This window comes from Sphaerodactylus townsendi, linkage group LG06 (assembly GCF_021028975.2).
Source record: "Sphaerodactylus townsendi isolate TG3544 linkage group LG06, MPM_Stown_v2.3, whole genome shotgun sequence".
In the NCBI taxonomy this organism is placed as follows: Eukaryota; Metazoa; Chordata; class Lepidosauria; order Squamata; family Sphaerodactylidae; genus Sphaerodactylus; species Sphaerodactylus townsendi.
The window spans coordinates 70,868,562-71,156,919 of NC_059430.1; the positions used below are offsets into that span (position 1 = coordinate 70,868,562).

The window sequence follows — 288,358 nt, forward strand, 5'->3', positions numbered from 1 at the left end:
TCCAAAATGTGCACAGGAGTGTCAAGGGGAGAAGGTCAGAACCGGTTTCGCTGCTCCATCGCCGTTGTTGGTTCAAAATGACTGCCAAACACTCACCTTGGATCTTGCTCCTGCCACTCCCTCGCGCGGAGTGCAAGTGCAGCTACACGCAGTCGTGCGGCTAACCTTCCAACTCAGATTGAAAAGGGGAGAATAGACCTACCTCTTGTCCACGCTCCCTCCATTTCTACTGCTAGCTTCCCATGACCTCCTCTCCTATCCAAGTGCAAGGTGAATCCAACGCGAGCCAGTATGTGCTGGGAAGAGTGGGAATGGCTTGCCAGCCAAACGCTGGGGTACTGCGGGAGCAGAATGGAGCAGTCATCAGCCGGAAATGTACGAGGGAAGGGAATTCTGGGAGGGGAGCCATTGTCCTGGACACGCAAGCAGAAACAGGAAATCTGGACCTCTGATGTGTGGTGCACTCGCCCTGCTTGTTCCAACAAGAAGTTGTTTTCTGTCTCACGGGTTCATTGTTCCATTTTTTTTAACTCTCCAAAGTCTCTGTGGAGAACTCTTTCCATGTCTGTCAAATCTCGCGGAATAGGGAAGGTGACCCTAATTGCATCTTAAGCAAACCAATATTCTAGGTTCCTATCGGCCATGCGGTGTAATTAATGGAGTGAGTGGGGAGAAAAAAAAGCTCAAACGGGAGATTGTTTTAAATGAGGGTTGCGGTTGGCAGTGTGTCACACTTGTTCTCTGGCTTAAACCTCATCACTGTAGGTGTGAGCAGCGGTCTCACTTCGGGACAGGAGTTGGACTTCTCCGCCAAGCAATCCATGCTTAATACGCAACAGGAGGCCACACGCAGAGTTGAGGGACTGTCTCCGTCGCTACTTTTCAAACAGGGGTGGGGGGGGGGGGGGGGTGGGGAGGTGCATGAGCTGCTTGGAGAAGCTTCGGCTACACCATCCTTCCCTGTCCCTTCTCTCTCCCGTGCATACATTTTTCCACTATCTCCCCTTCTGAGCTGAAGGTCATGACTCTTTCCCCTGCCCATGGTAATATTACCTTTCTCCTGCCACGTTCATGCAAGCTTTTAGTCTTTCCCCCCTCTCAGTCTCTCCCTGGGCAAACAGCAACAAACTGGACTGATTAGATCAATAATGTTGACTCTTTTGAGACCGGGATTGCCCAAATCATTAAAACGCGACAAATCTATCGTGACAGGGCTAATGCCGAATTTAGCATGATCGCTGGAAGTTTTACTTCTGATGGCTCAAAAGCATGCGCGCATTCATCAAAGATTTGTGTTAGTGTGTGGCTTTGACTTGAATCTACTGCTAACTCCCTTCTTCTTAGAGCTTAATCACAGGAGGGTTTTAGTCATTGCCGGAAGCAACCAGCATCACGCTATGTAACAGATGATGATTTTGTTCTTCACGTGATAAATCAGTGCGGCTAAATGCGCATAATTCGGCTTCTGTTTCCACCAGCCTTCGAAACTATGTCTTGTGTTCAGTGCTGATAACCAAGCTCATTGTCTCAGGCAAGGCCGGACGTTGGTGTAGGTGGGGGCTATGTTTGTGGGCGCCCACAGATGAGACTCTGGGTGCCACCTCTGGCAACCATGCCATAGGTAGGTTCACCACCACTGGATTTGCTATAACATGTAATGTGTTCCATAGGCTCCCTAATGTAGAAAACTAAAATAACACTATGGAATTTCTAAGTAAACAACAGCTTTATTTTTTTAACATTAAACATTAAACTTTAAACGTTAATGACTCCCACCCACCCTACCCCAAAAAAAAGGAGGTCCATGTTCATTATTTTCTAATTTCCTGCTCCATGAGCACCATGAGCCGCCGACGTTGCCTCCAACTCCTCTGACTGTCTGCGGAGGGTGTCTGGTCTGCCGCCTGCTTCAGGTTGGCCTCCTCGAGGGTTAACACGGGCGCTGTAGATCTCGAACTGGGAAAAAAAAGGACAACATGGGACAGGTTAGTTGTTGATATGAGGGTCAGCTCCTGCTTTCCACCAGAATGCTCCCAAGTTACAGATGGTGGCCGGGAACAAGGCAAAGCCGCATCAGTCAAGTGAAATTTTTCTGTCTGTCACGCGACAACAGAACTGTCGCGCCGTGATTGCTCTCTATAGGTAATTGAAAAGGAAGGGGTATGTTCACAACTTCGATGTCACCATGTTGCCACATGTTACAAACTGGCATGGTTGGGACATGCCTTTGCAGAAACCACCATTTGATGTATTCATTCTGTTTCTCCAGATACATGCCATCCAAGGATTACTATTCATTATAAGAGAGTCGCGGAGTAATACCAATGCAAAGCACTACTGGTGATCTGGTCTTTCTCTTTAAACTCCCTTGCAAAACCACTGGGAAAAGGGTGCTCCTCAAATTCCACTAGTACAAATGGGAGAGCTGGTTTTATTGTCGCCAATGTCTTTTCCCGTGCAGCATATCCTGCCACTCCCACAAGTTACGTCATCACATGTGGGAGGCAGGGAAAGAGGCGGGAGAATGTGAGCATGGGTATGCAAACAGAGAGCTCTGTGTTCTACGCAGCATTACGTGAGAGTGACATGGCATGCACGGGCTCCATCGTGGCACGGACAAGAGACAATCTGCAGAAAGCGACGCTCCATCACTGTCTTCTCAGAACGCCAAGTGTCACGCAGCCAGAGGGCAGCGTGGACATTGATGGCAAACTGCAGCTTTTCATAAAATTACCATTGCTATCACACGGGATCTACTGGGGTGAATGCCAGAAATGGGAACGAAGGTGCTTCACACGCTCTGCTACAGAGTGGTTGTGGGCTGTTGGCGACACCCTGGGAGCATGGTTGGGAGAAAATTGTTACCAGTTCCTGTTTAGATTTTGGTCTGGAATTAGCCTAGAAACCAGTGCTAGCCATTTAACTCAAGTGGGTAACCTTCATCGAGTAACTTGCCTTATTTGCGGGAGAAGAATGCAAAAGAAGGGGTGACTTACTCATGAGAACCATGTTGGCAGGAGATATTCCCTCAAGGGACCCTGCAGGCCTTGGTGGCGTGGTGTATGTGGGAGCGGGTCCAGCGGTTGCCGCAGATGTTCCTGAAAAGAAGGGCGACGTGCGTAAGCTGCAGCATCACAATCACAATACACCCTTACTTGCATACGACACACAAGGGTGAATGCACAACCTTACTAAATTTAAAATAGTTACACTTTCCGCCTTATTGCACATTCTTGAATAACACTCATTTCACGGAGATAATATATGTATTTAAAATTGTTCAACCATTCCATTGTGCACAAAATTGTGAACAGAATCATTACAATCATGCTGCACGTGCATCATTAATATGTTTACATCCTTTATATTTGCAGCCTTTCTATTTACAAAGTTGGTAACCCATCACACATTCTTTGCTGAGAAGGGGGAACCTGTTTGGAGGGCCCATAACTTTGGACCCCCTGAACCAAACTGCACCAAGGCTTGGGGGTGCCATCGTCTCCAGATGAAACCCTGAAAATTTGGTGCTGATACATCCAAGAATGCACTTCCTGCAAGAACATCACGAAAGTTGCCTTAGTTCTGCTGTAAGTTTTCTGCATTGCGGTTGCAGGCTGAGGTGGGCACATCTCTGAATGCACATTTTCAAAACTTTCATTGTCTCATCAGGAGAGCGCCCCGATGATCCCTCCCAGTTGTGGTGCATTCTGGTTAAGGTGGGCTGAAGTTATGGACAGTCAAACCTGTGGCCACCATCCCCTACTCGCTCTCATTGGAAAGATTGGGGGATGGGGGAACCGACTTTGGGTTTCCATGACTTTTAACTCCCTTAACCAAACCCAAGCAAACATTGGAGGTTGCAAAGGACAGTCTCCTGATGATATGCTAGAATTTTGGTGCCACTTGCCTAAAACTGCACCCCTGCAGGCCAGAATGGATACCCACTTTAAAACCCCCAAAAATGAGCTCCAGCATTTGAATGCCCCACACAAGGTGATGCCCGGGGAAATGGCCACCTTGCCCAATGGTCATAACAGCCATTGTGCTGAGTTCCAGTCTTGAGTGCATACTATACACAAGGGAAAAAAAAACCCACCTTCGCCCAGCCACCAAGCTGGTTTCCTCCTCTCCGCCTCCTCCTCCTCGGGAGGACTGGGCAGCCTCGATTGCGCCGATGGTTGGCCTGTGCGGGGACAACAGGAGACAAGGATGGCAGTGGTTACTTTAAAATGAACTTCATGGCCAATTTCAAAACACACGTGGGCAAATTTCACTAAAAGTCCAATTTCACTGCTTGAACAAGATTATAAATTTTTGGGAAATGGGGCTGCCAAGTGTGGCAGGAGGGGAAAGTTGGGTGTGGAGTGCGTGGAGTACTACGTTCTCGCACTTCCTCTCCTCCTCCGAGGGCTCTCCAGCCAGGTGCCACAGCTCCTCGAACTCGAGGTAGAAGTGTGGCCTTTCTTGTGGGGGTGGTCTCCCCTGCCACCTTCTCCTCGAAGTCGTAAAATCCTTTTCAGATTTTTTTCCGCTTCGTCGCGTGCCTGTGCAATGGTCCTCTGATAACCCCTGGCCTTCGGGGGGAAGTAGCGCACCACCGGACCCAAATTCCTTCTTGTTGGGGGGCTTTGTAGCCCCCATGAGGAAGGACTGATGCCAGCCTCCTTCCGGCCCCAACATCACCATCACTTCCTCGCCTTCCATAATGCCCCTTTGCCTTAAGGGCAGGGACACCTGTGGCAGCAGCCGCCGCGGCGACATTTTCAATCGTTTTGAGCGCCCGCGAGAAAGCGGTCGAGGGGATGGAAGTGCGTACATGTGCGTTTGTCGTTTGAAAAAACCGCCAGGAAGCGGTGTCGTGGCGTTCGTATGCGTTATGATTCGAAATGACAAACAATACATCAGCGGCGTGTCAACATGCGAACCATGGAAGTTCGTGGCAGGGAAGGATTCGCTCACGCGCGAAATGATCCATTTCGTGGCGCGGGCGGGTGGGGAATGCTTGCGGGGAATGGCATTGCCCTGCAGAAAAACCACTGGTTGAATTTATTTGGGAGCAGGGAACCCGAGTGCAGAGCAATGTCGGCGGCGAGCGAAGAAGTACAAGAGGCATGCGTGCGAGCAGGCTTCGCTTTCACTTCGAGCAGCGCTTGCTGATGGCGATGTTCGCGACTTGGCGACTGAAGCAAGGGCCTATGCAGTCACCAACGGCGTCTTGTGGAGGCGCCTTAATTATGGGGAAAAGGCCAAGCGAATCGCGCGAGCCGAGGCGAAGCGGAAAAGCAAACTAGCGAATGAATGGAATAGTAGTGGTTTTCGCTTTTTCCAGGCGACTGTTGATGACGTGTTCTCGCAGCGACTGAAGCAAGGGCCTAGCAAGATCGCCCAACGACGTCTTGTGGAGACGTCTTAATTATGGGGAAAAAGGCCAAACGAATCGGCGCAGCCGGGCCGAGTGAGCAAACTAGCGAATGAATGGAATAGTAGTGGTTTTCGCTTTTTCCAGGCGACTGTTGATGACGTGTCTCAACCACAGAAAGCGCAGCGATTTACTGCTGACGTCAGCATGTGCCGACGTCTTTAGAGAAGGGGCTAGTGTCTCTTTGATGACGCTTGCACTCCGCGCGCACAAGTCGCGAACCAATTAAAAGGAGCGTCCCAGCCAATCCACAGGAGACCCAGCCCTCGGCTGGTCGCCACTTTCCCGCGTGACTCATGGCCTTTACCACCGTTTGACCGCCAATAGGAGCGCTGGAATCCCCTCATTGCAACGGCACTCCAGCTCTTTGCTGCCTGCGCTATTTGCTGAATGGAAAATGTGTGGGGAACAAATGCCTCCGTGGTCATAAGCCACGGAGGCTTTTCAGTGCGGGGTCGCTGCGGCGTTGCAGTTCGGCGAGGTAAGTGGATAGTGACCCAGAGTATTCTTTGCCTGCCACTCCTATCTTAGCTTGGTTGTATCCTTTCCCCCTTGTAGTGCTGATTCCACATCCATGTCCACTCCTTCCCAGCCTTGTGTCTTCAGGCACTTGCCAGCTATAAACCTGCCTGTGGGTTCCTGGGTCCTAAGGGCTAGTTTGGTTCCTTCTGGGCCCCGGCCTCACTATAGGTCTCTCCCTTGCTGCCCTGCAATAAAGCACTCCTATTTCTGTCAGCATCTTCCAGGATCTCTGGCTCCCTTGCCAACTGCTTCTTGAGTGCAGGAGCAAACTTCTCCTCCACTGCTGACTCCTCTCCTGCATCAAGTGCCCTCAAAATGCTTTCCAGCCTCACCTTCAGCTCCTGCCTTTCTGCTCTCTGCATTTTGCAACTGCTTTCTATAAAAGTCAGATCCCACCTCCTCACTGGTGATGAACAATCATGACCCACCTGTGCATGTTCACTTTCATCTGGGCTGTGAGAGAGCTCTAATTGCTGACTATGCTTGCCAGGATCCTGCTGTGGGTCACATCAGAATTAAAAATGCAGCCCAGCATAAAACAGACCATATCAACAGACCACCCAAACTTTTAAATAACGGTTTCTGGATAAAAATACTGTTAAAATATCAAGTTATTAATTAAAAGCCTGGGTAAACAGAAAAAGTTTTGGCGTGATGCCTGAAACAAAGCAAAACAGCCATCAGGTGAAGCTCAAGGGGAAGGGCATTCTATTTGCAAGGTGCTGCTACTAAAAAAGCCCTGTCCTTTGTTTCCAATTGCTTTATCTCTAAAGATGGAGGCACAGATTGCAGAGCCTGTGAGGCAGGTCTTAACTGGTGGTCTGGACAATATGGGAGAAGGCAGTCCTTTGAGTACTCTGGCCCCAAGCCATTTGGGGCTTTAAAGGTGAGAACCAGCACCTGGAATTGCTGGTTCAAGGGGGTAGGGAGAGGAGGTTTGGAGCAGAAGAATACACATGAACATGTTTCTTTGGTTGAATCCAGGCAAAGGAGTAGAGACATGGCATGGGGATAGATCCAGGCATCAGGCGAACCATCTGCCACCCAATGAAACACTTTTCCTCAGCCCACCTACTGAGGAATGGCAAATAACTGGGAGTCCAGCAGGCACTGACCACTAAATGCCCCCCCCTTGCTACCTGAGGGTGTAGGCTAGCTGGCTTCCCCTGCCTGGGCATGCGGCTAAGTAACCCACCACACCCTAAAAGTACCCCTTATAGGAGGGCTTTCACCAATGGGGAGGCAAGCTTGCAGACACAGTCTGCCCCCAAAAGGATCCCTCCTAATGCCCAACCCACTAAATTTGACAGAAGTAAACAAACCAAAACATACAGTCCAGGCAAATACAATAAACAACCACTATAGTAATGCAGGCAGGGTGGATAGACCAACCAACAATTCAAAGAAGTTGGAGCTTCTGGGTGTCCACCTTTTATGGCCCTGCAGGCCCACTGCTCCGCCCCCACTGACCTGAAGCTGCAGACTGTTTACACACCAGCTGGCCCCAGAAATAAATAGCCATATAAATAAATAAAATGAACATCTTTTAGCACTGAGGTGATACAGTCCCTGTATCTCACCCCTGACAATGGCCTAACTGCTGCATTTTGGACGAATTGAAGTTTATTTTTTTTCAAAGACAGCTCTAGGTAAAGCGCATTAATCTAACCTGGATGTAATGAGAGCATGAATCACTGTGGCCAGATCATGCATTCTGAATAATGGCCATAGCTGGATTATCAGATGAAGCTGATAAAAGGAACTCTTGGGGCCTCCAAATGTAGGCCAGGATGCAGCAGTACTTCCAAGCTAAAATCTGTTCCTTCAGAGGGAGTGTAATGCCTTCCAGGACAGGCTGACTCCTCAGTCCTCAAACAAATTTCTCACTCAGTCTTGTCTGGATTGAGCTTCAGTTTATTGGCTCTGATTCATTTCATTACTGTTTCTAGGTACCTGTTTAGGACTTCTACAGACCTACCTGACTCAGTTGTAAGGAGATGACATTGGTGGCACTTTACTCCAAATCCCCTGATGGTCCCTCCCAGTGGCTTCATGTATATATTAGACAACATAAGAACCAAGATGGAACCATATGGAATCCTATAGTATAAAGGGCATGGGGCTGAGCAGATGTCCGCCAACACTACCTTCTGAATTAGTCAAATAAGAGTTGGGTCACTGAAGTCCTGTTCTCCCCTATCCACCACAACACAACCAGCCTCTCTGGAAAAATACTATGGTCAATGGTACTGAATGCCACAGAAAGTTCCAGGAGACTCAACAGCAATTTATTCCCCATCACTATCCCAATGAAAATCATCTGTCAGGACAACCAAGGTTCTTTCCACCTCAACTCAGACCTGAATCTGGTTTGAAATTGTCACTTTGCCCAAAAAATTGAATTTTGGTCACCAGACTGTAGTGGTTCTTGTCAGTGGGGGTCCATCAATAGCATGGCTGCCTTTTCGAGTTGGTTGAAAAGCACACACACACAGCAGAGAAATGCTTATGACCTGGCCCAGTTCAATACCAACAGCCACAAAGAGCAAGGATCAAATCGTATCATGGTGGTCCACACTTCGAAGCAGCTTGTCCTCTTCATCAGGCCTCACCAACTGAAAGTCATCCATACAATTAGGACCCAACTACACTCCAGTGGTATCCTAAGTCTGAATTGAAATGTCATCTGTAGAATTTAAGTTGCTGTGGATGTGAATAACTTTACCCGCAAAATGCATTGAAAAAGCATCACAGCGGGCATGTATTTTTCTGGATCTACATTTTCAGCACCCTAGAACATGAACTTCTTCACAACCTGGAAAAGCTCTGCTGGGTGGCATTCCATTGACACAATGAGTGTGGAGCCACTGTGCTGCCATCACCACCCAGAGTAGGAACAGTAATGTGCTCTCACTTGTACTCAATCATATTCACTTTGAGTTTTCCTCCACTTGCACTCACTTGTCTGTGAAACAGTGATTTCATCACTCAGAGCTTTTCAGTAAGCCAATGAACATTCTGGGCTCTGCAGAAGGGTAAAGAGAGCTCCAGAGTGATCATGTCTACACACCAGGTCATATTTGTATTCCACAGAGGCAGTCAATCTGAATCTCAGTTCCAGGAGGCAACATCAGGGGAAGGCCTCAATCTCTGTGCCCTGTTGTTGATCCTCCAGAGGAACTGGTTGGCCTCTGTGTGAGCAAGGATACTGGACTAGATGGGCCACTGGTCTGATCCAGCAGAGCAGTTATGTTTTTATGACATGTTCAAAGCCACTTCATGTGGTTGCTTTCTGAAAATGACTGGGCAGTTGAGTAGAGGCAGGGAGCAGGTCAAGCATATTCATGCCTGCTCTCTCTCCCTATGTGGTGAGTCAATGTGCTAGGGGTGAGGGTCATGTATGCCAGGCTAGTATGATGGAAGACGTTGGTGACTAATGGTCTGGGTGAGACCAGTGGCATGGTCTTCATGACATGGGGAAAATGGCTCCAGTAATAGATAAAATAATTATAGTAGGCAGAGGTGGTTTCAAGAGTTTTGCTAATAATGTTGCACAAATCTTATCAAATCTTATCAAAATTAAGAGAGAAGCTGTTGGTTAGTTGCTGTTGTTGGAATAACGTCCAGGATAATGATGATCTTTCTATGTAGATGTCGTAAGTACAGGTTTTAGACTTCTTTTTATTCTGTTTGTCCATTTTGTGCATGTCCAATGGTTGGTCTTGGTTCTTTCATCTTCCCTCATCAGCACAAGAAAGGACTCTTGAAAAACTTCATTGCTGCTGAGATTCCTGTTGTTTTTGTGAACTGTTCTCAATTAATATAGCTCTTAATTTAACAGCATGTAACTGTGTCCACATGGATTAATTACATCTTTCCTTCTCATGTTTATTTGGTAACACAGGGGACCACCCATAAGAGAATTATTATGAGGCTAAAATGTCACTCTGAGATTTGTGGATTAAAGACATAGTGAAAATGATTATGGGGCAACTGATCTTCACTAAACAAAATCAAATGTGTGAGAAACAACAAGCTTCCCCATTGTGGTAAGTGCAAGCTTGACCTACACTCATAAGAAATAGTCTCTGCATGTAATTAGAAATGTGAAACCACCTTGACATAACTTTACAAACATGAACCCATCAATCAAGCCTCATTAGGCACCTTTTGAATGCATTGTACACAAACATGGTGGATAATACTGGTCATGTTGCAGTTTTGCTTTAATCTCTTCAGCTTTGACTTCAGTACAATGAAAAAGAGAAAGTTAAAACAAAGGATAAGAAGTCTTAGGGAGACCTGGACCCACTGCTAAAGGGACACTTACCTTGGGCCTTTGAGCTGCATGGTACGGCTGAAGTGTGGTATCCTTGCAATTCTCCCAGGAAAGGGATTTGGGCGTCTTAGTTGATAGTTCCATGGGAATGTCAACTCAATGCATGGTAGCTGTGAAAAAGACAAACTCTATGCTGGGGATAATTAGAAAACGAATTGAGAATAAAACTGCAAAAATTATCATGCTCTTATATAAAGCAGTGGTGCGACCGCACTTGGAGTACTATGTTCAGTTCTGGTTGCCATATCTCAAAAAGGATATCAAAGAGAGAAAAAGTGCAGAGAAGGGCAATGAGGATGATTGAGGGACTGGAGCACCATCCTTATGAGGAGAGGCTGCAGCGTTTGGGACTCTTTAGTTTGAGAGGAGACGTCTGAAGGAAGATATGATTGAAGTCTATAAAATGATGCATGGGGTAGAAAATGTTGACAGAGAGAAATTTTTCTCTCTTTCTCACAATACTAGAACCAGGGGGCATCCATTGAAAATGTGGGGGGAGGGGGGAGAATTAGGACTAATAAAATACAACATTTCTTCACACAACATGTGACTGGTGTTTGGAATATGCTGCCACAGGAGGTAGTGATGGCCACTAACCTGGATAGCTTTAGAAGGGGCTTAGACAGATTTATGGAGGAGAAGTCGATTTATGGCTACCAATCTTGATCCTCTTTGATTGAGATTGCAAATGCATTAACAGACCAGATGCTCAGGAGCAGTAGCAGCAGCAGAAGGCCATTGCTTTCACATCCTGCATGTGAACTCCCAAAGGCATCTGGTGGGCCGCTGCGAGTAGCAGAGTGCTGGACTAGATGGACTCTGGTATGTTCCAGCAGGCTCTTTCTTACGTTCTGTTTACATGCTAGGAGGCAGCCTAGTCCTCCCCCACAACTAGTCTCAACTGGCCTCTGTTTCCTGATTCTTTTAATTCTGCTAGTCTCAATCGGCTCTGTTTCCTGATTGTCTTAACTCTGCCTCTCTTAAAGGCACAGATCTCATAACACTCAGTAGTCCCAATAATATAGAGCTCATATTCTCCCCACCCTTCCATTCCCCTTCACTCTCTCTCTTTCTCTCTCTCAGCTGCCATGGGAGAGAGGCTTGTTTCTAAAAAGAGGCTCGTCTGAAAAAAAAAAGTTTTAAAAAGCCCTCTTGATCATCAGAAAGGGAAGAAGCAGAGCAGGGGAGGTGGGCTGGAGCCAGAAACAGCCCCTCCTTGTGCTGTTCCTTGCAGAAAACAATTCTGTATATTGATATATTGATTGATCACTAGAGAAGCAGCATACAATGGGGCAAGGGGAAGGCATGGATGGCAGTGCGATCAGTTGGGAAGGGTGGAGCTAGGCAGGCTGGCTGTGAGAGGTGAGAGGTCCAGGGCAAAGCGGTGGAAAATCTCCCCGTTGTGGTGGTGAAGCAAAATTAAATTCATGCTACAAGTGGACTTGTTTGCCACAGAGAGACTAGAAAATGGAAGCGGACATGAGGAAATATGTCCATACAAGAAATTTTGCTGTGACAGACTTTGCTCAGCAGATATTTTGTGAGTAATTGGCCCTGTTCTTCATTGACCAACTCATACCTTTCTTACAATAAAGAATATTTAGGTGACGAAGTGGTAGACTGGATTCAGAGGCTTGGGGAGGGGCTCATGACCCAGGCACCAGTCATATTGCTTCAGTCATATGGGGCGCATTCAGCTGCCCCTTCCCCTCCATGAGAGTTGTGTGCCTGGCTGCTAGCTGCCCACTGGAGAGGTAGCTGTCACCCACTGCCCACCAAAGAGGTAGCCACCTCCCCCTCACATGCAATAATTATGGGAGCTGCTTCCAGATGGGAATGATCAAAATGGATCTCACTGTAGAAGGTGTTTGTGATTTACATTTTTTCACTGCCAGCAATTCCCCTCGCTCCTCCCCAGTGCCACTCATAAACTTTCCAACTTCTTCTTCCTCCCCCCCCCCACACACCAGAGCAGTCACACACACACACACACACACACACACACACACACACACACACACACACACACACACACACACACACACACACCCCTACCTCATGGTGCAGGGACAAGCAGAGCCATGTGAAGCCAAGTTCTGCCTGCAGTCCAGACACACACTGCCTCTTGTTGGCTGCCTCACAGCAGAGGAGGGGGTGGTGGGGAAACTTGGCTGAAGGGAGGCAGGTGTATGCAGCCCATTCCCTTTGCATTCCTTGGCTAGAATGCTCTTTCTAAGAACATAGTGGGGAGGGGCAGCTTCCTACCTCCCTTCCTCCCCCCAATAATTTACAAGGGAAGTGAAACTGGATGAGAAGAAACATCCTAAGGTGGATCTTATCTACCTGCCATCCCTCTTTCACAGAGACCCCTGTGATTACTGAGCCGTTTGCCACCAAGGGAACTTTATCCTCCCCTTGGCCTTGGAGTCCCTCTCTCTCTCTCTCTCTCTCTCTCTTTTTGTTCGACTTCATATACAGCCCACCCCCAAAGGGCTCTGGGCAGTGTACAACATTAAAATAACCTAATAAAAATCAATAACAAAATAACTCACTCCACAGCCCAGATCTTCTTACAGTTGCTGTGTGGATAATGGTTTTTGAAGACAGAGACCCCTGACCTTCCTGGTCAGGAGCACTTCCAAAGTCAAGGCATAGAATTGCTCCAGAGTTCAGTGCTATGAGCGCTGCTGCCAGAAGTGTACCTACAGAAAATTGTGCCCGTGGTTGCAATTTTACCACAATTTGGGGGGGGAGAGGGTGCAGTTGGGGGGTGGGGCAAAATTTCACTACTTGTCCCAGGCACTATTTTCTGCAGGTGCGTCACTGACTGGATTGGAGAAACCCGCTGTATCTTAGTCAATGTAGATAGCTAGCTTTGATGTTGAATCACTTATCATCTGTTTTGAAGTAGCCTCATTGAATGAATAAAATTCCTGTTAGCTGGGGGCTGCCTTCAATTAATCATTGTCTCCATATGCAGTGTCTTGCCGTAATGATAGAGAAATCTTCTCTATGTTAGCTACTGAAAAGCTGGGATTGATTTGCTGTGGCATAATCAAATACCCACAAAACTACCTGCTAAACTATTGCACACAGAGTGGTCCCTTGAATGGAGACAGGTGGCACCATGAGCTAAGAACTTAGGCATATATCCAGACTCAAATGTAAACATAGATTTGGAAACTGAGAACAGATTTGACCTTGAAATGCAATTAAAAAAATCTGTTTGAACTTAAGAACACAAGTTTATAAAATACCCAAAATTTAAGCTTGGGTTCCAATCCATTTCCATTCTGTGATGCAAGAGGAGGGTGCATGTGTGTTAGGGTCTCATTTCCGTTTCAGACAGTGGATGAGATCATATTCTGAAGCATAATGGCTGCAGGCCATTGGCAAGACATTACATAATCATATTTGTAAAAGATGACTAAAACAAGTGAACATAAATTATACAGAGTGGCGCACAATTAAAATGACAAGCTTTTTCCACTGGACCAATTTGTTCGTTAGTAAGGAGAAACAGTTGTTATTACCAATAAAGACTAGCACACTTCCTCTTTGACATATTGTTAAACAATCCATAGTTTTTGAATCATCAAGGCAGTTGATAGTACAGAAAATTTATCATCAATTTTGTTAAAGAAATGAAACTAAAAAGGTTTAATTGTTGCTATTCTGAATTTTATTAGTGGGTCATGCAAATCACTTTTTGTATAATGCCTTTTATAGGGTAGGGGGCACTGGAGATGAGTGTATGGATCAATGGGCCTGTGGCCTGAAAAAGTTTGGGAACCAGGGCTCTGTATACTCCGACTGACTGCTCCTTTTTATTAGAGATGCTAGGGATTGAACCTGATACCGTTTGCATGCAAGGCACATATTTTATCACTAAGACATAGCTTCTGCCTTGAAATCATACAGCTTCCAAAGCACAGTGACCCTGTGAGAACAAAATTTTTGGCAATCCCATTTTCTAGTATAGTTTGTACTCACTCCATTGTAAGGTAGTGAATAAAAGCCACCGGACACAGAAAGATAACAGGAATGGTCTATTGAGTTCTTTACTGAGAACTGTACATTTGTGAAATCAGCAAGTTGGAGCTAAAAGTGAAAACACCAATCACGTTCTTATTAATGAGAATGATTTTGGTGAACAAGATTTACTCCACAAAATTGTTGAACTTGATCCAGTGATACCAGCTTTTCAAAGGCTGATAGTAATTTAGCAAGAACCTTAGGTAGTAAATATTTCACTATTCAGTAAATTCTTAATGTGATAGATAGGCTTGTGTAACCTCAGCTTGTGGGTTCTGTGGGGCAGTACTTGGAATGAGTTGCAACAACAATTTTTAAACAACAAAATGGTTTACTTTTCTTTACAATTAACACTTTTAAAACATCAACATTTAACGTTACAATTCAAGGTCCTGTTCAGGTTGCATTTCAAGTCCTTCTATTTACAGTCTACTGATATTGCCAAGTCCAAATTCTTCTTTGCAAGTTGGCTGGCTCCTGAAGACTCCAAGGGCTTGATGAACAGGTTGCAACATGATGAAGGTCTCCAGGAGAACTCTCACCCATTACAACCACAAAAAGAAAACCCTGAAACAATAAACTCCAACATTCTATAGCAACAAAAAACAACAACTACCTTCCCAGTAGTTCCCAACAACATTGCAATTACCTTAACAAGGTGTTAAGGGCTTATAGAAATCAAGGTCCGAGTCTGGTACCCTTGTCTTCTGTAAAGAGCTCTTTCAGCCTTTCTGCTGCTCTGAGTCTCCACGCCCTTACTGGGTCAACCCATTCTGGGCCAACCCATTCTGGGCATGGGGGTTACATTCTCCCCCACTAAAATTCTGTCGTCCCGACAGTAATTAAAATGCAACTCTTGAAATCATTCAACAATGATTTCCCCAGAGATTCCTCTACTTGGAGGAACCACATTTTGTGCATCTGAATGCAGAACATTGTCTTTCCCTTGCAAGGATTTCCAACTGTTCCAAACTTAGCTGCACTGGAAGTTTGCAAAACTTTCCAGCAAATGCTGCGATTCAGCCAATTAGTTTGCAGAAGGGATGGGGGGTTGCAACTGGAATCCCCTCCTTCATGCAACTGCCAAACAGAATCATGTGCTTCAAATTAACACAGCAACATCTCTTGAACTTACATAACAAAACAGTTTTATGGGGATCAAACCCCAACTTGCTGCACACTTCCATTGCAAGCAATTTATATTTGCAATCTCACTTCCAAGCCCCAGCTGGTTGAGAGCCATTTGTAACTCCTCAGCTTGTGGGTTCTGTGGGCAGTAACTTGGAATGAGTTGCAACAACAATTTTTAAACAACAAAATGGTTTACTTTTCTTTACAATTAACACTTTTAAAACATCAACATTTAACGTTACAATTCAAGGTCCTGTTCAGGTTGCATTTCAAGTCCTTCTATTTACAGTCTACTGATATTGCCAAGTCCAAATTCTTCTTTGCAAGTTGGCTGGCTCCTGAAGACTCCAAGGGCTTGATGAACAGGTTGCAACATGATGAAGTTCTCAGGAGAACTCTCACCACATAAATCCACAAAAAAAAGAAAACCCTGAAACAATAAACTCCAACATTTACAACATAGCAAAAACAACAACTACCTTCCCAGTAGTTCCCAACAATATTGCAATTACCTTAACAAGGTGTTAAGGGCTTATAGAAATCAAGGTCCGAGTCTGGTACCCTTGTCTTCTGCAAAGAGCTCTTTCAGCCTTTCTGCTGCTCTGAGTCTCCACGCCCTTACTGGGTCAACCCATTCTGGGCCAACCCATTCTGGGCATGGGGGTTACACTTGCTAAAGTAATACATGTTTCCCAATATCTGGATAAAAGTACTCATCAGGAGTCTTACAATGCAATCCAAATGGTGGGGGGAACACTGGGACTGCTAGAGATGGTGTGGTGAAGACAGCACTGCACCACCTTCAAAGGGGCAGACATTAGGGTGATTCAAAAACACTCCTGCCACCTGAATAGTTCCATAGCCCAAACATACTTACACCATACAAAAGTGCAGTGTAAGTCTGTGGGCTCTGAGGCCAGCTGGAAGACCAGTGGAAGCTGACTGTAGTCAGTTCCACCCCTGGAACACCCTGCCCCACCCCCTGGAAAGCCACATACAATTGGAGTGATGTCCACTTCTGGGTTTGCCCCCCATGGAGCTGTGGGGGGCTTGACGCCAATGTGTTTGTTCTCTCTGCTGACTCTTTGCTTTGCAAACAACAGCTCTTGAGCAAAACCTTTGTCCTTTATGAAGTGCACGTAAGCGAGAAGCAAAGATTCATTACCTAGCAAGAAGCAAAGTTTCATCCAACTATAATGCAAATTCTGTTGTGTGCTGCACAATGCTTCTTCCACATTTTCAGCCATTTCATCTGTGCATCTTTGCACTGAATTGTTGCTTAGAAGAATCATCTTAATAGTTTTGTGTGGTGACTTACACAACAACACAGATCTCAGAACCTCATTAACTGCTGATAGGATGAGTTCTTTGCCAATTGTATGTGGCTTTCCAGACTTAGAGATTAACAATGAAATGTTATATGATGCATACAAACCATCAGTGTTTTTTTGTCATGAGGTATTGCAAAACATGCTTGATAATGTTAGCTGCTTTTGAAATTTGTCACAAAGTTACTGGAAAAAAAGTTAAGTTCTTGCCTGCCATGATAGGATGAGCCTTGTAGTGTACAATTTGTATGGAAGGCATGATTGCTTCATTAGAAAAGACCATTTCATCACATATTAGGCCCATTGGTAGCTGCTGCATTGTTAATACTGACATAGGTCAATATTTAAATATTCCAAACTATACTACCTACATTTTTTCTTTGATTTTTATGCTTTTTAATTTCTATTCTGAAACATGGAATGTAGTGATTAGATTTTAATGAAATAATGTCAAAATAAGTGCATAGTAATCATTAGCATTACCACAACTTAAAAGGAAGTAAATATTTACGCTAAAATCAAGACAATTGTACATGGAGGACATCTTTTTAATAAAAACATCACATTTATGTGGCTGTCAGCTACTAATAGTTAAATGTGGGGTTACATTTTTTTGCAAAGTACTTGAGTTTATTTAATATAGGCCCTTCCTCGCGATGGGCGAATACGGCCTCCGGGGACGGTGAAGGGCGGAATACGCTCTGGCCCTGGGGGCCGGCAAAAGCGTTCGCATTATGGGTGCAGCTGGACGCATCGAGGGCTGCAGGATGTTTTAGGTCGGCTCTGACGTATTGGCGATGAGCTCTAAGGCCAGCCGTTCCCGTGGAAGTTCTCCTGACAGTTCCCATGTATGAACGGTGTCCCCGTTAGAGGGTGTCAGGCCGGGCGCTTATCTGACGTACCGACCTGACCCCTTCATAGATCATCTTGGCCGCGCGGAAAACGGCCATTAAGTTAAAAATTGCAATAGTAGGAGGCTATAGTGCCTTTTCACTATAAACATTTTTGAAAGATTCAAAAGGGATTGAAAAGGTAAAGTAATGAATTTGATACAATTTTTAAAACATTCTGTGAAGAAAATAAGATTTTTCTTTTTTTTAATTCCAATTTTATTAGCAGTTAAAACGCTTGCAGAAAGCAAAGGGAAAGGTTGGAGTATATGGGTAGATCCCAGAGACTGAGGCTGGAACTGGGGAGTGATAAGAGGCCAAGGATCTAGATGGCTGAAAAGGAGATGGGCTAGTTGACTCTGATGGTGTAAGAACCAGACAGCCAGGGTAAGGAAGTCTGGTAAGGGCCTTGCCCCATTCTGAGGCCACATGAAAGGCACCTGAGTCCGTGATGAAGAGCCCAATAACAATAACTTTTCAAAACATGGTATACTGGTTTGAGTAGAGCTCTGGTGACATATGTACTAGAAATTCCAATCGTTTCCACCTGATTTCATTAATAAAATTCATTTTTCCTGGCAATCCTGTGCATTTGTCATTTCCCCCATTTGTTTTGTTTTAAATGAGATATCTTAGAAGCTACAATGTCACAATATGAGACTCGACTAAAATTCTCATATCATGATGTTGTAGCTTTGAAGGTATCTCATTTAAAACAAAAAAAGGAAAAAACAACAAGCCAGGAAAAATTAATTTTAATGAACTTTACACACTAAGAACATGCAGATGGGCTGCAAGCAGAGGAAACTCTGTGGGAACATTCTGCAAATGGTGGAAGCATAGAACCTCCTGAAGATGGCAGAAAGTAACAGCTGTTTTTGGGGGGGGGGGGTAGAGGGGAAAATGGCTTTCCCTTCCAATGCTTTATTTGTCCATGCTATGCAGACAAAAAAGCCAAAACAGATCTTTTTAAAATGCAAGATGTTTTATTTGTGCAGTGCAGAAAGAGCCATTATATCTCCATGCTAGGCATAGCTGAATCTGTTGCATTTATTTATATTGTGTTGTAATCCTCCTTGAAACTCACTGAGATGTTAAATAACTTAAAATGAATATCTTGCCATTTCTCTGAGTACTTTGTAATCTAAAATATTAATTGTTAATTTAGAGACCCTTTCAACAATTAGTTGGGCATGGAAGGTTATTTGGATGCTATGCATAGTTCTTGAGAAGTTGATCACAATTTTATGGAAGACAAAAGAATTATACTTGTAAATTTTCTATCGATGTCAATGGGAAACAAGTATGAATTTAATAACTACAACTATTGTTGTTACTAATAAACATAAAGGATATGAATATTTTAAAAAACAGAAGCAAAATTTTAAACAGTTTACATATTCCCAGTAGTTTACCTGATATCTATGATGATTTGTCTCAGGGAGTACCTTGGAGGTGGTGGCGCCAAGCTGAATGCTGGACCCAGTTTGGCCAAACCCAACATTCAGCTCTTTTTTGCCTTGGAGCTGCCTGCTGCCTTAGCAAGTAAGTAAGGAGAAGAGGAAGAGAGAGAGGGATCTCTCCCCCCCACACACACACATTTTTTTAAATGGTGGGGCCAAAATGGCCCAAACAATGCCAGGATAAAATTAGCATTTTTCAGGATCCACTTTTTCAGCTCCTTTAAAAATTACCACCATGTTGGGGGCTAAAAGTAAATCTAAAACAAGCTATTTCATTTGACTTTATTTTCAGTTCAGCTTTTTCTAGATGCAAAGCCCTACTTACAATCCAATAGTGGAACTGATATTACTAGTGAGTGTTTAAGCCTGGAATTTGGAAACAGTGCATCTATGAGGCTCTCAAACAATCAGGAGTTGTCTATCTGCACTAGGATATTTGAAAATAAAGCACCCATTTGTTCAAAAAAATGCATTTTCATCCAAAGCTGTCACTAGACTCTTGACCAACAAAAATCATACAGCTGTATTGTATTACATTGAAGAGTGACCTGTAGTTTCTCAATAGGGTCGCTTCATCTGCCACGGCCTCTGAAGTCCCTTCATCGCCAAGAGTTCTGGCGGGCGTAGTTTAAGCTGACCGTTCGCATCGCCAGAAGCCGCTAAGCGAGCAGGCGTGCTTGAGGCCGGCAGACGGTAGATCTGCAGGCGTTCACTTGCGACGTGATTTCTTCCTTCAGCTTAATTACCGGTGTCAAATGCCTGATGTTGTTGGTTTATTCTGGCCGATATGCGCTGCCCACCGGACTTTGAGGTCGGAGGACAGTGTAATGGCGAGGGCTCTGGCGACGCAACTGTTGGTACCAGGCAATTTTAATACCGTGACGGTGAATGAACCGGTGGAACAGATGGGTGGAGTACGGAGATGCCTTCGCACCGTGCGCCGCCCTCGCGACTGCGTTTCGGAAGACGCTCCTCCCTGCAACAACAACAAACTTGCTAAAGGGTTGTTGTTTAGGCCGACCTGGACGCACCAGCCCCTGGGGAGGGAAACGGAGTCAGGTGCGCCAGGCACTGCTGGCAAGGTTGCAGCAGCATGGCGCTATCAGTGCGAACGGCGGCCTGGGGGCGGCGTTTTTACCGCCCCCAGGCCGTCGTTAATGGCCCATGCGGAAACGGCCAGGGAGAGGTTGTGAATTAGTGGTAGAGCATCTGCTTTTTATGAAAAAAGTCCTGTCTTCAGCTCTTCGGATACCCAGTGAAAAGAGTGAGGTAGTGGGTGGTTAGGTTGAGTTGACATGTGGAAATACTCTCTCTGAGAATCTGGAGACCTGGTGCCCATCACAGTGGACAAAACTGACCCTGATAGAACAAATCACTGATTCAGTGTAAGATATCTTCATGTGTTCAATATGTCTATTTAAAGTAATGAGAATAATAATGGGCTTCATGTTTTGATCAGCTCAGCTCTCCAAGTACAAGCGGGGCCAGTAAATATTGAAATGTGCTGAACATGTTGAGTAAGGAATTACCAACTTTTACCAATATTTTCATCTTTAATAATAGAGTTGGGCAATTACTGTTTCAGGACTCCCATAACCTTTTTTGCTTGAGTGATTAGCTAAATATTTTCATTTTGTGATAGAAAATGTCTTTCTGGCCACTACATCATGCAACTCTGACTTGAACGAAGTCCTTGTGAGCGTGAAAGGTGTTGGTTTGTGCTTTCATTGCCCTATTTGTGGAGCAATTGTTAAACTAAACATTACCTTGTAACCTCATGAATAAATCATAGAATCAGTCGCTGTGGTTAGCACTGTAATGTGCGATTTGAAAGGGAGGTATGTTTCTAATATTTGAACTTCTTTTGGTGACTGAAATGCATAATTAGCAAACGACAAAGCAAATAATGCAATTAAAGCTGCTTGGAAGTCCACAAGTGAATGAATATGTTGAAACTCCAATATTTTAGAATAGTCTGTATGTGTTTTGCACACACACACACACAACACCCCCACCCCCCAGCATTGTGAAAGTGGAGTGACTGAATGCACAGGAAAGAAATGTACTGGGAAGATGTTCCTGGGTTAGCTATGGAATTCCAACAAACATTACCATGTTCCTAAGAACAGTTCTGCAGTACAAAACATAAAAGAATGCTAATGTTGTGTCATGTTTAGAGTGTAGCGCCAGAATCTGGGAGTCCCAGGTTTGAATTCCCACTCTCCTAGAAATCCCACTCTCCTAGAAATGCTTTCTGGGTGACTCTGGGCCACTCTGAGCCTATTGTGAGGATACAATAGAGGAGAGAAAACAATGAGCAGCTTAGTGCAGGATAAAAATGCACTAAACAACAGCAATAACAATTAGAAAAAAAATAAGGGAAAACTTTTTGGAACCAAACAGAGGAATAAGTGTGCAGAATTAAAAGAAAGAAAAGTTGTACCATTTGGCAGCAAGGTATGTTGTAAACAATTCATGCAGAAAAAAACAGAGTATCTGACTAGGATCTGGGAGACCCAGGTTCAAACCCTCACTCTGCCATGGAAATTCTTTGGGTAATCTTGGTCCTGTCACACACTCTCAGCCTAACCTACCTCAGGGGGTTGGTGCAGTGGTATAGCACCAAGGGGGTGGGGTGGGGGCACAACACACCGGGCGTGTGCACCTGCGGGGCATGGAGGACAGGAGCGTGGAGGACAGGGGCATGGAAGGGGTACAGGGCGCACATGTGCCCTGGGTGCAGTTCCCTCTTGCTCCGCCCCTCAGTTGTTGTGAGAATAAAATGGAGGAGAGGAGAAAGATGTGAACTGCTTTGAGTCCCCATTGCAGTAAATAAATAAATAATGTTAGCTCCACCTCAGAGCAATGATGTTCACTTCACTTGTTCAAAATTTTTCAAAGCTTGTATGCTACATGCCCAGCTCTGCATATGGATACAACACAGTACAAACACTGTTTAGTACTCTAAACAGGCAACAGAAACATCTACTCACATGGAAAGTAAAAAGTGTTTTTGTCTACTATTCCTTGAAAGATGTGTAAACATCTTCATGCAAATTAGCTCATCCTGGGACTCTCAATGAAAGACAATGAGAACAGAAGGCATATGCAGTCTAAAAGAGTGATGGCACAGTGCTTTTTACCATTTCTACCTGCTCCTTTGAGATCATATAAATGATTTCTTTCCATGTCAGACTTGCCAAGTGGAATTCCCTGTTCATCTCAAACACTTCTTGCATTGCTTCACATCAAATCCAATTCAATTCTGGTGTGCTTTATGTCATGTAACATGCTTTTCTTGGGCATTGCTTCCAGGCTCTTGAAATATGCAACACAAAAAATGCATTAGCTTGTGAGAGATCAACAACACTTTAGTTTGGTTTGCCACTAATAATAGTGCTGAAATCAGATGACACAGTATGGAAATTTATTAAGACATCTGACCTGATGTAATTGTTAATTATTTTGCTGCTGCTTCTTTCAGTTACAAGAGAATTAGGCTTTGATATTCAAGCATCTAGATGGTGATTTTGGACTCATCCTTCTAATATAATCGACATTTCTAAATAAGCCCCTATATCCATCCAAAGTTGAAACTCTCAAGTTCAGGAGTAGGCAACTTCTCTACCCCCAAACAATTTTGATGACGTTGGATTGCTTGCAAAGAAAATGGAGGAGCGGTGGAGATTAAGGTTGTCCTTGCCCTGACTGTGAAGGGTTAATTCCTCTCAGAGCCTGTGTGTGAGAATGACATGCTAAGAGTGGGTGGAGTTTAGAATTCAGCTGCTGCTCTTACCAAAGAGTAATCTAGATCTAGCCACCACACAAATGAGATTGGAGAAAGGGCTCACAGGTTGGGGCCATGAATTCCAGAAAGTCTTGGGTACCAGAGCTACCTAGATGGAAATGTGTCATAAGGTAACTATAGTCATGCTGCTAGAGTCTGCAAGCAGGCGTGACTTCTGAATAGTCTTCAAGGGTTGCCCTACTTTAAGTGTTATATAGAAGTCTAAAGCTGAATTCTGAAAGCCCAAAGATAGATCTTAAGTTTGAATGCTAAGGAAAAGCTTTGCAGTTTGGAGATGGTGAAAAGCAATCATATTTGCTGTCACCCATGGCCTGTTTCCTTCAGATTTATAGTTTAAACATGCAACATTCCAATTCATTGTCTGTAGAAAGAGGTCTTCATTTTGGGACTCTTCAACTGTCTCTCTCTTCAATGTCCTGGAACCAGTAAATGGGACTCCTCGTGATTTCCTGCCTGTAGAAGAATCACTTTTTACCCAACAGAGCACTGTGAGGCTGCCACAACAGAAGTCAAAGGAACATGCACAGGTAATTCATATTGTCTGCTAATATCCCACGCTTTAGCCTGCAAGCACAATGTGTAAGGTTTTACCTGAAGAAAATATAAAAAATGTGACACCTCAGGAATATCCTTTTATTAGGAGGAAAATCTCATAGCAATCAAGAAGTTGCCCTAGAAGAGTTCATGGTCAGTTATTGTTGCTATGACAATATATTCTGGGGGAGTTATATCAGGCTAATGACTTTTAACAGGTCAAACAACTGATTGCATTTTGGAACCCAGTTTTTCCTTGTCATTAGTTACAAGATGGTGGGGTTTAAAAGTCAGTTAGTTGCCTATGAATGAAGATAACCTTGTATTAATCATAATGCAGAGCTGAGTGCTGACTGAGTTTGACTGATTGCCACAATCTATGGTCAAAAACCAAAGAGTCAGAAATACTGCTTTAACCTTTGTTACTTTTCACCTTTTCTCATGACTTCAATGCACAGTCATTTTAAATAAGAGCTATGAAAGAGTAACAACTGTTGCAATGGAAAAGAAGCATTATAAGATATGCAAGCGTCAGAAGTCTACCTCCCAGATAAGCACAGATGGAAATTTTTGAAAAAGGAAAAAAAAAGAGTATTATCAAGGTATAGATGATGCAGAAATGAAGCAACAACAAAATATAAGCAAATGAATACTAATATCGCTAATTCTATTTTTGGCAATGACTGGGCTTTTCAAACATTCATGCTTTAATCGAAACATGAAAGAAACAATAAATTGAACCTCCAAGATGGTGAATTCATCTAATACAGATTGTTTTAGCCCGCATTAGGGGTGACCGCCTTTTTTTTCTTTGGTATTTTTTGGGTCCAGGGTTAATTGACCTAGATATTTTCTAACAAAATTTGAGTTATTAACCCCAACACCTAACCGCCCCCCCCCCCCAATCTGGGTTATTAAACCCAAACCTGCACCCTCGGTTAACATGCTTGTAAACATACAAGGTTTGTTTCAACTTTTCTCTATAACCTAGAAATATAAATGTTTACAATATTCAAAAGTACAGATTCTCTTATTCAGACTTGTTAATACACACTGCAGATATCAATTTGGTAATAAACAAAAGATATAGCTAACTACTTCTAAAGCAAAGAAATTCTACTTGCCAAAAGAAATTCTACTTCTCTTAGGCTGTTTCCGCACAGGAGGAAACCAGCGACCCAGGGACCCTAAAACTGCATCCCTGGGGAGGAGTTTGCATGGCCGGCGCTGCTGCATTGCAGCAGAGTCAGCCTCGCCACCCCCGAGTGGTGCAAAGGCGCCGCTTTCAAACCACACTCCCTGAGTGAGGTTTTTCCAAAACAGCATCTTCCCGCCGACGCTGTGCAAACAGCACCGGCGGGAAGATGTTGCTTCCCCCCTCCACTCACCTCTTCATTCAGCGTTGCTGTGGAGGGCGGCAGAGACCTGTCCACACTGCCCTCCAACCTCCAGGGGTCGGAGGCAGTGTGGGTGAGTCCCTTCAGCCCTCCATTGCGATGCTGAATGAAGAAGTGAGTGGAGGGGACTGAAGGAGAGGGAGCCAGGACTGCTCACATGCTACCGTGTGAGCAGTCCCCGAGCCTCCACCGTCATCATGCAGAAAGGGCTAGAGAGACTATAAAAAAGCTGCAAGAAGCATAGAGGTAAAGTTCCCGAACAGGGGATACCCCTGGGAGATTATCAAATCAGGGGATGGGTTAATGGGGTTGAAAGACAGTGTCTCTTTACTCCTAAAACCCCTAGGAACTGAAACAGAATTATAGGATCTTTCCAATTTTCCATAAGTAGTGAGAAAATTAGGAGAGTCATCTTTAAATTCTGGCCAATCAATAAAGATCTGCCAGGGTGCCAACTTGAGCCCTTGCTAGGCTTTAGATTTACTAAGGCCCTTTCTGCACGGGCCTCTATGCGCCCTCACACCGGCAAGAATTCTGCCAGCGTGGGAGTGGAGGCCATTTGCACGCAAGTGTGCGAGCGGCCCCAGCAGAGGCCGACGCAGGAGAGGCGGCTCCGCACGGAGCCGCCTCTTTCCCGTCCCTCTCCCACTTACCTCGTCACTGTCGTCGCCCTGCTGTCCTTCTAAGCCCTGCCCACGCTGCCCTCCGACCTCCAGGGGTCAGAGGACAGCGAGGGAGGGTCTTAGGAGGACAGCAGGGCGACGACGGCGCCGAGGTAAGTGGGAGAGGGACGGGGAAACAGCGTGTTCCCGGCGGTGCTGTTCGCACCGAGCCACCGTGAACACGCTGTTTACTCAAAAACTACTCTTTAAGCGAAGGTGTTTTGAGGGCTGACCTATCGCCAGCCCTGTGAGGGAAGATACGGGGAAGGGGAGCCAGGTCAGCGCTGCTGTGTTTCAGCAGCGCCATGCACCTGTCTAGCATGCCCGGGGACAAGCGTTTTGCCATCCCCAGGCCGCCGTTTTTTTGGCCTGTCGCAAAGGAAAGGGCTCCTAAAGAGATCTTTTGAAGGCAAATACCATGAAGTTACAAGTTTTGCAGATGTCAGGAAAATAACAAAAAACATACCTAATGTTACTGGACGTTATGAATGTGGGGGCTGATCTATTTGTAAAAATACAATAGAATGTAAAAATTGATAACAGAGGAACTGGACTTTAAGAAAAAACTGGAGAGATTCTTGAATTGTAATACCAATAAGATAATTTATTTAATCCATTGTGACATGTTGTATGTCAGACAAACCACAAAAAAGTTGATGATCAGATTATTAGAGTACATCTTGAGGATCCAAAATTGGGTCTATGAAGCCCCATTGGTGCAACACTTCCTCCAGACACCTTCAAAGTTACAGCCTTGCTCACAGTGGAAAGGAGTGCGACCTATCAAAACATCAAGTAGAGACTGCTTCAACTGGAAGGGCAGTATATTTTTCGCCTATGTTCTATGGAGTTTTCTGGGCTCAATCAAAGAACTGATTTCTTTGCATTTCTCTAGTTCCGCACAGGTGCCAAGGACTCATTGACTTCACCTGCTATTTAGAGATGCAGGTCAGCTGTTCTCTCCCTTGAGGACAGATGCTAGGCTTCAGAGAATGCTGCTGATGGCAGTCCTAGTAAATATCCTTAGACAACTTCGGAGCTTCTTTGTGACAATTTTCACTGCATAAAGGTGTGAACTAATGAATGTATTTGTTTTATTCCTAGGACAGCAGGAACAAAACTTTGTTTAACTTCGTATACTTTGGAGAATCTATTCATGCAAGTGAGCAATGACCAAGATGTATGAATTAAAAACATGAAAGTGTATGGGAATTTCTTTTGGCTTTGTGATTCTGTAATTTTTCAGGTAATGGGCCAAGCCAAAGGACAACCAAGACCAAACCTAATGGAGTTTGGTTATTCCATAGCAATATTGTTGTTTGCATTTTGTTAAGTGTAAAGGGAAAGTGCTAGAATTGTAGAATTACTAAGCTTTGTAAGCAGTTAGCTTTATCTTTTGTTTATTACCAAGATGATGGCTGAAGTGTATATTAACAAGTTTGAATGAGAGAATCTGTAATTTTGAATATTGTAAATGTTTATATTTCTATGTTACAAAGAAAAGTTGAAACAAACCTTGTATGTTTACAAATGTGTTAGCCTAAGGTGCAGAATGGATTGGCTTACTAACCTCCAGGTGGGGCCTGGAGATCTCCCAGAATTACAATTGATCTCCAGATTATAAGAATCTCTGTTTCTCTGAGAAAATGACTGCTTTGGAGCGTGGCTATGCCATTATACTTTCCTAAACTCCCTCCCAAGGCTTCATCCCCCAAATGTGTCAAGTGTTTCTCAGCCTAACATTGGCAACACTATGTACACCTATCCTAACAACTCTATTTACCTTAGTGCCTGTAAAAAGTGATTATTCTATCTCTGTCCCACAAGAAAATAACCAAGGAGGTGATTTCATCCAGTTTGTGAGAGGACAATGAAAATGAAAAGCAGGGGCTTCAACTTTCCTTACTAAAAATATCAATGGACACACATAGAAGCTTGTAAAATAGAGATATAATTTAAATAAATAATAGGGGGAAGTACTTCATCTTGGGCTCATTTTGGATCTACTGGCTGGCTCATGACTCATGTGAGCCAAGGCATTCAGCTGGCATGAGGTGTTCTAATCTTTTCTGCCAGTATCAATATTATAGAAATGTAAATATTTAGAAAAAGTTTGAAATTCAGATAATGAATAAATGCTCATTATGTTAAGAATGGTCACATTTCGCTTAAAAAACATTAACAAAACATAGCACATATAGGGTATATTACAAGCAGTTTATATGTATAAATTTTCTCAGTCACTTTTAGAACTGATCTATAAGGTAGACCGGTAGACCAAAGATGTATATATTCATGGCTAATAAACTCATTGCTGAAGTGAAATTTGAATGGAGGACTTTTCAGCTTATATTCTGTTTTATACCAGCTCAGTTTATTAGAGTACTGCTGAAATATTCCAACAAGGAACTGAATTTGGCCAACAGAGAAGGCATTGTGGTTAATGGTCATCTTCTGATTTGATGCTCCCAGTAAGCAATCAATAATTTTTTTTAATCTTTCAGTTTATAGTATGATTTGTTCTAAGTATAAGCTACCAAGGTGTGCTAAACATTATCAAATCATCCATCTTTCTCTACAGGTGGCTATAGGCCTGTTAGGCAGACTCAGCAATATCCAAGGGATATCTTGGACCTCACTTAGGTAATAAGTGGGCATGAAATTTAGCAACTCTGCAGAACCAAAGTCCTATGATAATCAGATAGTTAACCCTTTTACACTTTGATCTCCTGAAACAGAACTAAAGAACTGAAACAAAGAAATGTAAAGTACAGCCACTGACTAAAACACCATCAGGAGGTAGATTGGTTTGGAGAGAGAGTACGATCAGAAAACTGATAATCTTGATGAAAAAGAAGATATATTGGCTTTCACTGATAAATGACACTGAAACAAAAATGATAATACTATGCACACTTACATTTAATAAAATGTGGTCTGCTTGTGCTTAAACATACATACGATTGCATTGTAATTCTCAGCACACCTTTGTTGTCCTATATTTTGGGGTCAGAATTTTTTAAACAGCAGTGTTTTTTATTATATTGAGAAGAAAGTTGGATTATACCCTATTCAAGAGGTCTGTTGTACTGAATGCTATAATGATAGACAGAAAGTGTTTTAATTTTTTTGATAATTTAACACCATTACAATCCACTTTATCTGAACATCTTGAAATTCAGTTTCACTTGTAAAAGATGCTTCTGTATTGTCCTTTTCTGTACATAACAAAAGGCTGGTATGGCCACAGATGCTCATGACCAATCATGCAGAAATGAAATATTTAACTACATGTATATTTTGTATTTGGGAAATTATTGACATCAATTCTTTGATCCTTTCAGTCTATACAAAATAATTTGGACATAGGAGAAATTTGAGTAAATTGACAAGATTTTATGAATGCAAACAATTTATTTGATTATAGGTGTTTTCTGCTCTACAGTGTTTCATAGATTGGCTGGATTTTTTTAATCAGGTAAAATCATGTTGTGAAGAGTGATCATGTTAAAGGATTCCTTCATTTGTTTCAGCAAAAACAATACAAAGATTCAGGTGTATACTTTTTCTGGCAATACTCCTGAAAGCTTTTGTATATTGTGGCTATTTTTAACTTGGGTAAAAAGATTAGTTGTAACAATTATTAAGAAGCAACCTTTCTTAATTATATACTGTGTCCAAGTGCTTTTAAAAAAAGAAAATCTATCTAATCTTTCTACATTCCCATTGAAAAGGAGGGCCGGAAAATTGTACACATCTCATTGGGTAAAATGCAGTTTCATGTCATTCTAAATCACATTAAGAATCAGTTGAAGTTAAGGAGTGGGTGGCGAACTGTCAAGTTTCAGAAAGAGAAGAAAAATCTTGAGACAAGGTTTTGGAACTTACAAATTCAGATGGAAGGATTTAATCAGCCACTTTCCATGTGCTTCACTGACTATGTGAAGTTCTGTCTGTCATATATAGATAGAGTGGTAAGTGTCTGATATGTATTTCCCAGCTCCTCCTAATTGGATCACTCCAGCACTAGTATCAGAACAGGCAATTAGTAAACTGGACAATAACTAGATTGGAAACCACATTATTCTATCAGTAGATCCTGTCTCTCTTCCATTAGAATAATCCATTGCATATATTCTGTGGATTCTAACATATTACTTTGAAACTCCAATGTTTAAAGCAGCCTTGTATATGATTTTGAATTGTAAATTAAGGCTATACTAGATCTCTTGTTAAGAGGCACTGAACTGTTTAGAAAAGGTGCATATATGAGAGTAGGAAACTGTTGTCACTTGTGGGTACATATACAAAGGATAAAACCCTCCAGGATCTTATGTGTTAATATTATTGAAGTAAATGATGCTTCTACCACAGAACTGGTAATGAATTCCTGAACAGTTATATTCATTTCAATGGGGCTTGCACCGGAGATTTCCCTGTAAAATCATGTCAAAGAGTCTGAGAAAATCTGATTTTCCTTAGTCTTTCCTGGATATCTTTTGCAGGGTCAGATTTTTTTAAAATTGGAAGAGAGCACTAATAGGTCATAGTATGCAAAACTATGTATTTAAACATTTTGAATTAAGAAGAGGGCAAAGCTAACTGTGCTGGTCTGCAGAAAGATCTAAAAACAAAAGTTGGGTGATACCTTTTATTAGGAACAGGCAAATGTGTACAACCTTTGCAGCTCTCCACAGCTCTTTATGAAGCTGGATGTTTTAAAAGGGGAGGGGGAGAGGAAGTTTGAAGTCATTATTGTAATGCCTATATATACATCGTATAGGATTTGATGCAAACTAGTTGAGACCAGTTAATATGGCAGTGGGCGGAGCTGGTTCACATAGCACATAAGCCTGAGGGAAATCGAAGGAATAATAGCAGTTTGAGAATATAGAAACCAGTGGCGGGATCAAAATGTCACCAGCACCCAAACGGAATACAGGGGTCCCTTAAGAGGTTGACAACAGAGTGAAAACATAGGAATCCTTATATTAACAAAATTGGAAATTAATATAGATGTTATATCAACTAAAGAGTCAGAGGAATACCAAACTGGGCATTTGGTAAACCCTTGCCTTCCATTAATTTATTACCCAATGTATCATCTATTTTAAACAAGTCATGCCAGATTAATCTTATATCTTTTTCTGATAAAATGACAAGCTTGATAGATGAAGGGAATGCTGTGGATGTAGTAGACCTTGATTTCATTAAGGTCTTTGGCGAGGTTCCCCATGCAAAAAAGCTAGTACAATGTGGGCTAGACAATCCTGCTGTTTTTTTGGATTTGTAACCGGTTGACTGATCAAACCCAAAGGGTGTTCACCAATGGCTTCTCTTCATCCTGGAGAGAAGTGACTAGTGAGGTGCTGCAGGATCCTGTCCTGGGCCCAGTGCTATTCAATATTTTTATCCATGACTTGGATGATGGAATAGAGGGCATTCTAATCAAATTTGTGATGACACCAAATTAGGAGGAATAGCTAATACCCAGAAGACAGGGTCAGAGTTTAAAATATCCTGGACAGATTAGAAAACTGGGCCAAAACTAACAAAATAAATTTCAACAGGGAGATATAAGATGGATGACACCTGGCTTGACAACAGTACATGTGTATAGGATCTAGGAGTACACCACAAGCTGAACATTAGCAACAGTATGATGTGGCAGCTAAGAAAGCCACGGCTGCACTGATAGGAGTAGAACAAGGGAAGTAATAGTGCCACTCTATTTTGCATTGGTCAGACCTCATCTGGAATAATGCCACAATTCAACAAGGATATTGACAAGTGTGTCCAGAGGAGTGTGACCAAAATGGTAAAAGGTCTGGAATCCATGCCCTATGCGGAGAGAATAAGGGAGCTGGGTATGTTTAGTTTGGAGAAGAGAAGATTAAGGGGTGACATGAAAGCCATGTTTAAATATTTGAAGGTATGTTGAAGAGGAAGTGACCATGTTTTTTGCTGCTCCAGAGACTAGAATGAGGAGTAACGGATTCAAACTATGAGAAAAGATTTCACCTAAACATTAGGAAGAACTTCCTGACAGCAAATGCTGTTCAATAGTGGAAATACACTGCCTCCGAGGGTGGTGGAATCTCTTTCTACAGACCCACTAAGAAAATTCAACAAATGCTACGTTCAGCAAAGGATAAGAGGGATCCTCTAGCTTCTGCAGGAGTCTATCACATACCATGTAGCCGTGGTCAAGTCTACATAGGAACCACCAAATGCAGCGCTCAGACACAAATCAAAGAACACGAAAGGCACTGCAGACTATTTCAGCCAGAAAAATCAGCAATAGCAGAACACATAATAAACCAACCTGGACACAGAATATTACTTGAAAACACAGAAATTCTGGACCACTCTGACAACCGCTATGTCATACTACACAGAGAAGCCATTGACATCCACAAGCACATGGACAATTTCAACAAAAAGGAAGAAACCATGAAAATGAAATTAAATAAAATGAAAATGAACAGAATTTGGCTGCCAGTTTTGAAAAACACTAAAGACAGTGACTAATCAGCTACACACAGACACAGGATAACTATAGACAATCAAAGGGAACAAAGGCCAGACTACTTCTATTCAAGTGCCTCACCTATTGACTTTGCTATCTTCATTGTTACTCACATGCTACACTTCATTGTTACTCTCTTGCCAGGCCACTCCTATTCAGATGCCCTCACCTATTGACCTTTACTCACAGGTATATATACTCCCCTTGCTTCCTCTGAAGATGCCAGCAACAGATGCAGGCGAAACGTCAGGAGAGAATGCTGCTAGAACACGGCCATACAGCTGCAGCACCCCAGTGATTCTGGCCGTGAAAGCCTTCGACAATACATTGATCACATTACAGATGGCGACTTAAACATATCAAGCCTAACAGACTGCTAATAAGAATAACAGCAGTACTACATCAAAACATATTGATATATATCCATACTAAATCTATATTAATATAATAACAATAAATCAACAATACATTAACAAAGCATTAACATATCGAAATTATCAATACATGGACAATATCAATACATTAGCAATAAATCAATATCAATACATTTACAACAATACATTAACAATTTATCAATACATAATACTATATCAATGCATAACAGTAACTAAAAACTTCTCCACACTAACTATAACTCCTGCAAAGACAACCTAGAAAGCTAGCAATACTACCTAATTACTCCAACAAGGGAACTGGCTACACCTGTCCATCCTATCTTCTCTAACAGTATACAGAAAACTAACTGCACTCCTTAACAAAATTGAAGGAGGAACTAATGAACAATATGCAGAAAAAACTAACTATACCTAGCAGCCCACATTGCTAATGGTTAATTAAACATCGACAAAGAAGGGATAGCTATGCAAAGCCCAAATTGAAAAGGCCAGTGTCTCCCCTCCCTCAATCAGTCCACCCAGGGTTTCTGCCACCAACCCCTGATGCTTGGTCCATTGCCGACTGGTCTGTTGGGGGCCACAGTCACAATCAGGGCAAGGTTTTGATGTCAATCCTTGACCACAGGCAGCACAAGTCAGTTTTTAAAAACCTGTGTCTGCCATTTTTGATTGTCTTAGTCTGCTGCTGCAGAGGAACCTCTGCCACCAGTTCCCTGCAGCCTGATTATTTACTACACGGTTTAGCGGGATGTTCCCACCACCAGCTCCCTGTACTTGTCGCTGTGATGAGCTCTGCACTCATTGTTGCGGGGGGTGGGTGGGTCTCGGCCACCAACTCCCCCTATCCCACCCGCCAAAAGACCGCCGCCAGCGGCTCCTCACAGATGCTGCACCCACCGCAGTGCGAGGGCCTCCTCCACCGGCTCCCTGCTGCTCAGTCAGCCAAGGGGGCTCCTGCCACCAGTCCTCTTGACTAGGTCACTGGAACCAGGGTCTCCAGGCTCTCTGTGAGCCGAAATTGGGGCCTACTGCTGATTTTAAATGCAAATGCTGACATCTTCCTGCATCCACACAGCAGCCCAGCTATTTATGTTTGAATCAGATCAAAACAAAAAAAGGTGGATTTTGAATTATTACGAATAGATTTGCCGCTCTAGATGACACTGCGCCCTCTTTTCAACCAGAATGGAATGCAGTTATCACTTTCTTCTGATTTATTGGCTCTTCACAAATTAACCCTGGCCAATCAGTACAATGTATAAAATTAAACTCTGGGGTGATTATTTAAACAAACATAGAATGTTGGAATAACTATATATAATTAACAGTCTGATCTTCAAGCCTGTGTGTTTTTGTTGGCAGAGTTACTTGAGAGTCACTGTCTGGACAATTTTCTTTTATTCTGCTCCTTGCAAAATGGCAACTATATATTCTGACCAAGTAGATTATAACTTGCTCCCTGTATTTTGGGCAGAAGTGAGCTGAATATATTTCTTTCATATTTTGCCCATCATCAGAACATAGTAACACCAGATGGCTGGATTTTATAGCCAACATTTAGAAAAAAAATTTTTAATGGCAGTTTAATCATGCATGAGAGTATTTCTGGATTAGAAGAAATGCCTACGACACCAATCACCTGCAAACAGTGAATAACCCAGTGAAGAAGGGTGCCAGAAACAACGAGCCATTGTATGTGCTTTCCTGGAATTATGAGCAGGCCTTTGACATGGTTGAATTGGAAAGGGTGTTGAAAGCTACAGACAATGAAGGTATAGAAGGGATATATACACTATACAACAACCCTCAAATATGTCAGCATTATCTGAACAGCAATGCTTAAGCTTAGCTTGAAAAGTCAAGTGAAGAGCTCAGACTGAGGAAGTGTTAGGCGAGCAGATATGGTTTCATTGAAATTCTTCAATTCCTGCCATGGCAAATATTTAGAAATGCTGAAGAAAACTCTATAGACATTGAAACATTGGAGTCACCTTTGAATTTACAGATGAGATTTTTTTCTTTTAAGAATCGGGACCCATTTCCAGAGCATTAGGAATTGCATTGATTTAGGAAATGGCCTTATGTCGTATTGAGCCATTGGTACCTCAGGCTCAGGAGATAGTGGTGGTTCTCCAGGATCCTTTGCAACACCTGCTACTTGAGATTTGTGAACTGGACATGGCAAGAATTACAACTGAAACATTAGGCGTGCAAGGCTTGTGCTCTGTCACTGAGCTCTGACCCTCCCCATTTTGAGTCTTTATCAGGATAATCCCCCAACTTCCCGATAAGCTATTGTTGTCCATATGGCAGTAGAATGTATCTGTTCATTTAATGGGATAAAACCAGTCTTTCATTTCTAATGGTCAGAGACATATATAGTAAATATGTGTAAATATGTGTAAATATAATTTTCTTTGTGTGCTGATTTCTGGAACTTCCCTTGCCCCAATGATACAACACAATTTTTTGTTGGAATAAAATTTGGCCACAGCCCTTTTATTAAGCAACACAGAAGCTGGGCGATCCTAAGGGGCACATCCTAGCCACCTGGCAGCCTGCCTGCTGAACCTGGCACCACCCCCAATCCCTATTGGGGAATAGACACAGAAAGTTACTAGGTACCTCCTGAGTATATGCCCATTAGGTGACCCCTTCCTGCTGGCGGTAGCGAGCTCTTGCAAAGCCTCCGCGGCTTGCATTAGGGAGCATGCTCCACCCCCAGGCCTCTTATGGAGGCCCCCAACTGCAGGGAGGTCTGGCATGCAAGCATGGCCTCCCCCCAAAGGATGTGCTCCTATGCCCATATCCGCTAAAGTCTGTGACAAAAGCAAATTAACAACCAGATGAACCAACCCAACTTATTTTAACCTAAGGGAGGGTGGGAGGGGTCTGTTCGCTGTAAGGCCTCGAAAGAGGCCAGAGCACGGTGGGCAATGCCTTAAATAGGCACGCCTGCCCCCTCCTGTGTCACAGGCAGTACAAGTCACTTAAACTGCTTGGGGCTTGCCGGTTGCACTCTTGGCCGCAACGGTGGTGCCGGCTGAATCTGGGGCTGCGTTTTCTAGTAAGGATTGGATGGGATTTTAACTGGCAAGGAACAGAACTAAACGGTTCCGTCTGCTACCCATCAAGAATTTGAAGCTGGTAGCGTTAAGAAACCAGCTGCTGATTGTGCATTCAAAACTATTGCGGTCAATAAATTTTTGTAGTTGCAGTTAACTCTGTCCTATTGTAACCAAAATGTACTAACTTGGTTTTCCTTCAGATTTTGAGACCTTTCCAGTGCAAGGAGTGTATAACTTAAAACAAAAATCTTTTGAAATGTTTGCTGTTTTTAATCTAGAGACAACCACCAAATGTTCTTAAACAGATTCTTTTAAATCAGGATCAGCAGCTCCCAGTGTATCTGTCCAGTCTACTTTGCTCGGCCCGCAATTCCTTTCTTTCGCCCTAGAAGCAGAAGTGTAACAGAGCCAGGCTAGACCACCATACTGATTTTGAATGTTTTTGGACCTGGAATGGAAAAACAAAAATTTGAGGAAAAAGTCATACAACTATTAAATGTACAAGGTGTGAAAATGACAAAAAGGTCAACAAATTTGCAACAAATGCACAAAACAATTCAGACAAAATTAACCAGATATGCTCTATTTTCAGTCTATGTCTTTAATGATTGTTTCTAACGTATTCACAATACTTGGAATCAAGGACGTAGGTAAGGGGGGGGGTTTTCTCCGGTTCAACCCCCCCATTGCATGTCCGAAGCTCCGCCCCCCTTTTGTGGGTTTTTTGTATTTGTTAGTGTTTTTCGGTTTTTGGCCTGCAGGGGGCGCAGTTTTTAAGCTAGCAGCACCAAACTTTCAGGGATGTTTTGGGAGATTCTCCTGATGATTCTACCCAGTTTTTGTGAAGTTTGGTCCAGGGGGTCCAAAGCTAAGGACTCCCAAAGGGTGTGCCTCATCCCCCATTGTTTCCAATGGGAGCTAATAGGAGATGGGGGTTACACTTTGAGGGTCCATAACTTTGGACCCCCTGAACCAAACTTCATCAAACCTGGGTGGTATCATTAGGAGAGTCTCCTACAGATACTCTGAAAGTTTAGAGCTGCTAGCTTAACAATTGCACCCCTGACAGCAGGCACACTCCAAATTTCCTCAGATTCTCCTTTTAAATCCACCCCCTTTTGCATGGATTTAAAGGAAGAACCTGAGGTCCCCAGTTTAAACTTTGAAAGTGATGCTGTTTCAGGGTGGGGGATAATCCACCCCAAAACAGCATCACTTTCAATGTTGTTTTAACTGGGGACACCAGATTCTCCCTTTAAGGTGGATTTAGAAGGAGAATTTGGGCTCTCTAGTTTAAACACCATTGAAAGTGATGCTGTTTTGGGGTGGATTCCAGCATCACAGTGGCTGCCCGTGTGTGTGTGTGTGTGTGTGTGTGCGCGCGCGCGTGCAAAACTCAGATTTTGCAACAGGCTCCATTTGCCCTAGCTACGCCTCTGCCCAGAGGGGAGGGCAGAAGGGGCTGCCGGCTGGGTGCCCAGTTGGTGGGGGGGCAGGGGAGTGTGGGGCAGGGGAGTCTGCCATCCCTGGCCTCAGGAGAGCTGCTTTTAAAAGCACTGAGGCCGGGGGTGGGGCTTGGGGAGGCATGGCCCTGCCCCCAGGGGCAGGTGGGGGCGTGGCCCCATTCCCTGAATCCCCCATAAAAATCTATACCTACGTCCTTGCTTGGGATTACTTTTAGTTTTTTTTTTAAAAAATACTGTGGCTTTTTCCTATCTTGTATATTGGACAGTTTTACTATTTTTTCCTCACAACTTTTTAAAGTTTGCTTTTTGGGAGGGTTGTAGGCTTCAGTTTCCCTTTTCAGTTTTATTTCTGGAACAGTGGTCACCAACCAGAACTCTTTCCGACTCTGCCCCAGTTCTTGTATCACACAGGTATGTAGCACTGCTGCTCAGAGCACCTTGACTTGGAGGTGGCCTAGAGAAGTTATATATGTCATTTGTGGCGTTGCCACCTCTCTGAAGAGCAGAAGCTGTCACTGCCCCTTTCAATTATCTCTGTACCAGACAGAACCCTTATTTTCTCCCCAATTTGTTTGCCATCACACTAACATATTCATAGATAAATATAGTTTAATTCAGTACCATAGCCCAAAAACCTTAGCCCAAAAAGCAGCCAAAGGGTAGTTTCTGCGTATTAAGTGAAAGGGTGAAAGGGTGATTTCTGTGTATTAAGAGGCAAAATGAGAAAGGGTTAAACCTGAAGCAACATCCCAGATCCAAATCCCCTTCCCCCATTGTTTGTTCAGTTTAAATAACACATCAGAAGGTTCAATGACAGATCTCCTACTGTGTGTAGTTTAGCCTTCAACTATATCAGCAAAATGAGATTGCAAGGAACTATTTAGCTCCCATGCTTTTTTAGCTCCTTGCAATCTCAGCTAGCTAGCTACTCCAATGTAGTTGTGCATGGGATAACTCAGTTTTACTTTTCCTGCTTGTTAAATGGAACTTTTGTTCCACATTATTCCAGGCAAAATAGAATAAGAGGAAAAAACTAAGTAAAAGTTCATTAATTCAAAATGCAGTGTATGAACCTGGGATTAGATAATGACAAATGGGGCCCTGCAAGAAACTTGTGGGAGAACCTTTTTTTCTTCTTTCCCCTCTCCTTTCTTCTCTTAGTCTCCTCTCCTCTCCTTTGTATTCACACAACAACCCTGTGAAAGCATATGACTGGTCCAAAATCACCCACTGAGTTTCCACCTCAAGATGGTAGCAAGAGTCAGGCCTAGTTGAGTCATGCAAGTCAGGTGGTATCAAGTAACCTAAAGGTAGGTCCAGGCCTTGGGTTACCAATTTCCAGGTGGGACCTGGAGATCACCCAGAATTACATCTGAACTCCGGACAATAAAGATCAGTTTCCCTGGCATAAATGGCTGCTTTGGAGAGTAGACTCTATGGCTTTATACCCTGTTGAGGTCTGAGAGTCCTGCTTTTAACTCACAGAAACTAAAGCCTGGAATGCTGTGGTTGCCTAGCAACAGCCACTGAGGAAATCTGCTTAAAGTTGCAGTGCCCCTTTTTCATTTGCAGGTTTTTAAAACCCCAGTGGTTTTTTTTAGATTTCAGATTTTTCTACAGTTCTGGGCCCAAGTTTGTGGAAGGATCTATCTTGCCCATTCACAGCTCTAGTCACTGGAATTAAGTGTCCAAAAATTTGGCCAGTGTTGATATTAGAATATAAGGTAATGCCTGTGTGTGCAGAATTATACAATATATTTTTGAATAAGTTTTGTATGCAATTACTATGTCTTTAATGATAAAACATTATTGAAGAACTTAGTGTTTTTGCCATATCCAAATATGCCGCTAGTCTTATTGTGATCCTACTTGTTTGCTATGGAACTTGTGTTTTATATTTTCAGTATTTTTTTTGTTCTCAAGTGGCAAAAATGGAGATATATGTGACAAGGTAGCACAGTGTGCAACAGTTTGCAGCTCTCACTCTGCTTAGTACTGGATGTATTTGCAGTGCATAAAAGTAAGGGATATATCCTTCTCAGTTTCATAAAGTTGCCACATAGTAGAATTTTATATGATGAATTATAATGATGTATTTTGTTGTAAAAACTTTAAAAATAGATGAGACAAAAATGCAAGTATAGCACATATTTCAGTTTTACCCAGAAATTCTATTACTTTCTGACTCAGTCTCCCTGAAAAAACGTGTCCCTTGAAAACCTGAAAAGCTTCTACATTTTACAGCTCTCAACAAACTATACTACATTGATGTCAAAATCATAGGTCTTCCAAGTGCTTTAAAAATTCCAGCCAGTATGTCCAAGCTCAGTCACAGATCAGAGGGGGTAACATAACTGCTTTCTTTAAATATTTGAATAGGTATTTGAAAGGCCGTCATTTAGAGGAGGGCATGGAATTGTTCCTGTTGGCAACAGAGGATAGGACTCACAATAATGGGTTTAAATTGTGGGCTGAAAGTTTACAGGCTGGATATTAGGATTATTTTTTGTAGAGATCAGCAGTGGAATGAACTAAGGAGGGAGTGTGCTTCCCCTTACTGGCTGTCTTCAAGCAGTGGCTGGATGAACATACAAACAGGAATGCTTCAGGCTGATCCTCCATTGGGGGGTTGGACTAGAAGGCCTGTATGGTCCCTTCCAACTCTAGGGTTCTATTATTTTAGCTCTTGTATAGAATTTTTGTCATTTATTTCTTCAGACATTATTCATCATCATCTTCACATAAATAAGATGCATATGTTAATGATACAGAGCAAGAGAAATAAGCCAGGTCAGTGAGACAAATCTGCGATCATCATTAGGAAGAACTTTACATTTATAGAACTGTACTTGGAGACTAGATCATTTGTCAAAGAGGACTTTTATTACACTGAAAACTTGAAATGGGCCTAAGTTGTGAAACTGAATTTTTAAAAATCCCAATGAGAAGAGAAAGTTTTGGATGCAAAGGTGAATTTTATAGTCTGGCCTCATCTCCATAAAAATTCATATGATTATACTTCTTTTAAACACAAATGTTTAAGTTAAACTCTGTTGAACCAGTGCTTAATACATTCACCGTTATGTACAACAAAGTCATTCATAAAAGTGATGCTTTTTCAAGCTTGCCTGTTTAAGAATGTGAACAGCTTTCACCACAGGAACTCACTGAGGCAGCAAAACTATGGAGTGTTGCACGTTTTTGTAGAAATTAAGGTTTCTTGGAATCGGATCCTTTTTGCTCACTTCAGAAGCAATTAACTGGTTGTTATACACCTGGAGCTTGTTAATTCTGGAAGAGGCCTTAAAGCTACAGTTCACATTTCAGTGAAGTCTGGTAAGAAATCAAATAAAAGGGTGGTTTAAAAGTCAGGTAATGCTTATTCCATACTTCTGGCAAGAAAAAAAATATTCTATAGAAGCTGCTTGCTTCCTTTGGCTAGAAAAATCCAATTTCCATACCAAGAAAACTTTACATTTTATGAAAGTTTTATTTTCCACATGAAAATGGGAGAAGATGGTGTGTGTGTATGTGTGTGTGTGAGAGAGAAAGAGAGTAATTCTTTAAAATCGTTTTCTACAGGCTCTGCAACTGTAGTGGTTTTTAAGATCACCTAAGTCTAGCAACTTATACACTCAACACAATTGATTCTTCCATAAGTTTGCATGAGCTAGAGTTCACTTCATCAGATGCATGAAGTGTACTCCTCACGCATCTGAAGGTGAGATCTGTCTCTCAAAAAACCTATGACGGAATAAATTCGGTCAGTCTCTAAAGTACTACTAGATTCCTGTTTCATTTTGCAACTACAGAGTTACATGATGATTTAGCTGGACATTAAATGACATGAATGTTGAAATGGCTTATGTTTAACTTTAGTTAGTTCAGAGTAGCTCTGCTTAATTAAGGACTCTGTGAAAGTGCATTGTTGCACTAATAATGACAGCAGTATTAATAATATAATAAATGTCAGTAATAGTACTGCAAAAATTAAAAGAGGATGTGCATAAATTAACATCTCTGTCTAAAAAGATATTGGGATTCTTTTTTTTTTTGAAGAGATAAAAATGCTCTTTTTCTACTGACATCTCTCTCTCTATCCTCCCAAAGAGGACAACCTGACAGGTCTCTGAATAAAGAGGTGGAACAGGCAATACATGTAGACAAAGGCCATGCCTCTTTGCTATGGTTGCCAGGCCACGCCAGTGGGAGGATTGGGGGATGCAGGGACGTGATGGGGGAGCACCACATGTTTGATTATGTCACTTCTTTGGAAAACCTAGATGTGACAATGTGTAGCTCTAAGAAAATCTATGGTAAAACATGCTGAAATTGAACCATGGCACAGCAAAGGTAATGTTAATTGGGAAGACTGAGGTCTTGAAGGACATGTACTTATCACTTTCAGATGACCGTTACTGACTTGGTTAATAGTCTAGGGGTTATACTGGATCCAGCATTACTGGTGGAGAAGCAAATTAACAGAGCTGCAAAAAAAAGAAGAAGCTTTTTTCCTACTTTGTTTCACTCTGATGATTGTCCTTAACCTTGACTTTGTTGATCTGACTGCAAAGATTCATGCAATGGTTATTTTGAGATTAGACAATTATAATGCATTCTGTATTAGTCTGCCCTTCCAGTCAAGTCGGAGACTCCAGTTGGCACAGAATGGTACAACTTGAACATGCATATTACACCCATGCCACAGTTGCTTCACTGGCTGCCCATCAGTACTGGGTTTACGTCGAAGTACTGGCTATCATGTACAAATCCTTTCATGGTCTTGGACCTCATATTATAGGATCACTTCACCGGCTATGCTCCACCATGACAACTTCACTTTTTGGAGCAGGGCCTTCTGTAGGTATTGCCTTGCAAATGGATGAGATTAACAACTGAGAATTCTCTGTTGTGGCCCCCTACTTGTGGAATCACCTCTCAGTGAAGGTCAATAAAGTACATTTCTGGCATTCCACAAAGTATATAAAACAGAATTGTTCATGGGGGCATTTTTATGAAGGCTACAGGACTATATATAATAATTCAAGAAGGTGATTTAAAAAAGGCAACTGGTCAGTGGCCTACATTGTGTAGTATCTCTATTTGCTGTATGCATTATCTTGTTCTCACTATGTTATCTACTTACAAAACCCCATCTTTAGGCATCGTTAACACATCATGTATTCATACCTACATACTTGCATACATGCACAAAACATTATGTAGTTGACCTACATAATCTGTTAGTTCCATAATATTGCCTCCAATTTCTCTTTTACATGTTCAGCAATTATCACAAATAGGTTTCAGATTGAGGTCCTGAGAATAAGAAAACCTCCATTTCAAGGCTAGACAAGACAACCCTCCTAACGAATAAAAAGATAATTTAATTCCTGATTATTATCATCAACCAAAATTCAAGAAAAAAACTGCAGTGTACAGTACATCCACATTATAAAAGGATTACTGTTAAACAGTTTCATAAATCATAAACAAACTGAGCTTAATCTTAAATCCTCCTCACCGAAGAAACCCACATGTTCACATACTGGGGCAGCAGCTTCAGCCTTCCAGTTTTCACAGAGCTTTTTTTTTTTTTAATGTTGAAAGAACTTCTCTTCATTTTTGTCTGCAATTCTGATCTCACACCAGGAAAGAAACTGATATGGTATTTACTTTTGAAGATTATTGCTTTCATTTTGTGTGCTGCACGTCATGTTTGGCCCTGAACTTCCACATCAAATATCTAACAAAATTGTTTTAGTGCTTAGAGTGGGCAATGTCTTTTTTAGGGTCCAAAGTAGACACTAATATACATATTCAATATATTATTGTATATTCTGCAATATTGAGATTTATACCTCAGTAACCCATTTGTTCTGAAAAGGTGGAGACAGACTTTGTTCTGTAATTCACTAACATCAGCCATTGAAAGAAATAAGCTTTGTTTCAACAAAATTGAAGTAGATAGAAAATTGTGAGTATCTCCCTTCCCTATCATCCTTGCAGCCAATGGCGAAGCCACAAGGGGACGGTGTGTGTGTTGTGCACTGGGCGCATGCCGGGGGTGCAAAAATTGCCTCCAGGCCCCTCCCCCCCACAGTGCCCCCTTCCCCCCGCAGCACCCCCACCCCCCTTCCCACACTTACCTTAGTTCCTTTTTCAGAACTTTTTCAGGCTTCAAAATGCCTTGTTCTCTGTAAAAATGGCCTAAGGAACTACAGTTCCCAGGAGACCTTGAGGCTCATAAGTATAGTTCCCATCAGGCCTTTTTCTACCAAGAACAAGGTCTTTTGAAGCCTGAAAAAGTTCTGAAAAAGGAACTAAGGTAAGTGTGGGAAGGGGGGAAGTTCCACGGGGGGTGGGGGGAGTGCCACGGGGGAAGGGGCACCGCAAGGGGGCATGGGGGGCAGAAAATGTGGAATGTGCACCGGGCGCAGTTTGACCCAGCTACGCCTCTGCTTGCAGCATCCACAAAGCAAAAAAGCACAAAGTCAGCTGTTTCCAGCAGGCAGACAGTAATGATAAGTAGTTTACAGCACTCTTGCATCCTTCCCAACTCTCTCTCTTTTCTTCTCCCCTGTGTTCCTTTTATCCCTCTCAAAATGGTCCCTCCTTCCCCCCTTAGGGATCCATATTCCAGGCTACTAGTGGTTTGTAGGCTGTCAGTCAAGGTGTAGGGGTGAGCCCCGCGAACCCAGCAGAGCCTCAGAAAGAGCGCATGGAATGCCTGTGCCATCTGTGTCCTTCTGGGCGCACACGCTCACCCATCCCCCAGACCCCCGTGAGTCACAGGTCATGAACTACCTGACTCACGGTCACCAGGTGTCCCAGACAAAGGGACAAAGGGGTGCTTGCCCCCAGGTATGGATTAGACCCAGACGTGAGCGTTTCCTCCCGCACGTAGGCAACCCCATGATGTCATGTATCATATGATATTCTCCCGCTCTCCCACCTCTGATACACGCCCCTATTGTAAACCCTAATAAAAGGTGCCAGGGGCTAGCACACGGCAGAGAGTTGCCGGATCCAAGGATCGCACGCTTCCTGCCGCTGGCTCTCTCCACCGGATGATATCACCGCGTCTCGCCTCTTCCTTGCGACCCCCGTGGGCCGACTTCATGCTGGTGCCGAAACCCGGGAATCTCCAACCTCCGCCCGCTTACCGTCGCCTGGAATAGGCCCCCTCGGTGCACCGTCGTCCGCTGGATCTGCTCATCCTCGGACCCGCGTTCTAGGACCCTCTCGTCTGACAAACCACCGGTAAGTATGGGAGCTTGCCAAAGCACTGCTTATGACAAGCACGTCGGCGAGCTGAAAACGCTGATGAAAAGCGCCAGAGTCCCAGTAAAGAAAAGGGATCTGCGCAAATTGGTTGGGGAGATTGATAGGCAATGTCCATGGTACCCAGAAAGTGGGACATTGAATCTTAAGGGACTGGGGAAAGCATTGGGCACACTCCTTGCACCTGAAGAGCCTCGCGTCCGACATGCCACTGCTACTGACGTGGAGGCAATGCTTTGTCGCCATCAGTCTGCAGGTCTGTGGTCTCTCTGCCATGGATGTCCCTCCTTTCGACCCTTCACCTACAATTTCACCCCCAGAATATTCTCTCTCCGCTAAGCCTGACGCCTGTCCTCCTCTTGTTTCGCTTGCTACTTTGCCTTGTTCAAACTCTCCCGCTCGTGCCCTCGCGGCTCGCTCCGCCTTCTGCTCCGCTTCCCCCTTCCACTTCTGAAGCCACCGCACCTCTGTCAACGCCACATAATGGCGCGCGTTTCAAAACTCTAGCAGAGTGCATTAACCACGATCTGCTGAAGAAAGAAACGCTGACGGAAGACGATGCCGACATTTTAGCCCTATGCCCCGTCCACTTCACTGATCATGATGATGGCAACGGCGGCATTCAGCGGATCGTCGAGTATCGCCCCATAGGCTATAATGTTCTCACCGAACTCCGTAAAGCAATACGGGACGTGGGGATTACAAGCCCCTACGTGAGAGGCATGCTGGAAGCGGTCATGCGGAATCACCTAATGGTTCCGGAGGACTGGAAGACAACCTTCCACATGCTCTTGAACCCTGCGCAATATGTAGTCTGGGAAAGTGAATTCCGCCAGCAATGGATAAGCAAAGGAGCAGCCTCCGGTGGTGCATATACCGGGGAGCAGCTCTATGGCTGCGGAAATTTCACCAATCCCAATGCGCAGATCGTCCTACCAGAAGCCACCCTTACGGTTGCCTCTGATTGCGCTTACAGAGCGTTCCTAAAGGTACCTAATACCGGACGACCATCCCAGAGCTTCTCCAATATCCGGCAGAAGCCCCAGGAGCCTTATGCTGAATTCCTGAACAGGCTCCAGGAAGCCCTAAGGAGACAAGTCGATAACGACGTGGCCCAAACCGAACTCCTCATGCGCCTCGCTAAGGAGAACGCCTCCGCCGAGTGCCGCAGAGCGATCACGGGCCTAGGGAAGAACCCCGAACTGGCCGACATGCTCAAAGCTTGCCAGGATATCGGATCTTCCGCCCATCAGGCCAGTCTCCTAGCCGCAGCACTCTCCTCCACCAGAGGACAGCCCCCAGGCGAGTGCTTCAACTGCGGCAAGCAGGGACACTTCCGGAAGGATTGTAGGTCGCCCGGCGGGGGGGCCTACAACCCTGACGGAGGAGGGTCCGCCTCCAGAAGGCGAGGACCCCCAGGAAAGCCCAAAACCAGATGCCCTTTGTGCCAGAAAGGTTTTCACTGGAAGAGTGAGTGCAAGTCGGGAAACTCACACCCGGGCCTCTCCCCGGCCCAGGAGCAAAGAGGGGAGTACTGAAATGGCTCCAAAAGCCGAAACCTGCATCGCAAACGCCCCGACCTTCTAATGGTATCTCTCTCACTTGTACCCAACCTCTTTCTCTCAAGTTCCCCCATGAAATCCTCGTCGCTCGACTCAATACAGTGATCCCATTCCCTCAGAAGCCGTCAGATTGGTCTTGCCTAAGGCCTCCGCCGCTGAGCAGGGGTTGTTTGTTATTCCAGGGGTCATTGACTCCACACACCAGGGAGCCATTCACATCCAGGTGTGGACAAACATCCCGCAGGAACTGCCCAGCGGAATCAGCTGCGCCCAGCTGATCCTCTTACCCCACGCGCTGCCTGCTGCCGATTCAATAAAGGCCACGAGCCCAGGTAACCATCATGGCACAGCCGGCACCACCGTAGCAACGGTAGAGACGCCCATCGGTAGCTCCCGTCCATATTTGGAGCTCACCGTAGAAGGGTGTCCATTCAAGGGGCTGGTGGACACAGGCGCCGACGTAACCGTCATCAGAGCAGCCGAGTGGCCTGATCAGTGGCCAACCGAGGCTTGCCCGTGCATCTGGGGGGTGGGGGGAAAGCAGACCGCGAGACGAAGCATCCGCCCGCTCACGGTCCACAGCCCGGGACTTGAGCGGCAGCTCACAGTCCGTCCCATTGTCTTGGATATCCACGTTAACTTGTGGGGAAGGGATCTTATGAGCCAGGTCAAAACGACCTTAGTCTGGGATGGATAAGCCCATACCCACCGCTCTTCCTCTCACATGGATCACCGAGACCCCCGTTTGGGTGGAACAATGGCCGCTGCCCAGAGAAAAGCTGGCTGCCATGCACCAGCTCGTAGGAGAACAGCTGGCAGCTGGCCACATTGAGATCTCCACCTCCCCATGGAACACGCCCGTATTTGTGATCAAGAAAAAGAGTGGCCGATGGCGGCTGCTCCAGGACCTGAGAGCAGTAAATGTGTGCATTCCGCCCATGAGCCCTCTGCAGCGCGACTCCCCCAACTCTGACGCTATTCCCTTTCTACATCAGAGCTCCTGCTCTGAGGTCTCTTCTCCTTCTCTCTCATTCTATTTTTCAACCAGCAAAGGCGGGAGGGCCAGCTGACTGGCTAGCCCTCCCTGGATTAAAATCTGGGCCCGTCTTGGTACCGCAGCACTTCCAAGACAGGCCCCAGGTTAAAAAGGGGCTGCCACCATTATGCCCCTAATAACCAACCTGTTTGGGTTATGGCTACCCAGCGCCTGGCAGCTTTATCAGTACCATGTTAAAGGCCGAGGCGCTTAGCCGAAACCGCCCCTTAAGGAGTGGTTTCGGCGGGTAACATTTCCCCAAGATGCTTAGCTGCAAAGCAAACATCCAAGCACCACCTTTAGATCAGCCTCTGCGGTCATGGTAAGTACATCTACCCTACTATGAAACTTCTTCCTGCCTTTGTTCTAAGAACTGACCCCCAACTACTTAATTGCCTTCCTTTACAAATGTGTTTTTCTCTGTGCTAATGCCTTCGAAGTTCATTGTTCTGCAGAAATTAAGTATGCATACCCACAATCCCTTAAAGGTCCGCCTGCCCTCCCAGGAGGCTCGGACCATCGCCCTAGCGCGTCTTTATGACGTTTCTGAAGCCAACTCTCCCTTGCTTGCCCTTCGCCCTTCCTGTCTCAACCTCGCGCTCCGGGCGCTCAAAACCGCCAGGCGACCGTTGAACGGGCCAACCGCACCTTCAAGGAAATTTTAGCCAAACAAACTAAAGAAAGGGGAGTAGGTGGCCCCCCCCAACTTAGGTCTCATCCAACAGACCATATCCAAAGTACTATTCACTATCAATCATTTAAACTTGCTCGCCCTACCCTCTGGGCAACAAGTCACCCCTGTGGAGAGGTACTTCAGGCAATCAGAGCCTCTCCCCCATGCCCAGGTCTACTACCGCCAGCTCCCGGACCTAGCCTGGCGGGGTCCGGCCCCTCTCATAACCTGGGGAAGGGGGTATGCTTCAGTCCTTCTCCCTACAGGTCCCCTGTGGATTCCAGCTTGCCATGTCCGGCCAGCCCATGGAGTGGCATCAGAGAGAAACCAACCCCATCCCGGAGATGGAGCGGATCTCCCTGGAGGACCCTGCCCCGCAGCCTCGATGGAACCGCCGCCAGCGCCAGAACGGTCTGAAGACCCGGATGACCTGGGGGGACGTCAAGGCTACGACCAGCCAAGCTCGGGAGCTGCTGCGGCAGCGAGGCTGCCCCGAGACCCCCGAGGATCTCTGCGTTGCCATCTTTGCGGTTATTACGGCAAATTCCGCAGTCACAATCATCTGCTTGCTCTGCTGCCTCCTGCCGGTGACAATCGGTCACCCCCTATTGGATCTTAATCAAGCCAACATCTGGGAGCGGTTTGCTGCCGCTGCCAACGTCTCGTCCTTCTGCTTGGGCCAGTATCTGGGGGTGGGAAGCTTGCTGAGTTCCTGCTTGCTTCCTGTCTGCAAAGCCCCTGGAGACTTCCTAGGAGAATCTGGCCTGAGCCCCTTCATGAATGCCTCTTCCATCAGGTATTCTATGAGCGCTGACTGGGGGCCCGTCGTCCGGACCCTCCCCGCCGGCACTCTCTCCCTCATCACCAAGACTGTTGCCAACCACGAGTCCAATACTTGTGCCCGCATCATCGACATGGCGGGAGCACAAGCTGGCCCGAGCCCTCTCACCGGCTCGGCCAATTGGAACTGCACACACACGGAGGACATTCCCCCCGTGTATGGGAACATCCTGCTCCCTAAAGGTTGGTTCTGGACTTGCGGGGAAAGAACCTTCAACTACATCCCCGCCCATCTTTCTGCCGGGACTCTTTGCTGTCTTAGCCGCCTCACCATCGTTCTACCTCAGGCTCCACCCCGGGAGCCCAAGCGCTGCCGTCGCTCCACCCTCCCTCTCGACCCGGCCTGCCGGAGCGACGCGGTTGCCCTCTCCGAAGCAGAGTATGTCTCCCTCGCGACTTCCCTTGTGGGAGTCCCCGGACTTGCTTCCTACAACGCTAAGACTATCGGCCGTTTGGCCTGCGCCCTTGCGAAGTCCATTAATTCCACCTCAATTGCTCTGGATGCTCTGGCCTCCGAGCAACAGGAACTTCGTCAAGCGACTTTAGATAATTGTGCCACTATAGATTACTTGTTGTTATTGCATCACCAAGGTTGTGAGAATGTAAATAATATGTGCTGTTTTAATCTTTCTGATAATTCCCATTTGATTCATATGAAAGTGCATGAGTTGCAAGAGATCGTGTCCAACCTGAAATACGATGTGTTGCCCCATTGGTGGTCGGCCATTTGGAGCTGGCTGCTAGGGGGATGGTTGAGTACTATTGTACAATTCTTCATTGGTCTTATTGTGTGCCTTGTTGTTGGATCTTGCTTTGTTCAATGTATATCTACCTTTGCCTGTAATGTGTGAAAGAAACCCTTTGACTTCCCCCTGCGCAGAAACCAGGTTCTCATGTTGCATAAACAGCTCAACCAGCTTGAGCGAGTTCCTGAGGAGACAAACGCTCCCCTATATTGCCCTAGCTAATTCGGTCCCTGTCCTAAAACGTTGGAAATGGGGAGATGTAGGGGTGAGCCCCGCGAACCCAGCAGAGCCTCAGAAAGAGCGCATGGAATGCCTGTGCCATCTGTGTCCTTCTGGGCGCACACGCTCACCCATCCCCCAGACCCCCGTGAGTCACAGGTCATGAACTACCTGACTCACGGTCACCAGGTGTCCCAGACAAAGGGACAAAGGGGCGCTTGCCCCCAGGTATGGATTAGACCCAGACGCGAGTGTTTCCTCCCGCACGTAGGCAACCCCATGATGTCATGTATCATATGATATTCTCCCGCTCTCCCGCCTCCGATACACGCCCCTATTGTAAACCCTAATAAAAGGTGCCAGGGGCTAGCACACGGCAGAGAGTTGCCGGATCCAAGGATCGCACGCTTCCTGCCGCTGGCTCTCTCCACCGGATGATATCACTGCGTCTCGCCTCTTCCTTGCGACCCCCGCGGGCCGACTTCATGCAAGGCTTACCAGCATGGGATTGGCCTGTCAGGACTCTAGGCCCACCTCCCAGACTGCAGCCTGTTCTGGGCTGTGCTGGCTGCACCCCACTCTGATCGTAGCTGGGTTGAGGTTGTGTTGGCCCCACCCTCTTCATGATTTCCTGTACAAGTACCAACCTGAGATCTGACAAGATGGGGCTATACCATGCTGCTTTTCCTCCGCATACCTGCTAAAATTCTTGTTAGTTGTCATCAGCAAAGGCCTGTGCATCCACTTTATCCTCAGAGAGCAAGAACAGGAAAAAGAGTTTGGATTTATACTCCCCTTTCTGATCTGTAAGGAGAGTCAAAGGGGTTTACAAACTGTTTCTGTCCCCACAACAGACACCTTGTGAGGTAGTTGGGACTGAGAGAATTCAGAGAACTGTATCTAGTCTAAGATAACCCAGCAGGAATACAGGAGTGGGTAAACAAATCTAGTTCACCAGATAAGAGTCCATTGCTCATGTGGAGGAGTGGGGGAATCAAACCCAGTTCTCCAGATTAGAGTCCACCTTTTCTTAACCACTACACCATACTGAAGCCTGTGCTGGCTGATCCAGAGAGGAGGAGGAAGGTTGCTGGATGTTTCTCTGACATTGTTCAGGGATACCCATAGTGAATAATGGCTGGGTGCATATACCCAGTGCAACAAATACCAGATGAACAGGTAGAAGGGAGGGCAAAATAGTTCAATAATGCTGTATGGAGATCCTCTCTTTCACATTTAACTTTATGCCTAAGCCAAAAGCAATGGATACTGCAACATTTTTCTTCCCAGAATTTTCTGAATTAAAAACTATTAAAATTTAACAGATTGAATAAATGGATTGTATGCCATACATCAGGACCATGAGCAACAGAAAATATACATGCCAGCTGATTTAAATATGGAAGCACATATTATGGCTACCAAGTAGATTCATGTTAAATTAGTTCCAGTTGTGTCTATAACCTTTTGAGAGCCATTCATGACAACATCTTCCCACACTGGGCAAATGTTCAGTTCTATGCCTCTCTTGTGTTTCCCTACCTAGAACTAGCATTGCCCAAATCCAGAAGGATCACTTAGATTATCTAGTAGGTATAATTTATGGAATAAAAGCACTGGAATGTGATTTGTAATATCTGGGCAACTCAAGTGAAATATTAAGGTTACTAATATTGAAATTTAGTGTGTGTGTGATAGCTCTTCTAGAATTAATTCAAAGCAACTTAGAGTATAACTAAACAAAGTAATTAACAATTAAAATCCACTCAATACTTAGAGGGATGTTGTGAAAAACCTCTGTCCCCTAGTGGTATCCAGTCAGCAGCAATTATATAAAGTCATACCATGTTTCCCCGAAAATAAGACAGTGTCTTATATTAATTTTTGCTCCCAAAGATGCGCTACGTCTTATTTTCAGGGGATGTCTCATTTTTCTGCTCCGCAGCTGCATGCTCTGGTGTTCTGTTCGACGGGCATGCTTCCAAACAAAAAATTTGCTACGTCTTACTTTCGGGTGATGCTTTATATTTAGCCCTTCAGCAAAAATCTATACTACATCTTATTTTCAGGGGATGTCTTATTTTCGGGGAAACAGGGTATGTCTATGATTTGCTCCGCCCTGACCAACAGTATTTAATAGCTTACTGTGTTCAGCTTTGTTAGACTGCAGGACAGGTTACCATTTTGTCCTGCCTGTTGCTCTAATTTTCTGGCTTTTCCCCATGGAAATATGCCAATCATTCCATAGTGAGAAGGAACCATCACATAATTTAATATTTAGTAATTGTCTGGATGACATGGTTTATGATGCCCATTTTTGCAAGTAATTCTTATTCCTTAAACCCTTATTCACACAACTAATGGGGTGCAGTTGGGGGGGGCAGGGTGTCGCTTCAAAATGCACCCCCCCAAAGTGGTGTCTGGGACTTGAGATTTCTCTGCCACCCCCCTCCCCCCTAGATATGCTGCTGGGTTCTATTGAATGATCAACAGCAGAGGATTTATTCCAAAATTGCTTTTGAAAGAAAAACAGTCAAGGTGCTTGTTCTTGGAAGTATAATCATTCTAAATTTTCAGGATACCACAAACTGCAATTTATAACTCACTCTCGAGTACTTCTATTGAAATCCCCATGAAGTCAGCATGATTGTTTCACGATTATTGGTTGTGAATGAGTAGGTAGCACATATTTCCAATATCTACCAACCTTTCTCACTCTCTGAACTGCCAGAGTGTCAGGGAATATCCATGCTCTGGTTCTCTTGTCACTTGGCAGCTCCAATTACTTCTCTTCTGTTGTTCTGCCTTGACAGAATTGGCACTGAACAATTCAGTTCTACGACAAAGATTCAGAGATAACAGAAAACAACACAATCAGTTTGATCTGGTGATTTTCCAAAAAGTATTTGAATGCATTTTTGTTCATTTGTGACTCTTAATGATCAGAATAATCAGAGATTACTTTTTATTTTCAATTTGATATTAATGGCTCTATCAAGGGTGGTGGTGGTGAAAGAGCTTGAGGGAGGGGGGCAGCATTGTGCCAGCATGTTTGCCCCCTCCACTGTGTAATGAGCAGCCCTGCTGGCACAAGGCAGAAATGTGCTGGTGTCCAGCCACCCCTCAACTCCACAGCAGTGAAACCCAGAAATGGTTGCTGGGTATTCCCGGGGGTACAGCCAACCATATATTATTTTGATAATTAACAAAGAGCCTCCCTGGCCACCTGAAAGCCCCCCATAGGGCTAAATGGACTTATACCGCCCTTTTGGGTGGTGTATGTCTAGGGCACCAGCCACAATGACCATGGTGCAAAAATCAGGGTGGGCTGGTGTCCTAGGCTTACACACCCAAAAGGGCAATATAAGTTCATTTAGCCTCATGGAGGTTTTTCAGGGCAGCCAGGGAGACTTTTTGTTTGTTTTTTTCCTGCTTCCCTATGCTGCTTGAAAACCCTTTGCAGGCAGCGGGGTGGCATGGCAGTAGTATGGTCTCAGCCTCCTCGGGTTTTGGATGGGGCTGCCCATTTAGTTGGTATACCTGTTGTTGGCATTCTCAACCATTTTTAAAATGAGCTATTTCTTTTCAAAATGAAATCTCTATTGCCATATCTTGAATTAAATTTTATTGGGCAGTTTTCCCATTGTCAACTTGTGCAAAATATCTTTAGATCCCCCCAACTTTTAATGAGAATATTAAGATACTAGCATGTAAAGATATTAAGAAATTCCAACACAGCTTTAAATTTATGGTAACCTCATTACAGTCTCCACAAATGTTTTGGCAAGTCATCAGAATTCTGTTTTTACAGGTGTTCTATTATATATCGTATCAACCTACAACTAATTTCAAGGTAATATTGCAAAGTTATAAACTAAACATGTTTTTACTAACCAGTACAATTGTGCTGATATATGCAGGGGCTTAAAGGAACATATTATTCAGTATAAAATTTATTATACTCTCCATATTAAATATAACTGCATTGCAGCACCAACATCTGGGGACATATAATATTTTAAAATGAATTCAGACAACATTTCTAACCTTATCCTTAACCATACTTATGTTCCAATTTCAGGCCGTTTGGCAGTATGCTAAGGTTGAGATCCAAACTACTGCATTAGGTGTCCTATGTGCTTGGACATGTCCAGTAGACGTTTTGATTTGTTTTTCTCTAAACAGCAGATCTCTGCACTGTTTTAATCTGCTTCTGAAAGTCCCCCCATTTCAAAAATGTTTTATTCTAATACTGCCAGGGAGACTGCTTTAGATACTCACACACACAAACTCAGCATCTCTGAATCCTTGTTTAAATTTCCAAAACATGAAATGCCATTGGAACTAATATAAAGATTCTGAATGAAGGCTCTGGATACTAAAATGCTTTCATTCATACACCCAAGATACTTTGGTTGTGTTTGCGTAGTTTGGTAACTGTTTCTTAGCTAAAATGCTAAATTATCTATATCTGTGCTAGTTGAGGCAGAATATCACCGTTATTTCTTTTGTGTGGGGGGCGGGGTTATTAATATCAGGGGGTTTTTTTACATGCAGACTTGAAGTCAAAAAGTTGTCTTCAATGTGATCAAAACCATGATCCCCAAACCTCCAGTGTTGTCTCAAAGAACTCAATGAAATAATGTCAGAAGTATTATGGAGTAAATGACTGAGGATTTCACTTGAGAGCCAGTGTGGTATACTAGTTAAGAGCAGGTAATTTCTTTCTTTTTTCAGGTTTGTTTTCCCATTAAGCCTGCTGGGCAGTAGCATAGCGCCAATGGGGCCGGGTGGGGCGCAACGCCCCAGGCGGAGCAGTGGAAGGGGTGTGGCTGGGCTGTGAAGGGGATGGGGATGGGGTTAGGGCGTGGCATGGCGTTCTGGGGGTGGGGTGGGGCAGGGCGGACAGCACTACAGCAGGGGCTCAGGGCACATGTGCGCCCCAGGCACAGTTTCCCCTTGCTCCGCCTCTGCTGCTGAATAACTCTCTCAGTCCCACCTACCTGTCAAGGTGTCTGTTTTGGGCAGAGGAAGGAAAGGAGTCTGTAAGCCACTTTGAGACTCCTTAGAGTTTAGAAAAGTGGGATATAAATTTAAACTTTTGTTCTCCATTGGGATTTCTTTTGCTGAGAAAATTGGGAGAAAGGTGAAATTTCTTATTGCACTATGCAGTGTGGTATTATAGCTACTTAGTGGCAGGAGGGTTGCATTTTGCACACTTAGGACCAGATTTGGGATGGGGAGCAGATTTGCATAATGGACATAGCATAACTTAGTCATAGCTGAGCCATTCCCTATGGGGATTAGTTATGCCGTGGCCAAACCAGTGTAACTGTACTGATGTGAGGAAGTGGTGCTTGGACCCTGGCAGGCACGATGGCTACCACCAATCAGGGGTCAGAGACATGGAGGCTGAACAAGGAGACTGTTCCAGTCCCATGGAGTAGATGTCCTCTCCCCTTTTAAAGAGACCAAATGAGAAATGGGGCCCCTCAGTAGCCACTTGAGACCACCCCGGATTGCAGCCCATTCCAAAACCATTGAGATCTATTCCTCTTGTAATTATACGCTTTGGAGGGAGGACTCTATGGTAAGGCACTCTACAGAGAATGACATAAACTGTATGTTCTGAACTGTATATCCCTCGGGGTATGTCCACTTCCAGGTGGCAATCCTTCACCCCATTATACAGGCCTCCTTTCCATGGGTGGATACACACTGCATCAAGGGAACCCAATGACAGCAGCCAAAGGGAAGTGTGGTTTCATATGGACATGCACTTGCATACTAGTTCAATCAAAGTGGCATCTGCATAGCCTAGCTGCAGCTATCTTTAGGAACTGATGGTAAGTTGGGCAGACAGGAGATGCAGCACTTACCCCCTCCCCCACAACAGCGTGGTGCAGCACGGCCAGTTATCACCCTTGGAGAGGCTGCCCAGATACCCTGTAGAATTGTTCTGGGTACCTCCTGGAGACAGAGAGAAGTGCTTGACAAGGTCCTTTCCAAAGTATGGTGTACTATTTTTTACTTATGATCAGTTTTCCTGAAATGGGGAGAGGTCTTCAGTAACAATGGATCTCACCAAGATATCTTAATCTCTGCTTTCTGAGACCTCTATCTAGAGAAATCTGATTTGCTTCTCAGGGGTGCTTATTTATAGGGAAAATTATAAATGTTATCTTCCTCTATGTTTGGCTTTCACAGTCATGTGACTATTTCTAAATAACTGATTGGTTACTATAAATAAGAAATAACACATGTACAAATAGCAGTCAGCAAGTGCATATGAGATCATCTGAGATAAGATTAGATGAAATTATCTGAGATGATAAGAAATTAATTAAGCCTTTTCCTGTAATTGTTCCAATTAAGAAAAAGGATGATCAGAAAAACAGGGGTGTATTCTCCCATTCAGTTTGCAAATTCAACAAGAAAAAATAAATATCATTGCTCCTGGAACACTCTCAGCCCGATGCCCTTCTCGGATCCTGATAAAATGAAGGCACAATTTCATACATTTCCAATGAGGAGAAAAACCAGGAGGTGTCTAAAGAAACTGGGATGGATGTCTAAAGAACTTTCGACTGAGCTAAGATTTAAAAGGAAAATGTACAAGAAATGGTAAGAGGGAGAAATCACCAAAGAGGAATTCAAACAAATAAGCCAGCACATACAGGGAGAAAGTCAGAAAAGCTAAAGAGCAGAAAAAGCTCAGGCTTGCTAGAAAAGTCAAAAACAATAAAAAAGACTTTTTAATGTCTTTAGCAAAAAGAAGTCAAAGGAAGTGGTAGAATCACTGTGCAGAGAAGATGGTGAAATGCTAACAAGGCACAGAGAAAAGGTGGAACCACTCAATACCTTCTTAGTCTTGTTTTTTCTCCCAAAAGAAAGTGCTCAGCATGGGGAAAATGGAGCATATGCTGCAGTAGGGGAAATCTAGCACAGGATACATAAAGTGCTAGTAAATGAAGAAAAAAGTTTGGATTTATACTCTGCCTTTCAGTCCTTTAAGAAAGGATATAAATCAGCTTACAAACTCTTTCCCTTCCTCTCCCAACACCTTGTGAGGTAGGTAGGACTCAGAGTGTTCTGAAGAACTGTGACTAGCCCAAGGTCACCCAGAAGACTTCATGAGTAGGAGCAGGGAAACAAATTCAGTTCACCAGAGTCTGCCACTCACGTGGAGGAGTGGAGAATCAAACCTGGTCAAAACTTGAATTAAGTTTCCAGGGCTGATGAATTACATCCAAGGGTATTCAATGAACTGGCAGAAGTAATCTCAGAACCACTGGCAATAATCTTTGAGAATTCCTAGAAAACAGTTAAGTCCTAGAGGACAGGAGGAGGGCAAATGTTGTTCCCATCTTCAAAAAAAGGGAAAGAAAGAAGTCCCAAACAACTACTGCCACTCAGCCTGACATCAATATCAGGAAAGATTCTAGAGCAAATAATTAAACAGACAGTTTGCAAGCACTTAAAAGTGAATGCTGTGACCACTAAAAGTCAACATGGGTTCATAAAAACAAGTCATGCCAGACTAATCTTACCTCTTTTTTGATAGTGACAAACTTGGTGGATGAAGGGAATGCTGTGGAAGTAACATACCTTGACTTCAGTAAAGTTTTGACAAGGCCCCCATAATATCCTTGAAAAGAAGAGCCAGTATATTGGAGGCTAGACAATGCTACTGTTAGGTGGATTTGTAATTGGTTGACTGACCAAACCCAAAAGGTGCTCATCAATGACTCATTTTCATCCTGGCCAGAAGTGACTAGTGGAGTGCCACAGGGTTCTATCCTGGGTGCAGTGCTATTCAATATTTTTACAAATGACTTGAATGATGGGATAGAGGGTAAGCTTACCAAATTTGCAAATGACATCAAATTAGGAGGGGTAACTAATACCCCAAGGGACAGGTTCTGAATTCAAAATGACCTGGACAGGTTAGAGAACTGGGCCAAAACTGACAACATGAATTTCAACAGGAAGAAATGTAAGGTATTACACTCAGGCAGAACAAAAAATCAAATGCATATTTATAAGATGGATGACACCTGGCTTGGCAACAGTACATGTGAAAGGGACTGCGAGTCTTAGTACACCACAAGCTGAATTATCAGTCAGCAGTATGATGTGGCAGCTAAGGAAGCCAGGGCTGCATCCATAGGAGTATAGTGTCTACTCTAGATCAAGGGAAGTAATAGTACCACTCTATTCTACATGGGTCACACCTCACCTGGAATACTATGTCCAGTTCTGGATGCCACAATTCAAGAAAGATACTGACAAGCTGAAGTGTGTCCAGAGGAGGGTGATCACAGAGGCGGAGCGAGGGGAAACTGCACCTGGGACACGTGTGGGCCCTGTGCCCCTGCCACGGTGTTGCCTGCCCCCGCCCCACCCTGGAATTTCCCCGCCCTGGAACATCCCCACCATGCCCCCTTGATAGCCCATCCACGCCTCTGCCACTGCTCCACCTGGGGCTTCGCGCCCCCCCCCCCCCGTCCTGTGGGCACAACACCACTGGGTGATCAAAATGATAAAAGGTCTGGAATCTATGGCCTATGAGGAGAGACTTAAGGAACTGGGTATGTTTAGTCTGGAGAAGAAAAGGTTATGGAATAATATGAAAGCCATGTTTAAATATTTGAAGAGATGTCATGTTGAAGAGGGAGCAAGCTTGTTTTCTGCTGTTGCAGAAACTAGGACAAGGAGTAGTAGATTCAAACTATGAGAAAAGATATTCCACCTAAACATTAGGAAGAACTTCCTGATAGTAAATGCTGTTCAACAGTGGAATATGCTGCTTCTGAAGGTGGTGGAGTCTCCTCCTTTGGAGGTTTTAAACAGAGGCTGGATGGCATCGGTCAGGATTGTTATGATTGATGGCTGTTGTGGTCTCTTTTAACTCAATGATTCTTTTATAACCTGCTACCTGAAACCTAGTGGCAGCAACTAATGCCAGCCCAATCTATCCTCTCACCCTGGTGGTTGGGGGGGGGGGGGAGGAGGAAATATGGTCCTGGGCCATTAAAGCCAGCTAGGATTTGGTCAATTGGTTCATAATATCCTGTGGTTTATATTATATATTATATTACATTATTAGGATTAGTCATAATGGCCTCCTTGTTGTTCACAGAAAGACTTTTAGTCTAAGTTGGTATTGTTTACTCTGTCAGCAGCCCTCCAATTCTCAGTCTTTCGCATAATCTACTATCTGATCCTCTTAAACAGAGATGCCAGGGATTGATCATTGGACCTTCTGCATGCAAAGCAGATGTTCTACCACTGAGCCACAGCCACAGTATGTACAGTGTGCACTCAGATTGCATCACAGTTGGGTTGTGGTTTTTTTTTTTAAAAAAACACCTGGTGTTGAATTAAAGAATATCAGCTCTCCAAACCAAATAAATAGCACCATGCATATGTCACATTAACAACTGTGGCATATATTGATTGTTACACATATAAATGCTAGCTTAATTATATTACTCTGTTTTTGTACTGAAAAATCATTCACATGGTATGGGTAAAAAAAAATAGCCTTTGCAATAACCATTAAAAAAAACCACCCTGATGTCATTCTCAATTAGTTATCAGATGTAGAAACCAGAGCTGAGATAGAAGAACTGGTACGCTAATTACCATGCAAGGATATTGGAGAAGGCAGACCTAGTTCTAAAGAGCTTAGTGTTGAAATCGAAAAGGCAAACATTAGGTGGGAGAAAAGATTACTTTTTCCATATTATCATAAGAGAAGGAAGGTGCTTTGCCCTAGCAGTCTTAAGAGACTTGGCAAACATTCTTCAGGACCCATGTATTACAAACCTGGAAATGGAACCTGGCAGCCTTGAGCCTCAAACTAGGGCTGTTACTGTGATACAGTTCTTTCTCCTTGATCTATCTGTTCCCAATGACTAATGAGGACTGCACCATAGATGCATATTTCCTCTTTGCAAAACTGTCAAGACTCTTGCCATTTGAGCTCTCTGTAGACTCCCAAACCACTAAGAAATTCAGATTTTTTTTGGCAACTCTATGTATTTATTTTTTTATAATTACATACATTTCTCCCCAAGAAAAAATTGAATGATGTTTTAGCAGAGTGTGTATGTGTGTGTGCATACACACTGCCCAATACTGTTTGTGTATACATACATACATAGAGAGAGAAAGCAGAAAGATTTCTGAAATGGTTAAAAGGTTTAAGTGACATTTACACAGTGTAGTCCCTACTATTTGCAATTCATCTGTAATCCTGTTAAAGGAGTAATAGCAGTTGACTCAGGCTGTGGATGCTTCAGGTAATAGGAGCAAGGATCAGCCATTCATAGTGTGCTATTCTAAGTCTGGCTGGGGTCTTTCAGACTCTAAGCCAAATGTTAAACACACTCTAAATGAATGACAAAATTCTCATTGACTCTTCTGGCTGTCCTTGTTAACAGTGAAGAGCCTTTGCTAGTGTGAATGCCTGATGCTTTTATGTCATCCAAATATTACTTTACAGCTCACATGTGTTTCTCAGCATATTTTCTTAGCAGTAGCACCACTGTATACTTATGGGGTACTGGCCCTGGCAGCCTGAGCCCTGTCCTCTGTCACACACATTGTGGTGCAAGCTGAGGAAATCAGATGGATAACTCTGTGCTGCTCACTTCTAACAATATATATGAATCCTGCCAAGCAGGCACAGCATCACAAAACATTAAGGCCGTTTCCGCATGGGCATTTAATGGCGGCCTGGAGACCGCCGCCCGACCGCCGCAAAGCCGGCGTTTCCCCAGAGCGCTCGGAAGAGCTCTTGTTGGGGAAAAGCCGCCTCGAAGCCGCTGCCGAGCGAATGGCAGCGGCTTCGAGACGCCTCCCCCACCTGGCATTTATCTTTGTCCTCGGGTCTCCGGCTGCCGGTGTCCGAGCCTGGGATCGACGCCTCTCAGGCCCTGCGCCGCTGGAGCAGGCGCCAACTGCCGAGTCAGCGTGGTCCCAGGCTCTCGGGCGACGCCCAGCCAGAGTGACCGGGGACATGCCTGAAGTCGGGCCGGGTGCCGGCGGCGTCACATGCCGCCGGGCTGCCCGGCTCTTTCCAGGACTACCGGCCCATGACGTCCCAGCGTTGCCGTTGGTCGGGCGGCCGGAAACGCCGCACCCGGGCGCCTTCCAGACATTCGTGTGGAAACGGCCTTAGTAAATGGGGATGGAGTGCAGGCAGATGGGTCAGTTCAAACATTAAGAAGATTTGGATTCTCTCAGTGTTGGGCTCACAATGCAGCCTACAGATCTTATGTACTGGCATTCACATAACACAGATCTTATGTACCGGTATTCACATGACATAAGAAGACTGAAAGAACATTTGCTTAGTGCAAGAGTCCTGTTTTTGAAGCTACACAGGTAATGGAACTGGGATCATACATGATTTATGGTACATATACTGTGCCCTCAGTTCCAGCCAGTACAAAAAAAATGTGCCTGGGAAATTTAATGTAACCCAATGAGAATGTGAATTCAGATTTGCCGAAAAGAAAAAAATTGCACCCTTTGACAATAGAAAAAAAATCAGTTTTTTCCTGGTTTGGGGGATTTTTCATAGGTTTCAGTAGGACCTTTTAAACCTCCCTACTCCATTATAGTATCTGGGAAATCTTTTGGAGGCTCTGGGAGGGTTGTTTTTTAAGGTAGAGATACCAAATTTGCAGCATAGCTTCTGGTGACTTTCCTTACAAGAACCCCTGAGTTTGGTAAACATTAAAGGTCCCCAACAGAGAAAAAATGGGGGTCAATAAAATTGGACCCTCTGGCACCCAATGTTTACCAAGCTTGCAGGTTCTTGTAAGGAGAATCATCAGCTATGCTGCAAATTTGATGCCTCTACCCTAACAAACAGATCCCCTGACCACCAGAAAGATTCTCCATATGCTTCAATTGAGGCATTTACTGTATATACTTGCGTATAAGCCGAGTTTTTCCAGCCCTGTTTAAAGGCTGAGAAAAGCCCCCTCGGCTTATACCCGAGTCACCATTTTCTATCCATCACTAGGAGGCTGGGGGCGGGGCTGGGACAACCTCCCTGCTGCCTGGAAGCTGCTTGTTGCTGCCCTCCTCAGAGGGTGAAGGGGGAACCCCGAGGCACCCTGGCTGGATGGGCTTGGTCAAACCCTGGGAGGCAGAGGGAGCTCCTTATTTGGGCAGTGACATCAGGGGGAGTCACTGCCCAAATAAGGAGCTCCCTCTGCCTGCCAGCTGGCTGGGCTTTGTCTGATTAAAATACCAAAGCAGCCTCAAAAATTCCTCAGCAAATACCCTGTACAGCAATAAAAGGAAGAGATTAACCACCAAATGGCAACATAAAACATTTAAAAAATGTCCTCTGGATCATGTTGCAGTGGTGACCATAAGAGTAATCAGGGAATACACACCAACACATGCTCCTAGGTATCCTTTCTTGTGGTTTATGGGGGATTCCAGATAGGTGAACATGGACAGGTCATCTTACGTCTAAGATAACCAACTATGGCAAAAAATATTTTTAAAGACTGTGGAATGGGAATGAACATTATTTTACCTTTCATGATTGCATCTGCAAAATGGCCTATTGAATCTGGGTTGTCTCTATCAAGAGACTGCAGCAGTACTATGTGAAGAACTGCAATCTGTTTTTGCAGACAAAAATGATTTGAGTAGTTGTCTCAGCTTGACAATCAAAGATAGAATTGCTAGGCACATAGAGGAACAAAACCTGCTGAGATAAAATCAGCATGGCTTCTGCAAAAGGAAGTCCTGTCTTACAAACCTTTTGGAGTTCTTTGAGAAAATGAACACGCATTTAGATACTGGCGACATGGTAGACGTTATATACTTGGACTTTCAAAAATCTTTTGACAAACTACCTCACCAAAGACTCCTGAGTAAACATAGCAGTCAAAGGATAAGAGGATGGATTCTCTTGTGGATTAAAAATTGGTTATATGACAGGCAGCTAAGGGTAGGAATAAATAAACAGTTCTCACAATGGAGGTAAGTAAGCAGAATCAGTATGAGCCAGTACTATTTAACTTATTCATAAATGATCTGGGACTGGAGATGAGTAGCATAATAGCCAAGTTTGTAGATGATACAAAATTATTCAGGATGATAAAAACCAAGGATAACTGTGAAGAGGTCCAGGAGGATCTCCACAATGGGGTGAGTGGGAACACTGTGGCAATGTTGGGGAAAAAATTGCAGCTTCAACTAGAGCCGTGATGGCGAATCTATGCCCCGGGTGCCACACTTGGCACGCGGAGGCCTCTTGCCGGGCACGCGAGTGCGCGAATCTCCCCCTCTCCCGGGCAGGTCGCCGCTGTCATTCCCCCTCTGCCCAAGGGAGAAGGTGGCTGCCTTCTCCCTTGGGCAGAGGGGGAGACGGTGGCGGCGACCTGCTCGGGGCTGCCTGCTCTCGCGGCGCGGGAGACGGTGGCGCCGAGCAGCCAACCCCCTCTGCCCAAGGGAGAAGGTGGCTGACTTCTCCCTCGGAGAGTGACAGCTTTCCCATCCACCCCACCCCCATCAAGCTTTCTCTGCCCATGGATCACAGGGTCCATGGGCAGTGACAGTTTTCCCATCCACCCCCTCCCATCAAGCTTTCTCTGCCCATGGATCACAGCATCCATGGGCAGTGACAGCTTTCCCATCCACCCCCACCACCACCCCCATCAAGCTTTCTCTGCCCATGGATCACAGGGTCCATGGGCAGTGACAGCTTTCCCATCCACTCCCCCCCATCCCCATCAAGCTTTATCTGCCCATGGATCACAGGGTCCATGGCCTGCATCTGTGGCTGGCATCTTCAGAGGTTTATCACAGAGGGAAGTCACAGAGTGTATCACAGTGTGTAATAGACTTCCCTCTGTGATACACCTCTGAAGATGCCAGCCACAGATGCAGGTGAAACATTAGCAGTAAGATCCACCAGACCACGGCCACACAGCCTGTAAAACCTACCAGAACCTGTAAAACCTCAGTATTCAGGTTATATTGCCGTATTGGCACTTTGGGATAAATAAGTGGGTTTTGAGTTGCAGTTTGGGCACTCCGTCTCGAAAAGGTTCGCCATCACGGAACTAGAGGCTAAACTTGCTGAGACTGTGAGGGGAAAAATCTTGCTGTTATAGCAGATAGCTCAATGATAGTGTAAATGCAGTGTGCTGAGGAGGTTAAAAAGGCAAACTCTGTGTTAGGAATTATTAAGAAATTGATATTTCATGATAAACCAATATTTCAATGCCCCTGTATAGAACTATGGTGCAGTCATGGAAGACTGAATTTCATTTCTAATCTGCAGTCTCTTAGGCCGTTTCCGCACGGCGGCGGAGACGGTGAGGTCGGCGCATTGCGCGCTGACCCGAAGACGCAGGCAGCCGGCGCCGCGGAGCGCCGGCGCCCGGCCGACCCAAGCTCAGTCCCTTGTCCGGCACGCCGCCGAGGCTCTGGGGACACTTCTGGTTCCTGGGCGCCGCCTCGCTCCAACAGCTGCAGGGCAGGGGGGGGGTGTGTTCCTGCAGGCCTCAGCGACGCGCCGGGAGGCCCAGGGACAAGGTAAGTGCTGGGTGGGGGAGGCAGCGTGAAGCCGCTGCCGTTCGCTCGGCAGCGGCTTCACGGCAGCGTATCCCCAGAAAGAGTGCTTCCCAGAGCTCTGGGAATACGCCGGTTTCAGGCCGGGCGGGCGGCGCGAAGGCGGCGCGGCTGCGCTGCAGCTGCGCCCCCTGTGTGAATGGTGGCCTGGAGACGGCGTTTTTACCGTCTCCAGGTCGTCATTTTATGCCCGTGCGGAAACGGCCTTAGACACTGGAAAAGTTGAATTTTTTTGAGAAGTATTTTGTTTAAGCTTTCCTGCATGATACTGGTATGAAGTTTCAGCATATAGCTGCACTATTAAAATGTTCAGATATCCTGAGAATTTGAAAATACTGTTCTTTCTTCCTTTGTTTATGCAACTTGGTTCTAGGTTGTTGATTCATAGGCACTAATGTGCATGAGTCTGGATTATTCTAGCAATAAACAGCTTCTGCAATTATCAAATGTCTGACCTCTACTTCAGCATTTAATCACCCTCAGACCCCATAAATTGCCTCATATGTTTCTCCACCATGAACATTATCCCTTAATCAAATGGGATTAATACATTTTAGAGATATTACACATTTGGGTATGAATATGAGAATGATGGGAATGTAGCAGTGGCAATACAAATAATTGTCTTAGCTATTTATTTATTTATTTATTTAAAAAGTGTCCTATCTTATCCTGAAAGTTTAGGGCAACTGACATATTTTTAAAATATAATTAGTAAAAATTATGTCAGAATAACCGCTTTTCCCGATTTCTGGTGGTATGTGAAATATTCTGCTTCTGTTTTTTAGTTGCTGCTCTTGTTGACTTTTAAAGGTTGTTTTATTTATTCACAGTACAGTTTTAAGTAGGCTTCAGTTGACTTAGAGGGTTAACCGCTTAGGAATGTACTGTTATTCATTGTATTGTTGACATATTTACAGAAAGAGAGAGAGAGAGAGAGATTTCAAGAGCCCATAGTTTAATAGATGAGAGACAAATATTTTGAACAAATGGATAATTTTTATAGATGGATGAATCTGTCTTCCCTTTATTTAGAGAAAAATCAGGAGAAAAATATCTAGCCTCCGCTTACAGCTTGACCAGGGTGGATCAGCACTGCTGGTATTATTAGACCTTACTGCAGCATTTGATGAGGTCAACCAAGACCTCTTACGATGGATTGCCTTGTTCCTCTGGTATCAGCAAGTGTCGTACGGGGATAAGGTCTCCCAATGGCTCCCACTTCATTGAGGTGTGAAACAGGGAGACTTACTTTTCCCATTATTATTTAACATCTATATGTGACCCCTTGCTCAGTTGGTGTGGGCTTTTGGGCTGATGTGCCATCAGTATGCTGATGACACCCAGCTCATTCTGTTGGTGGAGGATGGGCCAGCCGCTGCCCCTGCAGCTCTATAGCACTGTTTGGAGGCAGTCGCTGGTTGGTTGAAACAAAGCAGGTTGAAACTGAATCCATCTAAAATGGAGGTCCTGTGGGTGGATCACAAGGGGGGCGTGGATTTCTAGCTGCCATCACTTCAGTGAGTTACATTAATACCAGCCTCCTCAGACCGGAGCTTGGGGGGTTTCCTGGATTCGTCTTTATCTATGGAGGCCCAGGTGGCCCACACAACTCAGTTAGCTTTTTTTCATCTTTGCTAAGTGAGGCAGCTGGCCCCCTACCTCTTTCAGGCTGACCTGGCCACAGTGTTCCACGCTACAGTCTCCTCCAGGTTAGACTATCGTAACTCACTCTACATGGGCTTTCCCTTACGGTTGCTCCGGAAATTGAAACTGGTCCATTACGCAGCGGCATGGTTACTCATGGGGGATTCCATTAGAGATCATCCCCCCCCCCATGTTACACTGACTGCTCTGGCTCCCAGTGGAATACAAGATCACCTTCAAGGTGTTGGTATTGACCTTTAAGGGCATTCACAATCTGGGACCCTCATACCTCCAGGACTGTTTCTCCCCTTATATCCCCATTCGGCCTCTGCATTCTGCAGAGGCGAATATTCTGGTGGTTCCTGGCCTCTGTATGATCAACTGGGGCCAGAGTTTTTACCACCTTGGCCCCTTCCTGGTGGAATGTTCTGCCTCCAGCTATTCGGGTCCTGCAGGACTTGGAACAGTTCCGCAGGGTCTGCAAAACAGAGTTGTTCCGCTGGGCTTTTGGGGAGGCTAGCTTCTGAGGTGCTATTCCATGTGTGCTCTGATATCTGTATATTCTACAGGCATGCTGTATGTTTTACCATCTGATTATTGCCATCATGGCCCAATCCCCTCTCAGGAATGAATGGAAGAGGCTGTATTGGTCATTGGTCGCCATCTGTTGTTCTTTTTAATGTTTAAATGGCTATATTGATTGTTATGTTTTAGCCTCCATATTGGTATTTATTGGAGTTTCATAGTGTTCTATGGTAATTTATTTTGTACAACGTCCAGAGTCCTTCGGGGGTGGGCGGTATTTCAAGCCAAATAAATAAATAAGTAAAAAAATAAACTGTTAGGATTGATAGGCACCCAATGAAGTTGATTATCAAACAAAAGGAAGTACACTCAGAAAATGATGGATTTGTGGAATTCACTGCCACAGAATATAGTGGTGACTTCTAGTTTGGTGGTAGAAATTACCAACAAATTGTAACCCATGCATTGTAACTCCATAGGCAACTGACAAACAGAGGTGGTTTGCCATTGACTGTCTCTATGTAGCAACCCTAGAATTCCTTGGTGGTCTTCCATCCAAATATTAAGCAGAACAGACCCTGCTTAATTACCAAGATCTGATGAGATTGGGCTAGCCTGGGCCATCCAATTTAGTTGGTTTATTAAGTACATGTCCAAAAGCAAGCCTCTGTGTTCAGAGCAATAACCTAATGAACTTGTTGTGATCCAACATGGCTGCTCTTATTATCTTATGGCACCTCAGATGAAATGATTATGTCTTATGTTAATGAGATGCTCAGAGTAATGTGCTTAGACCTTTCTAGTAGTTTTTATAGCTGAATTACAGGTATATGTGGCCCTAATTTTGATTGGGAGGCAATTTAACCCTTCTACACAAGACGTTTTCCTGTATTGTAATGCTTATCCACATACTTTTGTTACCCATGGAAGGCGTAAACACAAGCAACCTTTATTATTTTTCCTGCAAGAGTTAGTGGTTTTGAATGAAGAAAAGCAAGCAGAGATGAGAGGATTAAATCTACCCTGTCCTTCTGTGCAGCTCTGATTTGGGGGTCACTACAACTTTGAAGTGCTGGTAAAGTCCAGTCATGGATTTCCAAGCATCTCTTCTAATTCTGCCATCACTGTCAGAGAAGCCAGTTTCCAGATGAGAATTGAACTCAGGAAACTGCCTGCAGTCACCTCAGATGGAATGGTTGTTAAACAAATAATTTTATGATATCCCAGGTTGGTGTAGTCTTCAAGGCAACTGTGTGTAAAGTATCATCCAGTTGCAGCTGTCTTATGGTGACCCCAAAGAGTGTTTAAGGCAGAAGACAAATAGAGATGGTTTGTCAAGGCAATTACCCTTATTGATATAAAAGCATACCAACAGTACAGTATGCAAATGTTGTAGCCAGAAGATTGATTGAAATGGTATGTGTTTATGTGCATGATTTTTCTTAAGTGTGGAAGTTTATTCAGGTTTTGTGCCCTGAAATATATGTAGGCTTTCACAACAAACATGATACAATTTTCATCCTCTGATTATTTTAACTCCAATCAAAGTGGTTTTGTGTATACTTAAAACCTAGACCTAACTATGAGATAAAAATGGTAGATTATGTTCAAAATTCTTCCAGGTTAGGATTATGCTGAAAAGTTGCAGTCATATTATTGAATGCTAATTTTATTCTGGTTTGTTGGTCATGAATATGAGCATGGGGTCCAGTTGTGATTACATTCTAATTTGCTTCATGATTATTAAGTAATTTCAGCATTCAGTATTTTAAGTGCACTTGTTCTTCAACAAACTATGAGGGGGGAAAGCTACTAGTGTCAAGTTGTAGATTATAATTTTTAAAAGTTGTCGAAACAGAATGTGAATATAACTTTACATATCTTTCCTTTGCCAGTTGGATAACCTCAAATATTATGTTAAGTAAAATTATACTTTAAAATTACAACTTTTAGAGCATTTAAACTAATATCTTAAAATCGTAGAAATAAAATATTTTGGAAGTAGACAAGAAGAGAAAGGAGAGAATTTGTACAATGTAATAACTCTATCCACTAAACTATAATGGTAACAATTTCTTTTATAAAGTGAGAATGCTAAAAGTTCAATGATTTCTTCTTAACTAATATGGTTACATAGTGATGCCAACAAAATGATGGTTCTGCAGGGTAGGATTACCTCTAGTTACCGTATTATAATCTTTTAATGCTGTAGACAGTGAACCATATTTACTTACAGGTTTATAAACGTTTGATTCTGGGGGATTTTGGCACGTTGCCATTAATTACACAAATTCCTTTTAGAATGCACTTCATCTAGAATGCCTCTGAAGTGATATCAAGATTATTAAATGTTTCAGATGAAATACTTTTCACTATTCACAAATCACAATTCTGCATTTATTCTTAGCTTGTTTTAGAGCTCAGAGTGGCTTTAGACATGATAGTGTCATGGAAGAGAAAATGTCCAGACGAACATTTAATTCTGGATGTGATAATATTGCAGAGGAATTATAACTGTGCAGTTAACACTAGAGCTCCTGCGCAAAATAAAAAGGGGGAGGGTTGTTCTTCCGTGCCATGGATGACATATCACCATCATCAGGAATAATACATTTTCAGCAGTATTGTAAGGAATATATGCAACTGAAGAGACAAGGGGGGGGAACCATAAAGATGGGGGGAAAGAAAGTGTGAAGAACGATTTCACAGAAAATGTTTCCAAGACACAAGGTCTGACCATTGGGAAAATCTGTGGTAAGCTGTATATGTGGAAAAGTTCGTACCATAGCTGAAAAAGTCTGAAACCTGGAGGATGGCTGTCTGCATTATAGTATCCACTAACTTTTTAAAAGGTGAGACAAGTGAGGATAAAAAAATATAAACCGCCTTGTGTTAGCTCCTATATGCTTCAGGGTATGGGACTGGATTATTTCTTTCTCTATGTTGTTCTCCCACCCATACACCTTGCCCTCACCTGTAACACTACCACTATACCCAGAGTTATGATGTCCCAGTGGGGACAAAACCAACTTACATAGTTTTCCTTGCCTCATTTTATCCTCATAATAACCCTGTGAGGTAGGCTAGGCTGCCTACCCTTTACTCACAGACAGTAGTGTGATCACAGGGCTTATCCAATGCCACAGAAGTAGCATCCATGACAAGAGCCATAAATTATGACAACAACGGACCACACCATTAGAATAGAATTCCTAAACTAAGAATTTTGGCTTCTTCCAGCTATAACAGGACAGGTAAAATTAATTTCTGTATCTTCCATAGTGTCCCTGATTCTTCCCTTGCTCTACTGATGATGTTCTTTGAGATCCAGAGCTATCATTCCTATTTTCTCCCAAAGACAGGAGAAAACATGCAACCAGATTGTTCACCTGAACCAACAGCACATGATGTAAGCAAGGGATGGTGGCCATCGCTGACTTCACAGGAAATACTATATAGCTAGTCCAAAAGTCTGAGCATCAGTACCTCAGATAGATTGATTCTGCAACCCAATTCTGTTCTCAGAACTTCTGAAATACCTCCAACTAAATTCTCAAGTTAATGTTATTTTGGAATCCATCTTTGGAAATCGTTTTCTTCAAATGTTATGTACTATCAAAGAATATGTGAATGAGGCAGACAATGCTTAAAAATACTTCACAAAGAAAATAATGGCCCATTGAATACTCAAAATGAGTGGCCTATTTTTTTGTAGAAGTATAAGGTGAGCAACTTCAGTGTGTATGTATAATAACCACCTTTTTTTTTAAAGAAAAAAGATTTTACTAAGGGTTCAATATTATGGACTCATAATATGCAAACACATTCTGCTTTTAATACACATTCACAGCATACATGTTAATAGTTCCAAAGGAGCTGTCACAAGATATGCTTTGAATATGTATTAGGAATTGTACACAATATGTAACTAAAACCAATCTGTATTATGAATCCATAATGCAGAATGTGTAATACACTAATAACGTAAAAAGAACTATCATGGTGTATGTTATGAATATCTATTAAAAACTACATGTACAAAAACCTTGACTAAATTGTATAGGCCCCTCTAACTGATCTCCTAACTAATGTAACAAAATAATATTGTACATTCATATTAGAGAGATATTTTAGAGAGACATTTTTACATTTTAGGAAGAGCTAGATACTCTCTTGTATTGTCATATTTGTAAAGGTCTGTGTCTGGCTCTTTTTATTGATAAACTATTAGTTTGATGCTGTTGAGTGAATGCAGTGTCATTTTATCAGTGCTTACAACTTACAAATACATGGAAAAAATGGATTTCAACTGGCCTGACACTGGCCTGAAATGCTATCCTCATACCAAAATGAAAGAAATATCATAATCTGGAAAAATCTCATTTTCTCCCTTCCCTGTAACATTTTACCTATTATATGTACAAATAACATCTAAAATTACTATAATTGAAGTAAACTTATGTGATAAAATGGTTTCCATTCAGTTTGTTTACTCTGTGCATCTGATACCATTTTTGTACTGTTGATATGACTGTTTGCTGTTGGTGATTGGTACTTTCTCATATACTTCCTCCTACACTAGCAATTTCATGCTGTTGTCATTCAATCTATTTTGCTGGAAATCTGCTTATAAACAAAGGTTATCCAGAAAGTCACTGAATATGTTTCTAAATAATTTTTTAAAAACTAGTATGTAATATTTGATGGAGTTGTTTAGATGGCTTCAACATTAGAATTCATATTATAATTTTCTTTGAGATTTGTACCATGCCTTGTAGAGTTTGGTTCCAAGAAGATACTGTGGTACAGCATAATTTGTTTATCATCACTGCATTTTCAAATACATTGGTGATAGCATAATGAAGAAGAGTTTGGATTTATACTCCACCTTCCTTTCCTGTAAGGGGTCTCAAAGCAGTTTACAAACTCCTTTCCTTCCTCTTCCCACAACTGACTCCTTGTGAGATAGGTGGGGCTGAGAGAGTTCTGAAAGAACTGTGACTAGGTCAAGGTCACCCAGCTGGCTTCATGTGTAAGAGTGGGGAAGCAAATCCAGTTCAGCGCTCTTGTGGAGGGGTGGGGGAATCAAACCCAGTTCTCCAGATTAGAATCTCCTGCTCTTAATCTCTACATCATGTGGTTCTCATGAATTACAAGTTTCTGTTTTCTTATGATAAAAGATCTGTTTGCTATTTCATTCTACAATCCTTAAAAAAGTGTACATTAATGGCATTTACTTCCTAGCAAGTGTGATCTGGATAAGGGAACAGAAATCCAGAGGACCTGGTAGCCCCAAATTTAGCTTGTTAATAAATGAGCAGGGAAATGAGAGGCATGACTTTGGACCAGTTATTATTTCCCAACCTAACATACCTCACGGAGTTGTGAGTAGAAAATGGAGAAGAAACTCTGCTCATTGCCCTGTGCTTCTTGAAAGTCAAGCAATATGCAAATGTGCAAAATGAAATGGAAAAAAGTATGACACACATAGAAATTATTATTAGCTTATATGTGCTAATACCAAGGCATATGTTTATTTTCCTATGATATTTTAGTTATTTTAGTTGGATCAGGATAGTGGGAGAGAGGCCCTACAGGGAATCTTTACTTGGTTACCTATAAGGGTTCTCAGTAACCCCTGAAAGGGTTCTTTTATCTTTAAACTTTAACGGTGGTGTAGAAGATGGAATTTAGGCAGCTTGCCACCTTTCAAAAGTGGAAAATTTTCTTTTCAGTGTCACTCTGCACAGACAGCAATGTTTAAAACATTAGAAACAATTGTTTGAGTGATTCTACTTCAGCCTCTTATATTCTGCAAATAAAACATCTGTCTGTTCCTTTTTAAAGTTGATTTGACCAGGAATGAGAGGCTGACCCGGATCTAATCGTGTTCTCAGGCTCCTAGCTGGCCATTCTTTCATTTTACTTATAGCTCATGTTTAACTTATGTATATATTTAACTAATTAGAGGTAATGAGTGGGGGGCCTGCAAGGACATTGTGTTTTATTCTCTACCACTATTGCATTTTTTCTTTCCCTGTAGCCCCTATAGCCTCTCCCCTTTTCCTGCCTTCATCTCTCCTTCTCACCCACTGGCCAACCTTCCTTTATCTTCCTCCTTCCCATTCTTGGTATTCCCTCCTGCCCTATCCCTAGCAGAAAAGTCTGGCTGTGTTGGTTAGTGCTGGCCACTGGTGCAGGCACAGTTTCATGATGGGTAGCCCATAAAAACTTGTTAGAAGCACCTTAGTTTTCCTTGTATGACCTTCCCCCACTAATTCCTCATTCCTTGTTCCTGGCAAACCACATATCTTCACCTTTCTTGCTTCTGCCGATCCATCCCACCTCCTACCACCTCCCCCACTAACCAACCTATTTACATTTAATCTGCAATTTTTTGCTATATTTATTATTTTTGTTGGGATGGCCTGAATATTGGGGGTTGGGATCTCTGTCTGGTATGAGTTTGCTGTGTGAAACTATTTCACTGTTGCTTTCTGTCTCTGCTTATCTCTCCTGCTTTTAGTGAAGGCCAAATGCTTTGGTTCTTAGTAGTATCACTGAGAAACTGTATGGTGGGAGGGGGAAGGGCTGTCTGGGTGCTTTATGATTGAAATGTCCCAGCTGAGCCAAGCCAGAGACATCTTCGACTGTGAACAGAACTTATCTGACCTACAATAAAGAAATCATTGTTCATCACAACTGTTTCAATTGTTTGGTTCAAGGAGGTTCTGACAATTTTACTACATTTATACCACATCTTTCTCTCCACTATGAACCCGAAGCAGATGATACTGTTATCTTTCATTTTATTCTCACAACAACCCTGTGAGATTGGTTAGGATGAAAGTGTGTGCCCAAGGTAACTGTTGGGAGAAATCTACTACTGAGCATCTAAATTTAGCTGCACAAATAATAAAGAGCAAATATTTAAACAATATTTGAATTTTAATCAATAGGTAATGATACAGGTAAAGGTAGCCCCCTGTGAAAGCACCAGGTCATTACTAACTCACAGAGGCGTAGCTGGGAAAAATGGAGCCCAGGGCAGACTCTGGGTTTTCTGTCTCCCTCCCCCCCCCATGGATGCATGCGCCAGCAGAGAGGGAAAGAGGCAGGCCCTGCCATGCCCAGAGGGCTCTTGCATAGCTTGAAGGCCACACCTCTGGCGCGCCAAAGGGAAGCGGGGTGAGGCAGGGGCGCCCAGCAGCGGCCTCCATCAGGCCTGGCCAGCCTGGCCTGGCAGCAGCCTTTGCCTGCTGGGCAGGGTTGCCTGGCTGGGCAGGGTTGGGTGGAGGATGGGTGTGGGGGGTGATGTTCCGCCTTCCATGTGACCCCAACAGTCCCCACCCCATCCCCTGATAGCTACGCCACTGCTAACTCATGGAGTGAGTGACGTTTAGGAGATGGTCTGCCATTGCATTCCCCAATCACCTATACTTTACCACCAGCAAGCTGATTATTCATTTTACCGACCTTGAAATGATGGAAGATTCAATCAATCTTGAGCTGGTTACATGAAACCTGATTCCCATCAGGATAGAACTCAGGTCATTAGCAGAGCTTTGACTGTGACGCTGCAGCTTACCACTCTGAGCTACAGGACTCTTTTATTTGGATCGATACAGTATAAAAATATCTGGAAGCAAATTTGTAAGTTACACAAATAACTGTGATAAACCTTATTGCAAATTTTTTTGCTGAATTTTTTGAAGTGTCTTCAACTTTTGTCAGTTAAATGCATAAAAATTCTACAGATACCTGTGGAACACATGTAAAGTTTTAGGGCTGTAGCTTATCATAATATCAGAATTCGGGACTTGCAACTGTTGAAGAGCAAACTCAGCCCATCCCACTGAAGGAGATAATCACAGTGCCACTAAATTCACAGTGTGCAGTTAGTAGATAAGACTTTGGAAACTTGACCTATCATGTATGCTCTATTTTTTTTCATGATGTTCCATGTTGCTTTGAGCCAATTCTGCTCTTCTAATGTATGACATATGTTAGATGGTGGCCTTTGGTAAAAGTTCTGCATGTCATTTTCATTAAAGTTTTTTTTGGATTCCATAGCAGATTTTTTCTGAAAATTAGAAATGGTGAAGAAATTAACTTAGCTTTGCTGTATGTGAGGGTACAGGGAAGAACAGCAGATGTTTAATCATTGGGAAAGAATATTGATTTGGGTGTTGCAGAGGTGAATTCTTCCCAATGTATTATTCACCAAAGACACCCACATGATTATGTGGATCAATACTCAGGTGGGAGTATGAATTTTTTTAGGAAGATCCATGGGATACAGAATTGTCATTTTTATATATTCTTTTCCTGAGAACTACGGGGTGAATGAATCCTGTGTAAGATTTCCAGGTGTGCAACTATCATTGTGAAAATGTTAAGATTATCTGCTTGCATTAAGAGAAAGTCATTGTATCCCCACTAACTTTTCTTTGTGCACAAAAATATAGCAAATGAAATAATGCAAACTGACTATTGTATATTCCATTGTTCTTTATATTTAAGTGCTGTTTTTGCAACTCTTTGCATAAGCAGAAGCATGCTAAATATGTTTTCTTTTCACTCATACAACATGTTTCACTAGATCCAGTGGTTATCTAATTCATACCTAGTCCCAGTACAATCCTATGATGTGTTACTCCAATATAAACCCACTGAAATCACCTGGAACTACTGTTCATAGGTTTGCACTGCCTGTTATGTAGTTAAAGGGTGGGGGGTAAGGCTGCATGTAGCAGTGGTGCCTGTTGGTTGGTCTGGCTTGGTAGCTTTATTTGTGTCATATTTTACTCGACTTTTTCTGCTAGTTACACTGGCTGAAAAGCTAACAGTGAAAGAAAAGCCCTTTCCCTCACCACTACAGCATTTGTTCCTAGGGGACAGAGGAGCTGTGTTCAGGATTGCAACACGTAGGCAGGCACGCTTGTGCTCAGGCCACGTTCGGCTTAAATTTATAATTATTCTTACTTATTTTTGACGCTGCCTGTTTGTGCCACTTTCCCATCCTGTTTCAAGAGGCGGCCTCAAGAATCGAATCCATGGTGTTCAAGACGCGGAAATGATGGGGAGTAGAGGAGAGCAAAAGACCCGACTTCAGGGGAGGGCCGGGCCACTTTTGGGGAAGTCGAAGGGAGTTTCCCGCGCTGGTCGGCTTTGCCAGGGCCAGGACAGGAGGCTGCTCCACGGAGGCGTGGCGCTGCAGCTGCAAACAGCAGGAGGAAAGGAAAAAGCATCAGTTCTGGGGCAGGAATGATGCTGGGGCACGAACTGGGCTGCTAGAAACCACTTGGAAAGTTTTCTCCTCAAGCAGAAGAGGCGAGGCTTTGCAGACTGCGAGGCAATGCCAAGGTACGGACGCCTAAGTTTTGCTTTTTGGGTTGGAGGGCTGTTTGGCACGCCTCGTCTTCTCCTTCAGGCCTTTGGGGTTCCTAACTATCGCGCTGCTCTCTCTTTCTCTTTTGCACCGTTTCCTGCTTGCCTGTTTCGTTTTAAGGCATATGTTTATCAGGATGGGAGGAAAAAGCGGCGCTGGCTGCAAAGTTGCAATAGTTCGGGCGCCTTCTTGGTGGCGCATCTCCTATCTCGGGTCTCCCTTTCCTTTTAGATGAAAATACTTCTGAAAGACCCCCCCCCCCCCCCCCCGTCTCCCTATTTGTTTATTCCTTCAGGGTCGTGCGTTAAAGCTTGTCAAAAGGGAGGGGGTAAGAGCTTCATTACTCGGAGGAGCGAGCTGGCAGATGTCCCGAGCGAGAGAAGCTCTTCCTCCAGGGCCTGGAAGGCCAGCGCGTGCAGCTCCGCCTGAAAAGAGCTTTTTGATCTCACTCCCTCGAGGTAAGTTGCCCGAAAGTTTTTCTGCAAAATGCGGCGATGCTGCCACAGTGATTTGGCTTGGCGGGGGCGGGAGAGGGGGATGGCTCTTGAACAAAACCCGCTGCATGGTTTTGCTACCCCTCCCCACCTTTTTCACTTTCAGAAGGAGATGGCTGCGGCGAGTGCCTGCTTTTCTGGCCTTCTGTTTATTGTCCCTTCAAAAAAAAAAAAGAAGTGTGTGCGCACAACGCCTCCCAAATTCCTAAGCCAGGCTGAGGCATGCAGGAGCTTCCTGTACAAAAACGCTGTTCATCTTCTTAGGTCAACTGTGGTACTTTGAAGCTCTCAGAAGGGTTAGATGCTGTTGGCCTTTCTGCTCCCCCAGAGTATATATTTAACTTCTGTTATTTCTTTAACTTCTTCTGCCATTACAGTTTACAGCAACCGTTGAAGGTTAGATCACGTGATGAAGTTGGTGTTAGTGTGACAAGTCCTGTTTTCCTTTGAAACAGATGGCCATTTGGGATTAAAGAGTACTGAGTGATGTCTAAAGATGTTATCATGCAGCTCCACTAGTTGTTTTGTTTGGGGTTGTGCTCCACTAGTTGTTTTGTTTGGGGTTGTTGGTGTACCATTCACCCCAAAAGACTAGTTTCACAAACACTTCTGCATCCCAGAAGATTGGTAAATGGATTGCTTATTGTTGTGTTGTTGTGATTCAAACTTTTAAAGAGCATTTGGAAAAATAGCAGCCAGTAGAATCCTGTAGAATTCTATGTGACATCATTAAAATCCTCTTCATGTAAGGAAGTAAACACTGCTCTGTGTTCAGGTGTATGTAAATGCTTATAGGATTGCAACATGCTATAAAAGTTACTACAACTGTACTTATGTGAGTGATCTTCTTACATGAGCATGTGATGTGGGAGTGGGAAGCTCAGAAAAAACTATATCACCTTCTCAATAGTACTGGAGGAGCTGTTCTCTTCTGTGAGCCCAGCCTTCCACACCTGCACTGTTTAGCAAGTAGATCTTTTGTGCAAGCTGTTATTTGTTTACTTCAGAATCACGATAGTTTTTATTTGTTTAGATGCATATACTCCTTTCTCCCTAATTAATTGTTACTTATAGTCTGCCTTTTAATCTGCCTTTGTGTAATTTGCCTTGAGTCTCAGTGTAGTTTTTGTGTAATTTGCCTTGAGTCTCAGTGTAGGTTTAAGACATCCAGTAAGCAAAGTAGCAAGACTACGATTACAGAAATCAGAAAACAAAGCATACATATTAGATGTGATATGCTAACAATGCCAAAAGGTGGAATTATGTAAACAGATTCTGTAGTGGGAGCAAGATAATGCATACAGTAAACAGGTATATTAAATGTGGTAATGTAGTCTTTGAGACAAGCTTCCCATTGTTATCTCATGTTGCTATTGACATCCAAGGGAGAAAAAGCAATAATAAAGATTCAGTGAAGAGGAGATTAACTTCAATGTCAATTGACCTTTATTAGGCATATCAGTAAAACAAAATACAGGACAGAGTAGATGTTAAAACATTACATAAAACTGGACAAAGCATGTAAGGTTAGTACAGAAGAGGTGGTCAAACTTCCATTACGTCTTTGACTTGAGCACTTCTAATAAAAATTCATCAGTTTTTCCAGTTATCCCGCCGTTGCTGTTATTCAGCAGGTGAATAGTCTTTGTATGCTCCAAAAAACTTTTTTTATTCCCTAGAGCCGGGACAAGTAGGGAGAGTCTTGGTAACGCATACCTCAGAAAACATAATATGCTCGAGGGTCTCAACAGTATCCTAACAATCTGCACATGTTCTATTTTGAAGTGGAATATTCAACTGTCGGCCCTTTAGAACAGCTGATGGGAATGCGCTACATGTAGCTCGAGTGATGATCCATCTCTGCCTGGGCTCTGACAGTTGGAATAGATATTTATCTGTGAAGATAATTTCAGGATAGATTTGAAAGTGTATGGGAGAGCAAGATGTCCTGGCTGCACTCAATAGCAACTGGTATTCCTGGTCCAGTAGCCTTCTTTTTAGGGATAGCCAAATTTTGTTTGCAGATTGCATAAAAAAGGTTCCTAAGGAGAGACCTAAAGAGGTTATTTTGACTTCTATACATTTCCACCATTCGGAGGATTGCAGTTCAGAGAGGGCTAAATGGGTGAGGCTTTCGGCCTCAGTAGTAAAGCAAAGATGGGACCAGAATTTTAAAATAGTCATCCACGCTCTGGTTTCCAACAGGTGCTGTCCTGATTCGAGACACAGAACAGCATATGAACACAGTGGGGTACCCCAAAAATATTGTAGAGAAATTTGGATTGGACTCTCTCTACAGATTTATTCCAAGCTCCAATCCAAAGGGGAACTCCTTAAAGGAGTTGATGTGTCACCTTTGCATTGAAGACTTTTAAGGCCGCAGGTATGAATTCATGTCCTTTAGAGAAAAAGAACCTTACAACTGCATCAACAGAATTCTGACATCCCCTGATTGCTGCCTCAAATAGGAGATTAAGGAACAAGGCATGAGGGAATGAGTTTGATTGGTCTTTGGATAGGAACCAACTCCAGGGCCATTTTTTGTTTTCCTTTAGTCATCATTGAAAGACAGTTGGGTGGAATTTGCCATTTTTCTTTGTATCTCCACAAGGAAATAGGCTGCATGTGAAAGCAGGGTCTGGCCATTCAGAGTGTGGGTGGGTGTATTGTTAAAAAATTGTGATCCCCAACAGTTGGAGGCCTAAGCTAAAAAGAATGGGAAATAGCTGCAACTTTTGGGATGACAAGCTGACTTTGAAGAAGGGAAGTCAGATTCCAAAGAAAGACATGCTGACACAAAATCCCATAATTGTTATTTTAAAATTTCCTCTATACTTACTTGAATTGGGAAAGCAAAGCCAAACAAGGATAATGCAGTTGATTCCATTAGTTTTTAATCTTGAATTTTATTGATGCAGTTGTCCTTAATTGCATGTCTGGCCCCTTTTCCCAAATTATGGAGAGAGCTGCCACTGCCTGCATAAGTTCCATCTTGGGTGAAATTATTTTAGTATTTGTGGCTTGTGGGCAGAGCAACTTTCTTGGGAAGTTTAATGATGTAGCAACTTATAAGTGTAAATTATGTTTTTACTCCCAAGTTTTGTAAGCAGAAAATTTGAGGGGATAAGAGAGGAAATGCATATATAGATTTAGATAATCAAATAGTATGTTATTAGGCTGATGGGGGGGGGGGGGACTCTGCTTTTGATGCTCCTACCCATCTTGCCAACCCTTGGGTTCCTAGCAGAGCATTGCCAAGATGGGGTGCCCATTCTCTGTATTGGTTGAGCGTTACCCACGAGGACAGAAAACTTGTCTAGACTTACCCTCACCCATGCCTTGCAAAATAGCCTCCTTCTCCCTTCCTAAAGGGATTAATGTGAAATCAATGCCTTTAGCTGAGAAAGCCTGTTCATACCTCTAGCCCTGGGCTGTCTACCTCATTAAGACGAACATGCTTATATAATCCCATCAAAGAGTTCCCTGCCAGCAATCCTCCAGCAATACTAATCTTATTTCTAATTTCTAACTTCTCTCTAAAACCACCTTCAGTAGCATCACCTTTGTCTAGAAGCTGTGATTGAATCAGGCTCCCCGGCTTAGTACATTAAGCCCTGTGCCCAGCCATCGGTTTTAACTATCCAACACGTAAGTGTAGTTCCTTTTTGTCTTCCCCAGGAAGACAAGAACCCTACCTTGTCCAGGAAAATTAAACTATCTTAGCTTGGCTAGAGGGCCAGATCGTCCCTATAAATTAGCTCCTCACCCAGTACTTCTGAGCTACCCTTTGGCTCAGTAGTTGCTGCTTGCCATTTTTTTCTACAGCACTTTCTTGGTGCCCAGTGTGGGTTGCTGGACTTTGCTTCTTGGACCCTAAGCCTCTTCAGGATCTAGTAAAGTATCTCACACACCCCTTCCTGTTTCCAAACTTACCAACACTATATCCTAGGACTGTGTGACTTCTCTGTGTGCTTTGACCAGTTGTGTGCTTGCATTTTTATTATTTTACTTTTCTTAATAAAACTGTTTAAACTTTTACAAAGTTCTCCTGTGGATTTTTTTTTCAAAAACTGATCTCCATAAAAGTTGGCAACAAAGATTCCAAGCTTGCCCAACCTCTTGTTAAACCAGGTCTGTGCTTCGCTAATTCCACACTGAAAAGGGCAGACCCCAGCATTTTGTGTAAAAGTATTCTGTGTAAGAATTCTATGCTTCAGGCAGAGATTGTTGCATTGAACCTTGACAATTTTGCCTTTTTTTGGCAGTATCTCAACACTGATAATACTGAAACCACAAGTTTTGCAAGTTTTCTCATTTTTCCAGATTATGTAGCTTGCTTTACTGGCAATGACTGAATGTTTTGAGTAAAAGAGGCATTTTTTTCTTGCTAATGTTTCTCAGTATTATTAGTACTACTGTTTTGAGTGATGAGTACTGTCATTTGGTTGTCTCTTGTTTAATTGTCTTATGTTACTTTACATGATTCACTTTGATTTTAATGCAGCTGTGAATTTAACTAACAAAATGCCAGGTTTTTGGCAGAGCATCAACACTGATGTTGCAAGATCACACTTTGGCATTCAGTTTCATGTGCGTAATTCCAGTTCAGATGATTATTACACATGGAGAAATGATATACATTTACGTCTGAGGAAAAATCTGAACCATCTTAGAAACTGCTTTTAGATCATGCCATCTTTTTTTATAATAGTTTTTACTGAAAGTTTCAAATCTATATAAAATTATAATTACATATGTGTTTATTTAACAATTTATATCTCCCAATAATTTGACAAAAGGTTGCATAGTATAAAACCTAGTGTTGTTTTATTATTTCCCCTTTGTTATTGGTTAACTGCCCCCACCTAGCAATACTCTCCTGTCAACTAATCTACTTAACACTTGAGATATAACAATGTTATGGGTTAAAAGAAAGAACAAAGAACACCAACTGAGAAACTTAACTACAACAGGGTGGTATTGAAACTACTCCCTTTCCTCTCTTACCCTTACCCCCCTGCAATAATCCCCCTAAACCCTCCCCCCTGACTTCCCCTACAGGTAAAAGAAAACTTTATCTTTTTGTTATAGTTAACTAAACCATATAGTCTATATTACCTCACTTTTGTAACTACTAATACTGGCTATAACATTCTATAACATCTCTGTCCAGGTTCATTGGCATCATCTATAAAAGAAAGTAAGAAATATAATCATAGTAACAATTATCTATCTACGTTTATCCAAAAAGAACAAAAGACAAGAAATCAAAAAATCATGCCATCTTGAAGGACAGTGGGGTCTCTGACAGAGGGACATGTGGGGGTCAATTGACTCTGGGGCCCCTCATTAGATCACATGGGGGGTCACTGGGCGACCCTTGGCCTGGCCCCGCCAGGCTGCTCCTTCAGCTGGTGGGGCTAGGCAGAGGGGTGGCCTGTGGCTCGGGCCCCATTTTCCCCCAGTACACCTCTGCTGAAGGATCTTTTAGGTGAAATTTCTCACCTTGGATTATTTTCCAGCAAAACTCTGCATGATTGGAGTAATAGGCAATCCTGTAGGATTGACTTAGGCAATCTTGTAGGATTTTCAAGGCAAGAGGTGTTCACAGATGGTTTGCCATTGCCTGCCTCTGTGTCACGACCATGGTATTCCTTTGAGGTCTTCCATCCATATACCAGCCAGGATTGAGACTGAGAGGTGTGTGATTAGCCCAAGGTCCATGGTTCAAATGGGTTTCCCAGGAACTAGTTTCCCAGGTACTAGTCCAACACCTTAATAATTACACCTCACTGGCTCTCCACGATCACTTTAGGAGCACGTTCTTATCCCTGGCACATTCCAGTAATGGTAACCTGGAGCCAGAAGTATGCTACTTTAGTATGTCCCCCTGAAACATATTTGTTCAATTTCAAATTATAGTCCAAATTTGTTCTAAAACTTTCTCAAATATAAGAAAGAAATCTCCCTTTTCCTTTCAAATTATTCCAATGGAGTACTGGGGAGATTCTACATCTGACTTTGGAAATCTCCATAGGGATTCATGTGCTTGCAATAGTCTTTTTGACTTAGTTAATGACATGCCATCCCAAATTTTGAAGTAGAACTGAATCTGAAGTGGAGTGAAATCAAGAAAAATATCTGGTGAACTGCAAAATTAGCAAGTTCCAAGCAATCAAAATAATGTTACTCATTGTTAATATCAGATAATGAAAGCTATCAGAGAACAGGTTATTGCCAACTTCATGTGCTACCATGTCCTGCTTCCTGTGATCACTACCTTTCTATTGCATCACCTAAGGATTCTGTCATCCATAATCAAAGCACTAACTTAAACCTGTACATTCTTGTATTTCTTGATTTTAATATTATAAAGATTTCCTTTTAGCAGAACAGATAGTGCTACACAATACAGCAAAATTTTGGATGAATTGTTCATGCAGTTAAGCAGTAAACATTCTACAGAAATGCTATATTGGATGAGAGTTTAATCAAGATCTTAAATTTTGTTTTTTTTTCTTCTCCTGGTATATGTTAAAAATCCCCCAAAAGTTTTTCAAATAGAAAAGCAGAGCTCAAAATTCAGTTTTAATAAATGATGCCTGCTTTAAAGTTCTTACATTTTGAGTCTGTGCACCATTGTGATAGTGTTCAGTTGGGATAATTTGTACAAGGGTGAAAATCTATTGTCATTGCTTGCTACAAAAGAGGTATCAGGATTATTCCAGTAGTTATAGACCCATAAATCTTTTGCCAGTTATAGGGAAGGACTGGACTACTACATGCTGTCTTCTCCAAGGTAAAGTGATAATGTGGGGACTGTTTTTGGCTTGCAGCAGCTTCCATTAAGGCTTGGATGGATTTTCTAAATTATGTGGAAAGCTTTACACATTAGCAAAAGGCTCCAAGAACATCCAGTGCTGATAAGGAAAGTTTCCATGTTCTTCCATCTACCTGGCAAGCTTCACTAGATTTTGGGATGAGAGCTGAGAAAAATTGGAAGCTATTTGTTGTGGGGACAAAACAATGTTGCTTTGTTGTTTCAGTATCATTTGCTCCAAATGAGAAAGTACCCCTGAGAACGCCCTTTTTATGGCTGGACATGCCTATTCTCTTTTAAAATGAATGGATGAATATAGAAACGGGGTAGAACTTTTTTTATTAACCTTTTCTTTTAAAAAAAAACTTGAATAATTTGCTGCAGTGGTATTTTAGGTGTCTAACTTTGGCCCATTTGTGCCTTAGGTGTTCTCTTAACCACAAACAAATGTACATGAGAATGCTTTGGGAAATCTCCACTGATAAAAATAGCTTGTAAAGTAGGAGTAAAGCTGTTTGAATTGGTGACTGCAGTTTTATCCTTTGTTCTTGTTGTTTAGAAAAGTCTGGAGACAGAATGGCTGTAGGGGAGAAAGAGATAACAGAACTTTCAAATAACCAGAGTATACAAGCAAATACACAAGACCAGTCAGTCTGGGGAAATAATGGTGATGACCTCGTCAGAAGTAAGTTTTACCAGAACAAATTGCTGCTGTTTAGACTTTCTGTTGTGCAATCTGTGTACTGACTAAGCCAAATCTGTGTCAAATACAGTTTGTGTGAATTGCAATATGTCTGAAATTTCTATCCAGAGCTGATTTCTACCTCTATAGAAGAGTAGAAACTTAAGATATAAATATGCTGTTTGGTTATTTGTGTCCTGTACCATGTCAGTAAGGCCTTTGTAATTTTATTACCACACTGTTCCATGGATTCAGTGTTAAACTACCATAATAAATGTCAACCTCATTTTGTGTATTCCTATTTCTCTCACAAATATCTACCAATCTCAGATATACTACGGGAGGATTCAAGCCCCCTCCAAACTTCATTCTAGATTCAAGATGTGGAGTAGCTATAGAATTTGTTTTAAAAACATACTTGTAAATTAAATAAAGGGCTTGTTGATTTAAACTAGTCTACAATCCCTATACCTACCTACCTACCTACCTACCTACCTACCTACCTACCTACCTACCTACCTACCTACCTACCTACCTACCTACCTACCTACCTACCTACCTACCTACCTACCTACCTACCTACCTACTTAGAATTCAGTTTCCAATAATTTGTGTTTCAGGAAATCTTGATTAGATTATATAAAGAGCTGTAAAGGATTATTTTGGAACTACTGGATCATACAAACACTGATTTTTTTAAAAAAAATTCTTCCATCTTTTGACAATTGTATAATTGGTGCATGAATATATTGGAGATTCCTTGGTGTGATGATATAGTATAGTGATTCAGGGTCTGGTATACATCTGAGATCAGTATTCAAGATTCAATGCAGCCACTCCTTTGCTCTGACTTGGTAAGGCCATTGTTTCTCATCTTGTCTAAATGCACACAACATCCTATTCCTGTTTTTAATATTGAAACAGGTATGATGGCATATGTTGTTAATGTTGATTTCTACATCTTTCCTAATGTAGCACTTGAACCCTTGCCACATGGATTTAATCAGTGTTTGTGCAGAGTTCATTTTGCAGAAGAGATAAATTAAAGGATATATTTACAAATTTTATTTATATACACACACACATACATATACACACAAACACACACATACTAGCAGGGCACCCGTGCTTCGCTACACATACTTCATCACAGGCTCTCTATGAATTTCGGGGTGACATTCAACATACTTCTGTACAGCCTGTTTGTGAACTTTGGGGTGACATGCAGCATATTTCCTCACAGCCTGTCTGTGGACTGATGGGTTTGTTTTCCCATTATTTTGCAGCAGCTTCCTGAAGTTGTCTTTTTCTAATGCCATGTGTTATTGCTCTCTTTCACCTGGTGGGCTCCAAAAGACATCATTTGGAAGCAGCCATTGTATTTTTGGGATGCAGAAAGGAAGTGTTCTGCCATTGGATGCTGATGAGTGAGAAGGCTGTGAAGAGGTTCAGGGTAGGGCTGAAGGGCAGGAAGCTGGACTGTACCGCCACTGCAGCATATTCCTGGGGACTCATCCCACCACTTCAGAGCACGACATCAAGCACACGGTGATTGGAGGCCAAGAGCAATAAACTTGTCTCCACAGTAAGCAATCTGATGTCCATATGGAAAACCCAACAAATGTTTAGTAGTCCAAGGTGATAGTGTGGTTTGTAATCTATTTTGGTAGTATTTGGCTGTAGCGGTGTTGTTAACGTGAGGGTGAGTGGAGGGGTACTTTTTCACAGCCTGTCTGTTAACTTCGGGGTGACATTCAGCATACTTTTTTGCAGTCTTTTTGTTAACTTTGGGATGACATCCAGCATACCTCATCACAGCCTGTCTGTGAACTTCTGGGTTGTTTTTCGCATATTTTGCAGCAGCTTCCCTTCCCTTTTCTAATAGAATCTGTAAATCGCTTTCTGCATTTAATCCCTCTCCTCCCTTTAGCTATTTCAACAGAAGGAACAGGTTCGTATGCGGTGAGGAGGTCGGTGGTAGAATCCAGTTGGGCCACCATTGGCTCAATTGTGCTTGTTTGGTGGGCATAATCAGAACTTGTCGATTCAACACATGGAAGTAGAGCATCAAAATTAAAACCTTCATTAAAATCTCCTGTGAAACGAATCATTTTGCATCCTTTAGCTTGGCAAGCAGGTTTTTAACTGTGACCTTTAGAATGTTCGTGCAGATGGCCAGAGTTCAACAGTAAATGTGTAATAACTCGAGTAAAACTAAATATTTTGAAAAATCCTTTCTTAGTGAGCACCTAAACCACATAATGAACAGGTGTGCCAAATTTCAACTTTGTAGGTTAGGTGGATTTTGAGTTCTGTTGATCAGTCAGTCAGTCAATCAGTCAGTCAGTGGTATTTCGCGCATACACACACACACACACACACATATATGTACACACTTATATATATATACACATATATATACATACACATACATACATATATACACATATACATATATATACACACACACATATATATACACACACACACACATATATACATATATATACATACCACATATACTCGTGTATAAGTTGACCCGCATATAAGTCAAGGCCCCTAATTTTGCCACAAAAAAACTGGGAAAACTTATTGGCTCGCGTATAAGTCGGGAGTGGGAAATGCAGCAGCTACTGGTAAATTTCAAAAATAAAAATAGATACCAATAAAATTACATTAATTGAGGCATCAGTAGGTTAAATGTTTTGAATATTTATTTCAAAGAAAAACAGTAAACTAGCACTGTAAGCAGAAAAGAGGGTCAACAAGAACAATATGGTATCAACAATAACTTTAAAAGTACAAAGTAGCTTTTTTGTAAGGAAGGGTTTTAAACAATGGATCTTACAATAAAAACTGGAATGAACATGCCTGTTCACTGTGACTCAAAACTACCCTGCTTTTTAAAAGAATAGTTCATTATTTTTTATGTACATATTTTTAAAATTGCACATGGCAGGTGTCATTTTAGAAGGAACATTCACACAACCTGTCAGGGGAGGAATGTTTATGTTAGCAGTACCAACATTTCAGAGTGTCTTTAGGAGACCCTCCTGATGATACCACCTAGGTTTGGTGAAGTTTGTGCAGGGGTCCCCAAACTTTTTAAACAGGGGGCCAGTTCACTGTCCCTCAGACTGTTGGAGGGCCGGACTAAAAAAAACTATGAACAAATTCCTATGCACAAATGATTGTAAAATTTGATTTCACCTTTCAGCCTTTCTGTCATGGTCTATTTTTAGAACAGTGACCAAAGTACAGGGTGGGCTCCAAATATTGTTGGGGAGGCTGTGGAATACCTTCCCCTGTAAAAAAAAAGCAGAACTTTCCCAATGAAGCATTCCATCTAACCCAGGATCAGGTATCTTCCTGGGTTCTTTCCTCCCTAGCAGCCAGCGAGCAATTCGCCAGCCTGGCTGATGCCAATGGGAGTGAGGCGGAACAGAAAGCCTGAGGACAACACATGGAGTAGCTGAGAGGGAAGGACGGAGCAGGCGTTGCCACATGTAAGGTTTCCAACTCTGGGTCAGACAATTCATGGAGATTTGGGGGTGCCATCATGTAATTGCAATCAACAGCCGTTGGGGCCGGTTCCTCTTCTCCCTTGAGCCCCCACTGCACATGAATGGAGCCATCGCTGCCATGCCTGGTGGGCCGGATAAATGCCTTCAGGGGGCCACATTTGGCCCCCGGGCCGTAGTTTGGGGACCCCTGGTTCAGAGGGTAGCCCCATCTACTATTAGCTTCCATTGGAAACAATGGGGGATGGGAGCACCCACTTTGGGGATCCATAACTTTGGACTCCCTGAACCAAACTTCACCAAACCTCGCTGATATCAGCAAGAGATTATGCTGATGATACCAGCCAGGTTTAGTGAAGTTTGGTTCAAGGGGTCCAAAGTTATGGACCCTCAAAATGTAGCCCCATCCACTAATAGCTCCCATTGGAAACAATGGGGATGGGGGCACCCACTTTGAGGGTCCATAACTTTGGACCCCCTGAACCAAACTTTACCAAACTTGGCTGGTATCATCAAGAGTGTCACCTGATAATACCCTGAAATTTTGGTGCCGCTAGCCTAAAAATGCGCCCCCTGGTGGCCGACAAAGTACACACACACACACACACACACCATTTGCTTTCAGGCATCACATATCACAGTCACCTGCTTATTTTGTCTTATAGAAAAAAATGCCTATTGCTGTGTTACAATATAAACAGTGTTGGGTCTTAAGCTTTGGGAGTAAATTTTTAGCAACACTTAGTGGTAATAGTGGTACACAAACAACTTGAACATTGGAGTGATATTACAAAACCTTGTAGATAGTTAAGGTTGCCAACAGGCCTGGGAAGAAATGTTCTGTCTGCTTGACAGACATTTAATGGGATACTATTTACCAGGAGATGTTATTTACCTTCGTGCTATTGAAAGCTTCAGCTTCCATTTCTACACATAAAGCCCCTATAAAAGGGACAGATCATTTTTCTCCATGTCTACTGGCAACCATAAAAATAGTTATATTAAAGTCACTGACCTGCAAACTAGTTTATTAGCTTGATTGAACATATGTACCTTGTGTTTTTCATTCTTGAGGAATAAAAAGGAATTAAAAAACCAAGAATCATCTTGCTAAAGCCTTCCTACTCCACAGCCTTGAAGAGGCTTATACTTGTTACAGCCAGAGGAAGAAGGAGAAGAAGAGTTTGGATTTATATCCCCCCTTTCTCTCCTGCAGGAGACTCAAAGGGGCTTACAATTTCCTTGCCTTTCCCCCCTCACAACAAACACCCTGTGAGGTGGGTGGGGCTGAGAGAGCTCCGAGAAGCTGTGACTAGCCCAAGGTCACCCAGCTGTCATGTGTGGGAGTGTACAGGCTAATCTGAATTCCCCAGATAAGCCTCCACAGGCTCAGCTCAGGAAAGCTATTTATGAGTCTGATTTAATACGAATAAAAACCAGCATTCATATAACAATTTCTCATTGTAGTTCCTTACATTGGTAGAAACAGCTAGATCAATTAATGGATGATGGTAATATTAACAGCTATTATTTAGGATAGTCCTGTTAATTAGACTAGCATTGATTAAAATGGCTTAGGCCATACAAATTCTCCAAAAAATAAAAGAGAGAGCCAGACACTGCTTCCCATGTTACTTTGTTAAAGCAGTTGTCTAAAACTTTTTTTGCTATCATTATTGCCCTTTCCTCCCTTATAATATTTCTGCTACTTCGAAGGACAGCCTGTTCTCTCTTTCCTGCCTAGTGAGCTAGCAGTATGCTCCTCTTTTTTTGTCCAACCTATCCTTGTTTTGTGCTAGCCAGGCTAACACAATCTTGTCAGATCTCAGAAACTGTGCAGGGTCGGCCCTTGCGCGCACGCACAAACGGATGCACGCACACACACACACATACAGAGTTCCCTAACAACTTTTCAGGAGGGACATTGCTAAAAATTCATAGCAGATTCTAATGCTTCCTCATGTTTTTAACCTCTCTTGTTCTGTTTTATGGTTGGGCAAAGTGAGTAGAGAGACTCAAGGGCAATGTATTTATTTATTTTCCCAGGAACTGCACTTGAACTTGGTAACTGCATATTGATCCCATCTAATCTTTAGATTGCAATTTGGTTGTAATGTTAGAAATTGAAAGTGGTTGGCAGGTAATATTTTCTCCTGTTATGCTCAAATGTATAATGTTGCGGATGCAGAGGGTTGATGGGTTAGTTTGGTAAAGTTGTTAACGGTAATGTTTAGAAATGTTTGTTGCACAAGTAGCATTTCATGGTGCAGTTTTTGTTATGCTTTGTTCAACACACTTTTTGTTGTAACCCATCATTACTGAAAACCAGTTTAATATGTATTATTCATTTTTAATATGAATAGCTTCATTAGATATTCATGGTTGAATTTAAGCACCTGCAGAATCTTATGGTGAAGAAACTTTCTTGACATAGGTACCTTTCTGCTTCCATTGTCATCACTGACATTTTAACTTTTATTGTTGTCAGTTTTTCTTTTACATTTAGTAACGTATTTGTTTTTATAGTTCACAGTTTTGCTTGAATCAGTGAAACAATACCTACAAAGTGAATTTTGTCAAAACTTGATTCTACAGAACTTGTTGTATATAAAAGTTTCAGGAATAGCTGGCATAGGAAATTCCAGTGTCTCTAGACTTGTTCAGATTTAATCTTCCTGTTGCTCAAACAGGTCTTCAGCTTTGTGATATTTAAGAAAACAAGAAGCATCTCCCATATATTCAAACTGTCATGAATAATTGATTAATAATAATCCAGTTCTCAAGATTAAATAGCCTATTATATGCTGAAGTTTTACAGATAGAAAGGTCACTGCCATCCATCATTTCAGCTTTAAATTTATCCTCTTCTTCACTAAACATCTCCCTGGTAATTTCTACAAAGGGATATTTTCATCCAGATGGAGAAGATAAAACTTGTGTTGTATGTGCTGCACTACCTTATAAACCTTTGGTGAAAACAGGAATTTTTTATTGTGGAAGATTTAAAATGGTTATATATTTTAAGATTAGCATTCTGTTAAAATTGCTTGAGTGACTGAAGAATCTGTATTTGTAATATTGGCTTTTTCGCATCTTAAAAATAGTGTTCTGGCAGTTCATCGTTCAGGTAGATCAAGATTAATTCATATATCTCTACTGCCCAGTGATTCGAAATACAATGATAGGTTGTTTGCCTGAAATCCCTATTGGACATTAGCCCTTGATAATTCTCCACATCAGGATAGTTTTCATCTGTTGAAAGTTGGAGAAGCAACTGTTACTAACACCAAAGCCATTCAAATGATCATACAGCAATTTTTAAATGGGATATTCACTAATTGACCAATGTTATGTTGCTTTCAAGAGAATGCTATTTCTTGGGTTCTACCTTTCAAATGGAGAGGCTCCCCAACATCTTGCTTTAATGATAATTCTTGCAAATAAGAGCCCTCAGCATATCTCATTGATGTGTTTTGTATCATTGGTTATAGTTAGATAAAGAAGTGCTCATACACAGTGATCTTAAATCTGAGGAGGACTATCATTCTTCTACAGTTCAAAAGTGTTAGTCCCATTAATATAAGTGATGCTAAAAATAGTTTGGACTTGCAGGCTGCTTACATATGGATCAAGGTGATCAGCTCATTGTCGAGAAGAGATATTTTTGTTTTCCTAAGAAAAATTATTTCCTGTGTTTCTTATTTTTGTGTTTGAGTGCATTAGTCAGTTTTAAAGTTTTGGAATAATACACCCCTCCCCCACTTTAGGCTCTCAGTGTGTTGAAGTTCTGATTGGGTGACACTCCTTTTGTCTTTGTTCACAACTCCATAGTCTTTCCTCTGAATACAAATAGAAATTTTTAGAAATGATCGAGTCTCTTAATTTTTGATGTTTTCCAAATGAAGTACAGAATGCAGTAATTAAATGTGAAGCATGCTTCCCAAATCAGTCTTATTTGCCAGTTGTAATGCATCCTTGTGCCTCCTGGTAGAAAAGTGCAGCAATTTATGCTAAGAAGTGTACTGTGATAGTTTCTCTGTTCATTTGAAGTAGTTTTGTTTGGATTAGTAGTGCACAGAATACAAGAAAAAATCTGTGATCATCTGCAAGTTTCTTCAATATATTCATTGATACCTAGTTTGAACTGATGATTTAGATCTTTTGCCGAAACTGTAGCTGTGCACTCTAGGGCGGGGGGGGGGGGGATGGAGCTTTGGAAATCGCATGAGATTGTGCTGAGGTGCCCACTCCGCTGGTATAGAGGGCAAGTACACTGGCAGAGGAGCTATTATGCTAGTGGCCAGGCGCTGTGCAGCTTGTTACCTAGCTTAACATGGGTAATTAAATTATTAAAGGGAATCTCCATCTGCTGAGAGTGCAACAGCACACATATGGATTTGAAAGTAGCAAAGGGGAATGGAACTCACTTGGTAGTGCGAGAGGAGCTAGGTCAGGATCTTGGAGACTATATATACGGGAAAGGAATTTGGCAAAGAGCGATCCGCAGAGTAATTCAGGAGTCCAAATGAAGTTTTTAAACGTTTATATAAATTTGGTTCAAAATACATACACACAGTAAGATACAAGAGCGCATACATTCAAGTTCCTAGTATATAAAAAGGGTTGAAAAGTAGATGGGACAATAGAGAGGGAATTGGGAATTTGCAGGGTGATACGTTACCTAATGTTCTCGAAGTAGAAGCAGTAGAAGGCAGGGAGTCCACGCCAGCACGGAAACCCGGTAGAAGACGATATCGTGTCTCAAACTGACCAGACCAAGGGAGGTACAGGCTAGTAATGAGCAATGTGCTCTAGGTGAACTGAACTTTTATAAGGTAGCTCGTTCTTTTGGCGGGAAAAGGAGCTAATTGCACTCGGTTTCACAGCTGTGCTGGGTTTGGGGTGCAGAGCCAGTTAATCAGCTCAACTATGACTAAGCCCGGGACAAAGGGGCCAAATTGTTTTGTTAAGCTAAACGAAGAGCTGCTGTAAGGCTTCCATGCAGATTAACCTTTTAGGGTTACTGCCCAAGATATTCAGATTTTGGCTGAGACATTAGACCGGGGAAAGGTGGGTAACTTTAGGAAAGTAATAACAATGGGAAGAGGAGATGCAGAGGAGCAACCATATGTTGCTGACTTGGTTTCCAGAGGAGATAGGGAAAAGGCAGTATCTGATATTAAAGTGGCTTTCCATGTTCTTTGTATTTAACAGTATCTTTGCAAGGTGTGGTAATCAAGCATGCCCTTACACAGGATGAGACCTCCAAGTTATTCAGGAGTAACTCATTCTCTTAATTAGATCATGATAAAGCAGACTTGTGACCTTTGGACATGCCGCTACCTACACTGAGAGGTACTGTGAAAACTTAGCTTTTGCTAATATGATTTTAAAGGAAAATATATTGCTATGAGAAATATATATATATATATTATAGGATTGGTCAGAGGGCTTACAAGCTTCATAGCTCCCAAACCCGGGATCTGCATGTGTTCCGGCAAGGGTGGGGCTGTTCCCAAGAGCAGTGCAGTTTTGGTCCAGAACCTCCCCTTTCAGCAGTGCAGACTTATGCCACCAAAAAGGGTGGCATAAGTCATACATTGCAATTGTCTTTTCTGGGAGAGGAAGGAATTACTCCTTCTTCCCCAAATCCTGTGCTTCCGATTGTCACTTTGGAGGCAGTTCTGTGGTTTTGTCCCTGGCCCCCTCTCCTGCCCCCCTCTTTGGGTTAGGCTGTTCATCATAATGTGCATCTTTACTACTTTCTGTATAAGTTCTAAATGTTAACCATCTTCAAAATGATTAATCAGTATTTCAAGAAAACAAAATATTTAAAATAAGAATTCTGTAGTTATTTGTTTGCATGTGTACAACACAGCTTACTGTTCTGTCTGTCCAGGTGTATATGTCAGGTTTATCTGAACGAAATAAATGCAGTAGAAATTGGTATTTGAATAGTCTGTAATATGTGTCCTTTATTTTATACTAGGCTGAGAAAATTCACGAGCCTGCCTGTCTTATGTATGTTTGTGCTTCCAAGTCCATTTAAAAAATGTGGCAGAGTGCTTGTCTCATGTCAGTGGCTGCATGCCTGACAAATCTGTCTCTGGATCTAAAACTGAAGTGGGAGATAGTATAATAAGAAAAGGTAAACTCTACAGATAAAAGATTTCACTAGTGTTGGCACCATGTTGAGTAGACTGGCTGAATTCAGGCATGAATTTGGAGGTGTCAGAAATATTGTAGGCAATTGGTCTACAAACTTTCCTGAGACTGATAGTTAACTCCCTGGCAGCAGCTTGTGACCCACTAAGTAGAAGGCTTGTGCTAGAATATAATGGGACATCACAATGGCCCACTCCACACGGGCCAAAAACAGCACCCCTGGAATAATGAAAACACCATTCCAGGGGCTGTTTGCACAGCTGCTGCCTTCAAAACAAGGCAGCACTGTGGTTTTTTTCAGTGAGGCTTTTAGGAAACAGGGTTTCCCAGCTGGCGCTGCTTTTAGGCGCCTCCTTCTTTCCCCATACTTACCTTCTATCCCTACAGAGTTCCTCAGGGACAATTAGACATGCCCATGCTGCCCTTGGACCCCCAGGGTTCAGAGGGCAGCTTGGGCGTGTCTCCTTGTCCCTGCAGAGTTCTGAAGGGAGAGAAGGTAAGTGTGGGGAAACAAAACCTCAGTGTGCGAATGGCCCGGGCCACACACCGGCATCCTATATGCCGTTGTGCAGCCATTGTGGGTGCCCATGCTGAACGGGCCAAAGATTCTCTGTCATCTGAGGCTAGATGGGCAGCAGTCTTTAAAAGGGCTTTGGGGTACTGAAAATTTGGATTTACCTCCGCAAGGAAATTTATCTGCCTCCCTCTGTAGTTGTCTTCCACTAGCAGGTGAAGACCTTTTGGGGGGGGAGGGTGTTCCCTCATTAACTCTTGTTAACTCTCTTATTTGTGTTTGTTTTTACAGAGTTTCATGTATCTTAAGAATTTTATCAATCTTAAATGCAGTTTTAATTCTTGAACTCTTCACACTTTTGGATATATATATATATAAATAATGAGGAAGAACCAGAGTTCTGACCTTACCATTGCCGAGGCCAGAGTTTAAAAGCTGGTTTAGTCGTGGTTCGATTTTACCACATATATGCATATGACCACTGATGTTTAATGGCTAATTTTGAAAAAAACATATAGTATATACGTAGTTTTAGCTGTACAATAAAATGATAATATTAAAATGCATATCTGATTATTGAAGGAGTGTTTCCCATTTGGTTTTCTAGTCTCAACATGACTTTTTGATATTTCTTGATCTTATTTTATTGCTGCATGCACTTATTTTATTGCTGCATGTACAGCATGACAATGCTGCAGTTCTTCAAAATTTTGAAAATAATGTTCTGCTGATATTCAGTGCCCACTCAGTTAATTCCACAAGATAAGGACTTCTGAGTACCCCTGGCCTCTGCTATATCGAAACTATGCAAGCGTAATGATTTCATAGAGATTTATATCTTCCTCTGTAAACTGAGAGGAGGATCAGAATTTTAACTTGCTTTGGAAAAAATATAGCATGGATAATTTCATCTCATGATGGCAGTCTTACCCCCTTCTCCAGTGAATGTTCTGTTTCAAATTTACAAGAGCAAGAGAGGATTTTTTCTATTCTCAATTTTGATACTTGAAAGTGAAATTATACCCCATATTCTAATGGCAAGAATGTTGCAGCCATTGGGGGATTTTAAAATCAGCATTGTTTCTGAGTTGTTCAGTATTGGTGTTGGCCAATTCCTTTTTGGAATGTGAATGTAATACTTTTCTAGGAAAATCTGTCTTTGCAGTCTGTGGTCAATAATTCTTGCTACTTTACTGTAGTAGTATATTCATATGATAGGCAGATGATATGATATTGCTACTGTAGTAATGTAGACAATAAATACATTTTTCCATGTCATGAATATTGAAGAATATTCTTCAAATTAAATTTAGAGTGAAAAAGCTTATGTCTTCAGAAATAGCTTGAGCATTTTTGGGTCAGTCTTGGACTGATTCTGCTGCCTACGGTGCAATTCTAAACAGTTATACGCCGAAAGTTCATTGAAGTAAATCAGTGTAGAATGATTCATCTCTGCTTATGGTTGCTCAGCTAGTTAATTTCTGGGAGGAATATTCAAAATTCCTCTGAGTGTTCTATGCCTGGGTACGTGAGGAAATATAATATGTTAATGTGGACATCTACCTTATTGTTTAGTTCAGGGGTCTGCAACCTGCAGCTCCGGAGCCGAATGTGGCTCTTTCGTCCTTGTACTGCGGCTCTGTGTGGCTTGAGACCTGAGCAACCTGAGGACCATGCTTTGCCATAATAAGCAAGCGCACAACTACCCTGGGCCACCTACGGAGGATTTCCCCAGCCGGGCAGGTGACAGCAGGCACCAGATGAGGGAAGGAGGGGAATAGATGCCGGAGGGAGGGAGGAAGGAAGGAAGGAGGTGGTGGGGAGGGAGTCGCACTCACTGTGTCCCAAATGCAACTTGCCGTTGTTGGCGTCGACACCGCTGTCTATCCTGCCCGCTTGGATGACGGCTCACAGCATTTTTTGTTTGCTACATGGATAATTTAAGTTCAGCTTTTTAATTCATTTGAAAGAGACCTTCAACTCGGTGTGTTTTTTGGTTATTATTTTTTAAGATTTCAAAATGTGTTCTTTACATAAATAAAATATAATTTTCTCTGTAGCACTTCATGGATTTCATAAGCAACACGCTAGAATTGTTTATACAAAGTGTAAAGGTAAAAAAATATATACAGTGTTATCTTCATTTTAAATGTCAAAAAGTATTTGTGGTTTTCTTTTCCATGGAAAACGGGTCCAAATAGCTCTTTGGATGTTAAAGGTTGCTGACCCCTGGTTTAGTGGATATCTAGCTCTGATGATTTGGTGGAAAAGTGCATTGTGTGTGTGACAACTATCAAAGGGAAAGCATTGAAATTCTGAGTTGAACTCAAACTGGCATTTCTAATGTTTGTTGTCTCATAATAGCAGTTTCTAATGGTTCTCTGGTATATTCACTGTACCCCACCCCAAAATCCTAATAAATAATTTCTCTTTTCTAATCTTATTTCTCTTAACCCCCACCAAAAATGTTTTTTCTCAATCTAGTTCCCTTTCCCCTTCATAAGTTCCTCCCTATTGTTAATTGAAATAGATAACAGGAAGCAGGTCCTAGGAAATACATTTTTAACAACCTGTTGACATTTTTAAGAACCTCTTGAAATGCTGCTATTGAGCTGCGGAGACCAAAGATCAAAATGTGTGCAAGACAGCATAATGTATTCATTGATGAGAAAATGGGTATCCCATTCCTTCCCACTCCACCTTCCCAGGCTATTTGGGCTGTCTTTGATATCTGCATAAAGAGGGTAGCTAGTGTGATTGTGTATCTTTATGCTTCGCAAAAGTGGATTCCTCATGGACCAAAAGCAGTGGTGTAAAAACAATGTAAGATGGTTTAAAATGGTGTAAAAGAGTTTTTGGCCCATGTGGAATCCACCATAGATAGGCAGTGAGAACTCAAGTGACATGGAATATGGCCACATATGCCAACTTGGCAACCCAAAGGAATGTTAAAAAGCTAATAATATTTTTCTCTCCAAACAAGCACTGAAAAACTAGAACTTTGATAGTATGTTAGGCAACATTAATATGCCCTAAGCTGCTTTTAGTACTTACATTCAGTGGTCAAGCAGATATAGTATTTTGGTCAGTAAACCTAAACTCCTGTCATGAAATGAATTAACTGAGAGGAAAAAAAGAACATGTCTTGATAAGTAAAGAGAAAATGCAACACTCTCCCCCCCAAGAGGAATAGCCACCTGCATTGCCCTGAGACCTCATAAATTTTTATGTGACAGAAAACAAAACACCCTTGATAATGTGATTAATGAAGGTGTAAGATGTTGATCAAGAATACTAATGTGTAAAATGTTAGGAAGATTATAAATTAGTGTTATAAAATGTTGATCACTGTTGTAATTGGTGATAAAATTAGTGACTTCAGTTAAATACAATGAACATGCACAAAACTAGAAGTGGAAATACAGTGATTTTGCCTGCGTTTCTCCGCTGGTAAAGTAACTTCAATTCATAGCTAGCTGTGGACAGGAGTCTTGACTACCTTAGCTGGAATTGGCTGGAGTTATTTGAAACTGAGCTGAGTGGCTGGAATTATTTGAAACTGAGAGACTAAACTCAGTGATTATTTCTTCTACTAGTGTGCCTTGGGGAAATATTGAATGTTGCAACTGTCACACAGATACAGATTTACCCCACACTGTTATTTATTTGATAGTTTCTCCCTCCATTGTTAGAGATGGTGTAAAATACACATTTTTCCTTTCCTGCTGAATTTCCTGTTGTCTTCTAAGATTGTGTTCAGAACCATATAAACAAACTGTCCTCAATATGAGCCATCTTGAAAAACTTCTGGCTTCAGTTTTGCTGAAATATTTCTTCACAAAGGAAATCCTGTTTCTTAGTAATGGATTTCCTGTAAAACATGAGGACTTTCAAAGAAGTAGTAGATGCTGTTGGTTGGTACTTTGCTTTCCTTGTAAAGTCAGCATCATATAAAAAATTCAGTAAGAAAAATTGATTTTAAAAAAGATGGATGGTACCTTGATGATTTCTTATTATTTAGTTAATTTATGTTTTCTGCAATGCAAAAGGTGCAGTATATGCTATTTATTTCCTAGGAAATATTCAAAAATTACTGCTGACAAAAGCTACTTTACAGGTTGACTCAGAAGTATATCTTACAATGTGAATGTTAATATTCTGTAAGGCTGTGCAGCAGTACTTATTGATGTAGTCTGAAGATTTGAATGACGGCAAGTCAAGAGGTTTTTTTTAAAGTTTTACATTGTTATTGACATTATATATTCATGAAATCTGTAGACAGTTTTGAAAGAAGAAGGGAATGTTGTCATGCACCAAAATGGATGACATGTTTTCAAGGCGAGTTCATACCATTTAACTTTTAGAGAATAGGCAACAGTAGTAGTAAATTTAAATAGTTAGCTCTACCTTCAAGCTAATAGTTGGATACTATAGCTTTGATGGTTTTTTTCATACAGAGAATACATTTCATATAATAAAGACCCTGCATTACAAGGTCTCAAGGAGTCACGTTACTACACAGCAAAGACGGCAATGGCTCCCCATTAAATCATACTATTTTTCTTTTGCCATAAAAATATATGTGTAAAATCCAATGTGATATATTTCATATAGACACCTCTGCTATTATTTCTCAGTGAAAAATATTGAGTCTGATTTCAATTTTTAAATTATAAATAAAATCGTGAAATATCATCATCTCTTTCTGCTAATGAATTGTATTCGTCCCCAACCATGTTTGTTCAAGGGAACTCGCTTTATCTTTCTGCTGTAAAAATATTAATCACACTGGATAAAATAAAATTCATGCAATCACTTCAAAATTATTTTAGAAAACTTATGAACTAAAACAATTGTAACTTAATCTCTTTAACGTTGCTTGGGAGTAGTCCTACATTTAAAATATTATAAAATGAATTGATGAAACATATTTGTGAGGAGCATCTGATGTGTTTAGGAAGAAGCTAGCTTGTTTTTGCTTGCTACTGTTCTGTTTTTGTTTTATCTTTATGTTTAAATTCATTGTGAGCCACATTCTGTATCCATATGAACACAGGGTGAGAGATAAATGTCAAATAAGTAATGTCGAAGGCTTTCACGGCCGGAATCACTTGGGTGCTGTGTGGTTTCCGGGCTGTATGGCCGTGTTCTAGCAGCATTCTCTCCTGACGTTTCGCCTGCATCTGTGGCTGGCATCTTCAGAGGATCTGATGTTGGGAAAGCAAGTGGAGTATATATATCTGTTGGAGTGTCCAGGGTGGGTGGAGAAACATAGTCTGTGAGTAACAAAGAAGGCAACCAGGTCAATAGTTGAGGGCATCTGAATAGAAGTATGAGTAACAATGAAGACTATAGCATGGGAGTGTCAATGGAGATAGCAAGGTCACTGGTGGGAGCATCTGAATAGAAGTATCCTGGCCTTTGTTTCTTTTGTCTATGGTCATCCTGTGTTTGTGTGGAGCTGGTTAGACACTGTCTTGACTCTAGTATTTTTCAACACTGGCAGCCAAGTTCTGTTCATTTTCATAGTTTCTTCCTTCCTGTTACACATGGACAATTTTAACAGGAAGGAAGAAACTATGAAAATGGAATGTGGGATTAAAGGGGGGAGCTTGGAGGTCAGCCTTTGCTGGTTGGAGAACCACACTCAAAGAGTAGTTGTCTCAACACACGTGGTTTACTCATTTCCAAGAGATTTGGTGATAACTGTGGCAATTCTCCTCAAGATATCCCATCCTCTGTGTTAACTGTTCCCACCTGGCCACCTGTACTTGTTGGTGAAATTAGATTGAGCAACTGATGTCCCATAAAACCCCGGGCCCTTATATCCTTCCGCCTGAGTTATTTAAAACATTCATTGATTGGTGGTTTCCACTCTTTGCTCTATTGTTCACCTCAGTCAATAGTACTGGCATTGTCCCCCCTTCATGGACCAATGCCATTGTAACCCCTATATTTAAAAAGGGAGATCATACCCTTCCAGCCAATTACAGGCCCATCAGTCTTCTTTCAATAACTGGTAAGCTTTATGCTAAATTTCTGTTGAATAAACTTTTATCCTGGATTGACACAAACAGAATCCTGGGTCCAGAACAAATTGACTTTAAAAATGGGCATTCCCCCCTAGGCCATTGTATGGTTAAATATGGTTGTCTCTAAATACATTAAGAGAAGCAAAGTCATATATACTGCCTTTCTTGATCTTAAAGGGACCTTTGACTCAGTTACAAGAGAGCTTCTGTGGCAGAAACTTGAGGCCTTGGATATTGATCCCAGACTTTTAGTACATATAAAAGCCTTGCACACTATTACCACATATCAAGTGAAATGTCCGCCCTTTGGCCTATTGACTTCTAAAATCTTAGTAACCAAAATAGTCAAACAAGGATGTGTTATGGCCCCCTTTTTGTTCAATTTGTTTCTTAATGACCTTGCTCTCACTCTGAGAACTGCTGATTCACACTGTCCTACCCTAGGAAATGTGTCGCTGCCAATGCTACTCGATGCAGATGATGTGCTCCTATTATCCCATACCAAGGTTGGTTTAACCCGCCTTTTATCCAAATGCAGTGAATACTGTGCTAACAATCTGTTACCAATCATCCCACTTAAATCTAACATTTTGGTCTTCTCAAGCACTTTCAAGCCCACAAACTTGTACTTGGATAGTGACAAGTAGGTCAAGTTCTACAAATATCTGGGTATCAACTTTTACCACAAACCTCTGAAGGGTTGTTAGAGCATATTTTGTTTGTCTGTCCAAAATTTATGGAATTTAAACTCAGTTTTTTTTCTTAAGGCTCCAATTTTGGCAGGCCCCTGCCCTCTTAACTCCAAACTGAATTATCTCCTGAATAATCAGGATCCCATGATATTGGAAATGGTGGCCAATTTTCTGATTAATACTCTGAAATAATCCTCTGGGCTTTCCTCTCTGTATATATTATGTTTGAACACGTTCAACATTCCTCCCAGTTCTCTTATTTTGTCTAATTTTATCTGGTGTATTTCTTTTGATGCCTAATAAAGGTTACTGTACTGTATTGTACTGTACTGAACTCAGTGGCATTTCCTCAGGGTGGAGGAAGGTGCCCATTGTAGGGCCACAGGGCTCAGTTCTGTGTCTGGTGCTTTTAAGTATATAAGTATATTTTAAGTATATTTTTATAAACAATCTGGAGGCGGGGTGGAGGTACTATTAATTGAACTTGCAGATTACACCAAATTGGGAGCAAACATCCTGCAAGCTAAAGATGGAATTCAGTGAGATCTGAAAATATTGGAAAAGTGGACAGATGTAGACAAGATGCAATTAAACAAGTGCCGAGTTCTACATCTGGGTAACAGATGGGATAAAAACTTTGGCTGCTTTTCAGGAGGCTTACTTACCCTGGTTTCTCAATCCGTTAAATCTAAAGCTCTTAATAGCTGTCCCCCATTAGCTCAGGCAATTTGGGTTAAATTGGGCCTCCATCCTTATGTGATAGTGAATATATATTTACCTTCCTACCAACAAAAAACAACCTTGGACAAAAACTGGGGTAGATAGATTGACTATTTACAGAATCTTGAAAGAAATTTTCCAGGCACTGATATGATTATTGCAGGGGATGCAAATGCAAGATTGGGCATCAATTTTTCCCAACAGTTATTAATAGAAGGATTTGATCAAGAACTTATCCAAACGTTACTTACTCCCCACCTGAGAAATCTGAGGATAAGATTACAAACTTAGCGGGTCTCCACCTAGCAAAAATGGCCCTTGTAACAAATAAAATATGGTTAAATGGACTAAACAAATTTAAAAATGCCACGGACTTTACATTTGTCTCTAAACAAGGGTGCAGTGTAATCGATTATTTTTTCATCCCCCCAGGTTTACTGCAGTATATTGAGGATTTTGAAGTTGGGAATTATTTCTTAAGTGACCATCTCCCTATTATCCTTACTCTTAACTATTCTCCCTTGCCGGAGATAAATTTGAACACAAGTCAAGGATTCCATAGGAAAATAACTTGGTCAAGTATTATTGATCATGAAATGACAATTTTTCTGCACTCCCCTACAATACAAGCAAATATACAGATGGTTATGAATGCTAAATCACCCTCTGAGGGGGTAAACTTATATAACCAAATACAACAGGAAATTACTAATCATTTTGCACATTTATCAGTAGTAGTAAAATCTCCTCATACCAGACCAAGAACCTGGTTTGATAAAGAATCTATAGAAATAAACAAATAAGGCTACTTTATAATCTATTCCATAAGAATAGGGACCCCAGGTTATACAATCATTTAACATCCTTGAAAAACAATCTAAATAATTTGATAAAGATAAAATCACAACAAAATCTAGAGTATGAATGGGAACATCTATTTTGGGCCTTGAATTCCAAAGACCCTAAACAATTTTGGAGATGTGTTAATAAATCCCTCTTATTGAAACAAGCCCCTCAACATTGTATTCCTCCGGAAAAATGGTTTTCCTACTTTAACCAAGTATTTAATGATAGCAGCATACCAACGATTGCAGACATCAATCTAGAAAACATCCCACACTGGCCGCCTGTATCTCCCCAAGAGATAAATCTTCTAATAAAAGATCTGAAATATGGCAAATCTCCAGGCCCTGACTTAATTATTTCTGAGTTGATTAAATCCAACATAAGATGGTGGCCCAACTCCTTTCTTCTGCTTTTACCCAGGTAAATTCAACAGGAAAAATACCAAAATCATGGCTCGAAGCGATAATAGTTACAATCTTTAAACAAGGTGATTATCAGGACCCTGTTAACTATCGCCCCATCAGCCTGTTGTCCGTAGTGGGCAAATTATATGCCAGGTTCCTCCATCTTAAACTAAATAGATGGATTCAAGAGCAAGAGGTCATAGGACATGAACAAATAGGTTTCTCCAAAGGAAAATCTACTAATGACTATGCAATAGTCCTGGCCCACCTTGCCCAAAAACAGTTAAAACAACGATCAGGCAAGCTCTATGTTGCTTTTTTTTTTTTTAGGACTTTTAAAAAAAAAAGCCCCTTTTGATCTTCACTATCATCTAGAGACTTGTTATGGAAGAAAAATGGAGGATTTGGAACATCGAACCCCAGACTGCCTTTTTTTTTAATCAGGCAATTTACACAAACTAACACCTCTTTGCCAGGTAAAATGCACTCCCAGGAGGGGGCATTTGGACCAATACTATCTTAAGCAACAAAGGGGTGAAACAGGGGTGTATAATTGCTTTGACCTTGTTTAACATATACTTAAGGGACTTACCATTGGAACTTAAGGATATTGATGGACACAGCCCCAAAACTGAAAAAAAATACACATTTACCGGCGCTTTATGCAGATGATACTCATTATAAATGTCAGCACATTAATTGGTAGGCCTGTTTTGTTTAATGAACAGATGCTACAGCTACTGCAAATTAAACAAGTTCGGAACTTAACTTTGATAAATCAAAAGTTATGGTGTTTGCTAGATCATGGAAAAAAACAACCCTGGAAAGTAGCGACAAAAGAAATTGAACAAGTCAAGAAATACAAATACTTAGGTATTTTGTTTACTTATAATCTTTCTTGGACAGCCCATGTTAAAACAGCATCAGTAAAAGCTACTCCAACTGTAAACGCTTTAGTGAATTTCTTTTATACCAGAGGACACCAATACATTCCAGCAGTAATCAAGGCATTCAATGCAAAAGTAGTTCCGCAGCTACTCTATGGGTCCCCAGTCCTTTTCTTAGCTCAAAACACCAGTCTAAACACTCTACACTCTAAATTTTTGCATAGGATTATGAGTTTCCCCAACTGTGTGTCTTACGCAGCCTTATGCATTGAACTAGGCCTATGTTCCTTAACTACCTTGGCTTGGATTAGAGCAACTATATACTGGTTAAAAATCCACCACCATTCCAAGCCAGGCAGTTTTACATGCTTACTGCTCTCTGAACTTAACACTTCAAACTGGCATGACAAAATAGTTGATAAGATTACAGAAATTGGCATATCCATGGATGAACATATCAATGTTATCTTGAGGCAAAAAAACTGTTAAAAGAAAAATTCCTTGAATGGGATTATCAAAGATCTTTAATAGCAGCAAATTCAATTTGCTCACCTCTAAATCAATCACTAGTTGAAGCAAAGGGTTGTATGTCTCATTATTTACTCTATATTACTAATTTTAGATTAAGACGTCCATTCTCTTTAGCAAGATTTAATATTTTGCCATCTGCCTTACTTGAGGGTCGATTCCAAAAAATACCAAAGACCGAAAGATTATGCCCTTGCAACAGCATACAAGTAGAAACACTAGAGCATATCATGTTTCACTGTCCAAACAGGGAATACTTAAGGTATAAGTATTGACCATTGTTTACATATTTTAATGTGGATATGACAGATGATCAAAGGATAAAGTATTTCCTGGATGGATCAAATCAGGATTTTTCTGAATTAGTTGCCAAGTTTCTGTTGGATATAATTGGTACATCTACTAAGGGAGATTTTTATATTAAATGATGGTTATTTGAGCTGTAACTGTTATTCTGGTTGTAAAATGTTTCTGGTTACAAAATGTTTTACTGTATGATGCCAATAAAGGCTTTGTGTGTGTGTGTGAAGTGCAGAGTTCTACATATGGGTAACAGAAATGAAAAGGACACATAATGAATGGGGGAGACACTTCTGAGTAATAGTGTGTGTGAACAAGATCTTAGACTACAGGTGAATTGTAAGCTGACTATGAGCTGTCAGTGTGATGCAGTGGGGAAAATGGGTTTATCAACAGGGGCATAATATCCAAATCACAAGATGACATAGTCATGCTGTATACTGCATAGGTCAGGCCCCACTTGGAGCACTGTGTGCAGTTCTGGAGGCCTGGAATTTAAAAGGAGAATCTGGGCTCCCTAGTTTAAACACCATTGAAAGTGATGCTGTTTGGGGTGGATTCCAGCATCATAGCATCATTGGGGGGGGGGGGGCATGTTTACAGTTTCACAGTTTCTAGAATCACTGGAAGCACAAGTTAGAGGTGAGTGTTATTGCATAATAGTGGCAACTCAGCCCAAACCTTTAGATGACCTTTCCAAGCAGCTTCATGTTTTTTCTAAAAGTATGGAAGAGAAGATGGAACTTTGTGGGACCATTCAGAACCGGGTTGGATTCCTCACTCCTACACTTGAGCAGCAGTCTTATCTGTCAGTTTTGTTTTCTTACTCCTACACATAAAGCCTGGTTTGTTTGTTTCCCCACTCCTATGCCACTCCTATGTCACTCCTATGAATAAAGCCTGCCAAGTGACCTGGACTAGTTTTTTATTATTTATTATTATTATTTATTAATTAGACTTCTAAATCGCCCTCCCCTGTAGGGTTCAGGGCGGTGAACAACAAAAGTAAACAATAAACGACAAAATCAACAACTATTAAAGCCAATCAAGATAAAAATTATCTTACGACTTACAATTGAAAAAAATGGAGGATAAATCCAAACTTTTTTTCTACCTTCCAAGTTGGAACAAAACTCCACAGAATGGTGACTCCCTGTCTCAACCACAAAAGAGTTGATACAGAAGGGTGCCATGATTGATGATACGGAGAGATCCAGAATTAATAGAACAGGATTTTGTTGTCTCCTTTATTGCAGTTTTCTCCACTTCAATGTTTTTCAATGTTATACTCAATAATACTATGTGAATATCTTCTAATACATGATTCCCTCTATACACAGTCTTTCCACTTGTTGATGAGCAGCAGGCATAAGTGCTTTGGCTCTATCTCCACAGGATTGTTGACGTGGTCAAGAAGGCTGCTTTCCAAATGTTACTGATCTTGGGGATTGTGTGTAGGTGTGGACTTTTCCCTTCTGTGTTGGTGCTGTACTCACCAACCAGCAATTACACAGAAGTTGGTCTAGTGCACTTGTGTCTGCTCTCCTTTTCAGCATGCTCAGTCAGCTCTCAGAGGGGTCATGTGGACAGAGCTATAGTGTTGTCTGATTGAGTACTCAAACAGTCAAAAGATAGACCATCTGTAAGCACCCTACAATATTCCATCAGAGTGTCTAGGGCTCTAAGCTCAGAAGTATACAGTTCAAGTTTTCTCTCAGCTACAACATAATAGGCATGCTTAGGCAAACCACTATCTTTCAACCTGAGCTCCACGGCCCCCTTTCTGCAATATAACATTAACAATACTAATATACCATGTAGGGCTAGTGGGATGATTACTGAGTATGTGAAGTACTTTCAAAACTCAAACTCAATGTATAAACTGCATAATAACAGAATGATTTTGCTGTGACAGTATAGGAGATGATAAACTGTTGTTTTGTGTATATTTTAACTTATGTAATTAGGTAACATATGTTTTATTGTTATTCCCTTTAAACATTAAAAGCATGTGTGTTATTTGTACATATTCACTTTATTTTTCTTACCCATTTTCATAAATAATCTGTTAAATCAAACTCTGAAAAAACCATTTGAATGAAGAAATAGTTGGTAGGCTTCATTTTTGCATTTTAGACACAATAAAAATTAATTACAACCCAGGAAACCCACAATAATAATATTAATATTAATCTTCTGTACAATTTGACTCTTACATATTATCTAACATAGAAAATGGAAGCTAAGGTAGTATTTATTTGTTTATGGTATGTGTGATCTGCTTTAAAACTTACTCACGGGATAAAATGTGTTCAAATTCTACTGCCTATTTAATTTTGTTACATATATAGGAATTGAAAACAAGTTTGTCTACATACAGGTGCATTATCTATCGAATACAAATATTCAAGGAAGTCTTTTTTGCCACCTGGAAATGGCAGTGAGTTTGAAATCTGAATGTGAAATATGCATAATCAGTTTGTTTCAAGTCTTTAAAATCTCAGTAATAAGTAGATGTTAAAATACTGAAGTATTTTATGCTATCTGCTAACCTCACAATTAAATTACTGTATAAAGTTGGTTAAGTAATACAAAAATTATTACATTAAGGTGTGCTTTATGAAGAGACCAATGGCAGGGCAGCAATGAAACATGCTAATAGATTATACCCTGTAGCAATATATTGCCTTTTTATTACTTTTCCACAGGCAGCAGGTTCATGTATTACTGGCAACATTAGCCACTAGTTTTCTATCAAAAGTGATTCATTGTATTGAAACATAAATCCAGTACTGATCATTCTTGGTGAAAATTCACTAGTATTAACTCTGTATAAAACATTGACTTAAATCTACTGTTTTCTGCTGCATACCAAGAACATTTTAACAGTGAGAACAGAGCATTTCTAAAGATTCATTGTGAATTTTTTTTGAAAACATGGTACTATTTTTTATGTATATGATTGTTAAAAATTTATATATATATAGTTATTAGCAAAGCCATCCTGGATTTCAGATGCTGAATGTTCATGAATCTAGCATTGGAAATATTGATGTTCATTGCATTTGTTACTGAATAACAAGAATAAAATTTTGCTTGTACATAGTGTAAAATGAGGTCTTTTGTAGTAGTACATGGCCTGTTTAGAATGATATAACAGACACTGAATGTTCATATATCAAACAAAATGCCATCTTTTTGTAGAAGAGAGGTGTCAAAAAGTTTCTTTGTACCTTTAACGCTTGTGATTATGTAGTACAAAATGCAGAGTTTGTAAAATTTCTTGAATGTACAGGCAAGAAATGAATAATTCAAAACAACTCATAAGTTCTACATTCTATTGTATCTTTTATAACACAGGCAGAAGATAGCATTATGTTCCCAGTAGAGCTGAATTTGCACAAGTTACACCTCTGAAAATGCCAGATGGTCTATGGTCTACTTTTGAGAGCTGTCACATATGTAAAGATTTGAGAAAAAAAAAAGACAGCTGAATGAGAGCAGCGGATCATTAAAGGGAGAGTGAGAGTCCCTGGGTATCACCGTGTTTTAAGATACCGTTGTGTCGTTTCCCATATTACTCTTCCTTCTTTTCTTTTTTAAAAAAGATATATACAACCTTTAAAAATATGGTTAAAGCATTTATGTTTTAAACTAAATTGTTGTGGCTTAATCGTAAAACTGTCATTTTTAAATTCTTTATACTAAGATGCAATCATATGGTTCCTAATTGGTTTCAAGTGTATTTTAACCATAAGATTCAAGTCTCCCTAGTGAAAAATTATCAATAAAGTTAAAATAAATTTAAATTGGTCTAACTAATACATTTGGGGGTTTTATTCATTTTTTATTTGACCTATATATCATATATGAATACTCTAAAGCCAGTCAGCTAAAAAGTTGTGTGTTAATGTTAAAAGACTGAAATAAGAGTACTTTGGGAGCAGAATGATCTTTTGATCTTAGTAAAGATAATAAAATGCTAAAACAAATAACTATGGATTGTTTAGTTCCTCTAAGACATTGGTCATTAATTGACAGACATGATATTTAGCACAGAAAATTTGCCTTGTTTCATAACTGTAATATTGAAATGCAGTTGCAAATTTTTTTCCCTAAAGATAGTAACTGTCAATTCCAAGAACTTTGTCATCTGGAGTAACAGAATTCCTTGTGTTCTCTTCACTTATTTATCGACAATGATAATAGCTTTTTCTAATGAGATGCTGGTGGAGCATAATATTTATACCTGTGAACTGGTCAGTATGCTTTCACATTTAATGCTTGCCTTTTTAACCATACCAATGTAAGAAGAATACTGAATAATCCCGAATGACTTTATATACAAATGGGGACTGTTGTGTTATGTGCTCTGTCAATGACTGTGTTGTCTCTACTCATTCATCTAAATGGAGCATTATAAAAAGAATCTTATAGTTGAAGTTTCAGGTGAACCTTTTTCGAATTTCTCTTTCTGATAGGATGTTAGATTATTTGTGATCACTGGAGATGGTTGAAATTAATTTATACTTCCATTAATGTGTAGCTTTTATGATGTTTCTTTAACTAGCTGTGGACCTATGAGAAGTTACAAGAATATGTTGTTGTCTTTTGGCATATTTTTCTTTTTTATCCTTTTTTGTTGCCACTTAACTTTGTTTCTGTCTAAATGAGGTTATTTTCTTAAGCCTGATATAAAACCAAACTCATATCAGTGAGAAGCAGTAGAAGGAAGATGCCTTTAGTGTGAATTTGGATCACATTCATGCTGACCTAAATCAAAGGTACATGTGTTCTCTTCCCATAGTAGAAATGGTAAATCTCCCCCCCCATTACGATTGCTAAAGGCAGGGGTCCCCAAACTTTTTAAACAGGGGGCCAGTTCACGCATGGCCAGAGCCCAGCCGGGGGCCAGACCAAGTGCCGCCCGTGGGGGGGGGCGCCATCCATCTGCCCTCGACCCGCCCCTGGCCGAGCCCCCCACCCCCGCGGTCCCCTTCCAATCCGGCCCTGAAGCTCTGCCGCCTTTCTCTCTCCCCCCCCCTTGCTGCATTGGTACGGTCCCCTCTGGCCGCTTGGAATGAGCAGCGAGTTGCCCGCGCTTAATGCTGTTTGTAAACCTGGGGAAAAGGAGATAGAGAAGGGGGAGATCCGCTTCTGCCCAGCGGGCCGGATAAATGTCTTCCGGGGGCCTGATTTGGCCCCCGGGCCGTAGTTTGGGGACCCCTGGCTAAAGGCCTTCATCAGAGTAATTTTCTCTCCTTCATTTTTCGTGCAACTGCTCATAATATCATGTGTTCCTGCAACAAATTCATCACTCATCAGACCATTTTAGAGCCTCCCCATCCTTTTGTTCATTTTCATAGGTGGATTATATATATATCTGGAGAATACTCCAGGTTGCTACCTTTGAAGTCCATGTTCAAAGTCCATGTTTGAAGTCCACTCTTGGGTTAACCTGGGGAACAGCTACTTTGCCATTGGATGCAGTGATTTTGAAATTTTAGCTTGACCAGACTTGAATGAGTAAATAAGCGTGGGGTAGCCCTACAAAGAAGTCTACGAAATATCATGTGCCTTTACCTGTGTTCACATTCTTAGTTATGTCCAGAGGAAAAAAATAAGTTTTCTATTTTCCTAAAGGTCATTCTTACTCTCCACAAGCAACTAGACAATTGTCTATTTACAGACCTCTTTATTTTGATAAGATTTCTCCCCCCACCCCAAACACACACACCATTTTAGTAATATGATTTTGACTAATTTTTTTGCTGATATTTTATTTTTAGCTTGAGGTTGTGTTTTTGTTTCTTTACATGCACACATTCCAGAAGTAGATGGGAACTGTGAACAGGTTTCTTTGTATATAACGTTTGGAATTATTTTTCTTTCTGGAACATTAGTAGTGTCTATAATTGGGAGTACGCTGAATGGTATAGAGTGGAATGGTGAAAAGTGCCATCAAATCACTGCAGATTTATGGCAACCCTGTAGGGTTTTCAAGGCAAGAGATTATCAGAACTGGTTTGCCATTGTCAGCCTCTGCTTCACAGCCTGGACTTTCTTGGTAGTGTCTCATTCAAATATTAACCAAGACCTACCCTGTGTGGCGTAGTGGTTAAATGTCTCATTCAAATATTAACCAGGGCCTACCCTGCGTGGCGTAGTGGTTAAGTGCTTGCATTGCCACTCACACGGCCAGGAGTTTGAGCCCCCTGTGGGTCAGATATCCTGGCAGCTGGCTCATGGTCAACTCAGCCATCCATCCATTCCTTGGTTGGTAAATGAGAACCTAGCACATAGCTAAGAGGTAAAGAATAGCTGGGGAAAGCAATGGCAAACTACCCCACAAAAACGGCTTGCCTATGAAATCACTGCTTGCAGTGGTATCCCAGGGTCGGACACGACTGAAGGGGAAACTTTACCTTTACTTTACCCTGCTTAGCTTCAGAGATCTGACAAGATTGACTAGTCTGGGCTAGACAGGTCACGGCATACTGTAAAGTACTCCTAGCCAATGGAAGGTTTGATAGTTTTAGATACATGCTGATTGTATGGTTATATGTGCATTCTGTTAGTTTGTGATCATATTATTTGGGGCACTACCTTTTCAACTGAGCTTTTAGCATTTGGCTAAAAAAATGAAATCTTTCATCTTTAAACCTTGCATAATTTATATCTCTGTGGTGTCAACTCTAGATATTTTTTTCCTATGGTTTGGTTTCGACATTGAATCCAGTTGTTCTTGGTGTAGAGTATTTTTGTACAGCATTATCATCGTGTGTCCTGCCTGGAATACATCTTTTCATGATGTATATGTATCTTTTGTTCAGCATAATTGACAGATGGGGGATTCTGAGTACATGAAGGTGATCTTTAGCAGTTTGGTGGAGAAGCCCAAACTATTGGTTTCATGAGAGCATGAACACCCATACTGAGGCCCAAACTAGTATTATTGCTGCAGTTATGTCTATGGGACTGCCCTTCTGCATTTTAGAACCAGCACAGTTTGCATTTGTTGTGCTAATTTGATGCAAAGGGAGACATTTTTATATAGAAGAGTTATGTGTTATTCATTTTTTGTAGCTGTAACATTACTTGATGAAGTTTGGAGTTGCAGGAATCTGCACATTCTGTAGAAGTGGAGGGGCATTAAAATAGCTTTCCTAGGCATTTTTGTACAGTGCTTGGGGAGACATCGATTGACCTAGAAAGTCTTACTGATGTTCTGGTTTATCTCTGGAATAGTTGTTAGACCTGAATTCTGTTCTTATCCAGATGTTGTTTTTCATTAATTTGAGAAAAGGTAGCACTCTGATTTTCTAAAGTTTTAGTTGGGATTTTCACTTGAGAACAAGTAGTGGTACACTTGCGCTGAAAATTGTGTTGTATAATAAATGGTGTTAGATTAAGGCTAGGACACCAAGATTCCTGTCAGTTCTTTAAGCTTTGTGTGGACCATTGGTTCAGTCAGTTCTCTTTGTCTAATGTACCAACCAGGATTGTTCTGAGGAGAAAACTATATATGCTTCCCTTAGATGTTCAGAGGAAATATGATAAAAACATAATCAGTGAGTTTGAATGCACATTTTTTTGGTTATAAAATGATTGTTATAAAGTAATTGTGACTGTTGACCCTGTAGAACCTTCAGTTTTTTTTAAAGAAGTGTGTGTACGATAAAGGGCAGTCTGTAAAATCAAATAAATAAATACTGATGTCCAAAACATCTATATAAAAAGTTACATTTGTATAAAAATAAATCAGTCAGAAAAAGATGCAGTAGTATTAAACCAGATAGGGCCCAGAACAAAATTAAGCAACCAAAATGCATCAAAGATCTTAATACAGTTTTCATCTGGCACTAAAGGGATATAAAGTTACCACCAAATGTACATGTTTGGGCAAGGGCATTTTAGAGGCCATGTCTACAGAAAGCCCTTGGCTGGCTCCCTCTACTGATAGGAGGAAACACTGAAACTGGGGACTGTTGAATGATAAGGTTGAATTAAAAGGGTCAAACATAATGGAAGTTACATGGACATTTAATTAATCACTCTATGCAAAGTTTTACTTTTTGTTAAGAATTCAGCTCTGTGCTCACTGATTATTCAAAATAAAGAATTTGGCCCTGCATAAACTTTACAACTTTAACTCTTTTTTTCTCCTTTTCTTTAAAGCCCAGCCTGAACGTTCGCCCCTGCCAAATGCTTCAGTCCTTGAAAAGTACAAGGAAGAAACTGGCAGAACACAAAATGGTCATGCAGGTCTGAGTAATGGAAGTGGAATTCACAATGGAATCAAACCTGTAGCAAAAGATAATAGAACATTCTCAGCACCAGTTTCCCAAAAAATGCACAGAAAAATTCAGTCCAGCTTGTCTGTTGGCAATGAAAGCAGCAAGAAAAGCTCTGCATATTCTCATAAGCCAGGCTCTTCTCCCGAAGGTAAGCTTGAAATCTTAGAAGAAAACTGCACACAGTATAACCTGTTCTCACCAATAATTTCCCCATCAGCTAAAAATAATTGAAGAGCACAAGTTGTGTTCCAGAAGCAAATAGAGATAATCACAATGCAACATCTGTTACTTTCCCAACAGAAAATATTAGGTATTTGAAGAAATTGAAATTAAAGATTTCCTGTTTTCAAAATTTTATTTTATTTTATTACCATTCTTGATAATGTGTTTGGGTGGAGTTGTTGTAAATTGCTAATTGTTTGGCAGTAACATTGAAGGTACATTGCTGAGTAAAAGCCTCAGCTTATCTGAGTGTTGGCAAATATTTAGCGTGCGGAATATTTCTGGATAAAAGTTATATTAAATATTGTATATTGTGACCAGAAGATATTTAGAACCTAGGCATTAATTATTGCCATGAATAATTCTGTCAATAAATAATTCTACTACTTTCTTGTCAGTACAGAATATTATCAAGGTAAATGCATTTAATTTCTGTTTTTGTGTGCTTGTTTTTGCTTTCACTATTCTCTGCAATTACTCTAATGGCCCTGGAGTTTCTTTTTAATCTGCCGCCATTCAGTCCTGTTATGTTCAGTAAACTGACCTTATATCTGTTAATATAAAAACTTGCAAATTTTCTTATTGATCAACACATCAACACCAACAGTTCAATCCTAAGTGGAGTTCCAGCCTTCCAGGACTATTGAAGAGTGTACCCAAGTTTAAGATTGCACTACAGGTGCCTGTGGTGGGTACAATGAGGAAAAGATTTGAAGAAGGAGAAAACCTAATGGTATAAATCATGGGCTTAAAAAATTTGTGTATTAAGTAAGATGGACTGGCTTCCTTGAGACATAGGAGTGCTCAAAGGAAGTTGAGGAAAGGAGATGGATATACACTTTGGACTCCATAAGTAACTCCTCTGGATCTAGGGAAATATCCAGTTGAATTTTAACTGGGTTAAATGAGATCTGTGAAGCCTTTTCCCCAGTATATTTTGAGGATCAGTTTATTACTTTGCATGGGCTGATTTGTCGCTGTAGATTTATCCCCATGAACTATTTCCTTGTCCTCCAGCTTCTCTTTCCTAAAGATTTGCATTACAGAATGTTGTAAAGTAACAAAACATTTTGTATTACAAGTTATTTCAGGTTCAACCATCCATCACTAACATGCCTTGGTATGGAATCTATGCAGTGTACAGCTGAAGTTTGTAATATAGCAGTAAATTCTCCTAATTAATACTGCTTCATAAATCATGCATATTCAGAACTGTAAGGTGGTTTAGTATTCCCTAGACTATACCATTTCAGATGACATGTAGAGGATATCCTATTTCTTGTTCCCTCAAATCTACCCCATCCCCAATTATGGGGGAAAAGTGAATAACACAGATTCTAACCTAAGCAATATGCTAGCTGTGCAGATTCTAACTGAAACAATAATCTAAACAATATGCTAGCTGTGCTGGATCTTTGACCTATATGAGTCCCCTTTCTTTCTCACCTTCAGTTTTGAAGTGCTGCAGTCTCCCAAGAACTGTATATATGTGTTATTTCTAAATAGCTGAACTGGCTCCATGTTCTGTATATTGGATGATACATGATGTAGAGCCATGTAACGTACAGTTTAAAACTCTTTATTCTATTAAATTGTAATTTTAGAGGTGAACAAATACCCTATAAATGCCCTATTGACTCTAATTAGTCTACAGCATTACCAATATTTGTTACATTTTAATTTCAAAGAGATTTGGAACTTCAAAAATTCCATCATGGAACTTTTAAAACTCTTGTTTTAAAAGCATATTTTCCTTAATATCACATTTTGGAATCCTGAAGGATAGCAGTGTGTCCATATCTGGGGTCTGTTGGGCAAAATTGGCTCTGGTTCATGAAAGCTGATGCCAGAATTACTTCATTAGTCTTTAGATATAGCTAGCTCCTCATAGCTGCAGTTCCAATTGTAATTAGGGTCTTCAGATACTTTTTTCTGGTTTTATAGCTAACATGCTTATTCATCTGTCATTCTTCAGCCTGCCTATCACAGTGACTAGAAGACCAGGCACTAAGGCATAGTTTAAACATGGTGGTGGTGAGACAAGCTAACATAACCATGTGGCTTTCCCCAGGCCCAGGTAATTTGAATTGATCCCCTGAGTAAAGCTGTTAGATGTTTGTAGCATACCAGGGATCTGCACAAATCAAGCAGAGGTGGTATCCAACCAGTTCTCACCACTTCACCAATAGGGACTGGAGGTGCGTGTGTGCGGCGGCGCCACTGTTTGAATCCCACCACCATTGGAATCTGTTATTAAATTTTTTGGATCCCACCACTGAAAGCATGCATAGCTACTTTTGAAAGGGCAAAAGCCCAGTTTAAATGAGGAGTTGAACCTGTGCAAAGTCACCTTAGTGCATATGTAGATATCAAGTTATTTCTGACCTAAGGTGACCCTATGAAATAATGCCCTCCAAAATGTCCTAACAGCTGTACTCAAGTCTTGTAGACAGAGGACCATGGGTTCTTTTATGGAATCAAATCATTTATTTATTTATTTAGTTGATTTCTATCCTACCCTTCAAATGTGTGTTAACAACCAACTAAAAAATGCTTGCTACATTACAATAACACCATTCACAGATCAACTCCTAAAAACATACCTAAAAACAAAAACATACTTAAAACAAAAAATATACCCCCCCCCAAATACATACCAAACATACTTACCCTCTCTCTATCCTGCTCAGGTGCAAATGGAGGACTGGGGGGTGGGATAGATGGCATCAATGGACTGAGGGGTGGACCCCAATGGACTGGGGGGTTGGATAGATGGCATCAATCATTCAAATTCCCAGGCATGCATCCAAGCCGGTATATTTATAAATACAAGGTATATGTGAGATATATTTCTGAGTTATATTAAGGCTAACAAATATATATGGTGTGGCGGAGGATAAAATGAGCTAACAGCAAGCCCAAAGAATAGCAAACAGTCAGTAAGAAATAAAACTACTCATTTGCTCCTTGATGTCCACACCCAAGCCAAAGCTACAGTCAATAGAGTTGTAAATGTGAACTATCCCTTGAATTGAGATGCTGCAACCTTCCTTCCCTTCAGCTGTTCCTAAAAGCTCCTAAGTGCTCCCATCCCTGATTTAATCTTGCTGCCTCAGCTAAATTTCAATAGCCAGAGACTCGCTCTTTCGACCACCTGTTCAAGGTGTTACTAATGTAATCAAGGAAACAATTGGCTACCAACCCCTGGTGTTAGGAGAATAGATAGAGCTGCTGATTAGCTCAGCCCCGCAACCCAGCACAGCTGTAAGAAACAAAACCTAATGCAAAGGATCTCTTTTCCCGCCAAACTAGCGATCCACCCTATAAAAGCCCTGCTCACCTTAGTTCATTGCTCATTTCTAACCTGAACCTCCCTTGGTCAAGTTGGTGTGAGACACAATATCGTCTTTCTCCGGGACCTCTGTGCTGGCATAGAATCCCTGCCTTCTACTTCGTCTACTGCATTGGAACCATTAGGTAACTTATTACCCTGCTGCCTTCCCAATTCCCTCTTTATCATCCAAACCTATTTTTCTCACCTTTTTATATCTCTAGGAACTTATGTGTATGTGCCTCAATATCTTCCTGTATGTGTGTTTGAAACCAAATTTATATAAATATTTTAAACTCAATTTGGACTCCTTGTGTTACTCTGCAGAACGCTCCATGCTATATTTCCCCGTATACATAGTCTAAAAGATCCCCTCCCAGTCTGCCTCTTGCGTTGCCAAGTGAGCTATTTCCCCAAAGCATTGCCAAGCCAAGTTATTTTCCCCATCACCATTTTAAAGATATTCGTGTGCTGTTACACTCTTAGCAGCTGGTGGAGATTCCTTAAAAATACATTCACAACCTGTTAAGCTGGGTAACATGCTCTTTAACATGCTTTGCTGTTTTCCACCAGTCGAGCAATTTAAATGCCTTTTTCATGCTTTTCTGGCTTGGTTCTGGGCACTGTCATCTACGTTTGGGGTGCTGTGTCTCTGGGAGCTGGAACACTTAACCCACTACTGTTTTAATTTGGAAAATGTTGCTTTACGGCCCATAATCACTCAGTGTTTTTAGGATACAGGGTGCCTTAGTCTTCTATCTTTTAAAATAATCGTGGGTCCCTATCAATAGGTGCTTCTGTCTTGTTGGATCATATTTTTAGATCTTAATGACTTTGTTGCTAAAATGTAATTTCTAAATTTCAGTTTGCTCCTGATTTTGTAAACCTCTGCATCTTATTTGATGTAATTATTCTCAGCAAAGAAATTAGAATTGACTTCATTTTAATATGCAAAAAAATGCGTAAGCAGATAATGTAGCAGTTCAGTACACTGAAATGGATAGGGCTAGCATATTGTTTAATTGCAGCTGTCTGCCTGTGGTTGTCAGTTACTAATAAATGAGCTGCACTTGATGGGAGCAGATCCAAGTGTTTAAACTGTGGTGTACCCCAGTCAATGATGAAGTTTCAGATCTGGGGTAAAAAATGTCATAGCTGTATGAAGAGGAGTGTGGAATACTCTTTCATACTTTCTTCCCCCGGTTTGTTTTTTCCCTCGGCTGTACTGCTTTTACTGAAAATATTACAGAAGACGGAATGCAGGTGGTAACAAGTCAGTCATCACCAGCAGGAGAATAACTAAAAATCAGGTCATTCTATTCCACACGGATATGCCTCTGTTGTCATATATCAGCCTTGCTTTTCTGTTTCAAGAGCTCCCAGACTAGGTCATTTCAATCTTAAACTGTATAATTGACTAAGGACTTGGATCGTTCAACGACAAACCCTCAACCAATTGGCGCAGGGCTGTCTTGCGTTCCCAATGGTTCAGCTTCATCTTCCTCCTGCCCGCACGCACTCCCCCCCAACTGCCAGACCAAGCGACCACCCTCCCAAGCCCCCAGCAAGCCCTGCTCCCTCCCGAACAAAAAAACACAGCCCACTGACGACAAGCATCCCAATCTTCCATGCACACTCTCCCCTCCTCCCTGAAAGAATGAGCAGACAGAACAACACTTATCAACAGATTCCTCAACGCTCAGCAATGGCAATTGCTCCCACAAGTGAACCAGTGAGTTTCCCACATTTCTTCTCTTCAGCTGTGTTAATGTGTGTGAAAGCCATTCTCTGCATTCACAACATGGTTTGCCAACCTCCACATGGGGACTGGAGGTCATTTTGCTATTTAAATACATTAAATCTCCCATTTTGACACCACAGTGGATGTTTGTATGTATATTATATACATTTCTACACAAAAGTGTAAAAATGTGCTGTTATGTGTATTCAGACCTTGCTTTGCCAACCTCCAGGTGGGGCCTGGAGATGACTTTGCCATTTAGATAATCTCCCATTCTTGACCCATAAAATTAATGTTGGCTTGCATACCACATACATTTCTCCACAGAAAGCCTTACAGTGTACTGTTATGTGCATTCTAAACTTGGCTTGCCAAGGTCCAGGTGGGGCCTGGAGACCATTTTGCCATTAAGATACATTTAATCTCCCATTCTGGGCCCATAAAATGAATGTTTGTGTGCATACCATATACATTTCTCCACAAACAAGTTTCAAATGTGCTATTATGTGTATTCAGAACTTGCCTTGCCAACCTCCTGGTGAGGCTTGGAGATCTGGAATTACAACTGCATAGAAAACATAGAAAAGCATAGGCCCTTTCCGCATGGGCCAAAAACGACGGCCTGGGGGCAGTAAAAACGCCGCCCCCAGGCCGCTGTTCGCACAGGCGGCGCTGCTGCAACGCAACAGCGCCGACCTGACTTCACAGCTTCCCAGGCGTCTGTCGCTTCTAAACAACAACCCTTAAAGGGTTGTTGTTGGGGAAAGCGTTTTCCGGCGCTGGTGCTAACCGACCGCAGGAACATACGCCATTTTCACCGTTGCCGCGAAAGTATTACTCCCTGCCGTCCCTCCCACCTTGTCCCGTCGGAGGGCAGCGCGGCGGCTTCGACCGCCAGCAGTCCTCCGACCCTGGACGCACGGGACAAGGTGAGTGGGACGGGGCATGGGGAAGAGGCGGCTCCGTGCGGAGCCGCCTGCCGTTTGCCGGCCTCTGCTGAGGCCGCCCGCATGCGTGCATGCGAACGGCCTTCGCCTCCACGCCGGCGGAATTCTTGCCGGCGTGGAGGCGACAGGGAGGCCGTGCGGAAACGGCCATAGAAAACAGATTCCCTGGAGAAAATGACTTCTTTTGCGGGTGGTCTCTACAGCTTTACAATGTCGTGAAAACTTACTTCCTCCTCAAACCCTGCTGTGACTAGTGACCTTCCCTAAATCTCCAGGAATTTCCCAACTTGAAACTGGCAATCTTACCCCCCAAATCTCCAAAAATTACTTAGGGAAAACCATGTCACTCTCTTTCCAACACTCCCTCATCAAATCTGGCTGTACAGCCTGTTTCCACTCCATTCAACAAAGTCAGACACACACTAGAAAACATTCAGTACTGATGTATTGTCGAAGGCTTTCACGGCCGGAATCACTGGGTGCTGTGTGGTTTCTGGGCTGTATTGCCATGTTCTAGCAGGACAGAATGCTGCTAGAACATGGCCATACAGCCCGGAAACCACACGGCACACCATTCAGTAGTGAGCTTGCCAACCTCCAGGTGGGACCTGGAGATCTGTGATACAAGTACAAACTTCACATGGATGTAAATAAGACACAAAACCTTAAAACTTTAGTTGAAGCAATCTTATTTGTATGTGTACAGTCTTCTTGGTAATTTAGATGGGAAAGCAGACCTGTAATATAAACAGAGTTAATATTAGTGATACATTTTCAAGTTGAATCAAACCATTTTACAAACTAACATGTTCTGGAGAACCTTGAGCACTTGGTGCCAAGTAGCTTGATTCCCTACTGATTTAAGCAGATGCTGCCTCACTACTGTGTTCTCCTTCTATGCCTATTAAAGGTTAATAAAGATAAAGATACTGTGTTCTCCACTGTCTATAGCCTGTTGTATTGTTCAACACAACAGGCTTTACTGCTACTTTATGAAAAAAACAGGCTACTTTAATTTAGTATAGCTTTGGGCCAATTTATACATTGCATCTACCACATGGTTGCTATGGGGACTTGCCCAGTTGAGATTGGGACTGGGGGTGGGGCAAATCTGCCTTCTTTTATGCCATTTCTCTAACCCAGATTGGCCTGTGTTGGCACTTTTTTGTCCCACCTTGGGGCCTGCACATTCAGAATTCAGTATAAATCTTCTCCCTAACTGGGCAAGTAGTGCCCCCTGAGACTTTTTTTGGGTTGGGGAAACTGCCTCGATGTGAGGGACCTGGATAGCTTTAAAAAGGGCTTGGACAGATTTATGGAGGAGAAGTCGATCTATGGCCACCAATCTTGATCCTCCTTGATCTCAGATTGCAAATGCCTTAACAGACCAGGTGCTCAGGAGCAGCAGTCGCAGAAGGCCATTGCTTTGACATCCTGCATGTGAGCTCCCAAAGGCACCTGGTGGGCCACTGCAAGTAGCAGAATGCTGGACTAGATGGACTCTGGTCTGATCCAGCAGGCTAGTTCTTATGTTCTTATGAGGGGCAAGAGCCCTCCTTCCTCCCTTCTGTGCTGTGGTCACAATTGCAGTTGAGCCCCTGCGGCATTTTTAAATTGAGTTTCTGTGGTAAACTCTCAGATGTTGTATTGCTACAAGTTACTATGGACCTTAGTAACTGTAGTCTGATGTTTAATTTTCTGAGTTCTGTGTTCCACTTCTTTTCTCTATAAACAAAGTATGAAGTATAACTCTTGCTTTGGTCAAGAACGTATTTTTAATGGGTTTTGAACATGTTCCTACTGCTTTACCAGTGATATACAAAATACAACAATCATTTTCTAATGTTGTACATTTAAAAATGACAAAGCAGTTACTTGAGTCAGCTTATATTGGAAGCTACTTGCTGCTTGTTTGTTAGAGAATTTTTGAGGCTTGACTTTAACTGGAATTCAATTTATTCTTCACTTGCTTGACTATATTTTTGTCTGCTATACAAATCTTGTAACCCCTGCTGAGACTTCTGCTCCTGTCTCTGCATGGGCCTTGAGTAAAGCCTTGCTGAGGTCTTCAGCTGCCACTTTGATAAGAGGATTTGACTGTTTGATTCTTGCTGTGAAAGAGCATGATGCTTAAGAGGTTGTTTTTGAGTGTCCTGATCTCTGTGACGATAGCTGTCTAAAATTTGACCAAGTTCAGTGTTTCTGTAAATTGAGCGTTTTTGCCATTAAACCCAAATAAGGAAACAGTGTTCAAATGTTAAATTTCATCTGCTAAACAAAAAAAGTGTAAATTGACTAGCATGGATGGGAATGGTAACTAACATAATAATTAAAAAATGGGCAGCTGGGAAATCGCAGGCACCCTAATCTAGCATCTGTCCTAGGTAAATAGTTGGAAAGAATTATTAAAGCCAGAATTACTAAACATGTAAGGAAGAACAAGCTTTGCTTAGAGAGAATCAGCATTGCTCCAGCATAAGAAAACTTGTTTTGCCAACCTCGTAGAATTCGTTGATAGTAAAAGCAATCTAGCACACACTTTATTTGCATTCATTAGAAACTTTTGTCAACGAAATTAAGAATAGGGTATCCCAGTGAAACTTTTGATAGTTTCTGAAAGCTGCCCTTTTGCAGACAACTTTTAGGGCTAAACTAAATCAGACACCATTCCCATGGATGGTATCTTATTTTGTAGAGTTGGGGAACACCTTCTAAGAGTCATGGTGGCTTGATGGGTGGGACTCCTGCATTTTCTTCCATGCTGTTCTTATGACCTGAAGCAGAATTGAGGGTTATAATTTGCCAATATCCCTGTGGTTCTATTTCAATTCACAAAAATGGTGTAGAGGAAAGCTGAACCCTTCCTCCTCATGCCAGAGTGATTCAATCAGAATCAGGTTCCAACAGTCTTCTTAAAAGGCATTCCCTGACTCCACAAAATAGAAATGTGTCACTAGTGGTAGTATCTTGTCTAGTGTGGTCCTGTCTGTAGTTTTAAAGGTAGCTACTGTTGAATTGTGGAGCTTCTGTTTTATGATACAGACTTCTGTTTTTAAATCTGTTAGCCTACGTTCATTGCAACTTGGGGACTGAGAGTTAGAATAGAGGTTCATTTGCATACTCCCCACCCTGCTGCCTGATTCAAGTAGTTTCAAAATTAGTATTAATAACCCTGAGGTTGGTTGTCATTGAGAGCTCCATTGTTCATGACGAGACCTCCATGATAGGAACAGTTCAGGGCCTCATGGCTATTATGATAGAATGGTCTTTCTCAGAACACAGATGCCACACTAGGTTCAATTTAATCTCAGGGTGCCATTGAAGTACAATTTGGCCCTTGTTTAATTAACGGCTTTCAATTACTGAGACTGTTGATTCTGAACAGCTGCTTAGGTATGCAGCCCACCATTTCTAGACCCAAGTCTTTCCCTTGGTAGTTGATAGGGTTGGATGAGAGGTTTCAAGAGGTAATATTTCTACTAAGTTTATATTGTGATTTTTCCTCTGTTTTCTGTTTTGATGTAGTTGTAAAATGAGTGTATAATTCATATTATTCTATGAAAAGAAAGAGGTGGCTGTGAGATCCTGACTTGCCATTAGAGGCTCAGGTGTCTTCTTGTCACATAATGCTCTTTAGTAACTTTGTCTGGTACACCATCTGTGACTTCAAAGTCATAGTCATGCCATGGTGATCCATTCTTTGACCAAAACCAGGTTATAGTAGTACAGTGTCCATGGGCTATAGTGTTCTGTACTGTAGTGTCCTGTGGAACTGTCTGGAAACCTCCAATTGGTCCAGTATATGGCAGCCATCTTTATTGTCCAAGACTTGTTCATGTCCAGAATGATTTCATCACTGTGGTGAAAGATCTACACTGGCTACACTACACTACACTACACTACACTACACTACACTACACTACACTACACTACACATTTGGCTACACTACACATTTGTTTCCAGGCACAGTTTTAAGTTCTGGTCCTTAAGATCCTAAACTATTCAAGGCTGAGGTTCGTGAAGGACCTTGTTCCATTCTGCTCAGTTAACTGGTTAAAATTAGCTTTTCAAGTGCTGCTGTCTGTCCCTGCCTGTAGAGGTGAGGTGGGTGGCAACTAGAAATAGGACTTCTTGGGTGATGGCAGTATACCTTTGAAATGTCCTTGAGTGTCACCTGCCACTTACGACTGTCTTTTATTTGTCAGACTAAAACATTTCTTTTAACCTAGAATTTTAATTAAGGGGTTTTATTTGGCTTTGTTTGTAATGATAGTATGTTGTTTATAGGCCCTGACCTGGATGGCACAGTGGAGCCTGATTTCTATCAGATCTCAGAAGCTAATCGGTCTTGGTTAGTATTTCAGTGGGACATCTCCAAGGAATACCATGGTCATTAGGCAGAGGAAGGTGCAAACCACCTCTGGTCCCTTCTCCAAAGGCAACACAAATGAATTAAATGAACCCGTTGCCAGTTTTACTGTTCACATGGTGGGTGCAGGAGCCCTTTGGGATCGCTGGGAGCCCAGCAACAGGATGCAGGATGTTTCGCACAGGAAACACTTTGCTTCATTTGATAAAATGCTTATTCGAGAATCCCCCCCCTCCCCAAACATACCAGCACAAAAATGGTGGTCACCAAAGGATACACTCTAATGGCGGCTACCTACATAATCCACCTTAATAGTGGATGGAAGCAGGAGGGAGGGGGAACAAAGCTTCCCACTTGCCATAGTTCACACAGGCAAGCAGGAAGCGTGTGAAACTAGGTTAAAGGGAAAAGTTGCTAATTTTGTGACTTTTATGCAACCTGGGTTCAGCAAAATAAAACGGGTTAGAAGTGTAAACGGGTTAGAAGTGTTTGTGAGAACTTCTCCCGCATAATGCTTTTTTCACACCCCTTAACCTGTTATATTTTGTCTGTGCAGAATCACCCTTTGTTAGTCACTTGCCTTAAAAACCCCATAAGGGATTGCCATAACCAGCTTCTACTTGATGGGACTTTATACACACATGATGTTTACAGTTATATGATATTGCCTTTACTTGTGAGCCACTTCAAACAGGTCTCTACATAATATCTAAGTAAACAATCCTGGCATTTGCTGAAGATTCTGGGTTTCAAATTGACATGCCATAGGATTTAGATAGAAGCCATTTTGGAATGTGAACAGAACTAAGTCATGATATATTCCTATACAGATGGAAGACATTTTGGAAGAGGGAAAATTAGTGTTTTGTTTTCAGCATCCATTTGGGCCTTATACAACTTATGTGAAGGTGTTGCCTGCCTATTTACAATTTGAAACTGATAGAGGTAAAACCTGGTTGGGAAGTTTCAACAAAGTCTGACATTGAGTAGCAAGAACATATTCTTGGAGCTGACCATATTCTTGGAGCTGACCAAATGCAATGAAATATGCATTTAAAAGCCTTTTTGAAAGGCAGCACATGAACATTATACACATACTCAGTATTGTTAGTGTACTATTTATCTGTGTAATTAGACATGGTTAAATAACCAGGAATAAAATACCTTTATACCAATGCCTTCTGTCTTTGAGAACCAGCATGGGGTAATGGTTAAGAGTAGTGGACTCTGATCAGGAGAACCAGGTTTGATTACCCACTCTACATTAGCAGCAGACTCTGATGAACTGAATTTATTTCCCCATTTCTCCACATTCTGGGTGACCTTGGGCTATTCACAGTTCTCCGAGAACTCTCTCAACCCTACCTATCTCACAGAATGTCTGTTGTGGAGCGAGGAAAGGAAGGAATTTATAAACTGCTTTGATACTCCTTAAAGGAGAGAAAGACGGGATATAAATCCAAGTTCTTCTTTGCATAAAAGTGCTCTTCTCCATTGAGCAAGAGAACATCTGGGTTCTGTTTGATCTCCATTCAGGAAGGCAGGGGTTAATTAAAAAATTCTCCCAGGCTCCTCTGCTTTCTGAAGGTCCTCCTCCTCTCTTGCTCTCCAGTTTGTTCCCTGCCTTAGGAAGAGCAGGCTGCAGTGGCTGTTTCGCAGCTACTGAATTTAATTTCTTGCTTAAAGAAAAATCTTCTTTCCTTTTACTAACGCTGGAGATAGAGCTGGGAGTAACGCGAGCCCTCTGCCTTTAAACGGCACAGCGTTTTTCTTCCCGCCCAGCCGCACTGATCGGCAGTCTCGTTGTTGTTTTGTCTTGGCACCAATGCGAGTGACTCATTCTCCCCACTCCCCTTTCAATCAGAACGCTTTGCAATGCCGAAACGAGGAGAGACTCTGCTGTCTTCAGAAGAAGACAGCGAGGATTCCTGCAAACGCCCCCAGAATGGAGCGGGCAACACAGAAATCATCCAGAAGGGAACGACCGCAGTCCCCCCAGTGGGAGAAACGCATCATGCAGACGGTTCCCAGCCAACTGAGTTTTCGCACCAAAAGGAAGGAGTGCACAAAATGGCCGTCAGCCATGACAGTTCACCAAACAGATGTTCTCGGATGCCAGCCTTCAGGGTTGGGGAGCGACACTAGAGGGCATCCCGGTTCAAGGGACTTGGTCGACAGCGGAGACCCATCTACACATCAATATATTGGAACTACGAGCGATTCGCCTTGCCCTCAAACACTTTCAACATTTGTTGGTAGGAGCTCATGTCCTTGTACGGACGGACAATACAACAGCCAAATCGTACCTGAACAGACAGGGAGGATCCAGGTCGACAGACCTACAGAGGGAAGCCATCCTACTGATCCAATGGGCAGAGACTCATAAATCCTCCATCCGAGCCGAACATATCCAGGGCAATCTAAACATTCAGGCAGATTGGCTGAGCAGACAGAGCATACACCCAGGAGAATGGCACCTGAAGGAGGAGATCTTTCATTGGATCTCTCAAAGTTTGGGAACTCCGATACTGGATCTCTTTGCCTCCAATCTGAACAAACAGCTTCCCAGATTCATTTCATGATTCCATCACCCGGAAGCGGAAAACACTGATGCCTTATCTTCCAGATGGCCTCCCGGAACTCTTTATGCCTTTCCTCCCTTTCCCATGATCCCCAGACTCTTACGGAAGATCAAGGAGGAACAAGCAGATGTTATTCTTGTGGCACCCTGGTGGCCCAGACGTCCATGGTTCACCAACATCTTACAGATGTCAGTACGCAAACCCCTATGTCTCCCACTTCACCAAGACTTGCTCAGTCAGGGTCCCATTTTTCACCCGGATCCAAAGAGGTTGAACTTGACCGCCTGGAGATTGAAAGGCGACAATTAGTGTCTAGAGGTTATTCCACAGCCATATTAAACACTATCCTAGCCTCCAGAAGGCCTTCCACCAAGAGAATCTATAACACCACGTGGAAAGCCTTTGTTAGATGGTGTTGGCAGAAGAAGGTTCCGCCTACAGAACCCAAGATTAGTGACATATTAGCCTTCCTACAGGAAGGCTTGGAAATTGGTCTTAGAGCTAATACCCTTCGCAGAAAGGTGGCAGCACTGACCTCAGTACTTCCTAGACTGGAAGGTTTTGTCCCTACCTCCCACCCACACATTGTCAGGTTTCTTAGGGGAGCCACCCTGAAGGATAGACCAGTCAACCATCATTTCCCGACGTGGAGGTTGCACACTGTCTTACATGCACTTACTGCAACTCCCTTTGAGCCTATTATGGACGTTCCGTTAAAGCACCTCAGAATGAAGGTTATTTTTTTAGTTGTCATCACTTCTGCCAGAAGGTTTTCTGAACTGGCAGCATTTTCAATCAAACCACCACTATGTGTATTTCACAAGGATAAGGTGGTCTTGTGTACGGACCCTGCGTTTGTTCCCAAGGTTAATTCTACCTTCCATAGACGACAGGAGATATTTTTACCTACTTTTTGTGCAGATCCAAAACACCCTAAGGAGGCGTATTGGCATAAACTTGACATCAGAGCAGCGACTTGGTCCTCTCTTTCCACGTTCGTTCGTCATTATAGGTTGAATGTCTACAGTGCGGCCGATTCAGATTACAGCCGCAGGGTACTACAGCACATCATAGGAGAGGATTTCGACCCCACCCTTTAGTTACTGTGACACTGCTAGGGAAGGTCACCCAGATGTCCTCTTGCTCAATGGAGAAACAACATTGGTCTTACCCGTGAAGGAGACTTCTCCATTGAGCAATTGAGGACATCTGCCCACGCAAAATGGTCATACATCCTCTCCAGTATTTTTCATATCATTGTAGTTTCTTTTTTCTTGCTGTAGAGGCCCCTTTTTTCTCAGGGATCAATTCTCCGTTTTTTTCTGATAGGGCTCTTAGGTGTTATCGTTCTCTGTTTTTGTGGTTTTTTCCTGGACTATTTAGTCCTTTCCCTTGTTATGGGAGGCCGTTTGCCCGGGAATTCTTTATCTACAAGTTTTTTCCAGAACCTTCGTTTTTCAGTCGTGTACTGCTTTTTGGAGAGACCAGAACTGGAGAGCAAGAGAGGAGGCAGACCTTCAGAAAGCGGAGGAGCCTGGGAGAATTTTTTAATTAACCCCTGCCTTCCTGAAAGGAGATCAAACAGAACCCAGATGTCCTCAATTGCTCAATGGAGAAGTCTCCTTCTCAGGTAAGACCAATGTTGTTTTCAGAGGTAAAATAAAGCATTTTGAGCTTTGTTCTATGTCATTTTTAAAGATGACCCCTTCCAACAAACTGCTATTATTTGGGGCAAACAGTAGGAAATGCAACTTAGCTGTTTTCTAACTGGATATTGTTGTGGAAGGCAATATAAACCAATAATGTATCTGTTTTAGCTAGAGCCTTTTAGAATCACAGCTTTATGCCTGCATTTATCTCAAAATCATTGGATCACATAACATGCTTTGAAGGAAGATAGAAAAAAAAGCTCATTCTCTGAACACCACTATTTGTTCCTCTTTGTTCCTTTTTTACATTAAAAAATCAGAGGAAATTGTATTAGATTTATTCAAGTACAATCTCCATGACAACAGACTAATTAATCCCCATCAATCTGGCTTTGGTCCTCTTCACTGAACTTGTACTCCCCAGCTTCACTTCACATGTCGAATCTGGTGAGTTCTGGATGAAGGTCACTTATAGGTACATTTATTCTTTATATAAAGAACTCCCTTTAATGCACTCAACAGTCTTCTCTTCATCTCAATTATTGGTATTTCTCATCCTCATTTGCCACTTTTCATGACTGTTTTTTATTCTATACTGAATCCGAAATGTTTGTGTATTTTTCTGCCATATGAATAAACTAAGAAAAATATAAACAAAACTAAGTAATTATGTATTCCTTATATGCAGATCGCCAGCAGTTTATGATGTGTTTTTATTTAAAATATCCCTGCTAACAATTTCTATACCAGTTGATGTAATTGAAATAATGTATTTCATTGTTCTTGAGAAAAAGTGTACTTTTCAGCCCTTGCTTCCCAAATCAGTATAAAATATTAAAGTAATAAGATGTAACACATAGCATGTATGGACTTTAAAAGGCACCCCCCTTCCCAAATAACTCTTAATCACAGCAGACCTTCAAACTTTGCTTGTGAAATAAAAAGCCTTTCTTAGTTTTCTAAGAAGACTTATAGATTGTTTCTAAGTATACCAGTTTTACAGAGTGGGAACAACAATAGGGAAGTTCCTATAACGTTTCCTTACAGTTCTTATTTCTTGAATAGTGAGGATTGTAAAGACTTTCATACAAACCCTATGAGGATAAGGTGTTCCCAGTGATCTGCTTCCGGCATGCAAAAGAAAGTGGCAGCAGATGTTAGAAGAACCTAGTGTCTCATATATGACAGCAGATGAAGTATGCGACATGCTTCTTTCACTTAAATGTGTGCATGGGGAGGAGAAAATAAGATTTTCCCTGTAGAGTGTATGTACTTCTTTCTTTGCACTGTCATAAAGGCAGCATTTAAGAGGAAGTAAAATCATCCATGTTTTGTTGCTGTTTCTTAGAGCATCAAAAGTGGACCTATGGTATGTAAGCCTCCAACAAAACTGTTCATTAATCAAAATAAAACTGAAATACAAATGCTGTATTTTGTTTGTATTGACTTTAATGTAGAAACACAAATTCTCTTCTGATCAGTCATGCAGCTAACTGGTAGTGGAGTCCTGTGCACAGTTACTCCAGTCTATGGCCATTTCTGCACGGCCCAAATATGACGCCTTAGGGACGGCAAAAATGCAGTCCCTAAGGCGCCGTTCGCACAGGCGGCGCTGTTGAAACGCAGCAGCGCTGACCTGGCTTCCCTCCACCTCCCCAAGAGTGGCGTCAGGCCGCCCCAAAAAACAGCGTGTTCCCGCTGGCGTGGTGCGAACGCCACCGCCGGGAACACGCTGTTTTCCCCGTCCCCCCCTCACCTCGTTATCCTGCGTTGCTCTACTGGACTGCTGAGACCCTCCCTCGCTGTCCTCCGACCCCTGGAGGTCGGAGGGCAGTGTGGGCGGGTCTTAGTAGTCCAGCAGGGCGACGCAGGACGACGAGGTGAGTGTGGGGGGGGACGGGGAAGAGGCGGCTCCGTGCAGAGCCGCCTCTCCCGCGCCAGCCTCTGCGGGGGCCGCTCGCACACTCCCGTGCGAACAGCCCCCACCCCTCCACCAGCAGGATTCCTGCCGGTGCAGGGGCACCCTTTCCGCAGTGCGGAAAGGGCCTATGTCTGTTGAACTTAATGGATTTAAACTGGAGTGACTGAAATTAATTATATTGTTAATGTATTCACCAGGAGGCAACATTTATTGTGAAATAAATTGTTCATTGTGAACTCTGTTGTGAACTCGATTGGTGCAATTGAAGAAACTGCTACTAGTGCCTGTCTTGGCTGTAATAAAATTGGGTCTAAAAGCCAACATAAGGTGGTAATTGGGAAAAGTCAGTACTTAGAACAGTAGCAAAGATCATAATGGTTACAACTCAAGAGAGTGAACTCAAGAGAATGAATTGGTGCGGAATGGTAACTAGAAGAATGGTTGGAGGAAAAATCTACTGCTTAATGTGAATAATTGCAACCTCTGTATTCAAAGTAAATGCCATATGGATTGTATGGCGGGCATCTAAAAGTTATGCCAGGCCTGTAGGAGCCATCTTAGCTTTCCTTGCTAGAGTAGATTTGATTGAACATTTGGATCTTGGCATTTTATACTGGGACAGGACTTATGTAATGGAAGTACTATGCTTACTCAAAATACACAGTTAAAATTAGCTATAATTATTGATTATATAACCATTGTATGTAGTAGGGGGTAATGAGTGGCTATTTGAGGACATTCTGTGTATCTTTTAACAATAATAACAACAACAAAAATGGTTTTGGGGGAAATGTAATAACTAACTCTTTTTTCTTTCTGTCCCACTCTATATGCCATAACACTGACATCTCCCAAGATTGCTGTGTTCACTGTATCTTGGCCTGCCTGTTCTGTGAATTCGTGACCCTCTGCAGCCTTGTCTTGGGACAAGCATCATGTGGTGTCTGCCCATCGGAGGTTTGCTGCTGCTGCTGCTGTGGGGAAGAAATGGGAGATGACTGTAACTGCCCATGTGACATGGACTGTGGCATAATGGATGCTTGTTGTGAATCATCAGACTGTTTGGAAATCTGCATGGAATGCTGTGGGATTTGTTTCCCATCATGAGGCGCTTGATATATTTATGACTTAAAATATTGTTTAAAAACTGGAGAGGGTTGTTATTTAAAGAATCCTGTTTGAAGAACACTGTTAAAATCTCTCACAGCATCCTAGTTCTATGCACTGTTAAATTTTTTTTTTTGAAGAATTGTGGAAAAGCAAACCCATAAGAACTAATAGGATGGTGATCTCATGTGTGAACTTTCATAGGCCTTGATGTTGCCTATAGTACAAGGTTGTTCTGTTTGTTCACACAGGTGAATCTGGATAAAGTCAGGAGTGTCTGAGCCATTTAGAATTTCCTAAAAGTATGAAGAGCTGATCACTTCTTTTAAAAAGAAAAAAAAACTTAGAATAGATGGAAAACAGCAGAATTGGGATACATTGATTTTTAATTTTAGTTCAAACTTCCACTCTTGTGCCCTTTTCTATATTAAATAATAATATTGCTGTTTTGATCCAAGTACTTTTAATAGAACTGTTACTTGTCTTTTTTGTAACCCCTTACCAATATTTTTGCACTATATAGAATATTTTAAAGCCATTAATTCTGAGCCTGAGGACAACTATTGGTATTGTCGCGCTCCCTGCGCGCTTCCAAGCCTAAGAAACTCAGTATCTTGACATTGTCTACAGTGTGAAAATTTTGGAGCGTGTAAGACTTGCATTGTCTAAAAGAAATTGAAGATTGGCTGTACAGGAAGTGTACTTCCCAAAGCAAAGAATGAATTAGTTTTCAAGTGGATTTTTTTTTAAAAAAGTGGTATACTTTTGGTGTGGTGTGTGAAGGCTTAATATAGTGTTAGACATGGTTGCTCTGATTTTTCAAAGAGGAAATATTGTACTGTGCTTTAGTTGATAACTCTATATTGAATGGTTTAATTGAAGCAACAACATATTTATTTGATTGTACCTCTGAAATCAGATCTGGCTCAGTGTACCAACTGATTTCAAATTTTTCATGTGACGGTGCTAAATTTATTTTAAGTTTGTGAATAATTCTTATAATATTTTCTTAGCTCAAATGAACTGCCTAGTTATCCATATCTTTCTTGTTGCAGTAGCCTGTTAGCTTTTCTTATTTTTTACCTTAGTTATATTCTGTTGATGTAAAATCAGTCAGAAAGAATTCTGTTTAATTGGACTAATCAGTGGGGGGAAAGTATGAAAATTAAAAGTTAAGCCTGAACTTTCAAACATTGAATTACCAATGTTTACTACTGTGAGTTCTACTTCTTACTGAAAAAAAGAACTAAGATACTTGCAGGAATCCATTACTTGCTTCTATGCTGAGCACATCTTAATGTGGAAGTAGTAACTTTTCCTCCTATTTTGACTATTGTGAGTCCCATCTATGACTGATTCCGCATGGGCCAAAAACAGCAGTGTGAAAATGGTGTGAAATGGTATAAACACTTTTACACCGTTTTAAATCCTACACCGTTTTCACACCGCTGTTTTTGGCCCATGCGGAATCTGCCTATCATTGTTCACAGTAGAAAGTCTTGCTTCTGATCTCTCATCCATTTTGCACTCCCGAGCAGATTCTGCAATAAAACTTGTAATCTTACATTGATGTGATCACATTATGGAAATTCTTGGATATTTTAATAACTGAAAGTTTTATATCAAAGAAAGTTAAATTGATTGAAACACTAAGCTCAAGATCAAGAATAGTATTAATTATGATACTTGGAAGTAGTAGAAGTGGTAATTTCTAGGGAAAATGGGGTGCCTTGGTCAGCCTAACAGACTTGTAGCACCCCTGGGAATAGAGTAAGTCTTCCTGATTGCAAAACTGGCAGGTTTGACTGATGATTGAGTGTTGCCAAACAAACTTAAGAGTGTGACTAGTGAAATGAGGAACATTTTATTTGGCCGTCTTTGGCCCTTTCCGCACGGGCCAAAAACGGCGGCGGCGGGCCGGTAAAACACATTTTGGCGGGGACTGTTCGCACAGCCGCTGCTGCCAAATCGCTGCAGCGGTGCTTGGTTCCCGCCAAAATGGTGTTTTCGAACCTTGCTCGGGGAGCGAGGTTTTTTGCAAACGCCGGCTTCCATTCGGTGCCATGTGAACAGCACCGGGTGGAAGCTGGCATTTCTCTCCCAGCCCTCCCAAACGCTGCTTACCTCCTGTCGCCTTCTGTCGTGTTATGCAGGCCAGGAGACACGGCCCCCTGGCCTCATTCTCCAGGGTCATCACTCTGGCCAGGGGGGCGTGTCCCCTGGCCTCCACAATGCGATAGAAGGCGACGGGAGGTAAGCAGGATTTGGGAGCGGTGCAGCCAGTGCGAAGGCTGCTCCACTGGCACTGCTTCCAGCGGGACCGTCCATGCGAACGGTCCTGCAGGGGTGCGCCGGCATAAACTATGCTGGCGCACCCCCCCTCAGTGCCCGTGCAGAAAGGGCCTTTGTTTAGTGCAACCATAATATGTGGCTTTGACTTAGGGGGGTGGGGAGTGTCAAGATAGAATCTGAAAATATGTAAGAAGATTTCAGTGGCATTCTTGGTAATGAATTACTGAAATGACAAATGTAACTAGTATCCAGATAGGGTGTTCATTTTCTTTGAATTGTGGTGTTTATAACTACTTCTTCTTATATAACATTTCCTAACCAAAGCTTGTTGTACATCAAAAAGTCTCCTTAGAAAATGAGTCCAGTATTTTAAAAAGAGAGGTAATCGTGTGCTTTTATGTTTTGTTAATGTCCATATTAAAATTTCCAGGTACTCTAAAATAATATTTCCTTTATTTTCTTAGAAATGCAAGATAGTCTCAGTGGAAGTTCTCTCTGGCTTAGAGTATATAAAGCTTTCAAATGATTTGGAATGATCAGTTTATTAGCAGGTTTTATTCCAAAAATAAAATTGTGATTCTGATTTGACAGGCTAAATATATCCTCCTACTGTGTGTCATAGAAATACTAGCAGTTTGTGATATTTATCTCTGCAGGGGAGCATGTTAGTGAATAGATTTAAGAAACTTTTATGTGTTATTTCTTAAGATACTGTCTTAACTTTTCTAGAGCCATCTTTATGAGAACCATATGTAATTAAAAGTAATCAAATAGTTAAGCAATCCACAAGTAGAGTTGAAGTAATAACTTGTAGTTGTTTAATCAGTCTCATTTTTAATGAAGGCAGAGTTCTTCAGTTATACAGAATTGGAAGTTCCTGTTTTTTTAATTGTTACTTACTCCGTGAATTTTCTATTAACTGGATCAATTGTTACAAAACACTATTTTGAAATAAAGAAATTTTATTTAGAATTATTGGGTGGTATGTGGTGTGTATTAAATTTTATGACTTTTATAACAGCTTTGCTCATAGAAACACTCTCATAAAATCATACTGTTGAAAGGGTCCACAAAGGCCATCCAGTCCAACTCCCTGTTCAATGCAGGATCAGACTAGGACATCCCAGAAAAGTGCTTGTCCAGTCGCTGCTCACCACCTCCTTTGGCAGCAGATTCCACTGTTGCACAACTCTTACTGATTTTTCCTCTAATATCCAGTCAGAGCCATTCTCTCTGTAATTTATACCCATTATTGCGAGTGCTATCCTATGCTGCCAATAGGAATAGCTCCCTGCTCTCCTCTAAGTGACAGCCCTTCAAATACTTAAAGAGAGCAATCATGTCTCCTCAACTTCATCTTCTCCAGACTAAACATTCCCAAGTCCCTCAGCCTTTCCTCATGAGGCTTGGTTTTCAGGCCCCGATCGTTCTTGTTGCTCTCCTCTGCAACCACTCCATTATGTCCACATCCTTTTTGAAGTGAGGCGTCCAGATCTGTACACAATACTCCTTGTGAGGCCTGAACAATGCAGGGTACAGCAGGACTGTTCATCTTACAATTTGTGTGTTCATCTTTGTGGTCTTTTGTGCAGTCCCACCGCAAAGAAGAATAGCAGGCTTTTCTTCAGGCATTCCTGTAGCAACAGAGAGTTCCCTCTCCCTTGGAGCCATAGGCGGGAAGATTTCCTGCTGAAATCATTACATGGTTGGAAGGGGAAGGAGCAGCTAATGTTAAACAAAAGAAAGCATGACTAGATGGCAAAATGTTTTCTGACTGGCTGTCTCATTTCTCTGATTATTGGGAATCTATCACAGTTGACAAGTGGGAGTTACATATAATAAATTTGGTTACTTTCTGGAATTGGAGGTCTGTCCTTTCCTACTCAGAATCAAAATACTTGAGGTACGACCTCTCCTGAACTGTTGCAGGAGGCTGACCCTCTGCTACAGAAGGGTGTGGTTTTTGAGGTTCCCCCAAGCCAGGCTAAGGTTGGTCTGTATTCAAGATATTTTTTGATGAACAAGAAATTGGGGGATAAAATCCTATATTGAACCTTTGCCCTCTCAATAAACACCTGAGAGTGAGTAAATTTTGGATGTTAACATTATAGGCATCCTGCCATTAGAGATACCGGGCACTTGATTAACAGTCTATTTCCACATCTCCATATATCCTGACTATAGATGATACCTCAGGTTCTGATGTTATGATAAATTTTATGAATACACTGTGCTGCCTTTTGGCCTTGCAACAGGGATTTGCTACATTCATGGCTGTGGTAGTGGCCCATCTAGCTATATCTTCCCGTATCTAGATGACTGGTTGCTATTCCCAGGACGATGTGGCCCACCAGTGTCAAGTTACCAAGGAGACCCTTACACTGTTACGGCTGTTGGTCAATGACAAAAAATCAGTTTTGACTCCCACTATCTCTGTAGACTTCATTGGGACAGTTTTGGACTCCGGTGTGCATAAAATGCTTCTACCCATATCTAGGGCAGTCTCGACAACCAAATTGGTACAATGTTTCGATCACTCCAGATTCCTATGGGCTGTTAACCATCCAAAAGCTTTGACCACTGCAGTGATTTCTTAGGTGAGACTCCTGATTTATCTGCTGGTTTCTTTCTCCATTGAGCACGAGGACATCTGGGTTTTGTCCTTGTGTCCAATCAGGAAGGCAGGAATCTTAAATTGATTGACAGCTTCCCTTTTGTGTTAGGCCTGCCCCTCTGAGCTCCAGCTTCAGTTTCAGGAAGCAAAGTTCTCACAATGAACTTCAGTTTCAGGAAGTCCAAGTTCTCACAATGGAGAGATGTAGGGAGTGGTGTCCCCCAGGGATCCGTTTTGGGACCAGTGCTCTTTAACCTATTCATAAATGACCTGGAAGTAGGGATGGGTAGTGTGGTGGCCAAGTTTGCAGATGATACCAAATTATGTAGGGTGGTGAGAACCACAAAGGATTGCGAAGAGCTCCAAGCGGACCTTGATAAATTAAAGAAATGGCAAATGCAGTTCAAAGTAGCAAAATGCAATTGGGTCAAAAAATCCAAACTTCACATACAAGCTACAAGGTCAGTGGTATCAGTCACAGACCAGGAAAGGGATTTGGGCGTCTTAGTTGATAGTTCCATGGGAATGTCAACTCAATGCATGGCAGCTGTGAAAAAGGCAAACTCTATGCTGGGGATCATTAGGAAAGGAATTGATAATAAAACTGCAAAGATTGTCATGCCCTTATATAAAGCAGTGGTGCGACCGCACTTTGAGCACTGTGTCCAGTTCTGGTCGCCACATCTCAAAAAGGATATTGAGGAGATAGAAAAAGTGCAAAGAAGGGCAACAAGGATGATTGAGGGACTGGAGCACCTTCCCTATGAGGAGAGGCTGCAGCGTTTGGGACTCTTTAGTTTGGAGAGGAGACGGCTGAGGGGGGATATGATTGAAGTCTATAAAATTATGCATGGGGTAGAAAATGTTGACAGAGAGAAATTTTTCTCTCTTTCTCACAATACTAGAACCAATTCATTGAAAATGCTGGGGGGAAGAATTAGGACTAATAAAAGGAAACACTTCTTCACGCAACATGTGATTGGTGTTTGGAATATGTTGCCACAGGAGGTGGTGATGGCCACTAACCTGGATAGCTTTAAAAGGGACTTGGACAGATTTATGGAGGAGAAGTTGATTTATGGCTACCAATCTTGATCCTCTTTGATCTGAGATTGCAAATGCCTTAACAGACCAGGTGCTCGGGAGCAACAGCCGCAGAAGGCCATTGCTTTCACATCTTGCATGGGAGCTCACAAAGGCACCTGGTGGGCCACTGCGAGTAGCAGAGAGCTGGACTAGATGGACTCTGGTCTAATCCAGCTGGCTTGCTCTTATGTTCTTATGTTCCTTCCAGGGAGAGCAGACTACTATAATTGACTGTCCTCTATTCTATTTTCTAATCTACTCAGAACCATTTAAAGTTTGACTCTTTACTTGTCTTGGGGAGGGAGAGGTACGCAGCCCCCTTTGTGGACCGTGGGTGGAAACGATGTTAGTGCCTTTAGCACTATTAGGCCCAAAATCCACCCCAGCAGTGTCCACCCGCCCACAGCAACCAACGGATCCAGCGGGCATGTCCAAGCCAAGGGAGATTTTTCTCTCTTCTGAAGAGGAGACCTTTTCGCAAACCTCTGATCAACTGGAACGGGCAGGCACGTCCCAAGTCAGGGCTGCCCCGTCCCATGTTCCTGTGGAGGAGTGTTGCCAGCAAGGCAGTGCTGCAGTTTTGGCGTGAAAAACAGAAGTGCCTCCAAGATGGTTGCAGGCAGTGTAGGAAATTGCACTTTGGCAGCAGAAGGCCAAATGCTTCCAGGGGTCTCTCTCAAGAGCCAGGAAGACCTGGAAACAGCCCCAGACAAGGAAGTGGAGGACCTAAATACCCTGGAAAGTGCGGGGGGAGTCTGTTAAGGCCCCCAACAAAGACGGGTTGAAGGTGGAGCAGGCTGAATTTATCAGGTCAGAATTTCAGCAGGAAAGGGCAGCCTTGCAAGAGGATATGCTGACCCTCTTTAGAGCGCATTTGAGGGCTGAACAACAGCAGGGACCATCCCATTGCATCAGCAAACACACCCACTCCCCTCCCAGATTTATGAAGTCCATAGATAAAGGGAATACAGGGTTCTTCCCACACAATTCCCATTCCAGAAGCATCTTTCCTTTTCAGGAGCTCTTCAAGAACCAGGTTACTAAGGAATGGAATAAGCCAACCACGAATAGGCAATATCCCAGTTTTCTACTTAAACTGTATGCTATGCTTAACTACACTAATGATATTCTTCAAGTTCCTCTCATAGATGCCCTGGTGGCTGCACTTCAATCAATTGGCCTGGTTTCCAAGGACAACCAAGGACGCAGATAAAGGTGGTACTAGATAGAAGAGCAGATCAGTTCTGCAGGTATTCTCATGAGGCCATGGCTATGGCAATTAAATCCTCAGCCCTAGTTTCCATGGTGGCCAGAGCATCTGTAGCCTGGGCCAGAAAATTATTGACACTCATTCCCAGTATCGAGACTAGGATGATAGAGGGAGTGAAAGTGGTTTTCTTTGGAGCCGATGCTACCCTAGATACCCTAACATTCTTGGCTAGGGGCTTGGCATCCCTGGTTGCCAAAAAGAAAATTTTATGGATAGGGGCCCGGCAAAATGAGTGGAAGGCCAAGGCCATGGTCACAGCTTTTGCCTTTCAGGCCAACAAGCTCTTTGGAGAAGAGCTTGAAAATATTTTGGTAGAATCCAAGGATAAGACAAAATCTATGCCCATATCCTTTCATAAATTCGACAAAAGGCTTGGTTATAATTCCTCCTTTCTTCCCCAAATGACTTCGTTCCATTTCAAGAGGGATTCCAGACATACCCCTTGGAGCCAGGGCAGACGGCAATTTTAAAAAGGCTCCTCCCAGAAACCCTCAACTAACAAGCGATCTGATCAGGATGCCCATTCCTCCAAAGCATGATGCCCTATCCATCCCAGTGGGGGGCAGACTCCTGGGGTTTCAACACACCTGGGTACTCTCAAAGCCAGATGCCTGGACCCTAGAGATAGTTTCCTCAGGATATTTCATCGAGTTTCACTTGATCCCCCACAACAGATTTGTTTGGTCTCCCCATCCACCAATCCAGAAAAAAGAATAAGAAAATTAGAGGTGGTCTTCCACTTAGCAGAAATAGAGACCATATAGCCCGAACCAGTCCTTCAAAGGGGTATACGTCCTTTTCACAGTACCAAAAGGGAATGGGGAATGGAGAATGGAGGGCCATTCTAGACTTAAAATTTGTCAATCAATTCGTAAGATGGAAACTTCAGGATGGAAACACTGCGTTCCATAGCAAACTCGCTTCAAGCCAACAAGTTTCTGACATCCACAGATCTGTCAGAGACTTATCTGCATATCCCTATATTTGAGGGACACCATATTTCCTCCAGTTTGGCGTAGGTAAAGAATACTTTCAGTTCTGAGCCGTTCCATTTGGCCTCTGCATGGCTCCAAGAGTATTTTCCAAGGTACTCATAAATTTAATAGTTATTCTCAGGGAGAGAGGAGTCATGTTGAAGATCATACATTTACACAGAGAATACAAAATTCTCTGTATGTCCAGACAAAATGTATGTCTTCCATATGGAGGAGCAGAAGTAATGCCACTGGACTGGCCTATCCCTGTTTCCTAGATATTCCTGTTTGGGGGGGGGGAGCTCAAAATCTCTGCTGCTTCAGGCAAAGGGGCGATGGCGTAAGTAAGCTGAGGTACAATTGGCAGTGTGTGCTGGTAAAGAGGATCTTGGTAATATTATAGTATTGATCATTTGTGTCTGTCCTCTCAGTGGATTACTATATATACTTCTAAGACAAAAGTTAATCTAATCTGTGTAATGATAGAGGTTTAAAATAAAACTACTGTCAAAACTATAAAACATGAACCGGCAGCAGCAAAGATTGAAAGCATAACAAAGAACAGCAATGAAACTGTACAAAAGGATGTAAAACTTTAAATAGTAGTAGTGGGACTTTAAGTGTAATTAGGTAACTTTTGTTCAGACCCTGTGGGTCCAAGGGCCTTCAAACAAAATGGAAGGCAAAGCAGAGAATCTGCAATGGCAGGTAAGAAGCAAAAATATTCCTCTCTTCCTCTGGTGGATCCAGTTCAGAGGGGTGGGCTGATTTTTATGTGTTTTTATGCTTCTGAGTTTTATTGGGTGGTATTTAATAGTGGTTAATGTTAATGATTTTATATTTTTATGAGGTGATATTCTTCAATTGTGTGGGCTACCTAAATCAAATTTCTAAAGAGGCAGCATATAAATATTCAAAACAAATATGTACTTTTTGAAATTATACACTGAACTTTAAAAAATATAGTAATTTTCCTATCATTAGTTAGTTCTCATTAGTTTCTCTTTCTGTGTGATATTATTGTTGTATCCATATTAGCCAAATCCACAGTGCTCCTTTAGGTGTACCTAAAGGCTTGGCCTCACCCATTGGCTTTGCATTGAATGATAGACTCCAATTTGAACTGTTTTATAGGAGTTAGCATGGGGGTGGGGGGGTAGTCCAGAAAATAGCCGTACCATTTTTTGGGCTTAGACTGTGGGTTTTTTTTAACCCAGAGAATAAAACATTTAAAGGGCAAAAATACTGATCATTCTCAACATTAATTTTATTGTTATTTTTCCAATGGGCAAAAACAAAGACATACATAGGTACTTTTAAACCCATAATTATTTGAATAAAGTTTGACACATCTGTACTTTTAAGTTTCATAGCTACATAAAATCATGTTCTTATACATTTACAATTGATATTTTGTGTAGTAAATTGTATGTAATGAAATTGTTCCTCCAAATACTTTTGTAACGATACCTTATTTCCTCTCCCAAGAAAACTGCATAATTATTTTCCTTTAGCTTCAGAATGTTCAGAATGTCTATACATTCAGTCATGTGTAACTCTGAAGGTAAAGTATAATTAACAGGGAGTTCTGATAAATTCATGATGAGCTTCAATAAGATGTCTTCCAGTTTTTTTCTAGTAGGTTTTCCTTTGCCTAGAAGTAAGCAAAGTAGTTGTATCTGCAAAGCAGTCAAGGGGAAAGATAACTATCTACTGATTTGTGTAATTCAAAATATGTTTGCATTAAAACAATTGTTTCTATGGGCCACATGCCTAATTTGTACTTTTTGCCATATTATTGCCATTAAAACTTCCTTGGCAATAATAAGTCTGCTTAGAACATCACCGTATTTGAAAATGTCTAGTATAGAATTCATGGTATGTTTATGAGAAATCCATTCATTACTTATTAAAACTATATTTAAAAATAATTCTGTGGTCAACCATGCACATTCCATTTGCTGTCTAAAGCTGCATACATTTATGTTTATAAACCTTCCCCCGTCCACTTATTTCCATTTCAAGCATTACTGGCTTGTATTTCAGGATTGGTGCAGTGATTTTGTATGCCTAGCAGCAATTAGAAATGGGTAGCCAACTACATTTTACCTTTTCCTTTTCTGGTACTACATGCCACCCATAGTGGGCTTGAGAAGTTAATGAACTGAATTTTTACTTTTTTCCAGGTAATCACCACAGCTGCTTCGCTGAATGTTGTAAAACATTCAGCATGTTCACCCAGGCTTAGTGTTCAAATGTATCACAAAGTTAAAATTGGTTAGTGTTAGTGTTCAAATGTATCACTAAGTTAAAAGTCTGTACTTTGTTGAAAACAGTTAGAAAATCTGGATTTTTGGTAATGCTAGGTTGTCATAAGAGAAATATTGTATGCCAGGTTTAGGTACATGCTATGAAATTCTAGTTAGAACTTGTATAACATAAGGTGTATAGTTTTTACTAAACAATAGTTCAATGAGAATACAGATTAGGAATTAAAATGCAAAGGAGGTGATAAAATGGTTGCATAGTAAAAGGAGAACAAGAATGTCTCACTTCTTCAATGGAAGAAAAAACACTTTTCAGATAGATTAGTCCAAGAGAGTAGTTTGTATAAAGATGCTTATATGGACTACTAAAGAAATGAAAAAGTAATATTGGATCCAGGCTGACTATTGTGGTACAAATGCCTAAAACCCAGCATATTGCTGGAAGAAAATGATAGAGGCCATTTCTTAGAGCAGTTACATGGAATGTCTTTCTGTTAGGGACTCCCACAAACTTCAGGCTATAGATACTCTAGAGAAAGACCCAACAGCATAACTGTGGTTTGTGCAATGAAACTCCCCTCCTGGACATTTTTAAAGCAAAGTTTTGGTTCACATCTGCTGGGGAGCCTGCCTGGTCATGGTGTTGTTTCTGTGCTAATGTATTTGAAGGACTGTATAGAAATCCATTAATTTCCTAGGGTCCATAGAAATCCAGTGTTTTGCATTTGGATTTTCAGGCTTACTATTGGAATCAAAATGTGGTGGTATTTGTCTGATCACTGTATTGCAATTTCAGTTTTCTGTGTGGCTGTGATTTAAAATGCATTAAAAGAAATGTTATATAACAACTGATGGCCAAATTTTCTATTTCGTCCAGTTGAAGTCAGCTGAGGTAATGCTATATTAAGTCCCCATCTTCTGTAATTAAATCCCCCTAAATGTCTTCAAGTATTTTCTTTTTCCCCCCAGTAATTAATAATATTTAAACATGTAGTTTGGCTGGCCAAAAGGCCGTAATAATAAATATCTATCTAAACATGTAGTGCTCATGATGTACTGGTTTATCACTTCACTTTTCCATTCAGTGATTGACATTGGAGTGTATAATTTGTGTGTCCTTTCCATGTATAAATTTTTACCAATATTTGATTGATGGTAAAGCTTGAAAATTTCAGTTTGAGGCAAGCTATATACAGCCTTGTGTATTAATAATCTTGATCCTAGAAGAGATCAGTACATTTTTCTTCATGTTAGGCAATCATGTAGACTGTTTCATCCATCCAAGTATACTAGGGAAAAAAACCCACAAAATGATGCTCCAATCCTTAAAACCCATGGCTGACTCATGGCCCATTAATTTTCTTTGGGATGATATTGGTACTGCATTTTGAGGATTGGTCATTTAATGTAAAGTGAATTATGATTAAACAATATGGTTTTGCCGGTGTACCTATAAAATATAACTCTCAATATGTCTGTTCTGTGATATGAAGGCAAGACTCCTTGATTACATAATAGGCTTCAAGTGATGGCTCATAATCTACAATAGCCTTCAAGGTCATGAGCGCTGCCTGTAGCAGAAGAAATCAAAAAGTTGAAAACTGAAATCTCCATTTTGGGGGGGCGGGTAAGGGACTTGGCTAGGCTTTTGTGCATGAGGCAACAATTCATACCTATGTTTGAGTATTTATATTACATTCTGTTACATGAGAGAAGATTAATTAACCATTTTTACACAATTACATTTTGGTAAACTATTATGCCAGTTTAACTGTAACACACATTCTTGTATATGTATGTATGCATGTATGAAATCCAGAAGCGATTTAGCTGCTGAAAAGCATTATTTTGTATGCAATTATTCACAAAATAATGAAGAAAATTAAATTCCAATCACTGGGAAAAGAATGAAGCAGAATTGAGAATCAGAGGTACAACTTACTTAAAGCAAAGATGTAAAAAGCGTAATAGAATTAAAACATTCTTTTATTCAAATTCAATGCTTAAAAAAAGAACAAGTCCATCATCTTGAAATTTGACTTGTAGCTTGACATTAAAAATAATAAGAGTAGAATTTTCAGTGGGGTAAGCACAAAACTAGTTCAAGTAGTGTCACTCTCAATTAATGTACTCAGGTGGTGTGCCCATTAAAATTCCCACTTGTGGGTTCTGTTCTCTATGCAAATGGGGTCATTACCCGGAGAATTTAATTGGGTGTGACACTGGGAGTAGGAATTTTCCTTTTAAAATAAACCTGCTTGCACACATTTTCAATAGGAAATTTGATTGTTACACATCTTTCTATTGTTTTTGGCTCTATAAATATTTGCCAAAAATCTGGATTGTCTTCACTTATTTATTTATTTTGAACAGGTGTTTGATAATGAGCCAAAATGACTTTATATGGTTCCATGTCTTGCATATGCAAGACCTGATGCATGCCTTTGATTTTGCTTATGTATGTGCTTTGTTTAACAGAATACTGTCAATTTATGGTCTCCTTTCACGCCATCTCAAAGTATTTTATTACAAAAATAGAATGATATTTCCTGAAGGCTTCAGAACAGAAGACACAAACAAACATGCAACTCTTTGCTAATTTTCTTTACATTTACTTTGAGCATTGACCAATTTTTAAGCTAATACTTGTAAAGCACACTTTTAAAATAATTTACAATGAATTCTCTTTCATATGTTACTCAAAAGAACTAGATAGACCTTCAGGTATAGGACAGCTATAAATAAGTAAATAAATAAATAAACTGTATCATCAAGCTACTACTGTATCATCAATATGCAAGCCAATAAAGGTTATGAAAAATTAAAAAATATATGTATGTCGTAAACATGTGAAGATGCATTGAAGGTTCAATCTATAATAATAGTCATAAGTACATAAGAACATAAGAAAGAGCCTTCTGGATCAGACCAGAGTCCATCTAGCCCAGCACTCTGCTACTTGCAATGGCCCACCAGATGCCTTTGGGAGCTCACGTGCAGGATGTTAAAGCAATGGCGTTCTTCTGTGCTGCTCCTGACACCTGGTCTACTAAGGCATTTGCAATCTCAGATCAAGGAAGATCAAGATTGGTAACCATAGATTGACTTCTCCTCTATAAATCTGCCCAAGCCCCTTTTAAAGCTATCCAGGTTAGTGGCCATCACCACCTCCTGTGGCAACATATTCCAAACACCAATCACGTGCATGAGGAAATGTTTCCTTTTATTAGTCCTAATTCTTCCCCCCAGCATTTTCAATGTATGCCCCCTGGTTTTAGTATTACGAGAGAGAGAAATTCTCTCTGTCAACATTTTCTATCCCATGCATAATTTTATAGACTTCAATCATATCCCTCCTCAGACATCTCCTCTTCAAACGAAAGAGTCCCAAACGCTGCGGCCTCTCCTCATAAGGAAGGTGCTCCAATCCCTCAATCATCCTTATTGCCCTTCTCTGTACTTTTTCTATCTCTTCGATATCCTTTTTGAGATGTGGCAACCAGAACTGAACACAGTACTCCAAGGGTGGTCGCACCACGGCTTTATATAAGGGCATGACAACCTTTGCAGTTTTATTATCAATTCCCTTCCTAATTATCCCTAGAATAGAGTTTGGCTTTTTCCCAGCTGCCATGCATTGAGTTGACATTCCCATGGAACTATCAACTAAGACGCCCAAATCCCTTTCCTGGTCTGTGACTGATACCACTGACCCCTGTAGCATGTATGTGAAGCTTGAATTTTTTGCCCCTATGTGCATCATTTTGCATTTTGCTACATTGAACTGCATTTGCCATTTCTTAGCCCACTCACCTAATTTGTAAAGATCCGCTTGGAGCTCTTTGCAATCTTTTGCCGTTCTCACCACCCTACATAATTTGGTATCATCTGCAAACTTGGCCACCACGCTACCCACCCCTACTTCCAGGTCATTTATGAATAGGTTAAAGAGCACTGGTCCCAAAACGGATCCTTGGGGGACACTACTCCCTACATCTCTCCATTGTGAGTACTTCCCATTTACACCCTTTGCTTCCTGTTTCTCAACCAGTTTTTAATCCATAGGAGGACTTCCCCTCTTATTCCTTGATTGTTGAGTTTTCTCAATAGTCTCTGGTGAGGAACGTTGTCAAAAGCCTTTTGGAAATCCAAGTAGACAATGCCCACTGATTCCCCCTTATCCACGTGCGTGTTTACACCCTCAAAGAACTCTAGTAAGTTTGTACTTGCCTCTGCAAAAGCCATGCTGACTCTTCCTCAGCAGGTCTTGCTTTTCTACATGTTTAATAATTTTATCTTTAATGATAGATTCTACTAATTTACCAGGAACAGATGTCAAACTGACTGGCCTGTAATTTCCTGGGTCCCCCCAGATCCTTTCTTAAAGATTGGTGTGACATTGGCCATCTCCCAGTCCTCAGAGATGGAGGCTGATTTCAGGGATAAGTTGCATATTAAAGTGAGAAAATCAGTCTCCCCTCCCCCAGTAGCCAGATTTTAGGGGGGTATTTCAGGCTGCTGCAGGGGATGGGAACCAGCAGAATTGAGTTCCATGGGTCTTGGTTCAGTAGGAACCTTAGAGTTGAATCCAAGCCTGAATTTCAAAAATTGTCAGTTTCAGAACTATCAAATCTTATACTATGAACTTATTCTCAGTTGTTATGAGATTAATATGTTTCTTGCACATATTGTTAGGCTAGAAGTTGGATTACCGATCCATCTTGATTTTCTGCATTTATTTTAAAATTTGTACCCATCTTTTTTACCCTCTGGGGACTCTTCTAATCAATGCACTAGAAAATGCTTTGTGGGCTTATCAGTTCTTGAAATCAATAGCCCAATGGTTTTAAAAAATTTTTTTTGCTGTAAAACCTATTTCTGGATATTCTGTTTGAAGCATGTTGTGGCACAACCTTTGCTGATTATATTCAGTTTGTAGAATGAAACCATATTTGCTTTGTGAACTGGACAGGTACTTGTTAGGTCCAATTCGGACATCATCTCAACAATATTGTAGGAGGAGAAATGAGTTCTGGGGTGCCAAAATGGGCTATACCACTCAGATTGGGAGATCTCTAATAATAAAATATTTGGCACAGAGTGGTAAGCTGCAGTATAGCAGTCAAAGCTCTGCTCACGACCTGAGTTTGATCCCAGCGGAAGTTGCTTCAGGTAGCTGGCTCAAGGTTGAATCAGCCTTCCATCCTTCTGAAGTTGGTTAAAATGAGTACCTAGATTGCTGGGGGTAAAGTGTCAATGAGTGAGAAAGGCAATAGCAAACCACCCCATAAACATAATCTGCCTAATAAATGTTGTGATATGATGTCATCCCATGGGTTAGTAATGTTCTAGTAGTGTTTGCACAGAGAGGGGAAAAGCTCCTGATTTGCTGCATCTTGCTAATAGCCAATGTTGATTTAATTATATGTTCACTTGTCTTTGGGGGTGTGGTAACAGCAGCAGTAAGTGGCTTCTGCTGGTTAACGTATATCTGTGAGTCAACATATTCCAGAACTGCAGAGGATTTCATTAAGGGATCTTATATAGATAATAAACAAATGCAGACCCTTGTGGCACATCCTCCCTCCATGTATGCTTCCAGGGGGTGATTCAGTGTTTCCCACTGCAACCTTTTGTGAATAATTTGGTAGAAAAGACCAGAGCCATCTCAGCACTGGTCTTCCCACACCCATTTCAACTTCCAGGTACCCCAGCAGTACTGCATATTCCACAGTATCACAGGCTGCTGACATATCTCGCAATTAATCAAAATACGTTCTCATTGTTCAGCTGAAGACATCGATGATCATGAAAGCCATCTCTGACCCAAACCCTGTTCTGAAACCATACTGAAAAGGTTCTGTTAGCAACTACCTAGCCCTTTTAAGCTCTATTTGGTAAGTTTTGGATTTATAGTTGATGTCATGTGCCCAAGTACAAAGGTCAGGAGGATGTTACATAAAGCAATAGTCTACAGAAGGGCAAGTGCCTTCAAAGCAGCAGGCTGAAGAATCTGTACTAGCCTAATTATTTGAATAACAGTTAATTTCTACCACAAAAAGGTAAAATGCTTTCAATGTTAATTTGAAAGCAAAAGCTAAATTGAACTCACTGAGAAAATATTTTAAATTAGATGAACTACCCAGAAAAATAAACTTCATAGATAAAAAGTGAATTTGCTTAATATAAAAAGTTATTAAAAAGTGGGAGGGTTGAGCAGCAATGTACTGCTTGTTAAGGTAAATAGTCCACTCATAACGCAATAAAACATTAAAGTTCAAACATGCCGCAGGGGCTTACAAGCCAAGCTCTCGTTTGACATAATAAAGGAATATTGGGATCTTAGTCTCTGGAACTATTGTGGCATTGTTCTCCATACTGAAAAGAAATTAGCATCTCAGTGGTTCCCAGAACTACTTTCTATGTTGCATTCTCCTATTTTCACACTTCAGCGTTCTCTAAACATGATGGATCTGTGATGATAAAACGCAGTGCAGCACTTCATAAGCTGCAGGCAGGGAAACCACATGTTTTAATCCCTGTCTAGTTAATAGTCTCTCTTAAAAGTAGAGAACTAGCACAGCTGGGAACAGGTTCTAGCCCATTCATTTTTGAATTATTTGATTCTTTCCTTGCAGGAAGGTTTTTACATGCAGGAAGATTCACAAATGGCCCATCATCTCTTTTACCTCAGGATTATTCAACTTCATCTTACATTGTGTCAAACCTGTGTAAACACAGATATTTGCAATGTTTAATCAGTCTATACCTGTATTCATACCTCTAAGAGTGCAGTCATACCTGTATTCATACCTCTAAGAGTTCAGATATTGCCTTGGGCTGTAATCTGACCACTGCAGAAATCAAGAAACAAAATATAACATGCATGTACCTTAAGAAAACATTGGTCTTCATCACACCCAGGTTTATACACTGGTCTGCATTAATTTGTATGGGGAATTAAGCAAGTTAATAATCTGAATGAACATTGGCTAATAACAATAAAGATGCAACAAAGAACACTTTTTTATGCATATATCACCGAGCCCTGTGGTACAATGTGTTAAGGTGTGGTGCTGCAGTCAAAGCTTTGCTTGTGACCTGATTTCGATCCCAAATCAGTTTTCAGATAGCCAGCTCAAGGTTGTCTCAGCCTTCTATCCTTCCAAGGTCAGTGAAATGAGTACCCAGCTTGTTGGGGTTAAAGAGTAGATGACTGGGAAAGGCAAGTGCAAACCATCTCATAATCATAATCTGCCTAGTAAATGCTGTAATGACCCAGTGCTTGCACAAGGGACTATCTTTATTTTTTTTAATACACCATTATAATGAAGGAATACATCCCTTTGGGACAGCGGTGGCGAACCCTCAGAACCCTTTCTGTGGGCACACGTGCACAGAGTTCATCATGTGGGGGGTGGGGCGGAAAATCACCTCCCCACACACACCCCTAGGCTGGCCTGGGCATGATCCTTTATCTGGGAGTAAGCTCGGTTGCTGGCAATGGGGCTTGCTTCTGAGTAAACCCTCCTAGGGTCATGATTCATCCATTCAAAGCATTGCACGGTTGCTTCACCAAGCTTACTCCTGAGTAACATGTGCCTTGGAGCCAACTGTTTTTTTCTAAACTAAAACCTCAGTATTCAGGTTAAATTGCCGTGTTGGCACTTTGCGATAAATAAGTGGGTTTTGGGTTGCAATTTGGGCACTCAGTCTTGAAAAGGTTTACCATCACTGCTTTGGGATGTTCAGATATCCATTAGCTGATGATGTTTCCTGTGTGAAAGCAGTACCTTTTATTTTTAATTTGTGAGCCCACTAGTATTAGAAGAGTTTTCAGATATTGCTCATAAGCAGATTTTATATTAGTGTGCTACTTGTTGTAGTTGGTGACCACTGGCTAATAGGGCCTGAAAAGAGAGTTATAAAAATTAATAGAGGAAGAATCCATCATGTCTATTAGCCAAGATATCGGTGGGGCGGTGGACCAAAAGGTTGTGATTTACCATACTGAATGCTGCAATGAGATCTAACAACACCAGCAGCGCCGAACTGCCTTTGTCTAGGTGGAGCCGGAGTTTGTCCATGAAGACTACCAATACTGTCTCGGTCCCATGGCCAGTGCGAAAGCCGGACTGGAAGGGATCCAATATGGAAGAAAATACTATGTGTATTTTGTTTTAAAATGCACTTTGGGGTAAATGGTATTTTAATTGCTGTGTGCAGGTGAATTCACACACACACAAGTTTATAAATTGACTTTGGATTTTGATGTGCATATATTATTCTACATTTATGACCAGGTTTCAAGCTAACTCTTAGAGCCAGCATGGTGTAGTGGTTAAGAACAGGTGGACTCTAATAATCTGGAGAACCAGGTTTGATCCCCACTCCTTCACCTGTGGACTTTAATCTGGAGAACCAGGTTTGTTTCCCCACTCATCCACATGAAATGTGCTGGGTGACCTTGGGCTAGTTCTCTCTTAACCCTCTCAGCCCCACCTACCTCACAATTCATCTGTTGTGGGAAAAGGAAGGGAAGGAGTTCGTAATCCGCTTTGAGACTCCTTATAGTTGAGAAAAGCAGGGTATAAATCCAAAATTATCTAAACCATGATGGTGCTGCTACTGTGCTGCTCTGCCACCTCCAGAAGGCTTTTCAGCAGTGCAAGGAGGTAAAAAATAAAAGAAACCCTCCATCACCTGAAAGCTCTCCATAGAGCTCCATGGACTCCACAGAGCCACCAAAAAGGATGATGTAAGTTGGAGCCCAGGACTGTGGCACATCCGGAGGCAAAGCTGGATGGAAGTCGATGAATGTCAGCTCTGTCCCTAGTCATGCCTCTGGAACACCCTTGCTACACCAGCTGGCCAGGTCCAGCCATCTTGGGGGGCCTCAGTGGCTGGCCACCAGTGGATTTGCCCCTCTGCCAGGATAAAGTGCCCCGGGGAGGACAAATCCACTGGTATGACCCTGCGCCGTCTCCAAGAGTCGCTTTGCCTCCTCTCTTTTTGGATTGGGCCACTAGTCTTCAAGAAGTTTTTTTAAATCTATATGGAAGTAATTCTCATCGAATATTGAAAAAATCTTTAAGAAGGATTATTTGACTCTATCCTTAGATAAATCATAATTGTAATCATATGTAGATAAATGTAGTCATGTTGTGAGGCAATTATTGCAAGATGATCTTACTTTTTCTGTTCCTGTATGCTTAGTACTTGGCATGTATGTAGAAGGGTCTTCATCCTCCAAATCTTTGATGTTTTCATGAACTAAAACAGCCCTGGAGGGACTTTTTGGCCCATGAGCAAAACCCATATATACTATTGTACAGTTGGGCCACAGGACTGTTTCAGGTCAGCAAAATGGTGGGAGTGAAACTCTTCTCCATGGCGTTTTCCACACAGACCACATATTCTGAGATAAGGAGGTGAAACATCCCGATTCGGCCATGACTTCTGCATGGCTTCTGGGTCTAACTTGGGCCCGCCCCGTGAGATTTCCCTTATCCCACAGTTTTAAAAAACCAATAAATTGGGGTTTTTTAAAAAAATAACCCACACTGCTCCTGCTCCCATGCAAACACTGCGGGAGACGGACCAGTTTATTTTTACCACCTCGCCGCTTGCAGCCAATCAGAATGTCAGAAAAACAGAACAGTTCATGCACACGTGGCAACGTTAGTGAGAAAAATGAAACTAAAATGGGGGCCATGCATGGAGTTCTTACTCCCGGCCTGGAGTTCTGGAGTTCTTCCTCCCTTCTGGAGTTCTTCCTCCTGGCCTGAACACGCTGATGGGCTGCCGTGTGGAGGGAGAAACCAAGTTAGAAACACTCTGGTATGTATGGTCCTGGTTTTCCCCTGGGATATTATGTCTGTCCGAAAAACGCCCATGTGTGCTGTAGTAGCAATCTGATTGGGTACAGCATTTGGAGGAATGATTCATCACATCTCTGCCTGTTGTTCAAGACACATGGTGGGAACCCTTGACTCAACCCTACTTTGTGATAACTGAATAAAGTATACATTGTATCTGAAGTGGAGCCATCTTCATTTTCCTGCAGTACTTTCCTTTTCATCTCTGTTTCTCATGAATGGTACTGATTTAAAACCAATTAAATGAGACACGTCTGTGAAACTTGTTCAAGCTCCTGCTATCTTTCATAAAATATTATCTGTATGTATGATGTACCATGGAGATATGAAGTATTCAACCAGAGACAGATTATAACAATCCTTATAGATAGAAGTGCATCAGTCGATCTCTGGGAACTGTCTTTAAAAGGTGTGTTGTTGACTATAAAGCCTCTTATGAGTACAAGTATCAAAAACTCAGTCATTTAAATATCTAAGTGTATTCAAAGTTCACATTCGCGTCTCATTCAGCAATGCTTCATTGAAAAGCCCTATAGACAAAGTCACAATAAGTCACCCTACTTTGAGACAACTGAATTTGAACTGATACACATGTTCCATACCATTCAGCCTGACAGGTTGAATCAGCTACTCTAAATGCATTTAACTCTGTTCAAGAGCATTGGAAAAACTAGGGCATTGAGTTGAATTAACACATAAATAGTAGAGTTGATTCTGTAGGTTTTCAACACATAGGGATTCTGTTCAACATTTTAAAAATGTGTGTTTCTTGAGGCTTGGATTCTTGTTTCATAGAAAACTAGAATGTTATAGCTTGGCGCATGTCATAGCTTGGATTCTAGTTTCTTAGGACAACTTTGAAAATGCTGGATAGGTATGTTGTCAAGAGGCAAAAGGTTCTTTTTCCACCAGGGATTTCAAAACCAATGAGTACTCCTTTGGTAGAAGGAAAGCAGTTTTATTCTTTGCAACCTACAAACATAAACAGAGAACAATGCCCCTTTCAGCTACTGGAACCTTAACAACAGTAGCTGCTGGATTCCTGTGTTCAGCCAAAGTGCTCAGCACGTTCTACAGCTTGATCTGGAATGAACTTCCAAGGGGTAGATAGATAGATATTTATTATTACGGCCTTTTGGCCAGCCAAACTTCCAAAGGGTAAAAGTAGTCCCCCCTAATTTATAGATTATATTGTGTATGTGTGTGATAGACTAATGCCTGCCCTTGGGAGGCAGTTCATTCCAAGGCTGAGAGATAAGACAACTCCTGTGTTCCAGTGCAAGATGCACAACTTCCTTTACTTCCAAAAGTGCATTCACTGAAGAAAATTGTAATTTTTTTTAGAAAGAAGCTCAGCATCAGTAACCCCTTCCAGCATGGTGCTATCACAAGGCAAGCTATGGCACAGAAGGAGAAACTTGTGGTTCACAAGTTTGGACGATATACAAAGTAAATAAACATTAAACCATGTGTACTTCTTACCCAAATAACTCATCTAGGCTGTTGTCTGTCTACTTTTGGCTTGACATTGTGGGATTTCCTGGAATCCCATCTAAATGTTTATGCATGAACTTTGGTTCACAAAAGACTACTCAGTGACTTTATCAGACTCAAGACTTTCAATATCACCTATATGTTAATGTCATCAATTCTACCTTGCTATTCCTGAAAATGCCCCATCTTCAGATCCACATTTCTAATTGGTTGTTCAATGCTTTTGTTTGAATGTCTCATTGCTGTGTCCAATTTATAACTGTCATATTTTCTATTAATGCTTTCTGTTTTTATATTCTTCATACCCATTGACAGTGTTACTGCATACTGCATACTGCATACTGAATAGCTACATTGGTTTTCTGCTCTCTTGTTTTGTTCTACACTTTCAGTCTGTTCCAGTCACATTGTTCTTGCTTTTACAACTATGCTAACGTCAGGCCCTGTTTACAGAAATCTTGTTTCACATACTGGTCATCTCTTGGCTTTATAAAAGTAATGACCTTATTTCAGGCCTTCCATTTTATCCCATCTAGTGAATTACTCTTCTCTATGATCATGTGAGGCCTCTCTTTACATCCTTACCCTGTCTTTCTGTGCATGTTCAGATTTAGCACAAACTTCTTGTCCTTGTCTTCAACCCTTTTCAGAGTCTTCACCCCTTCCCTTTATCCTGATGCTTTTATAGCTGATATTTTCTTGCTTCGACCTCAGTTTCTCCAGTTGTACTACCTTCAGTAATCTGAAAATCTCATGCTGCCTCAAACAGTTACATATATTTCCAGGAACTGTTGTCTGGGTTCCCTGATGCTGGACTCCCAATTGCTGACCCCTCCCTCCTCAGCATTCAACACATCACCTGGCCCACAGCCCACAGGGGCCTGCCTGTGGGGGCCAACAGCTGGACAGCAATGATAAGTGGCCCCAGAAGCGGCCTGGGGAAGAGCCACCCAGTCCAGATGCCTCAAGATCCCAAAGAAATGGCAAACTGCCGGGACGACCAGTGAGCAGTGGCCCTAACATTCCTTGCCAGGCACACCATGGCTGGAGAAAAGCTGTGGGTGCCAGGGGGTGGGACAAAGCAAAAGGAAGGCCCAGAGTCTCCCTGGTCCTAAAAATGTCTGATGCTGCTCAGCGTAAAGAGTGGCTGGCTGAGGCACAGGGGCTTAAGAGCCTCAGAGAGGAAGTGCCAGAACATGAGGCCAGGGGCTGGTGGCCAGGGAGCAGGGGAAAAATGGGGGAGGGATATGAAGGCCAGGAGTCCTGATGGCTGGGAAGGAGCCATCAACTGACTTGTTGTTGCTCCTGTGAGAACCTTTAGAGCAGCCAGTTGGGGTGCCCTTTTGGTGTTAGAGAAGACGCTAGACCTATCTGAGCCACAGGATGAACCTCGCCAGCCTGGATGAGCATGCCAGGTTGGGGGTGGGGCCTCACAGTGCAATAACAGTGTCATAGAATACAGTGACCACTTTCATATCCTTGAAATAATTTTCAAAACATAACTTCACGAAGCTTTGGGCACAGTCTTGTAGTTTCCATTCCCTATTCCTTTTCAATCTGCATGTAATTTAAATTAACAGATATAGTAAACAAGGTATGATTAGGAGTCCCCAGCCTTATTGAGCCTTTCAAAATTTGAGGGAGTGGTGAGTATCACTGCAAAATGGCTGCTGCCAGGGTAGGTATCTTCCTTAGTTTGCAAAAGCTTGCAAAAGAATAGCAGAAAACTAAAAATAAATGATGGAAAATCTGGGGGTGGACAAAATGAAGGAAGAATAAAAATAAGGAAAGCCTGGGAAAAAAAGGGAAGCACAAGACTAGTTGATTACCAGTACTGCTCTTCTTGTGCTGCAGGTTTTTTTGCAGCTGGAAAAACCCTTTGAATGAGGGCAGCCAGTAACAAGCCCTAAACAACAGTGGTCTTGCCCACTTTTTGAAAAACTTGGTGGGTGCCAGGGTAAATACTGGTGGCACTCATAGGCACCCATATTAAAGAACCTGTTCTGGATCCTGTTTCTTAGATCCAGGACCACTTTTATAAAAAGCACAGATTTCTGTCAGTCTTTGCATACCATCCAAAATTCACAAGGAGGCCATGCAGGAATGGAAAGAGGGGTTTAAACCTTCAACCTTCTGTTTTGCTAATAAAAACTGAAAACTCCCTGCACTATTATTTTACGAGTGGAAAGATGTATTCCGTGATTCCGGCCGTGAAAGCCTTCGACAATACATGGAAAGATGTAGTTTAACAACAACAATTAACACTACAGGGAACTTTACTTTGGTAAGCAAAACTGAGCATGTTGCTGAGTAAAATCCTTTCTGTGTATGTTTCTGATCCAGATTGGGACTGCACACATGCAAAATGTATCTTTTGAAGAGGCACTGTAGTTTAGTGGTAAAGCATCTGCAGAAGGTCTTAGATCTTAGGTCTTAGATTCAATCCTTGGTATCTCCAGTTAGAATAAAAGAATGAGATGGAAAGGGATGCAAATGACCTCTGCCTGGGACCCCGGACAGCTGCTGCCAGTTAGAGAAGACTCAACATGTTGTCTGTGAGAACCATTGTTCCCACCACTCCTTTCCTGGTGCCTGCTAAGTGTTTTTAGACAGTGTGAAGCCTGGTGGATCTTTTGCCCAGCAATGCTTCTGTTTGGCCATTGGATATTTGTTTGACTATGCAGATTGTTTTAAAGGTTGCTATTGCAGAAGCTATCTCCACAGTACAAGAATCCTCTTTGATAGACTGAAGGTAGGATTCACCTTCTATAGCAGCTATTTTGTGACAGCCATTTTTGTGGCTGTGCACCATGCTATTTCAAAATTCCAGAGATGCCCACAGACTAAAAAAGGTTGGTGTCCCTGGGATAAACAATACTCACCTTGCTAGAATATAACTCAGTATAAGATAGTGTTACCGCGCTGCTCAGGATAACACTTTCCGTCCCAGAGGTATCCCGCTCTCGGCAGCGCCCAGGAACCCAAGCAAGACCCGACAAGGCTCGGATAAATAAAAGTGATTTATTGAGATGCTGACCTAAGTGTCAGCACCTCCCTTCCGCACAACAACTTTCGCGCTTGCCCTAGCAGCCTTAACAACTATCTTAAAGTACCCTTTGCTCCCGTCGAGAAGCTTCAGCGCGGAGAACTCAAAGACACAGCCCACCACCATTCATTAACAACAGAATTCCAAAACAACCAATCATTCATTGCAACATGCCAGGAACCAATCAGAGTCTATTCGATAAGCATTCCCTTCTTGAGTTTCTCACAGCCAGAGTAGGGCGAGAAGCGACTGATCAGATGTCCACTGGCCAGAGAAAACACAAAAGGTTTCCCCAGGTGTCCGGGGTCACGGGAAGCAGAGGGTGATGGCGAGAGCTTTCACGCTTATCTGCCTGCTGGCGGGATTAGGCAGGCGCGAGGGCGCTTCGAGCTGAGGAATCTTTCCTTTGTCCACGTGTATCAGGAACGCTTTACTGCGATCGCGGAATAGGATGTGCCCAGGGTGGAAGCGAGGATGGCTTTCACCAACGCCAGTCTTGGGCTAAGGAGGGTTCCATACAGTCACAAATACAAAGACACTTACAAAACCTTATTTTACTATCATGCTAATACCCAGGTAATTTCTATCTAGCTTCAGTACAGAGAACAGGACAGCTTTTCAAACCTATATAATTGAACACGCAGTCCAGAAGTGGGAGGAATTTCGCATCTGGCTCATATCAACAGCCTTCAAAGAAGATTTTATTTTTGTCCAGAGGGTTTTCTACATTCTTTCGATTTCTAGATTTTGTGCTTTTCCATCATGCATCCTTGTTTAGAGGAAAAACAGTTATAAATATTTTTGTTGTTTTCTCATATCATAACACCTATTTATTTTAAAATGCACTAAATGAATGTGTATATTTGCACATATATGTGAATATAATATAATACATAACTTGCTATATTTTTCTTGCACTTTGTGTCCTAGTAATTTTGCTCTTTATTTGTACAAGTGCCTAGGCGAACCTCATTTTCATGTTTATTTTAGGGGCTGTTCATTGACATAGATTTTGAGTCATTGGAATAAATCTCTTTTTATTTAAATCAAAAGCTTTCTTATAATAAATGACCTTCTTGCACAGTGGTAGATTGCTTCTGCATATTTAGTAGCTTTGTTCATCATATATGGAGATAGTCTATTATACAAAATCATGATTCAAGGACAGAATTATTCCCTTGATTGGTCTTGAAATCTGCTATTTTTGTTGTCTGGTGTCAAAATGTCATGATAAATATTTCTGCAATTTATATCAATGGCTCACAGGTTCATACCATCTTTGGTTCACTCTTTTCAGGCTTCCTGTTTTGAAAATTGACATCAGTCATATCGTGGTGCTTTACCGTTTTTCTGGGAATTCCCTGCAGCAGTAATGCCAGGTGAAGAAGATTTCCTAGGATTCACTTCCCACGGGCCTTCTGGCCCTGCCTCTGATGTCTTGTTTTCTGTAGACTCTCATATCTTCTTAACTTTCCTTCTATTTTTAGTGCAGGGGTATCTTACCTAGCTGTCCAAAAAGTCACACCACTAGCAAAATGGATGAGATCCCACAATTATAATGATTTGATTGAAAGGCAGAGGTGTAGCTCCAAGGGGATGAGGGGATGCGCGCTTGATGCACCAGGCGCTGCACCCCCTGCAATGGTAAGTGTGGTGAGGACTTTTCCCTCGAGGTGTGGTATCAATTAGAGGCATCTCGGGGGCAGGATGGGGGCATTCCTGGGTAGGACGGGGTGGAGGAATCACCAGTGCACTGGGCGCTTTCCCCCCTTGCTATGTCTCTGTTGAAAGGGTTTTGTTTTTTGTTTAGTTTAGGACTGTTCTGGTTTGCAGGAGAGTAGCTGTGGCAAATAAATCATGGTTCTTTTAGGTTATGGTAATTTTGTAGGGAATACCAGTCTTCAATACTGAAAATCTATCTTTTTTTTAAAACCCTTGCCTTTCTTTTGAGGAGCTTAGGGCAACATACATTGTTTATCTCTCCATCTTATCGTCACAACAACTCTGAGAAGTATATTAATCGGAGAGAATAGAGTTTTTGACTCCAGGTCTCTTAGTGAACTTCATGACAGACTCCATGGATTTAAACCCATGTCTCTCCAGTCCTAGCCTGCCATTCTAACCACAGCACCATACTAGCTCCATGTGTGACTTACTGACAGAACTTCACAACCCATTCCAATAAATTATAAAAATAAGAAATCTACCCATTCAACTTTTTCTTGAATATTCTGGATGCTCGTATCTTTCACCATTATAGAATCATTTACTCATTTTATGTAAGACTCAACTCAAGTGGAAGGTAGCATGGAAGTATCTTGGGGGGGGGGGGACTGACTGCCAATATACTGACTTTGGCAACCAACGCCAAGTGTCCCCAGTTCTGCATCTTGGGGGGAAATAGGCTCACAGTCCCTTATTGAAGCCTGGCAGGGCTGTGGCCCAGGGGAGCAGCCCCTGTCAGTCCATGTAGGTTGGGACTTCTCCACTCTCTGAATCGGAGTGGACTCCCTCCACATGGAGATCTTAATCCATTGCGGGGAGAAGGCTTTTTCCTCACTCAGGGAAGAAGTGATGATCCACCACCTGGGGGATCAGGGAGCCTTTGAAGGAGAGCGAACCCCTTCAAGGAGGGGGAAAGTACTCTCCTGAGATGAAGCCAAGTGCTGAGTCTTGCATTTGGCTTTTTTTTTTTTGCAAGACAGAGACCTGCCCCAGAGAGTGTGGGTAGCAGGCTGCAAAGGTCTGGAATCCTGGGATGTTCTCTCTCCAACTGAGTCAGGTCACAGGGCCTGCTTGCACACAGTAGCACACAGACAAGCTGTCCTCTCTTTCCACATCTTAGTGGACAATCTTCTGCCTGCCTTGTATGAGGCAACTGCTTTTCCTAAGTAGACAACTCAGTCAAGGTGGTCATCAGATGTTGACTCCTGCCACAGGAGTGGCAGACTGTTGATGATGCCATTTTGAAGCTCGTGACACAGTCAAAACAAACTGGAAAAGACGGCCTTACTAGCCAAAAAAGAAATAATAAACATGGTGATATGTCCTAGTTTGATATCAGTTCTGTATGATCAAGGCCAATAATGAAACAGAGAGGCAAGAGGTCAAAAAAAGTAAGCTTTAATTGGAGGGCTGTGTTACCTCCTCATTTGGCTCCTCCTGAGTGAAACGCTGATATGGTGCTCACTTTTTATTTTTATAGGACATTTAGTGGGAAACAGAATACATCAAAGTAAGCAATCTTGTTGCAAATACAACTGTCAGAAGTACACAATAAATCAGTAATTCAGAATAACAGATCACAAGAGGTTAGTTTACATGGTACAATCACAACATCTTAGGATAGATAGGATCTTTGAGCTTTGGTGTGGGAGACAAATTGATCCCAGAAGAGGGATTCCTTTCCTTGCCAAATGTTTGTCACCCTAAGGTTACAAGTTAGCTGTCTTGTAGCTGACAAGTAGCATATATATTTTCCTATTCTCTAGTATTTAACACAATACCTACCTAACCAGGACATAATTATACTGGGAAATACTTATTCATTTAGGAATAATCATATTTCCTTGCTAAAACACAGCATTTTTAGTACATGGTTTTGTAGATGTCTTTATAGCATCAAACACTCCTGGGATTTGTATTTTACAACAGATGATATGTAAGAACACAACAAAAACCGGTTCTCAGATACAGTCACTTGGGTTTCAAAGAGAGCTAATTTATTGCCCCAGGAATGAGTCCTTTGAGAAAAAAAAGGGGAAACCCATGTCTTCGATAGGCTGGCCTTTTGAGTCAAAAGAAGTTCTTTCACCTCATTCTGTTAGGCCCTTCCAGGCTCCTCCGAGCTCTCTTCACGCTTCGCAAGAATTTTGCCAGCTGCAAGTGGAGGTCAAGGAAACGTTAGTGGGAGCTGCCCCAGCAGAGGCTGGCGAGGGAGAGGTGGCTCCAAGATGGAGTCGCTTCAGTCCTCTTTCTTTACTTAGCCTGTTAAAGCACAAGCTTTAAAGCACACACGCTTGCCCTCCCACCTCCAGGGGGGGTCGGAGGACAGCGTAAGGGGCTTAGGAAGACAGCAGGCATGCATCACGCGAAGGAGGCAAGTAAGAGGGATCAGGAAACAGCGTGTTCCCGGCGGTGCAGGTCGCGCCGCAAGCGCCGCAGGGAACACGGTGTTTTCTCAAAAACACCCCTTTAAAGGGGTGTTTTTGAGGACGGCCTGACGCCGCCCTGAGGGAGGGGAAGGGGAGCCAGGTCGGCGCTGCTGCGTTTCAGCAGCGCCGCCTGTGCGAACAGCGGCCTGGGGGCGGCGTTTTTGCCGTCCCCAGGCCGCCATTTTTGGCCCGTGCGGAAAGGGCCAGAGTGATTTTGCATTTTACAATGGGACTGTGGTAAATTTTGTTTATCTCTGCAAAATTCAGCAAGCAACCAGGTGGCTTGCTGGGATGCAATTAAAGAATTTGTTCATTTGTGAAATAAGGAAGGATTTTTGGTTCAATATATTTCTGCTAGTACTACTGCTACTACTACTGTCAATAAGGCTACTATGAAATGAATTCTACTAATGGTCACTCTATATTAGCTAATAATTAGAGTGATCTTGACCAAATTTTATTTTTCTGACAAAACAATAGAAAGCAGACCTGTCTGCTCTGCACTGTAAATTAACTGAAAACAAAAACTAAACTACGAAACATGGCCAACTAGCAGAAGCAAGCAACTGCTAATACTGATGAAGGTTCAGCTAACCAAGAATGCGTCCACTTCACGTGGTGACAAAGAAAGATTTGGAAGGAGAGAGTGTGTCCCTCCCCCTTGGTCCCGTGGCCCTGGGTGGGAAGATCAGATTGCCTAGGCCAGGGGTAGGGAACCTGCGGCTCGAGAGCCGCATGCGGCTCTTCTGCCCTTGCACTGCGGCTCCACGAGTCGAGCCGCCAGCTTCATCCTTGCCCACCCTGCAGGCAGCAGGGCGGGTGCACCAATTGCCCACAGCCAGCTGGGCCACGCCGCGGGCTTCCCCTCTCGCCCGCCCCGTTGGAGCGGGGCGGGTGCTTTCCCGGCGACCGGCAAGGCCGAGCTGCCGGCTTCATCCTTGCCCGCCCTGCAGGCAGCAGGGCAGGCGCATCCATGCGCTTCTCAGAAATGAGTGGAGTAAAAGGTAAAACAAAACCCCAATATATATACAGTGTTATCTTTATTTTAAATGTCAAAAATTATTTGCGGCTCCAAGTGTTTTCTTTTCCCGTGGAAAACGGGTCCAAATGGCTCTTTGAGTGTTAAAGGTTCCCTACCCCTGGCCTAGGCTCATGACTGATGGGTAGGGGAGCACTCATTTTACAGCTGGAAAGCTCTTTTTAAAGCTAACTAGAATGCTCCGCAGCCGGATCCTGTGGGACTGCACAGAGGCCACAAGAATGAACTGTAATTACTTTTAGATGGTCCTGTGAAGTAGTCATGACTGGATATAATCTAAAAGGCCAGCCCTGTCTTGAATTGTTTAAATAGCCAAACCATTGCTCAACTTTATCATGTTTCTCCTTCCTTCCTTCCTTCCTTCCTTCCTTCCTTCCTTCCTTCCTTCCTTCCTTCCTTCCTTCCTTCCTTCCTTCCTTCCTTCCTTCCTTCCTTCCTTCCTTCCTTCCTTCCTTCCTTCCTTCCTTCCTTCCTTCCTTCCTTCCTTCCTTCCTTCCTTCCTTCCTTCCTTCCTTCCTTCCTTCCTTCCTTCCTTCCTTCCAACAGCCTGACTTTTTCTGGAGGAGTTGTGTTTCCATTCAACACTGTACATCTCTGCTCAGTTTACCTTCAGTTTACCTTACAGAGCAATCTGGATCATGTAAGTGTTCCTGTAATGTGGTTTGTCAAATGGATGTGAATCTTGTTGTTTTTTTAAAAAAGCTTCCAAGTTTTGTGTTTGCTTTCTGAGTTACTCTTGTGGGGAGAAGTACTATTATCTCAACTCCTATTTGAAAATTCTATGAGCCTCTCATTTCCCCCTTTTCCTGACATGCATTTCAAAGCCATCTGCTTCTTTTTATCATCTTGTCTACTCTCCCATTACAGTTTTACATTATGATATTGAAGCAGCCTTTGATCGTTTTGTAGTTTGCTTAGGTTCTTGTGTAATATGCTCACTTGCTTGTCGAAGAGCATGTTCAGTTGGTTTTCGAGGAGACTGCATGTCAGTGGAACCAGCCTAATCTCAACTGTCTCTTTTTTTATCATTTGACATGTTTTGTCTGCTGTACCCTATCAGCTTATACTCAGTTAATACGCAGAGACGTTCTTGATAATTAATATATCTCCTCTGGGGGCAATAATTAATGCACTTCTTCCACTCTTTTATACTTCCTTTTCTGTGATAGTGCAAATAAAAACCATTATTTTGAAGCCTTTTATCTGTTCCCCTCTTCATGCATTCCTGAAGTGATTAAAAAAAATCATCTATTCAGTTTTGTTCCTTTTCAGCTAATAGAAAGATCAGTAATATCTATGTTTATTGTTATTGATGTTTATCCTGTATTTCATCAAGCACAAACCCTTTCATGAAACATTCAGTTCCAAATTTGTTAGATCTATTATGATAGTAGAACTTTTCAGTAAAAGCTACTCTGCTCACGGGCCTGGATCCCTAATAAAATTTCCAGGGATGGAAGGATTTCTGCCAATAGTAGAGCAGTTTTCTCCCTTCTCCTACTCACTGCAGCCTGAAATGTCCCCTATCCCAAAAATTTGCTCCCGGGGACTGGAAACTCCCAGGAATAGTTTGGGAGTGACAGAGATCTGCCAATGGAGGGGGAAAAGATGAAAATCCTCTCCCTTGTGGGCATGAAATTTTTTATGGAGGAATCAATCAAGGGTCATATTTGGGTGTAGGGGTGAGCCAGCGAACCCAGCAGAGCCTTAGACAGAGCACAGGAATGCCTGCGCCATCTGTTGCCTTCTGGGCGCACACGCTCACCTGTCACAAGACCCCCATGACTCACAGGTCACAAGATGTCCCGGACAAAGGGACAACAGGTGTATACCCCCAGGTATGGATTAGGCCCAGACAGGAACATTTCCTCCTGCACGTACGCAGCCCCTATGAGTCATGTATTGTGCAACATTCTCCCGCTCTCCCGCCTTCCCCAAACCCTAATAAAAGGTGCCAGGGACCGCAGTACGGCAGATTAGCCTGCTGCTGGCTTCTCTCCACCAGATGTTATCGCTGCGTCTCGTCTCTTCATTGTGGCGCCCATAACGACTTCATTTGGGTTCATTCTACTTTTATTCACTGTGCAATATAACAATTTTGGCAGCTTTGGTGCTAGAAGAAGAATGGCAAGTGGGTGAAGTAGAAGATAATGGTCACTTATGCATGTGAGGACCTCTGCAGTGAGCGTTTAGTCCCTTAGGGGATATCTACCTGTAGCACGCACATTTTACCCTCATCCAAACTCTCTGCATCTCAGCTGAGATAAGTTTTAAATCTGGAAAAGCTTGACTCTTTCCCTTCTTCACAGAGAAAGCAAAAGGAAAAAGTGTGTGTTTTGCTTTCTGCCCATCTTCTTGCTCCTCCCAGCTTTCCTTGCCCATACAATAGCAGTTCTTTGGCAGCAAAGAACCAAGAAGTGGGGGGCAGGCAGAAGAGTACATCTGTGTGGCTGGAGGGTGCTTCATAGCAGGAGAATTCTGTTTGCTTGGAAAGCAGTGGGAAAAACCCACTGCGAAGCACACAGCTGTGTGGAAAGCCCATAGATTGTCACACTGGTAAAAGGTTAATGATCCAGTAACTTCGCCACATGTCATAGGACCAGAAAATAATTTAGTTACACCATTAAAAAACTTTTCAGTGTTACTAATGTCACATGGGCCGCTTATGCACAGGTTCCTGCAACTTCAAAGAGAGTCTGCAACTTCAAAGGGAGTCTTTGTTTTGGGGCATGTTTGGCATTATTATCCACCGCCTTGTTTGCAGAGGGACAGGCATTACCCCCAGCTGGCTTTTTGCTTGCGTTGGGGTGGGGGGACACACGGTGTTTCATGGATTCTGTATTGTGCATGTGTGTGCTATAATTTTCAATATAATCTTTCATTTTTATTTTTAATCTGATCAATAACTCAATCTATCAATAGATCAATATATCAACATAAAAATGTTTATTAAAGAAAGGTCTTGAATACAGTATCTGTACACTTTGCCGGAACTCTGATTGTCTTTTATTGTGGGAAGTGAGGGAGGAGTAATGGCAGTGTGAAAAATGCAAAACTACAAAAGGACAACGTGAACTGCCAATTGCTAAGATCCCCAGGTTCACAATCATCTGTCTATCAATGTGCTGTAAACCCAAGTGTCAAGTCTGATGGGATTTTCCCAGTGTGGTCTTGAATTACTGATTGTTTGTGTATAAAACTAGGAAGCTGGAGGCAGCCCAGTTTATTTTTATTTATTTCTAACCTTTAATGGCATAGGTAAAAAAGGGGAAAAGAATCAAAGGTTTTGAAATCAATTATTTGGTTTACATGTGCTTGATAAAATAGATGCTAGAAATTTTGCATCTTCAGTTCATCTAGCATTACAGTCATTTAAAAGCAGCTGGATCTTATCTGGGTTGGAGAGGGGTAAACATCTATTTATGTGAGGCTCGATGTATAATCTCCTCTGTTTGATATGATTGATGTAGCGCAATAGAATATGTTTGGTGGACTTGACTTGCTTGAGGGGGCATTTATATAGTCTTTCTTGTAAAGGGACTTGAGAAAATCTTCCCATGTGATGGCTGAAGGAAGGACATTTAGCTGGGCCTGCATTAATGATAGTATCATAGCTGGTGAAGTCAGGTTGGTGAAATATGCTGGCAATGTTCCTCTTGAAGGAAGAATTCCCTAACTCAAGGGGAAACAAACTCTGTTTGCCTGTGATAAAAGTGCTTGGTTTTCTTGATCGAATATTCTTTGTTTTAGGATTTTAAAAGATTGGTGATCATCCAAATTCATAAAGTAGTCCAAGGAAAACCGTAAAGAGTTAATTCTGTTAAGAATTAGTTGGTGCCAAGTAGAACGGAAAGGGACAGCTAACGTAGCTGTATTACACTGTCAGGCTTGACTCTAAAATGGAGGCTTGGTCAGTATGTCAAGGTTAGTAACCAGATTTTGAATGTGATGAAATTTAGGCCCAGCTGTAGACAGATACTGTCATAGGCAATATAGTTGGGTAAACCCAAGAGTTTGTGGAGAAAATTAGATTGAATGTTCTCAAGTTTTTTGAAGGGGCTGCCAACCCAAATGAGAGCACCATACAGGATTTTGGGAAGTAATTTGATTTTGAAGATTTTAACAGCAGATGGAATGCATGGGCCCCTTTAGTGAAGAAGAACCGCTTAATTGTGGTAGTGTTATGGGGTGCAAGAGTTTTGGCCTGCTTCAGGTGGGACAACCATTTTAGGTTAAAGTGAAATGTCACCCCAAGATATCGAAAAGAGGACACTTGTTCGATGGCATGTCCATTTATCTTCCAAATAATAGGCAAAACCCAATATCTTTGATTTGGAGTAATTGATTTCCAAAGCACTCTGATTGCAATAAGTGACAAATGCACGAAGGAGTCGAGTAAGACCTATTTTCATATGTGATAGGGGCACCGCATCGTCTGCATATGATAGCGCTGGGATCTTTTGCAACTTCATAATGGGACAATGGCCATTAGCCATCAACAGATGTGGTATCAGATCATTAATGAATAGATTAAATAGGTAAGGGGCTAGAATGCAGCCCTGCTTAACCCCTGTATTAGATGGAATTTCCAGGATTAGGAGGCCTTCAGAATTGCAGCGTACTTTGCTGCTAGTATTGGAGTATAAGCTGCATATGAGTGCATGAAGGCAAAGATCTATTTTCATATGTAATAGCTTATGCCAGAGAAGGTCCCTGGAGACCAGATCAAAAGCACTTTTCAGATCGAGGAAGGCCACGTAAAGTTTATCCCTATGGTGGCTCACAGCCCTGTTTGTTGATCAAATGCAGGGGCAAATCAGGTATTTGGACTAGTCTTATTTTTTTTACATTTTTTAATGTTAGTATCGATTTATCAATCTATCAATATGTTTATTTATTTTTTAAAAAAAATATAAAGATCTAAAGATATGCAGGAGCAGGGAGTCCATAGGCAATAGATATGATTCTGCAAGACAAGAAGTAGGAAGTAATTGGTTACAGGGAGGAGGGCAAAGGAGAAGCATGCAAAGCAAGTGCTAGGGAGGGGGGGTAGACTAGGCAGGCTGACTGCGGGCGGAGGGAAGAGGCTAGGGGCAAAGCTGTGTTCACTGGCAAATCTTTCCTGCTCTGACAGCAAAGCAAAATTAAAATCATGCTATAAATGGATTTGCTTGCCACAGAGAGTGGAAAGTGAAAACGGGGTTGGAGGGCATACGTTCATACAAGAAATCTTGCTGCAGCATCCCTTCACCTCCACCTCGCAGAATACACTTTATGTGTAATTGGCCATGATGTACAGTATTTTTTTAGTGTAAAACGTTTGTTTAGTTTATTGGATTTAATGTGCTGCCTCTCCCCTTTCAGGCTCAGAGCTGCTCACAACATTCCAACAATATAACAGCAATATAGAACATGAAAATATCAAAAATATCAAAATATACCAATTCATAATTATAATAATCACAGATGGTGATTGATTCTCTAGATCCATTCCACCAACAGTGGCACATTCCTCCAGTACAAAGAACCTTTTGCTAACACAAGAGAGACGAAGATGGAGAAAAATGTAGTAGTGCATTGCATCTTCGGACTCCAAACCACAACTTTCTTCTCAGATCCTTCTAGTCTAGAAATCCTAGTTGCACTGAGAATTGTATAGTATAGAGCAAATATTAGAATGGGTTGTTGCTGAGGCATAAAGTATGATGAAAGACATGCATCTCTAGAACAATCTTCTGGAAATAATTTAAGAGATACTTCTGTGCCAGCTTATGGAGCACCCGCTGAGAATTCTTTGGATGCTGCTGCTTCTGATGATGCATTTACAACAACAAACCTAGCAGGCCTCTGTTTAGTTTAATATAACAAATGTATTTAAAAACTGTGCTGTTGCATCTCGTAAATTATCTTAACCTGATGGGTCTGTCTTAAAATTAAGCAATTTATTATTTCCTAAAGAGTGACTGTGGGAACCATTTAATATGTGTAAGTGATGTAATTATCAGCACAGTGTAGCAACAATATTGTGCAATCATAGTTTATAAATTAGGAGTGCTATATCTGTAGTGTGATTAATATTAAGTGTAGTCTGTTGTGATTAATATTAAGTGTAGTCTGTTTATTGGATAATTTTAATGAGTAAACAGATGAGAAGCTATTTTTACAAATCTTCTGTTTACATGTATGTTTCATCTTCACTACCAACCTTGTTATCAGAGGAAATATTCCTTGGAACTGGTTACTGGGAAAACTAGTTGCTAACTCTACTACCCTCAACCACACCAAGGTTTCCTGCTTCTTCAAGCAACTGTGCATTACTACTCCTTTTTACTGGAACTGCTTTATGGAATACCTGCATGATGCTATCTTTCTAACTGATTGTTGTGGGTTTTCCGGGCTGTGTGGCCGTGGTCTGATAGATCTTATTCCTAACGTTTCTCCTGAATCTGTGGCTGGCATCTTCAGAGGTGAAAATGCCAGCCTCTGAAAATGCCAGCCACAGATGCAGGCGAAATGTTAGGAACAAGATCTACCAAACCACGATGACGCAGCCTGGAAAACCCACAACAACCAGTTGAATCCAGCTGTGAAAGCCTTCGACAATACTCTTTCTAACTTCATATCCCTCCTCAAAATCTTGCTCTTCTGGGGATGCCTTTGGCACTGCCCCCTAGCCCTCCTTTTCATCTGAAGATCAGGGGGAGTATTTTTCTTGTTCCCAATCTCTGATTCAACTCTTTTTGTGATAATTGTTCTGTGAAGATCGTGCACATAATTTAAATTAAATATATCCATATATTATTATGCATTATAATTATACACAGCACCCCAAAGGTTCAATTAGTGTTAAAGCTTTTAATGCAGATGACAACATTTCATGAGGTAGGGCCATAGCTGTTCACTTCCAGTGTTTCTAGGCAAAGCTATCTCGATACCAGTCTTAGGAGTGTTGCTCTTTTTGCATTATTCAAGGGAACACAGAATAAGGTGCTTTGAACCAATGCATCTCCTCCCCCCTCCTTTAATACAAAAAATACTGAATTTCCATTTTCCTTATTTTTGAATGCCTTACATTTTTGCATGGCTTTCTCACTAATGCCTTTGTTTTAAAAAATGGGGCAGCGAGACTCATGATCTCAGCAAATATCTTAGAGAGTATACTTTTGCTTTGGGGCAAGCACAACTTAATATTCATAGATCTTGGGATGCAGAGGCAGAATGTGAAGAGAATCAACGTGGATTCTCAAGCATTAGGTACTGGGGCTAAATATCAGATGTGAACAACTTATCAGAGGATTGGCAACATTATTAAAGACTCATGTTGGAGCCAAGATATCTCTAAGTTAAAAAAATCCACGGAAAGGAGGCTGCTGGTGCTAGTTGACATTTCAATAAAATATGGCTAAGAAGAAAATGCCTTGTATAAAGAGATCTCAAGCAGGCAACCACTGAATGAAACAATAAAACTGGGCATGGAGCAATAGCATGACAATAGATTCCACAGTTGGTGTGTTAAATTTGGGGGGAAATTAAAAACAATTCAAAATGCAAGGCTTGCCAGCAACTGGTTAATAGAAAGCCTCATGCCTGGTGCCAAGTAATTGAGTTTGCTAGTCTTCCAATGTGAGGCTACATGGAATATCCACAAAGATGAAATATCATGTAGCACTTGCCTGTGTAACTGTAGTTCATCAAGTGAGTTTCTGTGCAAACACATATCCCCTCCTCCTACCCCACTGTGGGTGACTAGTTTTTCACACAGCAATGGTATTGTTGTTAATATTTTATACTTTATTATATATTATTATATATTTTATATATAATATTTTACTACTTCTTGTCTGCCCATGGCAATGATGAGGAAAAGAGCATTCCTTCCCATCCCATCATGTAACCATTTGAGTAGGAACTTCCCAGAGGGAGGGAAACTGAGTACTATTTAGAAGTGCAGTGCAGAAAAGAAAGCTTGGAAAGCAAGTGGGTGTTTGCATAGAAACCCACTTAATAAACTATAGTTACACAGGTAAGTGCAACGCTGTATTTTTATTGCTCATATCAAGACTCTTTGGGTGTAGGTGGAGAATCCTGGCAATCTTTAGGTGGTTGTTATCACTAGTCCTTGCTAGCTGCTTGTGCAGCATGCAGTTTTGCAGTTGTCCAAGCCACAAATACTCAATTCTGGCTAAAAACAAACAAAAAACTGGGTTGAAAATATCTGGACTGAGAGGACTGCATTAGCCTTTATCCACAAGTCAATACGGTCATCCAAGGTATAAGATCAGTTTAGTGGAACAAGGTTCTGTTTACCTCCAACAACTGTAATAAGGGCTTATTTTACAGATCTATGGTTACAATTAGGGTCCATCCTTTTGCCTAATCTCACATCTATGGCCTGAAAATACTAGATCACTTTGATCTAGTTTGAAATGCCATGGGGGAGAAGAATATTCTAGCATTAATAGGATATGAAATGATTTTTCTCAGTTCATGAATGACCTCTTATCTCAGAATTATGTTTACATTCCATAGATCATTTCTGAGATGACAAGGCATTCCATTTTTTTCAGGGTATATAAAGATTTGTGCTCATATGGTAGGGAGGTGGGGATGGAGGGGAAGAATATCCCAAATGTTCATTAAGCAAAAATCTAGTCAAGATTACAATTTGATTTCATCAGAATCAGGTGGTGAAGTGCTTACAGTGACTGTTTCTGTTCCAATTTATATTCTTTCCATGTGCACAAAATACTCTCCAGACAAATTAATTTGCATGTGAAACAGAAATGGTAAAAAGGTTTTGTTGTATTTAATGGAAATCTTCTATTTTCAAAGACTCTGTCTCTTTCTATGCTTTTTATGTTGCACTCCTTTTAGTACTGTTCTATGTGACATTTCACACATTGTCTTTTAAACATCTTCTCAAAAAATATGAGTTCAGCAATTCAAGAGACCAGGACCTGTTGTTATAGTAACTGAAGTTGTAAAACATGTAAATATCATGGTCTACATATAAGAAGAGAACACTGTTCTTTGGAACACTTTTGTGAAGATATGAAATTTGCACCATGACATACTTCTGTATAAGGAAACATCTCCTTTTATACTTTTTAGGTCATGTTCTGGTAGTACTCAAACCAGTAATATCCAGTGTTATCAGTAATATCCCTGAACCACTCATGTAATGCTTCAAATACCATGTTCATAATCTAAAGCAGGGGTCAGCAACCTTTCAAACTCAAAGAGCCATTTGGACCCATTTTCCATGGAAAAGAAAACACATGGAGCCGCAAATACTTTTTGACATTTAAAATGAAGATAACACTGTGTGTTTTGGTTTTTTACCTTTACGCTTTGTATGAAACAATTATAGTGTGTTGCTTGTGAAATCCATGAAGTGCTACAGAGAAAAATAGTTTTCTCCGCCCCAGGGGAGGGGGGTCCCCCACGCTCCCTGCTCGAGCAGGGAGCGTGCAACCAGCGGCCCACTGAGTGTGGGCGCCGCTTTCTTCTCCCCTCCGCAGGGAGGGGGGTCACCCATGCTCCCTGCTCAAGCACGAAGCATGCAACCAGCAGCCCGCCAAGTGCAGGCGCTGCTTTCTTCTCCCCTCCGCGGGGAGGGGGGCCTGCCTGAGCTGGGCGCCGCTTTTTTCTTCCCTCGAGGGAGGGAGATTCTGCATGCTCCCCAGGAAGGGGCAGCCATGCCAGGAGCCGCACAACAAGCGTGGAAGAGCCGTTTGCGGCTCGCGAGCCGCAGGTTGCCGACCCGTGATTTAGAGTGATCTTGCTCTTGTGAAAGTTCATTTCATCTTTAGAATTTTATGACAACTTTATTAATAGCAATCACACCACAATAATTGCATTTATATGTTAATTTCCAGCCTGAGCCTTGGTGACATTTGTTTTTAGTCTGGACAGCAATGGTTTTTCCTTTCAGTCTGCCCTGGTCCTGGCATCAGAGCCACAACAGGGAAAACAGGCCCCCTCCCTGGGGACTCCCCCCCGCTCTTACCAATAGCTGCAGCTGTGGGGCACAACAGGCCTCCAACACAATGCAGCAACGTAAAGCCAAGAGAGCCCTAAGCTCCTCCAACTAGCTGAGTGAGGGAAGGAAAGGTGGCAAATAACACCCTGCACCTCACTCAGTCTCTTTCAAAGGCCTAGTCAAGGGATCCAGAGGGAAAATCCTCTTTTTTCCTTCTCTGAAGCCGGCCTTGAAAGAGGCCGATCACTGCCGGTGCAGCCCTTTATAGGCTGCCAGGCCCTTGTCACATGGCAGTTCCACACCACATGACTGCCTCAGCCAGCCGGCAGGGAAAAGGCATTGCACTCCTTCCTCCCCCGCCGCAATGGTGTCGCCAGGCTGAAGCCTGGTACACGATTTGTTTTTAGTCTGGACAGCAATGGTTTTTCCTTTCAGTCTGCCTTGTGCTTCAGTCTTCCATGACTTCTCCCTCCGAATAAATGGTTCTAATCCTCACTCTGACATGAAAGTTCGCTGGGTGACCTTGGGCCAGTCAAATTCTCAGCCTAATACTCCTCATGGAGTGGTTGTTAGGAGGCTAAAATGGAGGATGTGAGAATGATTTCTGAAGCCAGATCATGCTGTCATTTTTTTCACAAATTCTTTTAATCCATATAGAAAGTAGCTATTTTCCTCCTCTCAAAGTCTGTTGAATCCAATTTGATATGCATAGAAAGTCTTCTGTCTAACTTAAGGACACTGTCTTCAACAAATATAACTGTCTTGTCCCTTAAGTATGTGGCCTCTTCTTTTCATTACACTATTACTTTACCTTAAAGAGTTAAGGAAGCCAACTGATAAAAGGGGAAGCCTCAGTCTAGGTTATAATGATTATTGATTTTATTTTTAAAATGTTAGTCATTGACTGTTTGACATAAGAACATAAGGACAAGCCTCTTGGATCAGACCAAAGTCCATCTAGTCCAGCACTCTGCTACTCGCAGTGGCCCACCAGGTGCCTTTGGGAGCTCACGTGCAGGATGTGAAAGCAATGGCCTTCTCCTGCTCCTGCTCCTGAGCACCTGGTCTGCTAAGGCATTTGCAACCTGAGATCAAGGAGGATCAAGATTGGTAGCCAGAGATCGACTTCTCCTCCATAAATCTGTCCAAGCCCTTTTTAAAGCTATCCAGTTTAGTGGCCATCACCACCTCCTGTGGCAGCATATTCCAAACACCAATCACATGTTGCATGAAGAAATGTTTCCTTTTATTAGTCCTAATTCTTCCCCCCAGCATTTTCAATGAATGCCCCTGGTTCTAGTATTGTGAGAAAGAGAGAAAAAATTCTCTCTGCCGACATTTTCTATCCCATGCATAATTTTATAGACTTCAATCATATCCCCCCTCAGACATCTCCTCTCCAAACTAAAGAGTTCCAAATGCTGCAGCCTCTCCTTATAAGGAAGGTGCTCCAATCCCTCAATCATCCTCATTGCCCTTCTCTGCACTTTTTCTATCTCTTCGATATCCTTTTTGAGATGTGGCGACCAGAACTGGACACAGTACTCCAAGTGCGGTCGTACCACTGCTTTATATAAGGGCATGACAATCTTTGCAGTTTTATTATCAATTCCTTTCCTAATTATCCCTAGCATAGAGTTTGTCTTTTTCACAGCTGCCATTCATTGAGCTGACATTCCCATGGAACTATCAACTAAGACGCTCAAATCCCTTTCCTGGTCTGTGACTGATAACACTGACCCCTATAGCGTGTATGTGAAGTTTGGAATTTTTGACATTGTGAGTTGCCTTGAGGTGCTACTTTACTTTAGAAGAAAGACAGACTAATAAAGACAAGTATGTGATAAAGTCACAGCCAACTCATGGCAACCCCATGAAGTCTCACCTCTTGGGTATTCAAAATAAGAAATGAACAGAGGTGGGAACAAAGTTAGAGTTGCTATAAACACATAACATATTTTTTTCCCTTTAAGGCTATTTGAAGTGGGAAATACCATCTTTTCATACACACATTTGAAATCGCACATCTTTAGTAAATAGACAACTTGTGTGGTGGGTTCTGTCTCTGGACCTGGTCACTGCTCTCCAGCCTTACACCAATCAACAAAACACTGAACTTTGTATCAGGGGCCCACACCAGACCAACTCTGAGCTCCTCATGTTGGAACCAGGTTCCAAGTACTTTGTTTCAAGACTTGGTAACCCTAGCAGCAGTAATTAAGTGTTTTTGTTGTCTAAAACATCCATAGTGTCATGTTGATTTCCTAGTATGCTATAATTAATGTTTATATAGTAATTGAAGACAGAGTAAGGTTTTGGGACTCATCTGTTCTGCAGTTCTCAGCATAATTATATCAAACAATAGTTTCATGTCAATTCTGGTCTAAGGATAGGATGAGAACTGTTTATTAGCAAATGGATTCTCTTTCTTTCCAAAAATGTATTTGTCAATAGGAAAAAACTTGTGATAGCCATGCTTTTTTGTGTCTGGCCTTTCAGATTAGAATGTGAATTAAAGGAGCTTGGGAGATTTGCCAAAGGGAGAATTTGATCTGTTGTGCCAGAACTGACAAAACTTTACCAGTGTATACAGAATACATTATAGATATTAATGTGCTTTTAAAACTCCAGATCGGTAACTGGTGTTAGTTTGTAGCAGAAAAACAAAATGGGTCCAGTGGCACATTAAAGACTAATAAAATCAATTCCAGCATGAGCTTCACGAGTCATTTACCTGAAAAGTGTTTTTACAAAGTGGGTGTAGTCAAGTGGGCTTTTGCCCAGGAAGGCTTCTGATTGGCCATTGGAGATTTGATTGGCTGTGTAGATTTTTTTAACATGTTGTTTTGGCAGTTGCTGTCACCGTAGCATATGTAGGCTGTGGCAACCATTTTGTAGTTGGTTCCACCTTCTGTGGCAGCCATTTTGTGGCTGTGCCCACCATACTATGCCAGAATCCCAAAGGTGTCTACAGTTCAGAAAACTGCAGGACGTCTATGTCATTATGCTACACAAAAACATAGTTAAAATCACTATTAATAAATTAATTTCAAAGCATCTTTCGAATAGACCCTAAGTAGCAGTTTCAAACCATCTTTATGGTGGACCCTAGCTAACAGTTTTTAATAGTTCATGCAATGCCTACACTGGGACAGTCACACAAATAACGGATTAATTAATACGTGGTTTTGTGTGATATCTGAGCAGAGCCACCATGTTGGTACACACATAGTGATTGACTAAAAATGTCAGTGGAATTTCTGGTATGTATACGAATTTTTTTTTGCTGTCCTGATCTTTGGGGAGGGGGAATCTCAATTCCCTTTTGATTTCTATTATTTTGAAGATAACTTTAGTGAGCTGGAAAGTGTCTGTTAAAAGGAAACAGTTCATCTGAAACAAATTCTCTTGCTTTTGTCTCAAAGTGAACTGCACTGTAAAAGAACATGAACATACCCAGCCTGAAAGGTTTTGCAATAAGAGATAAGACGCAAGCTGATGGGTAGCTAGACACTTATCTTTAGAACAGCAAATATTCACAATATGGAAAGGCTGTTGGCTAAGAAACAACAAGTAAAACAAGTATTTGGGTTGAAAAAAGGATTCTCTGTAGATCACTAAATTTTTCATGCAAGTTGTTTCTATTAAGAGATGCTATGGAAAGTGGATTTTGATGTATGGAGTCTGATGGATACTCAGCTGCCTGAAATGTTTGTGTGTGGGGTGGAAAAAATCTGAATACATTGGGAGCTACAGTTGAAAATGCTATGTTTTTTCTCATTTGTATTTTACTGTGTTCATACTAATGGGTGTGTGTAAATGAAGTCAAACTTCAGATAGATACTGAGCTGTCACAATTATATTTAAAGAGAAGGATATAGGCCTTAATTTTGCCTGCTTGCCTGTGCCCATGCGCTTCCCCTTGTTCTTTGCATCTCTCTTTGCCTGATACTTGATGGGAAGGGTTAAATCAAGCTATGGGTGGGACACTCACAGAATGTTCCAGGTTCAATCTCTGGCCTCCCAAGGTAAAAAAAAAGATCCATTTGTTGGTGATGTGAATGACCTGTACCTAAGACTCTGGAAAAACACTGTTTGAGTAGATAACACTAACCTTGATAGACCAATGGTGTCTGACTCAGTGTAAGGCAGTTTCATGTATCACATGACAAGGAATGAGTGGAGCTGACAAGCAGACAGACTGTGCATAATGCCAACAAACCTCTGTTTAATTGAATTAGTTAATTAAGATAATTGAATTTAATTAATATACCCTAAATTTTAATGAAGACCTAGTTCAATCTTTTTATCTGAACCTGTGTATTTCAGTTCCCTGTCATTGTAGTGATATAGTACTTGAGTCTCCTACAGGAGAGAAAGGGGGGATATAAATCCAAACTCTTCTTCCTCTTCTTCTAGAACTTTCTCACTTTTTTAGGGTAAATTACTTTTCTTTCTTTCTTTCTTTAACTATTTCCTGAAGAGTTTTCTTTCTTTCTTTAACTATTTCCTGAAGAGATTTTTCAACCTGTATCACATTTCTTTTTGATTAGTTTCATACCAAAATTGCAAACTAAAACAATACAAATGTTATGCTTCACCAAATAACTGATTAAAATTTAACAAAAAGAGGACATAATTCCATATTTTCTCCTCATATATGCATTCCCATTAATGAGTGTCTAAAATTTAATGAATGAATGAATTAATGACAGTGTGTTCTATTAGTTAGAGCATCACCCTGGGATCTCAGAAATCTAGCTCAAATCCCTACTCTATCATGGAAGCTTGCTGAGAAAACTTGGACCAATCAGCTTAATCTACTTTACAAGGTTGTTATGAAGCTAAAAATAAAGAAGGAACAACAATGTTGTAAGCTTCTTTGGTCCCCATTTGGGTAGGAAATAGGCTATAATTACCTAAATGAAGTGAGTGAATGAATGATATATATGTAGGTCTGTCAGCATCTGGGTCATCACTGCCCGTATGCTCAGAAGTTGTACAACTGATGATCAGTAATGAGGAATTAGAAGGGTATGTGTTATCTAGAAGCTAGAACAATATAAGTTGTAAGAGCAAGGTTATATGATCTGAGCATAGAAAATATTCCTTTTTCTGCCACCAGTGTATGCTATTGAGCATTCTCAAAGCTCTCATGTTTCATGTATCATTGGTTTCAAAAAAAGACAAATTATGTGCAGTATAAATGTTCAGATGTACATACTGTGATTATCCCATGCCATCATTTGCAGTTTCTACATTTTACCTTGTTGAAGGCGAGTTTCATGCATAAAATATATAATTTTGAGGCATCCACCTATTTCTATAGCCTCGTGGTGAAATACAACAACAACAACAAAAAACAAAGCACCATCCTGCTGTTACTTCCAGCCACTGCAATGCTGAACAAATACTAATGGAACTCCCCCTTTGAATCCTGCTTTGATATAATGTGTGTCTTTTTCTATTTTGTCCTTTGCAGGAGAAGACAAACTATCATCAATATCCTAATAACAGTTGGCCAAATCTGGGGATACGTCAATCTGGTCACTGGTGCTGATAATTCTCCAGAGCTGCCTACAAACCTGAGCAATGCCCCAGGTTTGCAGAAAAATATATCTAAAAAAATACATTAGGGCCGTTTCTGCACTGTCCAAATATCCTGGGTTGAGCAATAGAAATATCATAGACTGGCCCAGAAGTTCGGTCCTAAAGTGGATTTGCCCTGCAATATTTCCCCCATCCCAGGATTTTCAAAAATCGCCAATTGGGTGATTTTTTTCAAAAATCCTTGGGTGAGCCTGCTACCATGCAAACACCATGGGAGGAGAACCAGTTTATTTTTCCTACTCAGCTCCTGACCTCCCCACCCCTCCATCCACCCCCTGATTTCCCTGCCTGACATTCATTCAAACTGCCACTCAAAAACAACAGCCAATCAGAACATGTGACAGTGGGCATACTCAGATATGCTTGCAATGTAAATACAGAAGTCCTGGGCTCAGAGGCATACGGGGTCCAAATGGCACCTGAAGACAAGACCTCCTCTGGATGACGCCCCAGGAGCCCAACCCCACACCCGCCCCTTCGCTGCCGGGCTCCCGAAGTTAGGGTAGAACAATTCCCCTGCCCACAGAGGATATATGGTGAGGAGGAAGCCCCTTTTAGACCTAGATGGGACAGGAGGCTGAGCATATTCCCATCAGCCCCTTCCAGCATGGCCAATTGGAAGGGGCTGATGGGAATTGTAGTCCATAACATCTGGAGTGCCAAAGGTTCGCTACCACTGGTATATGGAGTTGGGCCTCCCTCAGCCCCCCCTGGTTTTCATAGAGATCAGGGTCCTGTTGCTTTTAGCAGGCCCAGTCCTGCCTTGAACTATCTTTTCAAGTTATGGTGAGCATTTCAACAAGAACTTGAAAAGATAGTCCAAGGCAGGACTGGGTCTGCTACAAGCAGGGGGATGGGACACATTCCTGATTTCCAAGGTCACTGCCTTGGACTATGTTTTCAAGTTATGAGCATTTCAACAACATACCCATGAGTCTTTGCTAGATATGCAAATTGGTAATTTGCATATTTAGCAAAGACTCATGGGTATGTTGTTGAACTGCTCACCATAGCCTGAAAACAGTACCAGTCACTAACCCACCCCCGCTTACTTTAATTTTGCCAGCAGCCGGCTGAAAAAGCAGCCTGCTCTGGCTAGGCTCTTTTGGCTTCATACCTTGTCAGAATTGCCTCCCTTAGGGAGGCTGACTCTCTGTTCATGTGGGGGGCTGATTTTACGCCCCCACGTGACCAGATGGCATGCGCCTGGAGACATGAGTTACCCCATGTCCCTGGGCAGATATACCACTTCCCGGGTTCGTGAGAAAGAATTTGGCATATTTCCGACCAGTCTTCATCGGATTCCTTCACGAAACGGGCAGCCATGCGAAGGGAGAAACCAGGGTAAAACAGACATGGATTGTAAGAAACCAGTTGTAACCAGGTATGATTGTGCCATGTGGAAATGGCCTAGGTAAAAAATCCTGAAATTATAAAAGGAGTGCTGGAAACAGATTCCTGGGCAAAATCAGTGACAGCAGGCTTGGGAGTTGTTGTGGTTAGAATGGTGTTAAGGGAACAGAATTCTCAGTCCTTCGACGTTTCGCCTGCATCTGTGGCTGGCATCTTCAGAGGATCCTCTGAAGATGCCAGCCACAGATGCAAGCGAAACGTCAGGAGGGAATGCTGCTAGAACACGGCCATACAGCCCGGAAACCACACAGCACCCAAGTGATTCCGGCCGTGAAAGCCTTCGACATTCTGGGCTTCCTTTCTGTGTGTTAAAGGTACAGAAGGGGCCTTTCATCAGAGACTGGATGACTTTACCCCACATGACTCAACTAGACTTGGCTGCTTGCTACTGTTCAACAGCAGTCAAGGTGGTGTAGTGGTTAGAGCATCAAATTTCCATCTTGCTGTGGAAGCCCACTGTGTGATTTTGACCAAATCTCACACTTTCAGCCTAACCTACCTCACGGGGCTGTTTCTATATGTGTGTGTACATGTGTGTATGTATATACATGTGTGCACGTGCGCTTGTGTGCGTGCGTGTGTGCACGCGCGCACACATACACAGGTGGAAAAGGAGATGTGCAGCCACATTGAGTCCTGCAAGGCAAAGGAGATGCCTAGTCAAACCTCACAGGGCTAGCTCTTTCTCCCGCTCTTGGGGGATGAGGGGGTATGGGGCAGATCCCCCCAGGCAGTTTTTTCCTCACATTCTGCCCTTGGATATAATATGGTATATTATTTATACTGAGGAGACATAGGTCCTAGTCTGTAGTCATCCATGAAGCTTGCTAGGTAATCATGAGTGAATCACTGTCTTTCCTACCTCACTGGCTTTTTCTGTGGTGATAAAATTAGAAGGGATGCACCATGGATGTTGTTTTAAGATGCTTGGAGCTAGGGGGAAGAAGTATAGATATATAAGAGTATATCAACAAGTCAAACAATTTTTTATGCATTTGAGCTCGTATTTTCTTCTTTTTCACCCACTCTTTTTTCTGTCCTCCCTTTTTACCTTCCTTCCTTCCCTCCCACTTATCTCAGACAACCATTTGGTTAACTTCCCAAACCAGAGTAGGAGAAGATAGGTGTGGCAATGAATGACAAGACTATCAAGGAGGCTCATCTGCAAGTTTGACTGGTAAGGAGAACTTGAATACTATGAGTACACCGTGCGCTCCCTCTGTTTGCTGTGCTGCATGCAAGTAGGAGAATGTAAGCAATATTATATAGTACCCTGGTTCAAAAGTCCATTTGTAATCTTCCTCTTAACAAATCATCTGAGAAAAGCTGCTATATAGTTTATAAACCTGAATATTCTTTCTGTTTCTTTTTGTAGTTCCATATAATAATAATGGGAGGTAAGATAGCATGGTATAGCCTAATCTCATCAGATCTTGGAAGCTAAATAGGGTCAGTAATTGAAAGGAAGACCAACAAGGAAGAATCTGCAATGTTGAATAATTTCTTCTTCTCACTCACCTTCAAAACCCACTTCTGGGGTTGCCAGAAATTGGCTGCAACTTAACGGTTGTTGACCAATACACACAGACAAAACTAACATTCAATTGACTGGAGAATAACAAAGAAACCAACACAAATTAACCGAAGCAAATCCTCCAGAAGTCTGGAACTTTATTAATTTACTACACCATTTAAAAAACCCATATTGATTCAAGTAGTTTAATTTTACAGATGAGACCATTATAATTCAGCCTCGAATTGGGTCAAATCCTATAATATTTTCTATTTTGGAAATGTAGATCCGATTACCTGTGAGCGTCTACACACATGCAGATTCCTAAACAAATTGGTTATTGTTCTGCCCCCCAAGTGAATCTGTTTTTGGTGCCCTGTACTTGGCTAGGACAAAGTGGGGGAGACACAAGCCAGGTTTAACAATTTAAACAGTAGGTTTATTGTATTGTCGAAGGCTTTCACGGCCGGAATCACTTGGGTGCTGTGTGGTTTCCGGGCTGTATGGCCGTGTTCTAGCAGTATTCTCTCCTGACGTTTCGCCTGCATCTGTGGCTGGCATCTTCAGAGGATCTGATGTTGGGAAAGCAAGTGGAGTATATATATCTGTTGGAGTGTCCAGGGTGGGTGAAGAAACATTGTCTGTGAGTAACAAAGAAGGCAACCAGGTCAATAGTTGAGGGCATCTGAATAGACGTATGAGTAACAATGAAGTCTATAGCATGGGAGTAACAATGGAGATAGCAAGGTCACTGGTGGGAGCATCTGAATAGAAGTATCCTGGCCTTTGTTTCCTTTGTCTATAGTCATCCCGTGTTAGTGTGGAGCTGGTTAGACACTGTCTTGACTCTAGTATTTTTCAACACTGGCAGCCAAGTTCTGTTCATTTTCATAGTTTCTTCCTTTCTGTTAAAATTGTCCATGTGCTTTAATGGGATTCTCTCAATGGCTTCTCTGTGTAGTCTGACGTAGTGGCTTCTCAGAGTATGGGTCCAGAATTTCTGTTTTTTCAAATAATATTCCTATGTCCAGGCTTGGTTTATCAAGTGTGTTCTGCATATTGCTGACTCTTTCTGGCTGGAAATTAAGTCTGCAGTGCCTTTCGTGGTTCTTTGGATACCGCGGTTCAAAGGGCTGTGTTTGGTGGTTCCTATGTAGACTTTGTCCACAGCTGCATTGGGTATGGTAGACTCCTGCAGTAGCTTTGGGAGGATCCCTCTTTATCCCTTTGCTGTGGAACGTAGCATCTGTTGAATTTTTTTAGTGGGTCCGTAGATTGTTTGTAGGTTATGCTTCTTCATCAGTTTTCCTATGCGGTCAGTGGTTCCCTTGATGTATGGTAAGAACACTTTCCCTCTGGATGGCTCTTTATCTTTGTTCATGTGGCTTGTTCTTGGTCTTGCAGCCCTTCTGATGTCTGTATTAGAGTAACCATTAGCCTGTAGAGCCCTGTTTAGGTGATTCAATTCATCTTGAAGGAGGTGGGGTTCACAGATTCTGTTTGCGCGATCTACCAAAGTTTTTATGGTGCTCCTTTTTTGCCCTGGATGATGATTGGAGTTTTTGTGTAGATATCTATCCGTGTGCGTAGGTTTTCTGTATACTGTGTGGCCCAATTGCTGGTTTGGTTTGCGGGAAACTGAAGCTTAATGGGGAAATAACAAAAGCCTCTCTGGGGGCATAACAGTTATGATTCACAAATATAATTCTCTAAACAAATTCCCCAGTTTTTCAAGTTCAAAGCAGTTCTGAGATCCATATGCTGAGCTGTTATGAGCAAACACCTATGTTAGGTCATTCATTCATCTGTATAAATATGCATTTTTGTGGGCTCCTGTCAATCATTTTGCTATCAGGTGGATATTAACAGTATATTTTCTCAATCATGCTTAAGTGTAGTGTGTGAATTAAATACTACATCTAAAACTAAGGCCTCATTTGTAATAAATACCAATTGAGATGGTAAGCCTATACATGGATGTATTATTTCTCACAAATAACTAGCATGAAGACAATTAGGCTAGTACAGGGGTAGGGAACCTGCGGCTCTCCAGATGTTCAGGAACTACAATTCCCATCAGCCTCTGTCAGCATGGCCAATTGGCCATGCTGGTAGGGGCTGATGGGAATTGTAGTTCCTGAACATCTGGAGAGCCGCAGGTTCCCTACCCCTGGGCTAGTAGAACCTTCTTTCCCAACATCTTGTTTAGGACTAGCATTCAGTCATCTGAAAGTAGTATAGTCCACACACAGGTTTATAACCCCATCTGGTGTTGGTGAAAATAACGACATTCTCTCTCATCTAGAAAATTATTCCATGAACCCAGGGATCCAGATTCTAGCTTCATAGAAAAAAATCAATGGACAATCAGCTAGATAACATTACTAAAAAGCAAAACTTGCAAGAAGTGCTGAAGTCAGTTTTCAAGGGTCAGTTTATACTTTACCTCACATCGGGTTTGATATTTATTTACTGAGAGATCCATGATTTTGATATGATATTGGTATTGGTAATCCTGTACCTGTTAATAGATTGGCTGTAAGCCCTTAACACATGTCCAATCATAGCTTCCTGTTGTATATCTTAGTTGTTGATACAGTGGAAAAACTGCTAATTCATCTATCATATAAAGTGTAAAAATAATAAGGGTTTGCTGTTTTGGGCTATGTGGGCATGGTCTGGTAGTGTGTGTTCCTAACATTTTGCCTGCAGCTATGGCTGGCATCTTCAGAGGCTTGTCAGGGTAAGATGTGTTTGAACACATGTCACTGTGACATGCCCCTGAAGATCCCAACCATAGTTCCAGGAGAAATATTAAGAGTAAAGACTACCAGATCATTGCCACACATGCCGGAAAAACCACAACGTCCAGTTGATTCAGACTGTGAAAACTTTAAATAATACATAGTAAGGGTTCTCTGAATCCTTATGGACAAATTCTTCTTGGGGTAAGAAACTCAGTGGAAAAGGCTCATGTCTTCCTAGTTATACTGATCTTCAGTTAGTGGATTGTGGTCCACAGCTAAGTTGCATCCTAACTATTAACAGTAATTGAGAGGAGAGGAAGAGAGTGTGTAATATAATTAAAAATTTAAGAAACAATTGGTGAAATGACAAATATTGACTGTCTTTATCTTTTCATATCAGAGATTCACTTTGGTGTGGGTTTAATAGTGGGATCATAGGTATAAAAAAGGTTGAAGACCTCTGATACCCAGCATGTCATAAGTTATATGTTCTGAAGACTGCTTAGTCCTGTTTCTTCCAGCTTTTTGCTCTGCTGGGAACTAAAGGTCTTTCGTTATATGTATCTTAGGTCGCGGACTTCTCCAAATATTCTCCATGTGGATTTATGAAATACTGATTTAGAGAGCCACAAAGAGCTGGAAAGAGTGGCTGTTCTTATTGTTTAACAGCTACCAGATTAAGCTCAAAGTTTCTATATCAAAAAAAGGAACACAATAGTGCAGAAAGGCTTTGAATAACAATACTAGGGACAGTGCTTTAAATTTTTTAATAGATTGAGTTTTCCCTGTGATATATCTATTCTTTTTGATGTTAGCTGTAACATACATTATATTGATCTGTCTCCCCTGTGCCCACTGAAGTTTATGAGGACATGTTGGTGGTGTATCTATTAAAATGTTGCTTACATTTCATCCAACTTACTTTTGCTCTATTAATTCATCCTTGCACAAAAATTAGTCCTTGTTGTGGAGTGGATGGGATCAGAATAACCTAATATCTTTTGAGTGAAATAATATATGCAGACTTTTGAAAAACTGTTACAGTTTGTGTCCAGTGGTCCTCTTTTCTTTGTTGTGTCTTATGAGGTGCTAGTGTGGAAAAAATATCAGTCTGGGAAGAAAAGGAGCAGAACCAGTTAAGGAGAAAGATCCATGCCTAAAATCAGGCTCCCGAGCACAACATCACAGGAAACATCACAATGTCACATGTATTTGGAAGACTCTCCATTTGGATGCTGACCCCATTGAAAGTAATAATCCTTTTCCTGTTGCATTCAACCCTCAGCTGCTCCTGTCCTGTTATGAAACCCTCCATTGATACAAGCACATTCGAATCATTTTTTTAGTATGGTCTAGATTTACTTTGGACTGCTTTTGCAGACACAGGATAAGAAGCGTGATGGACACAGGATTAGGAATGGGGCCTGAAAGGATGGTTTCTTCCTATTGCTGCAGGGTGGCAAGGAGCCCTGTGGGGACTGTGAGCCTTCTGGGCAGATGCTCTGGCAGCCCCAGCTGGTCAGTTGCTGGCTGCCCTGGTTGACCTGTAGAGCATTACTTGGGAGGACATGGGGAACAAAATCTTCTGTCTGGTCTGTCCCCCTCCTTTATAGCCAGCACTACCACCAGGCCCACATTCAGTCTGTTCCAGCCATCCCACTCTCATTCCTTCCTCCAGCTGCATGTTATGTACCAGAGGTTATTCTGGTTTTTTTCTGTTGTTTTTGTGTTCACATGGAAAGGGATTAAAGGAGCTAATGCAGATAAACAGAGAACTCAGTGATAAGCTAAAGAAGAAAAAGGAGATGTTTAAGAAATATGTCTAAAGAAGAGTATTTGCAGGTAGAGTATTGGCATATGTCTAAAGAAGAGTATTTGCAGGTTCCTAGGGACTGTATGTCATGAGGAAGACCAAAGTTCACAGGGAGCTGATGTTGGCCAGGAAGATTTGCTACAAAAAGAAAAGTTTCTTCAGATATGTGAGGAGCAAATGCAAAGTAAAGGAAGCAGTAGGCCCACTGTTGAGTGAAAATGGTGAAATTCTGACAGAGGACAGGGAGAAAGCAGTAAAGCTAAATTCCTGTTTTGGCTCAGTTTTTTCTCTGAAGAAGAAAAAAGGCTGATGTAGAGACGGTAAACAAGATGTAATTCAACAAGCATAAGTGCTGTGTTCTACATCTGGGTAACAAAAATGAGGAACACACATACTGGATGGGGGATATACTACTGAATAGCAGTGTGTGTGAACAAGATCTAAGGGTCTTCCGGCATTTCCACTAAACACATTTCAGCCATAGGAACTGGTGGGTTTGAATCTTCTCTTGAGACTGGCAAACCTGCTGCCAGGCAGAAGAACCGATACTGTTAGTCGAACCCTACCCTGACCCACGGTGCCCTGTGGGTTGACAGTAAATTAAATATGAGCAGTGACAGAAGATGGCAGATGGAATATTAGAAGTGTGGAATGACAAGTGTGTCCTCTTGTATGTCAGTAGAGAAGGATAGGCTTAAATATGTGATAAGCAAATTTGAAATTATTCCTATGTTCTAACCCTCAGCAAATAGCCATTTTCAAGTGTTTCCTTAGGATCTGACCTCCTTGGACATGCCCTTGATGCTTGAAGGAGTTTCTATCATAGATGATGTCTGAGAAAATCTGGTGCACTCGCAAAGTCACTGCACATGACAAAAGAACTGTCTGGATTGTGCCCCAAATCTGTTACCATCTTAGGAAGCTGTCTACAAGCAAGACATTGACAGTATTTCTATATTAGGCAAGGTGACATGAAAGTCAGCATAAGGATTTCTGCTAGATGTAGCAGAAGAAAACATATCAGTTTAACAAGGAAGTAAACATGGACACTTTAAAACAGTGCATTCAGCCAGGGATTCTAAATCTTGTTTCAAGTTTTTAAGGTTATTTCTCATTCTGTACAGCAGTACCCTGTTGACTTTACAATGCAAGCCTTCCATAATTCATTCTGCTTGATTAGTGTCTTTGATGACTTGGAGTGTCAGCTCGTGCAGGATTTGCAGCATGAGGAACAGATACTGAGAGCTTTTTGTGTATTTTATGGTCTGACAAGTTGTATAACTATAGAGGTTAACTGAATAGTTTTCCTTCTAATACTTGCAGGTGTCTTTTTTAAAACTGTCCTTTCCATGGTCCACTGTTTGAAGTATATTTATGGCATTTTTCCTTTCTGCTAGTCTGTGCTTGTTTAGTTCTGTTGTCCTCAAATTGTGCAAGGATCATATCCTAGATTTGCAGTATGTAACCAACCAATTCCCTTCATTATTTGAATAGGAACTGCAAGCGTGGATCCTGCACCGAGGTGGGAGACAGGCCATATAAAAAAACTAGAGTTTTGGGTGGAAGATACAGAGTGAGAGGGTGGCTAGTTTTTAGGTGGCTAGGTGGGGATATTTTTGTATTGTCAGTGCTACTACATTGTGGGGCGTAGATCTTCTGGGCTGATATCAGATAGTTGAGGGGTAGTCTGTATGGATGGTAAAAGATATATTATGCTCTATTACGGTATTGCAATTATTATGTGATTATATTATACTACTTTTTGTCTTGGATTGTTAGAGAATGTTATCGTTATGTTAACTTTAAAGATGCGACGTTGTTCTGATGTTGTTTTGATATTCCGTATTACGAATGTTATTATGTTGAGTTATTATGTAACAACGTCTGAATCTGCTAACAGATATTATGTAATGATGGCTAAATTGATGTGTAATTGATAACCTGATATTGGATAGTGTTAAGAGTTTTTGAAATTGTATATTATTGCTGTTACTACGAGTTTATTGTTTTGATGCATTGTATTTGCTATGTATTACTGTTATATATTTTTGTGTGATGTTGTTCACTGCCCTGAGCCCTTCAGGGGAGGATGGTATACAAATTAAAAATTCCATTCCATTCCATAACCACAAGTAGTTGCATTTAGTTCTAAAAGCAGCAAAGCACTTATGATGTCTCATAAGTACTGGAATGTTAGAAAGGTTTCATAATTATAATGCCACAAGTGGAGAGGAACCTGCAAGAACTTGCATGGGTCTTCTCATTTTCTCCTTTCTCACTGTGACCTAACGGGCACATGCTGTCCTGTCACATGGGGGGCACAAAATCGGCTCCCAGATCAATGTGGGGGAGGAGGGGATGGTGCCCATGGGGGAGGAGTGCAAAATCACCCCTCCCCCTTTCCCCTAGGCCAGGCCCAGCCCCGCCAGGCCACCATAGGGCACCCCTCAACTCGGTCCCGCCCCACCAGGCTGCCCGGGATCACCACTGGCTCAGGTAAGTGGGGCGTGGGGGATAGCTACCATGGGGTGTGGGGCACAGTGGGATGGATGCACCATTTTCCCCCACTACACCTCTGCCTGCCGCACTTCCTCTTGCCCCGTGCAGGGAAAGCAAGAGCATGTCTGGTGTTACTTTTCATGCCAGAGCTGGGTGAGGGCAGGAATCCACCTGCAGTACTAAATGTTTCACAAAGTTACTTGGATAAATTGTTAGAGTCTTTGACCTATACTACAGCGTATATTTGCTGAAACTAGGATCTACTATGTAAATTTTGCTTCATTTAATGCACCATGTTAATACTTACGTATAATTACGTAATTAATTACGTATTAAAATCAGAGAGACAACTGTGAGTTGGCTGAAGTGCCTTGGATAGCAGGCTTTCCCCATTTATCTTTGTGGATCTGATGTGGGGTAAATCTGCCACCTTGCAGTAGTGCCTCTACCTGTATTCTACTCATTTTAAAACAAGTATCAAGGTTCCAGTGTTCTTGTTACCAGACAAACCTGTAGTAGAAGGGGTGGGTGGGTATTTTTTAGAAACAGTGTTTATCATTCCTGCAAACTCCCCACGGCATGCCCAGGTGGAGACGGCCTGGCAAAGATGCAGGGCCTTCTGAGTTAAGCATGGGGACTGGAAAGCCTGCCCCCCCCCCACAAAGCCCCCAGAGTCTGGAGTGGAGAGCCATGGCTTCTGAGGCACATGGATGGCCCCCATAGCTGACAGGGAAACCATAAGTGGGGCTTGATGGGGGGTGGAAAAACCAGGTCTTGCACCCAGTGCTGGCTGGGCAGAGGGCCGGGGGGGGGGGCAGGGGTGGAAAACTCTTGTCTTGCCCTGGGCATCATTTTCTGCCAGTGTGCCTCTGAGTTTTTCACTTGACAGTATGCTGAGAACAGGGACTGCTGTAACTCACAAGGTCTGCTCAGGAGTTGGTCTGATGTATTTGGCTGGCTAGAACTGGAAACTAATTGCTGGACTAGATAGAGATAGGTCCCCTCTTGAAGGCCACAAAGAGTAAGCTCCACCACCATATGATGCAGAAGATCAGAACCTCATGCTTTTGTCAAAAGCCAAAGCAGCTGAGGAAGGGGGAAAACAAATGGATGTTTGACCAATTCCCCCATATTTTTTTCGGACTACAAATTGACTTTCTATCAGAGCTTCTATTTTGCTTTATTGACCAACCTGTCCCCTCCAAATTAAGAAACCAGTCACTGCTCTGGAGAGGACCTGCTCCCAACACCCTGTGGCAACAATCTGTCTAAAACAAACATTCAAAAGAATCATAAGAGACCACCATAATTGATATTATAGGTAAGAGCTAAGTGTATGGCAAAGATGAATGAATGTGCTCTTTTCTGCCTGGTGGCATCTAATATGGAGAACTGGGTTTGATTCCTTACTCCTCCACATGAGTGGTGGACCTTTATCTGATGAACTGGATTTGTTTTCCCCCTCCTTCACATGAAGCCTGATTGGTGACCTTGAGCTAGTCAAAGTTCTCTTTGAACTCTCTCAGCTACACCTACTTTACAAGGTGTCTGTTGTGGAGAGATGAAGGGAAAGGAGTTTGCAAGCTAACAAATGCCTTCCTTTCCTCTCCCCACAACAAACACCTTGTGGGGCAGCAGGTGGGGCAGAGAAAGTGGGGAATCAAACTCAGCTCTCCAGATTACAGCCCAGACCCACAGCAAAAGTTAAGAAGCCAGGTGCTCCATTCCCCCCCCCTCGCCCAATCAAGGCCATTCACAATTGCAAACAAGATTTTAGAGATAGAAGTGCAGTTTGGATTTGCACATTGTCTTTAAGGAGTCTCCAAACAGCTAACAAACGCGCCCCCTTTCCTCTCCCCACAACAAACACCTTGTGGGGCAGCAGGTGAGGCAGAGATTGTCTCCCTAGCCGGCTCCTGTGCTCACCAGCGCCCGTCTGCTGGGGAGAAGGCTTGAGACCAATGGCAAGGACTTAATGGACAATAAGGCACTGCACTCTGGGTGAGAAGGAGGGGAGGCGGAGCTCCCCAGTTTTCATCCTGGGAGCACAGTGGCATTTCTCCCCTCCCCTATGGACACTCAGGGCCACCATAGAGAGTGGGTGGGGCTACATCAGGCTTCCTTAATTCTTGCAGCAGCCGGCTTCCTCAATGCAGGCTTGCTGGGGCTTGCAAAATCAGTCTGTGTGGTGGGATGTTTTGGCGCCCCCCACCTGACTGCAGTAAATGCGCCCGGGCAAATTCGCCACTGGTTGTTAGGCTTCAACTGCTCATAGTAGTAATATACAAACTCAGATTGGTAGTTTGCAACTGCTCACCTGTTCACTTTAAAGATGAAAGATGCTCTGTGTGAGCATCACATTGTGCACGGGATTCTTTTACCTTTGTTGAAATGAATGGGAGAGCCCCTGAATTAATGTGATCTTTGCATATATTTAACAGCTCATGTACCTCTAGATCAGAACCATAACTTGCACATATTTTAAAACAAACTCAGTTCAAGCTGAGAACAGATTGTGCAAGCATATGCTCAGTTTCCATTGACTTTACTGGAGCTTTTACATATCTTAAGTCCTTTACTGAACCGCCTCCCTCACCCTGTTTGAATAAGAGGCAATGGAAGGAGGAAAAATCACTTAAATAAAAGTCAAATATTTGCCAAAAGCAAGAGAAATCTTTCTAAGCTTTAGGAACATTCTAAGAAAGTGAAAATATTAAAAAGCACCCAAAACTATGAAGTATTTGACAGTTTCTTTTTAAATGAGACTGTGCTAGCTACCGTAAATATAAAGTACTATATTGCTCACAGACATTTGCTGAACTTTCAAGTATTCATTTGGCTCCAGGCAAACACCCATCACTGCCAAATGACTGAAAAATGGTAAGGGTGCGTGCATGTGCACGCACAGACACTTACACACACACACAATATATATATCTTCCCAGAAGCCAATTTCTTATTCCTAACCCAATCTCTTTATATTTGTGACACACTTGGTCATGTGCATCATATTATGTCAAGTTGCATCACAGGATTTTCTGAGCCTGCTGGTACCATCATTTTGTAGTATAGATTAAGGAATGCAGTTTTTTTTCAAGTCAGAGTTGAAAGGCTAATCACCTGATAAGTCTTCTGTAATCTTGGAGAAAATATCAGAATATTCTCACTGAATTCTTCCTCTTTCCACCCCTCCCCTCTTCAACCAATAATTTTCTGTAAATACTGGAGCATCACCTACCTAGCAAATATTTCACAGCTGGTGAAATTTGTATTACATCAGCTTCAGTGTCTTCACATTATCACTTGGTGCAAATTATTTAGAATTTGCCATCTCCTATTTCTCTTTACATTTATGACCCACCCTTAACCACAGTCTCAGGGCAGGTTACAATAAAACATGCAACATTAAAATCATGACAGTAAAAACACAATAAAACACAACAAAGCCCCATTCTAAAAACTCCATTCTAAAAATGCAATAAAACCCCATTCTAAAAATCCAGACTAAAATCCAGACCCAATCTAAAATCTTCCACATCCTCCCTACCCACCCACAAAAAAGAAGGAATATAAGGACAACTTAGGGGGGCCTCCCAGAGGGAAGGGTGTAAACCAAATGCCTGGGTGAAGAAAATGGTCTTTGTCAGGTGCTGAAACTCCATGAGAGTATGCACCCAGAAAACCTCTGGAGGGAGGGCATTCCACAGTGTAGGGGTCACTGTGGAAAAGACCTTTTGGGCTGCCCTTACCCTGTTACCTCTGACAGGGTGGGACATCCAGGAGAACATCTTTTTTTATCTCAGCACCTGGGCAGGAATATATGGATGGATTCACTCTCTCAGATACCCAGGACCAAAGCGATATAGTACTTTATAGGTTAACAGTAGCAATTTGAATTGAGTCTGTTACCAAATTGGCAGCCAGTGCAGATTCCTCAGAATAGGGGTGATGTGACAGTCAGCAGACGAGTTGCTGTATTCTGCACCAGCTCAAGCTTCTGGGCTATCCTCAGCTACATGCATAGCTCATAATCTAATCTGACTGTTACTGGAACGTGGATTACTGTGGCCAGTCATCCTGATTCAGGAAAAAGTGGTGCTGGCGCACCAGCTGGGAACATTGATGGGCCCTCCTGGTTGTTGCTGCCACCTGGGTTTCCAGAGACAGCATCCAATTCAGAATGACCCCAAGATCCTCCACCCAGTCTTTCTGGTACTTCTAGATCTGTCACCATGCTATCCTTCTGGAGCGCATACAGGGACTAGGTTGATAGTATCAAAGGCCAGTGACAGATCTAGAAGTACCAACAGGGAGGTCATCCATCAGGATGACTAAGACTGTACCTGTCCCAAATTCTCACCTGAACCCCAAATGACATGGATCTAGAAAATGAGTTCCCGCCAAGTGTGCCTTCAACTGCACCATCACCACCCACTCCAGGACCTTCCCCAAAAGGTGATATTGGCTACCAGGCGATAGTTGTTGAGATCTTCTAGGTCCAAAGATGACCTCTTTAGGAGGGGGCATACCACTGCCTTCTTCAGGAGCTGAGGCACCTCCCTCCCATTCACCACCTCCAGGACCCACCCACCCAATTCTTTCATTAGCCATCATGGCAAGGATCCAAGGAACAGGTCTTCAACGCTGCAAGCAACTTGTCCATGTCCTTGGGTCACAACAATTGAAACTGATCCCACACTCTGACCAAATGGTTCTCTGGAACTCACCTCAGGATTATTCAAAACCATGGAGTCCAACTCCATAGGAATCTGAGCAACTTTGGCCTTAAAATATTTTGCAAATTCATCACAGCTGACCTCTAAGGACAAAGATGGTTCCCCCCACCTGGAGATAGACACCAACCCATTCACCACCCAGAACAGCTCAGCTGGCGGCTATATGTGGATGCAATGGAAGAAAAGAAGTACACCCTCTTTGCCAGTGCGATTAAGAGAGACTCAAGGCATCCCTCACACATCCATCCCTCCACCCCACCCCAAAAGAAAACAAGATACAAAACCCTAACCCCACTAAAACATCATACTGCAATCCACCCCTATCCCCAACAGGCCCCCAAAGGGCAGTGTCCTTGTGCTGCTGGTCTCTGAGCCGTCAAGCCTCTTATGGAACTGCTGCCTGAACAGCCCTTCTACCACTGCAGTTGTAACCTATGGGTGGGTGTGGCCCTCCCTGCAGTGGGGTCAGCAATAGGAGGCAAAAGGCAGCAGTCCCAGCAATGCAGACTCAGGTTGGTATGAATTGCACAAATTAATCTTGTGAAAAAATGCTGCCATAGTTCAAAATTTTCTTTTTTTAAATTATTTTTTAAATGAGAATCTCTTTTTTGAAAATCTAGTATTGATTCCCTGCTCCTCCACATGAAGCCTGCTGAATGACCTTGGGTCAATCACAGCTCTCTCATAACTCAGCCCACCTGGAAGCTGGTAATGGCAAACCACCTCTGAAAGGTCTCTTTCCTTGAAAACACTACTGGTTTGTCATAAGTCAGCTGTGACTTGTTGGCAAAATCACAACACAATATCGATTGTGGCTTTTCATTTTCTCAAAACTAATACAATGTAAACACCTATATGTAAGTTATGGAGAAACAGTTTGGATTAAAACTAAAAGAAGGAGAGCCTTCAGTTATCCATAAATATATTTTTTTCAAGAATCCTTTTGGGTAAGCCCTGAAAAGTATCCATCCTTTGTTTCTGAAGAATTTTCTAGGTTAGATACCAACCATATTCTACAATCGTGTTAATTCAGTTTTATAAAGGCAGATCATAGGAAGTAATTTGATGAGAAGGGGAAAAAACTTGTGTTTGTCCTTATTGGCATGGCAGTATGTCATTGCTACACAACTCAGTTGCAAATATTATTATTATTATTGTTGTTGTTATTATTATTATTATTATTACTACTATTACTATTATTACTATTATTATTATTATTACTATTACTATTATTATTATTATTAATTCAATTTAGTAGACCGCCCTATCCCCGAAGGGCTCAGGGCGGTTTACAAGCCAACCAAACACAATACATTACAGCTAGAACAACATTTGAATAATCTCAATAAAAACAATAAAACCAGTAGCAGCAGTAATAATAGATGATAGTTTTGGCAGATGTTGACTTGCTTTTTACAACTTAAACTAGAAACTTTGCCTACCCATAATAAGACATACAAATGTCACTGTGGACCAAATAGAAAGACGTTTGTAAGTTTGTTTGCTAGTAGACTCCTAGGGATCTGAACACAAAAATCCAATAAATAATTAGCTCTCCTGTGACAGGCTTCTGAATTACTGTGATACATTAATTGGACAAAATTAGCATGAATTAAGGCAAATAAGTATAACATGTAATTTATTACTTACTAAGCATGGTGCTGCAGTGGAAGCCTCAGATTTCCCTTAAGATTGCTTTAACAGCTATAATGCATTCCTTAATTTACTCTGTGGAAAATCAATTTTTTCAGAGTTCATTAAGCACCAATATGTTACAATGCAAATCCCCAGAGCACAGAGCCACAATACATTATGCAAATTCATGCCAGCATGGAACCAATATGTAAATAGCAATAACGCTATTGTCAGCTTCCTATTGATAACGTACTGTAAAAGCACAATACTTGAACTTCAATCTGGTGATGTGTTCTCACATGCTCCCCCCCCCCCCCACCCATGGCATTTCTTTAGAGATGTCTAAAGGTCCCTATTTGCAAAGAGATGGCATTTTATGCTTTTTGGTGCTTTCAAGATTGTTAGTCATTTCTCAGTGGATACCCAGTATTTCATATTCAAGTCAGTTGATATGAATATAGCTCATGTTCTATTGTGTAATACATATATGAATGCATCCATTGGCCATAAAGGTCCGGTCTCACTGTTGTCATCACACACAGAACTAATAGCAATTTGTATTTATTTCTAGACATGAGGCCATTGCTCAAGGTGTTTTGAAAGTGTATAAGTACTGGCCTTCCATTAAAGGAGTAGGTTGACTGTATAGTTAAAGATAAAATTGTTTGTGATAACATTTAGCAGTAGGGAGTGCATGAGTTACACAAAGAATTGAACTGTTCATAGTCTCAAAGGCAGGCACTCAGTATTTTAAAAACTATTTAAATGAGTTGTTACCTGATTTCCTGATTGAAATTTGGAATGTATAAGGTTTTAGAAAAGGAGCTTAATACAAATACATAAAGAATAATAGCCTCATGGTGGGTGGGGGAGTCAATTCATATGTTCCACCTGAAGAGTCGCTGTAACTAGTCAGAATACAGTTCTGTTTCCTTCTCACCAATCCAATATAATGTGTGCACTGGAGGAAGTGAACAGCCCATGGGTATGCCAGCAGTAATTATCTGACTCTCACAGCTGGAAGCTGGGTTAATTTTATTTACTTTTCTCAAAGAAAATAAAGACCACAATTTTTACCAAAGATACCAAGTAATTACAACTACCCCAGCTTTCAAGTCTATCACTATTGTTTCACAGGACCTGCTTTATTATATATAGCGCCCAGTAATTTGCAAGTAACTTCAGTTTGGGTGTAAAAGATTCTTGGAGGATCTGGCTTGTGTGAATGGGAATAGACTACTCTTCACAACTGTGAAATAAATACTATGCTTCTTTCATTGTTGTTGAGAAGTACATTAATTTATCCTGTAATGTTACATCAGTGGTTTTAATCTATGAATATGACAGGTATTTTAAGCAGCTATAAGGCGCCTTCAGTTTCTTTCTTTAAGAGGCAATTGGAATGGAGAATTTCAGATTGCAAAATGAAGGCACATGTGCTAAGCGGGAACTTGATAGACTTTCAAGTCTTTCCTCACTGATGATAGTTGCAGTATTGCTAATATGTAATAATGGCTGCAAATAACCAGGATATAAACCTGATTTTCTAAACATTGCAATAGTATGTGGTGTATCACTGCTTTTAGGAGTACAGTGTATCACTGGTTTATTTCTGAATTTATTTAATCTAAAGTAACAATATTGGCTGTTCACCTAGCTGGGCTATATTTACCAGTGCTTATGCATAGTCAAAGCTAGGGATGTGAAGGACTGGAAAAAGTCTGGAAAAGCTCCAGGAAAAAAACAACCCATGTTTTTTTCCTAGGCCCTTTCCCCACTTTTTCTCCAATAGAAAAACTAGAAATTTGGAGGAATACTGGAAAAAAAAGCATTCTATGAAATATTTTCTCTTTTTGAAAGACTGAAATGCTTTTAAGAAATGCCATTTTGCCCCAGGCGCCATTCCCCCCCACTATGCCTCTGCCCTCTGCCCAGAAAGGTTAAATTAGACATTGGGCAAAACTTGGCCACAGCATTTTTCTGTTGGATTTTTTTAAGTAGCCACCAAATAACTGCCTCTTTGAGTAGTCAAGGATAGGTGTCCCAAGTTGATGACTGATTTATAATAGGTGTGAGGGGTTTGTTCATGTGGTCCTTACATGATTTTAAGTAGCCAGAATGGTCAGGGATGCAAAGTACAAGTAGTGGACTTCACAGATGCTAGGATCTTGTCCACATCCATCATGAAAATTGAGTCAAAATGATCCATAAGTAGCCCAGATCTTGTATTAGGCCTTTCTTCTGAGGTGTCTATGTTATAACTGAGATCCAGATCAGAACATATCACTTGTGACATTTTATCACTTGGCAAAATTTTCACAACTAATTGTTCCTGGGAGTTAGGCAGTGGCAAATGCTGAGCTACCTTGAACAACTTGGTTGAATGTGAACTCTGTGTGTGTGTGCATGCGTGCGTGTGTGTGTGTGTGTGTGTGTGTGTGTAAAGTGCTGTTGCAGCCAACTTATGGCAACCTGGTAAGGTTTTCAAGGCAATAGATTTACAGAGGTGGTTTGCCATTGCTTTCTTCTGCATAGTATTCCTGGTATTCCTTGGTGGTTTCCCATCCAAGTACTAGCCAGGACTAATTCTGATTGGCTTCCAAGATCTAGCAAGGCCAGACTAGCCTCTGCCATTCAGTCATGGCAAACAGGAACTAGCTGATGGTATAAAAAATAGAGAAGTAATGTTTCTTTGCTTCTGTCACCACTGCTTCATCGTTCTTACAATGAGCTTTATAGCATGATCAGATTCAGTATGAATTCTCCTCCAGCCCCATTCTAAATGCCTTCCTATCATTGTCAGATCACCCAGCACTGTGGTAAATCAGGAGGCTGGGTTTCATCCAGGGGCGAATCTAGGAAAACTGGAGCCCGGGGACAAAATCTGAGTTTGGTGCCCCCCCACCCCAGGTATGGACGACCACCCTCCCCCACAATGATTTTTTGCACCAGCTCACAAAACACCTCCCACCACTAGCAAAACATACATGGCTTTCTCCCCACCAACTCTCTTTCCTAATTGTGTCCTCACACCAACCCTATGAGGTAGGTTGTTAGCCTGAGAAACAGCTCCAAGCCAGTGCAAGTGGGAATTAACTTTTAAGCATGTAAATCTCTCACAAGTCACCCCCCATCTGAAGGTTTACCAAGCAAACATCAGCATCCACTCTCACAAATCACCTCCTACCCCCAGCAAAACAGGCATGGCTCTCTCCCCACCACTTTCCTAATTGTGTCCTCCCACCAACCCTGTGAGGTAGGCTACTAGCCTGAGAAACAGCTCCAAGCCAGTGCAAGTGGGAATTAACTTTTAGGCATGTAAATCTCTCACAAGTCACCCCCCATCTGAAGGTTTACCAAGCAAACGTCAGCATCATCTTCAGTTCTGCTGCTGCTTCTGGGCTCCCTGCTCAGCTTGCCTTTTCCTGTGCCTGCCCCGGGGAGAAGGCTTCTGAGAAATGCCACACTTAATTTAAGGCGAATAAGGCATGCTGGGTTAGAGGGAGGGGAGGCGGAGCTTCCCAGTCCTGCTCCTGGGAGCCCAGTGGGACTTCTCCCCCGCCCCTGGACACTCCAGGCCACCGTACAGAGTGGGCGGGGCTACGACAGGCACTGGGAGCAGTCGGCTGCTTCAGTGCCTGCTTTCTAGGGCTTGCTCAATCCCTCGCTCTGTAGGAGGATGTTTTGCCCCCCCCCCCACGTGACCTCAATCGATGCGCCCGGGGACAACGGGTACCCCATGTCCCTAGGCAGGAACGCCAGTGGTTTCATCCCATGGCCAGGAGAGACTGACGAAGGGTAACATCTTTTGCTTCAATGAACTTCATGTTCCATATTTCCCCTGCTGTCTAAAATTCTAAAATTCCCTAAGGACATTTTGGAATCTAGTAGGATTCATGAACCTTAGTGGGTGGACCATTTCAACCAGGCACCCGTTATGCAGGTTAATGGGGCCACATTCACCTTGGCTTTAAGTAGATAGTGGTGAGATCATGGTTCAGGGTAAATGTCAAGCCCTGAAATCAAACCTTCCCTCAATGTCTCAGTGCGAAAAATGAAATCCAGAGTGTGACCTCTTTCATGTGTTGGGCCAGTCACAATTTGGTAAAGATCAAATACAGTTAAAGAAGCTATAAAACCCTAGGTTGGTCCCATCATTAGCATGTATCCTGAAAACCCCCAAAACCATCAGTCTAGGAATCCCCAGCATCACATCTGGCAACACCTCTGCCAACTTATGGAGGGTGCCTACTGGTGAACTAGGTGGCTGGTAGACAACAGAAAGCTTAATCTATCTTTAGTCCGTGATATGAGGAACATACAGTTAATGCTAAAGATACTTTGCATTGGAAGTCTGTAGAAATTGAAGGACTCATAGGGAAGAATAGCAACATCACCCTGGACAGTTGTGCTGGGTTGATGAATGACCACATAGGGCATGTTCATTGGGATAGACATACTACATCATATTGCATATTTCAGTTTTTCCCCAACATTTTCATTTTTCCTGAAAAAAAATCTGAAAAACATTTTGTCCATGGCTTCTAAATTTTGGGAAATTTTACATCTTTTCTCAAAACCATGATTATTCTTTAACCCTGTGTTGGTGAAGCAGTAATTTTAATCAGCATTTAATTAGGATTGTGAGGAATCCAGGATGTTGCCCTGCATATATCCATGACATTACATGAGTAAAGAACATAACTTATTTCTTTCACTGTATTTCACAGTTCCCCTCCCCCCCTTAATATATGGAAGTGAAAAATAAGAACAGACAGTCTGGAGTAACAGAGAACAATTTCCATCAAGTCAGAGGTTACTATGAATACATAGATATCTCAATCGAGAAAACAGGAGAGGTTGAACCTTCTGTGAGGCACTGGTGTATGAAAACGATGCTTGACCTAGAGGTAAGAGTTCACAACTCATCAGAGAGCAGTCATGAAGGCACAGACTTTTACACAATGCTGCGGTCAGAGGATGTCCTTGGAAAATCATTCCTTGTTTGTACAGGCTATAGATTGCTGTCAGATGAAAACCTCTTTAAAATATTGTAGCAAACAGGACCACAATTCCAAATATTATTACTGTTCTAGATATGAAATTGTTACAGACATACAATGCCCTATGTGATCAAATGACTGTACTAAACTGTGAAATGAGTGAGATCCCTGTAATTGAGGGTGTCCCAGTGAAACAATACACATCATCAGATGCAAGGCAAGGTGTGGTAAACTTTTAAAATAACATAAAATTGATGAGAAAAACTAGACTTATGAAGAACGAATAGATCTGATCGAGAGTTCTTAAGTTGATTACTACAGTTGAATAACACACTAGCTGAATACACATGTAAGATTGTACTTCGTGTTTCAATGAGTTAAAGCAGCCTGGCTGATTTCAGATAAGAGCAGGAGGGCAAAAAGGGGCTCTGTATACCTGGGCCAGGCAATGAGATTTCCCAGTTGATGAGACATCTTTGTAATCACCAGTAAGGCTGCCCAAAGTTAGCAGATAGGCTGTTCATTCTGTGCATTTAATTTTTCAACAAGGATGATGTTTGAAGCTCATCCAGATCTCAGTACCCCTGGTTATCTGGTGCCTTTTTGGACTGCTCTTTGTGAGAAATATGGAGAAAAATTTTGAAGACAGGATTATTTTTTCAGGCTTACCTCCCTCCTTTCTTATGTGTCTGGTGAAATAACAGCTGACTTCACACAATCCTCAGCCAAGGCAAACACTGAAACTTTGACAGTTACTTTTCAGATCAAGCTACTAGTCAGAAGTGGGGAACACTTAACACTTTGGTGCTAGTTGCCTTTTAATTTGTTTCTGCTTCTGAAACCCTAAGGTAGAGACTCAGGTATTGTACCTGTGTAAAATAGGGTCATGGCTTTTTCACCCATTCTTTTCTTTTCCTTTTAATTCCCTATCACCTGTAATCCAGCAATGTATTATGTAGTACAGAACAGGAAGGAGGTCTATAGTAAATGCTGCTGTATGGAGCAAGCAGTAGGAAGTGCTACACTCTACACTCTTTTCCCCAGAGGCTGAAAGCTTTTACATCAATCAGCATGCTGACAATGACAGCCTTGAATTTGCTTCTGAACTTAATCTGTACTGTTAGCTGCATGGCAAATCATTATATGGTGCTCATTTTTAAAAATAGAGAAGTACACATAATCTGAACACTGAGGGCCTCATACGGCCATTTTGCCTGACTTTCACTCTGAGTGCCTTTTTGACTCATCTGCTGTTTCTCTAAAACCAAGGAAGAAACAGGGTGTGCTTTTTCTTGAGCAGAGTTCCTGAACAATGACTCTTACTGTAAAAATGATGTGCAGTTATTTTCTGTGACAGAAATAAGAGACTTGGGTGTAAATTTTGGAATGTAAATGTTGCATGCTTCAAATGATCTGATGTGGCACCATAATTGTTAGTAAAAATACAGTTCGATGAAAAAATATATTATTTATATGTCTATTCTACTTTCATATACATACATTTCAGCTGCAGAAATCTGTGTTTCTCCCATCAACCCCCTTCTTTGCTTTCAATACACTGTAATGTACTCCTGTGAGATGCAGAGAATTCATAGAGGTTCTATAGTTTTGTGTTTCAGTTACCCAATATATAGAAAATATAATACCTCAGCTGAATGTTAAGCAGGCAAGATCCATCTATTTCCATGGGTCTTGTTTCCAAATACGCCTCCTGTGCTGTGACTTTCCAATTCCCCCATGAGGGAGATTTTAGAGCATTCTGCTGCACACCCTGTTTTAAAGGGTTTTTGCTGAGGGTGGTGCTGCTTGGCAATTACAAAAAACAAATTCCATCTTTAATGAGGCTGGTAAGACAAGGGGCGAGAGGCTGCCTTGTTGACTTTGTTTTTGTCGCGATATTTGTGATGGGTCTTTTAACGTTATAACTCGCCTTAAGTTTTATTGAAAAGGTAGGATATAAATGTTTCTAATAAGCAAATAAATTACTTCTTCACACAATACACAGTTAACATGTATAACATGTATTGGCAGGAGTGGGTAACCTAACCCTAGCTTACCCTCCCCTGCCAAGACAGGCTCAGAAGCAGCTCCCAACAATCAATTTTACAATGAAAAAATCATATAAACATCTACAGAATTTGTCACAACTGTTTTAATTCTAGTTTCTCAGCACCCCAAAACTAACAAGTTATAAAACCAACAAAAAAAGGATAAAGGAAGGAAGTCACTGCAAGGCTGTTCTATGTATACCAGTGTCAGCTGGGCAGTGAGTCAAAAGATCAGAACTTTTTTTCATGGGATGCTGTGGTGGCCACTAACAGGGAGTTACACAAATTCAAAGCGGGTAGGTCCATCAAAGGCTGTTAGTCATCTGGTTGTGGTGGGTTTTCCGGGCTGTGTGGCTGTGGTCTGGTGGATCTTGTTTGTAACGTTTCACCTGCATCTGTGATTGGCATCATCAGAGGTGTATCACAGAGAGAAGTCTGTTACACACTGTGTCCAGTGAGAAGGAAATGTTTAGTGGGGGATATATAAGTGTTTGGGTGGAACTTGCTATGCAAAGATGTAGTTGATAGTATTGTATTGTCGGTGGGGCTTATCAGTCCAGGGAGTGATTCACATTTGCATTCCCTGCAGCAGCAGCAGCAGTATTGGTGAATGCAAATCCTGTGTTTGGGTGAAGTCCATTGTCCATGAATGTAGCATGCCCTTGGGCTTTGCTTCTGGTGCTTTTAAGTACTGGTAGCCAAGCTTTGTTAATTCTCAGAGGCCCCTTCCGCACACGCAAAATAATGCATTTTCAAACCACTTTCACAACTGTTTGCAAGTGGATTTTGCCATTCCGCACAGCTTCAAAGAGCACTGAAAGCAGTTTGAAAGTGCATTATTCTGCATGTGCGGAATGAGCCAGAGTCTCTTCTTTCTTGTTGAAGTTGTCTTGGTGTATGTGAATTTCAATGGCCTCCCTGTGCAGTCTGACAAAGTAACCTTCTGAATTGTCCAGAATTTCAGTATTTTCAAATAAAATGTTATGTCCAGTTTTGTTTGAGACATGTTCTACAACTTCGGATTTTTCAAGATGGTTAAGCCGATAGTGTTTTTCATGCTCCTTAATAGGAGTGTGAATGCTGCATTTTGTGGTTCCTACGTAGACCTTTCCACAGCTGCAGGGTATGCGATAGACTTCTGCAGAATTGAGGGGGTCTCTCTTGTCCTTTGCTGAGTGTAGCATCTGCTGTATTTTCCTGGTAGGTTTGAAGATGATTTGTACATTTTGTTTTCTCATCAGTTTCCCTATGTGGTCTGTGATTCCCTTGATGTATGGTAGAAATAGTGTACTGTAGAAATAGCTGTTTGTCATGATGGCTAGATAGGACTTCAGTGCTCAGAGGAAGAGGGCCAGTTGTTGTGAAAAGGTTAAGGTTTTAGCCCCTGAGCCCCTGCTTCTGACTTTCTAGTGCATGCTCCAGGCGTTGTGGGAATCAGGATCCTAGTCAGGGCAAACTCTTGGCTGATGCAGCTGGGATTTTCCTATATTTTAGTTCAAATCAATAATAGGACTGCTTCTTTGGGATAATCACTCACTTGGCTATGTTTGGCAATTTCTCTCTGCTTCCCTTTAATAGTGCAGTCCGAAACATGCTGTTCCATGGAGCTTACTGCCAGATAAGTGCACCTAAGGTGGCAGCCTAATTAAGACAAAATAACAAGAAGTAGAAATTGGAGTAAAGATGATGGAAAATGCTGGCAAGTCACAGGGTTTTCAAGGCAATGCACAGTGGTGGTTTGCCATTGCCTGCCTGTGTGTAGCAATTTTGGACTTCCCTGGTGGTTTCCCATTCAAGTACTAACCAGGGCTGGCCTTGCTTAACTTCTGAGGTTAGGCTACCTGGGCGACCAAGTCTGTAGAAATTACAGGGTATAGGAGCTGGTAGGATTGTTTTTCACTTTTCCTAACCTTGTCTTCTATTGAGCTAGAGCTGAACAGCCAATTCTCAGTGCACTTAATTTCTCCTAGACACAAAAAAAGAGTAATTTAGTCCCTCTGAAACAGTGTTTTCTTTAGAGTTTTCTGTTCATTTTCTCATCTCTCTGACCACAGTGATGGGTCATCTGCAGGGTCAGAGTTATGGCTATAACAGACATTAGCCCTTCATCAACTGTACCCCAGTTTTTGCCTACTGAGCTTCATTGAGAAAGATGGACTATAAATGAAGAAAACAAATACCTTATTTACTCAAAAGGAAGATTGCCCTGAATATAAGACTTTTAAAAGTGATATACATAAAAAGGTTGTACACATTTAAAGTTATTTAAAGTAATTTGTATGTGAAATCAGAGCTAAGTATGTGAATCTTACTCCTTTACACTTACCCGATCTCCCCGATTTATTTAGATTATACTACTTGCTGAACGATCCTGATTCTTCTCTCTGTATGATAGTGGCATACTTTCTCCTGGAAATTATTAAATGCCTTTAGATTTCCTTTCACTTAACATTAATTTCCTGTATTGTATATTTATGTTTTTTTAAAAATCAGTTCGTTACTATTGTTGTATTGTTGCCAATGCCAATAAAGGCTTGCTGCTGAATTTGTATGTGAATATAAGATGATCCCTTCTGTTTTTGATAGCATTCTGGGGGGGGGGGGACTAGGCTTGCATTTGAGTAAACAATACTCTACAGGACAATAGTGATTTATTCTTTTTTGATACTTCCTGGTTTTGCGTTCCCCACCATCTCTCCATGAAATCAGCATGTATCCTTCTGGTGGAAGGATGCTCATTGATGGGACATAAAGTTCTCCTTTGCTTTTATTATAAATAAATCAAACAGGTCCAGCATATAATAAAGGATTGCTTAGAATATGACAGCCACATGTGCCTTAGTTAATCCAAACTTATCCGTCCACCTCTTCCTATGTAGTGTCTTGTATCATTATATTTCTGGGTAAAAAGTTAAATTCATTCCTGATTATTATCAGATTTTTGTGATTTTTACAGGGTGTGTAGCAAAATGAGTCCTCATTGTACTAAATTGTTGTGAGGTTTTGTAGGTCAGTGGAACGGCTTATTAGGATGCTTTATAACATTTTAAAGGTCTTTGCAAAAACTCTCTAAATTGGGATGTATGCCCAGATTGCCTATTTCTCATCCCCTTGGCTGCTGCTGCTAACTGAGCACAAAAAAGAGGAAAAAAATTAAAATAATAGGGGCATATAGCACAGTGTTGTTGGTGGCAGAACTTCAGCTATAGAACTGTGGAGATCAAACAGCAAGACTGACCTTTTTTTCTGAAGCCTTGCCTTATTAAAGGCTTATTTCTCAGGCCTAAATAATGAAAAGGAGCTTTGGGGAAAATTGGAGAAGGGGGTGGGGGTGGGAAGAAGCAGAAGTGGAAAGTTTTGACCCCACTGTACATGAGTACTACCTTTATATTTTTGTCCTGTACTTAAATACCATGGTGACAAATGACACAGAAATAAGGAGACAAGATATTTCTTTCCCCTCTACCACCACACAATCTTTCTGTTTATAAAAGATTACTACAGGAAATAGTTTTATATACACCTGCAAACATTCTTAAGGGTTTACATCTTCAGTGACCTCTCAATCTGGTTGTAGAAACCTGGAAGCGATTTCTGTCATCATTACTTGATTACTCAGCCAGAGGGGATCACCTTCTGGTACTTTGATGCATACATTTAGTGTTTCTTTCCTTTCTGCATGGTGGAAAACACCAGGCAGATAGCATACACAGACACCTATTTTTTATTACATCATTGCTCCCCTGGCTTCAATAAGAAGCCATATGGGATGCTATGCTATGCTGAGCTTTGGTAATAAAAGTTTAAAAGCTGGGACCCACAAGGAATCATGGAGGGATTTCGTTTCCCACCCCCCACTATTCCTCTTTCCATTCCCCCAAAACTACCACAGATTTTTTTCCTTTTACCGTTCCTTCTTTTTCACCCAATAGCCATGCCTTCTTTTTCACAATGCCTTCAGTTTTTCCCCTCCCTCGCCACTAACCTCTCTACCTAGTAAACCTATGGCCCACTTGCATGGCGCCAACTTCTGGACCAAGCTTACTTGTATGGTAGGAAGCCCTCAAAAAACTTTCTCCTGTATCCCCTTCCTCACACTGTTTCCCCTTTCCCTCCTCCTGGAAACCCCCTATCCTCTCCCCTTTCCTTGCCTCATTTCCTCCACAGACTTTCACCAATCTCCCTACTTTATTTTTATTATTTATTTGTTTGTTTTATTTTTCACCCCAGCTTCTCCCCACCCCCCAAGTTGGGATTGCCGTATCTTCTTCCCCACCACCCTGCATTGTTGCAACCATTGTAAGGCCAACTCCTGGCCTCAGCTGCCAGGCTTTCTGGATTGCCTCCCATAGCATAGTTGTTGCCAGACTCCTTGAGGAAGAACAGGCAGGATTCAGACAGGGTCAGTTGACTATGGACCACTGTTTAATTTTAGACTATCTCATAGAAAAATATGTCTTCTTGACTTCTCAGTGGCAGTAGACCTGTCCTCCACGATTCCAATGCTTTTCAATGGGAGTCCTCTGAGCAGCTAACATTCTCTTATGCATGTCTATGTATCTTCAAAAATAGCTCCTCCAAAATAAAAAAAAGGAAAACTATATGTTGTTGGAATTGGCACGAAGAACTAAATACAACCATGTACTTTTTGGGCTGAAAAGATGCCCAGGATCAGAGCCTGCAGAGCAAACATCCTGGGGCAACCTTCAGCAAATGGAGGCAGAGAGAATCCTTTCACCAGCACACAAAATGCTGGGTGTGAGCAAAGGGTGAAACTGACCAGAGAGTGAAATGGTCAGACAGGAAAAATAAGACATTTTCTTAGCTCTGCATTCCGCATAGCTAGACAGGAGATGTACTGCAGTCACCTTAAGGGGAAAAAGTGCACTTTGAATCATTTTCGAAAAAAGATGCCTTGAGCTGAAATAAGGCATCCAGAGTACGTCTTGGAAAAAAAGCTGTGCAGAATTCCTTCTCAGAATTCCTTTTTTAGGTCCTCAGGACGTCTTATTTGTGCTATGTGGAATGGACCTTTAACAGTAAATGTAAGAAATCTTCTTGGCAGATCAATGGACATCAGATTGAACAGGTGGAATGCTTCAAATATCTAGGCACAGCTTTTCAATGTAATGGGAAATTCACTGCCCATACTCAATCTGTAACTCACTCCACTTAAAGAAGTCCAAAGGTGATTCTTAGATTTTTTTTCAGTCGCATGGGGGTATTCCAGCAGCTATAAATATTCCAGCAGCTTTATTCCAGCAGCTATAAATCTGTTTACAGCAAAATTCCTTTTCTAGCTCACTCATGGAACACAGTTGGGACTCTATAACAATTTTTTACTGTTAGAGAGTGCAATCAAGCTTTCTCAAGACCTTGTTTAAGGTCCCAAATTCCATGGCCTATGTTGTCCTCAGACAAGAGGCTGGACTTTGAAAAGTTGAAATGCAGGTATGGCAAATAATTAATTATTGGCTGAAAATCCACTCAAATGCTCTAGGCTTATTGGGGTGTAACATTGGGCAGTTTGGGCAATTGCGCAGGGCATCAGAATTTTGAGTCACATGGGGGCATGTGAGCGATCCGTTTTATTTTTTGCTGTTTTTTCACATTTTGGCCTGGAGGGGGCGCATTTTTTGACATATCAGTACCAAAATTTCCGCATATCATCAGGAGACTGTCATGATGCTACCCCCCAGGTTTGGTGCATTTTGGTTCAGGGGGGCCAAAGTTATGGACCCTCAAAGGGGGTGCCCGATCCTCCATTCTTTCCAATAAGAGCTAAGTAGATGGGGGCTGCCCCTTTGAGGGCCCATAACTTTGGCTTCCCTGAACAAAACTGCACTAAACTTGGGGGGTAGAATTAGGACCTTCTCTAGACAATACCCTGAAGTTTTGGTGCAGATACATCCAAAAATGCGCCCCCTGAAGGAACATCCCAGAAATTTGCCCAAGAATCTTTGTTCTGGAGTAAGTTTTTTGCATTGCTGTCAATGGGGGGTGCAGGCTTGGGGGGCACATTTCTGAAGGCACCATCTCAAAACTTTTAGGGTCTCATTAGTAGACTGCCCTGATGATTCCCCCCAGGTTTGGTTCAGTTTGGTTCAGGGGGGCCAATGTTTTGGATCCTCAAAGGGGGTGCCCCCATCCCCCATTCTTTCCAGGAGCTAAGGAGATGGGGGCTACCCTTTTGAGGGTCCATAACTTTATCCCCCCTGAACCAAACTGCACCAAACCTGGGGGGTAGCATCATGACAGTCTCCTGATGATATGCGGAAATTTTGGTGCCGATATGTTTAAAAATGCACCCCTGCAGGCACCAATGACCTGGTGCAAAAAAATTTTTTGGATCGTGGTGGGGTGGCCGCCTATGGGGGGGGCATCCAACTCAGGTTTTGCCCAGGGCTCCAGTTTGCCTCGTTACACCCCTGTTTATTACCCCAGTATCTTCGGCCATACCCTACCCATCATACTGTTCCCTATCCACTTGATTGCTAGATTAATTCAAACACTTAGACTAATTGGTTTAGACCCTATGCAATTACTGGAGCTGGGTCAGTGTAAAGCTAAGACTTTGATTTTTCAACACCTCAGTGACATTGAATTGCACACTGAGACTGCACTCCTCCCACCCCTATAAAGAGCCTTAAAAACATGGACAGGAACTTCTCCTGCACCCTATTTATCTTCCATCAACTTGCCTTAACTTTGTTGGGCTTTTTTTAGAGCTTGCTTTGATGCCCTCCCTTCTGCTGTATTATCTGGTAGGTTTCAAAATATACTGTTGGAGTCACGCCATTGCCTTTGCTGTACCAAGGACATAGAAACCATTATGCATATATATTTACACTGTTGAGAGGCACTAACTAATTACACACCTATTATATCCCTTTAGACCCTTAACCCATACACCTGATACAGAGTATTTTTGACCAGAATTTTGCTTGAGGATAAGAAACCTAATATTTCATATGCTGCGGCAAAATTTTGTTGTTCTGTATGTAAAAAATGTAGTCTCACATTAAATAAGTGTGCAAGTGTAACCTCTATCTGTGGGTTCTGTGGGGCAGAACTTGGAATGAGTTTGCAACAACAAATTTTAAAAAACAAAATGGTTTACTTTCTTAACATATAACATTTAACATCACACTTCAAGGTCCTGTTCAGGTTGCATTTTCAAGTCCTTATATTTACCGTCTACTGATACTGCCAAGTCCAATTCTTCTTTGCAAGTGGGCTGGCTTCTGAAGACTGCAAGGGCTTGATGAACAGGATTCAACCTGATGAAGGTTACCAGGAGAACTCTCACCCATTACAACCACAAAAACCCTTAACAAGGTGTTAAGGGCTTATACAAATCAAGGTCCGTGTCTGGTAGCCTTGTCTCCTCCAAACTACATGAGCTCTGCAGCCTTCTGTTGCTTTGAGTCTCTACCCCTTTCTGGGTCAACCCATTCTGAGCATGGGGTTTACACATGTTCTTCACTTTGAAAAAGTGTAATAATTACTTGCATTTGTATTCTTTTATTGCTGGTGTTCTTGTAATCCTTTTGTTTTTATCATCTGCAAAGCATGACAATCTGCAATATATACATATTTGAGTCATTGTAGCTTCATAGACAGGTCCCTCAAAAGAAAAAAAGGAAAAGCAACACGTGTGTGGCAAAACAAATTGTATTAATCTACTTTTTACTGTGTAATGGCCATCGGACGAGCTGCAATCAGAGGAAACCTTTGTGAAAAACCTTTACCAAATGGTGGAGGCATGGACAATCTCTGCAGCAGCACACAGCATGGTGGACACAACTATGACACTGACAAGAGCTCCATTGGGCAGCTGACAGGATATAAGAACCGTTTTGGTTGGCAACACTTTTTTGTCTGCACTGTGAGAATGAAAAAAGCCAAAACTGATCTTTTAAAAATGTCTGCTGTTCATTTTATTTCTTCTGGGCAGAAAAGACTACTCTGCCTCAGTGTTACAAAATGGCAACCAGTTTCACTCAATCCCCCTACCTGCTATAAAAAGAGACCAGGTGTTACTTTTAGCTCAGTCAGATGGAGCTTTCTTAAGGTTGTTCAGACAAGCTCTGGGATTGCAAAAATGTCTTTGTTCCTAAAGTTTGATGGGTTTCCTTTAGGGCCAAAGCTCAAGGATTCTAAAGTACCACGGAACCCCTAAAATTTGACTCCATCTAGTTGGGGAATTTTGCAACAGAATGAGGCTGATGAAGCAGCAGTTTTATAAAGTTTTTTTTTTAATTTCCTTTAAATTATTCTCTTCCATCACTTGCTACTAAATACAAAGGGCTTGAAATATATGCATGAATTTTATGCACTGTATAATAGACATATTTGTATTAACAAGAATAGCAGAAAAGAGGAAGGTCAGAAAATGTGAGAAAAAATACTTTTCCCTCTCCATTTTTTAATAGTACCCACTCCCCAAAGAACATTAAATTGCTTCCTGAATGACCCTCAAAATCTTGTGGAATGAACCTGTTGTCTCCCTTTTAGAAGAGACAATATTATTTCATTCCGACTCCATTGTTATGTAATTATCGGATGCATATAATAAATGAAAGGTAATCAGCAATCTTTAATCAAACAAGTGCTTGTCCTCCCTGTGATGAGTCCTTGGGAAGTGGATGGCACATTTTTATTTTGCTATAAATTGTTTAGAATAATTATGTTATTGAACGGATGTTCCTTGTGTGTTTCCATCTATTGCCACAGCCCACATAAGGAACCTGTTTTATCTTACTAATTCTTAAAATGTTTTAATGAAACTTTTGAAAGGTTTATTTAATTCCCAAAATGTAAAGCTTACTGTACTGCTGCCAACATCATCTCCTTTAGACTTCAGTAAATGTCTTTGTTACAATAGGATTTATTTCTATTTTCAGTAATGTGTCCCTGTTGGAATATCACATTTTTGTGTTTGAAACATGGGTTGTTGTTAGATTGCACAGTTCAGATTTAAACCAAATGATAACATGAGTAGGTTCAAATGCTGCCACTTACTAGGATCTTCCCTTTAGGGATATGTCAGTACAAGGAGATAGTAGGTGTAAGAATCTACCAATCAGGCTCACTAGTTTTATGGCCATTTTGCATAAATGCAAATGACTCCAGCATGTGCCAAGTAGCTGTACTTGGGGATTACCTAAAGCTGACTGTTTAGTTTTTACTGATTGTTTTCTTTGAAGATTGCTGTAAGAGTTGTAAATGGCTGATATTTTATTTTGTAAAAAGGAATCATATTTTATTTTATGTAAGTTATCTGTTTAGTGCCTTTTGTGCATTTTGATAACTTTTGGTGATTCAGAGTAATATTTAATAACTGTTAGTTTTCTTTTAAGAGAGTTCTTACCAAAGAAACAAGAGTCTTAGAGCTACATGGATAATTAACTTGAAGCTTGACTGTCTCGGGGGGGGGGGGGGGGGCATCTGATATTTAAATGAGGAATTTAAGATTTAACATGCTGGTAATCTCTAAAAGTTTTATTACATAAAAGTACTAGTATTCAGAGCTTTTTTATTTTATTGTTACAAAATCAACACATTTGAAAGTACCAATATTTATTTTAACTTTTGTTATATAGGACTTGAAAATAGGTTTAAGTTTTCCAAAGGATTGTGTTAAAATTCTGAACTGCTATATGCCAGTGAGAGAGGAAAAACAACCACCACCACCCACCCTTGGGAAAATACTATAGAGTACAGGATGTTTTCTTCTGCTGTATGAATTCTGAAGCTAGAAGCATGTACAGAATGGGAGAGGTGGAATACACATCAAAACAGAAAATTATACTACTGTACTTCAAGAGAGTGGATAATGTCTAATGGGACATGGATAGCTAAACTAGATTGGCAATTCTTTCACCTGTAATTCACTAGTGAGAACATGATCAAAGCTGATGGGTGTTTGATAACACTGTATAAAATTGAGTCATAATATAAAACCTAATTCATGAACTCATCTATCATAAATTGATGGATACCAGTATAATCCATGGCAAAAAGGATACAACAGTTTTGGCACTATGTTCCTCCCTGTCTGTGTTTTTGAAAGTGAATGATGAGAACTTTTTATTGGGTTATGTGGACATTGGGTGAACCAGCAGTGTCTGTTTCTGGAACTCCAAACTTGGGCCGTTTGTGTACACAAACCACATTAGCTTCAATGAAATGCCTCTGATGCTGCAGATTTTCAAAAGGACAACAAAACATTGGGGCTGAATCTCTGGTAGGTAGGACAGGATGCATGAACTCTTGGGTGACCTCATAAATTCTTACTTTAAATTAAGTGGTTACATTAAATTACATTAAATTCTTATCTTAAATTAAATTGTTACATAAATTCTCACAGTCTTACACAATTTTAACATGATCAAAACAAGAATATCTCAAAACAGCTAGTATATAGGCTTATCCTGTTGCTGCAACTAGAGAACTTCGGGGGAATCTTCAGTAAAATCACACAAAACTACTCTGAAATAAAAGTGTTTACTACAATTGCCTGGATAAAAAGTATGGGTGGCAGCACTTCTTGCTGGCAACAGTAACATGTACATGCTACACATGTTGCAGCCTAATCTAACAGAGACTGTATCCATAGGGAGAGGGTTCTTCATTTTCCTGTCATTTGCGTGCAGATGTGCGGACTCCGCTTCCTTCATAAACCAAATACACACTTAACTTTGTTGGAAATAAATGGCCGCAGCCCGGTTTATTAACACATAAAACATAACTCTTTTGGAAGCTGGGCAGGCATATCGGGGCACATCCTGGCCACCAGGCAGCGCACCGCTGAACCTGGTCACTGTCAGCACCACAGCTGACCCCTGGCCCATCGGGCAGCGCACCGCTGAACCCGGCACCGTCCCCCAATGGGGACTGGGACAGGAGGTTACTAGATGTCACTTGGGCGCCTACCCATTTGTGACACCCCCTCCTGCCAGGGTGGGTGGTAGCGAGAGCTTGAAACAGGGCTTCCCAGGCCTGCATCCTCAAGCCCAGCCCTACCCCCAGACCTCTTATTGAGGCCCCCACCTAGGGAGGTCTGGCATGCAAGCCTGCCTCCCCCAACGGATGTGCCCCTATGCCCTGAATCCGCCACTGAGCTGCCTCCAGCAGCTCCCGCCCCAGCTTCCGAGCCTGGGCCATTTGCCTGTTGCGTGCCGCTTAGCCACTGCAACAAGGCAAATCGGATGGGGTAGAGCCAGAGGTTCCTGAACACATTGGCCCAGTGTGCAGCCAAATGCCATGCCCTTAACGGGTAAGCCGCCGCTATTAAGGACAGGTACTCAGCATACCCCTTAGACCAATTATCGAAGGTCCGTTCCGCTCCGCTTACGGACGCCTTTTGTTTTTTTTTTTTTTTTTTTTTTTTTCTTTTTTCCTGAGCTGACCCGGACAATCCAGGTTCCCGCCTTCAGGCCCTCCTCAGTAACATAAAGATGTCCGCGAAAGGTCACCCATTTAAGGCGTCCGGTTTCTCTGACTCTCTATGCCGCATTGGCAGGTGGGAACCTGGGGGTCCCCTGAGGGTCCCCAGGCTGCCCAATGGGCAGATAAGTTCTTCCAGATGGTACCCCTGTACACTAAGACTGGTATTGCTTGGTCGTCTCCCTAGCTAACCAATCCGGGAGGGACGGCACTTGCTCCCCCTTCACTCACCCAGTGCAATCTCCTCCCTGCCGCCTGTGCAGAGTCCCCCTTCATCAGTGGACTCACCAGGAGGAGGGTGGGTGCTAGGTGAGCTGCCTGGAGTGAGTCCGGAGCACGCCGAGCCGACTTTCTCGGATCCCTTCACCTCTACCATTGTGGTTTGCAAAGCCGCCCTGCCCTGCAGGAGGGCGTGCTCAGATTCCCACTTCGACACTGCAGCCGCTGAGGCCAGCCAGTATTGTTTCCCCACTGAGCCTTTCGGCCCGTCCGATTGAGGGATGGGAGGCTGACTTGTAGGCAGCTGGAGTCCCGCCCTGACGCGGGCCTTTGATTGGAGAATATTCCCCTGCCAAGCCTGGCCCTTGCTGTGGAAAGGCTGGCTGGCCTCGGCCAAACTTTGGGAGGGTGAGGCTGAAATGGCCCAAAAAGCGACCTTTGGGGAAAGATGTCCCTGGCCATGCTTTGGCTCCAGGCGGGGGCAAAATTGGGGGGCCATACACCAGAGCCATGATTACTCCTGTAAGCAGCAGGCTGTGGAGAGAAAAGAAGAGATAGAGCCTCCACCTCCCATCATGTAGCCAGGGGGGGGTAAGCTCCTATGAAGCCAGTCTGCCATGGAGTAAGGAAATATGAGCCAGGCAATCCCTGGACCGGCCCAAGGTGACATGCCGCCATAACTTCCCTTGGAAGAAAGTTTCCCAAGCATCCTGCCCTTCTCCCTATCCTGGCTCTGGGTGGTGTCACCTCGGATTTGAAACTGCTGTAGTAGGCTCCACTCCAACGCACTTTGGCTGGCGCTGTCCAGTGCCCCCCTGGAGCAGCTCGAATTAAGCGCCCCTGAGATGAATAGGCAGCCGAGAGGTTGCCAGGAGGCCCAGGGCCACTCCCTGGGCACCTTGATGTGCCCCACTGAGGGCAAGTGGGCCGCCAAAGTGAGGAACCCTGAGCTACCTGTGCCACCTTGCTCCTCTGGAGCCTAATGCAGGACTCCTGCTGTTGTCTGGAGTTGACTCTAGCCTGGGTCTCCCGAGGCTGCCCCAGTAGTAGCTGAGGTCAACCTCACGGTGGATCCCAGCCTTTTATGCCTTTGTCGCATGCATAGTCTTCCCGACTCTGGCACAACTCAGGCCTGAGGAGAAGTTAGACTGGGTGGATGTGGCTACTAATCCGATTGCGTCTGCAATTGGGCCTATCTGTATAGGGATGGATGAAAAGAACTGCGGAGAGAACCACGTCAGCAGAAAACTGCCCAGCAACAAGGGTGCAAAATGGCTGCCCGAAACTTGCCTGGCAACAGGGATTCTCAAGATGGCCCGCTGCCACCTTCCTCTATTCACTTTCTGTGCTATTCCCTATGCGACCTGGGCCAGGATCCGAAGTTCACCGTGCCTGGCCAATCCACAGCCGGCCCCGCCCACGGACTCTTCTGGCCACCCCTGCGCTCTCTAGCCCCAGGCCTAAAGCTCCATCTATGGCTCCTTGCCTTGCCCAGCCGTGGAACGGCGAGTGGCAAAGCTGCCGCCTATGTGGCCTTTTCAACCCCCACCAACTGCGATCAGGGCCTTAGCCCGGTCCTGAGGGCGCCAGAAATCCTGGCTGCCACTAATGGCCATGCTGAAGTCCCTTGGGCAGCCACCCTACGGAGCCTTCCTGGTCCCTTTGCCGGCTGCGATCTATTGATCGTCGGCCATCTGTTGGTGGGGGAGGGCCGGGAGTTACCCACTTTTAACTGTTATGGGCTTCCCCTGCTCCTTTCAGGTCCTGCCGCTCGAAAAAGAGGTCTCGTGCCCACCCGGCTGCGAACTGGAGCAACCGCTCCGTTCGTTGGCAGCCTAGCAAGGAGGCTGCGTTCAGCCGGGTATTGGCTTAAATAGCCTGCCTTGCTCCCCTGTCACGTGACGGTTCCAACCCGTCACGTGACCCTCCATTCTGACGAAGGGGAGGCGAGCCGATCGCTCCTTCCTCCCCTGCCGCAACTGCGCTCCGGGTGAGTCCTGGTGCGCTTTTACTCATTGGCACTCTCATTGGCAACATCTCATCCACATGAAAATTTTGTGTGCACTTTCATTGGTCAGTTGCCTTATCTTTAAAAAAAGGTAATTATGATATTGGTATACAGCATTATCATGATATGTTGCATTATCATGATATCTACTACTTCCTCTGAGTTCCCATATTTCAGTTAAAAAAGGGAAGTATGTAACAGTTGTGACATAGAGATCATCACAATTGTACCCAGCCTTATGGTAAACCCACAGTCATCCACATGGAAAACCATCATACAAAGGCATTGGGTGGTATTATTGTAGATAGTATAATGTAGGAATCAGTCCTCAGAATTTGAGCATACAAGTAAATATCAGGATGCAGTCAAATTCTGGCAGGGAAAGCACTTGTTTGCAGGGCTGTATTATCCATAAGACTGACTTGGCTGAAAGCTAGGGGCTCTACAGAGACTAGGAGCCCATCATATTTTTTTTGTAACCAGCACCCTAGAGCTCCAGTAGTTAAGGGCCCTTTTTACACTTTGTGCCTTAGTAATACATGTACATATGTATTTATCCATACAGATACTCTCATCAGTTATCTATCTATCTATTCATTACTTTAATGCATATTGCTCCCCAATTCCTTTTTTGTCAGTATCCCTATTATAATATTTAGGCAAGTGTGAAAAAAGATAGGAGATGCTTAGTTTCAGCTCATATCTACTCTTCCTCCTTTTGTAGTCAATGAAATGTTCATTGTTGTAAATTTCTCCACTTACCCATGGAATGATACAGAATACCTACGATCTCTTTTCATACAGCCATATTGCAGAACAAGCAGTCATTATGTTATTTTAAAAAACCTAAAAAGTTGCAAGGCACACTTGTAGTTTGATGAGATTTGTTTTGAGTCCATATCATGACTCACGTATTCCTTGGAAGTCTCCCATCCGGTTACCTGCCATGACGCGGCTGAGAGTGTGTGACTGGCCCAAGGCCACCTATTGTATCATGGTCAGGCTGTCAGCTGTAGTGGGGTAAAACACTGAAGTGCTTGAGGGGACCAAAGTACCTCAAAGCTTAAGGGCCTGGCCATGGGTTAATATGATCTTGCTTATTTCTTTCTATCTTTCCCAGTTATATTATGTCATTTATCCCAGGATCTCAAGGTGATGAACATTGGATTATTTCATTTTATCTTTGCAATAATCTCATAAAATTGGCTTGGCTGAAAGGTAATTATTTACCCAGGGCTAAAAGACTGAGCAGGGATTTCTTGCCAAGTACAAGTCTCTTTGCCAACTATACCATGACTGTACTCCAGTGTTAAATCTTCCTGTCAAAGATCAAGTGGTAGCAATGCTGAGCCATGAGCTCTGAACCAGAACTCTAAACACAAAACATATTTTAAAAATTTTATTAAAGAAAGTAAAACATAGGTTTAAAAATATAACAGTGAACATATAAAACAATAAAAGCTAAAGTCTACATACCAAGATAAACACTTGCAGGCAAAAGATACTAGATACCTTCAGTACATGAGTGAAGTTCCAATAGGATTGCAGGCAGAGTAAATGGTAAAACAGAACAAAGGAAAAGAAAGTAACTGCTAACAGTGTTAGAACTAATTTACGATTTAGACTTGCCATGTCAAGTGATCATTGATTGTCCAATCAGGGTCTGCCTTGATCAAAAAGTACAGATGAAGAGTAGATTCACTCGTCCTACGTGAACATGAACTTTTCCAGTCAGTTCCCCAGTTGACCAGTTCCAGCTGTTCAAAATGAATGAAGATAGATGCATACGGTATGACCTTGAAGATATATTACACTCATTCCCAATTAGCAAAGATCAGCTTTCTGAAACTACTGAACTCATGAGAAAGGAAAATGATTTTTTTTTACTGGGCCTTACAGCAACAAAATGGATTCTCTCTTTACACTTCCATACCTGGATAAGGTATTTGAGAGAGCAACAGCAAATTTTGCCGGAGGATATGTTAGCTCTGGACCCATTTTTGTCTGGCTTCCAACCTGGTCACGTGACAGAGATAGCATTGGACACCCTCACAGACAATCTCTGTAAACAGCTGGATCAAAGTGTGTTAGTGCTGTTGTTATTATTTAATCTGATGGCAGTGTTCAACATGGTCAACAATGATCTATCATTCCATTGCATTACCAAAGGCCAGTGCCTTTCTCCAAGGTCATGAATAGAGGGTAGTGCTGGGGGAAAGATATAATTTCAGCACCCCTTAGTGTTTGCAGTCTCCCAGGGGCAATTCCTTCCATGGTGCTATTTAACTTCTAAATGTGACTCTCATCCAGCTTGTCTGGAGTTTCAGGCTGGGGTGTTCAGTATACAGATGTTTGCAGTCTCCCAGGGGCAATTCCTTCCATGGTGCTATTTAACTTCTAAATGTGACTCTCATCCAGCTTGTCTGGAGTTTCAGGCTGGGGTGTTCAGTATACAGATTATACTCAGCTATGTCTGTTAATGGGTGACCAGCCAAATGCTGCCCTGGGCACATTGGCCAGTTGTTTGGAGACTGCAGTAAAGTAGTTGAGATGGAGTCAGTTGAAGTTAAATCCATTGAGAACAGAACTCCTGTGCCTGGGTTGGGAAGATTTCGGATTGGGGTGCCAGCTTCCCACCCTTGACGGTGTACAGTTAACACCAGGATTATCAGTCAAGAGCTTGAAAATGATCTTAGATGTCTCCTTGTCAGTGTAGGTACAGATAATCAACACAACTTCCTATCCGATCTCTTCCTATCATGCCCTGACTTTGCCACTGTGATCAATGCAATGGTCTCCTCCACGTTAGATTACTGTAACTGTGCAGGCCTACCCTTGAGGCTGCTCCAGAAACTCCAGCTAGTCCAGAATGCAATGGTACAGGTCCTTACAGAGACTCTGTGGAGAGCACATAGTCATCTAGTGTTCCTCCAGCTGCTCTGGCTACAAGTGGAGTACCAAATCAGGTTTTAACCTTTAGAGATCTAAATGGTCTGGGACTTTTACATCTGTGGAACCATCTCTCCCAATACACCCTTCAAAGAGCATTTCATTCAGCTGGCAACAACCTACTGGTGACCCCTGGCTCCAGTGGCATAGCTGCCATGGGAACGTGTGGAGACGTGCCCTGGGCGCATGCCAATTAATCATGTGGGGGGCATATTTTCTACGCCACGTGACTACGCCACTGAGCCTGGGAGCAGGAAGCAGCATGGCTGCGGCTGGAGCACAGCAGCCGCAACTGCGCCACTTCCCACTCTGAGCCAAGGCTGGAGGCTGGGGCGCCCCTCCCTCTCAGTGAGGGAAAGCAGCCTCCGCCCTTTTTTAAAGCCAAGAGAAACCTCAGCTTGAAAAAAGAAAAGCATCGAAGCTGGCAGCTGGAGCCCCCTCCCTTTCACAGTGGGAGGGGAGCTCCATCCTTGGCACTTTTTTTGAAAGCTGAGAGATCTCGGCTAGAAATAAAATGCCAAGAGAGGGAGGCAAGGAAGGGCTTTCTCTGGCCCGGGAGTCTAGCTGGGCTGCAGCCCCACCCCCAGCAGCTCCCCAGCCATTCTCTGGGCTGGGGGGAGGCAGGGAGGGGCTTTCCCCCTGCTGGGAGTCTGGCTAGGCTCTTACTGGACCCAGGAGGTAAGTGGTGTGTGGTGTGAGGGCATGTTGCGGGGGCCCATGGGAGAGGGCGGGAAATCTGGAGTCCGCCCTGGGCTTCATTTTGGTCAGCTATGCCTCTGCCTGGCCCAAAGAGCATTCGGTGTCCTCGACCAGAGCTGCAGTCTTTTCGGCTTGGGCCCCAGCCTGATAGAACAGTTTGTAAAATGAGAATAAAGCCCTGCAAGACCTCATGCCATTTTTGCAGGGCCTGTAAGACAGAGATGTTCCACCAGATCATCTAAAATTGTGGACAGCAATGGTTCCACCTAACTATCCTCCCTTCCCCTTCATTTTTCCCTTTTTCCTTTTCCCTCTCCCATTTTATCTTGGTTATTTAGTAGTTTGATGTCCCTTCAGTTCCTCCCTATTCCCCCCACCATTTTTGCATATTTTAGGGCACCACTGAATTTTATGCTAATGTAATTTTAATGGTTATATGTTGTAAGCCATCCTGAGTCTGACATTGGGAGAGGGAAAGAAACTGAATGTATAAACAAACTCCTTTCACAGCACAAAATTTTGCAGCATTCAGATTGTTGTTTCAACATGTTTTATACACTATGATAAATGTCCCTGAAATGTGAAATACATATTTGAGATACTGGGAGAAGAAACTACAGTACACAGTGGTAAAATGGTAAAAATTAGACTGTAGGATGTCTTCCTGCTATGATAGTGAAGAAAACATGTTAAGGGGAATGAACAGTAAATGGGTGTCAGCCATACCTGTTTGTGGAAGCTTTTGTGGCATCATCCTGAAAATGAAAAATGTCATGCCTATTTTATAGGTTGATTACCCACAATTTTTCATCTCTATTCTTTGCAGAGGCGGAAGGTAAAGTTAAAGACATTGCCTGCAGCGAGGATGTCATGAACTGGGGGAAAAAATCAGACAATGACTCATAAATTGTGTTCTGTTTTACTAATTTGAGGACATCTTCTGTCTAAAGAGTGAATCAGTTAGTTTATATGATCAACAGATTGTTCAATTGAAATGCCATAAAAGGACTATATATCTGTAGATTGGCATGTGTTCTAAAAATAGATGATAGTCTTATTGAAATGTATAGGGGCACAGGGATGTACTGGTCCAATTTATTTGCTAAGCAAGTTCCCTAAAAAAGGCTTGGCCTGGGTTCCATTTGATTAATGTGATCCTTGTTACCTTTTGCTTGCAGTAGTTTTTGTAGATGCCTCTTTCTGTGTGTATGTTCATCAAAAGGAAGTGTGAAAGGAATCAAGAAATAAAGGTTATGTCTGCATTTTAGTGTTCGACTCTGTTTTGCAAAAGGTTATCTGCTATATATTTCATCAAACATTAAACACCATATGAATTTTAACTGAGGATATGGTCTGTAAATATGGCTTTCTTTTTTCCTTATTTTTTGTGGGAACACACTACCTTAAATTTAATTGTTCTGATACTGTGACCACTGCACAGCAGGTATAATTGTAGTTTTGTCCTTTACAATACAGGACAAATAAATGCCAAAATCAAATGGAGGTGTCCCCCAAGAGAAAACATCCTTCACTTATAAAATATCGTTACATGATTCCCATTGCAGTTTTTATAAGTACCTTGGTGAAGCTGCCTCAGGATCTAATCAGACAGTGTTCATTTGCATATACTGAAAAAATGTGTGCTGAGATTTCTGAACACTGAGAGTGTCTAATGTCACGTTGAAATCATTTGGCATAAGACTTGCACTGCAACTGCTCCGAAAGACTACTTGCTGCCACTTGAGCAGCATCATTTGATGAGAACAGAATATGATATGAACATCTGCTTAGATTACGGGGTTTTAATTGTCAAATTAATTTTGTGTTTAATAAACATACTTGAAGGTGGCACCGTACAAGTCCCCTGTTATGTTTCTTGAAAATGCTGCAGTATTGATAAAGTGTCAAGGCTCTTACTTGGGAATGACGATAACAATCAACTTTACACAGGAACCATTAAGAGAGCTTTTGAGGATTCAGTGAAAAGGGTATCCTTCGCAGGCATTATTAGTACCTTTCATTCCATTACTACAAAAAAGCAAGTGAATATTAAGTTAGTGTTGCTTCTTTATCAATACACTTGCTATGTCTACAATGCTAGGACCCCTTTAAAATTCAGTTTTGAACATTAAGGTTGAAGAACATATTAATCTCCTTTAAGTAATTAGAGGAACTAGTATTTGCATCTGGATTATTACATAGTCATGTTTTTTAAATCATTATTTGATCTTCATCACTGCCCTTACTATTAAAACCTTGCCACCAATTGCTCCAACAAACAAGGCCAGTTTCCTGTTTGAGGGTCACAGTCAAAGAATGACTGGTCCTTACTGCCATGGCCTTTCCCTTTTCCACCATGCATTCTTGCATGCCAGTTTTACTTGCAAGCCATCCCCCCAACCACAGACACTTAGGCCCCTTCCGCACACGCAAAATAATGCATTTTCAAACCACTTTCACAACGGTTTTCAAACGGATTTTGCTATTTTGCACAGCTTCAAAGAGCACCGAAAGCAGTTTGAAAGTGCATTATTCTGCATGTGGGGAATGGGCCTTTGAGTACTGTTGGCATTAGAATTGCCAGATCCCTACCAAGGAAAGGATAGCCGCTCTGGGAGCCCTCCCTCTGGCACTGTTCAGCGGACTAGTAGATAGATTTACCAGCAGCAAACCGAGACCTAGGCTTCTGTTGACTTAGACAGGTCCGCCAGCCCAGGCGCCTTTGTAGCAAGGCAGGCACAGCCTCCGCTCCGATGGGGGGGGGGGGCAGCAGCAGCCGGTGCTGGGTCTGGATGACTTGGGTAAATAGGGTGAGTTGGGGGTGCCAGAGCAGGTGTTGCCCCAGGTGCCATGGCTCTGTTAGACATCCCCAGGATATTTTATTTGTGCTGTGCATAATGACCATTGTCACCTCCAATCTCAGTTGAAGTCATCCAAATTATTCTGGTTAGGTGGGAAATGAAGCTGTGAGGATTGATGAGCAGATTTTAATCTCCCTCTACACCTGCTCCCTTCCCCCTTGGCTTTGCCTCAAGTTCCCTGGAGTGGATCTCAGACTGAATCCCACAGCTAGGTAGGCCCTGTACCTTGCCATGTTTGCGTTTTTAAGAGCTGGTAACCATACTCTGGGTACAGTCAGAGTGTTACAAATTTGAAAGAGAGATGTAAATAAAGGTATGGAATGAGGATTGATCTTATGATGAATTGGCCATTTCCATTGGTTACCTTTCCACTGCTGACCCACCCCTCATGATCCTGTATCTTCCAAAAGCAGTATTGCACAGAGATTAGTGGGCTGAAACAGGAAGAGAACCATTTACCAGTATAATGCTTAAAATATGATAAGGGCTCTGGAGACCATATTTTAAATATTTGCATCAGAAACAACACCCATAAGCCACCCACAAGTTAGTCCTGCCTCTCTATTACCTATAGAAAAGTGTTTCAATTTCTGTATATACAGTTAACAACAGTGAAAGTTAAAATGAAGAATGTGGGAACTGCAACCTCTTTTAGCTCTTTTCTGTGAATGTGGGGGGTTATGATCTGATCTCCTATTGTCTGGGTGTGTGAGCAATAGTTTTCTCTTTCAAAGTGAACAATGCAGTGAAGGTACCTAGCAGCTTTGTGCGCAAACTGGCTCATACACAGATTTTTGGATTGGCTGTACAAACCTTATAGTCTACTGGAAACTTCTCATGCAACAATTCAGTAGAAATGAATGGGAATTTTGCACGGGGCAATCCTTGCTTGTACAACTATTTCAATGAAACATCTGTGGGAAAGCTCCCATTGGATGAAACCTGTAGATTGCAACTGAATTGCTTAGGTGGGGGATGGGGACCCATTCTCCTCTATAAATCTAGAAGAAAACATAATTGTGTCACACATAATAATTAAAATAAATAATAACATTGTTCATGTTTTTATGACATTGCCACTTCAAAATGTATTCTAATTTCTTTAAAGGACTTTGATTTTCTTGTACTTTATTTGAACAAGAAGATTTAATTTATTTGTTATTTTATGAAGCATTTTTATGTGTCAAGGAAAGTGCTACTTGTTTGCATGTGCTGGTTATGTGGCATTCTTACATGATTTCATGCTTTGCTGATGGAAAATTAGGCCCTTGTGTATTTTAAAAGAATAGAAGATAGCTATAGAATTAGAATGCAATTGCCTCAGGACATTCTGTTGACAGCTAGAAATATCTACAGACAAAGCAATGTCACTGGATGCTAATGTGAACTATAAAAGTCGATGAGAACTGTAAATTCAGTTTTTTTAAAAAAAGAGAAATCCCAAAGCCTTTTATTTGGGTAGTATTTTTCCTTCTCAAATTGCCAACTCTTATAATGGTTTCAACAGATTTCTTAAAATTAAGACATTATTAATGTTTTATAATTATCTGCCTGCTAATGCACTGTTTCTTTGTGCTCACTTTTCTGTATAATATAGTAAGCAACACGATCCTCTTTAAAGGGTCAAAACTTTATGACCCATTCAGGTGATACTGTTCTTAGACTAACGAGGTTTGTGTTGCACAAAATATGTAGAGCTGAACAGTCTTTAAAAAAACCTAATAATATTTGCAGCATTTTCCCATTGTTATATAAGCAGCAAAGTTTGAGTACGTATTCTTCCCACAATGCATTTGAACAGAAGTAGAATCACCTCCTTACTTGTATCTCTTTGTGAACACATAATTTCCATTCACATGATTCCACTCATATAAGACCAATATCTTTCGAGAAGCTGAAGACATTCTTAATTTAAATGTATCAGTGAGCATGCCAAAATCCCAGATGTGTATTCTGGGTTCTCATGCAAAAGACAGCCATGTTGATGTTCATGTGTATGTGTCCTCCAGCTGGTCTTCTGCTTTCTCTTCTGTATTGTATTCTTCCTTTGTCACAATTTAATTTCAGTTGTGCCTAAATGTGCTATTGCTGATGTTCTTTGTTTTTTTCAAATCAAGTAAGAAAACTGGCACACAATGGTATTTTCCACACAGCACAAATATGACGTCTTCAGGACATTATAAAATGACCCATTTTCATTTTGTTTAGTTCACCTGATGCCTTTGTGTTGTTTTGGTTCCTAAAAAAACAGAAAATTAATAATATATCTCCTGCCTACTTAGTGCTCACAGTCCAAATATAGCACAACTCAATTATACAAAATCTTCTGTGCCCTTCAAGAAAAACACTCAAAACAGACACAATTACTAAAAATGCCCTGTAAATAGAGACAAGCAAGAAATCCAAACAATTAATAATGCAGGGCTTCTTTATCCCATCTGTTCTTCTGCATAGAATGCAGCTGCTGAAAGTCTTTCTTCAACTTGGGCCTGTAAAAAAGTAAGCAATTCCCTCAATTGAGCTGTGGGCCTTCCTTGTCCTATTGCAAGTCTGATCAACTCAGGGGCATAACATAATTAACAAACTAATAAACCTTTCTGTTGATTTTGGGAAATTCTAATATACTTTTCTCTCATATTGGGCCCACCACATATCGGTAAAAAATAAAGAAATGCCCTCAATTGAGTAGTGTGCCTTCCTTCTACTGTTGCAGGCCAGATCAACTGAGAAGGGTGGGGCTCTTGCAGTTGCTAATGTGTAAGCAAGTTTATCAAATACAAATGCTCATTGAGCTCTTGTCCTCTGGACCCTAAGATTGAACCAAAACACAAAAATTAAAATGGCATGGGCTACATAAGCAGGAAACATCTTCAACCCGAAAAAAGACCGCTATTTTACCAATTTTTGAAAAACCTGGATTGAGAAAAATAAAATGACATTAAAATGTTTTGTGAGAGAGAACTGTGTGAACATCCTCTCCAAAATGCTTTTTATAACATGTTGAAGATGTTATATTTGTGTTATGTGGAAAAGATCAATCTGCATTTTTATACCTTTAGGGACAGCATGCAGGATACAGAAAGGTGGAAGGATAAGGAACACATATGACAAATGCTTCATTAGTAATGGCAGCCAAAACTGAAAAATATAGATTCTCTCTGCTTGTTCTTCTCTTTGTCCATTATGAAGGTAGTCCTTCATTCCTCAAGCAGTAGATGTTTCCACTCATATAGGACCAATATCTTTCAAGAAGCTGAAGACAGCAACTCTGCTGTCTCCACATATGGAAAATTTCTAGATATTTGGAGGTGGAGCCTGAGTGGGGTTTGCAGGGAGAAAAACCTTGATGGGGTATAATTCTATAGAGTCCAATATCTAGAGCAGTCATTTTTCCTGGGAAACTGCTCTCTCTAGTCTGGAGATCAATTATAATCACAAGAGCTCTCCAGGCTAACCCTTGAGGTTTACAACCCCAGTCAGAGGACCACCTTCTCAACTAAGAGGAGTGCATGGAAAAAAAGGTCTAGCATGGATCCAAGGATATGGATGCATATCCTATATGCATAGGATATTTTACTATGCATATAAACTCTGTAGAAATAAAATACTAGGAACACCTTAAACTTGTGGAACTTTCCTGAAAATATTAGGTCTAATCCCAGGCAGGTGCCCATAAACTCACTAGGCAACTCACATGGCAATCTACCTCAGACCATTGGTCTATCAGAGGCCCTTCATGCATGTGTTACCTATCTTGCCTTTGATTGCTTCAAAGTGGGGTTTCTCTGTGTCTTTTTGTACAATCCAGGCTGATCCACCATTTCCCCCCTCCTTTTTTGTTAACCTGCATGCATGCATGGGGTGGGGTGGGTTCGGTCGCCATCTGATTTAACGTCATTCCTAATTTGTGGGTTTTATACTGATACTGTTTTATCTTGTTGGGTTTTTATTGTTGTTTGATTTCTGATTCAATATTGTTTTATCTCTGTTGTCCACTGTCCTGAGCCCTTCAGGGGAGGGCAGTTTATAAATATAATATATAAATAAATATAAATAAATTAACAAACCGGCTTCAAGAGAGCAACAACAATGTTGCTGGAGGCTCTGGTTTGGGGTGGGGGGGAGAGGGGGGAAGGAAGGCAGTGGCTGCTGGGAGGGGAAGGAAGAGAAGGTGGGAAAGAGTAATTGGACTTGGGAAAGCAGCAGTAGCATCTTGCTAGTGGCTTCGGGAGGGAAGGAGGAAAGAAGGCAGTGGTAGCCAGGGAAAGAGAGGAGAGATGAAGAAGGAAATGCAGCCTCAAATGCCCACTGAAATGGTTGCTTGTGGGCAGGGGAAGGTGGGGAGCAGCAAGAAAACCAAAGGAAATGCTAACTCATGGTGTCTTCATTTGCTCTCCCAGCAAACTTAGAAAAAACGATCATGCTTAAAGAGATTTTCAAAAATATAATGTTTCTCTGATCTGAGGCGAGATGAGTGCTGAAGAAGAGGAAGAATATTCAAAAGCAAGAATCAAACCCAAAAGGAATGCACACTTAAATTAAAGAGACCAACTGTGCATAAATGGCCAAAGTCTAGTCTGACTGGCAGCAATGCCTTGTCTGACTGACACCCTTTTTCCAGGGTCTCATGTCCTCCACATCATCAGCTTCCTAATCCTTTAACTGTAGATGCCAGGGATTTAAACTGACCCTTTCTGTAAGCAAAGCAGCTGCTTTACCACTAAAGGCACAGCTCTACCCACTATGCTGTCAACAGCAGCAAGACTCCATACTTAACTTAAGGCCTTTATTTATTGGCATAAATCTATATGCCAATAAAGGCTTGTGTTGTTATTGGCATAAATGTAGAGCAGCAGAATTTTAGAATGCAGAACTGAGAACTTAGTTGGTTAATATTATAAACTTTTTTAATCATCCAAAATTTAGAGATTTTTCTAATTAATCTCACACTAGCATGGCCCAGCCACGCGTTGCTGTGGCTTATTGTAGTGAAATGGAAAAGGAACAGTAGCAGCAAATCAATTGCAGAGGCCAGCAGTACATGCTCATGCAAACACGCAGCTTGATACTGTGCAATGTCATTGATGTCCTTGGGGGGGGAGGAATGGAAAGGCACCCCTCCCACACATCTAGGCTGGCTGGTCCTGGGAGTAAGTTTGGTTGGTGGCAATGGGTGTCGCTTCTGAGGAAACCCTCTGAGGGGTGCGATGCAGCCATTCAAAGTATGTCACAGTTGCTGTACCGAGCTTACTCCTGAGTAATGCGTGCCTGGTTTTCTTAACTGTAACCGCAGTATTCAGGGAATCTAGGGTGCCTGGGCCCTCCCTCCCATCCCTTGCATGTCGCCCCTCACTCTCTTCCCTCCCTCACTTCTCTTCCCTTGCATGCCACCCCTCCCCCTCCTTCCCTTCCCTTTTCCTCCGCTAGGGTGGGTGGGTCATATCAAAATGCTGGGCCCCCTGCCTTTCCTCCCTTGCATGCCACCTCTCATTCTCTCCCCTCTCTCACTTTTCTTCCCTTGCATGCCTCCCCCTCCGTCCCTTTCCTCTCCCTCCCTCTCTTCCCTTGCATGCCACCCCTCCCTCTCCCTCCCTTCCCTCTCCCTCATGTGTATGCGTGTGTATGTGTTTCACTTCCACTCGAGTTACTGCCTATGTACTGTTTTCACTGCTCATATCTGGCCGTCTGAGTGAACATTCTAAGCAGCACGAACATTCTAAGGGTGACAGTTACACACAGGCAGCTGCATGTCCTTCACCAGGGAGCGCCAGGAAAAAGGTGTTTTACCTGAGCCAGGTGTGAAATTTCAGGTATGTGAACATCTAAAAACACTCTCGCCTGGCTGACTATAGTGGCTGGGAATTTTCAGAGGAATTGGCCCAGCAGTTACTGAGGTATACTGTCATCAACAAAAACACTGTTAGCTTTTTATATATATAGATTTTCTCACAGTTGCAGTCTTCAAATTCCTCAAAAACAGTTTGTTTGCAGTATACCCATTTACCACTAAAGTAGACATGGAGGTTAAGATTGGCATCCCCCCCCCTTTTTTTTTGTTATCTCGGATATCATGCCTTAACTGGAAGTTAGGTTAAGTTTAAACTCGCATTTTCTCTGCTAGATACACTGATTCAGCCATAGGCATTAGATAGTGGGAACTCTGGGACATCCATACTTTTTCAAGGATATATCATCTGAACACATGCTGAATAATGGAAAAACCTTCTTGGATTGATGAATTCTGATTGGCTTTGGCAGACGTACATTCAAATGAAGTAGATTAATACATATAAACCACCAAGCTTAGCTGAAACTCCTGTTCAACATTGTAAACTGCCAACTTTATCATCTTTAAGGGAAAAATACAGTTTTTCTTCCCAACAAAGACTTTTATAAAAGCAATAAGGTAACTGTGCGAAGTATGCCTATCATGATATAATCACCCCCCAGGGGGAATGAGAGGTACTCGACTGCACCTCTTGCTTTGTAATGACCCAGGGGTGTGATTATCTTATGATAACCGTACTCCCTGTCATGCCTTATTGCTTATATATTCCACATGTCATAATGAATCCTGAAGCACTTTCTAGGGCTCGTAGCAAATGCAAGTGACTTTGAAGTCTAGGAAGTAGTCAGATTTTTAAGGTACATATAGATTAATATTGTATACAGTAGGAAGAATGAATTCATATTCATGGTTGGCAGGACAAAGTTTTTAGCTTTTATTCAGTATGAACTTTCACTTTTGAGTCTTTGTTATATGCTTTGTTCACTGCATGTGCAACAGTCTCCATTCCATATGAAGGAAATTTCATTCCATCTTCCATATGAGCAATTCTAGAACATTGTTCCATATAAATGAAATAACATTCTAGAACATTGTTAACACTGTAATTGGGCCATGCTCATGATGGTCTAGAGCAGGAATCCCCAGTATTTTCAAGCCTGTGCACACCTTAGGAATTCTGACACAGGGTGGTGGGTAAAACTCAAAAATGGCTACTGCAACCAGGTGAAGCAGGAAGTCCAAGTGCAGGAAATAAGAGTGGTAACTTAATATTCTGGGAAACAAATACCATGGTGGCAGGCATATTTTTTTAAGTAATGAAATATTGTATCAGTTATTGAACATAATTGGGACAGTTTAACTGATAAATAAATGCTAAGTTGCATAAATAATGATTTAAAAATATAGTGATTTCCTTTTTAGGATGAGAAAAAAAATCATGATTTGGGAAGCCCAGAGAAGATTTTTTGGTGCATTTAAAAAATCCAACAGCCCAATCCAGTGTGTGGGTATGGGGGGGTGGGGTGCCAAAGGCACTTGTGGAGGCAGTGGGGGCCTCTGCCAGTAGATTTGCCCTCCCCAGCAAGTGGCCACTGTGACCTCGTGGGATGCCCCACTGCATCAGCACCCCTGTGGCCCTGCCAGCATAATGAGGATATTCCTAGGTGTGGCCAGGATGTTAGTTGGCTTCCACCTTGACATTGCCTTCCAGAACACTGGCTCCTGGGGCATGGACTTGTGCCACCCTTTTGGGTGATGTAAACCCATTTTGCCCAATAGAGGGCTTTTTGGTGGCAGGGATTATTTTTTTGTTTTGTTTTTTGCCTCTTCATGCTGCCACAACAGTGCTGTTTCTGCCCACCCAGGGCCCTGGATTGGGCTGTAAATAATTAAATAAATGAATTAATTTATTTGTATGCAGTCATGGGCCATTACAAACATGTCAACAATTAAATCAAAACATTATGAATATACATGATAAATTAAAATATACAACACTGGTTAAAATATACAGTGATATTAAATAAAATATACAACATACCATTAAAACATAACAACCAAGAATCAGCTCTAAAAGACTGCTCCTTTAGCAACCTTGGACTTTATTTTCTTTACTGCCAGAGCATATAAAGACATTCTATGAGAAACATACTCATCAGAGTCTGATAACAAAAATATTAGTTTCTCAGCATTAGAGTGGATATTTAAACCAGAAACCATCCTAGCAAGAAATTTAGTTCTGATGTCCATTATGAATAGCATTTTGATGTAGTCATTTAACAGAGGGAAGAAGAGCAGAAACATATGTGACCACTTTGTGAAACAGATCAGGGATTTTGAGCAATGTGGCTGCATGCCTCATGTTCCCCGCTTCCTTGCCCCTTCTTTTATTAGCCTTGTAGCAGTGCACTGTTAGTTATTTTGGAGACACCTATTTAGTTTTAAAATACTGCACTTTTAATAATAAAAATAGTAATATATTCTAATTAGAATGAATGGAGGTTAATGGCAGGCCCATAAGGAAACAAGGAGATGGAGATCAATGGACTTTTGAATTTGCAATTAGGGACCAGCATTAAAGACAACAGGATAATAAAGTAAGCAATTATCTTTGATATTCCTTATGATATAATCACACCACAGGGTGAATCTACACCATGGGAAATAGGGTTTTCTGCTAAGTTTGTAACCTTGTTAATCTGATCTATGTAGCAGTCAACATTTAAATACTACTTCACAGCGGGAAAATTTGCTGTACCGTTCCTTGCCTGTCACCATAAACTGGATGATAAAGATGATGGCCTATCATTATGACTACTGATGGGTTGATTCATTGGCTATGTCGGTTCTGAGATCAGCCAAGTTAACTGCAGGTCATCTTTCAAAACATCTGTGTGTCTAAAAGAAAGCTTATTTAGCTAGATAACTGCACAAGTCGAATACTACTGATTATCATAAAGGTCAGACATGCACATTTTAACGGGTGGTAATGAGTAGTTTTAAATATGTTTGAGCCCCTTTTTTAATCCTGCCATGTCACAAGGCTTCTATTGTTATGCACCAAAGAATGTGCCTTTAATTGTACCATTTGCCCTATTGTATCATGATCATAGAGCAGGAAGCGCAGTGGTACTTGTGATAACCGCCTACCACATGTCCTAGTAATTACTAGCCTTCAGTAAATTGCAGAGGGAAGTAACATAGGAGACTGGTAAAACAAAAGGCTTTGAAAAGTTGCAAGTAATATTTAAAGAGTTGCACATACAGTACCAAATGGTGCCAAATCTTTGCTTCAAGGGCAGGTATCTGCCTGCTGACAACAGATTTTAAAGCAGCAACACAAAATTTGGAAATATAAAAGGAACAATCATTTTGGAAATGTTTTAATGGGTAATTAAGGATAGCTAAAATCATAATAAATCAGAAATTTCATGAATGTTTTGTAAATCAGAATCTTACAAGTCATCTGCAGGATAAGCATTTAACTAATTGTCTTACAGACAAAAGGTATTTATTTGAAATGGAAAAAGAGTTTGAGAAAAACCAAGATGTACCAAAGTCACTATTCATTTTTAAATGGTGGCCTGTCTTGCCATTTCAACATTTAATAGATCTGAGCAATTATTTCCTGGAACATTTTGTGAAAAGAATCTAGTATTAAAACTGACAAGTTCAAACACTTCAGAATGGTATCCATAAAAATATGACAGATGTGTAAAATGCTATTCTTAAGGCTATTTTTTAAAAGGCTGTGTAGAGATTCTAATTGCTGTCGATGGATAACTTGGTATGCTGGTGCTAGACCAGTGTTGTCACCTTGTTCACTAAATCTCCACTGAAATTAACTTTAGCATAATACTTTCCAGATTTCTGATGTTGCTTGTCTTGACCTAGTCTTCCTTATCACTTAGTATAGTTCAACAAAAGGGAGATTGTAGTTATAATTTTAGGTAATGGTTAAAGAATTTAGAATAATAGCTATATTACTTTCTAAAATAAGACTTCAAATGCTAACAGAAATTGTAGATGTGTCTGGGGTTTTTTGTTTTTTGTTCAAAAAACTGATTCTGAACGTGGAGAGGATAGTCTTGTGCTGTCGTGCTCAGTATGCCTTCATTGTTCTCAGCAAGACTTTTGCCAAGAAAAAAAAGCTCAAGAAATCTGTGTTAGTCTTACAATTGCATATGAGCAAATATGAAGCTCTGCAATACACTGGAGTTGCCATATTAATTTAAATGGAAACAGTTCGATGCACATTTTTATCACATGTGAACTTACTCCATCCTTGGTAATTAGTCAGACAGCCTTTATATCCAATAATTCTATGTGAAACACTCAAGCACATACACTGAAAGGGGGAAGAAAAGGTTGAATATCTCCTAAAAAAAGATGACCACCTACTAGTCTAAGGGACATAGCTTGACATCTTTTAGTAAACGGTTCTAGTACATCTTCTGCCACAAGAATTTTACGAGGGTTGTGGCTCAGTTACAGAGTACTGCTTTGCATTCAGAAGGCCCTAGGTTCAATTCTCATCATTTTCAGTTAAAATATCAGGTAGCCTGTAATGTGACAAACTCTTGCCTGAGACCCTGGAGAGCACTACTGATCAGAGAAGACAAAACTGACCTAGATAGACTAATGTATAACAGTTTTGTGCATCCTGCCATATGAAAAGATGTCCTTTACTAATTATATTATTTAACTGCATGAGATGAAAAATAATAATAGATAGTAGCCCATATTTGTATCAGACTAGGATATAAAAAAAATGTTGCTTATCCATCATTCTGTTTCCACCAAATCCCCCCCCCTCTACCTTATGAAGTTTACCCACGGGAGTAATAGGCATGAAGAATATTGATGGCTTGTTATTTAACCACAGATGCAGCAATCAGAGATCAGCTGCCTATAATATTACAATTAAAGATGTATTTGGTTAAATATCTAACAAACCTCTTTTCTGTGACTTTTTAAATCTTCCATTAAATGCACAGCTCAGATAAGAATAGCTAGAATGCAACATGTAAATGATATATTCCAGGAATTTCACATACTTGAGATCTGAGTAGTGTTACCTAAGGGATTCTACTTTTTTCCCCTCATGAGAGTTACATGCCTTCAAACCAGTAGGAAATGGTATCCAATTTGACAACTAGTGACTTGCCATCTATGGCACTTTATAAAACTATTCTTCAAATAATAATGTTACAAACGACACTGCCAATGTGTCAACAAACATATTTTTCACCTCTTCCTCCCCTCTTTTTTATTGTCATCAAGTCTGATGAAGTAAACTCATTTATTTATTTTTATTATTTATTAGGATGTTTTGGTTGATCTTAATAAAAATATGTTACACTATCCTAGTTTTTGACGTTATGTCTTTTTGAAATCCAGCATCTCCTAGGAACCCTATTTCTGCTTTAAAGTGGAATTTGTGTTATAATTGATATTTTAAGCCAGTGAAAATCAAGGATGCCCCCTGGTAACTTCACCTCTGCTGGAATGTTATTTTCCTATTAAGAGGGTCCCTTCGCTGGAAAGAAAGAAGAAAAGTCCAGCAAGTGTAACTGCTTACTCCCGAGTAGACCCACAACATTGTTTTGCTGCTATAAAGGCTCCTTTGTTGAGAAGAAGCAAGGCGGGGAGTTTGCAAATGAAAAAGAGGCTTGTGTGCTGAGGCTGCAAACTTGCAAAGAAAAGGAAGCCAATTTGAGTAAAAAGGGCTTCACAGAAATAGCGGCGATCATTTTGAGTGACTGTGGTGAACTCTGAGATATTCAGTGCTTAAAAGAATATCCTGACTTGTCAAGTTCATTCAAAGACAGTGGGACATTTGCTGTTTGCTATTCGTGAAACTTTCTTCAGCACAACTGTGTGCAGTGTTCAAAGGTGAATGGTTTGCTCTTAAAGGCAGAGCCCCAGGGTAAACAGCCTAGCTGAGAAATCTGCCTAGTAACAAGCAGGAGGACAGATCCTATTGGCCTAAAGCAGCAGGCGGAAAGATTTTAGTCCTCTGGGCTTGCAGTAATCTCAGCCCTAGAGTAAGCAATTAAGCTTTGAGTCTGCCTAGCAACAAGAAAGGAGAACAAATTCTATTGGCCCAAAGCAGCAAGCCAGGCAATTTTTAATCATTTTGTACTAGAACTGACTTTCCCCAAAGTTAAAAAAGATAGAGAAGGAAGTGGAAGACCATTAAGATGGCAACTTCTACCTCACAAGAAAGCACTAGAGTTAAAAAGTCCATTGAAAAGATGACTACATATTTGCAAGATCAGGTGAATTTTCTGCAGCCTAAATGCTTCAAAATGTGGCAAGACCTTTTGGTTACCAGTCAAGAAGGGTATAACCTTGAGCAACAAGAAGAAATACTAAACTGTAAGGAAATCTTACAGCAACAGTAACAGCAACAGGAGATACCAGAGCTCGATGTGAATGCCAAGATTCTTCTACCCATTGGTTCAGATTGCCCAGATTTGTTTGCAGTCAAACAGCAGGTGTCCTCCAGGGACACTGTTTGCCCAGAAGTTGAAACTAGGATGGACTATCCTAGACCCAGTCTGTTTGAACCACAAGAAAATACCTTCACATGCACATACCTTTTGCATGAGCTTCATGCCAAATGGCATGATGTCAGGCTGTCCAAATCACACCCAGATATGGTACCAGAAAACAGAAAATTCAATGGAAACAATGGGGGATGGGAGCACCCACTTTGGGGATCCATAACTTTGGATCCCCTGAACCAGTGTTTACAACAGCCTATGACAACAAGCAAGCTTTGTCTAAAGAAGACAAGCATTTTTTATCCATTATGAAAAGGGAAGGTATCCAAGATGAACAAGGTAATTGGATTGCACCCCTACCCTTTAAAGAGCCAAGAAGCAAGTTACCAAGTAATCGTGTTATGGCATAGCAATGCCTGAAAGTTCTCCAGAGAAACATGGAGAGAAAGCCACAATTACTGTATATACTCAGGTATAAGTCGACCCGCATATAAGTTGAGGCACCTAATTTTACCACAAAAAACTGGGAAAACTTATTGACTCGCATATAAGTCAAGGGTGGGAAATGCAGCAGCTATTGGTAAATTTCAAAAATAAAAATAGATACCAATAAAATTACATTAATTGAGGCATCAGTTAAATGTTTTTGAATATTTATTTCAAAGAAAAACAGTAAACTAGCTCTCTAAGCCCTGATTCTCCCTTTAAATCCACTCAGAAAGGGGGGGTGATTTAAAGGGAGAATCTGGGGAAAATATGAGGGTGTCTGTCAGGGAAGAATGTTTATGCTAGCAGTACCAACATTTCAGAGTATCTTTAGGAGACCCTCCTGATGATACCACCCAGGTTTGGAGAAGTTTGGTTCAGGGGGTCCAAAGTTATGGACCCTCAAAAGGGTAGTCCCATCTACTATTAGCTTCCATTGGAAACAATGGGGGATGGGAGCACCCACTTTGGGGATCCATAACTTTGGATCCCCTAAACCAAACATCACCAAACCTGGCTGGTATCAGCAAGAGATTATCCTGATGATATCAACCAGGTTTAGTTAAGTTTGGTTCAAGGGGTCCAAAGTTATGGGTTCAATGCTATGGGCCCCCAAAATAGTAGGGCCCATTTCCCATTTTCCCCTGAAGTTCCCCAAACCTGGATAAAGCCATCAAGAGACTCTCCTGAATATACCCTGAAAGTTTTGTGACTGTACCTTCAGGAATGTGCACCCCACAGCCCTCCACCAGAAACTCCCTATAGACAGCAATGGAGCAAAGTCACTGCAAAACAAAGAATCTTGGGCAAATTTTGGGGGGTGCCTGTCAGGGGCACATTTTTAGATGTATCAGCACCAAAATTTTGGGGTATCATCAGGAGATTGTTCTGATGGGCCCCCCAAGTTTGGTGCAGTTTGGTTCAGGGGGGCAACACTATGGACCTAAAAGGGGGTGCCCCATTTCCTTAGTTCCCATTGGAAACAATGGGGGATGAGGGCACCTGGCCCCCTGATACAAACTGCACCAAACTTGGGGGTACAATCAAAACAGTCTCCTGATGATACCCTGCAATTTTGGTGCCGATACATCTAAAATGTGCCCCCTGCAGGCCAAAATGTGAAAAAACACCAAAAAATAAAAACGCGGTTCAGCTACTGATCCGAATCCCATGGATTCGGATTGGATGGGATTCGGACGGCTCAGATTCGGACACTACTGGTCCGAATCCATCCAAATCAGTACGGGTTTGGTCTGAATCCCAGATTCGGACTGTCCGAATCTCCAACCCTACTTGATATAGGCTCTTTCAACATGTTAGGCTTCATCCTGTGAAGACTCTGCCTCCCCCTGCTGCAGAAGGTGCCTTCTCTGAGCTAGCAGGCACATGCTTTTTTGCTTAACATGCAACAACTCCCTGTGTCGCTGCCTTTGCTGACATATGGACTCAGGTGAGCCAGGTGCTCAAATCTCTGCAGCTGGAGCAGGGTTGGATGCACAGCCTGCTTCTGCAGAAACTTCTGGATCTGAGTTTTGACCTGGCTGTTCACCCTGTAACACCTGCAGGGGCACTGGTCTGGACTTACTGGGCTCTGCTCATCCCCTGAAGACTCACCCCTCTCCAGGGGATGGCCCATTACAGCATATATGACCAGTGCTCCACCAGCTATACAGTTGAGTACCAGATCAGATGCAAGGTTTTAGTGTTGAACTTTAAAGCCCTAAATGGACTGGGATGATTATATCTATGGAGCCACCTCTCTCAATATACCACTGCCCCAAGAATATAACGAACAAGTGGTAACAAATTACTGGTCCAAAAAGTGTCTGACTGTCTTCAATCAGTGCCAGAGCATTTCCAGCTCTGGCTCCAGCCTGTTGGAACTCTCTATCAAATGAGAACAGGGCTTGGCTCAGTTCCTTAGATAAGCAATATTGTTTCCTACACTTATGAAGAAGAAGTAGAGTTTGGATTTATATCCCCCTTTCTCTCCTGTAGATGACACAAAGGAGCTTACAATCTCCTTTCACTTCCCCCCTCACAACAAACACCCTGTGAGATACGTGGGGCTGAGAGAGCTCAGAAGAACTGTGACTAGCCCAAGGTCACCCAGTTGGTGTGTGTTGGAGTGTACAGGCTAATCTGAATTCCCCAGATAAGCCTCCACAGCTCAAGCGGCAGAGTGGAGAATCAAACCTGATTCCTCCAGATTAGAATGCACCTGCTCTTAACCACTACGCCACTGCTGCTCTCAGTGGCTCAGTCAATTAATGAGTAGTTAACAAATTTTAATTTTGATAGTTATTGTGTCTCTTCACTGTCTGATTGCATTTTTGTGGGAATTGGAAGAGAAAGTTGAAAACATTTGTAGAATTGTTGAATATCTAATATTGCAATCAAATGCCATCCAGAGACTGTTCCTCTGTCTCCTATTATCCCTTTTCATGTCCTTCTCCACTGTTTTTGTGACACCATTTGGGCTGTGCTTGGCTCTCTGATCCATTGTTAGGTTCTTGCATGAAACCCTAGTTATATGAATAGCTACTTCAAGTCAGCAGGTCACATGATCAACATGATGCCAACCCAGACAATATGAACAGTCTTTTTACGTAAGTTTAAAGTCTATATATTTCATTATTTTCTTACTTCCCTTTAATTATCCTAGCAAGTAAAATGGCCATTGGGTTGAAGTTGTATGTAATAAATTATACAATCTAAAGTGTTTGACCATGCTATAGTATTTTTTCACTCTTCTTTTTCAAATACCAGTGAAGCATTTACAAAGTAGGAAGTTTCCTGTGCTTTACATTTTTTGCTCATAAAAGAAATCCAAAACATTAATGTTACTACCACCAGGAGCTGTTTCAATTGTTCTTCTGATTACTCTCAGCATTTTATTTTCTTTAAGGGAGTAAGCATTTCTTTTTGACTTGTGTTTGTCAAAATGAGCTTTTCTTTTCACTCCTGTGTTTCTTTTATAGCTGAATACTGCATTCAAACAACAGATGAAATTGCAAACCTAAGTGGAACAAATCTAACTTTTGCATGATCTTTCTCAAGCAAAAATTCTCTTAGATGTCCTTGTCTAGGTTCACTTCATATACCTCCACCTGAAATATAAATGTCCTGAAACCAAGGAATGAAAAAAACGGAAACTGGTTGACTTGTTTTGTGTTGCACTGTGAGTTTTTATGCATATCAAAGTCAAATGAATAGTAAGAATTCACTATCGTTAGGAATTCAGTGATATACATAACTACATAATTGCGTAAATCTGTCCTTATTTATGTGACTTACGGTAAGATTTACTTCAGGGTATAACCTGTGAAGTGTTAATGATCTTACACTGCAGTCCTAACTGTCAAATCAAATTATAACAAGATTGGGTTTATTTTTCAAGTACCTGAAACATGGATTACATTTATATTGGATCTAGGACTAAGCACCTCATTAAATGAGTTTCAAATCAATGATGATTGCTCAGCTAAAATGCATAGCTTGCTATTGATCATTCATTACTCAGCGATATGAAGACATGTCTGAACAGGTTTATGATACCACTGAATATTATTTTCGTTCAATATAGTTTCATTTGATTCAGATACTATTGCTAAAATTAATGGTAAGTATGAGAACTTACTTTGCTTTCTGCAGTATCATAGGAAACATAGGAAACTTTGCTTTCTGCAGTATCATATTTATGTGCATCTCCTTCAGTGCAATCCAAAGAACACATTTCCGGGAGTAAACCCCATTTCATAGACTACAATAACATTCCCAACAGAATTGCTCACTGTATTGTCGAAGGCTTTCACAGCCGGATTCAACTGGTTGTGGTGGGTTTTCTGGGCTATGTGGCCGAGGTCTGGTAGATCTTGTTCCTAACATTTCACCTGAATCTGTGGCTAGCATCTTCAGAGGTGTATCACAGAGAGAAGTCTGTAGCATCATTGTGTCTAGCGAGAAGGGAATGTTTAGTGGGGTATATATTGCAAAGAACAAGAGAGACCCATTCACTTCTACAGGGGTCTATCGCATACCCTGCGGCTGTGGAAAGGTCTGCATAGGAACCACAAAACGTAGCATTCAGATTCATATTAAGGAGCACGAAAGACACTGTCGGCTTAACCATCCTGAAAAATCTGCAGTAGCAGATCATGTCCTAAACAAAACTGGACAGAACACCTTAATTGAAAACACTAAAATTCTGGACAATTCAGAAGATTACTAGGTCAGACTGTACAGGGAGGCCATTGAAATTCACAAACACTAAGACAACTTCAACAAGAAAGAAGAGACTCTGAGAATTAACAAAGCTTGGCTATCAGTACTTAAAAACACCAGAATCAAAGACCAAAGGCATGCTAAGTTCATAGACAATGGACTCCTCCCAGAAACAGGATTTGCATTGGTTATGGGGGGTTTTCCGGGCTGTGTGGCCATCGTTTGGTGGATCTTGTTCCTAACGTTCCACCTGCATCTGTGGCTGGCATCTTCAGAGGTGTATCACAGAGGGAAGTCTGTTTCACACTGCGTCCTGTGTTCACCAATTCACCAATACTGCTGCTGTTGCTAGGAATGCAAATGCGACTACAAATGTAAATGGACTGATAAGCCCCACCCGCAATACAATGCCCTCAACCACACCTTTGCATAGCAAACACTTACCAATTGGTTCCCCACCCTGGGACATGGACAATATATACCCCACTAAACATTCCCTTCTCACTAGACACAGTGTGTAACAGACTTCTCTCTGTGATGCACCTCTGAAGATGCCAGCCACAGATGCAGGCGAAACGTTAGGAACAAGATCTACCAGACCATGGCCACACAGCTCGGAAAACCCACCACAACCAGAATAGGTCAAATTGGCACTATTAGTTCCCCATGTGCTCCACCAACGAGGTTTAAGTTAGGGATGTTATTTTTTTTAATTTTTAGTTTATTTTCTTTTTATGAAATTTGTCTGGATTGGATTTTAGTTAATCAGATTTATTAATATCAATGGAGAATTCATTTTCCAGCTGTAATTCTCCCTTCTGTATTTGGAAGGGATTTTATTTCTTAAAGCAGGAATCATCTCTACAAAATTTCAGTGAGAAGGAAAGTGTTTGTATATTTGTGTACTTACTACTTATCACACGACTGATAAGCAGTCAGCCCTCAATCTTTCCCTTGCAGTGAGGTTTTCCTATTTGCACAGCCCTTTGTCTTCTGGGCATTTCTGTTCACAATGGTTTCCCTCCCCTGAAGTGTCTCTCTCTGGCCTGATCTGCCATTTTACTTGCCTGCCTGATTTGTCCCTCTGGATGATGGGAGGTTGCTGGCCTTAATTTTTTTTTCCTGCCTGGTTTTTTGATAGTTCATTGACCAAGCTGAAAAAAAGAGGGTCTGGCTATCTACATTGTGATTTTGGGTGGGACCTGGTTGGGGGAGTGGTTGCTGGCAGCAGCTGCAGGGAGATCCCAGCACGACTAGGTTTGAATTCAATGTAAAAGGGTTCTGGCTTCTCCCTTCTATCTCTTTAGTGTGTTTTCTGGTGAGACCTGGTGATCTGGAGCCTTGTCAATTTCACTGAGCTCACTGTACCATCAATAGACTGCAGTAAAAATGTTGAAAAAAAAATCTACTGCAAAACTTCCCAGCCTTGCCGATCTTCACAACATGGAATAATCAGTGGTATGGGCAGGGGAAGGTGGACACTGAGCTGTGTCTTCTTTTCGGATGAAAAAAAAGGCATGTTTGAAGAAAATTCAGAAAACATATGGTTCTCCAATTCAAATGTTGGGGTCAGTTCCAGAGAGGTAAAAATGAGCATGTAAATGAAAATCTAACCCAAAGGCACTGTAGACTGCAAAGGAGAACCCATGTGCATAAATGGCCCCTGTTTCATAAGAAATAAAAATTCTTACTTGCTACTCAGACACTGAGAGGTGCTTGGCAATGGACCAATTAAGCAATTGGCATAAATAAATAAAAAATCTGTTCACAGCAGGAAAGTGTGGAGAGCTTGTTTTAAAACAAAAATAGAAAATGTGGGTCGAAGTGGACTAAATCCTACCCCCTCTAAGCCTGCATCCAATAATCGAGAGGAGATAGACTGGGAGGAAAAATGTGAAAACAACAGACTAGTGAGGTAAAGCACTGCGGGAGGGGAGAGTTTAGCACCTTGCTCCTACATGCTCCGTTTTTGTTCAAAAATAAACCCTATTCCTGCTTTCTTTGTTATTTGTAAGGAAAGCTAAAGATGGTGAGCAATCTCAAGCTTCATTGATGTCTTGCATCTTATTGACTCTGATTGTAATTCACACACATTGTTGAGAAATGACAGCATGTCTTCTGGCAGTGAGTATGAGGGGGATTTTACCTCCCTCCAAATCTGTAACACTGTCTCCCTGTATACCAGCATGGACATATAGAATCAAAGACCTCTCCAAGCCTACAAGGAGTTCTGATGTCACTAAGAACTGTATTTTAAAGAGCTACGTCCTTCGATCCACTCTCACTGCTGTTAGCCTATTGATTGAATTAAGTTGATAGAGTTAGAGCTGATTTTGTTGTTAAAGGAATTGGATTCAGTGTTAGATATTTGTTAGAGTAAGAAAGGAAATAATTTAGACAGTGGAAATACACCTCTAAAGAGCCAGAAATTGGCTGGATAGAAATGGTTAGAGAAATTTGAGGGGGTTAGTAATTGTTAGTGTTTACTAGGAAGGGATGGAGCCTTTTATTCAGCTGAGGGAGGCTGATATGAGGCCAGGGATACTGGTGATCATGGGATGGGGTAGATTTAGCAGTGGGAGAAGGCCGAATGGGCAAAGGCAACTGAGATATAATCAGGCTTGGCCACATTCTAACCTTCGTCCCATTACAAGACACGACGGTTAGGCCTAGAAAGTTGTATCCTTCTCCAACCCTGATGTTGTGCAATGCCAGGTTCATAAATAATAAGACCAGAATACTGCAAGATTATTTTGTAATGCAAAATGTGGACCTGACATGCAAGGCTGAGACCTGGGTCAGGGAGGGAGAAACAATCACTTCAAGAGATCATGCCCCACCAGGCTTCTCTGTCCTCCATCAGTCCCAGACTAAGGGCTGGCTGGGTGGAATGGCAATGTTTGTCCAGGAGGCTTTCCCTTTCAGAGCACTCCCTGTGCCTATGATCTCTGACATTTATTGTGTGGGTCTAGTGTGGAATACCAGGGAGAGTTTGGCTGTCCTGTTAGTGTACCATCTGCCTAGTGTGCCAGCGGACAGCCTGCCAAAACTGGTTGACGTCATCTCTGAGTGGGCCTTGAAGCACCCTGGGTTTCTTGTCTTGGGTGCCTTTAATACTCATGAGGATTCACATGAAGAGTCACATCATGTAGAATCACATCATCACAGGCAATGGACCTAGTGTCATCTGTGGCAGCACTGGGACTGTCCCTGATTAGACAGGCCACATCTATCAAGCAGGTCACATGCTGGATGTGATCTTTAAAATGGGAGTGGATGTGATCTTTAGGATGGGGTGGATGTGTTCTTAACATCTATAGAGTTCTGTGGTCAGACCAATTTTCTCTGAAGACCCAAGTGGACATCACTGCCACCCTCTGTACAGATGATGGGCCCATTTATGTCTGGCCATGGAGACTTATGGATCCAACTGGTTTCCAGAATGCCCTCTGGTATCAAAAGCCTACCAACAGCTCCCTTGATGTGCTGGTAGAAGACTGAAATATTTGGCTCTCTGAAGCCATCGCGGGCTTCACTCCCTGATGCCCTCTATGTTCCCGTGCCAGTTTGGCCCCTTGGTATACTCAGGCTTATGAAAAGGGAACTGAAACAACTAGAATGAGGTTGGCAGAGAAATTGTGACAAAGCTACAAGAACATCTTATACAACTGGTTGTGATGGGTTTTCTGGGCTGTGTGGCCATGGTCTGGTGGATCTTGTTCCTAACGTTTCGCCTGCATCTGTGGCTGGCATCTTCAGGAGTGTATCACAGAGGGAAGTGGGGTGGGGAACCAATCCCAGGGTGGGGAACCAATCAGTAAGTGTTTGGGTAGAACTTGTTACACAAAGATGTGGTTGATAGTATAGTATTGCGGGTGGGGCTTATCAGTCCAGTGAGTGATTCACCTTTTCATGCCCTGCATTTGCATTCACCAATACTGCTGCTGCTGCAGGGCATAACAAGTTCTACCCAAACACTTACTGATTGGTTCCCCACCCTGGGACATGGACAATATATACCCCAAACATTCCCTTCTCTCCGGACACAGTGTGTAACAGACTTCCCTCTGTGATACACCTCTGAAGATGCCAGCCACAGATGGAGGCAAAACGTTAGGAACAAGATCCACCAGACCACGGCCACACATCCCGGAAAACCCACCACAACCAGTTGAATCCGACGGTTGAAAGCCTTCGACAATCTTATACAACATTTATGAAAGCCTATGATGAGATGACAGTGAAAGTAGCAAAGAAAAGATTCTATGCATCCACCTTTGCATTGAAAAACTCTTGTCCAACACAATTATTTAGAGTGATTTGATCTTTAACATCTGTAACAGCACCCACTCCCTAAGGGAAGACAGCGGCCCAAAAAGGGAGGGAAACCTGTTACTGAGGGTGGTTATTTTCGATAGCTGACTTTGTTGGCCTAAGACACTCCCCTCAACCTACGCACACACCCACACACAGGCCTTTCAAACAGGGATCCTGTCAGGGCGAACTAATCTATAGTTTTCAAATGCTGCCACCATAAACTGCAGTAAAATAACTGGAACTTAAAAGAGGCTTTTGAAAGCTTAAACACAAACTGGATTTTTATTGAACAGACTTCTCTTCTCAGGATGATGGTTCAGAGAGCCACTCAAGTGTTAATGGTTTCTTAGGCAGATTTCTTTCTTAGATGTTACAGTTACAAGCAGTTTCAGTAAGAATGACTTTTCAGTACAGAATTTATGGTAAACTTTCCACACACGGTCCAGAACCCACTCCTTAAACACCCAGCCTTATCTCCAAAGGGATTTTACTGGCTTAGGAGGGTGTCCGTGTCATAGGTTTCCCTTTAGTCTCCCATCAACTTACGCCTCTAGCCACTGATTCACTGATCCTTCCTCTCAGTCTCTCGGAGATCACTTAGAGGAATCTGGCCACCTAGCCTTCCTCTCTCTGTCTTTCACTGGCCTCACTGCCACTAGAGAAGATATCAGACTGACTCTAAGGAAAGGACAGGAATCTCTTTGTTCCACACCGACTCTCAGTCTGCTTTCAAGACTCTCAATTCCCCATCTCCTCACTGACAGGCTTCTTTCTGTTTTTATAGCAGACAGCGCACCCTATCTGTGGCTGCCAGCTATACCATTACAGCCCAATCAATCAGGTTGCTCTCTGGCTGTTACTGTGGTGCTTTGGCTAACTGCACCTTTGCAAATTAAGCCCATAAGAGCCTAGTCCGTCACAACATCCCTGTCAATAGAATCTAAAAATAATGATTTGGCACCAGCCTATGAGGCTCTTGTGAGTTTCTTTGTGGATAAAGTTCTGCCACTCCTCTGTAAGATCCCACTGATGATTGAAACAGTAAGGGAACTCTTGACCATCTTCTGGTCCTGTATTGAATCACTGTGATCTGCTCTCTCCATCCAATTTTGACAGAGTGCTTGCAGCTGTAAGACCTACCACTAACTCTCTGGATCCATATACCTCATGGTTGGTGAAGGCCAGCCTCGAGATGCTATGGGATCCTCTGTAGGAAATTGTCAATTGCCCCTACCACAGGGAGTTTTCCTGGGAAGGCTAAAATAGCCAGTGATGTGCTTGCTCTTAAAGAAGCCATCATTAGATCCTATGGATCTGGTCAACTACTGCCCAGCCTCAAATCTATTGTTTCTGGGCAAGGTAGTCAGAGAGCGGTTGCAGAACAGCTGCAGGCAAATCAAATCAAAGAACCTTTACTGGCATAACAATATCATGGTATTATATACACAGATCCCCTTAACTGAATAAAATACAAAGAAAAAAGAGGGGAAAGTTCAGATTTTGCTCCTAGAGCGCTGTTTTATATACGCATCCAAGTATTTGGCAACTGCGTCATTTGCGTCACTACTGGGGTTGTCCAACAGAAAGGAAACCTTTTGTAAGTCAGATGAATATTCTTTTTTGAGTAGCAGGGATGACAAATATTTAACTCTGGGTACAGCATAAAGTGGACAATAAAGTGAAATATGGTCTATAGAATCGACACAATTCCCGTTGCATATGCATAGCCTTTGGTGGTAAGGGGTTCTGATAAATCTCCCTGTTGATACAGCTGATGGAAGGGCATTACAATGGGCCAACATCATTGCTCTGCGGAGATTTTGTGTGGTTATTTGGTATAAATATTGAGCTCCCTTATTACCAGTGTAAGTGATACCCAGTGCTAAAGGAGAGCAAGTCCTGGAAGCCTTTTCAAGTAGGATCTGGTGTTCCGGTCAAACAACCTTCTCTTCAGAAGTTGAAAAATCTCTTTGGGTGGTAATATGGCTAGAGAGTCTGAAGAATAGTCAAGTTTGTTAATTTTTGTTTCTATAGTGCCCCACCATTCAGAATGACAAAGGGTCTGAAGGGCTTTATATGACAAAGAGGTGGCATCGCGATTGAAACAGATGCGCAGCCAAAATTTGAGCGTGGCAAGCCATGCTCTTGTCTCTAGGAGATGTTGCCCAGTTTCGAGGCACAGAGTGGCATAAGGCACGCAGTGAGGCATGCCCAAAAGTTTAAATAAAAAGCGAGATTGTACATGCTCAACTGTGTTGGACCAGGAGCCTATCCAAAGTGGGACTCCATATAGTAATTGCTGGGACACCTTGGTGTTGAAAACTTTTAATGCTGCAGGCACGAATTGATGGCCCTTGTAAAAAAAACATAGAATTGCTGATGCACTGACTATGGAGTTTGTAATAGCATCGTCTCTGTGACTGGCCCAACCCCCTCTATAATGGAAATGCACTCCTAAATATTTGAAGCATTTGACCTGTTCCAATTCATGTCTACCAAGCATCCAGTGGGATGGATTCCAAGGTTTTGAAAACACCACAACCTTAGATTTTTGAAAGTTGAGTGTCAGGCCATTGTTGGTACAATATTCATTGCAGGTCGCTAGGAGTCGCTTCAGGCCGATTTTAGTATGCAACAGCAAGACTGCATCGTCGGCGTATAGTAATAGGGGGATTTGATATCCATCTAAGTTTGGGCAGTGTGAGTTTACAGACTTAAGTATACTTGCTAGCTCATTTAAATACAGATTGAAAAGAACTGGTGTGAGAACACAGCCTTGTTTTACTCCCCTGGAGACAAATATTTTTGGTGTAAGCAATCCCTCCTTAACCCTTATTTGACCTGATAAACTGTGTTGTGGTGCAGCATCTTGATGAGGAAGATCAATCTACTCTCTACATCCATCTTTTCAAGTTTAACCCATAATTTATCTCTTGGGACAGAATCAAAGGTCCCCTTGATGTCCAGGAATGCTGCATACAGTGGCCTTTTGGTTTTGTTACAAGTTTTGATTATCAGTTGGTTAATGACCATAATGTGGTCAAGGGTAGATTTACCTTTGCCGAACCCTATCTGTTCATGTCCTAGAACTCCATTTTATTTAGTCTGGTTAATAAAAATTTAGCATACATTTTCCCTGGTATCGATAGTAGGCTAATTGGCCTATAATTTTCTGGTGCAAGATAGTCACCTTTTTTTGTCAATAGGGACTATTATAGCCTTTGTCCAGGCCTCAGGGATTAAGCCAGTTTTGTTGATTGTAGTAAAGAGAGAGGCCAAAAGTGGAGCCCACCAATCTACGTGCTTTTTAAATATCTCAGGTGGTAACGCTGCAGGCATTTCTGGAGGACACAACAGTTTTGAATCCTTTCCAGTCATGCCTTCATCCTCGCCATGGAACAAAGGTCTTGCTGGTCATCATCCCAGATGAGCTCCAGATACAGCTAGCCAGTGGTTCTCAACCTTCCTAATGCCGCAACCCTTTAATACAGTTCCCCATGTTGTGGTGACCCCCAACCATAAAATTGGTGTATATAAAATATAAAAAGACCATTTTCCGATGGTCTTAGGCGTCCTCTGTGAAAGGGTTGTTTGACCCCCAAAAGGGGGTATTATTAGACCTCACCACAGCATTTGATATGGTCAACAATAATCTTTTGATCCACCGCCTTGCTGATGCTGGAACTCAGGGTACAGCTTTAAAATGGCTGGCCTCAATTCCATAAGATCAGGGACAACAGGTGACACATTGGCAGGAGGGATATCCCAAAGGCATCCACTTGTCTGTCACCAGCATATTGGTGACAATTCAGTCGCATGTAGATGTTAAAAAGCATTGGGGAGAGAATGATGTATCCTTGGTCCTAGTTAAACTGTTTTTAAATATGTTTCTATGATGCCATGAGCCTGGATCTGGCCAGGGAGGGTGGGATATAATTTCAATAAAATAAAAATAAAATAAATAAATATGAACCAGAAGTATGATTAGTGCAAGCAAAACTTTGGAAATACAGACTTGTCAGAAAAATCTTGTTTCATGGCAAGATATGTGCAATATTAATTGGAAAACTACCCATTCCTTATGACTCAATCTCTCTCCCTCTCCAATCTTTTTGAACAGTACACCAGAGGACCAAATATCAAAATAATGGCTTGGAGTGCACAGAGTATTTCCATCGGTGAAAAGTAAGTGAATGATTTTTGCTGGTTCCTCAGTTCTGCTGGAAACTCTGTTTCTCACAAGCAGCATTTGTAGGAATGGGCATTTTGGGGATGTAGTGAGGCAAGAAAAAGTCATGCACCCTCTGTGGGATTAAACACAATGGCCAGATCAAAATACTTCTGAATATTACTGTCTGTTGTTAATATGACATCAGATAAGTTACAATTACATGAATGAATGTGACATTTTAATTCAAGTGTTCATGAGTTAATATTCCAATTTGCAACATTGATTTTATGACATTTCCAGGGTTGGTTCCCTGCTTTCCTTGCTTAAGGGCAATGGCAAACCTAGAATTTTCAGGATAATCTGAAGTGAGAAATCCAGCTTCACAACTCTGATTCAGCAAGCATGCCAGCAAGTTCAGCAAGTGAACACCAGGACTCCCATTCATCAAGGAGGCCATATTCTTGACCGATCTTTGCGGCAGGTGTGCATGTGGTCCTATCCTCTGTTATCAGAGTGCCATGGTCCAACCACTAAGAGCCTGGATTGATGCTGCCATGCCCCACTATCTAGGCATCGGGCATATTTGGGCCCACCCGCAGAGGCTTATGGATCCTGAGGGATTCCAGAATATCCTGCAGGATGATCCTCCCACTGGCTCCTCTTTTATATATATATTCCATTGATTGAGTTTTCTATAATATATAATTTATAGATGTAACAGTTTTAGATGTTTATGTATAATACTTCTCGCAGCATGCACAGGTCGGGACTCACCCTCTGGTAGTCCCTTTCATTTTTTCCACCTGTTCCGCAGCTGTGGTTGCGGCTGTGGTTTTAGTTCGCACACACTGTCTCTGTTGTACTTATCTTAATTTCATTTCCAGTCGTTGATAAATGTAACTTTTCTTATAATTTTCCGGTGTCCTTCCTTCTCAAAGAGAAGTTTGGTGGTTCTGCACAGCTATTGTGAGTTCGCTCTGCTGGATTGAAAATGGCACTTTCCTCCATCACCTTCCTCCACAAGGGAATGCCAGCCGGCTAAGTGACCTTGCAAGAAGTGGGACAAGGCTATGCCGCAGATTAATTCTGCCTTTTTCCTCCCCCACTCCAACACATCTGGGGTGAGGTTTTGGGGTTATGTGTTGCCCCCAAAATTTCAATATCAAATTTAGTCTTCCCAGCAGATCAGGTCTCAAACTGGTGTGGCAGCTGTCTTGGAGTCTCACCAGAAGTTCCCATCTAGGTGTTGGGCATATTTGGGCCTGCCCACAGAGGCTTATGGATCCTGAGGAATTCCAGAACATCCTGCGGGATGATCTTCCCACTGGCTCCTCTCTTGGTGAGCTGGTAGAGAGCTGGGATTCCTGGCTCTGAAGCCATCGAGAAGGTTGCTCCAAGATGTCCTCTCTGTACCTGTCTCAAATCAGCTCCCTGGTATACCGAGGAGCTGAGGAGGATAGAACAGGAGCTGAGACGATTTGAGTGAATGTGGCGGCAAGTTCGTGATGAAGAGACAAGACGCTTGTATAGGATGTTTATGAATTCCTACGAGAGAGCCATTGAAAGAGGAAAAGAAATCTTTCTTTGCCTCCTCCATCTCAGCTGCTAGCTCACACCCGGTAAAACTGTTTAATGTGATTCGGGCATTGACAACCGCATCTATCAGTCCTAAAATAATCAATTGGCATTTAGCTGTGAGGCATTCATGAGCTTTTTTACAGATAAGATTTTGTCTCTCCTCCAGGCAGTACCAGCCACTATAGACACAATAAGGGAACTGAAGGTCCTAGTTTTGACCATTTCAATCTGCTTAGTCCCTCGGAGGTGGACAGGCTTCTGTTAGCTGTACAATCTACCACTTGTGCCCCTCCTGGCTATTAAAATTTGTAAGGAGGAGCTACAGAGCCACCTGTTGGATATCATCAATGGCTCTCTTGAGCAAGAAGCCTTCCTAGGTCAGCTGAAAGAGACAGTGGTCCACCGCCTCTTGAAAAGACCAAGTTTAGATCTTCAGGATCTGGCCAATTACTGCCCAGTATCAAATCTTTCGTTCCTGGGTAAGGTAATTGAGAGAGCAGTGGTTCAGGAGTTTCTGGAAAATACTGAAGTGTTGGACCCCTTCCAGTCCATTTTTCATCCTGGTCATGGAACCAAGATGGTCTTGGTTGCCATTGTCAATGAACTCCGGTGCCAGCTAGACAGAGGCGGTTTGGCACTGCTGGTGTTGTTTCAACATGGTAGATCATGACCTTTGGGTCCACTGCCTCACCAAGATCAGAGTGCAAGGGACAGCCTTGTGCTGGATGAACTCGTTTCTTCAAGACCAGGAACAGCGGGTGATGTCAGGGGAGGAGAGTTCCAGTATCCATTGATTGTGGGATGCCGCAGGGGCAATCCTTTCCTTGATGCTTTTTAACATTTATATGCACCCCCTGGCCAAGCTGATCTGAAGTTTTGGGCTGCAGTGCCATCAGTATGCAGATGACACCCAGCTTGTCTTCACGATGGCGGGCTGGCTGGACTTGGCCCCTGAGGCTCTCCAGCAGTGTTTGGAGGCTGTAGCCGGTTGGTTAAGAACTACCAGGTTGAAACTGAATCCATCAAAGATGGAGGTTCTGTGAGTGGGTCATGGTGAGGTGCCGGCCAACTTCAAATTGCCTGTGCTGGGCAGCGAGGCCTTATATCTGACCTTATCAATGACCAGTCTGGGGGTGATTCTGAACTCCAGGATTTATTTGAAGGATTTATCTGGACACTTCTCGGAAGGGCCTGCTTGAACCCAAAGGCCAGAAGGCCCTGGCCTGAAAATCATCTAGCTGCTCTCGACGAGGACCAGGGCCTTCTCCGTCCTGACCCCTACCTGTTGGAATATGCTTCCATCAAAGATTAGGGCCCTGCAGGACTTGAGTTGCTTCCACAGGGCCTGTAAGACATAGCTATTCCACCAGGCATTTTCGTAGGCCAGCTGGTTTAACATCAGTTAATAACATCTATTTTGGACTTCCCTTGGGGGGACATAATAGGTTTAAGTCACCATCTGATTTTAGGTACTTATGTTTTTGTACTGTTAGTTATTATGGTTGTTTTCTGTTTTTATTGTAACTGTTTTTATACTGTTGTTGCCACCCTGAGCCCTTTGGGGAAAGGCGGGATATAAATTTAAGTAAGCAAGCAAGCAAGAAAGAAAGTTGAACATTCAGTTGGCAAATGGCCTTCCATGCAAGAGAAGGTTTCATTCCTTGGTCTTGTACCACCCTTTTTGTGACAGGTAAGTTCCCTTTCAATTTTTATTTTTTTCAAGCAGCACAAAAATGTGAATATGTCTATTATTTACCAAATCTAGAAGATCAATAGAAATAATATGATGTTACAGAGAATATTGGACTTAGAAGGTACTAATTCATATTTTGTGTGACTCATATTCAAAATATCTCTAAATCATGACAAGCCTAAAGTGTTTATTTAGAAGTCAGCACCTCATGCACACATGATGGCTCCTGTCTCAACCTCCCTCCTTTCACCAAGCTCTATCTTCTTTAGCCTGCCAAAGTGCTCTCTCTGCCAGTTCTGCAGAACAGAACTTGTTTTTAAAAAGCTATTTCTTAAAATTTCTTAAAATTATTTCTTAAAATTGTTTCATAAAAATTATTAAAGTGCAACTGCATCTCTTATTTAATTCAATCCTTACAGTGTTCCACAATGATAACACTATAGATGCTGTGAGGGAAAAACTAGTGGGAGAGTTCTCATCAGTGCGCACAACATTGCATCAGTGTCTTCTCCCTTCCCTGACTTTTAGATGTCACTCTCCATTGTTCTTCCCTCCTCCATTTTGAATTTACAATAACCTGTGAGCAGTTTAGGCTAAGAGATAGTTTGGGCCAAGTTTGGGTCTTCAAAGCCCTAGTAACAAAGCTGTACTACATAGAATTGGCACAGCCTCACAAAAGTGTCATTGCTGCTAAGGACAGGATGCTTCCATTCATTAGGTCAAGAGAATGAGCTACTAAAGCCACATGTTCAAAAATGTATATGTACATTTTATGGAGAGAGATAAGGTTCCATGTGTTAAACTGGTCTTCAAATTTTGCATGTTCACCTATAGATCCAAACAGAACTTATATGTATCCACACAGACTCTCTCTTAATGCTATACAAGACCTACAGTGACCTTGATAGTTCATACACTTAGATATTTGGCTGAACTTTAAAGATCATGACCACAGATTTTTTGCTAACTAGGGCTGCCACATATTCAGATAAATTAACTGAAAAACAATGAATCCTCTTAGCTGGTTAACACAACACCAAGCCCAGGAGTCTAGATTTATTTTAATTGTCCACAAACTGGAATCATCATAAGCTGAATGAAAAAAAAATATTTTTATATTTAGAAATTCTTAACTATAGTGAACTGTTTTCTTAATACAACAGCATAATGCTTATATCATTGCTTGCTGCTTTAAGCACCCTGCTATGCTTATTCATGAAAAAAAGGAAGAACAGGATATCTGTTCCATGAGATCCAAGAAATCAAAGGGAAATTTCAAGCACTGTTAGGTATGCTGAAAGATCAACACAGAAATACATTAACCGAACAGGACAAAAGAAAAGGTGGGAATGATACACCAAAGAAAGATACAGAAAAGATGAAAGGATGACAGATTCCTTCAAAGAAAAATCTTTTGAAGAAGAATCTGCAATTTTAGAAAGTGACGTGAAAGCTGCACTGAGAGCAACTGGGAGAAACAAATCACCAGGAGTATATGGGATATCAATAGAGCTATTCCAAGCCATAGAAACAGTCTATAAACATTAAGAATATGCTAACAAATATGGGATGGCAAACAGACTGGAAATGTCCTATTTACATTCCAATTCTAAAAAAGGAGAAGTCAAAGACTGCAGCAACTATTGGGCCATTGCATTAATTTCTCACATGAATAAGGTGATGCTCAAAAAGACTATTAGCATATATGAAACAAGAAATGCCACATGTTCAAGATGGATTCAGAAGAGGAAGAAGCACTTGTGATCATATTGTAAATTTACATTGGTTGTTGGAACATATGAGAAAGTTTTAGAAGAAAATTGCCTTGTGATTAATAGATTACAGTAAAACATTTGACTGTGGTAGGTTATGAAAAGTTAAGGTTGGTTTTAAAAGGAATGGGTGTGCTATAACATCTGATTATTTTATTGGGCAACCTGTACTCTGGACAAGAGGTTACTGTTAGGACAGAATATGGAGAAACAGAAAGGTTTCCAATTGGCAAAGCTGTCAAACAACAGTATCTTTTATCTCCCTATCTGTTCAATCTATACACAGAGCATATCATTAGGAAAGCTGGATTAGATTTAATTGAAGATGGAGTGAAAAATTATGGAAGGAACATTACCAAATTGAGATATGCAGATGACACTGCATTACTGGCAGAAAGTACCAAAGCAGGATTACATTAAGAAGAGAAAAGTAATGACTTCTAGGGATTTGCAGAACTTTAAAACTAATGATGAAGAAATTGTAATTAGAGATTTTCTATACCTTGGCTCCATCATCAAGCAAAGGAAATCAGAAAGAGATTGGCAGCTCAATCCAGCAGAAAAGGAGAGTCAATCCTCCTCGGGATGAGGCACAGGCTTCCACCAGTTAAAATGCCCTCTTTGGGGCGCTTATGCTGGCAGAGAGTAAATCTGCTGGTGCCTGGCCACTGCAGCTCCCTGCAAGATGCCTGGCCTTGTGCTGGTGCTTGCACACTGTCCCCAGTTATGCTGGCATTCCAGGGGTGTTCTGGGGGCATTATGGGGGGTGGAGCTGATCTTAGTCAACCTCCAAACCCCTCTTGGCTTCCATACTCCAGTGAAGCTGCCAGCGGAGATATGCCATAAATTTACCCTAGTATCTTTATTCTCCCCTAAGGGGGATTTCAGTTGGTGGTGTTTTTTTAAAAAAAAGTGGGGGGAGGCTTCTTGAGCCTCAGGAAAGCCCTGTGGAGTGGGCAGAGTGACACTTAAGTGTTCCCATCCACGTCAGCTCTGGATTGTGCTGTAAGACTGGGAAGGACAGCCTGAAGGTGCTTCAAAAGATCCTTAGGTGTAAGGATGTGTCACTGGCAACCATGATCAGGAGAATTCATACTATAGTATTTTCTGTTAGTATGTGCGACAATTCTAGGGACAGAAACTATATATCGGGAACAATTAATAAAGCATTTAAGGCCAAGATGATTCCCCCAATTTAATGTGGAATTAGAGTCATGATAGATGCAGTAGATAGATGCTATTGATCAATCTTTAACACAATTTCTGCTCTCTATTATGGGTATGCCAAACTGTGTTTCTGGAATAGCTTTTAGAGTGGAATTAGGTCAAAAAGCGTTGGAAGCCCTTGCTTGGAAATGAGCCTTTCTGATTCATTGTAAGGATATGAATAGGACTAGTGTGTTTCTCTCTGTGCAGAATAGCATGGGGCTAGGGGTGATGAATAATTATTTAACAGAAAAAAGGAATTTTGTTCTGTAGCAATTAGGCTATATATTGTTATTTTGCATCTGAACTGGATAAATAACACCTTACTGGTGTTTTAGTTGTATTGATTCTCTTCCAGAAAACCATGTTTATTTCAGTACTATAGATAATTTTTTATTTTGATGGATTTACTCCTCTACAGCTGCTGTTGTTTGCATGATAATTGCTATCACTGTTTTCTGTTTTGTGAAGAATTCCTCTGAGATTTTCTGCTGATAATATACTATTCTTGAGAAACAAAAGTATCAGAAAGTGTTTTCCTTTGTTGAAAATTGTGAGATTATTTTTTGCACTTGGTGTTTTAAGCAATCAACTTCAGACTCTCATCAGTTAAGAAAATTAGCTGGTCATTTCCTGTCATTTTGTGTCCTGTGTTTTCTGCTTGGTGTGTCTGATGCATATTGAGATGTCTGGGGATCAGAAGCTTCAGTCTGTGCGCATGTGTTTCATCAATGCCTTGATGTTCGTGAGCCTTGTGGGAGTTATTTAGATGTCAGAGGAGAAGTTTAGATGGTTCTGGTTCTTCCTATGAGAGCTGCACACAACAAGCATGAATATTGATCAAATTTTTGCTTTGTCTGGGAAAATGGTTACAAAACCTTCCATTCCAGGCGACAAAGGCAATGGAGACAGGGAGGTTGGCTTCTTCAAGTTTGGAGGCCCTTTTGATACTTTCAGCATAGTATAATCTACTTTTTAAAATGTTACATGATTTGTTGAGCTTTGTATATGCCTGAAGCAAATGTTTACCTGAAGTTTACCTAAAAGCAAAAGCTCTGGGGTAAAAATTCACCCCAGTCATACTCTTTTGGAATAATGCTTATAGCTTAACTCTGAGGTATACAATATCATCCTTACAAGACATTATCACCTTACAACATTAGTAAAAACAGTGCTCCCAAAGTACCCCTACTTACAGTTTCTTTCTGTAAATAGAAAAACACCTGCGGCATGAAGCAATCCTTCAGTCTACTGATTTTTGACATTGGAATGCTTGTGTAATGAATTCAATGGTGTTGATGGCCGAGGTCAGCCATACAGCCTTGACTTACATTCCACAACCGAGTGATGGAGCCCAGCTTCTGCAGCGGGAGACCATATCTCTGATGAGAGATGGGCCTCCGTTCCCATAGGAAATCGGGGAGGAGGATGGGATGGACAGAGTTACAACCTGTATGCTTCTGGCGGAGATTCTATTCCTGCCGTCGTGTCATGCGTGAGAGCTTTCTAGGATGTCTGAATAAAGCGGTCTTTTACACCAAAAAAGTGCCTTTTATTTCTGCTTCCTATGGAATTCCACTTACATTGTGGCAGGAATCCCTAGTTCATCCTATCTTCCTAGTGCAATTGGACCTCACAATTGTCTACCGGCATGGAGAGATTCGAATGTTTCTGTGGAAGGTCGCGGTGTTAGCCCCAAAGGGGGCTCAGAGCTTTCCCACTTCTGGATTTGGAGGAACCAATGGGAGAAGCGGGTCGCTAGCTGAAAACTCTTTTCCGATCTCATTATCCAACCACGAGTCTTCCCTTACTAGCAGATTGGGACCAGGAGACTGAGTGAAAGCTTGATCATAGGGACTTACATGTGAGTGCGTTTGAAGCTGTCTATGGATGGCGCCCTGTAACCGTTGGACCTCTACCACGTTTCCGTGTGGATTACAAACCTCAGATACAGCCTGTCCACACGGAGGAGGCGGGCCTGACCACCTACTTCATGCAGCTTAGCGAGTCCGATGAGCGATTCCTGGACTCGTATGTTGCTGATGCTCCCAGCAGAATCCACCGTGGTATGAGTACTGGGGCCCGTCCGAGAGACCACTGTAGAAACCCGGGGACTATATGTGAGGATTGGGAAAGTATCCGATTACCAACTTCCGATCGGACCCCCCAGATCCCGAGACCAGCAGCTGCACCGCTGGTTTGCCCGTGGAGCCACCCGGTGGAGCCGCAGGGTTCTGCGTTCAGATGAGAGAGGAATCCGAGGAAGCCTGCATTCCCATCCGGATCTATTTCCCCCTCCCATCGAAGAGCTGGGTAGAGAGAGTGGAGCCGACTGCGAGATGCCCAAGAAGCATGGGCCCGTGAGCGCCAGCTATGGGAAGAGGCGAGGCAGCTGCAGCAAATAGCGAAAGCCTGCAAGAGACCGGAACAGCAGGCATAAAGAAATCCAACTTCCGGGTGGACCGTGCCAAAGGTCGCTGGCGGCAATATGTACAGAACCCTATCAGTCCAGCGACAAGCAGAGTCCTGGAACACTCAAACTGGATTTAAAGCGTCAGCGGCGTTCAGACGCTAACGTCGCATAAAGAAGTGAACTAGCGAGCAGCTGTTCCAGCAGGGCGAACTGACCAAACTTGACGAGAGAAAGCAGCAGCTTTGCATGCGCGCAGGATGCGATGACTACCGCCAAAGGGAGGCGGCTGGCCGCCTTAGGAGAAAGGAACTGAAGAAGCAGCAGCAGAACAAGATTACCCAAGTTGGAGTCCCTACGCTGTCACTGGTACAGCCGGCCAGAGGAAGCGGCGCTGCTGGGTCCTGCCACCACCTTCCAAGGGGCCAACTCCCGCAGAACACCAGCGGCACCCGGCTGGTACCCTACCTCTACCCGATTCCGGCCCCCCCTGCGCCGCTGCCTCAGCCTGCTGGCAGCCGCCCCAGCCCGGTAGCTTAAGGGAGCCGATGGAGAGAGGAGATATTACCAGACCTCCCATACCTGCTACCCGTTTTGGTGGGACCGGCTTCCAAAACTTCCCGCTAATCCATCCTGCAACTTTCAGTGCCCACTTGGAGGGACTATGGCGATTTATACCGGTCTGAGCGGCGAAGAAATGTCACGGGACGTCGGCTCCGTCCCTGGATTAGGCGGCGACGACTGGTTTGTGACTCGCCTGAATATACAAGATAGAAGATACTCCCCACCGGTGCGGCGTTTCACGCCAAACCTTAAGGGCTGGCTTCAAGATCCGGGTGCTGAAATGGAAGCCATCCGCACCATCAGGAAATCCTATTCAGCAAGGCAACAGCTTCGTTTGCAGGAATTTGCCCATTAATTTTACGATGGCGGCGGCTGCGCTGGAGCTCCCTCCTGAGTGGCCTGGCGCGCCAATCACGAATACTTCACCGGATGCTGTTGGCAGCAGAAGCTGCATTGAAGCGGTGTTTTAATTCCGGATCCCCGCACTGCTATTGCTGATTGGATCGACTTGGGATCCCCAGGTGGCATCTACCGTTTGGAATACGCTCGAGCAGGCCGGTGGCATGCGCCCAAAATCGCTACTCTGACCACGCTTTCACGACTCCCAATTAAGCCAACTGGCTTCTACGAAACCCACCTCCGGCGTGTCGCCCGTCTGGGATTGTGTCTTTACTGCGGAGGACCAGGTCATCCTAGCCGTAACTGCCGAAAAAGCAGAAGCCAACCGCTCGACATGCGCACCCCATCTGCCAAGCCACCACATGGAAATCGGGCCGCTCCCAAGACTAGTCTAAGGGGAGTTACGAAGTGACAGAGGAGGGAAGCAGCTGTATTGCCTCTCTTTATTATGGATATGGGACTGAGACTCAGGATCGCGGTGAGTGAAGGCGGCTCCCATTACGATTCAAAGCGTTTCTAGCCAACCCAGCTAAGCATGCACCAGCATTATAGCCTCTCAGCCCTTAGCAGATTCTGGGTGCTCCCATTTGTTTAATGCATTTGACCCCAGGTGAAGCGGAGGAACTAGGTCTGAACCGAGTCCCCTGGCTAAGCCCATACCCGTTTACCCAAATGGGCGGCAGATCCCTCTCGGGATGGAAGGACCCGAGCTCAGTTCAAAGCATATGAGCGGTTCTCCTCGCTCGCGTAGCGACCGTGGGAGAAAATTGGATTTTATTCAAGCCGGTAATGGAAACACTCCATAGTTCCTGGGCATGCCATGGTTGTTGTTGCATGAATAAAAATTCATTTTGGAAAGAAAGGATCTTGAATTCACCACTGGCCTCCTACGGAGAACACATGAATTGGGGAAAGCTTCGACTACTCTGACATACCCCTAACTTCATCAGCGGTGCAGCTCTAATTGCTCCCGAGTCCACCCGGCATTCCACCCGACTTACCAGGATTTTAGCCAAATTATTTCAGAGACAAGAATCGATTAATTGCCACCCCATAGAGACACTGGCTGCCAGATCGTAAGTAGCTGGCCGGGCGCTTGGCTGCCCAAAGGTAGAATCTACCGCGTGAGTCCCAATGAGGAGAGGAACGGTGCCTTCCTAGACAAGAACCACCAGCTTCGTGGTTCATCACAGTGAGCTTCTCAAACCCACCGCGCTGCTCCTGTATTGTTTATGCAAAGAAGGATGGGTCTTTCTGACTCTGCACAGATTATGTCGTGGACTCAATGCGGTCTCCCTGTCCAATAAATACCCTTTGCCACTGATCAAAGGTTCTTTTAGATGCATTGGGCAAGGGTAGCATTTTACTAAATTGGACTTGAGAGAAACTACCTAGGGTCAAATGCGGAAGGCTATGAACATTTGACTGCTTTTAACATGAGAAATTTGGACAGTTTGAATACTTAATAATGCCATTCGGGTTAAATTACAGGACCCCAGACTTTATAGCCCATATCAACGTGAAGTTCTCCATGATTTATTATACAAGGGAGTAGTGGTGTACTTAGATGACGTTTTAATCTATTCACAAACCATGGAAGAACATGAAGCAATGGTTCGGAAGTATGATGAAGCGCTTGCTCCAACAACTCCCCTCTTTGCCAAACTTTCTAAATGCTGTTTCCATCAAACCTCTAATGACTATTTGGGTTTACGGATCTCTCCGGGGGGCTAAAATGGATCCTGCTACTAAAATTGTTGTATTTCTCCAATGGCCTGCCCTACCAATCGAAAGGAACTCCAATCTTTTCTAGGGTTTGCTAACTTCTATGGTGACTTTATACCCCAATTAAGCTGAACTGACTCTCCCACTCACAGACCTCTGCACTTTTCAAGGTGGAAGAATCCAGAGGCGCCGCTAAGCCCAGGGCCCTGCCTACGCCTATGAATGTCGCAGACTGCCTTTCAGCTGTTTAAATCAGCTTTTACTACCGGACCTATCCTGAAACACCCGGGCCCAGATCTCCCGGTTGTGGGTTTAGTGGATACCTGGGACAATAGCTTTAGAGGCAGCCATGATTGCAGAGGAAAATAAAGATGATAGGCTGGTTCCGTGTGCTTATTTATCAAAGAAATTCTCCGATTGCTGAGCTCAACTGGACTGTAGGAGGAATAAAGGAAACTTCTGACCATCAAAGTAGCACTTTCCACTTAGCGCCCACTGGTTGAGAGGGGCTAAACGCCTTCAAGTTTGAATTAGGATCCACAAGAACTTAGCGCCCTCTCCACCCCCCTCAAGATGTCCATGAAGCATTAACTCAGTTGGAGCCCGATTTTTTTCTCGTTTCTCTTTCCTGTCCATTTTTTCCCGGAAAAACCAATAAACAGCTGATGGCTCGCCAGCCTACCGAGGAGGGGGGTGGAGCTACCTTCACAGAACCATCCAGCACTGTTCTCTCCCCCCTCCCAATTGGGACTGGCAGCTGTCACCCGATCTCAAGCGTCCACTCCCTCCTTCTCTACCCATTTCCCAGCCTGGTCTCCTCACTTTCCTCCCCGGGGAACTTCGAGGAGGCCGGGGCTGCAGCGAACCGCGCCAACAGAGGAAGGTGACTCCCAATTAGCGCCCTGGAAAGGCTAGGGTGGTTTAGGCGGCAGGGGACTGTTGAGTACGATCTACCTCCCCTCCGTGAAAGCAGAGTTCGAGGCCCTGTCATGATGCCCGCTCAGCTGGACATTTTGGCTTCACTGAAAACTCTGCATTTGGCCCGCCCGTCAATTTTGGTGGCCAGCGATAGCAGAACGACATTGAGACATATATTAAGGAGGTTGCTCTGTATGTGCGAGAGCTAAAGAGCGTTCAGGAGAAAACCCCATGGTCTGTTAGAAACTCTCTCAGTGGCCTCTTAGCCCCTGGGAAGTCATCTCCATGTGGATTTTTATTAACGGATCTACCAGAAAGTCAGGGCAACCACCGGTTTTAATGGTGGTAGGTGGGACTTATTTTCCAAACAAAGCCCATTTCATTCCAGCAATGCTTCCATCCCCCTCCGGCTCCCAAGTTAGTGGCTGTTTATTTCCAGCATATTTGCCGATCTGCCTCCAGCCCCGTTAAAGGTGGTCTCCGACCCGCTGAGGGCCCCAATTCATTCTAAGTTCTGGAAAGCTTTTCTGAGGAGTTTGTTGGGGGCCGCCCGGTAGTCGCCTTCTCCGTTCAAAGTGGCGGTGGGTCCAGGAAGAGCAGACAGAACCCTGGAGCAGTATTTCACGTTGTTACACTGGCTACCACCAAGACAATTAGTGCTAGAGCTAATTCACGTTTGCAGAATCGCCTATAATAATCGCGGTCCATAGCGGGTACAAAAGGACCCTTGAAATTTATTGTCTGCAATTGGTCCCGCTTCCCACCGTTACGCTAGCTACCTCGCGGAAGCGTTGAATCCTCGGAGTTTCAGCAGTGGATTTCATCTCTGGCAATGAGAGGGTGGAAAAACAGTCAGACTTTGCGCTTACAGCAGGCTAAAGACTCCCAAAAGCTTCAGCCGGATAAGCACCTTTCAGTTCCCCTTAGTGGCAAGGTGCCTGGGTGTATTTGTCTACCAAAAACCTCAAGAAGAGGCGTGCCACATTTTTTCTAAACTGGGCAAAGATTCGTGGGACCTTTCCAGATTACTAAAGAGTGATTAATGATGTCACGCCGGTTGGACTTGCCTAACTTTCTAAGTAATATCCATCCTGTCTTCCATTCCAGTTTACTCAAAGAAGGAGGGCTCCCGTTTCCGATGCCTAGGCACGACCATGGGAGAGACCCCCACACCGACTATAATTGATGGCCAATACAAACTTTGTACCGAAATTGGCGCTGGCATCCCTGGACTCGTTTTATTACATAAGCGCTTGCAATATTTGGTCTCTTGGGTTGGGGGTATTCTTCTGGATACTATAATCAATGGGTTTTTTTTCGAGAAAATATTGGCGCCCATACTTAATTTCCAGCTTTCCATCGCACCTTTCCGCTGGAAACCTGGGGAGAATCTTTTTAAGGGAGGCAGAGTGTAATGAATTCAATGGTGTTGATGAGCGGGTCAGCCGCCTGGCCTTGACTACATTCCACAACCCGGGCGATGGGCCAGCTTCTGCGGCGGAGACCTTATCTCTACGTGAGAGATGAGGCCTCCGTTCCCATGGGAATCCGGGGAGGGATGGGATGGACAGAGTTATAACCTGTGCTTCTGGCGGGAGATTCTATTCCTGCCACGTCGTGTACGTGAGCTTTCTAGGATGTCTGAATAAACGGTCTTTTACACCAAAAAAGCCTTTTATTTCTGCTTCTATGGAATTCCTTACAGCTTGTTTTGTCTAAGTCAATATAATGTTGGATAATAAGGTTCCATTGCAAAACGTTTTTAAGGATTAATGATCCAGTGAAGTGCTAGAGTTGGTATAAAATGGGCTTCACTTGAGAAATTTTACCTCAGCAATGAAAGCAAACTTAACCAGGTTTACTCAGAGGTAAGCTCAGTGATGTTCACTGGAGCTCACTCCCATGAGGTGTTTTTAGGAATTCAGTCACAGACAAAAAAGTATTGGGATAGAAAAATATTAGTGAACTAGTTATGATAGATCTTTGAAACTGAGTTTGGGTGTTGTGGAACACTTGGACTGCCATACTAGGTTTTCTGGATGACTTATTGCAGTCATGCAGTACATTAAAATTTGCCTTGGGGTTAGCAAATACACCAGTTTTTTCATACTTCTGTTTAGCAAAGAGAGCAGATACCTCCGTGGTTCAGTGTAAAGGGGCACTAAAATGCCAGGGTATTTTTCCTTCCATACCCTTCAGCTGCCATTTGTATAGCAAGTGTTGCTGATCATAATTGTGTTTTAGGCATTCATTAACAACTACAGCTAGTTTAGGATTAAAACATTTGTAAATTTAAAAAATAAAATAAAATTGTGATTAGATTACCACCATGTCTTATTTCAGAAGCCAGTATAATACAAGCTGTTGTAGAATAAATTAAAATAGCATTGACAAGTAGAGAAGACCCTTCAGAAATATGTAAGGAGAAACATTGAGTTCAATGCCCCTTGATGTGAGGATGTAGATATTACAAATGAAACATATAACGGGGTCCATATTTTCATCTGTGAAACATTGGAGAGTAAGGATTTATAAATTGTGGCCTAAAGGAGAAAAACCAGTTTTCATAAACCTTAGCTACCTGATCACTTGCAGGCAATTCTCACCACAGACAACAAGGGAAATGACTATTTAGAAACCCGATTTAGTGGCAAGCTTTGTATTCCTCTAAAATATTATTATGCGCTCCACTCCCACTGCAAGCATTACATGTTTGTTTGGTTTTTAATGTAAGCAAAACTTGCATCCTCCCAAGTATACTTGTAGCTGCAGTATAAATCATGGATTTAATATGCTTTCTAAAGTGCAGTAAGATTTAAATCTAGACTCTGTCATTTTTATTTTACCATTCTTGGTGCTCGAGGCATTTCTAGCAAGCAAAGAGATCTACACAGACATAGGGAAGATGCACTGCATCTGTAGAAATATAATTTTGAATAGAGAACATCATTTTTAACACACAACAATAAACAGAGGTTTTCTTGTGAATTAATAGGATTAACGTTTCATAAGGTCTCATCTTTTACTTTGCAAAACTTCTGTCTCGTATCTTTCCTATTCTTTGCTAAACTGTGCTGGCAGAATGCATAAATGTGATTCTTTACTATGTCCCTTTTTACTTTCAAAATCCATAAATATTGTTTTTGAGGTGTTTTTTAAATAATAGTGTACATTCTTAGTCATAAAGTTATCATTTACATTTAAAAAATAGATATGGATTTGTAAATTAGCAGTAAAGACTTCCTTTCAAAATAAAGAATGTATGTTGCTTCTTTCAGGGATCTAGTACATCACAGGTATAACAAAAGACACCTTTTGTTCTTTAGTTAATTAGTTCATTATATGGTGGGTTCATAAGTCTTTTCATGAAGCAAATGCATTTGAAGAAGAATTGCAAAAAGTAGTTCTGGGTGTTAAATTCAATCATGTGGAGGGGGGGGAATTAAAAGAAGTTGACTTTTGGTGAAAAATGTATTTGGTAGCAGAAATAATTTTAAGCTCATAGACATAGAACCAGCCAGTGTACATTGTTTTCATTCTATACCAAAGGGGCTACCTATTGTTTGTAAACAGAAAGGAAATACTTCACTGTGGCATCTTTATCTGTCACCTTAATGTGAGTTTAGTCATGCAGTTAATCATGGTAGTGTTTTATTTTTAAGAGAGGATGATTCTGGCATGAAGCCTTGCTCCTGTATGCCTATGTTGTTAAAATGCGCGCGCGCGCACACACACACACACACACACACACACACACACACACACACACGCAGGAACAACTAATCCTGATTGGTCGCTCTGTGTGTTCCAGAACAGAATTCCAGAATGGGATTGTTCTGAACTGAACAAAGTAGGCTTCCTGTCAAGGTCAGAGAATCCTCTGACAAGAATGGTTGCCTTCCAAGGAAACCTGCTCCCCCTTTCAAGCCTAAATATTCTGATGTGAAAGAATGGCTGAACTCTGGATTGTTTGCTTGCATTGTATTTAGCCATATCTAATCGTCCATGTATTTAACTCAAGCATGCTACCAAATCTAAAAATAATGGGTACTTCAACAACTTAGAAGTCTAATCATTTTAGTGACTTGCTTGTTTGTGGGCTGTGTTTCAAATCAATGCTGCTCTCACTGCAAATACTCTAGGAACTCAACATGGTCAAATGTTGCAAGGAAAATTCCGATTTAGGTTGCTTCATAGAATTGATCTTCATAATTAAACTGTATTTCCCTTGGGTAGGACAACAGTTATCATGCGGAGTCTTTAGGTCAGTCCACATGGATTTATCCATGTGGTCAACCATAGGTTGGTGAAGTTTGTGTTTTGGAAGCATAATGAATAGTTCTGGGGAGGGGGATTGCCATTGGGATTTATTTCACCATATAACTTGCACATGCCTGGTGGTGATGAAAAGATGGTAATATGTTCCATTCATTATGACAAACACCAGAGAAAGTTCTGAGGCGGATTCCGCACGGGCCCCTATAGCAGCGTCCCACTGCCATATATGATTCCGGTGGAGCCCCGGGGCAGTTTGCATGCTGAGGTATAAGCATCCCCCGAGTGGCTGTGACCTGCAGGAGCACCTCTGCCTGGAGGCGCCGAAAAGCGGCACCTCCAACCAGTGCTGGGATTCAAATAATTTAACAAATGGTTGTTTACAAGCACCATTTTAACAACCGGTTCTGCCGAAGTGGTGCGAACCTGCTGAATCCCATCACTACCTCCAACCCGGTGCCGTTCCCATGATGCCTGCAGGGAAACACTGTTTCCCAAAAGCCTCACTCATTGAGCAAGGTAGGGAAACAGCATTTCTGCCCCACTGGGGTGGGATTGGAGGGGGGAAGCATGGCACTGCCTTGTTGTGGAGGCAGCAGCTGTGTGAACAGCACCCCTGGAAAGGTGTTTTACCATTCCAGGGGTGCTGTTTTTGGCCCGTGCGGACTCTGCCTGAGTGTTCAAACACAACCAGCAGTTTAAAAGTCCAATCCAGAGTGTGTGGTGACCAGGGATGACACCACTACCTTGCTGCTGTGCTGCCTCCAAAAGGTTTTCAAGAAGCACAGGAAGGAGCAAAAACAAGAAAATCACCAGCCACCTAAAAATTTGCCCACTCAAAAAAAAAAAAAAAGGACTTACGCCACATTTTAATGTGGTGTAAGTCTGCAGCCAGGGAAGGGAGTATTCTTGGGCTGAAACACCTGTGGAAGCCAACTAAAGTTAGCTCCACCCTTGGGACAGCCCCTTGCCCAGCCCATGCTGCACCAACGAATCTTCACCATATCATCTGAGTCATAAGGCAGTGGGCTCTGTTGGGTTTAGATGCCACAAGGCTGCATGGCGCCCACCCATGGTATGGTTAATCTCTCTAGTAGTGTTTGTCCCATATGCTGGTGGGGTGGACCACTATGTTGGTGCAAGCCCATGCCAAATCCATAACTTCACATCCCCACCCCTGGATTAGACTGTGTGTGTGTATGTGTGTGTGTGAGTGAGTGCTGTAATATATATATATATATATATATATATATAGAGAGAGAGAGAGAGAGAGAGAGAGATGTATATATAACTATATATGTAATAATAATAATATGTATGTATGTATGTATGTGTAATGTGTGTATGTGTGTGTGTGTGTGTAATGTATGTGTGTGTGTAAGGAGGAGGAGGGAGAGAGAGAGAGAGATATCTTTCATTGTTGCCAATTTTTTGGGTAAAATATTGTTTTACTGGAGAATGGGGGGGGGAGGGCAAGCATGGGTAATCATTGGACATTAATGGGAGGGGAGGGAATGTCCGGAAATGTGATAGAGGCAAGCTGTGCCCTGCAATACAATGAAGGCAAGCTGCTCCAGAAGAGATTTGGGTCAAAAGTATGACCATGTGCAAATCTGGCAGCGGAAAAAAAAATCAAATTTGTGGTATGAGCGGATTCACTTGCTGTGGAGAGATTGGGGAGTGACTGTGGAATGATGGCGAAGCTGGAGGAAATATGTCTGTAGAAGAAATCTTGCTGTGAGTGTTATTCACCAGCAAGCGGCAAAGACCTAGTGTGTAATATGCCTCAGTAAAACCTGTGTGGAATTAATACAGGTTGAACATACATGCTATGTGGAATTAATACAGGTTGAACATACAGGTTGAACATACCCCAACCCCCGTGTTTCAAGTATGCAATCTTTGGCTCACAGATCTCTAATGCTAACATTGGGATAAGATTGTACTTTTATGAATGAATACTTAGTCAAATTGATTTTGGAATGTCTATATGTCCAGATAAACAGGAGGACATAGGTCCCTCATGTTCACGGTTACACTCCAAGGTCACCTGCCATTTCCTTTTTAAATATTCCTGTTTTGGATGTGATTTTCTTACAATCAACCCTTGCTGGCTCCTGAGGGTTATTACATGCACAGGAACACATGGAACACGCGAACTGTAATTGAGATCAGTTCTGAACTGCATTTCTAGATTTAAATCTACTAAAGAGTTAAAACCTCTTAAACTCATGAATTACAGTGTATTACAATGATGTTCAGTTTAAAGCAAATGAAATGTGTTTTAAAAGCCTTCCTAATGGCTAAGATTCTTCTGGCTAACTGAGGCTCATTCCGCACATGCAGGATAATGCACTTTCAAACTGCTTTCAGTGCTCTTTGAAGCTGTGCGGAATGGCAAAATCCACTTGCAAACAGTTGTGAAAGTGGTTTGAAAACGCATTATTTTGCGTGTGCGGAAGGGGCCTGAGAAAAGGCTCCTTTTAAAACATACACAACTAATCTTTCCAGCCTCTAGGTAGGGGCCAGAAATCTCTTCTCACTCTTTTTCACTCTTGCAAGCCAGCATGCTGTAGTGGTAAAGAGGGGTAGTTTGATTCCCCATTCCTCCACATAAAGCCTGCTGGGTCACAGTTCTCTCACAGTTCTCTCAGTTCTCACAGTTCTCTCAGAACTCTCTGACCCCCTCTACTTCACAAGGTGCCTGTTGTGTGTGGGTGTGGAAAGGAAGGCAATTATAAGCTGCTTTCAGATTTCTTGCAGTTGGAAAAAAAAGCAAGATATAAAAACCAACTTTTCTTCATCTTCTTTCAGACATACACACAATAGACTTTCCAGGTTCCAGCTGGGATGGGGGATCCCTAACCCTACCAACAGTCCCTTCCCTCCACTGCTCATCTAGGTAGTAGGACAAAAATAAACAGAAAATGAGGGTGGTGGTATAACATACTGATGTCACTTCCCAACTGTGTCTCAGAGGAAGAAATGACAGCACGTAATCATCACTGTCGGGACATCCCCAGCAAGTGCCCAACTTCTTTTTGTGACTCTCCCACTGGTTGCCAGTCTTGTGCAACCCTAACAGCCACATACTCACTCACTTTTACACTGGTGTGATGGAGCCATGCTAACTTCCAAAGTGAGACACATAGACTTGTTTAAATGAGCCTCCCAATTTTGTGCAAGCAAAATAATGCAATTGTCACTTTTTAATTTCGCACTTTTATTTTTTTATGACTATGTAAAATATGTAATGCCAGGCAAAGGGCAGAGGGGTTTACCTATACTTTATCAGTCATCCTCTGCACAATAACATGTGAACAGGGGAGGAAGTCTCCTTCCAGTCTCAGTGCTCATATGTAACATACCTGTACCTCCTGTGATTAATGGGAATCAATTCTGTGTACCTCTAATAAGAGAGAAGAAACAGAGAGTAGAAACATACAGAGCTTTGGCCTTTTCCTCTTAGGCTACTTTTATTTATTTAAAAAAATATGCCAACCTGTCTCTTTAGCGTCTCAGGTCTCAAGACAAATAACAAAATAAAAATGTTATACATTTTTTTTATTATGAAAACATTAAAACTACTCTAAAAACTAGGGATGCATTTACCGTCTGAGAGCAAAAGATGTCTCAGTTCCATTTCCCATTGCCTGCTGCCATTCTGGTTGCTGGCAGAAGGGAAAAAAATTGATGGAGTAATGGCATCATATCTCTTGCAGGTTTTCCCCTTAAGTGCAGTAATGACTTCGCCTTGACAATGCCCCCATGGCCCCAATCCCCCAAATTCCTGCTAAAAACCACCTTATGTCACCTACCAGAAGGCATTCTTCCTCTGTCCACCTTCTGATTATCCAATTGCTTCACCTCCAGGATACAACAGAAATGTGCTTGTGAATTAGTAGCTAATTATGTGATGTATTTTATATTGTCATTTTTATAAAACCTTTTGGAAAGTCCCAGTTAATTCATATTTTCAGTAATTTGTACTGAACTGCCCATTGCTTAACTACATTTTTTGCTGAGATTCAGCTGCAAATGATATTTCAGAGAATAATAGCCTTGGTTTTGTGATATTCATTTAATTTTGTCCCATTTTCCAATGTCTAGTTTAAGTTAACATTATTTTTATTTGAAATCACTCTTCCGTGAAGGTATTTCTTTTTGGAATGTCATGGAACTAGTATCAGAATAATTTTTTTCAATCATGATAGACATACTATGCTCTTTAGGAATGCATTACAGAGGTCTAATTTTCATTGAGGTGGGCTTGAATGTTCCCTTCAATTAGAACTATTAACATGCCAGAAGGCTAGATTTGAACCCTGATCCCTAGTTTTTGATGCTGACAAAATTGTTGTTTGAAGGAACATTCTGTCACACAACCCCTCCCCCCCTAGAGTTTACCACTTCAGTGAGAACTGCGTAAGAGTGGAATTGGGTTCAAGAACAGAAATCTGTGTTGTTGAGTCAGTATTGTTGACCTGAACCAAATATTTTGGTTTACTCAGGAAGAGAATTCTAGAAAGTTGCACTCTTCTTTGCTCATAGTCTCATATTGTGGCTTGCAATGAATTCTGAACAGTGTTCTTATTGACACAAAACAATGTTTCTGATTCTGTGTACATGTTTTATATCCTCTGGCTAATCATTAAGTGGGATTTCTTCCTTTTCAACTTGTTTCCACCTCTGATTAACCTCTGTGAACATGTCAATAAATTAGAGAGTTAAAGAACTGGCTCAGGAAAACAGATCATAAACACAAGTCTAAGTATACTCTTTGAAGTCAAAGCTCTGCAGCAGAAACCATCCCAGAATTTCCCTCCAGACTCTAGAGACTAGAGAATTTCTGTAGGCTGAAAAATGTACAATAAATGTGAATCTGTTTACAGGTCTTGGAGAGTTGATGAAAAATTATGTCACTTTTCAACTAGCATATTAAATTTGGGATTAATTGCAAGGATTTTAAATTTTAACAAAAAGCCCTGAACCAAAAATAAAACAAATCATAGGATGTTACAGTGATGAATTTACAGCTCTGACCTTTTTGTGTCTAGCAATCATTTAGAATTATATAGATGTTCAAACTTGATTTCATAGAAATTATGTATTGGGAACCAGAATTTAGGTTATGTTGGCTTGTTGAATGCCACCAGTCCTTTTGGAATAATTTTGAGCAGATACATGTTCAGTAAATTTGGAATAATTTTGAGCTGATTACATGTTCAGTAAATTTGGTGAAAAAGCAAATGAATGCATATTACTCCTTGTGCTGCATTTGAAGATACCTGTTGTTACCGGTTAAACAGATTATGGCTATTTCAGAGCTAGAGTGATATAGTAATTAAAGTGACAGACTAAGGCTGTTTCCGCATGGCAGCGGAAATGCACCTCCACCGGCATGAATTGTGCCAGTGGCGGCTCAGAGGCTGTCCACATGGTAGTGTGTGTGCTGCCCCAAAGATGTAATGAACTGGAGAGGTGGTTCTGCATGGAGCTGCCCCTAGTTCATCCAGCTCACTCACCTCTTCATCCAGCGCAGCTCTGTGGGGCTGGAGGGACACGCCCATGTTACCCTCTGACCTCCAGGGCTCGGAGGGCAGCGTAGGCATGTCCCTCCAGTCTTGCAGAGTTGTGATGGATGGAGAGGTGAATGAGGGGGAGAGCCAAAAGCGGCGCCCTCACACCGGTGCAGTTCGTACCGTGCCGGCAGGAAGACGCTGCTTTTTTTTTTAAAAAAAAGCTGCGTCAAAGCAGCGTCTTCACGCCTCTTGGAGTGGCCGAGGATGGCGCTGCTGTATCGTGCAAACAGCACCCCAGGGACAGTGTTTTTTCCATCCCTAGGGCGCTGTTATTTGGCCGTGCAGAAATGGCCTAGGATTGAAGAGACCTGGGTTCAGATTCTCACTCAGTCAAAACATTTTTTAGCTGACTGTTGGGGGTTTTCCGGGCTATGTGGCCATGGTCTGGTGGTTTTACTTCCTAATATTTCTCCCATATCTGTGGTTGGCATTTTCAGAGGCATGTCATGGTAAGATGTGTTTCTCTCAATTGCACACTGTGGACTGATTTGTGTGGTGGGTATCTGTTTTGTCCTCGTCACAGGGGAGGGGGCATTTGCAAGTGTCCAGGTGAAGTTCATTTCCAATTGTATTTTGTGTTTTGGTCGGTGAGGTACATTTGCAAGTGTCTGGGTGGACTCATTTGCAGTTGTATTCATATGTGTTTTTACCTGACTGTGGGTCAATTACTTTTTCTTATCCTAACCTACTCACAGAGCTGTGAGGGTAATACAGAAGAGGTGGTTAAAAAGAAGTAGATTATAGTAGAATGTATGTGTGCATGCTTTGATTCTTATTTCTGCTCACAAATTCCTTTAGGTGGCTAAAGCAAAGCTTAATGAGGTTTATTGTTTTTGCTTACTCAAGAAAACTATGGGCCAGAAACTTAATTCCATTGAGCAGTGGGCAAGGTTAAAAGTCACAGCATATGCTGAAGAAACTAACTGTGCAGTTTCCCTATTTAGTCATTCTCCCCCTTGTGCAAAAAAAAAAAAAATCAGGTTGGGGGTTAGTGAAAGAGTCACTCTAAGCAGTACATTTCCCTCAGCAAGTATTGCTAAGCTGTGAAAAAAGTCTGTGGAGGGTTACTCTTGCCTGAGGCAGTATTAATTCAAGATTCATATTCTGTGACTCCCTTATGCAGAGTCACAGAACAACAAGGGGATTGCAGCAAAGAACCGCATGTTCTTAAGTGACTATGATATCCAAGAGTTTGTGTTATTACTCCAGTGAAGGTGGAGAAAATGAAAGGTGATTTTATGCTTTAAGCGACGGTATGAGTGAGGGATAGCACATTTGACAATGAAGCTCTGCCAAAGTGGGTTCAATTTGCCCCAAAGCACATGGCTGCCTCTCCCCCTGCTCTGAACACATTCACATCAGCCAGAAACCTTGGAGTGGTAGTGGGTATAGCAGGAAGGGGCACACTATTGTCATATTGCTCTTAGGGTCAAGATTACTAGCATGAAATGATTGAGTAACATGCTCAGGGATATAGTTCATTTATGGTTCCCCTGAAGCCTTGTAATACAGACCATCTTGAGCTATTTCTAAGTTCCATGTTTGAGAACAAAAGCATCAGGAAGCTGAACAAAATTGGGCATATTTATCCCCTTCCATTATGACAGTATTATTTGTGTTATGGAGAAGGCAGAAGAGTAAGGAAAAAAATAATAGTACAAGAAGAAAAAGTCAACATTTTATGGACACAGTGTGTAACACACTTCTCTCTGTGATGCACCTCTGAAGATGCCGGCCACAGATGCAGTTGAAACGTTAGGAACAAGATCTACCCGACCACAGCTGCACAGCCTGGAAAACCCACCACAACCAGTCAATATTGCATGTTTTTTCCTTACAATGCTTAGGGTTGTCAACTGCCCAGAGGAAAACAGTCCTGTTCGATTAAAAGAGGCTTAGTGGGATATTAGTAACCATATGGTATTACTTACCTCTATGCCAGGACCATGGCAGCTGTCCATTTCCACATGTTAAGTCTCTATTATAGGGGAACATTTTTTCAGGGTTACTGGTAACCCTAAAAGTGCTATTATTTATAAAAAGTATGTGCATATGTTAAGCGTTGATATAGTAACTGCTGTCGTCTAGCAAAAGCTCAGGGTTTCTTGTCCTCCAAATACTGGTAATATTGTTCATAGTGACTCTCACTGCCTGTTTTACTTCATGCATAATCTAAATTAATTTCCAGTTTTATAAATATAAGTATTACTATGTTTTCCTCTCAGTCATCTTTAAGGGATCTGTGTGTTTTGTTCTGGGGTCCTGGGATAGTTGTAGAGTGTGTCCTTGCATATGGTTGGTCCCAGTTGTTTCCAGTTAACAGGTGATTTGAAAGATCTCTACATTGGACCTGAGAGTTAATGCTGGTCAAAGTAGACAATACAGAGATTGATAGACCACTAATCTGAAGCAGAATATCAATCAATATTTACGTAAGTCAAATTAATTGATTGACAGCTTCAAGTATAGACATACCATATATACTTGCATATAAATCGAATTTTTCAGCACATTTTTTGTGCTGAAAAAGCCCCCCTCGACTTATACGCGAGTCAGGTGTATTTTAAAAATATTTTCAGGTTTTTACTTTGTCGGCCGCCTGGGGGCGCAGTTTTTAGGCTAGCAGCACCAAAATTTCAGGGATTTTTCAAGAGACTCTCCTGATGATACCACCCAAGTTTTGTAAAGTTTGGTTCAGGGGGTCCAAGGTTAAGGACCCCCAAAAGGGGTGCCCCCATCCCCCATTGTTTCCAATGGGAGCTAATAGTAGATGGAGCTACATTTTGAGGGTCCATAACTTTGGACCCCTTGAACCAAACTTCACCAAACCTGGGTGGTATCATTAGGACAATCTCCTGCCGATACCAGCCAGGTTTGGTAATGTTTGGTTTAGGGGGTCCAAAGTTATGGACACTCAAAGGGGATGCCCCATCCCCCATTGTTCCAATGGGAGCTAATAGTAGATGGGGCTACCCTTTTGAGGGTCCATAACTTTGGACCCCCTAAACCAAACTTCACCAAACCTGGGTGGTATCATCATGAGGGTCACCTAAAGATACTCTGAAATGTTGGTACTGCTAACATAAACATTCCTTCCCTGACCAAAAATCCAGTTTTGAAGGATTTTAACTCTTGTATTTTATCTTGGTTAATGATTGAGCTAAGGTTTTTGTACTTTTAACGTTATTGTTGAGACCATATTGTTCTTGTTGATCCTCTTTTCCACTTACAGAGCTAGTTTACTGTTTTTCTTTGAAATAAATATTCAAAAACATTTACCCTACTGATGCCTCAATTAATGTAATTTTATTAGTATCTATTTTTATTTTTGAAATTTACTAGTAGCTGCTGCATTTCCCATCCTCAACTTATACGCAAGTCAATACGTTTTCCCAGTTTTTTGTGGTAAAATTAGGTGCCTCGACTTATATGCGGGTTGACTTATACACGAGTATAAACGGGTATATGTTGAAGAGACAATTGATGAACTATGGGAATTGAAAGGCAGACTGCCAGAACATTTCTTATCCCAGAAGGTTTTGGTGCAACTTGAAACTTACTGAAACTGTTACACCCAGCACAATCTGATCTAATTAAGCCAATCTTATCCTATATTGTGCTCAATTCATAATGTTTTGTGAAAGTTTGATAGGACTGAATAAAGGTATTAAAAATTTGGTTTTGGATTTTTCTGTGGGCCAACATTGCTAACTACATTTTGAACTGTAGCTCCTGTGAATGTTTCTACAACTATTCTGATTGTTTAGAACAGCTACTTCCTGTCTACAAACAAGAGCTAAGAAAACTTCCAGAATTCAGTCGCATAGAGTTGCTGCCATCCTGTATTATGATTCTTCATGAGTGTGTGTGTGTGTGGGGGGGGGGGGGGGGCACTGGGTCCACCAAAAAGAAGGAAGGCACGTCATCCTAAATTAAACCTTCCAAATGGAGAAAAAATAGTATGTAAAATTCAGTGTTTTATTTTTATATCCAAAGTTGGTGTTTCTACACTGAGTTTTAGTACAGCTGCTGATGCTTCACATGCCTTTGTTGTTAGGTGAAACTCTAAAGTGAGAGAATCCCAGAAAAGAGACAGTCTTCTGAATAAGACCTTGTTAACATTATATCCACAGCTTAAGATTGGTTATTGTAACCTCAAATGGAGTAAAATGATACCCATGCAGATAATAAGCGAGGGGCATCTGTTTTAAACAAGAAAATGTTTTGAAAAGTCTCTCAAGAGTATCTGAGCTTTCTCATAGTAGCGAAAAAGTGTCAGTAGAAGTTGATGTTGCATGTGTGCCTGTGTATGCATGTCGTGGAGAGGAAGTGTGCAGAGAGTGGGATTATTGCATTTCAAATGCTGCTTAGAAATCATCTACATGTTCTCGTACATGGCCCAAAATAGCCTGCATATGAATCAGTTTGCTGCAGAAAAAATTGATTTGACAATAATTGTATGACACCCCAAGAATTCAGATATATCCCTTGCCTCTTGATCTAACGCAAAAGAAAAGATGTTTATGTGTTGTGTATATACCTCAGTTGATAAAGCAGAATAAAGTATTCTCCATCATTTGTCTTCTATATTAACCTCTCTATCAGGTCATGTTGCTGAGAGGGTGTCCTGCTCTCAAACAGCATACCATAATCTTTATTGCTTATGCTGCCATTAGACAGTTAAAGCAGTCTAGTGTCATACTGATTCAAAGGCTATTCAGGTCAATGGATATACTTCAGTTACACTGATTGCCTTTTTGGGGATGGTCAAAACTGTGTGTAAAATCCTGTTAACATCCCCCCAGTTGTTTTAGCATTTTCCTGATATGTAAGTAGCACCAAAGTGTACTGTACTCACATAACAAGCCATTTATATTCCACATTAATACGTTGTGTTCAAAGTATCTACAACATTCACAACAGCTATGATTGATGTCTTCAACTTATTTTTTGAAAAGTCCTATAGAAATCAGTGCGATTGCTCTGGGTTAAGTGGTTTATGTGCTGCACTGTGTCTGATTCAAGTGCAGTTAAGTACTTGCATATTAGCTGTCTTGCCTAAGGCCAGGAAGAGACAGCCAGTTTCAGAGATGGGCTTACAACCTTGGAGTAATTGGCTCATGGTCATATGCTGTAATTTGCTAGTGGTGCAATAAGAAAGGGTTAGAGCTCTCAAATGCATTTCTGAAAACCATGGGTATCAGACTTCCAAATCTTACACCAATTAGCTCTATCTTCTCTGCTGAACTGCAAATGGGAGCCTAATCCCTGGGGTTGAGGAGACCAAAGGTGATCAGAGAAGGTGCTGTTTGGGTAAGATTACTTCAAGTACCATCAGCTGTATCAATAGCTTTGCCTTTAACCTTGCAGCTAGGTATGATAACCACAGATAGTCTTGGGTTAGGTGATATTCCCATCCCTGTATCAGAGTGCAGCAATTCTTAAAACAGAAATTCAGAACTATAGATGTTTTCTGTAATCCAACATATTTGCCACTATGGTATATATTCTCAGAAGTGGCAGCCATCTCAATCTGTTGCAGGTAGTCTCCTTAAGAGCCTGAAATGTTTTGTGGTATTGTTTTTCTAAGCCAGAGGACTATCTGGATGAAATGTATTCATAAAAAATTACAACACAAATGTATTGGAACTACAAGACTCTGTTTTTGACTCAAAAGTCTAATTCTTCTAGCCTTATTAGCCAGGAATTAGATTTGGTTCAAAAGATGATGTTCAACCATGGTGGATTCTGCATAGCCTATGTATAACAGGTTGCAGTCATTAGAAAGGAACCTGTTTTCTTTTTCCCATTCACATGTGTGCCTTCATCCATTCTGGCAGTGATTGGAGCCCATGGAAACAATCTAGATTGCTTTTGTGCTTTCAAAGGTTTCTTTTTTAAAAATTTCCTGTAACATATGCCTAGCTGTGCAGGCATACAGAAATGAACCCCCACAGTCATGCTGATTGTCCCACAATCTGATCAGCTGCACCTGTGGAGCTGCACATGTGAAGCACACAAAAGGGGGGGGGAAGGGACCTCCCTGCAATGGCCAAGCAATAATGAACGTGTTGCTGTAAATTTGTCATACTCGCTGCCATGGGGAGAAATCACGCTTGAGCAACTGTACACTGTCTGGCGCTCAGAGAATCTGCCCCCAACCTGCTGGGTGACCTGCACAAAATGGTAGGAGGGCAGATTCTCCCTAACAGTGGACAGTGTGGAACTTAAAACAAACAGGTGGAACGGGGAGAAGTAACATGTCTCACATGGGAGTGCCTTCAACCTGGGATTGTGCAAAAGAATTACTGGTTTAGTGATTTTTGAAAATCCCAGGTTTTGGGAATGAGACCTGTGTGAAGTCCCCCCACCCCCGGCAATCGTTTATATAATGTCCTACACCCATTGTATTTGGCCTATGTGGGATCCAGCTTTGTGACAGCAATTGATATTGCTGTGGCCATGTCCAATGTACTAGTTTTAACTATGAAAGTAGTAGCCAAAAATATCAGCTGTCTGGTGTTAACACATGAAACTGATCAGTAATATTTTGGTCTAGTGAGATTTCCTTCTGGATAAATATTTTGTAATAAAATTTTTAGTAACTAATGAGAAAAATCACTCATTACAAACACTGCAGAGGAAAAGAGGACTTGTTAATGTTTTCAGGATACAGACAACTTGTCTCAACCTAAACCTAAAGAAAAGGAAAGAGCATTGTTTTCAAATGTAGCACCTCCCATGCTTTTCTTAGGGCTTCAGAGGAGTATGCTACTTGTGCAAACAGTTTTCTCCCAAGGGCCATGATTTAGGACCAAACAGATAAGATGTTAGAAGAAGCAGAATTGAATCTCTGTTGCCTTTTTGTTTGTGACAAGCAACCAATTTAGATCAAGGCTGTGCCATTTAACTCTTTCCCCTTGTGATGCTTTTGTTACCAGAAGTGCTCTTCAGTGCTGATACTTGACCTTGGTGCAATGTGAAGTCATCATACCTTGGCTAATGACATGATAGGATTTGAAAAAGATGTGTAGGGGACAGTATTAACTTCTTCTCACCTACTATGGTCCTGATCCAAATCAGATATCTGCTATCTCAGGATACTTTCCCCATGGTTCATGGATTGTACAGTATCTTTTCAAGTTTCTCCTTGCAATAATCAGACATCAGTGAACTTGGCTTTGCCAATGCTACAAAAGTATAGTAGTTGATACAGACATAGGCTGCTTTCAGATCTGTGACTAATCTTTTTCTTTAAGGTAGGCATGAACATGGTTTGTTTGCTGTGCCTGCTCTCCTCCTAAAAGCTTCCTAGTGTGGGAAGTCTTCAATCAAACATCAATTTGACAGGATGTCCAAATGAAGCAGGCACCTAGGACTGTGTTTAGAATCCTGGTTTATAGATATGTAATAAATTCCAAATTTCTTGTTTGAATTTGGATGTGAATGGAAATTGGAGTTTGATGAAGGTTTCCAGAACCAAGAAGTCTTCAATCACACTCCTCACATGTGGGCAGGTGGGTGGGATCATGAGAGAATCATCAAGAACGGTGTTCATACCAAATATGCTCACAGCACACACACATTTGTTGTGACTTCTAAATGTGACTAATCTATTGCAAGAAATCTAGAATTTTTACAAAATATACAAATGCACCCAAAGCAACATTTTAAAAATGGCTAGATAGAGAAGCTTCCATTCTCTTTTAATTTTTGAAATCAGTCCTCCAAGGGGGGGAAAAAAAGACAGGAAGTCACTTTATATACTAGTTTTTACAAATATCACCTGTATGTGATTCCCAGCAGATGTCTGATGCAAGTTGCTACTCCACCGCTGGTAGAAAGCCACAGGGCATATTAACAGATGCTGAGCATAGTGAAGCAAGCAGCATGGTGCAGAACAAAAAGAACACAATGGAATCCCTTTGGAAAAATCATTCAACACCGTTTTGTCTTTCAGAATATTTTTGTTTCTTCACTCTTCAAAAGGCAGGTTGCAGATTCTTTCCAAATAAAAAACAATCTTTGCCTTCAATTCTTTGTCTTCTGTTCTTTATTCTTATATTTAGACATTTGCCTAGGAATGTGTCCTCATATTCATTCACAGATTTAGGGATTCCTGTTACTTGTTCAATTCATGGAACAGTCCCATGTTTAGCAAGATGTCTTCCAAACAATGGGAAATGTGTATTTAAAAGGTTTGTTGTAGCTGAGTAGTCAGGCACTTGCACCCTCAGATTTTCTTCTCTGTTCCTGGCTATCTTTCTTTGATTCCTGCAGTTTTCATTTGGCTCAGGTAAGGCCTAGAATTCTCCCAGAATCACCACTGATCTCCAGATAACAAAGATCAGTTCCTTTGGAGGAAATGGCAGCTTTGGATCATGGATTCTACGGCATCTTTCCTCCACAAACTTCGCCTTCCCAGGCTTTGCCCCCAAATTTCCAGGAATTCCCTGTTATGGAGCTGGCTATCCACTCCCTGCCCCAGTATCCATAAGGCCTTGGATGTTACTATTCATGGTCATGGCAGTATTCAGAGACCTATCATTTTCCATCCATTGATGTCAGGGAAGCATGGACGGCACTCCTTTTCCTATTTTCTTTTCTGCACAACTGAACTGTGAAGTACATTAAACTGAGAGAGTGTATGAACCAAGGGAATCTAGGCAGCCTCATATCAGAACAGAGATCAGAACTCAGATCACCTAGATTCTAGTCTCACCAGTACACCAGACTGCTCCTTTTTAATGGCACCCACCATTAAGTATGAAGAAAGCTAGATGAGTCATTAGCTGTTATCATCTTGATTCAAAATGAAGGAATGAGTAGACTCATGGGCTGTCTTTCAAACAATTTGTTGTATCCATCAGTACTCATAACTAACATCACAAGGGCAAGTGATTTGGAAATATTTACAAGCATGATTATAAACTTCTGTGCCTCCCTAGCATTTTACAATGTAAGATATGACCTGAGATATCTGCTTTTTCTCCCCCCTCCTTTTTTCCCTGTAATTGCCAGTCTGATGAAGAATTCAAAATCTTGCACTCTGTTTTTTGTCATTATACAGCTCTTTGTTTCTGAGAATTTAATAGGGGCTCATTGTTCTTAGGATACGGAAAGAAATGTTGATGTGAAATTAGATTATCAGTTTATATCTGATTCCGTTGCCAGGTGGAAATATAAAGATTTTTGAAGAAGCTTCTTGGACTAAAAGTATCTATCACTTTGCAAAGGTATTTACGACATATATGACAAGCAGTTATTGCAGTGTTAATATAAAGATAGATCCAAAAATGTATTGTGCCCACACCACAAGTTCAGCAAAATACTGGTATACAGCAAGCCAAAACTGTCAGCCTTTTACCTTGGTTTTTTGATTATGCCACTGTACAAAAGCAAACAGAAAATATCTCCTGGCATCCATATTTCTATGCTTTCCTAATGGAAAGCTTTAAGAAAACAGCCCTTTTGGAATTGTCCAGCTATTTTATAGAAGAAAAATTAGAAATAAATTTCCAAAAAAACTAAAATTCTTGTATCTGGGAAAAGACAAAAGATGAGAAAATGGCAAATCCAGGGTAATAAAATAGATCAAGTGACCAGATTTACATATTTAGGGGTTACAATACAGGTCTCCGGTGCCAAAAATTTCCACCATAAGGCACATGCTATAAAAGGACAGAAAACTGCAAACAGTATTCTAAAATTTTACAAGACCCATGGAGGTTCATATGTTCCAGCAGCTTTCAAGCTTTACAAAGCGAAACTAATTCCCCAATTAACTTATGGTTCCTTCCTAGGACCTTCTCATCCTTCGTTTGGCACTTTGGAAAGAGTTCAATCTAGATTTTTAACACACAGGTTCCAAAGTGTGTTTCCAACACATGGCTTAGATTGGAAATGGGGCTGATTAGGGTAGAGGCTACTATACATCTCTTCTCCATCTACAAATGGTTGTCAGGCCATTTCAATCCCCAAGGTCTTTTTCCCTTAATACTGCGGGATAATTTTCAATCTAGGTGGCTTAAATCAGTCGTTAGTTCTCTGTACAAGATGGGTATACCCCCTCAGGCTATTCTAGAGCTGGAACATGCATGGGCAAAATCATTTATCAAGCAAAGAATTTTTGATATTGAGCGTCAGTCTGATTTAGCGGCTTTTTCAGAGTATCCCTCTCCAGATCACCTAAAATACAAAAATGATCCAGCACCCTATATATATTTTCTAGAAGCAAGTAATAAGAGAAGAGCATTCACTTTAGCTAGAAGTGACTCACTCCCCTCTAGGGTTTTGGAGGGAAGATACAGGAAAATTCCCTTTGAAAAAAGGCTATGTGATTGTCCATTAAAAGAGATTGATACAATGGAACATATGTTTTTCAGGTGTCCTTTGCTGGAAGAGCCTCGTAAAGATATGTTGAGTCCGATATTAAAGAGATTTGCTGGTAATAATAACAAATATATATTAAGAAGGTTACTCCAGGGAACAGACCCTAATATTACATCATCAGTTGCAAGATTTTGTGTTTACTTGTGTATATTTAAGAATTTCGAAGAACAATGAAAAATAGGGTGAAGTGACTTTTTAAATACATACTGAGAAACACCATTATAAGTTTTGGTCATCTTGGCTGTTGAAATATGCAGGAATATTAATTTAATGAACTCCCAGTGTTGAAAGGCCTGGAACTGTCCTTGCAGATAGCAGCCGGCCTCCGCGAGGTCCTGGTGCTGATACCAGACATTACATTGTTTTGGTCCCGTCTCCTCCCAAGGCTCCTGTGGAAGGATGCCAGGGAGCCAAAGAAAGTGGACTCGGCATGCCGCAAAGTGTGTAAGGTGGCAGCGCGGGTGATCTGGGAGCTTGGTGCTAGCGTTATCCCATACCCTGATATAACCACCCAGGAGCATGCACTCTTTCATTCAGGTGGTGTGCACCTGTCCGAGTAGGGCATGGACATTTGACTGTGTTCCATACAGCAGGTGCTCCTGGATTGGCTGTGAGGCTTGCAAAGCTGTGGCAGGAGCTGAAGGGTTGTGAACTTATTTCTAACGAATCTCCACCAGCTGCTAAGAGTGTAACAGCACACAAATATCTTAAAGTAGCAATGGGGAAAATAACTCGGCTTGGCAATGCGAAAGGCAGGCTGGGTAGGGATCTTTATGTATACCAGAAACGGCTTGAAACGTATCTGCACTGAATTCACAAAAGACCAAATTGCGGTTTAAATATTTTTATATAAATTTTGGTTGCAAACAATCACACAGTGAGACATTAAGGCACATACCCACAGTTCCTAAGTATATACATAGGGAGAAAAAGATAGGTTTTGGATGATAGAATAGGAGTTGGGGAAGCAGGGGACTTATACGTTACCTAAATCTGCAGAGAAGTTCTGGAAGAAGGCAGGGATTCCTACGCCAGCATGGAGAGTGGCAGCCAGCAGCAGCTGGAGCCAGCATCTGAAGCCAGCCTGGAGGGCTTGAGCCAGCATTGAGAGCCAGCATTGAGAACTTGAACCAGCAGCAGGAGTTGGCTAGCTAACCAGCTAGTGCTAGAGTAAAGAACCAGCATTAAGAATGTGGAACTTTGGGTGCACTGTATTTTTATACCCCTGTGAGCAGTTTGGGGCAGGAGCTAGTAAGTTTCTATTCCTGTAAGTTTCTATTCTTGAATTTTCTAGGTTTCCATGCTGAGATTGCAGGGCTGAGCTAATTAGCAGCTCTCTCTATTATTCTAAACCCTGGGACAATGGAGTCAATTGGTCCTAGATTATATCAGTGATACCATGAATGGTTTATGCAGAGATACTTCCTTCAGTCTCTGCCTTCAGTATTCAAATTTGGCTGAGGCTGAGTGATTTAGGATGGGATCTTGTTGTTAGGGAGATCATATCTAGAGGTTGGGGAAATGCAAGGAAGAAGCAATTGTTTGTAAACATGTTTTCTCAACAGCACAGTGGCTTTCAAAAGCAGCTTAGTGAGGTGTGGTGTTCAGGAGATTTGCAGATTTCATTATGTCAATGGAGTATTTTGGCTGGGTAAGATAATCAAAGATGAATGTCCTCGTTATGAAACGTCCAGATAATTTCCTGGAGTAACGCACAAATCTAATTAAACAGACTGTTTTGCTTTAGGCTTGCTCTCAGTTTGGACACTCTGCTATCCACCCATTCAAACATGGAAACTGGCATTTTGCAGCACATAGCATGAGAAACAATATGAAATCCAATATTTCATAAGGCAGGGTATATAGGGCAGGGTTACAGCTCTGTGGCAATTTGGGCAGAGGAGCGCATCCTTATGGGGAGGTTGAGCTTGCGTGCCGGACCTCCCCATGGTTGGGGGCCTCCATAAGAGGCTTGGGGTAGGGCGGGCTCATGGCGCATGCCGTGGAGGCCCCTGCAATCGAGCCCAATACCCCAGCAGGAAGGGGGCCACAATGGGTGGGCGCCCAGGTGGCCCAGTACCTTCTCTGTCCTCCCCAATATGGATTGGGGTTGGTGCTGGGGTTCAACCATGGGTGCTGACCGGCTGATTGGATGTGTTCCTCTTGCTTGCCCAGCTTTTGCCTCAATAAAAAGGGCTGTGGCCCATTTTAATTCCAAGATGTGTCCTGTGGTTATTCACCTGATGAAACCTCTGCACATCTGGGCGCAATTGCTCAGGGCTCAGAGCAAAGGTGATTTTGCCCAGAATGCAGGGATGCACAGACAGAGGAAGCCTGCTCCCCATCAGTTGCCTGAACCAAGTTCTTCCCTTGCAGCAGTTCCTTATCTTGCTGATAAGATAAATGAAGTTGCCCTTGCTTGTCCCACCTAATGGTGTCAGCTCCTCTTTATTCTGTGTCCCTATGGAATGGTATACAAATTTTTCGGTATAATTCACAAGTGAAAATATACCAAAGGCACGACATTCTTTCTAATATATATCTACATACACTAAACTTTGTCTTGGTCTTTCTATAATTAATGGCCAAATATAAACCAGTTGCCAGTGTTTTTCAAAATTATCCCTTTTCTGATACAAAAACACTTCCCCCCAGTACATCCATATTTTTAAATCTTCTAGAATACTACAGTTTTGTCCACACTTAACAACACTTACAAAAATAATAAATAAAATAATATCCTAGCCGCCCCTGGTATAATTCAACCTCCTGAGCAATATAAAAAGCCTGGCAAATAGCCAACAACTGGGGATAAATCTGGAAGAGCTTAATATACACTGAAGAACTGATCTACTTGGAATCAGGTTACACGGGTGTACTTATCTTCTTGTCACATGCCAAACGTTTGGTGCTTTAAATATAAAGCAGGTCTTGTCACTTTGAGTAAAAGTACATCCCAGCCCATAAAAATTTGAAAAGTGTGCTAAATATCCAAAACTATTTTTTTTAAAAAAATAGCTATTAGTAGATAAGAAGGTAGATATTAGTAGGTAAGAAAATACTTTTCCCATTAGTTTTTAACAGTTTTTAGAACATAGAGATGCCATACAAAAGGCAGGGAAAGGTAATTGGGAAAGCATCAGTAAGTATGAGTCATGCAACAGGATAACAAAAAGATTGGGTGAGTCATTCCACCAAGTTTCCATAGCTATACAACAAAACATAAGGTTTCTGTTTATACATGGACAAATTAGCCACTTCCTGTTCTCAGGAACTATTGCATTTGTTGCTTCACAGGTTACCCTGAAAATAATATTCATCCTTTAAATCTTGTACAAAGCGCCAAGGATGAGCTAAAGATGTATGAAATTGAAACCACTGCCTTAAGACAGATTGTGGAACACATGTATATTTTAGAATATAAAATAAGGAAAATGTGTAGAGATTTTTGAGCGGATATCTGTGCAATAAAACTTTGAGATACAAAAGCTCTCTCCGTCAAAGGGATCTGTAAAAAGTAATTATTAAGTGCAACATGAAATGTTAGGTTTTTCCATTAGGGTTCTTCAATATCCTACTTTCTCTTTCCTCCCTCAGTTATATATATTTCTGTATTGCTGCAAGTTTCACCAGGGAAATACCAGCTTCAAATTTATCCCTGAGCTAAAACCTAGAAGATGATTGACAAAATATTAAGAAAACTGAAAACTGGGTTAAATATAAACTCTTCTGCTATTAGGGATATATTCTCTACTCAGCATGCAAATGTAACTCCCATTCATAGGTGAGGAGAGAATAAATGCTCCAAAGAGCATTTGTTTGTTTGTGTGTGTTTGTGCGAAAGGCTAAGAACCTTTCATTGTTCCAAGAAGCATGCATAGAGATGACTGTTTCTCTACCTAGGCAGACATTGGCAACATATTCCATGGGCTAGGTCTGGGAAGTCATCTCATTTGACTGCACAGGCTTTGCCAATTTTCTGTGTGTTCCGCTGTCATGTTTGAACTGATTAAGCAATACAAATGGGAAATACAATTGCAGCATCAGAAATTTTATTTTTGGGAAATGATAAAAAAAAGTTTTGTTCTCTATGGGGCTTTCCTCACTGACAGAGTTGAACTGGTTTCTACCTAGGTTTGCCTCAGTGAATCCCCACTGCCACCAAGCTCAACATTGTTTTGTCTCAGTTCCCCCGTCTCAAAACCTCGCGACATCGCTTTGTCGCGAAAAGTTATGAACTGCCCTTTCTGCTGGAACAAGAATTCGATGCCCCGCTTCCGAAGCTTCGAAGTGGGGAAGCATCGAAACGACACCTCATCCGTTCAACCAATCACGAGCCACTTTTGTGGCATGTGCAGAACGGGAGAGTCGTGGCAGGCAGAAAGTGCATGTAACTGTAAACTGTAAAAACTGTAAAAAATATAACGCTCCCGTTTCCCGCCATAACACAAGCGCCAATCATGATCAAGGAGTGAAACAGGCACCAAGATGTGATCCACGCTTCCACCTCTAGCTTTCCTCGGGTTCCAGGGGGCCAACTCAGTTGCTGTGGGGACAGCCTGGAATCACCCTCTACTGAAGGGAACCGAGTCGACCTTAGCTCCCTTCTGTAGTGGGGAAAATCCCTATGAGAACATGGATCTTTCAAGCTTTGTTAACCACCAAAGTCATACACTTATCATTCACCCTCCAGAACTGGAATATTTGAACAGTAGACCCTGGACAGATTCAGCCAGTTTTTGCACCCAATCTCACTTAATTCCCCTGCTTGTTTGGTTCCAGCCTCCTATGTTTTGTTTCATGTCCTGCCAATCCAGTCACGTGAGTGTCGAGACTCAGGGAAACCTTCCTATTCATACAAACTCTGTGCATATGTTTTAGTTTTAAAAGGGGACAACTTGAAAACCATATAAATGGTATTACATGTATGTATGTTCAGTGTCTTAAATTGTTCTTTGATACATCTTGTATTTTTGAAACTGGCACCAAATAACTTTGCATAGCTGCCAGATAGTCCATACTTTGTGTGTGCTGGACATGGTAATGTGCTCTTAGAAAGCAAATGTGTTCTTTTTCTTGAAAAGTTTGCTGAAAAGTCTGCTAGGAAATAAAATTGCTAAAAATATAGAATGTGAGAAGTGGCTAATTATAAAATTGTAACTATAGAATTGGAGAAAATATTGAGGGATCCGTTGTTGAGTGAAGGTCTGAATCTGATTTGTAGACTGCTGCTGTAATGGAAGGATGGCTGACATCTTCAGTTGAGGGGCTAGATATTCTGATGTCAAGCTGTAGGACTGCTGAATCCTCAACCTGAGCAGCTAGGTCTTCTAATGACAAACTGGAGGGTGGCTGAATCCCATTCATGACATCATGGTTTCCTGGTACAGGCAGACCTATAGGGTAAAAGTTGGTTATTATCAGTAGTGCAGAATGGTGACTAGGGATACTGTAAATTTTGATGTGGCATTCAGCTTACTTAACATATTTAAAGCTGGCCAGTCACTTGGTCTGGTTGCTTTGTGCTGAGCAGCTGCAAATACCTGCCAAACCAGTTTGCATCAGGTTTTGCTGGAACTGTCTATGTGTAAAGATGCTGATGATTCATTAGCTCCTCTAAGCATTATACATATGAATACTGAATGGGAGGGCTGTATCAAAACACAGCATTCATCTATGACTGATTTATGTTATTTGTGAGTGATTTAATGAGTGGTTTAATTGTCTGTTTAAACAAGTGCTTGCTCAGCAGAGCACTTACATGGCAAAGATAGAGGAGTAGTAGAAATCAATTGGGCTGTGAGAGAATGTGCATGCGTGAAAAGCCAATTGTGCTGTACTGCATGGTAAGTAAGGAATACAATGAAACAGCCTGACAGACACTGATGAACTGATCAATGAAGTATTGAACTGATTGTTGAAAAATCAGATCTTGATTTGCAATCAGTGAATAGGATGTGATCCAAACTGGCAGATGTTCAAGCATCCCTAGTGTTGACTCTAGTGTCCTGTTCAAAGTGACAAGATGCCCCAGAAACCTCTGTACATGCATGCTTTTCTTTGGCATGAAGTATTTGTCCAATTGAAAACGGTTACTTACTACTTGCTTGATACATTGCTGCTCACTCTACAAGCACACAGGTGGTAGAAAGTCCCATCAAGTCACAGCCGATTTAGACAATTAAAAATAGAAACGGGCTTTTTATGGTAGATGTTCATCATTAGAGAGTTCTCTGGCATCCCCTGTCTCATTCACTTCACTCTCAGGTTAGAAATCCTGACCTTCACGCTTCCAGTGGCCAGTGCTCTGTTTTCAGTCCAGCTGGGACCTTGCAAAGTGACATTTCATCTCAGAAGTCTCTATATTATAAAAGCAGTTTGGTTTGGCACATTTTCTTATGTCATAAAATTTGCAACTCCACTAAAAGCATTTAGTGAGCTACTGTTACTGACTTGCTGGGTATCCCATGTGAGGAGACAGAACCTGAGACCTGATACTACTCCAGCCTGGAGGTGGGTGGGTCAAGACTAAAAATTATAATAATCATTTGGCCATTCCTGCCCCAATTCATCAACTATTGCTATGCGAGTGTCCTTGTTAGATGATCTTGTTCACATATCAAATACAACTATGCACCTAGCTGTGAATATATATCACCATGTACATGAGATCCACATAGTGCGATAGGGATAAACTTTTTTTGTCTTGCAGTGTTGCTTGCAAATTGTTGTCTCGTCTTGTTGCATATAACTATCTCTGGCTGGGGGCCAGTATCTGCTTCTCTTGCAGTGGTGCAATATGGCATCAGCGTGCTATGCAGGTTCTTTATCATTGCTGCTCAGCAGGTCATCTTCTGTCCCCCTACCCCCAATATTTAGAGAAATTCAATATAATTGTCTCTACTAATAACCCCAAAGTCCCTACCAGAGGCATATTTGCCTAGGGACATGGGGTACCCCATGTCCACAGGCACCCCCCAGTTTGTCATGTGGGGGGTGCAAAAATTTCAGGTTCGTTAGTGTGTTTGTGTTTTCTAGTGTTTTTTCACTTTTTGGCTGGCAGGAGGCACAGTTTTAGGTTAGTGGCACCAAAATTGCAGGGTATCATCAGGTGACATTCCTGATGATTCCAGCCAAGTTTGGTGAGGTTTGGTTCAAGGGATCCAAATGTATGGACCCCCAAAGGGGGCACCTCATCCCCCATTGTTTCCAATGGGAACTAATAGTAGATGGGGCTACCCTTTTGAGGGTCCATATCTTTGGACCCCCCCGACCCAAACTTCACTAAAACTGGGTGGTATCATCAGGATAGTCTCCCGCTGATACCATCCAGGTTTGTTGGATATTGGTTCAGGGGTCCAAAGCTATGGACCCCAAAAGGGGCATCCCCATCCCCCATTGTTTCTGATGAGAACTACTAGTAGATGGGAATACCTATTTGAGGGTCCATAACTTTGGACCCCCTGATCAAAACGTCATCCCCATTGTTTCCATCCCCCATTGTTTCCAATGGGAACTAATAGTAGATGGGGCTACCCTTTGAGGGTCCATAACTTTGGACCCCCTGACCCAAACTTCCCTAAAACTAGATGGTATCATCAAGATAGTCTCCTGCTGATACCACCCAAGTTTGGTGAAGTTTGATTCAGGGAGTCCAAAACTATGAACCCCCAAAGTGGGTGCCCCATCCCCCATCCAATGGGAGCTAATAGTAGATGGGGCTACCCTTTTGAGGGTCCATAACTTTGGACCTCCTGAACCAAACTTCACCAAACTTCACCAAACCTGGGTGGTATCATCAGGAGAGTTTCCAGAAGATAGCCTGAAATTTTGATACTGCTAGCTTAAAGATTGCTCCCTTGACAGGCACCCTCATTTTTTTCCCAGTTTTTCCCTTTAAATCCACCCCCTTCAAAGTGGATTTAAAGGGAGAATCTGGGCTCCCTAGATTAAAAAACACTGAAAGTATTGTTGAAGGCTTTCATGGCAGGATTCAACTGGTTGTTGTGGGTTTTACAGGCTGTATGGTCATTGTCTGGTAGATCTTGTTCCTAACATTTCGCCTGCATCTGTGGCTAGCATCTTCAGAGGTGTATCACAGAGAGAAGTCTGTTATAAGAGAAGTCTGGACATAGTTTATAGTGGACTTCTCTCTGTGATACACCTCTGAAGATGCCAGCCACAGATGCAGGCAAAACATTAGGAACAAGATCTACCAGACCACAGCCATGCAGCCCAGAAAACCCACAACAACCAACATTGAAAGTGATGCTGTTTGGGGGGGGGGGGAATCTACCCTGAAACAACACATTTTCAATGTTGTTTAAACTAGGGAGCCCAAATTCTCCCATTAAGGTGGATTTAAAAGGAGAATCTGGGCTCTCTAGTCTAAGCAATATTAAAAGTGATGCTATTTGGGGGGTGGGATGGGGGAATCCACCCCAAAACAGCATCACTTTCAATGCTGCTTAAACTAGAGAGCCCAGAGTCTTCCTGTAAGGTGGATTTAAAAGGAGAATCTGGGCTCTCTAGTCTAAACAACATTAAAAGTGATGCTGTTTCACGGTGGATTCCCTCACCCCACCACGAAACAGCATCACTTTTAATGATGTTTAAGCTAGGGAACCCAGAGTCTCCCTTTAAGGTGAATTTGGACTCTCTAGTTTAAACAATATTGAAAGTGATGCTGTTTTGGGGTGGTTCCCCCCCGAAATACCATCATTTTCAATGTTGTTTGAACTAGAGAGCCCAGATTCTCCCTTAAAGGTAGATTTAAAAGGAGAATCTGGGCTCTCTAGTCTAAACAACTTTGAAAGTGATGCTATTTTGGGGTGGGTTCTCCCTTTATAGGGGATTTAAAAGGAGAATCTGAGCTCCCTAGTTTAAATAAAATTGAAAATGATGCTGTTTCCGGGTGGATTCCCCCACCCCAACAGCATTACTTGTTGTTTAAACTAAGGACCCCTGGGTGTGCAAATTTGTGAGTTGGGGCATGTTCCATAATGTGATGGTGACTTTGAGATGAACTGGTGCAAAAAAATCATTCTTTTGTTGTGGGGGCAGGGGTTAGCCACCCATACGGGGGGCCCCTCAGATTTTGCCCCAGGCTCCATTTTCCCTAGCTATGCTTCTGGGAGAGAGCCATGTATGTTTTTCTGGAAGTGGGGGGGTGATTTGTGAGGGATGATGCTGACATTTGTTTGGTAAATGTTTTGCTGATTTGTGACACATTTACATGCTTAATACCCCTTGCACTGGCTTGGACCTGTTTCTCAGGCTAACAACCTACCTCATGGTATGAGGACAAAATTAGGAAAGAGAGTTGGTGGGGAGAGAGCCATGTATGTTTTGCTGTGGGTGGGAGGTGTTTTGTGAGCTGGTGCAAAAAATAGTTTGGTCATGGTGGGGAAGGGTGGCCACCCATACCTGGGGGGAGGCGCCAAAGTCAGGTTTTGTCCCCGGGCTCCAGTTTGCCTAGATACACCTCTGGTCCCTATCATTCCCAGTTTTTAGGTGGACCAATCCCCACTGAAACAAATTCCTCTCCCAGTGTCTCAGACAGTAGCAAAAATCCATTCTGGTCTCATATGATGGTTCTGTAATTTATCTCAATCCATAAAGGTAACCTAAACATTTCTGCTCCCCCTCCCCACAATAATACACAACAATACACACTGTTTCCCAGCATATGCCACTGGTCACAATATAAAGATTGGTGACAGAACCAGATTCTGAATAACATTATTGTGCATATTATGTAGCCCTTAAACCATGTTACTGAAATGTCATGTCATATGCCATTGATTTTAAAGCAGAACTCCCATTGAAATCAATTCGAGGCTTTGCTTAAAAGGAGGTGGTATATGAAAAGAGGATAATTGTGCATCTTGCACTTTATAATATTTTTCAATCACTGCATGGTGGAAACCCAAACCTCTCTTTCTTTAAATGCTGAAGGTCAAGAAGTGAAGTCCTAATTTTCTACTTTCTGTTTTAGCTTGTTCAGTGTATTAAAGATAAATACCTTTGTGGCAGTATCTGAAAGGAGAATGCTTTTATTATTTTTCCTCTTTTCCTTACCTTTACACTTATTGCACATTCACAGTTGCATGACACTTTCTTCTGGTCTAATGAGACCCACAGTTGGACTTGAGACATTATTAGAGATCTCTCTTCGAACTGGTCAGACAGCATATTATTATAAAGTAAGAAAAATATGCTCCCCCCTCCCCCCCGACCTGGACTGGCATAGTCAGTAAACAATAGGCTCAGTTCTCCCAGCACCTTTTGAAGTGGAAAACTTGAAATATTTCAGTCCATTGTGGTTTATAATCAGCAAATTTACATGAATAATATAAAAGCTGTGAGCTCCCTAAACACTTCATGTGCTTTCAGACATGTAGATTTTTACCTTCTGACCTTTAGTTGAAAGGTGAATTGAAAAAGATTTGTAAAACAAGAAGTTGTCTTCTTTAGAATCCTATGCGAAGAACTTAAACTGCTCACAGCTATTGTTGTCTATCACGTATTTATCAGTATTTGATTAAGAATTGGGAAAAAAGGATGCAACTTCTGGAGTCTCCTCATTTGCCATACGGAATATTAATTGACTATCATAAGTTTTTTTAAAAAAACTCAACACTCAACAAACATTTTTTGTCCAAATGGCTTAGCGAACATCAACCAGAAATGATCAAGGATTCCTGCAAATGGGAGCTATAAGGTAATTTTCACACGATTCTTTATAGACTTTAT

General features: G+C 42.0%; 1 protein-coding gene across 5 annotated transcripts; it reads left to right on the forward strand.

The window, feature by feature from the left end:
* The first annotated feature begins 75,040 nt into the window (after positions 1-75,040).
* MDFIC (MyoD family inhibitor domain containing) lies at positions 75,041-178,590 on the forward strand. 5 transcript variants are annotated; one of them, XR_007244836.1, is made up of 6 exons: positions 75,053-75,497; positions 75,818-75,980; positions 83,396-83,521; positions 112,306-112,572; positions 175,873-175,991; positions 178,494-178,590. XR_007244836.1 is itself a non-coding variant. In XM_048500658.1 (5 exons), exons 2-5 carry the CDS (start codon positions 75,887-75,889, stop codon positions 125,178-125,180), a joined length of 768 nt encoding a protein of 255 aa, XP_048356615.1. In that variant the 5' UTR covers positions 75,046-75,497; positions 75,818-75,886; the 3' UTR covers positions 125,181-127,199. The 5 variants fall into 5 exon arrangements, 4 of the variants coding, with proteins under 4 accessions (XP_048356617.1, XP_048356615.1, XP_048356616.1 ...); XM_048500658.1 differs by lacking the exons at positions 175,873-175,991; positions 178,494-178,590 and adding an exon at positions 124,900-127,199 and having other exon boundaries at positions 75,046-75,497; XM_048500659.1 differs by lacking the exons at positions 175,873-175,991; positions 178,494-178,590 and adding an exon at positions 130,044-131,635 and having other exon boundaries at positions 75,058-75,497.
* The last annotated feature ends 109,768 nt before the right edge of the window (positions 178,591-288,358 follow it).

What these genes read in the sequence shown, in the direction of transcription:
- MDFIC (XM_048500657.1), top strand. Translation starts at nt 125,662, where the DNA reads ATGGCCTCCCGGAACTCTTTATGCCTTTCCTCCCTTTCCCATGATCCC.